This window comes from Natrix helvetica, assembly GCF_964273705.1.
Source record: "Natrix helvetica genome assembly, chromosome: 5".
Taxonomy (NCBI): Eukaryota; Metazoa; Chordata; class Lepidosauria; order Squamata; family Natricidae; genus Natrix; species Natrix helvetica.
Genome location: NC_138551.1, coordinates 27,432,307 through 27,720,664, shown reverse-complemented (window position 1 = coordinate 27,720,664; position 288,358 = coordinate 27,432,307). Strand labels below are relative to the sequence as shown.

The 288,358-nt window shown below is 40.0% G+C and overlaps 7 protein-coding genes and 1 long non-coding RNA gene across 11 annotated transcripts; 1 reads left to right on the top strand and 7 right to left on the bottom strand.

Annotated features, from left to right (window-relative positions):
• Positions 1 to 3,236: 3,236 nt before the first annotated feature.
• On the bottom strand, positions 3,237 to 21,234 carry LOC309392611 (amine oxidase [copper-containing] 3-like; the record flags this gene model as incomplete). Its single annotated transcript, XM_081954041.1, has 7 exons — positions 3,237 to 3,521; positions 4,164 to 4,293; positions 7,021 to 7,306; positions 8,914 to 10,492; positions 19,343 to 19,426; positions 20,036 to 20,165; positions 21,137 to 21,234. 7 exons carry the CDS (start codon positions 21,232 to 21,234, stop codon positions 3,237 to 3,239), a joined length of 2,592 nt encoding a protein of 863 aa, XP_081810167.1.
• A 5,796-nt stretch (positions 21,235 to 27,030) lies between these two features.
• Positions 27,031 to 36,084, bottom strand: LOC309392610 (primary amine oxidase, lung isozyme-like; the record flags this gene model as incomplete). Its single annotated transcript, XM_081954040.1, has 5 exons — positions 27,031 to 27,231; positions 27,536 to 27,665; positions 30,112 to 30,397; positions 34,107 to 35,747; positions 36,057 to 36,084. The coding sequence occupies 5 exons, from the start codon at positions 36,082 to 36,084 to the stop codon at positions 27,031 to 27,033; spliced, it is 2,286 nt and encodes a 761-aa protein (XP_081810166.1).
• A 22,691-nt stretch (positions 36,085 to 58,775) lies between these two features.
• On the bottom strand, positions 58,776 to 65,059 carry LOC309392609 (amine oxidase [copper-containing] 3-like; the record flags this gene model as incomplete). Its single annotated transcript, XM_081954039.1, has 3 exons — positions 58,776 to 59,060; positions 62,806 to 62,935; positions 64,782 to 65,059. The coding sequence occupies 3 exons, from the start codon at positions 65,057 to 65,059 to the stop codon at positions 58,776 to 58,778; spliced, it is 693 nt and encodes a 230-aa protein (XP_081810165.1).
• A 1,619-nt stretch (positions 65,060 to 66,678) lies between these two features.
• LOC309392608 (amine oxidase [copper-containing] 3-like) lies at positions 66,679 to 68,268 on the bottom strand (the record flags this gene model as incomplete). Its single annotated transcript, XM_081954038.1, has 1 exon — positions 66,679 to 68,268. The coding sequence occupies one exon, from the start codon at positions 68,266 to 68,268 to the stop codon at positions 66,679 to 66,681; it is 1,590 nt and encodes a 529-aa protein (XP_081810164.1).
• Positions 68,269 to 92,164: 23,896 nt separating this feature from the next.
• Positions 92,165 to 228,368, bottom strand: PLCH1 (phospholipase C eta 1). 4 transcript variants are annotated; one of them, XM_081955604.1, is made up of 24 exons: positions 228,091 to 228,368; positions 210,926 to 211,042; positions 165,481 to 165,627; positions 164,023 to 164,266; positions 157,871 to 158,000; positions 152,535 to 152,705; positions 145,200 to 145,293; positions 141,230 to 141,433; positions 140,193 to 140,313; positions 137,156 to 137,327; positions 129,833 to 129,940; positions 127,530 to 127,691; positions 123,464 to 123,532; positions 121,827 to 121,921; positions 120,470 to 120,570; positions 115,364 to 115,543; positions 113,801 to 113,908; positions 113,175 to 113,299; positions 108,960 to 109,044; positions 105,793 to 105,939; positions 105,484 to 105,563; positions 100,910 to 100,969; positions 99,977 to 100,343; positions 92,166 to 96,530 (listed from the first exon to the last, which is right to left on the bottom strand). In XM_081955604.1, the coding sequence occupies exons 2-24, from the start codon at positions 211,002 to 211,004 to the stop codon at positions 94,501 to 94,503; spliced, it is 5,079 nt and encodes a 1,692-aa protein (XP_081811730.1). In that variant the 5' UTR covers positions 211,005 to 211,042; positions 228,091 to 228,368; the 3' UTR covers positions 92,166 to 94,500. The 4 variants fall into 4 exon arrangements, with proteins under 4 accessions (XP_081811733.1, XP_081811730.1, XP_081811732.1 ...); XM_081955605.1 differs by having other exon boundaries at positions 92,167 to 96,527; positions 228,091 to 228,367; XM_081955607.1 differs by lacking the exon at positions 141,230 to 141,433 and having other exon boundaries at positions 92,165 to 96,530.
• Positions 228,369 to 239,907: 11,539 nt separating this feature from the next.
• On the bottom strand, positions 239,908 to 253,541 carry LOC309392344 (protein C3orf33). The gene is made up of 5 exons (XM_081953466.1): positions 253,384 to 253,541; positions 249,560 to 249,619; positions 247,178 to 247,331; positions 243,779 to 243,939; positions 239,908 to 242,366 (listed from the first exon to the last, which is right to left on the bottom strand). Exons 1-5 carry the CDS (start codon positions 253,465 to 253,467, stop codon positions 242,100 to 242,102), a joined length of 726 nt encoding a protein of 241 aa, XP_081809592.1. The 5' UTR covers positions 253,468 to 253,541; the 3' UTR covers positions 239,908 to 242,099.
• Positions 253,542 to 254,125: 584 nt separating this feature from the next.
• On the top strand, positions 254,126 to 256,374 carry LOC309393493. The gene is made up of 3 exons (XR_014175598.1): positions 254,126 to 254,186; positions 255,313 to 255,376; positions 256,047 to 256,374. It is a non-coding gene; the product is annotated as an uncharacterized lncRNA (long non-coding RNA).
• Positions 256,375 to 256,559: 185 nt separating this feature from the next.
• SLC33A1 (solute carrier family 33 member 1) lies at positions 256,560 to 271,238 on the bottom strand. Its single transcript, XM_081955774.1, has 6 exons — positions 269,988 to 271,238; positions 265,362 to 265,552; positions 263,803 to 263,987; positions 262,845 to 262,962; positions 261,986 to 262,201; positions 256,560 to 260,341 (listed from the first exon to the last, which is right to left on the bottom strand). Exons 1-6 carry the CDS (start codon positions 270,757 to 270,759, stop codon positions 260,174 to 260,176), a joined length of 1,650 nt encoding a protein of 549 aa, XP_081811900.1. The 5' UTR covers positions 270,760 to 271,238; the 3' UTR covers positions 256,560 to 260,173.
• Positions 271,239 to 288,358: the final 17,120 nt, after the last annotated feature.

Here is a 288,358-nt window from a genome sequence, read left to right as displayed (position 1 = left end):
TTTGCTAAAAACTGGAAAAATGAGAAATTACCAACAGAGGAAGAAATTGTTCGGAAAATAATGGACTGTGCTGAAATGAGTAAACTTACATTTGAAATTAGAGAACTAGAGGATGAGCAATTCTATAAAGTATGGGATTTGTTTTATCAATGGTTGGATAAAAAAACCTGGAAATGAATTTTTTTTCTCCTTTATCTTATCTTATATGTAATAATAATAGAAAGCTATACTTAATGTTGTGAAAAAAAAATCCTTTCTTTTCTCTCTTTTTATATATGTTAAGCTTTTACTATGAAACAGACCACTTACTTATACGATATAAGAATAATAATGTACTTAATGTGTAAGAGTGAGATGATTTAAACTGTTAGGTATGATTGTAGCTGGTGACTATTTTATAATATAAAATGGAATAATGATGATGTAATGAATAATGGATATAAATATAGATTGAAATACTTAATGACCACATGGATTGACAAATAATAATGGAAAATTATATTCGGAGTTGTGGATGATTGGAAATTCTATGGTTAATGGAAAGCAGAAATGTGTTATATGAATTAATGAGAATTTTTTTACTTAATCTTTATCCTTATTTTTTAGAGATTGGTGATATAATTTTATAAAGACTTATTGTTACCTAGTAGATAATTATGGAGATAAAGAAACAAGGGTTGTCACAAATGAAAGAATATTAATGGTAACTTGAACACACAATGCTCAATGAAATATTTAACTATGTTTAATGGATAATTAGTGACTTTATTCTTAATTGTAAAAACCGTTGCACAAAAACTTGTAACCAAACGACATGCTTGATGAAATTGTGTTTTTTCCCCCTCTTTGCTCTTGTTCTGTATGTGTTGTTTTGTCTTTTTTAAAGAAAAAAATAAAATTTATATACAAAAAAAAAAAGAGATTGAATCCACAACTTGCAAAAAGCTGTTGCTCTTCAGTTAAATGGTGTTAAAGGAGATTAGAGCAAACCTCTCACCTCCAGCACTTCAGTGCAACTTCTAATTGGTTATTTCCTTCAGGAATTCGTTCGGCGAAGGCGCAGGCAGCCAACAGCTACACCATGTGCCCCCCTTCACTCTCCGGCTCCTGAGGCGAGACTGGAGACCCCCCGATGGCTGCCGCCGCTTCCGGGGGCTCCAGCAAGCCACCCTACAGCAGGTGGTCCCTCCAAGACCCCCTGTGCTCCCAAAAGGAGCCCACCAGAGAGACGAGCAGCGGACGGCAATGTCCGTCGCCTACCGGAAGTGATCCGACCTGAAATCTTTTGACTGTGATTCTGGACTTAGATTGGGTGGTGACAAACAATTGGACCTTAGAACTTCCCCTGACCTCACTTGTATCTAATGTTTTGGATTTGGTGTCTCTTTCAAGGCAAGCTTGCCTCTGGGGGGACTTGATTTCTCTTCTAGGTATGGGTGTATGCTTGTGTATTTGCATGCATCTTTGCTTTATCCCTTGCTCATTTGCTTGAAAAGTTCCTAGTGAAGTTTCCAAACCTCCCTGTGTGTTTGTGAGTGTTTGGACTGAGACAAGACATTTATTCAATGAAACTGACTGATTGGAGGAACTGGGAAGGAAGTGGTTGTGAGCATATGCTAAGAATGGTAGTGTGAGGTTTCCAAAAGAGGCCCTGATTAATTTACAAGCCTGGAATCAAAGTTCAAAAGAAATCCAGTCATTTATTAGGAGCAACATTTTTGGCAATGCCTGCCATGGAGTCAGATCTGATTTTCGTTGAATGTTGGCTGAACTTTACTCCTGTTTCTCCCCTCGCCTCAGTCTGTGTCATAAATCACATCAACCAATGAAGTGCTGCAGCAGGCTGTAAAATGTCATGCTTCACGCGCCTGCTGTAGAAATCTGAGATCTGACCCTAGTCAAAGGTATGCATGGAATTCTCTCCGCCTTCTCCTCCAATGCCAACTTGATAAAAGGCATGGAAATGCTTTACAAGTTGAGAGGTTGTAGAAATTTTTGTTACACTAAATCTTATTTAACTTTAAGTTAACTTAACTTAAGTTAACTTTAGCTTTAATAACTGCATAATATTTGCACTGCAATTATGCATATATTGTGCCACATGTTGGGTGTATTTTTCCTATACTTTAAATACCAAATAATTATTTATTTTCACTGTTGCATCCTGATAGAGAGGGATATTATAAATAATGATAAAAAATGTGTGTTTGCTTGCTTGATCTGACTTTTGAGGGCCACACAGGATGAACTTTGCAGTGCAACATGACCTTTGCAGTATTTTTGTACTTGCTAACACAGTTATTTTGTATTTTAATTTGGCTTACTTTTAAATGATGTTAATGGTTTATCAAACCATTGCAGATTGGAATGTAGAAATGATTGGTTGATAACTTTTAACATTCCTAAACTGAAAAGATAACTGAAAAGACTGTTTTTGTTCCCCAGGTCAGGATTGGATGGAACCGTGTTTGCTTTAATAAGATACCTGAAGTGGGTCTTCTGATAAGACTTTTTTCCCCCTCATTAATGTCTTAAATTTTACACCCCTGCTTTTGTCAGATTTCATTTAAATGAAAATGTGTGTTTTTAACATGTTTGACTGCATGTAACTGTTTTCCTATGCAAAGGGAAAGTTCCTTTTGTCCTGACCAATCGACTTTTATAATTTCCTTTGATGGTACTGCATGCTATTTCAACTGACTGCTAGCTGCAGTTTGGCAGTTCAAATCTCACCGGGTCAAGGTTGACTCATCCTTCCATCCTTCCGAGGTGGGTAAAATGAAGACCCAGATTGCTGGGGGCAATAGGCTGACTCTGTAAACCGCTTGGAGAGGTTTTTTTTAAAGCACTATGAAGTAGTATATAAGTCTAAGAACCATTGCTATTGCTAATCAGTGGATCAGAAAGCTAATTTTCAATTCTAACATCAGTGCTTTAATATTGTAAAAGAAAGGGAGAATTGTAGCCAATAAATGCAAGCATATATCTTTCTTGATGTCCTCTGTCAAATTAAAAATGTGAATCATACATGCTTTCTTTCCTATAGCAAAGAAAAAGTTCTACAACCTTCTTCTTAATCCCCAGATAATTCCATTTCATGGTTTCCTAAAGAGAGTGGACTAATAATTAGACAGAAAATATCCATTAATGCTGCAGAAAAAAGAAAAAAGCTGCCAGTAATTCAGACTCATTCTTTGTTTCCAATTTGTAACTCACCTGTCAAAAAGTAGAAGATATTAGAAAGTTGTTATGTTTTGAAAACCTTCATAAGTAAAAAGGGGGAAATTAGGCAGACACGAAGTTAATTTTGCCAGACATGCAAGCTGGTTGGTCTTACAGGAAAGGAGGCCCTGCATGTGGTTGAAGTAAATACTGTCTGGGGAATATATGGAAGGGTCATCATCAAAATAATTGTAGGGTCTCAAGAAGAAACCAACTACATTCCCAAGGGTTGCAGTATTGGGTATATCCTCAGCATGTGGAATATGGAGAAAGCCAGCATTGATCCAGGCAACCAGATCCTATGAAACAAAAAGGGACAATATTATTGTACTGTCTTAGGGCAAAGGCCTGTTAAACAGAAAAGTAGTACAGCAATAAATTCAGAGAAGCTAAATTGGTTAAGTAAAAGAGCAGAGGATGTAGTAAAATCTGGGTGGTAATCTGATAGCATAACCTTTTACTTGCTTGTTTGGAATTGGGGATGTGTAAAAATGGAAAACTGGAGTAGAAAATTGTCACCAAAGACCTTATATCCATTCTGCAAAATTTTATCAACTTTGGTATTAAAAATCCATTAAAATGCAAAACGTAAGGCATAAATCCCATGCATAGTTTCCAAGATCAAATTACCACAACTAACACAAGCACAAACAGGAAAGCTGATCCCGGTATGTGAGAATTTAAGCTGTCCTCTGAACAAGCATCCTAAAAATCACCATGATTGTTCCTTTTCCCCCTAAAGAGAAAGTGCTGCTAAAACTCTTAGCAGCATGTGCCTACTTCCAAAGTAAGCTTTGGATGACAGTCCAATAGGCTACCTTCATAATATGTTGCCTTCCAAGTGAGTTTGACTTCAATTCCAATGCATTTGGACAGCCCCAGATTGTGGGATAATACAATGCAAGATGCTTCGATGGTAGGTGGGGTCCATCTTTACTTACCTCATTGACAATGCTCTCATTGTTTATGAAGTCAGCAAAAGCCACGGGAGGATTCCATGGATCAATCTGATTGTAGGCAGTGGTGCTGAAAGGTTCACTTTCCTTCCTCTTGGTAACAGCTAGCTTATAACTTTTAAGGCAAAGCAAGAAAAGTTGCAGAGATTGAGGTTTATTCATTATTATTTCTTTTAAGATTTTCAGAGATGACTGTTCCAGTCTTGAAAGATAATACAATCACAGGATGCTAATCCATGGCAGTTCAACTATAAAAATATAGGGACAATCATTGTTGTAACTTATTATTAAACTATCAATGAGTTTTGAGATGATTTTACACTTGAACTGCCATGTGCAATTCCATAGATGAGTTGCAGAATCCCAAGACCACTGTGGTGATCTCTGCCAACCTAACAGGTATTATGCATCCTGGTAGATAATCCATTAAATATATTGACCCCAAATTCAGGAGATTAAGGTTTACCAGGAGCATCTCATGGTCCAGAATGAAGAGTACAAATTTACAAGAACATGGCTTGGGTTTCTTCAATACTCAACCAGAGGAATTTCAATTTTTCACTAGTAGCCAGGTGTGCTGACTTCAGATATGATTATAACTGGGTACAATAATATGGCTCAGATTTGTTCAATAGTCAACCAGTACAATTGAAAAGACACATTGAAACCAATAATGTTTCTGAAGGTGACTTGTGCGGGGGGGGGGGTTTTACAAATATCAGATAAATGTTAAAAATATGCATGGCCACTGTTATGTATATAGTTTTCCCTCTGGTCCGCTGCACTAGGGGGCGCTGTGCTAAGCGCTGATTGGCTGACTGCTCTGACAGCGGCATATATAAAGGCTGTCAGAGCAGAGCTCAGCTGTTGCCTGTTAGCGAAGCGCGTGCATTGTGAATTGCCGCGTTGGCAACCTGTTAGCAATAAATTGTTAGCATTCTGTTAAGTCCTGGCTCGCCTCCATTTGTCCACCTGTGTTCTCCGCAAGATAGAACAGCCACCAATAAACAGGTCTATATCAGTGGTGGGATTCAATTTTTTTTATTAGTGGTTCTCTGGGCGTGGCTTGGTGGCTGTGGCTTGGGCATGGCAGGAAAAGATTACTGCAAAATCCCCATTTCCTCCCAATCAGCTGGGACTCGGGAGGCAGAGAATAGATGGGGGCAGGGCCAGTCAGAGATGGTATTTACCAGTTCTCCAAATTACTCAAAATTTCCGCTACCGGTTCTCCAGAACTGGTCAGAACCTGCTGAATACCACCTCTGCTCTATATGCTCTGGATATGGTTATAGCTGATATGAACTAAAAAATGGGTATTTCAGGTCACATTTTTATCTTTACTTTATGTTGTTTGAATTGATAAATGCCATTCTTCCTTTTTTTCTATACATTTAAATTTTATTTCTGTATATCTCAAAACTGATCTGGTTCAGAATTTTCTTGGCTTTTTGGAGAAACATTGGAGGAAACAGAAGATTGTGAAGCTCATTTTAGTACTAAACAGTATTAACATCCAATAATCTGTAGCATTTGTTTTAGGTCAAGTTTAAGAATCCCTCTCAGATTGAGGGTAATTCCCCCAAAATGGAACATTGTAACATGGAAAGTATTTCAACTACTCTTCCAATTATGATTATAGATCTAGGATGGCAAACCTATGGGATGCTTGCCACAGGTGGCATGCAGAGCCATTTGTCAGGGCATGCAAAGCATTGCCCTGTCAGCCTTTTTAAAGCCATTTTTTGCCCTCCCCAGGCTCCAGAAGCTTTATAGGAGCCTGGGGAGGACAGGGCAAAAAGAGCCTCCTGGCTCCCCCCCCCCCCCCCCGGAGGCCCTCCAGAGGCTTCAGGAGCTTCCCTGAAGCCTGCAGAGCAGAGAAAACCGACCCTACGGGCAAACCAGAATTCAGGAACGCACAAAAGGTTGGCTCGTAGGACCGGTTTAAGCCCTCCGAAGCCTTCAGGGTCGTTCGGGAGGCTTCCTTGTAGGCTCTGGAGGACAAAAAATGACCCAACAAGCAAACCGGAAGTCCAGGAATGGACTTCCAGTTTGCTCGTCGGGCCGATTTAAGCCCTTCAGAGCCTTCAGGGACCTTCAGGAGGCTCCGTTCCTGAACTTCTGGTTTGCCTGTAGGGCTGTTTTTTGTGCACTCCAGGGGCTTCAGGGAAGCTCCTGAAGCCTCCGGAGGGCCTCCGAGGGGGCGGGGAGGCTGTTTTCACCCTCCGCAGGCTCCTATAAAGCCTTTGGAGCCTAGAGAGGGCGGAAAAGCATGCAAAAAAGAGCTTCTGTCATGCGCACATGCGCACTGGGGGGGTCGCTCATTGCATTATGGGTGTGGCATGCCCACACACGACCCCCCTGTACTCCCCCCGATTTTGGCACACAAGCCAAAAAATGTTTGCCATCGCTGTTATAGATCATAACCCAAACATACTACATTTGTCAAAGGAACTGTTTCACTTTATGGCAATCCAATAGGGAATTTTTGAGCAGTAGTGAGAAATATAAGCTAAAAGAAACTCTGCACAGTTTGAATAGCACTTTTTTCCTTTATACTGTATTCTCCACAGTTAAGTCTTGTTAAGTCACAGTTAAGTCTAGGCAAGGGGTTGGACTAGAAGACCTCCGGTACCTTCCAACTTTGTTATTCTATTCTATTCTAAATGGAAAAGTTTTCCTTAGCAAATATTTGAAATATTTACATGTTTTAAATGGATTTAAAGAAATCTATCTCTTTAAAATGAATAAATTTGGCAGTTCCTGCCTATCTTATTCAAGCTCTTGAAACCCAAAGACCTGGGTGAACCTATTTTACTTCTGCACTTAGAAATCAGTCACTTACCGACCCCAGCTTAGGCCTGGCTCCATTGGATCCGACTCTAGCAGATGGTCTCCAGAAAAGCTGACTATCTGGATTCGATAGCCTTGATCATGGCCCCACTTGTTTGTGCAGTTGGATGCAAAATAAAGGTATCTAGGCATGTCATCATGGAGACGGAACGCAGCCTTATTCTCGGTGTCCAAAATTTCCCTCACCACCTTCATTCGATAGATGTCATGTTCTGGGCTCCAAGGGGCCTTTATGGTCTCAAAAGCCATGTCATTGCCAACCAGGGTATTTTCCACACCTCAAAAAGGAAACAAGTAGAACAATCAGTACTTTGAGTAGCTGTTGATAAAGGAAAATATTCTTGTTGCATTTTCAGTTTCTTAAAATCAAATTGTTTATACCATAAATGTTTGCTGACAAAGAGATGAAATTGTTATGTTAGTAACAATTAGTACTTCAGCAACTGCTGATGGATCAGACCATTCCTGTTGCATATTCAGCTTCCTAAAATCAAAGTTGCTTCTACATTAATGTTTTGCTGACCCAGAGATGAAATTATGATAAGAGTATGCATAATTAGTTTTTTAGTTGTAATATTCTTATGTTTGCTGCATCAGCATGCAAGAAAACCACACAACCAATTTTCTACAATAAGGTGGCTTCAGAGTAGGCAAAAAGGGCAATAGGATGTGTGATTAACCCAATCAAGATATACAGGAATTTCATGAGAGGAATGTTTATAAATGCAGTAAGAGCATCCACATTGTGGTATTAGCAATATAGTTTTATGGGATCATTGTCTCGAAAGCAGCAGCATTTAAAATGAGTTAAATGAGCTACAAAGAATGCGACAGGGAGAATGTGTCTACGTAACAGAGAGAAAGAAATAGAAATAGAATTGGACCTAACAAGTTTTATGAGGTAATGTTAGTTTGGAAACATTACATTTATGTTCATTTCTAGTTAGTGGAACAAATATGAATAATATGTGACAGATTTTCACAAAATATTTTCAGGCCTTCAACTAAATCTTCAAATCCAATCAAGCTACCTAGAAAATCTCCTAACCTACATGGACACTGTTTAAGCATTCTACACCTGAAGAAGTCATCATCCAACATTTTTTCTGATGACAAATTTCAGTGGAGACTTTTAAAGACATATTTCTCCATGTCCATTCCTATTAACACTTTGAGAGTTGAACAACAGAAAGGAAATGAAGCTGAGGGAACTTGAGACATGAAGTATGGACCTAAGAAGCTTCTTGAATGAGAAGTCAAATGTTTTGAAGGAAAAAAACTAAGAAAGTCCCGTTGCCTTTTGGAAAAGCATCTTTGGGACAACCATGATTTGGATTATTGAGACTCTATAGACACTCCATTATAATACCCTTTTTTGACTTAAATTCTCAGAGGTAGGGGTAAGGAAATAATCTATTAAAGTTTTATTTTATTTTATTTCTTTGACCTGAAACCAGACCCCAGTTCTAAAGCTACCTGAAAAACAACCAATGTACAGATTCAGCTTTAAGTAATAATACAAATTTGCTAACATCTGTAAGAATTACAAAAATGCTGATTGTAAAACTACATGTTCAAAATCCCAAAATATATGAAGACATAATTACAAAATTGATGCCATTATATTTTCTTGTTATTATGAAAGAACTTGAATTAAGTTTTCTGACAAGGCAGTGAATAAATATTCTTTATTTATATTAATTTTAAAAAAACCACCTCACTATTCCACAATTGAAGTTCAAGAACATTATTAGAAGAATAGTAACCATATTCTTGAGTTTGTCTTTATGATAGTTGTAACAGTCATTAGAATAATTCTGAGAAAGCAAATTAAGGCAAAGAGCCTATAACTCCCATGCAAGTTAAAAACATTTTTCCTACTTACCACCAATATCCAAATCCACCTTGAAATGAATATTATGGGTATGAATTGGTCCCAGCACTTTTTCTTGGACTCTATTGCCAAAGTCTTCGGCATCATCAAAGTAAAAATCAGATATAATGTACCCAGAGGCATGGACTCGAACACCGACAACCCCATTTTGATGGAAAATAAAATCCCAGACATAATCATAGTTTTCAACTGTAGATATAGTCCGGAACACAAGATTTGAATCTGCCAAACCTCCATAAAAAGGAGACTGGACGCTTTCAAAATGTCGTCGTAGAGGTAACTCAGCATTCTGCTCAAAGATGCAGATAGCCATTTTGCGGCTAACAGGCAATGAAGTGTCATAGAAAAAATGCCAGTCCAAATAACTGGATAAATAAGGACAATCTACTCCCTGGGTGAGTGGAAAGATATGGGACCCAAGTCCAAAGCTGGCATCCATGTATCTGGTCAACATGGAAGCAGGACTGTTGGAGCCATAGATAGCACTTGCTTCTTGCAAACTTAACTCATAGATTATTCTTTCTCCATTAAATCTGACATCAAAAATACGTGGACCCCTGCTTGCGTCAATTCCAAATGCAAAAGTCCAGTTCAGAAAAGTGACGTGATTTCTGTGAATCCTATAGCGTGGTCCACGAGGTTCATATTGCAAAGGGCCTGGATCTTTTGGTGGCACCCTCTGCTTCAGTGAAGAGTAGCCCCCATCAAGAGGGGCTTCTTTAACCTTGTCTACTCTAACCTTTCCCATATTGAATTGTTCCTCAAGGTCTTCCATATCTTCAAAGTATTGTCCATTATAGAATACTTTTATTACCTTCCATTCAGAAACATCCAAGCTACAATGATCCACTTGGACCTCAAAACCAACTGGATGCAAATAGAAGCCAGTCACATTCTGGAAATGACTCACCCATGTTTTGCGATCTCCTGATTTGAGCCCTAATGGAAATTGATAATTGTACCGAAGATTGCTTCCATTGTAATTTAGAACTTTTTGCATGAAATTTGGAGCCTTCTGATATTCATTTCTCTTTACGAAATCACCGATTTCTTGCAACTCATTTCTCAAAACCATCCTTTGATAATAAGGCAATTTCCTTCCATATTTTTCTACTGTGATATCTTCATGATATGTTGGTTCTGGAAGTGGACCCACCAGATATTCTGTCACATTGGGGTCCAGCTGATTTCCAAAATGGACCACAGCCAGAGCATGACGTGGTGGCTGAGATCCTTGATGATCTAAGAATTGTAATACTTGTGCTTTGGGAGGGAGCTGCAAAGTTATGAAATAAATGCAGTTGTCTGATGGTTTGGCTTGAGGTGTCTCCACCAGTGGCACTCCAAGATTGGACTGTAAATACCTCTTTACTTGCATTATCTCTTCTGGGGTTAAATCTTGAAATACTTGGCTGCCAGCATCCTGACCTTCCTCTTTCTCCTTTTTCTGAGAACTCTCACAATCTGTGTGTTTTTGTCCTCTAGTACAGAAAACCAAGACTAAGATGAAAACAATAGTGATGCATATTGCTATGAGAGAATAAATCACTTTGGAATTCATTTTCCCAACCTATAGACAAAAACATAGATAAAAGTTTGTGAAATTATGTTTAAAATCCTGGCCCCAAATAAATCCCCTTGCATTTACAAAACGCTCCAGAAATTGTGCAAAGATAGCAATGATATGGTCACAAATTCAAGAAACCTACCATCTAGACATGATATTCCCGTTTTCATTCATTAAAACCAAGAACGCAGATGAAAACAGTGGTTGGACACTTCTAAACTGACTGGAGCTTGAAACCAAGTCAGTTATATATAGGTTAAAAGGGAGGAGATCTTTTATGCAAATGTATTTTTATAACTTCTGTTTTAAGGAAATGCAATCTAGAAAGCTTCATAAATCTTTTTTGCCAGCCTTTCCTCATTTTTCAACTTGTCAGCATCCAACACAATTCTCCAAATTGATATATGATTGGACTAGATGCTAACCTCATCCAAGTATTTAAAGAATAATGTAAGTGCCAGGTATTTAAAGAATAATGTAAGTGCCAGTATCAGTCTCTCAGTGATTGCCTTTGATTGCCTTTTAACTTTTTTTTTTTAATGAACCTGGCTTTTAAGGGAAGTTGTTTGGCTGGTATTTAATCTATTGTTAAACTTCTTTTAATAAATATACAGTGCTAATTCAGTATGTTTTGAAAATTTCTACAGTTTGAAAAAGAACTCATGCAACATTTCTGGTTGCAATGGGTTTGCAACTTTCAAAATTTGTTCTAAAGTAAATCATTTTACTATATGGTTGGGCTCTGCAGCATTGCCACCACAGGGAAAAAGAGGCCTTCAATCTGCTCACTACATTTCAAATGTTTTAGAGGAAGATTTATTCATTTTAGCATTAGGACTCGAGTGATATACCAAAGATAAAATGTATTATATCAATTCTCTCTGAGCATAATGGTCCAAGTAAATTTAATATTCTTCTTCCTATAAATGATGACTAGTAAAACTGTCAAATTCAATCATACATCTCAATATTCCTCCTTATTTCAGCAGTTATGTTACTACCAAACAGTATCTGTTGAAGATACTGAAACTAATCAAATGTAGAACAAATCAGAATAAATGATTATCTCTCGTCTGAAGAAAATTCTTGGATCCTTCATGTTTATATAAATAACCACTGAATAATGTAGCAAGAGGGAGAAAGCCCAGATTATTATTTTCCTATATTTATTCCAAACATTCAGATATATTGCAAGATAAAGGACAGAAGCATAAGAAGAGAGCACGCATTATGAAATCCATGTTAAACCTCTAGCATGATCATACAGTCTAAAATTTGGAATTGTGAAGTCACCTCATTTTCTTGAGTTCAGATTTTTTTTCTCACCAACAGTATTTATTTAATTTATATACTACCAATATAAATTAAATCCAGAGTGATTCTGGGCAACTTACAATGGCATAGAATAATACTATATAGATAAATAATTGTCTAACTTGGATTGAAAATCTGCAGCAAAGCAGCTCTTGTGACTCCAAGAGGCAAGTATTTACTCCTTGTACTAGTCCTCACATTCAAGAAATTCACCTCATGTGGTCCTCATGTTGTCCTGTATGACTCCACTAGCTGCAAATTAGCAATAAGTAGTCTTTACTTCCACTGCTCCTTACCTCTTCCCTTTCTTTTGCAGAAGTATCTTAAATTACAAATGGGATGTGATTCATAAAAAACACAAGAGATCATCACATGACTACAAATGCAGTGTACTGTAAGGCTCAATTGCTACCTGTAGCCACACACTCACTGGAAGAACCACACGTTCCTTCCTTGTCTCCTAATAAATATCCACAGGTAATAGATGAGAAGAACTTTGCAGCACATTCATATAGATTTAATTTAAGACCAGTTCCATAGCGCATTTACTCTTAAATGTCCACCAACTTCATGAATCTAACTTTTTCCAGGTACCGTATTTTTTTTCACTGCCTCAGAAGGTTATCTAGATAGAAGATGGCAAATATTCAATGAAATCCATGGGTATTGTGCGCCTACCATGAGGGAATATGTCAAAGTAACACAGAGGTAGACTTTGTTCTGTACCAACATTCAAATTGATCAATGGTTCAGACAGGATCTGAAGCCTGGAAAGCTCCCTAAATTTTAAGGAGAGCTGTAGGAATCATTCCATTTGTCTTCTGGATAGCCCGAGTTGGCAAGAAGATGTGGAAGGGACTTTGCGATCAAATGGTGAAGTACCAAATAAGAGAAAGGAGGACTAGCATGTCCCGTGTTGTGGTACAGCCCAAATGTGGAACAAAAGTTGCCTTTGAAAGTTGTGGGAGCTTCATGACTTGAGGCTTTCAAGTCGGAAATTGGACTGCCATTTGTCAGAAATGGTGCAGGGTCACCTGCATGGGTGTGGGGTTGGACTAGATGACCTACAAGGTCCCTTCCAACTCTGTTAATCCGTAAATAGGACAGCTAGTTTTGGCTTCCTCATTTTTCAAACAGTTTTTTGTTCTATTTATTTGCTGGGTAAGAGATATTTTGATAAGGTATATTTTCCCTCTTGATGATTTCCAATATTTTTAAATTTATTTTTGCTTGAATTATTTTGGAAGTGGGATTGGGTTTTTAAAATAAAGAAAACAAAACACAGTTGTATTTTGCTGGATTTGAACTTTGTTGCTTTTTAAGAAATGTTATTGTTTTTAAAAAAACATATCTGCCAAAACTGTTTGTATTGACTTGATTTTTTTTTCTGCTTCCGATGGGTTTCCCCCCCCCCCCTTATCTATCTCTCTGGGGATACTATCTGTAAACAGTTGTTAATTGAATATTTCATGTCTCAATTAGTTCCATGGCTGTCTTACCGACAATTTTGCTTTTTGCTTTTTGGTCAGTAGAGGGTGCTATTGTTATTTAATTATGTCTAGTTCGTGACTAACAAAATAAGGAACTTTTGACTTAAAAACTTCTATGTAAGATTTTCCAACAAAAATAAACCACTTTATCCATTCAAGATTAGGACTATGGAAGAAAAATATGGATTTAAAAATGGATCAATTGATTGTTAATGCTAAGCAGATCATGCCAATTAAATTGTATTGCATTTTTTGACTGAATTAATGGACCGGTGAAATTCTAGGGCATTGCACTTCAATAAGGCATTCAAAAAAAGTAGACCACAGCCAACTTGAGTTGTACAGAGAAAAGAGTTTTACACTTTCAGCAAGAAAGAAAGGTTGGCAGAAATGTATCAAATTGTGTGTGTGTGTGTGTGTGTGTGTGTGTGTGTGTTTCTAAATATCATGTCTTAAATTAAAAATATCAGTTGTGCATGCCAAGTGATACCATTCCCACCAATAAATTGTCTTTACTACCTCTGCTGCTTATCTCTCTCCTTTCTTTTGCACAGGTATTTTAAATTACAAATGGAAGGGATCTTTACAGGACTCCACAAATTGACTTCACTTAGGAAGGATGTGTGGGCCTCAATAGCTGGCTGTAGCCAAAGCTCCTCTGGAAGAACCACACATCTCCTCCTTCTTTCCTAATAAATATCCACTGGTTATAGGTGAACTTTGCAACACCTTCATACTGATGTAATTTAAGAGGAGTTCTATACACGTGTCCTCATAAATGTCCCCTAGCTTCTTTTACTGGGTGGTTGTGTTTACTGTTTCTGAAGGATATCCAGATACGCAACAGGGGTAGGTTGCTGCTGATTTTACTACCAGTTCGCTTCATGTGCATTTTGCTACATGCGCATGTGCAGTTCAATGTAAATTGTTCTTCATGCAGGCACAGAACAATTTGCAGTGAACTGCGCACGCGCGATCACTACGAAATGATATGGTGGCAACAACAGCAGTGAGGGAACCAGTTCGGGGGCGTGGCAAGCCTGGGTCGCTGCCAGTCTTCGACCCAGGCAAAAGTACCATTATCAGTTCTGCCAAACCAGGCCGAACTGGGAGCAATTTACCTCTGATACACATGTGGCAAATATTTATGTAATCCAATGATTATTTTGAATTGCAAGTGAGTTTCATACTCCATAGCGGGGAATAATGAACTTTGTAAAAGGGGGAAAAAAACAATCTCTATATTAATTTATCCTGCATAATTGGGCTGCATCACTAGAATTGTACATGATCGGTGCCAAAAAGCAGAAATATTTGATTGCAATCTGTGCAAAGTTCTCCTACTGGCAGCTTGTTTGAAAATCCTTGAAGAGCCTGTATTTACAGAGCTTGTGTTTAATCTCCTATGATTAGCGGCTCATTATTTGCCAACATCTTTTTCTGTCTTGTTATGGTTTTGTTCGCATAACAAGACAGGGGCTCCTTTCCATTTCCTTTTCTCCCTTTTCTCCATTTCATTTGCACACACTTCAAGATCAAGGTCTTTAATTATGAAGTCCCCCCATCCCTACCAACTTCTCATTCTGTTTTAAACTTCCCTAAATGAATTTCAGAAAGGCTGGAAAACCTGTTTATTTTCATGGCCCGCTCAGACTCTTACATGGAAACCAACAGAGAGCAGCCAATCCCAATACGGCTAGGCGATCCTGAGCAGCTGCAGGCAAAGGAGGTTACGCCGTCTGCCATCCAGAAGACACAGCTGCCACCTGTCTCAGAAAAAGTAAAAGGGGAGTCTGAGATGCCACTTCCTGTGTGCCTGCCAGTGCAAGTGCTCAACCTTGTGCAAGGGAGAGCAGAGCAAAGGTACTCTGCAAGGCTCCTTGCAAGAATTGTTGCCAATGATTGTCTTGTCTTTCCGAATAAGCAACATCGGTGTTCCTTGGATTTAATAAGAGTGGAGCGCTCAAGTCTCTTCATCGGCAACAACTGCTTGTTAACCTAGGTTCCAGGTGCCTTAATCCTTAACCTGAAATATTTGGACTGTGATTCTGGACTTAGATTTGCTGGTGACAAACAATTGGACCTTAGAACTTCCCCTGACCACACTTGTGTCTAATGTTTTGGATTTGGAGTCTCTTTCAAGGCAAGCTTGCCTCTGGGGGGGACTTGATTTCTCTTCTAGGTGTGGGTGTATGCTTGTGTATTTGCATGCATCTTTGCTTTATCCCTTGCTCATTTGCTTGAAAAGTTCCTAGTGAACTTTCCAAACCTCCCTGTGTGTTTGTGAGTGTTTGGACTGAGACAAAGCAAAATGGAAGTGATTGTGAGCATATGCTAAGAATGGTAGTAGAAAGTTTTGTTATGCTAAATCTTATTAGTTAACGTTAGTTTTAATGACTGTATACTATTATTTGCACTGTGCTTATGCATATATTATGCCACATGTTCAATGTATTCCGCCTATATTTTAAATACAAAATAATTATTATTATTTTTATTTTCATTGTAGTTGGGTTGCATCCTGATGAAAAAGAATATCATAAATAATGATAAAAATGTATGTTTGATTGTTTGATCTGACTTCAAGTTAGACCTCCTATTATTGTGGACTTTAACTCATGCTATGCTGGCTGGAGAATTCTGGGAATTGAAGTCCACAAGTCTTAAAGTTGCCAAGTTTGATCACCCTTGTATTAGATTATCCTGTATCAGAGAGAGATATAACAGGCTTTCCTTTCTTACAAGACTCCTGCTTCAACCACAGCATCTTGCAGTCCTGCATTTTTGCTTATTTGGGGTCCCTGATTCTAACTATCCTATCCATGAGTTCATCCTACAATTCTGATTTAATCCCTCATACTGATTACTGGCTAGATGACTGAATCTTCCCATCCCTACAACGAAAGTCCTACTCCTTTTGAGAAGCCAAGCAGTTCTGGGCCTAATCAGTGCTTGCCTATATGTCAGAGTCCTTCCAAAGAGTTTCACACTTTCAGCAATATTAAGAAAGAAAGGTTGGACAGAAATGTATCAGATAAAATAGATGAAAGAAACCTCATTCCATTGTTTAGGGGTTTTTGCCAGAAGAAAGACAAATCATTCATATGCCAGATCACATGCCTTATTTCTTAAAAACACGTAACTCTAGATAATTTTACAACAGGGGGTTCCTCATCAGTGTTTTAATATTGTAAAAGGAATGGAGGATCGCAACTAATAAACACCAGTATATGTAATTCTCAATGTTCTCTGTCAAGTTAAAAATGTCAGCCTTGCATGCTTAGAGACAGTATTCCTAAAGCAAAGAAAGGTTCTACAACATAGAATAATACTCAGACAAACAAAAATATCCATTAATGCTGCAGAAAGAAGAAACTATTAGCTACCTGTATTACACATTCATTGTTTGTTTCCAATTTCTAATTCACCTGTCAAACAGTGAAAGGCATGAGAACAGGGGTGTCAAACTCAAAGCCCAGGAACCAGATCTGGCCCATAGGGTGCTTAGATCTAGCCCATGGGGCCATTCTGGGAACAGTGAAGGATTGGCTCGCAGTTCCTCTACCAGTGAAAACAGAGCTTGGGTGGGTTGCGTATCACCACTGAAACAGAACCGAGGAGCCCGTTTTTGCTGGCAGAATGCTCACAGGCGCCCCCTCCATGAGTGATGTCAAGCTGGCCACACCCACATCTATCCTGGCCACATCCATCCTGGGCCCCCAAGGTCAAACACAACCATGATGCGGCCCTCAATGAAATTGAGTTTGACACCCCCCTGCATTAGAACGGTGTTATGTTTTGAAAAATCCTCATAAGTGAAAAGGGGGGAAATGGGCAGATATTTTTGCCAGACATGCAAGTTGTTTGACCTCTCAGGAAATGGTTGTCGAAGAAAACACTGTCTGGAGAATACTTGGAAGGGTCATCATCAAAATAATTGTAGGGTCTTAAGAAGAAACCAACCGGACTTCCGGTTCCGGCAGCTACGGCGACGGGCAAGGACTTTGCCCGCTCCCGCTCTTCGGTGGGCTTCCCCCGTCTTCGGGGGGGCACAGGACGCCCCGAAGAGGCGCCCTGCCGAAGGAGCGGCTCGTGGAAGGCTCTGGCACCGGCGGCGGCTGGTGGGGGCTTTTCCGCTTTGCTCCAGGCACCAGGGAGCAGTTTTGGAGGACGCGCCTGCGTCTCGCCCCATGCCGATCGGAGAATGCAAAACTGAAGGAAGCAGCGGCGGTGCGGTGAGATGCTTCCTCTCTTCATCCCCTTACTTTTGAATTGAAAGGCTTTTCAGTACTTTTAAAAGTTAATCTTTCGGAGTTACTCTTTGAGGAGCGGCTAGAGGGGAGGGGGATCCCCCCCCTTGGACAAGCGGCTTGTTAAAATTCTGCTCTCGCCCCCTGGGGAAGGAGGAGGGGGGAGAGCCAACTAACGATGCCTCACCCCAGTAAAAGTGCGTTTCATGGGACTTAGATCCAGAACTTATTGATGACCTGAGAACTTTTTGAACTTTTAAAATTTTCTATGCCTCTGAGCCCAAAGCTGGCAGGGCAAGATGGCACACTTCCGTTGTCTTCATGAACTGTGAAACCTGACTCCACCTTTAAAATTCAGGCTTCCGGTCTTTGTCTCCGAGTCACCCAGAGGAATCTCTTGTGGATTGCTATTTTCTGAACTCTTTGGAGAAAAAACTTTCATCTATTGCTAGAGTGATTAAAGAAACTCCCACCTGTTTGGATCCTCTGCCTTCTGGACTCGCCTGCCTGCTCTACTTCTCCAGCTGCCCAGTTCCTACACTGACTGATCTCTTTGTTTCATAAACCATGTCTCCAAAAAGACCACCCCCTGGAAAACCTGGCTTTGCCACTTCTGCTCCAACATCTGCAACATCCAGCCCAGCCACACAGTCAAAGATAACAGAACTGATGCAACCTAAGACTACAGAGATAGACCTTCAACAAATGCTTCAACAAATTTTACAAGGCCAGGAGGAAATTAAGAAACAGCTAAGGGAAATGAAAGATGAAATTAAAGAGAATCAAGCTCAAATTTATAAGAACTCACAGAGACTGGACCTTGTGGAGGGTGGGGTGGCGGAGGCGAAAGGGGGGGGGTAGAGGCTTTACAGAAGGGGAACAAAGAACTTGATATCCAACAAATGAAAACAGAGTTTGAGAGAATGTCCTTTTATCTTAGATTTCAAAATGTAATAGAAGCAGATGGGGAAAACATAAGGGACATTATGACTAATATTCTAGCTGAATACATACACAAAGATAAACAGCAGATGGAATGGGAAATAGATCTGGTCTATAGAGTGAATTCAGCATATGCCAGAGCACATAATGTACCCAGGGAGGTTCATATTAAATTCCTTAGGAAAACCACAAGAGATGAAATTCTGGGTGTACAAAGGGGGCAAACACTGACATACCACGACAGGGAGATAACCATTCTGAAGCAGATTCCCAAAAAAATTAGGGAAAAAAGGAAAAGCTATTCGCAATTGGCGAATAAACTGGGTGTGGTTTAGATGGTTGATGCCTGAAGGTATGCTGATATTCTGGGAGGAGACAAGAATCAGAATCAACACACCCATAGAGGCACAGGCCTTTATGGAAAAAAATAAAGCGAACCTTGAAAAAACAGAAGATACCACAACGGTCACACAGGACACGGGAGGGGCCGGAGCTCTGCCAGCGGGGGGTGAAGGGGAAACACTAAGAAAGCTCAGATCACAAAAATGAATAAGAAAACCACAATGTTATAAACAGACCGAAAGTAATAATGAAATTATATCTAGACTATATATCATAACTATATAAATTGATTGAAAATTATTTTTTCTAGAATTAATATGCTGATTTTTTATCATTATGTATTAATGTTTGATATTTAGATGTAACCTATGAGTTTGGAGGGAGGAGGCGTCTGCCACACTTGCAACTGCCAAAATTTGTAACCATTCCACTTACCCTTTTCCTTATAAATGTTTTAAAAAACCAATAAAACTTTTTGGAAAAAAAAAAGGAAAAAAAAAGAAGAAGAAACCAACCACATTTCCAAGGGTTGCAGTATTGGGTATGTCTTCAGCATGTGGAATATGGAGAAAACCAGTATTGATCCAGGCAACCAGATCCTGTGAAAGAAAAGAGATAATATTATTGTACTATCTTAGAGGAAAGACCTACTAAACAGGTAGGTAGCACACAGTGGTGGGTTGCAGGCGGTACGCCCCAGTACGGGAGTACCGGATACCATTCCGGTACAGTGCTCTGGAGGACCCACCCGCCCGCCCAAGCTCCTTACCAGTCTTTTAAGTCTTTGGCGCTTCCGCTTCTGTGCACGGCACATACAATGCCTGCACGACACTCCACTGAGCAGGTGGAGCATCGTGGAGGCTCACAGAGGTGCTAAGACACATTGATGTGCTGCGCACATCCACATGGATGCCACCAGACCCGTTCCAACCGTACCAGTTGAAACAGGATCTGGAACCCACCAGTGGTAGCACAGGAATGGATTGAAAGAAACTAAGTTTGTTAAGTAAAGCAGCAGATAATTTAGTAAAACGCAGGGATAATTTGACAATATGATTTTTTGTTTGTCTACTTAAAATTAGGGATGTGTGGAAATGGAAAACTAGAAGAACAATATTGTTAGCAAAGACCTTAGATCCATTCTGCAGAATTTTGGGATAATAAGCTACAAAGTGCTTCGATGGTAGGTGGGGTCCATCTTCACTTACCTCATTGACAATGCTCTCATTGTTTATGAACTCAGCAAAAGCCACAGGAGGATTCCATGCGTCAACCTGATTATAAACAGTGGTGCTGAAAGGTTCAATTACCTTCCTTTTTGTAACAGCTAGTTTATAACTAAAAGGCAAAACAAGAGGACTTGCAGAGATTGACATTTATCAATTATTATTTCTCTTCTTAAGATCTTCAAAGGTTATTGTTCCAGGCATGAGTCTTGAAAGGCAATATAATGACAGAATGTTGTTCCATGACAGATATAAAAACTTAGGAACAATCATTGTTTTAACTCATTACTAAAATACTTTCGAAATTTGAGAAGATTTTAAGCTTGAACTGCCATATGTAATTACATTGATGAGTTGCAGAACCCCTAAACCACTGTAGAGATCTATGCCAAACTAGCAATGGCATGGGATTCCTTCCTGGTAGGGAGTTGATTAAATATAGTGATCCAAAACCACAAAGGGAATTAAATTTCAGTTTAGCACTTCAAATTGGGTCCAGAAATACATGATTACACACAAAATAATATGGCTCAGATTTCTTCAATACTCAACCAGAGCAATTGGAAAGACATGCTGGAACCAGCTGTGTTTCTGAAGAGGACCATTGGATGGTAATTACAAAAATCAGACAAGGGGGGAAATTATGCATGGCTATCAATAGACAGATCTTTCTACTCCAGATATGGTTATAGCTGATATAAACTTAAAATGAATTTGAGGCCACCATTTTACCTTTCATTTATATTTGGATTTGTTTGCATTAACAGAAGGATACAATCAAGATCAAGTGAGGTACTAATAACACTCTATAAAGCCTTAGTAAGACCGCATCTAGAGTACTGCATCCAGTTTTGGTCACCACACTATAAAAAAGTGGGGAAAAAGTTTAATACAGAAGAAGAACCTGTGCAAAAGCCCCTTTAGCCATGGCCCACAACTGCACATTGAGCAGGAGCTGAAAAACCAGGAAAACCCCCAGATTGTGCACTAGGTTTAGCCTAAAGAAGAGAAGGCTAAGAGGTGGCATGAATGCAGTCTTTCAAAATCTGAGGGTCTGTTGCAGAAAGGAAGATGTGGATGTACTATCCTGAAGACAGGGTAGGAATGGGTAGGGGCTTTTCAGAGAATGACCCACACTGAAAATCAGGAAGAATTTCTTGAATGTGAGCTATTTCACCCATGACTGAACCTGGAGGACTTGGTCTTGGTGCCTCATACTTTATAACCTTCTGTTTGGATCATTGCAGTGTAGTGAGTTTGGGGCATTTTTTTTATGACTGTGCAACGCCCTGTTCCACGAGCTGTTGAGCTGCATTGACTCCAGGTAGCTTTTGTGTGCCATTGAAGATAGTGTTGATTACCTATAAAGTTCTCCTTGGCATAGGGCCAGGCTATTTGTAGAACCACCTTTTTCCTATCATTTGTGCACAGAGCTGGAAGAGAAGGCATAATCCAGGTCCCTTCTATTAATCAATGTCACCTCGTGTGTCTATTTCATAAAAGCAATCATGTAAGACTCCACTAGTTACAAATTACCCATAAATAGTATTTACTATCACTGTTGCTTGTCTCTTCCCTTTCTTGCAAAAGTATCTTAAATTACAGATAGGATGTAATTTTTAAAAAACCCAAGGGATCATCACATGAGTCTACAACATATCAGGGTTGCCACAAAGAAGAGGGAGTCAAACTATTCTCCAAAGCACCTGAGGGTAGAACAAGAAGCAATGGGTGAAAACTAATCAAGGAGAGAAGCAACTTAGAACTGAGGAGAAATTTCCTGACAGTTAGAACAATTAATCAGTGGAACATCTTGCCTCCAGAAGTTGTGAAAGCCCCAACACTGGAAGTTTTTAAGAAGATGTTGGATAACCATTTGTCTGAAGTGGTGTAAGGTTTCCTGCCTAGGCAGGGGATTGGATTTGAAGACCTTCAAGGTCCCTTCCAACTCTGTTATTATATTCCTATTCTATTCTACAAATTAAGTGCATGTAGCCACATCCCCACTGGAAGAACCATACATCCCTTTCTTATCTCCTAATAGATATCCACTGGTAATAGATGAGAAGAACTTTGCTACATAGTCATATTGTTATATTTGAAGGCAGTTATATAGTGCATTTACTCATAAATGTCCACCAACTTCATGAATCTAACTGTTTCCAGGTGATTTTGTTCACTGCATCAGAAGGTTATCTAGATATAAGATAGCAAATATTTAATGAAATCCCTTGGTGTTTTCCACCTCCTGTAAGGGAATATATCAAAGTAACACAGATGTGGACTTCGTTCTATACAAACATCCAAGCGATTCGTGGCTGAGACAGGATCTGAAGCCTTAATTTTAAGGAGAGTTGTAGGAAGCAGTCCATTTGTTCTCCGGACCAGTAGTGGGTTCCTACCGATTTGGGCCAGTTTTCTCGAACCGGTAGTAGCTTGGCGGGCCGGCCTGCCACACCTCCAAACCAGTTCTCCCGGGGATGCCCTAGGCACTGCCATCTTGGTTTTTGCTTATGCGCATGCACAGAACAATTTTGGTTGTACTGTGCATGCGTGCGCAGCACGCATCAAGCACAAGTGCGCACGTAGCCTGTGCCTGAGCAAACTGGCATTAGTCTCTGCTGTAACCTACCCCTGCTCTGGACAGCCTAAGTTGACAAGAAGATGTGGAAGGGACTTTTGCTATCACATGATGAAATACCAAATAAGAAAAAGAAGGAGTATCATGTCCAATGGTGTGGAACAGCGACTAATTTTGGCTTCTCATTTTTCAAACAATTTTTGTTGCATTTATCGGTTGGGTAAGAGCGGCTTTCTTCTTATGGCATATTTCTTCTCTTGTTTGATTTCCAATTTTTCTACATTTATTTTCATTTGAATTATTTTGGAAGTTCGATTGGATTTTTTAAAGCAAAAAAAAAAAAAACCAAACAAACAAAAAATGGGACTTTTAAGGATGTGTTTTCCTGGATTAGAACTCTACTGCTGTTTAAGAAATGCTATTATTATTTTTAAAAATCTGCCAAAATTGTTTGAGTATTTTAATTAATTTATTTATTTTTGCTTATCTTTCTATGGTAATATTTTTCTTTTCTTCCTTATCTATTCCTCTGAGGATTGGATCTGTAAACATTTATAACTGAATATTTCCTGTCTCATAGTTCCATAGTATTTGTACTGACAAGTTTGCCTTTGGAGCAGTAGAGGGTGCTACTGTTATTATGTCTCTGGATCATGACCAATGAAAGCAATCGGGAGGGTTTGACTTTAAAAATCTTTATGGAAGGTTTTGCAGCAAAAATGACCCATTCTATATATTCAAAATTGGAGGCATGGATTGCTGATGTTAAGCAGGTCTATTTCTGTGGAAAATAGAATGTTCCCTAGAGATTTGGATTTAGAAAGGCAATTTGATAAAATGTCATTTCTAGAGCTTAGACAAAAAGAATTATCTTTGAGATTTCAAGGAATCTTAAAATACCCGTGGCAAGATCATTTTAAAAATTATTATACAAGCATTGTCAAAGTTATTGAGATGGGAAAGGTCTAAAATGGAAGGTGAGATGGGTCCAAATCAGTTCTTCATATGCAGTTAGAAGAACAGTTCCTAGAGATATGATGTCTTATTTTTTTTCTTGCGAAATACTACAGAGCAAGTGCTGTATAACACAAGGTTAAAGATTAATGGCAAAGAAATCATGGTTTTGAAAGAGATCCCTTCCAGAATTTTAGGAAAGAGAAAGGAATATTCCTTTCTATATAAAGCTTTGAGAAAGAATAAGAGTCATTTCATTGGGATAAACTGGGAGATGTAATTTTTGCCTCCCAGCTATAAAGCCTTAGATTAAATTCTGTCTTAAACGCCAAGCACTTTATTAGCCAATGTAGAACAGAATTAAATCAATATCCAATAGAAACAGAGCAAAGTGAAAATCAGTCTGAACAGGAACAGAAAATTTATACTGTCTCAGCCAGGCTGTGAAGGTAAATGTCACAGCCATAGCTAAAGAACTTGAGGGACTCTTTGGATCAAAATAGATTAGAAATATGTAATCTGGAACACTCATGAGACTAATATTTCATTAAAATGGAAAAAGACTTCATTATTTTATTGTGGTTGCATTGCATTCTGATGGGTAGGATAGTATAAATAATGATTTTAAAATGTGTATTTGATTACTTGCTTGAGTTAGGACTCCTATCAAGTTAGGACTCTTATCAGACCTGGATCAGAGAAAGATACAAAAGGGTTTCCTTCCTTATAAGATTCTTGCTTCAACCACAACATCTCACACAAAAAAAGATAAGAGCTTTACATTTCCAGCAGTTTTAATCAAGAAATAAATCTTGGTCAGAAATGTACCAAATTAAATAGGTGAAAGAAATCTCACTCTATTGTATGGGAAGAGGGTTTTTTGAGCAGAATAGTATTCTGTTATTCTGTTAAATCTCGCATCATCCATATTTTAGGTCACATACCTTATTTATGAGAAAGACATAATTATAGATAATTTTATAATAGGGTTCCTAATCTTGGGAAGATTTGAAATAAGTCATGCTTTTTCTTGGATATCATCATAGCTAACACAAATATTTTTGAAGTGGATACTTCAAGATTTGCTAAGTAAGATAATAATAATTTTAATAATTTTATCCCACAATACAAATTTCAATTTATAGCAAAAATGCCAATTTTAATTTATATAATTCCGTGTGTCTGTGTGTGTGTGTGTGTGTGTGTGTATCTACCGTAAAGTGAAGTAGGCATTTCAAATACATTTTATATAAATAAATATAATACACATTTTATTTAAAAAAATAAAAGATAAAAATCAGTACAACTAAAACAAGAAGAAAATAAAGAAATAGAAAAGATATCTGAAAGTGCAAGAAAGGAAAAAAGTAAAAGAAAAATAGAAAAAGAAAAAAAGTAACTTCTGGTCTTGTGTATAATAATTATAAGTACAATGATACATTTATCTTTTACTCTAAAGTTGCAACAAAAATTTTCTTCCTATAATCTATCCTGTCTAACACATAAAAATGATGAATCATAAGTCGTTTATATATAAGTACAGAAACTTCCCATATTTGTGCACAGAATAATCTTACTAAGTTTTCATATATAAAAACAAAGTTTCACTACCTTTTTCCCAACTGTTTATCAGTCCCCCCAAAAAGTCTCCAGAATTAATTGTATAGTAATTTTTAAAATCTTTTGAATTATGTATGAATTTGAATCCAAAACTTTCTGGCTTTTTTGTAAGTTCGCCAGTCATAGTAAAATGTCACTTCTTGCTTTTCATTTTTCCAACATTAATTTGAAGTGCCTTTATACATTTCACACAATTTCTCTGGTGACATACAAACGATACCTCATTTTGTAACCTTTTCCCTTAAAATTATAATAGAAATTGCAATTCTTTCACAATGTACTGTATGTATTTTCACAATGTTTCTCACCTGTACATTACAATCAATTTTTAGCTGACTCAATCATATTTCATTTGTTATTCTGGTTATTCAAAAAGTTTACACATTTTAGGAATTCCATGGTCATTATTTTTATGCAATTCTATTTCAAATTCAGTCTAAAATATTCAAAACCTGATTTTTTTTTAAAAAAAATTAATAAATGTACATAAAAAACCCACTATCAAGCAGAACTTCCCTTGTTTTTATCTTACATTGTCCTTGACAAAATTCTAGCATCTCATGATAGCTTTTGCTTTTGCTTCTCATTTCTCATCCACAAAATGTTCTAGTGCAAAAAGAAGATATTTTGAGGCACAACCTCAAATTCTATCTATTCCACATCAAAACAGTACTCTTATCCTTTTTTAGATTGGACTTCAAGACAATCAAACCGGTCAATCCTAGAGGAGATTAACCCTGACTGCTCTTTAGAAGGCCAGATCCTGAAGATGAAACTTAAATACTTTAGCCACCTAATGAGAAGAAAGGACTCCCTGGAGACGAGCATAATGCTGGGAAAGATTGAGGGCAAAAGAAGAAGGGGACACCAGAGAATGAGGTGGATGGATGGAGTCACTGAAGCAGTAGGCGTGAGCTTAAATGGACTCCAGAAGATAGTAGAGGACAGGAAGGCCTGGAGGAACGTTGTCCATGGGGTCGCAATGGGTCGGACACAACTTTGCAATTAACAACAAATCCTTTTTTAAAATCTACATTAGTATTAATTTTATTGTAGCACAAGTAACCATGCTATCCAAAATCTCATGTCATGTCCTTCTGACTGCAGAAGCCTTCTGTTTCTCAGCAACATGCAGTCTTTTTTCAAAAGCAAACAACAAAATGCAATTTCAAATCAGCTAAACCCAATCCCCCTCTTTCCTTCACATCTTGTAACATTATTTAATCATGTTTTATTCCCCTGCCATTTAAATTATTCTGCCAGAGTTTAAATGGCGCATCAATTGTTAAAATAAGTGTTGTACTGGTAAATAGGTATAAAAATTCTTCCCAGTAAAATCAGTTATAGTTTCTCCCATCTAAGCATATCTCTTTAAACTTTATTCCATGTCTTTAAACAATCTTTTCAAATAACATTTGGTTCATATTTATCATAGTAATACCAACTGAGTTTACCTTCTTCTTAAAGATATCTTATAAAACAGATAAAGGGTACCAATAATTAGAAAAAAATGTCCATTAATTATGTAGAAGGAAGAAGAGAAAAAGAAAATTGTAGAACACTAGCAAGTAAGATAAATTATACCCATGCATTTTTAAGCAAAAACCAAATGTATTATTGATGTATTATATTACATGCACATAGTTTAAAATTCTGATTTCAAAAAAACTGCAGAAACCTCTGAGTGTTAGCTGACTCTAGTACACATTTATTGTTTGTTTCCTATTTATAATTCACTGTCAAAATGTAAAATACATTAGAAAGTTGTCATGTTTTGGAAGGAGGAGAATGGGCAATAATGAAGCTATTTTTGCCAAACATGCTACTGATTGATCTCACAGGTATTGGAATCCTGTTGATCAATGAAGAAAACACTGTCTGGAGAATACATGGAAGGGTCATCATCAAAATAATTGTAGGGTCTTAAGAAGAAACCAACCACATTCCCAAGGGTTGCAGTATTGGGTATGTCTTCAGCATGTGGAATATGGAGAAAACCAGTATTGATCCAGGCAACCAGATCCTGTGAAAGAAAAAGGGATAATATTATTCTGCTAATTTAGGGAAAAGATCTGTTAAACAGGAAGCTAATACAGGAATGGATTGAAAGAAACTAAGTTTGTTAAATAAAGCAGCAGATAATTTAGTAAAACGCAGGGATAATCTGGCAATATGATTTTTGTTTGTCTACTTGGAATTAGGGATGTGTGGAAATGGAAAACTGGAAGTACAATATTGTTAGCAAAGACCTTAGATCCATTCTGCAGAATTTTGGGATAATAAGCTACAAAGTGCTTCGATGGTAGGTGGGGTACATCTTCACTTACCTCATTTACAATGCTCTCATTGTTTATGAAGTCAGCAAAGGCCACAGGAGGATTCCATGGGTCAACCTGATTGTAGACAGTGGTGCTGAAAGGTTCATTTTCCTTCCTCTTTGTAACAGCTAGTTTATAACTAAAAGACAAAACAAGAGGACCTGCATTTCTTATTAATTATTAAGATGTATTATTTCTCTTCTTAAGATTTTCAGAGATGATTGTTCCAGTCTTGAAAAATAATATAACTACAGGATGCTATTCCATGAACAGCTCAACTATAAAAATATAGGAACAATCATTATTGTAACTCATTATTAAGCTACGTATGAGTTTTGAGATGATTTTATACTTGAACTACCATGTGCAATTCCATAGATGAGTTGCAGAATCCCAAGAACACTGTGGTGATCTCTGCCAACCTAGCAGGTATCATGGATCTCCATCCTCATAGGTGGTCCATTAAATATACTGACCCCAAACGCAGGAGATTTAAGTTTGCCAGGAGCATCTCAAATTTGGTCCAGAAGTGCAAGAGTACAATAACATGGGTTTGGTTTCTTCAATACTCAACCAGAGCAATGTGAAATTTTCAGTGTTATTGAAGGACACTTGTAAAGTCTATTATAGAAATCAGATAAGGGAGTAAACTATACATAGGCTCCAATAGCTTGGTCTGCCTGCCCCAGATATAGTTATAGCTGGGATAATAAGATAAATTAAAAATGTATTTCAGGCCACATTTATTTATATCACTTAGATTGACTAAAAGATTTACAATTTTATTTCTATAAACCTACATTTATTTCCATACATCTGGAAACTTCTGTATCTGTAGGGTTTTTCTTAGATCAACCTCAAGAATAGCTCTCTGTTATGTCCAGTCTCTACACTGACTGATTTCTCTGCTTTATAAACTATGTCTCCAAAAAGACCACCACCTGGAAAACCTGGCTTTGCTACCTCCGCACCGACATCTGCAACATCCAGTCCTGCCACACAGTCAAAGATTACAGAACTGATGCAACCTAAGAGTACAGAGATGGACTTGCAACAAATGCTTCAGCAACTCATACAGGGCCAGGAAGAAATTAAGAAACAATTAAAGGAAATGAAGGAAGAAATTAAAGAGAATCAAGTTCAAATTTATAAGAACTCACAGAGACTGGACCTTGTGGAGGGTGGGGTGGCGGAGGCGAGGGGGGGGTAGAAGCTTTGCAGAAGGGTAACAAAGAACTTGATATCCAACAAATGAAAACAGAATTTGAGAGAATGTCCTTTTATCTTAGATTTCAAAATGTTATAGAAGCAGATGGGGAAAACATAAGGGACATCATGACTAATATCCTAGCTGAATATATACATAAAGATAAACAACAGATGGAATGGGAGATAGAACTGGTCTATAGAGTGAACTCAGCATATGCCAGAACACATAATGTACCCAGGGAGGTCCATATCAAATTTCTTAGGAAAATCACAAGAGACATAATTCTGGGTGTACAAAGGGGGCAAGCATTGACATATCACGACAGGGAGATAACCATCTTGAAGCAGATCCCCCCAAAAAATTAGGGAGAAAAGGAAAAATTATTCGCAATTGGCGAATAAATTATACCAGAAAGGGGTGTGGTTTAGATGGTTGATGCCTGAAGGGATGTTGATATTCTGGGAGGAGACAAGAATCAGAATCAATACACCCATAGAGGCTCAGGCCTTTATGGAAAAAAATAAAGCGAACCTAGAAAAAACAGAAGACTCTTCAATGGTCACACAGGACACGGGAGGGGCCGGAGCTCTGCCAGCGGGGGGAGAAGGGGCAACACTAAGAAAGCTCAGATCACAAAAATGAATAAGAAAATCACATTGTTATAAACAGACCGAAAGTAATAATGAAATTATATCTAGACTATACATTATAATATATAAGCTGATTGAAAATTTTTTATAGAACTAATATGCTGATTTTATACGATTTTGTATTAATGTTTTATACATAGATGTATCTTATGAGTTTGGAGGGAGGGGGCGTCTGCCATACTTGCAACTGCCAAAATTTGTATACCATTCCACCTACCCTTTTCCTTATAAATGTTTTAAAAAACCAATAAAAATTTTTGAAAAAAAAAGAAGAATAGCTCTCTGTTTGAGGTCTGCTTTTAACTATTAACTATTCTTTCAAACATGATTATAGATTACAACCCAAGCATGTTATATTTGTCAAAGGAATTACATATTTCTATGAAAGCCAACAATGAATTTTTAATAAAAACAAGATCTGGGACTTGAAAGATCTGTCATGAATGGTAGTGAGGAATATTAGCTAGAAGAAATTCTGCAGAGTTTGGCTAGCACTTTGTTCAATTATATACTCTATTGTTTACTGCAATTGGAAAGATTTTCCCTAGAAAATATTTTATCAATATTCAGACTTTTTAAACATATCATCTGCAAGGAGGCCTACCAGAAGCCAAGAGATGGATATATGCATTACTTTAAAATGAGTAAAATCTTATTCAAGCACCTGAAAGCCAAAGATGTGGGGGAATCCATTTTACTTTTACACTTAGAAATCAGTCACTTACCGACCCCAGCTTAGGCCTGGCTCCATTGGATCTGACTCTGGCAAATGGTCTCCAGAAAAGCTGACCATCTGGATCCGATAGCCTTGCTCATGACCCCACTTGTTTGTGTGGTTGGATGCAAAGTAAATGTATCTGGGCACATTGTCATGGAGACGGAATGCCGCCTTGGTCTCAGTGTCCAAAACCTTCCTCACCATCTTCATTCGATGGATGTCATGTTCTGGGCTCCAAGGGGCCTGCATGGTTTCAAAAGCCATGTCATTGACAACCAGGGTATTTTCCACACCTCAGAAAGAAAATCAGTATAGTAATTAGAATTTGAGCAATTAATGATAAACCAGATTATTCCTGTTGCATATTCAGCTTCTTAAAATCAAAGTTATTTATATCCTAAAGCTTTGCTGACATGGAGATGAAATTGTGATAAGAATATGCAGGATTAGTTTTCCAGACTGAATTTGAACAATGTAACTCGGTGTGAAAAAAACAACATTTGCAATTTTTATAAACAGCAGCTCATTCATTAAATAGAACCATCTGAGCAATGACCTAAACCAACAATGATAAAACTGAATTAGAGATTGAGACATTTCGGGTTAATGGTTTATTAGAACAAATCATTCAGAGATTTCATGCATTCTCCTTTATTTGTTTGTTAATATGTAGTTGAAACAAACTGGGAAATATCAGTTTCAGGTTTTTACAACATACATTTGCCAATCAGGTATCACAAACCTACTCCTTTCCCTAACATATCTTCGTATATTAGCAAAGAGGGATTTTCTATCCATTCATCTTCTCTACTTGAGAAGGAACTTCATCTAGAATTCGTTCAAGACCATTACATTGATGCATTCTCTTATACACTGGCTTGGTCCAAGAACTTGGCTACCTGCAATTTGTAATCTTAGTACATTCACTTCCTCCAGAAATAATGTAGACAGCCTTTATGAAACTCATTATGAAATGCAAATCCAAAGTATGCAGCATCTCATTGACTGCTCTCTTTGAACCAAAAGACTGCATGTGATACTTTGTAGAACCATATTGGCTGGGGGATTAAGGCAAATAGCTGAGGCCACAGAGGAGACAATTTTCCTGGTTTGTAAAAAAAAAAAAAAACTTTTGAGGACTTTTGTTGTTCTTTAAAGAACTATTTTAGGGTTTTCATTACAATGTTCATGTGTTTGCTGAATTAACATACAAGAAAACTGCACTACCAATTTTCAGCAATGAAGGTCAGTCAGGGCAGAAGGGGAAAAACTGGGCCACAGAATATGTGTCCTACCCTATCAGAAAATATGAGAACTTCACAAAAGGAATATTTATATACACTACAATAACTTTCACTTTGTTGCATTGGAAAAAGAGTTTTATTGGGTCATTGTCCGGAAAGCATCAGCATTCAAAATGAGTCAGCAGTAAAAAAAGAATATGACAGAGAGAATGTGTCTATGTAATAGAAAGAAATAGAAATAGAATTGGACCCAAGAAATAGAGTGAAATAATGTTTGTGTCAGGCCTGTAGTTATGTTCCTTTTAGGATCTTTGGCATGCCACACTTTCTATTATTTCACTGTGCTGTTTCATTAGAGTATTTATTTATTTTTATTTTATTGAATTTATAGACCACCCCCTCTCCCCGAAGGGACTCGGGGCAGTGTACAGACAGCAACTAAAAAACCATATACATAGTAAAAAATATTGAATACCCCTTAAAAACAGATTAAATATAAAGCCTGTACAGTAATAATAAAAATTAAAAAACAGCTTAAAAGGTCTACCCCCAAGAATTTAAAATACCGGCCAGAAGGATTGAAGATTAAAAACTACGGTTAGGCCAGGCCAGCTAGTTGGAACAGGTGGGTCTTAAGTTTCTTGCGGAAGGAGCAGAGATCGGTGGTTGTTCTGATGTCGGGGGGGAGGTCATTCCAGAGGGTCGGGCCCATCACAGAGAAGGCCCTACTCCTGGGCGCCGCCCGCTGGTATTGCCTAGTGGACGGCACCCGGAGGAGTCCCTCTCTGTGAGAGCGAATTGGTCGCAGGGATGTGTGGGGTAGGATGCGATCCCGCAGGTAACTAGGTCCTGTGCCATGGAGCGCATAGTAGTTGGGAGGGGGGAATAGAAAGGAGTAGAATTGGGGAATGTGTTGTTGTCATTCTTTTCTAGAAGCCCAAGGTCATCTTTTGTCTCCGCACCCCGACACCTGACCGGAACCAGCTGGGTGGAGATGCCAGTGTGGCCGAAGAAGATTGGACCATGAGATGGATCTATGGGTGTGGGAAAAAGATCATGAACTTTAAACTGGGTGGAATCCCAGGATGGTTTTCAGAATTGGGATTTCCACAGTACGACGCCAACATGTCTGTTTTATTAAATTGGAACTTTACGGATAGCTCTGCCTTGGACTCTGATTTAATTCTGCATGATATTTGGAACGCTGACAGTTTGTTTGGAACTGTTAATTTTATATGCAGACTTCCATGAAATATTTCTTGGCTTTCAACTTAATCTTCAAATCAAGCCAGCCATTGCTTCTTGTTGGATCAGAAACAAGGTCAAGACACCCTGCTGACCTAGGTGGTCATTGTTTCAGCTGTATGTAGGAGAGAGAGAGAGGCCAAACCAAGAGGAGGAATCAAATGAAGAATTAGTCTGGAATCCCTACATGGGCACAAGATTGTAAAATCCAACAACCCTCCTTGAATGTTGTTGAACCTTATCTAGTCTCATCCAAGTATAAATTGTGAGCCTGAGAAGATTCCTGTGTATAGGCTTGAGCAATATAACTTTAATTGAACTCTTCATATATGAGTCTGGCTGTTTGCACGTGACACTATATGATCTTTGATGGAGAATTTCTTCTAACCTGCAAGACGTTCAGAGAACTCATTCACTAGGTTTCCTGATGACAGATTTCAGTGGGAACTTTTGAAGATGGAACTTTCCATATCAGGCCTGCTAACTTTGGGATTATGAGAATTGAACAACAGCCCATCTGAAACGCGCTGTAGCTGAGGGGACCTGATGACATGAGGACCTTGATTTACAGAATTAATCACATCAAGTTTTTTTATTTATATCCCACCTTTTACTATTTTATCATAAACAATTCAAGGTGGCGTATATCTAATATTCCTTCTTCCTTTTATTTTCCCCACAACAACCCTATAAAGTGAATTAGACTGAGAGAGAGTGACTGGGCCAAGGTCACCCTGCAAGCTAACATGGCTAAGATGGGACCAGAATTCAGGGTCCCGCACTTTCTAATCTGGTGCCTTAACCACTAGACCAAACTGGCTGAGGTTTACTATGTGTGGATGATCAATTGCCGCTATTTTATTATTATTACTTGACAACTTATTCTTTAAAACTAAAACACTAAACAGAGCTCATCAATGACTCATTTTATGACATCCTTTTTTTTAAAAAAATTAAAGACTCAGGGATGAGAATGAAGACATTTGGAAGTTTTAAGAAGAGATTAGACAACCATTTTTCTGAAATGGTATAGGGTTTCCTGCCTGAGCAGAGGATTGGACTAGAAGACTTCCAAGGTCCCTTCCAACTCTGTTATTCTGTATTCTAAATAATCCATAAAAGATTTTTGATATTATCTGTCCTGAAACAGCCTTTAGTTGCCAAAGCACCTGAAAGTCAACCAATTTCCAGATTTAGCCCCCAAAATAATTGCATATGAATTTAATACCATGATACTTTGTTGAGTAGCCACTGATCATACTTTCTTATTATGACAGTGAATATTGTACTTGAATTACATTTTCATAGCAGATAAATAATGAAATAAATATTCTTATTTTTTTTAAAAAAAACCTCTCTCTTCTCCAAAATTGTTAAAGAACATTAATGAGAATAGTAAACACACTTTTGAATCTTTCTTCATTATAATTTTTACGAACATCATAAAAATTGTCAGAAAGGGGTGAAAAATCAATAAATTTCTTAGAAAGTTGCAGACATTTGTCCTACTTACCACCAACATCCAAATCCACCTTGAAATGAATATTGTGGGTGAGAATTATCCCAAGCACTCTTTCTTGGATTCGGTTGCCAAAGTCTTTGGCATCACCAAAGTAAAATGAAGTTTGAATGTATCCACTGACATGGACCTGAACACCAACAGCTCCATTTTGATGGAAAATAAAATCCCAGACATAGTCATAGTTGCCAACTGAAGATACGGTTCGGAACACCAGATTTGAATCTGCCAAACCTCCATAAAAAGGAGACTGGATGCTTTCATAATGTCGTCGTATGGGTAATTCAGCATTCTGCTCAAAGATGCAGATGGCGTTTTTACGGCTAACAGGTAATGAACTATCATAAAAAAAGTGCCAGTCCAAGTAACTGGATAAGTAAGGACAATCTACTCCCTGGGTGAGTGGAAAAATAAATGATCCAAGTCCAAAACCCATATTCATGTATCTGATCAACATGGAAGTAGGACTGTTGGAGCCATAGATAGCACTTGCTTCTTGCAAACTTAACTCATAGATTATTCTTTCTCTATTAAACCTGACATCAAAGATACGTGGACCCCTGCTTGCATCAATTCCAAATGCAAAACTCCAGTTCAGAAAGGTGACTTGATTATTCTGAATCCTATAGCGTGGTTCACGAGGTACATACTGCAAAGGGCGTGTAAGATTTGATGACACCCTTTGCTTCAGTGATGAATAACCTCCATCAGGAGAGGCCTCTATAACCTTGTCTACTGTAACCTGTCCCATATTGTATTGTCTCTCAAGATCTTCCATGTCTTCAAAGTATTGTCCATTATAAAAAACTTTTATTATCTTCCACTCGGAAATATTCAGGCTACTATGATCCACTTGGACCTCAAGTCCAACGGGATGCAAATAATAGCCAGTCACATTCTGGAAATGACTCACCCACATTTTGCGATCTCCTGATTTAAGTCCTGGTGGCAATTGATGAATGTAATGAATATTGCTTCCATTGTAATTTAGAACCTCTTGCATGAAAGTTGGAGCCTTAGGATATTCGTCCTTTAAAAATTCATTGATTTCATTAAACTCATTTGCCAAAACAAATCTTTGAGAATAAGACAGTTTCCGTCCATATTTTTGTGCCGTGGTATCTTCATGATATGTTGGTTCCGGAAGTGGACCCACCACAAATTCTGTCACATTGGGGTCCACCTGATTTCCAAAATGGATCACAGCCAGAGCTTCCCGTACTGGTCTAGAACCTTGCTGATCTAAGAATTGTAATACTTGTGCTTTGGGAGGGAGTTGCACGGTGATCAAATAAATGCAGTTGTCTGATGGTTTGGCTTGAGGCGTCTCCACCAGTGATACTCCCAGGTTGGATTCTAAATACCTCTTTACTTGTATTATCTCTTCTGGGGTTAAATCTTGAAATACCTGGCTGCCAGTATCTTGACCACCTTCCTCTTGTCCCTTTGTTTGGGAAGAGTTCTCACAATCTTTGGGTTTTTCCCCTGTATTTCGGAAACTCAAGGCTAAAATAATAACGATGGTGATGCCTATTGCTACAAGAAAATAGACCGCTTTTGAATTCATTTTTCCAAACCTATTGACAGAATCATAGAAAAAGAGTTTGTTAAATCCCAAATTATCAATTTTTAATTCTAAACACAAAAAAATAAAGCATATAAGTTTCAAGTGTATAAATTCCTTGCATTTACAAAACACACCAGGTAGCTGACAAGAACTAAATAGCTTGAAATATATCTATACTAGTCTTCCTTTATTTCTTTGCTGTTAAATATAAATTTAACACAAAATATTTGTCGCGAATGCGACTGCCTGCAAAAGCTCCTGGATTGGAGCGAAAGAGGAAGCAGTATGCTCTGTCCCATATTTAGGTGGACCAGGTTGTCCTAATTTAAAAAAAACCCTCATAAGTAATCATATATTCACATTTTCAATAATCTTACCATCTACACAGGATACTCCTTTTTTCATTAGCTAAAACCGAGAAGTCAGAAAAAGGCAATGGCTGGACACTTCTAAATCAGCCAGATGTTTTGTTCAAGAAACTATATATAGGTTAAAGGGAGGAAATCTCTTATGCAAATGTGCCTTTCTATAATTTTCTGCTTTGAAAAAATGCAATCTAGACAGCTGAAGTAAGTTCTGGTGCTGCCCTTTAATCATTTTTTCAAGTTGTCAGTGTTCAACATAATTCATTTCTCCCAATTGTAGAATAGTTGGGCTAGATGCTACCTTCTATATACCACAGGTAAATTTATGTCTCTCCATCCAACTTTTTAAAAGATAACAAAAGTTCCAGAATCAGAGTCACACTTTGATTGCCTCTTATCCTTTTTTTTAAAACGAACCTGACCAGTGGTGGGATTCAATTTTTTTTACTACTGCTTCTGTGGGCATGGCTTGGCGAGTGTGGCATGGCTTGGTGGGCGTAGCTTGGTGGGTGTGATAGGGGAACGATACAGTAAAATCTCCATTCCCTCCCCACTCCAGGGGAAGGTTACTGCAAAATCCCCATTTCCTTTCGATCAGCTGGGACTTGGAAGGCAGAGAATAGATGGGGGTGGTGCCAGTCAGAGTTGGTATTTACCGGTTCTCCGAACGATTCAAAATTTCTGCTACCTGAAGAAGAGTGGGGAAAGACGAGGCTTGACACGCTGAGGAACGTCCAACTCAATTTTATTAGATTTAACATCAACTAGTAATACAGGAGAGAATCGCCCGTTCCTCTGCCTGACAGCTATTTATACGAAGAGCTGTCAGGCCAAGGAACCAATCAGGGAAACAGAACAGCCCGCCTTCAGCCATGCCGCGCCTGATTGGCTAAGGCGCGGCATGGCTGTTGCTAGCTGACAACAGAGGGAATCCCCGGTCGTATGTCGGGGAGGAAAGGAATATAACACTCCTTCCCCCCTAGCATGCGTGACAGCGGAGCATGCGTAGTCGCTGAGATAGGCAGGGCGGCGTCGGACACGCCCAGAACGCCTCAGAACTGGGCAAACCATCGGAGGAGGAGGTGGTGTCCGTGGGAGCTCCTCCCTGAAGGGAGTGGAGCTCCGGGCGCCATCTTGACGGCCTGTCCCCGGCGGAGGCGGAGGCGGAGACTCCGGAGCAGGTAGGCAGGGCCAGGGTGGCGCGGTCGCTGGCGGGCTTGAGTCAGGGAATTTTGACGGTCTTGTATGGTAGGGCTGGCCTGATTGAGGGAAGGCCAAGACGGGTTGCAAAGCCGGAACTGGTTGCCCAACGGGGGCTGGAACGCTGGGGGGCTGTGGATGGCGGAAGGCGCCAGGCCCAGTCTCTGCTGGCAAGTCTTGCGGCGCGGGCAACGGCCACGAAGGAGGGATCGGTGGCGGCGCCAACCCCAGGGCCTGCGGTGGAATGGTGGAGGCCGACCCTGCAGGGTTGTTGTTTGGATCCAGAGGTAGGCGACGCCTTAACTGATCCACGTGGTGGCGCCAGTCTGCACCATCGGCGGTCCGGACCCTGTAAGAGCAGGGGCCGGTTACAGAGGTGACGGTGGCAGGCACCCACTTCAAGTCCCCCGAGAAGGCCCTCGCCCATACCGGATCGCCCTCGAGGAAAGAACGGGAAGGGGGCCCCAGGTTGCTCGGCTGTGCCTCTGAATAGGTTGGGTGCAACCTATCTAAGGTGGTCCGCAGGCGCCGGCCCATCAGCAGCTCAGCAGGGGTTTTCCCAGACAGTGGGCACGGGGTGGAATGCTGAACCAGGAGGTAAGCAGCCACCCTCGTGGGCCAGTCGCCCTTGTCCATCCATCCAAGGGCGTCCTTGGCCGAGCGGACAGCGCGTTCCACCCGGCCATTGCTGGCCGGATGGTAGGGGGCTACCGGGGCGTGCCGGATGCCCTGGGAGGCCAGGAATTCCTGAAACACGGTGGACGCAAACTGGGGCCCATTGTCCGACACAACGACGTCTGGCAAGCCATGGGTGGCAAACAGGCGCGTTAATGCTCGGACAGTGGCCTCGGCTGTGGTGGAGGTCATGAGGATGAGCTCCACCCAACGCGAGTAAGCGTCCACCACGACCAGGAACACCTGGCCTTGGAAGGGCCCAGCGAAATCCAGGTGGAGGCGCGACCATGGGCTCCGTGGAATCTCCCACTCCCGCGGCGGGGCCGCCGGAGGCGCTGGACGGGAGACTTGGCAGGTCAAGCACCTGGCAACCCAGGTAGCTATCTCGTCGTCCAGACGGGGCCACCAAACATAGCTGCGCGCAAGCGCCTTCATGCGCGCTATGCCTGGGTGGCCCTCATGGAGGCGAGACAGCACCTGTCCGCGCAGGGTGGGTGGAATGACCACCCTGTCCCCCCACAGGAGGCACCCACTGTGGAGGGACAGCTCTAGCTGCCTGGCCTTGTAGGGGCGGTAGTCGTCCGACACCGGTCCCCCAGGCCATCCCCGCAGAACCCAAGCCATCACCTGGGAAAGGGTGTGGTCGGCCAGAGACGAGGCAGCCACATCGCTCGCGGAGAGCGGCAAGGCCAGGTCTGCAATGGCCAAAACAGAGAGGCAAGGCACAGCCTGTGGGTTGGAGACGGGCAAGGGGCAGCGGCTGAGGGCATCAGCGTGCCCTAGCTGCTTGCCAGGGCGGTAGACCAGGGCATACGAGTATGCCGCTAGGAACTCCACCCAACGGGTCATCCGGGGAGACAGGATGGGAGGGGTCGGACGGTCACCGGCCAGAAGCCCAAGGAGCGGCTTGTGGTCAGTGAAAAGCGTGAAATGCCATCCGTACAGGTACTCGTGGAACTTTTTAACCCCGGACACAGCAGCCAGAGCCTCCTTGTCGATCTGGCTGTTGTTCCTCTCCGCTGGAGAGAGTGTCCAGGAATAAAAAGCTATGGGGGCTTCCGAGCCGTTGGGGAGGACATGGCTCAGGACAGCCCCCAAACCCACGGGGGAGGCGTCACACGCTAGAGTCAGGGGCATCCTGTCACTGTATTGGACTAGGACTGCCTCTGACGTCAGCATGTCTTTGACAGCCGCGAACGCATGCGCTTCGCGGCTGCCCCAGCGCCAGGCCGCGGATCGGTCGAGCAACCGATGCAGCGGCTCGGCTAGTGACGCCTTGTGTGGCAAAAATGGCGCGTAAAAGTTTAAAAGCCCTAAGAACGACTGCAGCTCCGCCTTGGAGGCGGGGGTGGGGGCGTTCTTAATGGCTGCGACTTTGGCAGGGGTGGGGTGGATTCCACGGGCATCTATAGAGAAGCCTAGGAAGTCCACTTTAGGCACAGCAAATGAACATTTGCTGCGCTTTAATTTGAGACCCGCGCCCCTAAAACGGTCGAGGACTTTCCCCAACATTTCGAGGAGTCCTGAGCGGCTGGACGCAGCGATCAGGACATCGTCGAAATAGGGTACCACGCCAGGGAGCCCATGGAGCAATCGCTCCATGAGGCTCTGGAAGATCCCCAGGGCCACGGAAACGCCGAATTGGAGGCGGCGGCAACGGAAAGCCCCTCGGTGGGTGACGATAGTCTGCGCAGCCACCGCTTCGTCATCCACCGGGAGCTGCTGGTAGGCCTGCGCCATATCCAGTTTTGCGAAAATACAGCCCTGCCCCAGGGAGTGGAGCAGGTGCTGTACAACAGGGACTGGATAGGGGTTTGCCTGAAGGGCCAAATTGATGGTGGACTTAAAGTCGGCGCAGAGGCGTATGGAGCCGTCGGCCTTCACGGGGACCACTATTGGGGTCTCCCAGCGTGAGTAGTCGACAGGCTCCAATATTCCCTGCGCCAGCAAGCGGTCAATTTCCTCATCAACTTTGGCCCTTAAGGCAAAAGGCACCCTGCGGGCCTTCAGCCTAATGGGAGCAACCTGGGGATCTAAGTTAAGAGAGATGGGGGTGCCCTTATACAGCCCAAGCTGTCCGTCAAACACGTCCACGTAGGCGGAGATGACGGCTGCCACGTCAGGGGGTGTGTCTGAGAGGGAATACACCCCCTGCACAGAGAGACCCAGGGCGGGGAACCAGTCCAGCCCCAGCAATGCAGGGAGGGGCTTTTCGACCACCAGAACGGGCAGGCATCCAGAAAACCCCCCATATTCAACTCTAACTGTATGGCTGCCCAGGGTTGGGATGAGTGACCCCTGATAGTCCCTTAGGGCCACGGGGCTGGCAGTCAATTGGCGTTTTAGGACGCTGGGGCAGAGTTTGTTAAAGTCAGCCCACGAAATTATGGAGCGGGACGAGCCAGAGTCCACCTCCATTACGCAAGGGGCGCCCTCAATGAGGACTGACGCCTTGATTCTGTCTGCACCTGCGGAGGCCTGGTAGATTGCCTCAGCAGGGGCGGCTGCTGGTCCTGGTTCCACAGCGTAGCAGTTGGCTCTCATGCGCGGCTGGCGGCTGGGCTGCTGCGGTCCTGCGGTCGTCTGCTGGCCGGAGGCTCCCTGGAGTGGAGGTGGGGGTAGCACAGCCCGGCAGACCTGGGCCAGGTGCCCTTTTTTGGAGCACCGGCGGCAGATGGACGCCCGGAATGGGCAGGCTGACCGGTCGTGGCTGCCCCCGCAGCCAAGGCAGGCTGTCGTAGTCTGGCGCGGAGGTCGCGGATTGCGGCGTCTCTGCAGTTCTGCCAGACGGGCCACGAGCTCTTCCTCTTCTTCAGCCGGGCTAGGCAGGGGCACCAGCTGATCAATGAGGCAAGCGCGGGCCGGAAGGTTCTGCAGCTGGTGGCGGTCCATTTCTGCGGTGGATTGCTCGGACAATTCCACCGCCCGCGCCTCAGCAACCGCCTCGGCCAAGGTGATTTCAGGCCGAGCCAGGAGGCGCCTCTTCAGCCGTAGGTCCTTGACCCCGCTGACGAACTGCTCCACCAGGTTGTCCTCCAGGTCTAGGAACTCGCAGGGAATGGCCGTGGTCCTCAGGGACTGGAGGAACTGGCTGACGTCTTCGTGCGGTTTCTGGACACACTGGCGGAACGCGTATCGTCGCGCTATTTTAGACGGGTTTGGGGCATAATGGCCCTTCAGTTTGGCCATTAAGGTGTCCCAGTCAAGTTCGTGGACTGGCAGAGGGGCTGCCAACGCCCGGGCGGCGTTAAACATTGGGGTTCCGCAACTACTGAAGAAGAAACTACATTTCTCCTCCATCGGAATTCCCCGCTTTCCGTTGGCCCGTAGGAAGCACTCGAAGCGCTCTAAAAAGCCGGTCCATCCTTCTCCGTCTGTCCCGTAGGGAGCGAATGGGGGAAGCGATGCCATAGCAGCTTGGAGTTGTGCGGCTCGGGGAGCTGGAACTCAAGCGGCAGATCGAGGAGGTCGGGTTCCTTCAGGTTCGTCGCCTCAGAGGTATCCCACCTTCGTCGCCAGTGAAGAAGAGTGGGGAAAGACGAGGCTTGACACGCTGAGGAACGTCCAACTCAATTTTATTAGATTTAACATCAACTAGTAATACAGGAGAGAATCGCCCGTTCCTCTGCCTGACAGCTATTTATACGAAGAGCTGTCAGGCCGAGGAACCAATCAGGGAAACAGAACAGCCTGCCTTCAGCCATGCCGCGCCTGATTGGCTAAGGCGCGGCATGGCTGTTGCTAGCTGACAACAGAGGGAATCCCCGGTCGTATGTCGGGGAGGAAAGGAATATAACACTACCGGTTCTCCAGAACTGGTCAGAATCTGCTGAATATGACCTCTGAACCTGGCCTTTAAGGACTGTTCTTTGGTCAGTATTTATTCTATTGTTAAAATTATTTTTAGTAGTGGCACTCAAACAATTGCACCACCAAATGGGGGAAAAACAGGGTATTTCTATGCAGTGAGCAAACACTTGGACTTGAAACCCAACTGGCTGCAAATAATAGCCAGTGATTTCCTGAAAATGACTCACCTACATTTTGCAATCTTCTGATTTTAGCGCTAGTGGAATTGATTTATCTTTGTCAATTTCATGTGACTACTTTATATGCCTACATCAAAAAGTCAATGGTTACAACAATTAATTAAAACAATAAATACAATCATAATTAAAAATACAAAACAGTCATTATAAAGAAAATAAAACCACATAGTGGAGAATGGATCAGCCACAGTTATGGAATCATTGTAACATGTCTCAGGTTCCCTGGTGCTTCCAAACCTGATAACAAAGCCAAGTCTTTACAGACTTTCTGAACATTAAGGGTGACGTGGGGGAAGATGTTGTATAAGGCAGGTGCCACTGCAGGGATGGCCTGCCTTTTTGGACCCACCAGCATAGACCATAGTGGACAGAAGCCACAGCATATCTTCTCTGCTAGACCTGATAGGAGAGGCAGCAGTGGTGGGTTCCAGATTCTGTTGCAACTGGTATGGTGCAATGGGGCTGGGCGCCTACCACATGGACACACACATGCGCAGCATGCGCATGCATACTTACCACCCATGATGCTCCAGCTGCTTGGCGGAGTGTCAAGCAGGCGGCGTGCGCTCCATGTCCCTACGCGGGAGCCTCAAAAATTTCATAAACCGGTAAGAACCATGGGTGGGTGGGTGGGCCCTCCGGAGCATCATACTGTAATGGTACCTGGCACTCCTGACGGGCACTGGTACACCCATAACAGGGCGTACCAGTCGTAATCCACCACTGACAGGCAGATATAATCCAGGAAAGTGTTGTGGCTTGCCACAGAGCTGGCAGCAGAGTCGTACAGTGAGGAGGTTGAGGAGGAACATGGGACAGTTCTTGAGGCTGAGGAAGGCTCGGATGAGTGCTCTGTGTCAGAGGCAGAAATAGGGCCAAGGCCATCTGGCAGTTCTCAGCTGCCTTCAGAGCTAGACAGCAGTGAGGCAGAGGAAGAGCTGGAACCTGTTCCCAGTGTGTGCATGAGCAGAGCTGCCAGAAGGAAAAAATCACTCAGAAATCAGGGTCAACTTGGGAGTAAGGACATAGGTGGACGGTGAATGGCCCCTCCCATAGGAAATCAAAGAGGAGTGAAATGGGAGTGGGGTTTTGCAGGAAACAATTCATTTGTTCATTCATTCATTCATTCCTTTCAGGAGTGTGAAGATCTGTCTGTGAATCTCAGAGACTCTGTGCCAAGTCTTTCCTTGCATTGCACTGCAGGTGGAAAATATTTACATGGCAGATTTCCAAACTAGATAAGGTCTGTGGTCATAAATTTACCTTTGAAATACTGTTTACCAGGCCTTTGCTGAATGTGAATGAGAGGAATTAACATTCATTTAATAAAAGGGGTTTTGCCAGGAATCTGCTTTGTGCTTTTTGGGGAAGTCTAGGTCAGAACAGAAAGATGGACCCTTATATAACCCAGTCCCATGTCATTAAGGGCTTTAAAGATTAAAATCAACATCTTCAATTGGGCCAGGAAGCCAATTGGCAACCAATCAGCCTTGGGGACAGAGATGTAACATTGCTCTTCTAGAAGCACATACAACTGCTCCTGACCCTATATTCTGCATCAGCAGAAGCTTCTGTATACTCTTCAAGGGCAGCCCTATGTATGATGCATTACACTAGTTAAATCAGGAGTAACTAGGGCATAAATGACTGTGAACAGAGCTCCACCTCCCCAAATCTAACAACAGCTTTAAAAATCTTTCCAGGCAAGTCAGAAGAACGTCTTTTAATTAGGTGTTAAATTATATGATGAAGAGGAAATAAAGCCAAATTACAGATTCATAGAGTCAAAAGGGATCTTACAGTCCATATAGTCCAACCTTCTGTTCTTTGTGGGATGGGGAAAGGAGAAGCAAGATTTATAGTAAGATAGGATAAGAAGTGAATAATTAATATAAAGGTAAATACTATTCAATTGTGGGATTTAGATACAAAACACTGTTTAATCCCTGAAATTCCTTAACCAACATCTGCTCTTAGCTGTTTATTAAATATTCCTCTGATTTCATTTATATATATGTGAGAGACTTCATGTCAAAGTGAAAAACATACACATTATTACATTTTGACAATTCAGTGGCTTTGTTCTTGACATCTTCCCTGTTTTTGAGGGCCAGCAAGTATGTTTGGAATGTTGAGAAGATCTTAGGGTAGTCTCATCAGTGGCTTCTGACAAAGATATTGTCAAAGCTATTTGAGTATGTGTAGCCTTCTGGGAAGTTTGGAGCTTCTCACATTGCAAGAGAAGTTGAGGGCTTAAATGCCTGCTTTGTGCCAATATAAGAATGATGATTCATAGGATTTGTTTCAGGATTTTAGGATTGACTGATAATAACATTGAAAGCAGGTTGGTGGTAGAAGAAACAGCTGCTTAAATCACTTATGGCATTTACTGGAGCCTTTGAAGTTATCAGGCTGTTTGGTTCTTAATTGTCTGAGAGTCTGGAAGAGGCTTGTAGTCTGCATTTCATTGGCTGTGTATTTTCCATTTATTTCCAAACCCCAAATGGGTTTTTATTTTTCAATGCAGAAAGAAGAAAAAAATGAATGCAAAAGCAGAACTTGAAAGCAAACTCACTAAATGAACCAAGATGTTTCACCCCAATCAGCAAAAAATGCAATGAAATAACAGTGAAATACTATCAGCACAGTTTGATTTAGATAAAAATCTGAGAAAAAAAAAGTTAATAGTGATGGTGATCAAATTTAAGCTTCGGTCTGTATTTCTATTAACAGATGGATAGAATCAAGATCACACAAAGTATTAGTACCACTTTACAAAGCCTTAGTAAGACCACCCTTTGGAATACTGCTTCCATTTTTTTGTCACCAATGTATAAAAAAGGTGTTGAGACACTGGAAAGAATACTAAGAAGACCAACAAAGATGATTAGGGTGTTAGAGGCTAAAACTTATGAAGAATGGTTGCAGGAATTTGGTTTGTCTAGTCTAGTGAAAAGAAGGACTAGGGGACAGATGATAGCAGTGTTCCAGTATTTGAGGGGGTACCACAAAATATGAGGGGGATGGATCAGCCTATTTTCCAAAGCATCAGAAAGCAAGATAAGAAATAATGTATGGAAAGTAATCAAGGAGAGAAGCAATCTAAAACTAAGACCAAATATCCTAATGGTGAGAACAATTAACTAGTAGAATGCCTTGTCTTCAGAAATGCTTCATCACTGGTGGCTTTTAAGAAGAGGCTGGACAACCACTGGTCTAGAATGGTATAGGGTCTCCTCCTTGAAGAGAGGGTTGGACTAGAAGACCTCCAAGGTCCTTTCCAACTCTGTTATTCTATGTTCTACTCATTACCCAATGCTTCCCAAACTTGTGTAAATTACCCAAAATTGAGTAAAAAATGTTTTTATTAGGGTGAAGACACACAAATCCATTACCTATCATAACAGGGACATTTAAATAGACTTAAATATTGTCATGTATACTAAAATACGTTCAAAAATCTCCTAAAACATTCCTATTAAGATGAAAATCAATGAAATTACAAAAGATAATTTGTTGAAACAACATAACAGATCATTCATTGACAGTAGTCCTTGAATTACAAACTTTTTGTTCAGCAATCGTTTGAAATTATGACTGGGATGAAGAAAGGGATTTATGACCTGCTATAAGTTTGTTTGTGTGTTTATAACATTTATAGGCTGCCTATCTTACCTCAAAGTAACGCTGGGGAAACAATGCTTACACTACCTCTAATGTTGGTCTCTGGTAATGCCATATCAATGAAACTCAGAGACTGAAAGATTGTCTCTTTTGGTAATACCACAATGTGGGCTTCAACTCCCAGAATTCTCCAATCAGCCAAGGTGGGAGTTTGGGAATTCTGAGAGTTGAATTTCAAACATTTTCAACTGCCAACACTGAGAAACACTGTCATAGCATGAAAGGTGTTTGGGTCATAATATTTCTAGCTTGCTTTTTATTCAGATCCCTAAAAGTTGCTAGGGTCCTACATAGATAATAGTTTTTCAGTAATCCCTGCTAATGAGAAGTGCTATCCTTAAGAAATGATGGGAGAATTTTTCCTTTCCCTTGACAATGCAAGGGAAGTTTTTCCAGCACAGGAATAATAATTGTTTTTATATTGTCAAATTAATTTATAACTATTTATAATTATTTTGACAGTATAATTTATACTGTCAAATTAATAGCAAGAACAACTGGCAATGATCCTTCTTTTATACGTAGCATACATACACTTCATACATAGCATCAAAAATCTGCCCAATTTATAGATGCATAGGATGAAAGCTTTAGAAGGGAATTTGGACATCATCAAGTCCAATCTTATGTCCAGTGCCGGAATCCACTATCAAGGCATCCCTAACTGAAGACCTTTCAGACACAGATTAAAAATCTTCCATGAAGAGAAGAGAATCCTAACCCTGATCCATATCTCAAGGAGCCTCTTATGCCCTTCAAAATGTATGTTAGAAAATAGTCCTTCCAATCCAAAGCTGCATATTTGTAATGCCATTTTTCTTTCTCTTATTTTTAAGAACAACACTGAACAAATGTGCCTCATCATCTTACCGCTTCAAGGTTGATTCAGCCTTCCATCTTTCCAAGCTCGGTCAAATGAGGATCCAGATTGTTGGGGAAAATATGCTGACTCTGTAAACTGCTTAGAGAGGACTATAAGGCACTGTAAGTATAAGTGCTATTGCTATTGCTATCGTCTTTTTCATTCTCAATGTTTATTACCATTCATCATCGTTTCTTTCATTTTTTTTCCTTTTGAGGCTTCTTATCATCTTATTTATTATTTATTTATTTAAACTTATTAGTCGCCCCCTCTCCCCACAGGGACTCGGGGCGACGTACACAAGCAACAGTTAGCACAGTGTCATACAGAGGAGGTAAAAAATAAATAAATAATTACAATAAATAACATTAATAGTTTAAAAACTAAAATTGACAATTAAAAATGACCTAGGGGTGGAAAAGTTGTCGAATTATGCCAGGCCGGCTAGCCGAAACAGGTGGGTCTTCAGTTTACTGCGGAAGGAGCGGAGATCGGTTGTTGTTCTAATGTCTGGGGGGAGGTCGTTCCAAAGGGTAGGGCCCGCCACAGAGAAGGACCTACTCCTGGGCACCGCCCTCTGACAATCTCTAGAGGACGGCACCCGGAGGAGACCCTCTCTGTGTGAGCGAATGGGTCGCAGGGATGTATGGGGCAGGACACGATCCCGCAGGTAACTAGGCCCTATGCCATGGAGCGCTTTGAAGATGGTAACTAACACCTTGAAGCGCACCCGGTAGGCCACAGGAAGCCAGTGCAGCTCGCGCAGGAGCGGTGTTATATGGGAGAACCTCGATCTCCCCATAATTACCCGTGCGGCTGCATTCTGGACCAACTGCAGTCTCCGGGTGCACCTCAAGGGGAGCCCCATGTAGAGAGCATTATCTTGACCTTCTTGTTTGCTTTCCTGAGCTCATGCTCTAGTTTGCTTGTGTTTTTCCTAAAATGTGGTGCCTAGAAGAGGATGCAGTATTCCAGAAGCAATCTGACCAATGCAGAATAAAGACAAGTGGTGATTTTTCTTGATGTTTATTTTCATGTTATGATGTTTATGTTATCCTGTTGATGCACTTCAGAATTATATTTGTTTTTTTTTTAATGTATCAAGTCCAACCTTAAATTCAATTTATGATCCAAAAGATCACTAGATCTTTCTCACATGCATTACTGCCCGGTGTGGTTGTCCCTCTATCTCCCTATTTGCATTCATTTGATTTTTCCTACTTGGATGAAGAATATTTGTCCTCGTTAAAGTTTATTTGACTGGCTTCTGTCCATTGCTTACCCTACATGTCCCAATCCTTATGATACCATTAGTATTGGTCAAAATATTATGGCATTGGCATTAAGAGTTTTTCAGACACAAACTATCATTCATAATGTATCAACCACTTAGAGCATTGATGGCGAATCTATGGCACACGTGCCACAGGTGGCACGCAGAGCCATTTGTCAGGGCACGCAAGGAGTTCACCCTTTTTTAAAGCCACTTTTCGCCCTCCCCAGGCTCCAGAGGCTTTATAGGAGCCTGGGGAGGGTGAAAAGAGCCCCCTGCCCTCCCCGGAGGCCCTCCGGAGGCTTCATGAGGTTCCCTGAAGCCTCCGGAGCGCAAAAAAATGGCCCTATGGACAAACTGGAAGTTCGGGAACACACTTCCGGTTTGCTCGGAGGGTCGTTTTGAGCGCTCCGGAGGCTTCATGGAAGCCTCTTGACAGTCCCTGAAGCCTTCAGAGTGCTTAAAATAACCCTCCGAGCAAACAGGAAGTGACTTCTGGTTTGCTTGGAGGGGCATTTTGACTGCTTCAGAGGCTTCAGGGAAGCCTCCTGAAGGTCTCTGAAGCCTACGGAGGGCTTCCCGGGGGGGCAGGGGAGGCTGTTTTCGCCCTCCCCATGCTCCTATAAAGCCTCTGGAGCCTGGGGAGGGTGAAAAAAGCATGCAAAAATGGGGGGTCGCACCTGTAGTGCGTGCATGCTCACTGGGGGGTCGCACATTGCATTATGGGTGTGGCACACCTGCACACGACCCCCCTGTGCTCCCCCCACTTATGGCACGCAAGCCAAAAAAGGTTCGCCATCGCTGACTTAGAGTATCAACCACTTCTACTCTTGTTCTTTTTGAAAAACCAGGAAGGGCATAATAGGGTCATACAGATAATGTATGAAATTAACATTTGAGTTAAGATGTTCATCTTTATCTAATGCCATCTGTGACTTGTCAATTATACATGTAAATGAAACATCACCTGCCCCAAATCTGTTATCCTGCAGTTGTTTCATTTTAAAAAATCATAAGAAATAAGTTCATTATTTATCACTCCAGATTAGAGCCCATTTAATTAACATTCATCATGATGATGACGATGATTAATATGATTCAGTATATGTAATTTACTAGAAGGGGAAAGAATGCATTCTGGAAATGTTGTAGTCCAAGAATACAGCTCTATTATCAGACTGAAGGGCAATTTGCTAAGTATATTAAATTTCTACCAGCAGAGGACAGTAAAAGACTTGATCGTACTAGTAAAATATGGGCGTGCTTTTATTATCTTAAAGTTTATTTAGTCAAAATGTTAAATTGAAAACCTGAAGTTCTTGGAATATATTAGAATATATATATATTTTAAAATGGCACATATACAGAGAGCAAGAGGGAGTTAGAGCTTTGTATTTTGATTATGCACCATCAACCTTGATGTCCTTCTGGACCAGCTTAGGGGGGGTAAGAGCTGTTTTGCAGTGATTCTCCTTCTTCCTGCAGGGCTAATTCTAACTGATTTAGTTAGCAGCATTTTACGTGAGTGCCTCAGAGTCCAGCACTCTTCCCACTCTTATTTAACATCTACAGGAAACTGCTGAGTAAAGATGTTTATCAGCACAGGGTGAAATGTCATCAGTATGCAGATGATACTCAACAATAGTTTCATTTGGGAAACTAAGCACCCTAGACCACCGGTGTCAGACTCAATCATATCACAGGCTGGATCGTGATGTATTGCAAAGTTTTTTGCCTTGGTGGAACTGGGGTGGGTGTGGCCTGCACGTGACATATCCAGCCCGCAGGCTGCCCGTTTGACACGCCTGCTAGACCAAGCCAAATACAAAACCACTGTCTCTCTCATCCTTTTTTCAAATTCCAAAATGTAAGTAATCATGCACAACACATGCATGTTATTATATGTTATTTCCTTCGTTTTAATAGGACCTCAGTAAGCAATGCTAGCCAGCTAAAACCAACCTTCTGTACTTTGAACGTGATATTAATTCCTCACAAACTAAATGAATCAAAACTGTTTTTTATCTTTGTTATTTTCTATTTCCCTCAAAATTTAAAAATGCATAATGAGGTTTCATTCCAATTTCATTAAATCAGTGTAATATAAATGTATGCAAATTTACTCATTTCTCCCCATTCAGAATGTGCAAGAGATATGGTGTTCTGACCGAGGCTTCACCAAATCACAAACAGATTCCTTGTCATGAAAAAAAACAACCCTTTTTATTTGGTTAATGTGAATTCCTAGCATTCAAATCCAGCAAAGTCCCAGCAAACAGTCTTGCAAGGGTGAATTGCAAACACAGACCTTATCAGTCCTTGGATAGTTGCCAGGTCGATAGCTTCCAGACGCAACTCTGTACAAGGAAATACTTGGCAAGGAGTCTCTCAGTAAATCTTCACACTAACGAAATAATTGTCTCCTGCAAACACCACTCTCCTTTTGCTCCTATTTATTCCCTACAGGAGGGGCCATTCAACGCCCCCTTGCCTTTACTCCCAAGTTGACCTCTGTTCCTTAATCATTCCCTTCTCCTGACAGCTCTGTGCGTGCACACATCGGGAACAGACTACAGCTCTTCTTCAGCCCCACTTATCTCTGACTCCAAAGGTAGCTGATAACTGTCAGATGGCCCTGGCCTCATCTCTGCCTCCGATGCACAGCACTTATCAGAGCCTTCTCCAGACTCCTGGACTCGGTATGTTCTTCCCCAACCTCCTCACTGTCTGAGTCTGCCAAGAGCTCCGCTGACCACTGGTGCGCCACAACATATGGACATGATTATACAATAAATACAAGATTCTTACTGTGTTTCCCCAAAAATAAGACAGGGTCTTATTTTCTTTTTACCCGCAAAATTTGGCTTGGCCCTTATTATCAGGGGAGGGTCTATTTGAGGTTGCCAGGCGGCTGCTCTCTTGCAAGCGGCTCCCAAAGAGCCAGGCACAGCCTCATGGGTAAACAGTTGTGTTGTGCTGTGGCAGCAGCACAACACAACAGCCATGAAGTGACCACGCTCATGAGCAGCCACCCAGCAAACCCACTTTCCAGCCGGCACAGCACCATTCACTGACCTAGGGGTATCGCCAAGCTGCATGAGCACCTGTTTGCTGCTGCCCAGCTCCCACAGCTTGGCGCCTTTGAAATGTCAGTGAATGGCGCTCTGCATGGCTGGAGAGGGGGGTTGCACAAGTAGCTGTTCCGCTCTCGTTCATGCACCTCTCAGCCTCATGATACCCTGCCCAGCTGTCCCTGCCGAGCCAGGGCACCTCCGCTGCCGCCACTGCCACCACCGCCATCCCAGGATGGCTTTTTTGGCGGCTTCCAAACCCAGTCTTCCAGCAGTGGCTGCTCTGGGCATATGCTCTATGGTTGTATGGTCTGCCAGCAGCTGGCCCACAACCATACAGTGTACGCCCAGAGCGGCCACTTCTGGAAGACTCAGGCCAGGGTATCATGAGGCTGGGAGGCACATGAGTGAGAGCAGAACAGCTGCTCACGCAACCCCCCCCTCTCCAGCTGTGCAGAGTGCCATTCACTGGCATTTCGAAGGCGCAAGCCACGGGAGTCGGAGGGCGGCAAACAGATGCTCACATGGTTTAGCGATACCCCTAGGTCAATGAATGGCGTTGTGCCCTGCTGGAAAGGGGGTTTGCTGGGTGGTTGCTTGCGAGCGTGGTTGCTTCATGGCTTCTGTGTTGTGCTGATGCAACAGCGCAACACAGCCATTCGCCCATGAGGCTGTGCCCGGCTCTTTGGGAGCCCGCTCGGAAGAGAGCAGCTGCCCGGCAACCCCCCTCTTCAGCTGGGCACAGCGCTGCTCACCAACCTAGCGGTATCCTGAAAGCGCCAAGCAACACGATCATCTTTGCCTCCCCCCCCAGTTCCCGTGGCTTGGCACCTTCAGGATACCGGTAGGTTGATGAGTAGTGCTCTGCCTGGCCAGAGGTGGGGGGTTGTTCAGGGGGCTTATTTGCAGGAGAGGGCTTATATTTTTGCCCACCAGAAAAATGTGGCATGGCATTATTATCAGGACATGTCGTATTTTCAGGGAAACACAGTAATTAGGCTTGAGCAGAATTTTATAGTGTGACAGCCTGTGAATGATAAAGATACCAAAATGTTTGTTTTAAAAAATCAGCTAGGATTACCTATGGGACCTGACATGAAGTCTGATGATTGATTTCTTACAAAATAATACATTATAAAATCTTGTAGACCTAAGTATTTCAATCTTATCTGACTTTTTTTCTAAAATGACAATTTGGTTTTCAATAAAACAGTAACAAAAATATCTGCCGAAATGACATGTATTCATTAAAACAGTAATGACTACTGCTGCTTGGAGAAATAGCAAATTACAAATTTACATATAAGCCAGCTGCTGCTATGCCTCTTCCTCCAGTAAGATACCTGTCTTTTGCTTTATTTCCCCAAACTGCTGAGGTTTTGTTTGATGAATCTGTATTTGGAGTGGCAGAAGGATTAGCTCATAGTCCTGCCAGGCAATCTATAAAGAATAACATTATTTCAGCTAATAAGTTCAGCTCATTAGAAATTAAATGTCACTGTAAATTGCTTACTTTGGGGGCAATATATTTCAGTATCTTAGTTATACCTAACATAGGTTCAGAATATGGCTGGATATTAAGGCTGGAAATTATAGGACAATTTCTAAGAGAAATGTTATGATGATAACCAGTAAATGAGGAGGCCTACCAGCCATTGGATAATGGTTGGCCTAGGAAGAGAATGTGACTATTTGTTGTTGAAATTGCCAATGAATCGTTTTGGATTATGCCTCTTTTAAATATAAAAGAGAAGAATAGCCAGGTGGTGTGCAAAATGTGGCAATAAATGTAAAGTTATTTAGGACAAGCTGTATTTCCTGCATGAGATTCTGCCAAAAACTTATAAATCTACATAGGATTGCATGAAAGTTTCTCTTATTAAAATTTAGAGTTATATGAGGTATACAAAAAGAGATGATCAGTGTCTCCATATATATAAGAGAGATGGGGGAAGGAGGGAGGGGGGAAGGAGGGAGGGGGAGAAAGAGGGAGAGAGGGAGGGAGAAAAATGGGATTTCTTCCCAAGAGAAATTTTGGACTTGATAATACTCTTCCAGTAGCTTCTCCAATATTAATTGGTCATCTGTGCTGTAAATGATTGTAAACAAGTTAAATATAGCGAACTATGAATACTTCAGAAATAATCCTTTATTAAATGCTACTTTTCAGTGATCCTGGAGAATTCTTAAATTAAAAAATAAAAGTAATTATTGTCATTAACATATATCTGAAATCTGATTGGTTCTTCTTGTTCTGCTCTGTGTAAGATCTCCTCAACCGGACAAGAATCAATCAATCAATCAATCTCTCTCTCTCTCTCTCTCTCTCTCTCTCTCTCTCTCTCTCTCCCCCTCCCCCTCCCCCTCCCCCTCCCCCTCCCCCTCCCCCTCCCCCTCCCCCTCCCCCTCTCCCTCTCCTCTCTCTCTCCCTCTCCCTCTCCCTCTCTCCCCCCCTCCCTCCCTCCCTCTCTCTCTCTTTTCCATTGATCTATTTGTATATATTATAACCACCATGCTTAGCCACTTTAATCATATATACTTTAAATTCTTTTTCCTCTGTTTCAAATTTCAACAAAAATGTATACATTTTAACAATTACATGTTCATCGCCAAGTTATATTTCAAATTCTATCTTTTCCCATTAATGTTTCTAGTTTCTCTAGCTATCTTCCAAAACTGACATTAGGTAATCTGCAAAATGTTCTTAACTTCTAATTTTCCTTCTTTAACATCTTAATTGCCTTGACATAGCAGGCATCCTTTTTGAATTTCACAAAGTTTTATTGGTTCTCCATTAACAATTTTTGTGGGTTTTTTTGTGAAGTATAAATTGATATTACCCACTTAATAAAATGGCCTCCAAGATGCATATGTTCCAGAAGTTCCAGAAGTTATAATAATAAAATTGTCAGGCTTGGAAGCCATCTTTGTATAGGCCTCAAGCCTGTATTCAAACATATTCTACTGTGGGAGACTGGGAGGGGGAATTTTATGGAGCACGGGAGATATGTAGCCAAAATAAAATTCCTTCTCAGAAAGTTTGAGAAGACCCTGCACATGGATGGATGTGGATGGGAGGAATCTTTTTTTGTGGCAATGACTGATTGGACCATGTGATAGATTTGTGTGTATTGGGACAGGGTCTTGAACTTTCAACTGAGTGGGAAAATGTGGAAGCTTTCAGATTCGTGTTTTCCCAGATGTGCCAATATGACATCTCTAATATAATGGAACTTTGAGGAAACTTAAGCCTCGGAATCTTCTTTGTTAGGGGTGTTACTTGGAACCCTGACAAAAATCCAATTCAAGTCAAAGGTCTTCTCTGCATCTAAGAATATCAAGGCTACTTGTTATAATATCATGACAAGAATCTAGTCAACTAACCGTCAACACTATTTTGGCACTAGATAAGAGTTAATAGAACTCAAGGCGGTTTGGACTTAAACCAACTCCAGGCTAATTACTCTCTTTTCTCCATCCCCAGGCTCTGCCTGTGTTTTCCACTACAAAATTGTTCCAAATGTTTCCAAATATTCAAAACATTTCTAATATTTTCTCATAAATATTTTTTAGATTAAAAGTCACATTGATCTCCATGAATAAAATCTATAAAATTATTTTTCAACTTTTCAGCCAAAATCAGGGTAAACTATTTATAGTAATTATTCAGTAAAGATATTGATGTATAATTTCTTGGTAAAATTTCTTGACCCTATATATATATATATATATATATATACTAGTCTCCCTTTATTTATTTATCAGTACAAATACAACATATGTGTGTGTGTGTGTGTGTGTGTTATATTTGTACTGATAAATAAATAAAGGGAGACTAGTATAGATCTATTTCGAGCTAATTAGCTCTTATCAGCTAGCCATACCCTTACTGGGATTTGAACCCGGGCTGTATATATCTTAGGCAGGAGTTTTAGCCACTAAGCCACAGGCTCTGTTCCTTATCAGTTGAGGTGTAACACAAATACATACATATATCTGTGTGTGTGTGTGTGTGTGTGTGTGTGTGTGTGTTGTATTTGTGCTGATAAATATAAAATATAAAAAGGCAACATTAAAAATAAAAATATGGGTTTCTGCCTGGATGGTTTTCTGTGATGAGCCGAAGGACAGAAAGAGGGAGTAGTGAGCTCCCTCCCATATTTGGGCATACCAGGGGTTGTAACACAAATACATATATACACATACACACACACACACACACACACACACACACACACACACACACACACACACACACACACACACACACACACACACACACACACACATATATATATATATATATATATATATATATATATATATATATATATATATATATAATTTTAGATGTATTATTTTAGGTATATTATTATTTGGGTACATCTTTAATGCTATGTTAGTTTCTTTCCAGCTATCAGGAATCTTTTCATTCTGTGAAAAAATATTTATTATTTGTTGTAAATGTAAAAACTCATCCTCAAAGCATACACTGATACAGAGAACTTAAAGCTTCAATGGAAGCTATTTTATAGGATTGATGGATAAATAGCTAGAAAATGGACAGAAACGTATCAAAGAGAAATCCAACCTAGAATTAAGGAGAAATTTCCTGTTGGTGAGAACAATTAATCAGTGGAATACCTTGACTTAAGAGTTGTAGCTTCTGCATCACTGAAGGTTTTAAAGAAGAAATTGGATAGCTATTTATCTGGAATGATGTAGGCCAGGGTCTCAAGCTTGGGCATGAGGTTGGACTAGAAAACCTCCAAAGTCCCATTCAACTCTGTTATTCTGTATCGTTAAAAAGCCATGGAAATTATTTCAATGTATGATTACTGAGGTGAAAATATGAAAAAATATGAAGAAAAAAACCCTCAGCATTACCCACTATGGAGGAAGAGCTGGTGAAATTAACAGAATATGCTAAGATGGACAAAATGATTTCTTTGATTAGATAAAGGACAATACCTCACATAGATTGCCATAGTCTTTGGCTTGATTTGCCTGCATTTTTAAAACTTACTGGGCAAATGCCCATCCTGACAACCCTATTTTCAAAAATGAATTATTGTTAATTGCTATCCCCAAGAACTCAAACGACCATTAAAATATGTTAGAATGGATTCTTATAATTATAGTCAATTAATTCACTGCTTGTGCTGCACAGGTATTATGTCAATAAAAATTGGAGGCCAAGAATTGTTCAGCACAGAGCAAGCTGGTTTTAGGAGAAGTAATAACCAGCCCATTTTTGTCATCCCAAATCATCATATGTAGTAAAACATATGATCCTTGCTGGTAATAACAAATATGTCACATTCAAGAGCAGGAAGTTGCTTTGATTCCATTCCAAGGAAGAATCTTTTTGGTTTTAATAAAAGATTACTTTCATAGATAAAATACTTACCCAAGTAAGGTATGACTACGGTGAGGTTTAATTAACATTATTCCAATTTTAAAAAAATTAATTTGCATCAGAATGATTACCAAGCCGGCAGGAAGATAGGCTTAAGATACAGAAGGATCTTGACAAACCTGAACATTGGGCACTATCTAACAAAATGAAATTCAATGGTGAAAAGAGTAAGGTTCTACATTTAGGCAACAAAAACAGAATGCACAGGTACAGTATAGGTGGTACCGTGCTCAATAGTAGTAACTGTGAGAGGGATCTTGGAGTCCTAGTGGACAACCATTTAAATATGAGCCAGCAGTGTGCAGCAGCTGCCAAAAAAGCCAACACAGTTCTAGGCTGCATCAACAGAGGGATAGAATCAAGATCACGTGAAGTGTTAATACCACTTTATAATGCCGTGGTAAGGCCACACTTGGAATACTGCATTCAGTTTTGGTCACCATGATGTAAAAAAGATGTGGAGACTCTAGAAAGAGTGCAGAGAAGAACAACAAAGATGATTAGGGGACTGGAGACTGAAACATATGAAGAACGGTTGCAGGAACTGGGTATGTTTAGCTTAAGAGAAAGAAGGACTAGGGGAGGCATGATAACAGTGTTCCAATATCTCAGGGGTTGCCACAAAGAAGAGAGAGTCAAACTATTTTCCAAGGCACCTGAAGGTAGAACAACAAGCAATGGGTGGAAACTAATCAAGGAGAGAAGCAACTTAGAACTGAGGAGAAACTTCCTGACAGTTAGAGCAATTAATCAGTGGAACAGCTTGCCTCCAGAAGTTGTGAATGCCCCAACACTGGAAGTCTTTAAGAAGATGTTGGATAGCCATTTGAAATGGTATAGGGTTTCCTGCCTAGGCAGGGGGTTGGACTAGAAGACCTCCAAGGTCCCTTCCAACTCTGCTATTGTATTGTATTGTATTGTATTGTATTGTATTGTATTGTATTGTATTGTATTGTATTTGACTGTTGTACTTTGTCCAATTATCAACCAATGAAATTGGTAGGACTAGACTATAATTATATCCAGCTGATGAAACAATCCTTTCCTTATTACATGCAATGCCTGTATTTCTAGTTTATTGTTCCAACAATTTTCTCACTCCAAAATTAGCATACGTAAGTCATCTTTGCATTAGGATTAGCCCACAAAACAACCTCAAACATTTAAATACTCAGGGATCTTTTTTTTTCACCTCCGCTTTCTGGGCCCACCCAGAGAAATTTTAATTTCTTATTAAATTTCTCATCTATTCCACATTCCAGGAAGTGACAGAGGGAAATCACTTTCATGAATGTGTTACAAAAGTTGCAGGGATCCAGTTGTCAGAAGTCTGATTTGACTTAAAGGTATTTTTTCCTTATTTCCAACAGTTCTGCTTTTCAACACTTTGGAAAGTTATAGTACTTAACAATAGCACTTAGACATATATACCCCTTCACAGAGATTTACAGCCCCCTCTAAGTGGTTTACAGAGTCAGCATATTGTTATATATTCACAAATATACAGTATTTTTATAGAATTGTATTCAGAAAAACTCAAATGCACACAACATTGCAAGTACAATATGAGATTCAAGTTTCAAAGATGCTATAAGATACCCTGCAGGATTAGAAGCTGCTTGTCTTAAATATGTCACAGTCAGTGATGTGCAGTCAGGGGAGGCAGGGGAGGCACAGCCTCACCACTGTCATCATAAAAAGAAAAAAAATGTAAAAGGAAAAAGGCGAGAGCTGAGGTCAGGCTGAGCTAGTTGCTACCTCACCGTGGATGACTCTGCTTAACTGTTTAAAAAAGCCTCTAAAAAGCGCCCTCTACTATGAGGCAGGAGAACTGCATGCCTCATCTAGTCTGACTTTAGGTGTTTATGATCACTCGAGCAGAGTTAAGCAAGGGTTAAAAGCCTAAAAATTCCTGAGGCACACAGTTCTCCTGCCTCTTAGTAGAGGGTGCTCGTTTGGGCGGGGCTTCTTCAGAGGACCCGAGGCAAGAGCAGAGTTGAAATCCTCTCTGAAACAGCAGGAAAAGGTACGTGTGGGTTGGAGGGAGGGGGAGGAATTCAAACTTCAAAGTGTAGTTTGATTACAAACAGAGCCATGTTGCCTTTTCAAACCTGTAATCAGTGAAGCTGGGCTGGATCCTTCCGGGGCTGGGGGAAAGTGTGTGTAGACCAATCCAACTTGTGTGTGTGTGTGTGTGTGTGTGTGTTTGAGAGAGGGGGGAGGGAGGGAGAGAGGGAGGAAGAAGGAGAAGGGAGAAGAAAAAGAAAGAAGGAATCTTCTTTCACAAAGGAGAAAAACAAATGCTGTCACTTTAAATCGGAACTGAGCATGCCTGGCTATGGAATTCTGGGAGTTGAAGTCCACAAGTCTAAAAAAAATTGAAACCCACCACTGGGTCAGTGCCTCACCAGCCATAAACCTCACCGCACATCACTGGTCACAGTGATTTCCAATCCACCTTTCCTGCATCCAATCCATCTGTCAAAAACTAGAAGATATTAGAAAGTTGTTAGGTTTTCAAAACCCTCATAAGTGAAAGAGGGGAAAACGGGCAAACATGAAGCGATTTTTGCCAGGCATGCAAGTTGATTGGTCTCACAGGAAGAGGGATCTTGCAGTTTGTTGAAGTAAACACTATCTGGAGAATACATGGAAGGGTCATCATCAAAATAATTGTACGGTTTCAAGAAGAAACCAATCACATTCCCAATGGTTGCAGTGTTGGGCACATCCTCAGCATGTGGAATGTGTAGAAAGCCAGTATTGATCCAGGCAACCAGATCCTGTGAAAGAGAAATATTTTTTTAAAAAAGTCATGTTAAATGGACAACCTGGAACTATGTCGCCTACAGTCTGACCTAAGAATAGTACATAAAATTGTCTGCTACAACGTCCTACCTGTCAATGACTACTTCAGCTTCAACCTCAATAATACTCAGGCAAACAATAGATACAAACTCAATGGAAACCGCTCCAAACTACCGTATTTTGGGGACTACAGATGCATCAGAGTATAAGTCGCACCATGATTTTGAAGAGGTAATTTTTTTTAAAAAAAAAAAGGTTTTGCACTCTGCAGGCCTCCCAAACCCTCTGCACGCCTCACTTTTTGGGAAAAAAGGGGGGGACATGCAGAACTTTGGGAGGCTCTTAAAGTGCTCCTGCAGGCCTTGGGGGGGGCAAAAATGAGCAAAAAAACAGCCCGTTTTTCACAAAAATGGGTCTTTTTTGCAAAAAAAAAGGGGGGGAGAGCATGCAGAGGCTTTGGGAGGCTTGTAGAGTGCTCCTGGGGGGCTGGGTGGGGAAACGAGCAAAAATGGCCCTCCGCAGCCCTCAGGAGCACTTTGCAAGCCTCCCGAACTCTTTGCACATCCATTTTTGCAAAGGGGGCGGGGTTTCAGTAGGCCAAAAATGATGCATTCAATGTATAAGAGGCATCCTGATTTTCAACACCTGGAATGCTCTACCCGACTCCATTCTTACATCCTCTAACCCTCACAGTTTCAACCTTAAACTGTCTACCGTGGACGTCCTCACCCCATTCCTAAGAGGTCACTAGAGGCGTGCATAAGTGCACCAGTGTGGCTTTCGTCCCTGTCCTACTGTCCCCATTTATTTGTGCTCAAGTCACTTCCGGTTTGCTCGGAGGGTGGTTTTAAGCATTCTGAAGGCTTCAGGGACTGTCCGGGGGCTTCCCTGACGCCTTCGGAGCGCTTAAAACGACCCTCCGAGCAAACTGGAAGTCACTTCGGACAGTCCCTGAAGCCTCCGGAGGGCCTGCGGAGGGCAGGGGAGGCTCTTTTCACCCTCCCCAGGCTCCTATAAAGCCTCTGGAGTCTGGGGAGGGCGAAAAAAGCATATAAAAATGGGGGGAGCATGTTGTACGCGCATGCGCATTGGGGGGTTGCACATTGCATTATGGTTGTGGCACGCCCGCAAACGACCCCCCTGTGCTCCCCCCACTTGTGGCACACGAGCCAAAAAAGGTTCGCCATCGCTGTGCTAGCCTGTACATGTTTGGAAAACTAAATAAATAAAATAAAAATAAAATAAATGCTGAGCCAACAAAGGAAGGAAGAACTGACTCAATAAAATGCAGTGTTCGCTGAAAGATGCATCAGTAAGATCTGATCAAATGGAATAATGTGATAGCACAATTTTCTTTTCAGGGGTAAGATGTAGTGATAATTGCAAATCTGAGGAGAGTCTTCCTTTTTTTCATCCCCGGAAGGAATAATACTAAAAAGCAATTTTGCTGAATGACAAATATGAATCCAGCTCAGGCTAACTTTAAAAGAAATAAGCTCATAATAATCTTAATATGGTTTCAAGTACATAGAGGCAGGAAAGCTAGCGTCAATGCTGGAAAATCAGAAACGGTCCATTTTTCTCTGAGCAAATTTCCCAAAAATCCATTACTCTCTTCCTGTCAGGATTATTTCTGAGAATGGGATGGGGTAGAGAAAAAATGGATTATTTTTACAAATTTTTACAAATTGATGGTGAGAAAAGTAACAGAGTTGGAAGGGACCTTAGTCTATCCCTCTGCTCACGCAGGAGACCTACACTAGGGATTTGAACTGCCAAAGTGCCGACTTTTCTGATTGGCAAGCTCAGTGCCTTAGCCACTGAGCCACCTAGTCAGCCTTCAGTACTCTTTGGCACTGATTTGTCGCTGAAAATACCCTCTTTGCATTTGTGTTTAGAATATCAAGAAACTGTCTTAAAATATGTTTTCTCATAATGCATTTATTTGTCCAACCTCTCTTCATAGATATTCTAACTTTTCTAATTAATTGCCTTTTAAAACAGCAGCAAAACATTTTTTTTTTCCAAATTAAAGTTCAAAAATTCATCTGTGCTCTTAAGGGCTGTTTGTTTGTCATGATTGCATGCCTTCCCATCTCACTTATAATGACTATATTTGTTGGGGGAATAGCAGACATATTATTATTATCCAGCATAATTATTCTCCAGCATAAAAAGAATTAATTACAGGGTGTCTTTATAAGCAAGGGGTAAATATAACTACATAACTTAAAAGGCAATTTTAAAACTTATGAGCCATCTCTTTTTCTAAACTAAACCAGACTAAATTATTTTTAAGTGTTTATGGCTTATATATGATCTCTTCAAAGGCCAGCATGCTACTGGCAATTTTTCTAAACTCATTGTTTTATTTGTTTGCATTTTATTGTAAACAGCTTTGAAAATGTTTGAAGGGTAGGTCATAAAAGGTAAAAGGTAAAGTTTTCCTTTTCCAGCCATGTCCAACTCTAGAGCACATTGTGCTCATCCCTGTTTCTTGGCTGAGGGAACCAGCATTGTCATGTGACCAGCATGGTTATATGCCATAGGTGCATGGAATGCTGTCACCTTCCCATTGAAGTGGTACCTATTAATCTACTCGCATTTGCATGCTTTCAAACTGCCAGGTGCGCAGGAGCTGGGGCAAGGAACAGGCGCTCACTCCATTGCACAGCACTTTGGTCTCAAACGAGGACTGTCAGCTTCCCAGCTGACAAGCTCAGCAGCTTTCATTGCTGAGTCATCATGCCCCATGATGGCTCATATAAATGCTTCATTAAATAAAAAGACCTATTGTAATGGTACGTGGGAAGGCCTTGAGAGAAAAGTCAAAGAGATGCTGCCTAGGGAATGGTCGAAAACGAGATAGCATAGTCCACAGATGGCTAGTGGGCAGGGTAAGAGGCTCAGGATGGAACTTCTCTTGTTTGCATTGGAGGAAGAAGGTGGGTAAGCCTGCCCTACTTGTAAGCGATGCTGTTAGGGGAGGGGAATAGAGAAGCTTCAGTTGCAAAATCTAGTTGTGAGGTAGGACCAAGGGACACTTTCATTCCCTAAGCAGCACCTCTTTGCCTCATCTGCCAAGGTCTTTCCCACATGGCATTACAACCATTGATAGCATTTGCCCAACTCCTAAGTGATTTTTGGTTCTTTTTCCAACCTGACCTCTGCTCGTCCAGATATATTGGGGTTTTTATTGCTCTGCCCTCTTGACAGTGAAAAACCAATAAAACTGAAGAGTGGGAAAACAGTTTTCCTTGCTACCATGTTTCCCAAAAGTACAACCTACCCCGAAAGTAAGTCCTGGTTTGATTTTTTGCATGTGCTCAATATAAGCCCTATCCATCCCCCCAAAATAAGCCCTAATCAAGACCCCCACCCACTCCAGGGTGCATGGGTAAAAATTAAGCTAGGGTGAGGATTGGGGGTGGAGCTTCCCTACTTCAGACAGTTGCAGCCAGGCCTCACACACCCCAACACCTGCCTTGTTGCCCCATTTCTTCTGTGGCCCGAGAGGCCAGCAAGGCTTTCCAGAAGGCCTTGGAGCTGATAACAGAGCTCCGGATAAATCCATAGCTCTATTATCGGCTGCAGAGGCCAACAGGAAAGCCTTGCTGGCCTCTCCGGCCACAAAAGAAGACTTCCCTGAAGGCCTCTGGTGGTGAAAAGGAGGCCGGGGGGCAATGCAAATAAGACTGGTGCCTTTTTGGGGTGACTCACCTCATTGACAATGGTCTCATTGTTTATGAAGTTAGAAAAGTCAACAGGAGGATTCCACGGATCCATTTGGCTGTAGACACTGTTACTGGTTGGCTCCTCCTCCTTCCGCTTTGTGACAGCTAACTTGTACCTGAAAAGCAAAGCAACAGTGGCATTGTGGGAAATTGGACTTGCCATTTCTTCTCTTTTAGAAGTACATGGGTTACTCTTTCATATGTGGCCATGGAAATGAGCATAGAAAGAGAGGATAAAAGTCTTCTAAGAGAAATGTGAAGCCTCAAACTGAAGGAATACAGCACAGATGAGCCTTGACTTACATCCATTTGTTTCGTGACTTTTTTTTTGTAGTTACACCACCACTGAAAAAAAGTGACATGGGTGGCTTTCATACTTAACGACCATTGTAGCATCCTCCAAGATCAAAATTCAAACACTTGGCAACTGGCACATACTCATGATAGTTGCAGTGTCCCAGAGTCATGGGATCCTCATTCGTAACCTGCCCAGCCGGCTTCTGACAAGCATAGTCAATGGGGGACAAATTTGCTTAATGAGCAAATGATTTACTTAACAACTGTGGCAAGAAAGGTTGTAAAATGGGGCAAAATTCATTTAGCAACAGTCTTGCCTAGCAACCAAATGTCTCATTTAACAACAGAAATTTTGGACTCAGTTGTGGTCATAAGTACCATGTTTCCCCGAAAATAAGACAGGGTCTTATTTTCTTTTGATCCCCGAAATAAGCACTTTGCCTTATTTTCGGGGAGGTTTTATTATTTTCGAGCTGTATGAGGCAGCTAGCGTGGTCACCTCATGGCTGTTGCTATGTTGCAATATTTTCAGGGAGGGCTTATTTTTTGGGGAGGGCTTATTTTAGTGCATGCACTCAAAAGCTCGTTTCGGCTTATTATCTGGAGAGGGTTTATTTTCAGGAAAACAGGCTACCTGTAGTACTTAACTACTGGTTTGTGACTCTCTGGACCCTCACAGTCATCTGATTGTAATCTGGACTCTTAGTTACCAGCCCACATTTACAACAGTTGCCGCATCCTGCAGTCAAATGATCACAATTTGCAACCTACTTTGCCAGCTTCCTCCAAGTAGAGTCAATTGGGAAGCTGATAGGGAAGATCATGAGTCACTGTGGTAGGTCTCCCCCACTGGGCAGCAGCCTTCCCAGCTCCATTACGCTCACACTGCACCAGTCACCTGCACACATTTGTGCACCTTTCTACACCTGGAAGCAGCCACTTACCTACCTACCAGCCAGCTTGTATGTCACTTGAAGCTTGCAACTTCTTACTGACCATCTTGGACTTGAGACTTCCTGCTGGCTTCCACACTTGCTTTGGTTGCTGGCAGCCAGCAGGAAATTGCCAGGAGGCCCTTGCTTAATAGCCTACTCTTTGCTTTACAGTGGCTATAGGGACTGCTAGGATTGCCATTGCTAAACAATGCGATGCCATGACATCACACTTTACAATCTCATTGCTTGGCGATGGGAATTCTGACCTCAATCACCCTTGTTAACTGAGGTCAATCTGTATTTCTCTATATCTTACACATCTTAGAAGGAAAGCCTCAGTGGCACAGTGGTTAGAGTGCTGTACTGCAGGCCACTTCTGTTGACTATTGGCTGACTGCAATTTGGCAGTTCAAATCCCACCAGGCTCAAGGTTGACTCAGCCTTCCATCCTTCCAAGGTGGGTAAAATGACGACCCAGATTGTTGGGGGCAATATGCTAACTCTGTAAAAGAAAAAAACGCTTAGAGAGGGCTGTAAAGCACTATAAAGCGGTATATAAGTGCTAGTGCTATTGCTAACTTCTTGGAGAAGAATAAGTCATAACCCAAACATTCTTAGCACTACTAAGAGCTTCAGGAGAACCCAGAAGAACCCAGAAGACACTTTATACTATTACAAGAGAATAGTCATCAGCCTGAGAAATTTTGACTGGTAGAAATTGATGACATACCTGCCCCAACTGAAGCCTGGCTCCAATGGATCAGATTCTGATAGATGGTCTCCAGAAAAGCTGACTATCTGAATCCGGTAGCCTTTTTCATGGCCCCACTTATTGTTGCTATTATTGGCAGCGAAATAAACGTAGTTGGGCATGGCATCACGGAGGCGGAATGCGGCTTGGTTCTCGGTATTGAAAACTTTCCTCACCTTCTTCATTCGATAGATTGTATGTTCTGGGCTCCAAGGGGCCTGCAGTGTCTCAAAGGCCATGTCATTGCCAACCAGCATATTGCCCACACCTTAGAAGGAAAATAAATGCATTCATTAGTTTTTGCTTAGCAATATAGATCAGATTGCTCCTGCTGCATTTGTCTGCAGAGTGACACAGAAATTGAGCTATGATATATATATAGCATTTTTGCTGATAAATAAATGAAGGGAGACTGGTATAGATCTATTTCAAGCTATTTAGCTCTCAACAGCTAGCCATATCCTTACTGGGATTCAAACTTGGCCTTTTACATATTAGGCAGTTATATTAACCTCTGATATATATATCAGTTTGATTTCCAGCATGAATATAAACACATTTAAAGTCATTGTGGGAAATTGTAGATTGTAATTAAAAGCAGCACTGACATTAAATAGCAGGTTGTCAAAATAACATAAAGATAAAAGTTTAATAAAGTTGAAGACAATGGTTTGTCATTATTTAATTACCATTGTATTTCAGACATTGTAAGAGGAGAGCCATGTTTGTCTATGGTTAGTCTTCTCCAGTTTTGACAGTATTTCAGGGGGAAAATATTGAACATGTACAATGGCACAATGGATTAGCATTATTGTATTCAAACTCAGGGGAGCCTCATCCACCCTCATTCATTCTAAACTATTTCACATAGTATCCCACTTCTTTACTTTCTGGCATTTTCAATGAAAACAAATTTACTTTGGAGATAGAAATAAGAGGTAATTGAATAGAGTTACTTTGGCCTCAAAGTGTGCGTGATTCTAGAGGAGAATCCAAATGAAAGAATATTAAGAAAAGAGAACTGAAGATAATTCAGAAGGCAAGAATGCATTTTCACTTCACTTTTTCTTCAAGAAATACTACTAGTCCTGTTTTTACTACCTAACCGGTAACTAGATGAAAGGAAATTCAAAGAGCTCTAGACTGTTTCAAGCAGTAGGGAGAAGGGAATAGGATGAAATTTAATGAAATTTAAAGTTCTACTAGGTAGGACAATTGTATGATACAAGGGTAGAATAGAGAGAAATGGTTTGGCACTAGTACATGCCAAAGGAATCTGGATATCCTTGGCAATAGGTTAGCCCTGAGCCAACATTATGATGCAAATATTAAAAAGCCAAATGCTACCTTGGGATGTATTAACAGGCTCCATAAGAGGCAGCTTTCTGTGGCACAGCTGCATATGAAATGAAAAGCAAATGTTGTTCCCAGATAGTTCTTCAAGTAAACCATCCAAGAAGTGAGAGGATAATATCTCTTTGGAGTAAGGTCCTAAAACAGGCTCAGTTTCTAATAAATGTCAGTCAGAACATTCTTTTTCACCTCTTAGGGACAGTAGAAGCAACTGCTCTGGATTCTACACAATGTTTAATACTTAAATTGACCTCCAGACAGATACTTTTCATTCAAAGAAATAATGTTAAGAAATTAAAACTTAATCCCTAGAGAGGTAGAAAAACATGTGGAACACTCTGTCTCACTAACTTTTCAAATCTTAAAAAGTTGATTAGATACAGATAATGTTGTCAATTCAAACTAAAGCATGAGACCTTTTTTTTCACATGATCAATACTACATCCACCCAAGAAGGAATGCAAACATTTCCAAAGAACCACTGTACAATAAGGGCTTAGAAATCACTGGTGTTTTTAAAATATCACAAATGAAGCTGCAACTCACCACCAATGTCCATATCCACTTTGAAATTGACATTGTGAGTGTGAATTGTTCCTGATACCCACTCTTGAACTCTGTTGCCGAAGTCTAAGGCATCATCAAAGAAAAAAGCAGTTTGAATGTATCCAGTGGCAAGAAGATGGACGCCAACAGCTCCATTTTGATGAAAAGCAAAGTTCCAGATATAGTTATAGTTACCAAGCGCAGATATGAATCTGACAACCAGTGATGAATCAGATAACCCTCCATAAAATGGAGACTGGATGCTTTCAAAATGACGTCTCAGAGGCAACTCAGAATTCTGTTCAAAGATGCACATGGCCTTTTTATGGGTCTTAGGGGATGAAGTATCATGAAAAGTGTGCAGATCCAGGTAAGTAGCTAGGTAGGGGCAATCCACCCCCTGTGTGAGTGTGTACATTCTAGACCCAAATCCAAAGACCATGTCCATGGATCTGACAGACATCATTGTAGGACTATTGGAGCCATAGATAATACTTGCATCTTGTAAACTTAACTCATAGACTATTCTCTCCCCTCTAAATCTTACGTCAAAGATACGTGGTCCTCTGTGGATGTCAATTCCAAAAGCCAAACTCCAAGACATGAAGGTAACATGGTTATCCTGAATTCTATAGCGTGGTCCACGAGGTTCATAATGCAAAGGGCTCGGTCCTTGGGGTGGCACCCTCTGCTTCAGGGATGAGTATCCCCCATCAAGAGGAGCTATTTTAACCTTGTTTACTTTAACCTTTCCCATATTGAATTGCTTTTCCATATCTTTCATGCCCTCAAAATATTGTCCATTATAAAATGTTTTTACCACTTTCCACTGAGAATAATCCAGGCTGCTAAAGTTCACTTGGACTTCCAATCCAACTGGATGCAAATAGCTGCCAGGAGTATACTGTAAGAGGTTTAGCCAGACTTTGCGCTCTCCTGATTTTAGACCTGGTGGCAATGCAAAAGTGATCATGAAAATTTTTGGAAAATTAAGGACTTTTCTCATGAAATTTGGAGCCTTGAAATATTCCTTCAGCATCAACATTTTATATATTTCAACCACATCAGCCATCAAAGGAAACCTTTGGGAATAAGGCAACATCTTTCCATATTTCTGCAATGTAATATCTTGATGATACTTTGGCTTTGGAAGAGGACCTACTACAAATTCAGTGACATTCGGGACTGGCTGATTTCCAAAATGAACCACTACCAGAGCTTCCCGTGCAGGCTTGACCCCTTGATAATCTAGGAATTGTAGCACTGCTGCTTTGGGAGGCAGCTGCAAGGTGATGGAATAGATGCAGTTGTCCGATGGCTTGGCTTTTGACACTTCTACCATTCGCACTCCCAAGTTGGATTGTAAATACTTTTTTACTTGCATCATCTCTTCTGGAGTTAAATCTCGAAATACCTGGCTGGCAGCAGCCTGACCTGCTTCCCCTTGCCCTTGGGAAGAACTCTGACAACCCATAGGTTTTCCTCCTCTATTTTGGAAAACCAAAACTAAGATGACAATGATGGTGATGCATATTGCTATGATGGAAGAAATCACTTTCCAATTCATTTTTCCAAACCTACAGGCAGAAACATAGAAAAAAAGAGCCTGTTAAACCCTAAATAATTTTAGTCCTGGACACACATATTAAAAAGAGCTGTTGAGCATGTAAGTTTCCAAAGTATAAATTCAAATGCAATTACAAAACATTCCAGGAATTGTGCAAAATTAGCAATGATATGCTCACATCCTCAATAAACTTACCATTTAGCCAAGATACTCCTTTTTTCATTAGTTAAAACCAGGAGGTCAGAAGAAGACAATGGCAGGAAGCTTCTAAAACGACTAGATGTTGAGCTCAATTCAAATGAGATTTTACCTTTTTTTAAAAAAAGTTGGTGTGCAATCTCTTACAATGCACTCAGTAATCTGCTGCTAGTATCAGGAAATTATATGTTGTTTAAAAGGGAGGAGACCTTTATGCAAATTGTATTGAAACAACAAACTTCTATTTTGAGGAAATGCAATCCAGAGCACTTCTGAGCGCTCTTGTGCCAGCCTTTAATCTTTTTTTTAAGCTGTCAGCATTCAACATAATTTATTTCTCCCAAATGAAGTATGGTTAGGTAGATGCTATATTCTTTATACAATAGCTACATTTACGTCCCTCCCTTTAAGTATTTAAAGAATGAGACTCACACTTGCCTCTTACCATTGTTTTAATGAACTTGACTTTTAAGACTGTTGTTTTGTTGGTATTTAATCTTTGAAATTATTTCTAATGGTAGAATACAGGCAACTACAAAACCAATTGGAAAAAATACTGTTTTGGTTATGTAGTGAGAAAACAATGCACAAATGATGGTTGATGATTTTTAAAAAAGGAAAAAACCTAAATAAAAAAGAAATCCATATAATATGTATTTATGTCAACACAGGATCCATATAAAGTCTATATCAACACAGGATTAATTGAGTCCTTAATTTACCATTAAACCTAAACCGTATGACATTCTCTAACTACAGTCATAAATAATGCATTCTACTAATAGTACAAATTATACCATGAGTGAAAATATGAGCTCTAAAAATGAAATGTTGAGTGTGGCAATTCCATGTATGAGACTGCAATCCAAAAATGATTCCAATTTTGAATTAAATTCAGGTTTACTTTTTTAAAAAACTTATTTTAGATGGCATGGCATACTCCCACAATTCATTTAAGTTATTTTTACAAAGAAGGGATTAAAGGTCATTTCCCACGTAAGGCTTTCAGGTCTGACAGCATATACAGGTAGTCCTTGATTTACAATCACAGCTAGGATCAGCATTTCTGGAGTAAGTCATTGTGGTCATAAGTTGAGTCATCATGTGATTGGACCTGATTTTACAACCATTTTTACTGTGGTCATAGGTTGCAACACCACAGTCATAAATTGAGTAACACAGTTGTGTGAATCCGAATTAACAAATGGCAGTTTTCCCAGTTGCGAATTCCAATCATGTGACTGCAAGATACTGCAATCAGATGTAAATATGAGCTGATTGCCAAGTGTCCAAACTGCAATCACATTAGCATGGGGCTACCGGTTCCTACTGGTTCAGCCCAGTTTGGCCGAACTGGTAAGTGGCATGCCTGCCTGGGTCACAGAACCAGGTAGTCATGCCCCCAAACCGGTTGCCTGGTCATCGCCACCACCACCATCCTTTTTTGAGTTCTGTGCATAGGCAGAACAATTTCCATTGAACTGTGCATGCGCATGCAGCTCACATAAAGCACGCACACGAGCGAACTGGCAGTCATGCCAACTGAAACCCTCCCCTGGCATGGGGGTGGGGCAATGGTCATAAGCTTGAATTTAGATCATCACTGGCTTTTGGGGGGAGATATTTGTTAGTTTGAATTATCATTAAGTGAAAGATCATAAGTCCCAGAATGCCGATAAACTCTCTGCTGCCACTAACATATACAATGCACATTCAATGTATTTTGAAGAGATTCATTAAAAATTTAAGGAAATAGCTTAGGTTGTGAAGGATTTGCAGCTTTCAAAATTTGTTGCGTCCTATAGCAAATAATTTTCCAATATTGTTAGGCTATGCAGTATTGACACCATATGGAAAAGGAAAGTTTCAATCTACTCACTACATTTATGTTGATGATGATGATGATGATGATGATGATGATGATGATGATGATGATGATGATGATGATGATGATGATGATGATGTTAATCTTTGATGAGATTCACAGCCTTTGGACCTAAGAACTGTTAAGGTAACGTCGGAGAATATAAACTGTTCCAAGGAGGGTGGTTTTTTTGTAGAGTCAGTTGTTGTTGCTGCTGCTGCTGCTGCTGCTGCTGTTGTTGTTGTTGTTGTTGTTGTTGTTGTTATTATTATTATTATTATTATTATTATATACATTAAACATGAAACTCAGTCAACTGAACGTTCAAAAATGCATCACAAATATCATTGCCTGGTGCTAATTGTTGATACGGGTTGCTGCCAGCGTCCTAGATATCAACCAAGTACCTTCTTAAGATGTAAAATGTTCCACGTGGTGTAGTCTTTTGCAGTTCCACTGGTGTTATTGTGGGAATCTGCAATTTCTTGATGTGTTTTATAAAATTCTTGGGCATGGTACCAAGTGCCACGATAACAATGGGTATTATTATTATTATTATTATTATTATTATTATTATTATTATTATTATTATTATTATTATTATTATTATTATTATTATTATTATTATTATTATTATTATTATTATTATTATTATTATTATTATTATTAAATATTGCAATGGTATACCTATGATAAAATATATTATATCAATTCTCTGAGGATAATGTTCAAAGTAGATTTAATATTCTTCTTCCACTAAAATTCCCACAGTTTGAAACTATAACTATACTCCTGCTCGGCACCCATTCAACTCCACAGTCTTTATTTTGTTTGGATTCTTAGTCCTAGTTCACTAATATTTATAAATTATGTTTAACCATTGTCTGTAGGACATGCTTTAAGACTGTCAAATTCAGTCAAACATCTCAATATTGCCCCTTATTTCAGCAATTCTATTGCTGCCAAATAGCTTATTGAAGATATTGAAACTAATCAACTGTAGAATAGCATTGAGACTCAAGAAATCTTATTTCTGCCCTGTTATTAATAATATCTTGCCATCTGAATAAATTATTATCTCTTTTCTGAATAAATTTATTGGATCTTTCACCTTTATAAAAAAAATAACCATTGAATAACATAGCAAGAGAGGAAAAAACCCCAGATTTATTATTTTATTGTACTTATTCCAAACATCCAGTAGGTTACTGAGAACTGCATGATCTCTTAGAGGTTGTTTATTTCTGTGTGTGTCAGTGCACATATATCTGTACAAAAAGTACAGAACTATAAGAAGAGATAATCTATTGTGAAATCCATGTTAAACCTCTAGCATGATCATACAGTCTAAAATTCAGAGCACATTGCTTTTTATCCTCTTTCAAATTCCATGCCAACATTTGACTTTTCTATTTATTAATTTAATGACTGAGACTGGATGGTATTGCTGAATATATTGCTTTTGAAATCTTATAGTCCAACTGCCTAAACAACCTTGGTTTGAAACACTGGCACAATATGATTCCAGGAGACAGGCTGCAAAGCCTCTAACCCCGGGATGGTGAATCTATGGCATGTGGCATGCAGAGCCCTCTCTGCGGCCACATGAGTTATCGCCTCAGCTCATCTCCACTGCACATGCATGTGCACTTCCCTCTAGCCAACTGATTTGGGGGTCTCTGCCCCGCATGTGCCTAGCATTGAACTCTCAACCTTCCCAATGGGAGGCGATTAGCTTCACCGTTAGGCCACCATCACGCTCAAGTCCATCACATGGTCCAATCTTCCACTGCCACCCTGGCAGTTCCACACTCACGCCCCCGGAGGGACTGGAGACACACATGACTGGGGGGGCTAGGGGGGCACACACATGCGCAAGAGGCGGGGGAGCATGGGTATGTGTGCAGTGCACCCACCCGTTTTTTGTCCCAGGAGGCTGCAGGAAGGTCTGTTAGGCCCCGGGCATGGGGAGGTCATGTGCACATGCATGGGGGAAGGGTGAGCAGGGGGCTGTCATGTGTGCATTGCGTTATGGGTGTGGGCACGCACGCTTTCAGCACGAAAAGACAAAAAGGTTAGCCATTGCTGCTCTAACCAATGCTCCTTCCTACCCAGGTCCTACCCCATCTTCAGAATAATACATCTGCATCTTCCTTTCTGTAACAGTCCCTCAAATTTTGAAGGACTGCTTTCATATCATCTGTCAACCTTCTCTCCTTTAGGTTAAAACCTGGTGGACAATTTGGGGAACTTTCAGCTCCTGCTCATTGAACGTGTGACACCCGTGGGCAGACAGGTTTTTCCACAAGTTTCCTCTTGTGTACCAATTACACCCATGCCAGGCCAAGAGGCCTTGTTCATGGTGCCTCATATCCCAGCACCTTCTGTTCGGATTGGGATCCTGCTAACCTTTTGGGTACAATCCAAAATGGTGATGATTACCTACAAAGCCCTTCATGTTGTAGGGCCAGGGCCAGGCTACTTGTGAGATGACATTTCTGCTATTGTTTGTGCCCACCCACCAGATCTAGAAGAGAGACCATGCTCCAGATTCCTTCTATTAAGCAAGGTTGTCTCAAGGGTCATGGCTTCTCAGTGGCAGCACCCTAAGTCTTCTTTTCAGCTGGAAACAAAACTGATTCTTATTTTTTTAACATTAATTTTATTAAACATTAGAATTGAAAAGATTAAAAAAACAATGTAGGCTGTAGGCAAAAAAATAAAAAAATTAAACAAGAGTGCATAAATCAGGGGTGTCCAAACTTGGGAACTTTAAGACTTGTGGACTTCAACTCCCAGAATTCCCCAGCCAGCATGGCTGGCTGGGGAATTCTGGGAGTTGAAGTCCACAAGTCTTAAAGTTCCCAAGTTTGGACACCCCTGGCATAAATGTTTTTTTTTTTTAATGGAAAGCAGGATATAAAATAGAGAAACATTAGTAAAGAAAAAGAAAATAAAAATAAAGAAATGACTTCCTGTTCCTCAAAAATATCATCAATTTTAGTAACTCTTACTATCTTCACTTAAAATACAAATGATTTCTTCTTCCCAGGTTCCATCTCTTATCTATAAACAAAGCATTAAAACCTTGTCATTCAGTCCTGTTCAGCAAAAGTCTATTAAGAGTTTTCTTATATAACGACCCTTCTTCTCTGGCCTTGAATAAATATGCCAATTTTTCCCCTTCCTTTACTTTTAAGAATTTTAATCTTTAATTCCTTCGAACAATGTCGTAGAACTTGATTTCTTTCCATTTTTTCTTTGCCCCTTCTCAGAAAAAAATCTTCTAAGAAGAATCTTTGAAGTCTCTTTTGTAAATCCAATATAGGAAAGTTTTGTAAGTCACTCTTTCGGTTTGTTGATTGTTTATCCCTTTTAATTATTAAGGTTTGTCTTTGCATATTGTTTGCCATAACATTCTTGTGGCCTGCCTTGTTTTGTTTCACTTTCAAATCTGTCTCAGTCTCGTGCAGTAATAGTTGTTCCTCTTCCATAATGACTTAAAACTGGTAGAGTTTTATAAAACACATCAAGAAAAGTAGATTTTATATCAAGTACAATTCAGCAAGGGAGAGGACAAAATCCCCTCTGTATGCAGAAAAATTAATGGTATAATGATTGTTTGCGAGCAAAGTGGTTCAGGCATTCTCTTCATTAAAATATGTTTGCTGAGTGATTTAATAGTCATTATTATTTTTTTAGATATTTTGTTGACTGTGCTTGCAAAACATGCTAAACCAGAGACAGCAGTTTTTTGGGCTAGTAACCACATCTGGGATTTTGAGAACATGCTTAATAGGCAAAATAGCTTTAGGAATACTTGTAAAAGCTGCCATCTAAGACCTGATAAATCACGAACAAAAGGTCTTTGCTACCTCTTCCCTTTCTTCTGCACAGGTATCTTAAATTAAAATGGAGTGTACAGTAATTTATAGAAAACACAAGGGATCAATACATGACTCCACAATTTCAGAAAGTGTTCTGACCTAGGCTTCTCCAAAAAGCATGAAGCAGATTCCTGGTCCCGACAAAACCCCTTTTATTAAATGAATGTGAATTCCTCTCATTCACATTCACCAAAGGCCTGGTAAACAGTCTTTCAAAGGTGAAGTTATGACCACAGTCCTTATCTAGCTTGGAAAGCTGCCATGTAAATATTTTCCAAACTCGGTGCTCTGCAAGCAAAGATTTGGCAGAGAGTCTCTGAGATTCACGGATAGATTCTTCACACTCCTGAAATGAACTAACGAATAAACGAATTGTTTCCTGCAAAAGCCCATCTTTTATTTCCCATGGGAGGGGCTATTCACCATCCACCTTTGGCTTTTCTCCCAAGTCGACCCTGATTTCTTAGCTGTTCTTTTCTTCTGAAAGCTTTGTGCACCCAGACTGTTGGGGGCAAGATGCTAACTTTATAAACCGCTTAGAGAGGGCTGTAAAGCACTGTAAAATGGTACATAAGTCTCATAAGTTCTATTGCTATTGCTAAGATACCATCGGTGGCATTTGAGAAACTCTGAATCATCATAGCCAAGTCCTGGCCCTTTTCTTTAGGTATCACAACTTGGTATCAGTGGTGGAATTCAATTATTTTTACTACCAGTTCTGTGGGCGTGGCTCGGTGGGCATGGTGTGGCTTGGTGGGCATGGCTTGGTGGGCATGGCAGGGGAAGGTTACTGCAAAATCCCCATTCCCTCCCCACCCCACTAACCTGCTTTCCAGCTCCGTTCTCCTTTGCAGGGCAACGAAAGAAGATCGGCTGGGAGGCAGCGGGGGTGAGGCCAGCCTATTTGCCAGTTCTCCAAACTACTCAATATTTCTGCTACCAGTTCTCCAGAACCTGTCAGAACTGGCTGAATGCCCCTTCTGCTTGGTATGTGTGTACACCCAAATGGGGTAGAATTTGCATCTCAGCATTGCTTTCATTATTCTGACAAGAGCAGTCATTGAGAAATCAATTGACCTGACCTGTATCTAGAATCTGTTGAATATATACAGTATATTTGCTCTGGTTGGTAAAAGAATTGAGGGAAGTTTTGGGCAGATCTCTATTGCTCTTCATGCTTCTTTTTTGGCTTCATCATTTCTAAAAGTTTCTTAATGCCTGAAATTAAATACATCAGAGCAGCCGACTGTGATGAAAATTCTCATCTCTTATAAAAAATAAAATATGTACTGAATTTTAAAAGGAGAGCAAGAATGTTAAAATGATCCGAGAGGCCAGCTACTTCTTTCAACTGCTTATTTTAGATAGAAGACAGCTTTAAAAATCTCAGAAATATTATTCAATCAAAATCCAAACAATGTAATGATAGGTACTGTCTGTTATTGTGTAAAAACACTGCAAGGAAGAAGATACTCAGACAGACAGGTAAGAAAGAAGTCATCAATTACTAAATGGCTCACTGCCTAATGTACCAGCATCCAGAATATTTCAAAAGTTAAGCATACCTGCAGTATGGAGATGGGTGGAACTAAGGAAAAATACAATTTGGGACATGGTTTCTGTACTTATTGAAAAGGGAATTTGGGCAAGACATATTTTTTCATTGACCATTTAGTTTTCCATACAGTGTGTTCTAATAGAAAGCATAGTCACATATCAGGCACATCTCTTTACTCCATCAAAGCAGATCGCGATATAGAATTATATAGAATAACAAAGTTGGAGTCTAGTCCAACCCCCTGTTCAAGCCAAAGACCCTGTACTATTTCTGACAGATGGCTGTCCAGTCTCTTCTTGAATGTTTCCAGTGATGAAATGCCTACAACATCTGAAGTCAAACTGTTCCATTGGTTGATTGTTCTCACTGTCAGAAAATATATCTTTATTTCTAGGTTGAATTTCTCCTTGATCAGTTCCCATCCGTTATTCCTTGTCTGGCCTTCAGGTGCCTTGGAAAATAACATGACTCCTTCTTCTCTTTGATAATCAACACTGCTATCATGCCAACCCCAGTCCTTCTCTTCACTAGATTATCTATGGCCATTATTGCAACCATTCTTTACATGTTTTAGCCTCCAGTCCTCTGTTGCTCTTCTCTGCACTCTTTCTAGAGTCTCAACATCTTTTTTTATAGTGTGGTGACCAAAACTGAATGTCGTATTCCATGAGTGGCCTTACTAAGCTGCTATAAAATGGTATAGTATCTCATGTGATCTTGACTGAATCCCTCTGATTCAATTCTGATTCAATTCTGAGCAAGAAGGGTTGTATTTTCTTTCTTTTTTTCTGTCCATCATAAAGTATGCTGTCTCTATATTCTGATTCCAAACTCCATGTGATATCATGCTTTGGAAGGAATTGTATAGCTATAGAGTAAGCATGAAATTGGTTCAAAATGATGATGAGGACAATGGATTCTGATGCATGGATGATGGGTATTTCTTCCTTGTTTAGGGATTAGACTAAGAAAAGAGATCACATTTTCCAGCAGGTAATTTCTCAGTATGCCGGGACATCTGGTATAAAGCTTGGCCTGAATCAAGAAAAACCAAAATTACACATAGACTGGGTGAATAGCAGTCACTGTGACAGGGATCATGAAGTCTTAGTGAACAACTAATTAAATATGAGCCAGCAGTGTGCGGTGGCAGCCAAAAAAGCCATTACAATCCTAAATTGCATTAACAGAGGGATGCAATCGAGATCACGTGAGGTACTAATACCACTCTATAAAACTTTAATAAGACCACACCTAGTGCATCAGTTTTGGTCACCACACTATAAAAAAGATGTTGAGACTATGAAAAGTGCAAAGAAGAGCAACCAGGATGATTAGGGGACTGGAGAGTAAAATATATGAACAACGGTTACAGGAACTGGGCATGGCTAGTCTAGTTAAGAGAAGGACCAGGGGAGACATGATAGCAGTGTTCCAATATTTGAGGGGCTACCACAGAGAGGAAGGGGTCAAGCTATTTTCCAAAGCACCTGAAGGCCAGACAAGGAATAATGGATGGAAACTGACCAAGGATTTTTTCATTTTTTAAAAATTACAAGATTTTCAGATACTATTATTTACCTCGGTGTCTTGAAATATGTGCATTATGAAATATGAAATATGGAGGTGCAGTGGTAAGAGTGCAGTACTGCAGGCTACTTCTGCTGACTACTGGCTGCCTGCAATTTGGCAGTTCAAATCTCACCAGGCTCAAGGTTGACACACCCTTCCATCCTTCAGAGACGGGTAAAATGAGGACCCAGATTGTTGGGGAAATATGCTGACTTTGTAAACCACTTAGAAAGGGCTGCAAAGCACTTTGAAACAGAATATAACTCTAAGTGCTATTGCTATTGCTTTTATTGATGATTTAAAAAAAAACATCTAGCCCACCATTGAGATAATTTTCTTTTAAATAGGACCCAAAGCCCCTTGGTTTATATATATGGTCAAATTGCCCAAAAGTATAGCTAGAATGCATATCTCTTCCCCTTATGCAGAGTTTTCTTCTCCAGTCACAAAAGGTATTTTTAATAAATGAAAAGTTTTGTGCATCTGTTTATTATTATACCATCCCAATTTAAGCTATCAAATCTTTGTCTGAAAGTAACTTTGTGTAAGTATGAGACAGACTAATTTGTATGCAAGGGGTTGTATTATTGAACAAATGGATTTGACAGCTAGAGCATATTATTTCACACCCAATGGCAGAATTATTAGTAAAAAATCTTGTAAAACTTGGCTACTGTTATCCTAGCCACTTGTTTAACAGGTTTGGCAGCTTGTTTATGCACCCAGGAGATTAGCTTTATGAAGAAAGCAGGAACTCATTTATCAGAGCCTCATGGTGTTCATTATGGGATATCTTGAATATCTAAGAGATCATGATTCTCCAAAAAATGGACCTCCTTGAAGCATGCTGAAAAGAAATAAATGTCCCAGTAGAATACCTAGAATATTTTCTTTTATAACAAAAATGCCAAGAGGATTCTAGAGGAAAACCAGATTATAGGAAGATCATTTATTAATGAGTAATAGCACAAGTCCATAACAATTATGTTTGGCGGCGAAAGCTGTCTCGTCAACATATTTGTCAGTTCCTTTCCTGAAATTTTAATGCTGTCTGGATTCTTGCTATCTTTGTCTTATTGATCATCAAATGTGCCAGGTTTGAAATCTTTTTTTCTTATTGTCTTATAAGGTAAAGGTAAAGCTTCCCCTTGCACATATGTGCTAGGCGTTCTCGACTCTAGGGGGCAGTGCTCATCTCTGTTTCAAAGCCAAAGAGCCAGCGCTGTCCGAAGACATCTCCGTGGTCATGTAGCTGCCATGACTAAACGCCAAAGGCACATGCAACGCTGTTACCTTCCCACCAAAGATGGTTCCTATTTTTCTACTTGCATTTTTACATGCTTTTGAACTGCTGGGACAAGTAATGGGAGCTTACTCCATTACATGGCACTAGAGATTTGAACCACCGAATTGCCAATCTTCTGATTGACAAGCTCAGCATCTTAGCTCTGTGTCCCCATTGTCTTATAGGCATGATTTAATAAACTTATTTGAATTGTAAATGTAATGGGTCAGTTTGGAAGTTGTACCTGATATGATAACAGATCTTCTGAGAGCTGTAAACCACACAATCAAGGATATTAACTTCTTTGGTAAACAGCAATGTTAAATTAGCTAAGATCCAAACCAACCAAAGGACTTTTTTAACTTTTTGAAAAACATCAAAGAGCTGGCTTTTATCCTAAATGTTGGAACAGTGTGGGGTCAGCATTGGAAGAGTGTATTGTGGTTGCATCACAGAAGTTTAGTTGTGGAGCCAAGTTTTTCTGTTTCTGCTTTCATTGTTTTCCGTTCCTATTATTTCTATTGCACTATTTTATCCTTGGATTGTCAGCTGACCACAGTATCAACATTTTAAATAATTAAATCATATAAGAAGTTGATATGAAGAAATTGAGGACCTCCAGACATTTTGGTCTTACATTCTTGGAATGAGTCTACTACATCCAGATGATCCAAAATTGGGAAAGACTACCTGAGTGGATTTACTCAATACAAAAATCAATTCAGAGGCTTAAAATACCCATAATTGTGCTGTTTATTGCTTGCTATATTTACACAAGGATGATCTTATTCTTACAGCCATAGATACAATTCTTAAACATTTAACAGATAAACATCCCTATTACCAAGGATATATATGTGTATGTGTGTATATGTATGTATTTGTGTTTCTGTAGTCCACAAAGAGATTTAATTAAATAACCAAACCAAGGACTACCTGTAATAGACAATATTACAGATAGTCCTTGATTTATGAAAACAATTGAGGCCAGAATTTCCATTGCTAAGCAAGTTTGTTGGTTGTTAAATGAGTTGCACCCAATTTACCCCTTTTTCTACAGTTATTAAGTGAATTTTCTGTAGTTAAGGGAATCACATGGTCATTAAGTGACTCGGGCTTCCCCCACCGACTTTGGTTGTCAGAAGTCAATTGGGAAAGTCGTAAACGGTGATCATATAATCCCAGAATACTGCAACCATCATAAATACATGCCAGTTACCAACTTTTGATCACATGATATCATGATCAAAATGTGATGGTCTTGTGATGATGGTCATAAGTCCCTAAATTTGAATAGTGCTAAACAAAGGGTTGTAAATTGAGAACTACCTAGAGATTAGTTCAAGAATAACTTTATACAGTAATAGTGGGAATGACAGAGGTGGTATTCAGCAGGTTCTGATCAGTTCTGGAGAGCCGGTAGCAGATATTTTGAGTAGTTTGGACTGGTAAATACCACCTCTGACTGGTCCCCACCCCATCTATTCTCTGCCTCCCGAGTCCCAGCTGTTTGGGGGGGTGGGGATTTTACAATATCCTTCCCCTGCCACACCCACCAAACCATGCCCACCAAACCACACCATGCCCACCAAGCCATGCCCACAGAACCGGTAGTAAAAAAATTTGAATCCCACCATTGGGAGTGACCCACTTCAGAATATGCTGTAAAGTTTATTCAGAGGCAGCATTTCCTTAACTTAAGGACCAGCCTCCTTCAAGAGACTACACACTTCAAAAGTCTTCTTGCCCCTCACAGCTTGCATGCCTTTGTTTCACTCTCCCTTTGGTTGTTCATTAACCCCTCTTGGAATGCCTCCTGTTGGTTTGTCTAAATCTATTCTTGTTCTCTTTCCCCAGCCAACCCTTCTAGGCCTCCTAGTTGGTGAACTTTACCAGTCTTTTTTATCCCCTCCTTGGCCAGATGACCCACTGATTCAGCTCTCTTGCCCTTTGCAAGCTGTCAATCTCCTTGTTAGCTGTGAAAAATGAAATACCAACTGGACACATAATGGTAGAGGTAGAAAAGCTTCATGTTTTTGCTCTGCCACTTATTCATGAGTGGCTTCTCTTTCTCTTAATTGGAAAACATTGTTCCAAATCCCTTTATCTCACCCAGCTGCCTCCTACTCAGCTAAGCACTTCCTTTCCTCCTTTCTTATAGTTCTTTCTTATACTAGCTTTCCTCTCAAGCAAAGCCTTTTCTCCTCCACACCTGAGTGTATGCCTATATCGGAGTCTTGTATCTCAGCTCCACAGCTTTTTATACCTTTCCCAAACTCAGAATTTTATTTCCCCTATCTTTATTATTTGGAAAAAATTCTCCCTTTAGCAGGTGCCTAATTTTGATTTTTCTCCCAGGTCCCATAAACACTTTTCTATGATGTTTATTTCAATAACCTGATTAATTCCCCTCCTAGGAAAAATGCGAAAAGAAAAAAGAATCTTTATAAAATTAAAAAAATATTAAAACCCAGCAGAAGAAAATATACTTGCATGCAATTTCATCTGTGGCCATACAATGGATAAGATTAGCGGATTTGAATTTAAGAGAATCGTTTCATGTCTTCTGCTCAAAAAGCATATTTATCCAACATTTGATGTAACATATACATTTATACGTGTGATTATGTATATCAGCCATTTTTTTAAAAAAAGCCTCAAAGATATCCAAAAATTTGCTGGTTTAACAGGCTGTAGGATTGCTGTTAAAATTCCTAAGCTTTTGGTTAACAAGAGCAGATCTGAAAAATAAATAACAGAAGTAACACAATACGCCATAAATGTACTTCCACCACTGCCTAAAGAAAGGAACAAACAAATGCTCAACAAAGGAATTACGCAAAAGACGCTTAAAATTTGCTAGTCAAAATTTTAAGAATCTCCACACTTCAACCTGTTGCTTTTTCTGCATCTTTAGTGGTAATATGCAGAATAAGAGAAAGTGTGATGTGGTTGTTGTATTATTTCAGTTGCTGAAGCATATTAAGGTTTGTGTTTGGCTTGGCTTGGCTTGGCTTGGCATGAAGTGTGAAATTAAGTTTTATAGTGGTTTGTGCACGTACCAAACCAGTATATCTTGTTTCAGAAATAATAGTTAAAACAAACACAGTATATACCCTTTTCCAAATTATTTTTCTTTCGATTCAGCTTTCTATATACTAGCAGCCTTTTTCTTCCCTTAGAGAGAAAAAAGACGATAAAATAATTTGAATAGTCTTTTCATTCCTTTCAGTAGATATAACTATCTCAAGACAACTCTAAAACTCATATTTCATTATTTTTAAGACCTATTGATTTCTGTGATTCAGTTCCAAGTAAGATTATCCCTGTGCTCAGTTCAAAGTCATTAATGTTTCCAATTTTCAATGCTTTCTGTCTTCAACATACATTCTGATCATGGGGATATGAATCAAACTTTAAAGTTGTTCTGAAATACTGAGAAGTCAAGTCATTCTGGCTCAATAAGTTGAGTCACTTACTTTTCTGATTTCTAATTCATTTCTTCATCAAAAAAGGGCATAATGGATAATGCCACTAAGAAATTTAGGTGTTTTCTCCCTTTTTTCCAGCTTTTTCATATTGGAGCATAAGAGTAATCAGTAAAATCAGTTGCCTTGTACACAACCATAAGGAAGACCAAGAAGCATTTCTGAGCATCATCAACATATCAAGCTTCATAACTAAAAAGTGGATATAAAGGTGCACATTTAAATTGTACCCAAAATAAAAAATGCTGATTTTCATGTAGAATTTTGCCCTAATCTTTTACAGTAGAAGTTTAAGAGATGTACACATTTGCAACTGTAGGATAGGAAATATTGAGGTTCTCTCACATAAAAAGGGAAAAAGAAGGGATATGAATAAATAAAAGAGGTATCAAGAGACTAACATCTGGATTTCTCTATCCATCAGTTTTCTTGGCAATGTTATAGAAATAGTTTTCTTTCATGTTCTGCTTTGATGTTTGGGTGTTTTTCCCCCCAGCCTACATGATAGCTCTGGAATTACGCAAAGATTTCCAAACTTCTATTAACTAGTCCTGACTTTGGTTAGGGTCTTAATAGGCTTTTAGCTCAGCTTTATTAGGTACCACCACCCGCTGAGACAACACAGTATTTTGTGTTTAAACCATTCCTTTAGGAGTGGTAAGGTTAAAAATGCTTGTATTTGGGTACCAAAAGGTTAACATGCTTCTCTATCTTATTAAACATCTATATGAAATCACAGTTTGAGTCCTTGGTGACATTTCTTTTTTGGATGCTGTGTTGGCTGTCAATAGCTTTCTGAGTATATTTCAAAGATTGGGTGATGATTCAGAAAGCTATTTATGGCTTAGGTCATTGTCATCTATGGAACTGTTTATTTCAGGTAGAGTCTGTTCCTTGTGTTCCATCCAGAAAAATATGCTTGATTTCATGACAGGTTTGCCAAATACTTCACTGAAAGCAAGATAAATCAAATTCAATACATTGTCTACAAAGTGTTGTACAAATGTCTACCAAACCAATTACTCATCATAAAAGACAGCCAATATTAATCCACCATTACTTATTCACAAAATACCTACCGTATGCTGGTTCCTGGGAATGACAGCATTTATGAGATAAATGTAACAGTTGAAACCTTTGAAATAATCAAATAACTTCAAAAAAATTTAAAAATCACAACAATAAAGATATTGACCTCATAGAAACAGAATAACAGAAAAAGAACAAAAAGAAAGAATAAACAAGAGACAAAAATAAGGTGGCTAAAGTTATATTTGGCTTACAGTGGTATATGCAGGTACTGCTTTATGAGTGTACCCATGTATGCAGAAAGTCATATGGTGCTCTTCAAATTCAGATGTCTACATGACCCTAGAACCGTGATGGCAAGTGTGTCCAATAGAGCACGCGAAGCCATGTTGCCCGGCCAGCATGTGCAGCCTTGCCTGTTTGTCTTCTGGGTTTTTGGCATGCATATGTGCGCGACAATCAGCTATCCTTCGTGTGCGTGGCAGTGCTGAAAACCGGCCTGCGCATGTGCACCGGCCAGATGATTGTTGGGTGCGCGTGCTTGCTAGAACCTGGAAGTTTGGCTTTTCCAGAGCGCAATCCCAATGAGCGTGCATGCACGCAACATTTCCATTCGACCTTTTTGGCACTCAGTGCCAAAAAGATTTGCCATCACTGCCCTAGAATGTATTCCCTCAAAAAGTAAAATTAACCTGACGAATTCTATCTGGCACTTCTATTCCTGAGGTTATTGATTATTCTATAGTTTTATTTCAACAAACATAGATATTAAATGAGAAATAGAACCACAACCCATTTTTGAGCCACTTTTTATCAATGTGTTTTGCAAATGTTACTTGCAAAATTAGTGACAAAACCAGAAGCCTTCCAGTAAGATCTTTCTTGTGGAATATAAGCCACGGACATTCAAAGGTTGTTCAATATCTTTGAACATTTCTTACCATTGATTACAGGTAGTCCTTGACTTACGACCACATTTGAGACCAAAATTTCTGTTGCTAAGCAAGACAGTTAAGTGAATTTTGCCTCATTTTACAATCTTTCTTGCCACAGTTGTTAAGTGAATCTGGCTTCCCCATTGACTTTGCTTGTCAGGAGACTGCAAAAATGGTCACATGACTTCGGGACACTGCAACCATCTTAAATACATGCCAATTGCCAAACATCTGAATTTTGATCCTGTGACTACAAGGTTCCTGCAACAATTGTGTAAGAAACAGTCACAAATTACTTTTTTCAGTGCCATTATAACTTCACTAAGTCCTCGACCTACAAGGACTACCTGTATATTAGCCGAGAATCTTGGGAATTGAAACTTAGCAACATCTGGACAGTCACAGCTTTTTGTTATTGTTGCCAATATAGCCTTGGGGGGGGGGGGTAACTAATATGTGAGTAATCGCCACGGAGGAAAAAGCTCCTATTTTTTTGCTATTAGAAGAACATTCAGTACATGACTTTCTCAATCTATGGGTACTTTCAAAAATCAGATAGGAAGCTCTGGCAGCACATTGTTTTTCTTTCTGAATAGAAAGACCTTAAGGGAATTGCATTTCGGTCAAGTTTTGTTTGCTTCAGCAGGGGGGCTAAGACTCTGAAAGGTACAGAGAGCAAAGAATTCAGAAGGAACAAAATCTTCTGCATCCCATTCAATCTATTTGCTTTTTGACCTCACAAAAGTGTTTCATTTTCCAGAGTAACAGATAATCTTTAATGCCTTCCAAACCTTTATAGGATTAGATTTGGAACTTCCTAAAAGTGATAGGATTTGTCCTTTATAGGACAAAAAGGAACTAGTGGAAATATTATGTGTTTTATTTTATTACACAAATTAGCATAAACCAAGGAAACACCCAGGTGAATAATAGTTTTTAAATTAGTGTAGACTCCCTAGAAATAATCTGCTTTAATACCGCTGACCTCCCCCTCAGTTCCCACTGCAAATTATTATAGAAAGTAAGAAAGAGGACTTGGTGGACTATGCAAGAACAATTATTTAGACAAAAGAGGCGGAACCCTTTTTTAAATTCAAAGAAATGAGATAACATTCAGAAGCAATTCAGATACCACCCTGATTTACTGGAATTTAAGTAGAGTAGGTACAGTCAGTGCAATCAGACTTGCAAGATTGATGCTGGCCCCACCAGATAGACTAGACCAGACCAGGAAATCAACTCCACAGAAAAGGTATAAATACAGGTAGTCCTTGATTTATCATCATTCATTTAGTTACTCAAAGTTACAATGGCACTGAGAAAAAGGGTCTTACGACCATTTCTAACGGGCGGCGCCTAGGAGTAGAGCCTTCTCTGTGATGGGCCCAACCCTCTGGAATGACCTCCCCCCCCCCCCGATATTAGAACTACTACCGACTTCCGCTCCTTCTGACAAAAACTTAAGACTCACCTGTTTCAATTAGCCGGCCTGGCCCATCTATAGTTCCACTCTTACCTCCTGGCGGATATTTTATTTGGAATAGTTTTTAGGGTTAATGTTTTTAAATTTTTAAAATTTTAATCTAAGTTAAACTAAATCTGTACAGTGAACTATTGCTACCTCCTCCAGTCCTATATTTATTTTATTTATCCTATATTTATACTATGTATATTTATTGTTCAATTGTTTTAATATGACTGTACACCGCCCCGAGTCTCTTCTGAGAGAGGGGCGGTCTAGAAATTGAATAAAGTTAAGTTAAGATTTCTCACATGACTGTTGCATCATCCCTATGATCATAGGATCAAAATTTGGATGCTGGGCAACTGGCATGTATTTATGACGATTGCAGTGTCCTGGGGTCATCTGATTATCTTTTGAGAACTTCCGACAAACAAAGTCAATGGGGAAGGCATATTCACGTTAACAACTGTGGCAGGAAAAGTTGTAGAATGGGGTAAAATTCATAATAACCGTCTTCCTCAGCAACATACATTTTTGCCTCAATTGTGGTTGTAAATAGAGGAAGCTTTATCAAGACTGGCTTTAATAACAGAATCTTGCAATTCCAGTCAATTGTCTTGTTTTTAAATTGTAAAATAAAATTAAAAATCCTCATTAGTATACAGATGAAACTCAAAAAATTAGAATATCGTGCAAAAGTTCATTTATTTCAGCAACGCAACTTAAAAGGTGAAACTAATATATGAGATAAGACTCATTACATGCAAAGCAAGATAGTTCAAGCCGTGATTTGTCATAATTGTGATGATTATGGCATACACCTCATGAAAACCCCAAATCCACCATCTCAGAAAATTAGAATATTACATGCAATCAATAAAACAAGGATTGTACATAGAACAATATCGGACCTCTGAAAAGTATAAGCATACATATGTACTCAGTACTTGGTTTGGGCCTCATTTGCAGCAATTACTGCCTCAATGCGGCGTGGCATGGAAGCTATCAGCCTGTGGCACTGCTGAGGTGTTATGGAAGACCAGGATGCTTCAATAGTGGCCTTCAGCTCTTCTGCATTGTTCAGTCTCATGTCTCTCATCTTTCTCTTGGCAATGCCCCATAGATTCTCTATGGGGTTCAGGTCAGACGAGTTTGTTGGCCAATCAAGCACAGTAATCCCACGGCGATTGAACCAGATTTTGGTGCTTTTGGCGGTGTGGACAGCTGGAAAATGAAGTCAACATCCCCATAAATCTCGTCTGCAGAAGAAAGCATGAAGCGCTCCAAAATCTCCTGGTAGACAGTTGTGTTGACCCTGGTCTTAATGAAGCACAGTGGTCCAAAGTCCTGTTGCTCAGTGGTCCAAAGTCCTCTTTTCTGATGAGAGCAACTTTTGCCAAAAGCACCAAAAACTGGTTCAATGACCGTGGGATTACTGTGCTTGATTGCCCTCTCCATTCTTCCTCCATACTCTGGGTCCTTGGTTTCCAAATGAGATGCAAAAGTTATTATTCTAATTTTCCAAGTTTCACCCGTATTTTAAAACTTTAAAAAAAAAATGTATGTGTTGTCTAACAAAAAGTCTAGGTGGCGCATATAACAAAACATGCCACAAAGACAAGTAAAACAAATACAGAAATTCTAATAGTCTTTTAGTCAAACTAACTTCATTTCCTCTCTGAGCAACTGCCTGTATTTAAGTTGGATCTTTTGTTCTGAAAGCTTGTTGGAAAATGAGAAAAGGACAGTTGTTCTAAGGTATTAGCAGAAAAGGGGGCAGCCTAAATTGAGGAAATCTATTCCAGAGTGAGTGAGCTGCTATTGAGGATTATTTCCAAACCAACATGATGGAAGGGAGGAATCCACAGCCTGCCCTCTTGATTAATACAAAAAGGAGGACAGATTTTATGTGAATTAAACAGGTCTGCAAGTAACAAGAACTCAAGCCATATCCAAACCTGTCATTCCAGAGTCTATTCTCCTACTATTATTTTCATGATGCATACCAGATTCCATCAAAATAGGATATTTAGTAGTTAATTGTGACGTGCAACACATCTTTATTTTCAGTTTGTGAGAGATGTCAAATGATACACATATTCTCTATTCTGGTTTTCTAATTATTTTCTCCCTGACAATTTGATATCCTATTATAGACAAATGCATGGTCATATTCAGATATGATTTAGTCTGCAATTATATAATTTTGATTGCTTTTATCATATTCTGTTACTGTCAGATAAATCTGCCTTACCAAGAGAAGAAAAATAAAAAAAAATCTCTGTCCTGTTTCCCAAGATAATAAAGAGCGAAGTCCTACCATTTTAATTACAATTTTCAAAAAAGATCTGAAATGGATGAAAAAATAAATACTATACAATTTTCTTTGCACCAAGTTGTAGAAGAGTAATATAAGTAAAAAAATGGATATATTAATTAATCAGTTCTACTTACCTGGATTTCATTTTTTGTTCTGTTTAGCAACCTGTTATCTTCATGATTTATTGGGTATGTACAATAGAATACCAGAGTTGGAAGGGACCTTGGAGGTCTTCTAGTCCAACCCCCTGCCTAGGCAGGAAACCCTATACCATTTCAAACAAATGGCTATCCAACATCTTCTTAAAGACTTCCAGTGTTGGGGCATTCACAACTTCTGGAGGCGAGCTGTTCCACTGATTAATTGTTCTGAGGAAATTTCTCCTCAGTTCTAAGTTGCTTCTCTCCTTGATTAGTTTCCACCCGTTGCTTCTTGTTCTACCCTCAGGTGCCTTGGAAAATAGTTTGACTCTCTCTTCTTTGTGGCAGCCCCTGAGATATTGGAACACTGCTATCATGTCTTCCCTAGTCCTTCTTTCTATTAAACTAGACATACCCAGTTCCTGCAACCGTTCTTCATATGTTTTAGTCTCCAGTCCTCTAACCATCTTTGTTGCTCTTTTCTGCACTCTTTCTAGAGTCTCCACATCTTTTCTACATTGTGGCGACCAAAACTGAATGCAGTATTCCAAGTGTGGCCTTACCAAAGCATTATAAAGTGGTATTAACACTTCACATGATCTTGATTCTATCCGTTTATGCAGCCTAGAACTGTGTTGGCTTTTTTGGCAGCTGCTGCAGACTGCTGGCTCATATTTAAATGGTTGTCCACTAGGACTCCAAGATCCCTCTCACAGTTACTACTATTGATCAAGGTATCATCTATACTGTACCTGTGCATTTCGTTTTTCTTGCCTAAATGTAGAACCTTACTCTTTTCACCGTTGAATTTCATTTTATTAGATAGTGCCCAATATTCAAGTTTGTCAAGATCCTTATGTATCTTAAGCCTATCTTCTGGAGTGTTGGCTATTCCCACCAGCTTGGTGTCATCTGCAAATTTGATGAGTTCCCCATTTATTCCCTCATCCAAATATTGATGAAGATGTTGAAGAGTACTGGGTCTAAAACAGAGTCTTCAGGTACTCCACTGCATACTTCCCTCCATGTAGATGCAGTTCTATTGAGGACTACACGTTGAGTGTGATTGGCCAGCCAGTTACAAATCCATCTGGTGGTGATGTTGTCTAACCCACATTCTTCTACTTTATCTAGTAGTAGGTTATAGTCTACCTTAGCAAATGCCTTACTGAAATCCAATAAACTATATCAACGGCATTCCTCTGGTCCATTAATTTTGTCACTTTGTCAAAAAATGCAATAAGATTAGTCTGGCATGATCTGTTTTTGACAAACTCATGTTAGCTTTTGGCTATTACTTTGTTTACTTCTACTGTATTTCCCCGAAAATACGACAGGGTCTTATATTTTTTTGATCCACGAAATATGGCCTTGGGCTTATTAAAGGGGAGGGCTTATTATTTTTGGGTTGCCTGGTGGCTGCTCCCTTGTGACTGGGTTCCCGAAGAGCTGGGCACAGCCTCAGGGTCGAATGGCTGTGTTGCGCTGTCATAGCAGCAACACAGCAGCCAAGTTCGCGAGCAGCCGCCCAGCAACCCCCCTTTCCAGCCAGGCACAGCACTGATGACTGACCTAGCAGTACCCGGAAGGCACCAAGCAGCGCGAGCGCCTGTTCACCGCCCTCCGCCTCCAGCGGCTCGGTGCCTTCGGAATGCCCCTAGGTGAGTGAATGGGGCTCTGCATGGCTGGAGAGGGGGGTTGTGCAGCGGCTTTTCCACTTCCCGCTCGTGCAAAGGGCATCTCCGCTGCTGGCGCCACCCACCACTTGGGTTTTTTTTCAAAGCACGGAGGACGGATGCCGCTCTAGAAGTACGCTCTATAGTTGTGGGCTGCAGATCGTACAACCCAAGCATGGAGGTAGGATACTGCTCTGGGAGTACGCTCTATGGTTGATTCATGGCCATTTGACCCTGAGGCTGTGCCCGGCTCTTCGGGAACCCGCTCACAAGAAAGCACCTGCCCAGGAACCCCCCCTCTTCAGCTGGGCACAGCGCCACTGACCAACCTAGCGGTACTCTGAAAGCATCAAGCAATGCGAGTGCCTTTGCCCCTACGTTGTTCCCGCAGCTTGGCGCCTTCAGGATACCGCTAGGTCGGCGAGCAGTGCTCTGCCTGGCCGGAGGGGGGGATTGTCCAGAGGGCTTGTTTTCGGGGGTGGGCTTATATTTTTGCCCACGTGAAAAATGTGGCAAGGCTTTAGTTTCAGGACAGGTTGTATTTTCGGGGAAACACGGTAGATGTTCGCTAATTCGTTGCTTGATTATCTTTTCCAGAATCTTTCCTGGTATTGAGGTCAGGCTGATAGGTCTGTAGTTTCCTGGATCTATTTTTTTTTTCCTTGTTTGAAGATGGGGACTACATCAGCTCTTTTCCAGTCCTCTGGCAGTTCCCCGGTGCTCCAGGATCTCTGAAAGATATAGTTCAGTTGTTCTGAGATCTCGTCTGCCAGTTACTTCATATCCATCCGGTCCTGGTGATTTGAACTCGTCTAGGGTAGACAGGTGCTCACTTACATGTCTATAACATATCACTACATGTGATGTGTTATTGAATAAAATGTATGCCTACTGTACTTTTGAAGAATTTTCTTTCAGAATTTTCCTCTTGAATTGCTAGTATTTGGCATTGTGTCCTGATTTCAGTAGGATCAAGTATTCTGCCTAAACATTTTATTTCATTTATTTAATTATATTGCTTCCAGATTGTCTACTAAGGTTTTTGTTGCACTATGCTCCTCTCAAAATTAGCTTTGCTTTGAAACTTGTCCTGGAAATAAAAATGTCATTTTTTATTTCCAGACAGAAGGTATAAAAAAGTCTTTTCATCAGGTGTCCTGGTGGTCTGGTCTCCTTAGTTGCAAACAATCCATTCTCTGTGCTAGACAAAGGAAGAAAATCTTCACTGGCCTATTTTGACAGATTTATATATTATTCACACCCAATATGTCCCCAATGACTGCATTTGGCTTCACATTTAGTCTCTATTTTTTTGCCCAAATGTAAATCTTTACCTTTCTTTTTTGTAAAGCCGAAATGCAGCTGCTCTTTTAAGTTCTGTTAAAGACATTTTACCCTAATAATTATACTTTCAAAAATTGTTGCCCTGCCTTTCTGGATCTAGACTGGACTTTTTGCCTCATGTTTTTGAAGTTTTCGCTACTTTTAACTCCGTGTTTGGTTTCTGAACTAGAGCCCATCATTTATTTTTTAATGATAAAAAATGGTACCGCAATGTTTTATATAGAAAATAAACAAATAGTAATCAACAATGATGCATTGCAATTTTCTAAAACTAAATTGCATTTACCGGTAGGAAAATAGACATGATGTGCTTTACAAGGAGAATCTACTAAAACAAAATGATGGAAATATGTTAATCACTACATTGCAATAGTATTCTATCTGCATAATTACAGTCTTGTAGGACTGAATGTTCCATTTAAACCATAAATGGCCAGAAACAGCCATAAATGTTCTTCTATTAATTAATTTCCTCTTTGCAAAAGTAAATTGTTTCAGAGTTGGCCTTTCAGGGATTTGCTTTTTGTTAATTGAGAAGTTGCCTATCGTGCAAGTTTTCCCAGTCTGTGATTCAGTCACAAATCTGCTGCTTTAGCAAAAACAATATTCTTTCTGCCATGGCTCCATCAGAGCCCGGTTTGGAGGAAGAAGAAGAGTTGGAATTGGGACCATCTGATGGGAATGGCACGTCTCCTTTGGCATGTTTGAAGAGGCCAGGGGCTGAGGACGATGCTATTGCAGGTCCCTCAGGCATTGGGGGAGGTGGTCGACCAGATAGAGAGCTGCCTGCCCTCACAGGGCAGGATTGGCTGCTGACAGGCAGTGGTGCTGACAGGCAGCAGATCTCCTCTAAGGAGGAACAGCTGCCTCCCCCACTCGATCCAAGGGCACGGACAGCAGAGCATAGGCAAATTCAGAGAAGGGCTGCAAGGCTACTCAGGAAAAGGTTGCCCCAGCCCTCCTCACAAGAACAACTGGAGTAGATTGACTTAAGAAGAAGCCATGGAGAATTAGTGTTTAAAACAAGTACAGTATTTTGTTTTGGCTTACATTCCCTCAGCTGAGTTGTGCCTTTTGCCTTGCCCTGCGGACTGCCTTTTGTCTTCTGCCTTGACTTTGCCTTGTGTACTATAGTTTGCCTCATAGACATGTTAAAAATATAAATAATATGCAAGTTTATTGCAATAGTTCCCAAGCTTCAATTTAAATATACAAACACACACACACACACACACAAATAGACTTCAAAAAGTTACATCAATACCCATTTTGTGAATTGGAAATAGTATTTTCCATGAATAAAGGTCTGTAAATAACAACTGCCTTCATTTACTTGGCAGCATTTCTCTATTTCATAGTTCAGAAGCATATATTTGGGTATTACAAATTTATTTAAGGTTTCCCTTTTGTGAATACAAATAATATCCTATATTACAAAAGAGGTGTACATACCTTTTACATTGAACAAAATTTCTCATTATACAATGCAAATGAAGCTGCTAAAACATTGCTACATAATATTGAGGTGATTTCACTATGACTTTCCTTCCACCCTTACCATTAACTAGAAAAAGCCCTTGTCGCAAATCCACAGCAAGATAAAGCTTTTTTTGTTTCTATGTGTGAAGTTATAATGTTATTGCATACCACTTTGCTACTGCATTTTAAGTACATTCATAGCCAAATACCGAAAATAAATTCATGAAAGGCAAAAAAAATATATCAACCTCACCTTTAAGTCAAAAGTTCAAAGGAAATAGAAACAGTTCACAGAAAAGTTTGGGACGACATAACATTCATTTTTACAGATCCTTCCCCATACAGTATTCTAGAAATCAGGAATTAGGAAACTAGAATTTGTTATCAAATTCCAGTTTCAACACTTGGCTAATTCTGCTTCACGTCAAACATAGCTATCTCAGATGGAACATTATATATGGTTAAAGGTAAGAACAATATAGGGAGAACTTGTAGCATGCTGTTCCTAGGACATTAAGTAATATTAATCTGAATTGACATCTGTGAACAGATTATTTAATTAGCATGAAATTTTAAACCGAAACTGCAATGGTGGTTATGTTGTGGGTCACATAATAGTAGCCATACCTTTATAGAGTTGTAAGTTATAAACATGTCCTTTAAGAACAAGGAGATACTTCTTAAAAACCACCAATCTTCAATCATGCTGTGCCAAGAGTATTAACACGAATAAGGATAAAGCAGCCATATCCTACGGAATGCTCACTATTTGGTTGTTTGAAGGTACAAATGCAACAGACACAACATTTCGACTCAGACTTCCCTGTAGTCTGCTGTCTGTCTTCAAAGTTACTATGTGAACCTGCTAGAACTGGGGTGTCAAACTCACAGCATCACATTGTCATCACGTGACTTACCGTGACCTTTTTCACCTTCGCTAAAACAGGGGTGAGTGTGGCCAGTGCATGATACATCTGGCCCACAGGCAGCGAATTTGACGCCCCTGTGCTAGAGGATGCAGCTGCTTTAATGTTTGAGCAGGGATGTTTGCTTGCATAACAAAGCTTTGCAAAGTAACTTTGTCAACTGTCTCTGCTGGATCTTTTTTTTATCTCATTATCAACAGAAAACAATTGAACTCATGAGCTCTTTGACATCACAGCACCACTTAATTTAAACAGCCAATGAAAGAAGCACGAATCTTTACATCACTCCAGAGGATATTCTTTGGGACAATATCCACTATTTACTGTGCTCTAACATAGCGGTATCAAAACAATCGAATATCTACAAAGAAATGATAGAGAAAACAAGTCACATAACTCCTTAATCACACTAAATTATACTTGTATTGCTGAAAATAATTAAGGGAAGAACTGGATTTCTTGGGAGTCTAGTTGAAATAAATAAAGCAGCAGCAACAGAAGAAGAAGAAATGGGATACACAATCCAACAAATTAATAAATTAATTTGTTAATAAAATAAACACTACAGAACTTGTAAAAATGAAAGTTTCTGCACTTTTTGAAAGAACGTTCAGTTCCCCTCAGTGTAGGAAATTTATCTAATAAATATAGAAGGTATGAAATTTAAATTTAGGATATCTTACAGTTTATTTAATCTGGAAAGGGCATAGAATGGGTGATAATTACTCTAAAAATCTGTAGAAGTTCAAAAATGCAGCAAACGTAGCATTTCATAGCTGTAACAAATTTGGTTGTGTACAGTTTGCAAAGACTGGACAGGAAAATTCACTTCATGTAGAAAGCAACAAATATATAGAAATTCTCAAAAAGGAAGACAAATACATGACATATTGCCACATCTATTTACATAAACATTTGTCAGAATGGACACACTAATTAATTACACAATTCAAGCTATACCAAAAAAAAATCTGAGTAATTGAAAGGCTAATGGACGCATTGCTTACTGATAATCCTTCATTCAGGGAGACAGCTTGTAAACAATGAAGATATACATTTTTACAATTTATAGTCTTAGGAGAAAATAGATTTCTGGTTTGTCATTTTCATTTGGCTTGGTCTCTAAAAGAGAGTCATCTGTACAAAACCGGTCACTGTACCCCAAATGCAAAGATGAGCAGGCACCTTCTGGGACCCCTCTGCGTTCTAGGTCATCTGTGTTGAAGTTATCTAGATAGCTTGCTATATAAGATCCAGTAGAATGCCTATTGATGATATGAGGCGGTACTGGGGGCTTATTTCGAAGGACTATGTCTGTTACATTACTGCTAACATTAGAAGGTTTTTGTTTATTGGCTTCTTGTCGTTCCTTGGCACGGCTAGCAATATTTCTCACTCTACTCTGACTTCTGGATGACAGTTTTCTGACCAGCATTTTTGGGCAGTCATCATTTTGTTTGGAACAAAATGACTGGCAACTCTCTTCTTGATCAAAAGACACAAGTTTTCGCAGTTGTTCAGTCAGAATGTCTGTAGTTGATGGTTTCTTGGCCTTCAGAGTGGCCACCATGTTGTCTCTCATACCAGATGTAATAAAACCTCTACTAATGTATTTGTACTTGCTCTCAAAATTGCATGAGATATCTTCTGAGGTTAAGTCACCAAGACTTTTTGATTTACAAGGGCTCTGTTGCTTTTGAGCTCCAGGAAAGGGTGAAGGCAGAACATTTTTGGGCTTAAGAGCAGCATTGATGCTGGCTGATTGAGGAATGTTTAACAATTCATTTTGTGCATCTGAAATTTGCAAACAATTATTGTACAAAAGTTCAAACCTCTGCTGACGTGGGTATGGAAAATACTGGTTCTTATCATTGTTGAACTTTAAATCTTCAGCTAGGTTTTCACTAGGAAAGTCCATGCTCTTTAGGGGTTCACATATAGTTTTGTTATAGTATAACGTATCCTGACTATGCTTAAGTTTCAGAGGAGAAGCAACTTGGCTCATATCTTCTATTTTATATTCAAAAGCAGTTATCAAGAGATCTTGTAATTCCCCATCAATTTCCATTAGGCTACTACCTGTAGAATTTGCACAGGTGACTGGAACAACTATGGTATTCTGTATGTCAGAAGTATAGGAGTTGCTATTGCCGAGAAATTCCCAGCTTGTTCTACATTTTTTTTTAGGGTTTGCTTTTTGCATGGTGACAGATGAAATACAGGAAGTGTGTTTAGCACCCTGATTTAAGCAACTGTCTTCTGCACCCTCGGCTGTATCTTTGCAAACAGATCTATCCGTGAATACAGACTGAGAAACTGGAGAAAGAGAAGCCTCATGAATAATTGTGTACATAGAATACCCTGTTGTCTTAGGGGTGGATATTATGGTATTTTCTGCTCTTGAACCAGTTGAACAAGCAGATCCAGCTAATTTTAAGTTTAAGGACTTATCATCCAAAATGATGCTTGGTTCATCCAATGATGTACATGGTAGATGTATGAACTTTAGATTATTGTTCTCTTTATTAATATCAGAGGGACTTGAAACAAGAGTTAAATCAGTTTGGTCACTTGTGACATCAACTTGTTCTATCAGCTTCGAGATAGATGTATCCCTTTCTCTCTCGTCAGCTAGAGAAACCTCATTAATCAGACAAGAAATGTCACTATCTGGGATAGCTGGTGTACCATTAAAGCTACACACATTAGTTATTGTTGTATTTAATATTGGGTGGGATTCCATATTAGCTTTTTCATTTGCTATTTTCCGCTTTTCTTTGCAAAGTTCAGTTATCTCCAATGCCTTTCGATCCATGCGGCCTATGTCTTCCTGTTTTTTTCTTTCAATGTCTTCCTTTACATGTACAAATTCATTGGGAAGATTACTTTTCCAATACTCAGTGGAGAAATAGGTTTCAGCTATCCCAATTGCAAAGTTTAGGCTTTCTCCTTTTTCATCAGGACAAAGGGTATCACATGTACTAGACTTGGGTACATCGTTCTTAAGGAGGTATGTAAAAGATGGATTTTTCTCAGAAGAGGTGATGGTTTTCTTCGCATTTGAACAATCCTCACTTGTATCATTTCGGCTTTCTGCTGAATCAATTCAAACAGAAAACAAAAACAAAAATTTGGTTATAAATATTATCTTACTTGCTTAAGATTAGTTTATCCACAGAGAAATGGAGAATGTAAAATCAGTCACAGTGTGAAAAAGAAATTAATTTTGTGAGTGTGTATTTACTATAAATTATCCATGTGATGTGAAGAAATGGAAAAAATATACAGTGGGGAGGCATTTCACTGAAGTTTTTCTTCAATGCTTTATTACATCACTACAATCATGATGTAATATTTGTATAAAGAAAGTCAATGAGGTATCATAATCTAGACATGTGGAATTACCTTCAGCTGTATTCCTATTCAGATTTGTACTATAAAGGAGCATGACAAACAAAGACAGAATAAAATAGCTCTGTTAAAACACCATCTGCAACAAGAGGCATATTTATCAGAACTCTTGAATTACACACCCCAAACTTGCACTCTGTGCATTAGCAAAATTCCTGTATTGCTAATAATGTACAAATATTGTCTTTTTCCCTTTACCTCTAATATGATTTAAAATATAGTCTAAACCCATTATGGCGAACCTATGGCACGCATGCCAGAGCTGGCATGCAGAACCCTCTCTGTGGGCATGTGCACCATCGGCAGCTGCTTTTACGGGTTCCGTTGCATGCATGCATGCCAGCCAGCTGGTCTTCGTGTCCATGGGCATGCACGTGCCGGAACCCAGAAGTGCAGCTGGCCACTGCACGCATACACACTGGCCAGCTGCTTTCTTCCGGGTTCTGCACTCTGGTGCATGTGCGTGCACTCCAGTTTTGGCACTTGATGCTGAAAAGGTTGACCATCACTGGTCTAGACTTTCAAGGTTATAAAGCAGACTGCTCTTTATAACCATTGTGAATTACAAAATACTTGGTATTAATACAGAGGAGAAAGTTTATTGCTGTGACAAAAGCAATCCATGATGGAAGTAAAACGTGTGAGAATAAAACATTGATTCAACACTGAGCAGAGAATAAGACAAGAATTTATGACATTCCTTGACTGTTTAAAGCATTGATGGATTAATCTGCAATGAATGCTTGTGGTTACCCAAGCTGCTTCTTCTATTGAAGGTTTGACCTCAACACATGAAAAACCTAGTGTTTGTAGTAAAAACAGAGGGATGTTGCCGAGAGCTGCAAATGTATATGCAGATGACCATGTTATTGGCTGACACTTTGAATGATTTGCAGTGAATATTAGCCAGATTACAGTATATAATGCAAAAAGAAATATGGATCCCGAAAATTAATATTGACCAACAAAGCTACAATTGACACGTAAAATGGAGGAACAATTGCAAGTTGTTTAAGTATATGAAGGAAAAAAATTGGAGCAGGTAGATGAATTTGTATACTTTGGGAGAATGTTTAGTAAAGATGGGGAAATAGAAACATTTTAAGACATACAAATGCTGGTAAAAAGATAATGGATGGTAGTGGATAATGGAGTTATGTGCAGCATACTTCTGTCCATTATTTTATATGGAATTGAGAGTTAGATATGGCAGTAGGGATATAAAAACAAGTTGAATGCAGTGGAAATGGCATATTTAAGATGTTAAAACAAAACAAGGTGAATTCGAGAATGAGTACCGTATTTTTCGGAGTATAAGATGCACCTTTTTTCCTCAAAAAAGAGGCTGAAAATCTGGGTGTATCTTATACATTGAAAACAGCATTTTTTGCCTCCCGAAGCCCCGCCCTGTCACCAAAATGGCCATGCACACCCTTATGGAGGCTTTCAGAGAACTTGTGGAGGCTGGGGAGGGCACAAATGAGAAAAAATGGGCCGTTTTTCCCCCACAGCCCCCAGTAGCACTCTATAAGCCTCCATAAGGCTATGCATGCATTTTTTTTGACAAACAGTCCGTTTTTTGCTCGTGTTTGGCCCCCCATCATCCGAGGAGCACTCTGCAAGCCCCCCCCCCAAGTCTATTCATGCCTCTCTTTTTTTTTGAAAAAATGGACCCGTTTTCGTGAAAAATGGGCTGTTTTTGGGAGGTTTGCAGAGTGCAAAAACTTTTTTCCCCCTTTTGGAAAGCTCTTTAGCTGATTGATGGGAATTACGTTGATCAAGTGCTGTGCCAGCCGAAACACCTACCTATCTACTGTATTTCTCTCTATCTCTATTTCTCTCTCTCTATCCCTCTACCTACCTACCTACACACTTTCTCTCTCCCTACCTACCTACTGTATTTCTCTGTCTCTCTTTATTTCTCTCTCTCTTTATCCCTTTATCTACCTACCTACCTACTCTCTCTCTCCCTACCTATCTACTGTATTCTCTCTCTCTCTCTCTCTCTCTATATATATATATATATATATATATATATATATATATATATATATATATATATATATATATATATATATATATACATACATACATACATACATACATACATACATACATACATACATACATACACATACACATACACATACACATACACATATACAGCTCAACTGATAAGGAAGAGAGGCCATGGCTTAGTGGCTAAGACTCCTGCCTAAGATATATACAGCCCGGGTTCAAATCCCAGTAAGGGTATGGCTAGCTGATAAGAGCTAATTAGCTCGAAATAGATCTATACTAGTCTCCCTTTATTTATTTATCAGTACAAATACAACATATATATATACACACACACACAGACACCTATCTATTGTATTTCTCTCTATCTCTTTCTATTTCTCTCTCTCTATCCCTCTACCTACCTACCTACCTAACTACTATCTCTCTCCCTACCTACCTACTGTATTTCTCTCTCTTTCTGTCCCTGTCTATCCCTTATCTCTCTATACCTACCTACTTTTTTTAAAATTTGCCTCTTCAAACCCTTGGTGTGTCTTATACTCTGGTGTGTCTTATACTCCGAAAAATACGGTAGTTAATGAATGAATGTGTATTGATTAGAAAAAAGAAGGACTAATATGGAAAATGTGCCATTAGGCAATTTGGTTATATAGAGAGAATGAATGAGGATCATATTTAAAAACAAATATATGAAAGAGTGAGTACTAAGACAAAGGAGAAGATGAAGATTGTAGTGATTGCATGGAGTTAATGAGACTTTCAAAAAGAGAGAGGTAAGAGGTTTACAGAACAAAAAGCAATGAATTGATATAGTGGAAACAAAGATGGTTTGCAAGGACAGAAAAGTATGGCGAGGTACAATAAAAAAAGTTGTTGTGAATTAGAATTAGTGAGATTTCCATTCCTATCTTGAATTTAATTTAGATTTGCTTGCTACTCACCACTTTTCTGGGCAACGTGCCTTGTTTCAAAAGGAAATAGCCTGTTAGGTATACACTGTTTATCTGTCTGTACAACTAATTTTCAAGCAACAAGCACAGAACTGACTTGATCAAAAGATCAAAATGTCTCAAAATTATTATCCTGAAAGCCTCATAGTGGGAACTCACCAGATGTACTTTCACTTTTCGTAACTTCAACAACTCTGCTAGCATCCTGGTCTAGTGGTGGCAATCCTGCCAGGAGATATTTTCCAACTGGCATGGAGATGGGGCGCAATTGTACACTTCTGCTTGTTTGCCTGAAATCACCTTCCTTCTCTTTCAAGTCCAGCGTATCAGATACACTTTCCTTAAGGTCAGTGGTCTCTTGAAAGCCCATTTTGCTTTTTTTCCTGGCCTTTGCTGGAGCGCTGGCTGTGCGTCGAAGGATTCGGTCCCCAAGTGACCGTTTTCGGATATAATTACTGCTGTTTTCCACTGAATTATGTTTGGAGTTCCTATTAAAAAGCCCTCGGAGTCCTATTAGTTGCTTGTTCTGGAAAAAAAAAAGAAAAAGAAAATGGGGGAGGAGATCAGATGTAGAGATTTGCCCAGGGGGCGTGGGGAGAATGGCCTGTTTTACATAAAGGAACTTCTACATTGCTGTATTTGCACACATTATCTGAGCAGTGACCGATAAGAATATCTGAGCAGTGACTGATAAGAAAATCCCAGGCAAATCAAGGAAAGCCATCAATTGAAGCAAATCCACATCTAGCTGATCAAAAAATGGTGACGCTCGCCATGAGTTCATGCATGTATAAGAAAAAAAGAGGCAGCCTGCCTTGAAGCAAAAGAGGTTTTACAAGACACATCCTAATTGCATATGACAAGCTCGCAAGACATTTCCTTGGGTGAGAAGCTAGCCTGGCCCCAAAGCATGTATTTTTATCACACGGGACCTTCAAAGCAGCAGCACAAACTTTCAAATGCATGACGAGAAATCAAGCACTAGGGCAGTAAGAGATCATGCGATTCAGAAAGCCTCCAAAAAGGGAGTGGCGGGGGGGGGGGGGGAAGGCACCCAGCCAGTGCAAAATTGCATGCTAAATTAAAAGCTACCTTTGTGGCTCCTAGAAAATGCATGATAGTATAACTGGGATTGAGGATTAAAGGACTCCACTGAAAGGCAAAAAAAAAAAAAAAAAAAAAGCAGAAACGTCGAACTCAATTTCTTTATCTGAATCCCAAGAAAATACATATGTTAGAGTAAATTATTATTGACATTCCACTGTTTCCTTCAAATGGACAAGTCCAGCTGAATGTAACAACTAAGCCAGGGGTGTCCAAACTTGGCAACTTTAAGACTTGTGGACTTCAATTTCCAGAATTCCCCAGCCAGCAGAGCTGGCTGGGGAATTCTGGGAGTTGAAGTCCACAAGTCTTAAAGTTGCCAAGTTTGGACACCCCTGAACTAAGCTAATACAGGTAGTCCTAACTAAGTTCATTTGGTAACTATTCAAAATTACAACGGCACTTATGATCATTTTTCACACTTATGACCATTGCGGCATCGCTGTGGCCATGCACTCAAAATTCAGATGCTTGTCAACCGACTCATATTTACAATGGTTGCAGTGTCCCAGGACTATGCAATCTCCTTTTGCAACCTTCGGACAAGCAAAGCCAACGGGGAAGCCACATTCGCTTAACAACCAGGTTGCTAACTTAACAACTGCAGTGCTTCACTTAACAACCCTGGGAAGGAAATACGTAAAATGGGGAGAAAAAAGCTCACTTAACAAATGTCTCACTTAGCAACAGAAATTTTGGGCTCAATTGTGGTCATAAATTGAGGACTACCTGTACAGCCTTGCTATTAAGATTTCTACTTCCTGGGGGAAATTTCCCTTAAAGAAAAATACGTTAAATGGCTCTCTTTCTCTCCCACCTCTGCAAATCGCTGCCAGAAAATAAAGGCAACAACTCATGAAGGACCAAGTCAGAGATTCCTTTGCAAAGTAGCTACATCCCTAGCAATCCTTGACATGGCTGTTAATAGCTAATGGGTAGCACTTCAAAGGCTTACAAAGTTATCTGGCTAATCTCTGTACCCAGAACAGAGAATGAGAGGCTTCTGACTAAGGCTTCCCAAGAGCATGAAACAAACTCCTTGTCCCGGCAAAAACCTCTTTTATTAATTTACAGTGAATTCTGCTCATTCACAGCTGGCAAAGACTTTCAAAGGAGGATTTATGGCTTGGAGAGCTGACAGGCCAATACCTGCAGAACTTGGCAAGGAGTCTCAGAGAGTCACGAACCAATTAGCGAACGAATTGTCTCCTGCACACTCCACTCCCCTTTCACGCCTCTTTTATTACCTCTGGGAGGGCCATTCATCGTCTGGCCTTACTCCCAAATCTACCCTGCTCTTTAGTTGTTCCCTTTGTCTGGCAACTCTGCACATGCTCATACTGGGAACAGGCTCCAGCTGTTCGTCTGCCTCACTGCTGTCTGACTCTGACAACAGCTGATAACTGGCATACGGCTCTCTGCCTCTGACACAGAGCCCTCATCAGAGCCTTCCCCAGACTCCAGGATTGGCCCATGTTCCTTCCCAACCTCCTCACAGTCTGACTCTGCTGCCAGCTCTGCTGGCCACTGGCAAGCCACAACAGCTTCAGGGGAGAAGATTTCTGAATATTTCCCCAGGCTTAAAATACCCATCTATTTTGTACTTCTTTGAATAATGATCCAAGTCAAGAATCAGAGTTCTAGATTCATGGATAACAGGGAGGTGCACCAAGCAAAAGGAAGAAAAGCTCTTCAAAACAAGAAACCATGAGTTCTCCCTCCAATTTTTTAGCAGATAAGGGAGAAACAAGGAAAAGGAGGGCAATGGTTATAACATCAGCAGGGAGTTAATTCAGTGAATTAGGCTGTTCAATGAAGCAAGGAGTCCCATGATGTAAAATGGATTAATGAGTGCATCCTAGAAAATGTACTGTGCAAAATCTGATTTTATCAAATTGGAGAGGGCCTCTTTTGCAATGCTTGAAAGTATTTTTTGTTGGTTTATGAAACTGAAATTGGCTGAAATGTGGTACATTTATTACCACAAGAGACTAGAGAACCTCTGGTTCTTCTTCCCTCTTGAATCACTAAAAGTAAAGTTGCTTGGAACAATTAAAACTGCATATTTCGGCATCAAGATCATGAAGCTAAATGGAAAAAGTGGGTTATTCCCAAAACATAGTTTGAATTCAGATACAATGGTAACCTTTTACTGAACCCACAGTTAGGATCAGCTGAATCCATTTAATAAGTAATAAAGATCCAATCTTTTTGTGGCTGCACCCAAGAAAATGTGACACACAATCCTTAAGTTCACTTTGATTTACAGCCCGTGAACCTCTAGTCTGAGATTTTCCTAGGCTGTCATCTTTAACAATAAAGCAGAGTTTAGAATTACTGAACTTTCCTTAATATAGTCAGCAAAGAGGATGAATAGTTTATACTGTCTTTCATAAATACAATTGCTTGCAACTGCTTGGCAATGATAGCAACTCAAGTACCTTAAATATTGTTGCCGAGGACACAGAAAATATCAAAGTCATTTCAATTCCTTATTTGCAGACTAATGCCCTCAACTGACCAGTGTTTCAATACAATACAATACAATACAATAGTAGAGTTGGAAGGGACCTTGGAGGTCTTCTAGTCCAAACCCCTGCCTAGGCAGGAAACCCTATACTAGAGATGGTGAACCTTTTTTGGCTCGCGTGCCACAAGTGGGGGGAGCGCAGGGGGGTCGTGTGCAGGCGTGCCGCACCCATAATGCAATACACGACCCCCCCAGTGAGCATGCACGCACTACAGGTGCTCCCCCCCCCCTTATATGTTTTTTTCGCCCTCCCCAGGCTCCAGAGGCTTTATAGGAGCCTGGGGAGGGCGAAAAGAACCTCCCCCGCCCCCCCTCCGGAGGCCCTCCAGAGGCCCTCCAGAGGCTTCAGAGACCGTCCGGAGGCTTCCCTGAAGCCTTCGGAGCGCTCAAAACAACCCTCCGATCAAACCGGAAGTGACTGGCCAGCTGACAGGGCAGCGCCTCGCGTGCCCTGACAAATGGCTCCGCGTGCCACCTCTGGCACGCGTGCCATAGGTTCGCCATCACTGCCCTATACCATTTCAGACAAATGGCTATCCAACATCTTCTTAAAGACTTCCAGTGTTGGGGCATTCACAACTTCTGGAGGCAAGCTCTTCCACTGATTAATTGTTCTAACTGCCAGGAAGTTTCTCCTCAGTTGCTTCTCTCTTTGATTAGTTTCCACTCATTGCTTCTTGTTCTACCTTCAAGTGCCTTGGAAAATAGTTTGACTCCCTCTTCTTTAACCCCTGAGATATTGGAACACTGCTATCATGTCTCCCCTAGTCCTTCTTTCTCTTAAACTAAACATACCCAGTTCCTGCAACCGTTCTTCATATGTTTTATTCTCCAGCCCCCTAATCATCTTTGTTGCTCTTCTCTGCACTCTCCACATCTTTTCTACATCGTGGCGACCAAAACTGAATGCAGTATTCCAAGTGTGGCCTTACCAAGGCATTATAAAGTGGTATTAACACTTCACGTGATCTTGATTCTATCCCTCTATTTATGCAGCCTAGAACTGTGTTGGCTTTTTTGGCAGCTGCTGCACACTTCTGGCTCATATTTAAATGGTTGTCCACTAGGACTCCAAGATCCCTTTCACAGTTACCACTATTGAGCAAGGTACCACCTATACTGTACCTGTGCATTTCGCTTTTGTTGCCTAAATGTAGAACCTTACTCAGATTCAGATGGGAGTTTTTTGTAGCTCACTTAGAAATGCCAAAAATTGAACATAAGACTATCAGCATGATATGAAATGAGCCTTTCTATTGCTCTATGGCCCCTAAGCAACTAAAACATTCTTCCATAACAGAAATTGAGAAAAAGCAGTTTGCAAAAAATAAACTATTTGCCATTTTAAAACTTAAACTAAGTTTTAAAATTTTCCAAATTCAGAAACATAAGAGAACAGCAGCAGCTTTGCTTTAAAATTGATTCAAACTCAGCCCAAAGCAATTGCCAGTAAAAGAAACAAATTTCATTGAAGAAGTATTTTTGCAGTTCAGTGAGAAATCACCCGTTATTAAAATTAGCCTCCCCTAATTTTGCTTATTAATCCCAAAATGGGTGGTGGTGGTGGTTGTCAGTTTAACTTTTTAAATAAATAGATGGGTGTGATAAGAAAAAGTAGCTAGTAAAGGAATGTTCTCATAAATATTTGGGCACAGTTATTTGCCCAGCAGCAAAATAATAAAGTATTTCATATCTAAGGAAAGTAGCATCTATTAAGATGCAATTAAAGTCATTTACTTCCATTATAAGCACACATCACAATTCGTGGTTTTGAAACTTAAGTCTGATGCCCTCCAGAAATATTAGGAGTGCCAATATATCTGGATATATGGCACTAAATGAAAGCAAATGTATCTTAAGTACAAAAAAAAACTCAGTCAAAACCTGAACATTATTCAGACATTTGCACTTTGAAACCAGAAGGCTGAAGTTGTAGCTTAAATCTATGGTTAATCAACAGCTGCTTTTCATTATCAAATACTAATGTCAATCTTAACTGTTCAGTACATAGAACTGAATATTCATCTCTTACCTTTCCATAAATTTCATTGATGGTTACATGAACAAAAATTGATGCTTCAGTCAGTCCTTCTAAGTAAACATGACGATAACCTGGTGAAGGTGAACATCATCAATAATATTAAATGGTATATTTCATAGTTAAGATACTATCCTCTTCCCTCCCATACTTGTTCTAAACCTTCTGTTTTAAAGCACCCTTTGGCAGCCCTTAGCCCTCATTTCTAGACCTCAATGTGTCAAGAGATCATGACATCAAAACATATTCATTTAGCTGCCAGTGAAGCAGCTAAAGAAAAGAAAGAAAAGCCAATGGACTCACCAGGCATCAAGCTGCTAAAAGCCACAGTTCTTTGCCCCACAAAATCTCGGCCAATGGGGTCATGATCCCAAACTAGAAATCGGACCAAAGCTATTTCAGGCATGTGGATAGTGAAAGTCAGGCTTTCTTCCCAAACAGGGTTGAATCCTGTGAGGAGCAAAATATTTTAGCAAATGTTAGGGTAGCATTAATCGGAAAGAATATGTGTTATTTTTGATTTACAGATCAATTTACAAGTCATCTATGTGCGAAATCTAAGAGGAATTTTATTTAATGAAGAACTGATTGTGTACAAATAGATAAAACCTTATGACATAAAATAAAAGTATTTCTGCTTTAGGTTATTTTAATTTAAATCACTTGCATACACAATCATACTATATGTAAACAAGCTTACTTATTTTAAATTAAATTAATTATATATCATTATATTAACTTTTTAAAAAAATCCTAAGCATTGTACTTGGCCAGTGGTGGGCAACCTTTTTTTTCAACTGAGCCAAATCTCGCCAAAACCACGATTGAAATTTATTTTGAGAGCCACATTTTTAAAACCGAAAATACATAGGATGGTACACTGTTTTTAGTTTCAATAAACTCTGGCATTTGAAGCACGCAAGTCTTAAAGCTGTCAAGTTACAAGATCCTTGCATCCCTAACCCTTTAGGAAAAAAACCCCAAGGGGTCTTCAAACCTGACAGCTTTAAGACTTGTGGACTTCAACTCCCAGAATTCCTCCTCCAGTCATGTTGGCTCAGAAACTCTGGCATTGAAGCATGCAAGTCTTAAAGCTGTCAAGTTGCAAGACCCTTGCACCCCTAACCCTTTAGAAAAAAAACCCAGGGTCTTCAAATCTGACAGCTTGAAGACTTGTGGACTTCAACTCCCAGAATTCTGAGAATTGAAGTCCACCAAGGGCATCAATCATATTAGCCCAGGGATCTGCAAAATTGGCTCTTAAGACTGGTGGACTTCAACTCCCAGAATTCTGAGAATTGAAGTCCACCAGTCTTAAAGCAGCCAACTTTGCAGACCTCTGTGTTAGCCCAAAGCCTGGCGCTGGGCGGGCCTTGCTCCCCCATTGGTGGAGCCCCAAGAAGCGAGGAGGCAGAAAAAGAGACGGAGGCCAAGGAGCTTCCCCCCCCCGCCCCCTCCCAGCAAAAATCTAACTGGGGAGCCGGGCGGGCAGTAGCAAATTAACCGATCACGCGGCGTGATCGGCTAATTTGCTACTGCCCGCCCGGCTCCCCGGTTAGATTTTTGCTGGGAGGGGGCGGAGGGGAAGCTCCTTAGCCTCCGTTTCTTTTTCTGCCTCCTCGCTTCTCATCCCCGCCCGACTTCAGGATCCTCCCTAATCATTGTGAGTCGAAAATAAAAAAGGGAAAGGGGCGCTTGTTTTGAAGTGCCCGAGAGGAGGGAGGGGAGCGGGCGCCCGGCACACAGAAGAGCCGCATTAAAGTGTGTAAAGAGCCACATGTGGCTCGCGAGCCGCGGCTTGCCGACCACTGTACTTGGCTAAGTATGTAATCAAATACATTCATGCTTTGCTTCCAACACCAAGAAGGAATGACAAGCCAAATGCATTATCTCAGCATTCCATTAACCCCACTGGCTGAATTTTGACCCACTGACCAACTGTTCCACTCATTTATCTAATAGCATTCAACCTCCCACATTATTATCAGGTCTAAGATACAGCCTAATCCATCAAGATCAAAGTTTCTAGAACTGAAACTTTCAAGTCAGAATCCCTGCAGCTTCAGTCCCAGAACAGATGGCAAAGAAGAGGGAGCTAGGCTGGGAAATAAGGCCATTCCATACCCTAATTCCATGCCATACCTAGCCATGGTGGCACAGTGGTTAGAGTGTAGTACTGCAGGCTACTTCTGCTGATCACCGGCCGCCAGCAGTTTGGCAGATCAAATCTCACCAGGCTCAAGGTTGACTCAGCCTTCCATCCTTCCAAGTTCGGTAAAATGAGGACCCAGATTGTTGGGGCAATAGACTGACTCTCTAAACCACTTAGAGAGGGCTGTAAAGCACTTTGAAGCAGTATATAAGTCTAAGTGCTATTGCTAACTGAAAGACCATTTTTAACCAGTGTCTTTTCTCTGATAAATGTATCCTGCTTTGAGAACTAATATTTAAATATTCCCTCTTCCTTCCTGTACTTGTTCTAAACCAGGAATGTCAAACTCGATTTCATTGAGGGCCGCATCAGGGTTGTGTTTGATCTCAGGGGATGGTGGCCAGAGTGGGCATGGTCTGCTTGATGTCACTCATGTCAGGGACGCCTGTGGCAGTCAGAGTGCCCTGTCAGCAAAAACAGGCTCCCGAGCTCCATTTCTGGCTACAAAACCTCCTGCAACCCTCTGGTGGTGAAAATGGAGCTCGGAGGGCCTCTGTTTTCACTGGCAGAGGGTTGCAGAAGTCTACCACAGCTGGAAACAGAGCTCAGGAGCCAATTTTCACTTGCAGAGGTGCCGCAGGCTGGTCCTTCACTGTTTCCAGGTGCTCCATGGGCCAGATCTAAACACCTTGTAGGCTGGATCTGACCCTCAGGCCTTGAGTTTGACAACCTGTTCTAAACCTTCTATTTTAAAATATGGGTGAGCACCCTTTGGCAGCCCTTAGGCCTCATTTATAGATATCAGTGTGCCAAGAGATCTGTCAGGCCTGCAGCCATATTCCCTTTGGATCTTTGGCCTGCCATACTTTCTATTCTTCTACTATGCTTCTTCTATTGTGGGAAAATGGGAGGAGAGATTGTACGGAGTTAAATGCTATGTAGCCAAAATTAAATTCCTTTCTAAAAAGCCAAGGTCTTCCTTTGTCTCTGCACTCTGACCAGAACTGGATGGTTGGAACTGCCAGCATGGCAGTGGAAGATTGGACCATGTGATGGATTTGAGGGTGTGATCATGAACTTACAACTGGGTGGGGAAAACCAGGAAACTTTCAGATTCTTGTTTTCCCAAATAAGCCAACATGGCTCTCTTAATAAATTGGAACTTTGAGCAATACTTTGCCTTGGGCTCTGATTTAATTTTGGATGCTATTTGGAACCCTGACAAGATTATGACATCAAAACTGAAAAGCAAAATGGCTGGATTTTGTTGACAGAGTTTTTGGTGAGAAACTGAAAATCTGTAAGATGTACCTCTTACCATTATCGTCTACAACTCTGGTCTGGTCTTTGCAACAATCAGCTGGTAACCCAATAATTTCAACTTCAACAAATGGATCGATTATCTGCTTGAGACATTTTTAGAAACACAAAATCTGCTTGAGACCTGTTCATAAATATCTAAAGTAAATATCCCATCTTTCTTATATTGCACCCACAGATTTTAAAGACAGAGTAAACTACTGCATTAGATTATAGTGATACTATATCACAGCTCAGACATTCATAGTAAATGTTGAATTTTGATTTAGATGATGAAATGAGAACCATCCGCTGCAATTTTGTTAACTAGATGTTTTGAAGCAAGCATAGATTTTATTCAGACAAATATAAGTTCACGATATTGAGAAAGCTGTAATCACAGTTTTGAATATGTGGTTTACTTTAGGTATGGGAAACACCCATTTAAATGTTGGTAGAGTAAAATCAGCTTTTGTTAACATGATTAAAATCAATAATGATGGGACTTGTAATTATGGTCTCTTTCCCTTGCTTTACATTTCTGATAGGACCATTTAAAAAACTTGAAATTAGATTTATTGAAGAAAAATGTTACCTTGACAACTTGCAAAGCAACTGCCAAGCTGAAATAGTCCATTTTGGATTTAGTACAAGGGATTTCTTTGCGGATGCAAATATAGCATTATTAGCATTATTACGTGATTATCATGGCATACTAAATAGCTGGAAAAATTGTACTAATAAAATCTGGTTCTAGAAACATGGAACAATTAAAGTATCAGGGTCAATTAAACTGACAAATTAACTAAAGCTTTTTATTTCAGTCCAACAGTGTTTCCAATAATTGTCTCTTGGATCATAAGCTTTGCTTTTAAAAAAAACCTCTCCCACAAAAATTACTTGTAATTTTTTTTATTTTCTGACTGAACTTTTATTATAAAAACAATTTTTAAAATGTTTACCTAAATCCTATTTAAGTCTCACATATATTTCTGAATAAAGGATTGTTTATTAATAAATTAATTCTCCTTTCTTTAGGTTACTATTATTTAAATCAGCAGGAAGAATGAAAATAAACATAGTTACAAACCCAAAAACAATTAAAAAGCAAAATAATGTTCAATAATTATGTGTCGTTTATACTTAAACCAAATAATTTCCCTTTGCATTAAGAAAATTATTCAACTATAAAAATCACGAATTAAATCTTGCAAACTTCCAAGCTATAATGTGTTTTTATTATGTGTGCACCTAAATTATTAATATGAAATGCAAAGTATATTTTAGAATTCATTTTTAGCAAGAATACACTAGCAAGAAATTTATTATAAATTAAGAAAGAGCTTTAAATGACATAAATTCAGATGTATGTCATATTACTGGTGTTTGGGTTTTTTAAATATTTTTTTTAATTTTTGAATAAACGCAAACACCATAAAAACATATTCCATTACAAATTATAATGGACAACAAACACCATAAAACATATTCCACTGCAAATTATAAAAAGTGTGTCAATTGGTTACAAAGAACTTTTGTGCATCCCTTCCACAGTCATCACCTAAAATCCATATCAAATTATGCATTTTACATCAAATATATTTATATATATTACTATCATCATACCTCATCCTTCATATGACTATAGTTGTTTTAACATCCCTTTATAACAAATACTCCAAAATTCAAAGCAAAACCACATAATGGCATTCCATTGTCTATTTTCAATATCATCCAACAACATTCTATCTTTGTGAAACATTCTAAATAAAAATTAATTATGTTTGATAACAAAGTTTCTAAACCTCCTTTCTCAATCACTGTTTACAATTTATATCCAAATTAAATATTATAGGCTTTCATACATAATTAAGTTTCAAAACTTCCTTTCATGGTCACCATTTAAAATTTATACCAAATTTCCTCTTGTTGAACCAATATATATGTAGACATTATATCATTATCAATTATTTATCTAACTATATGCATGATCAATCCAATTTCAATATTATAGGCTTACATACATAACAAAATTTCTAAACTTCTTTTCATGGTCACCATTTAAAAATTTATACCAAATTTTCTTTTGTCAAACCAATCCATATGTATACATTATATCATCAATTATCTATCTAGCTATATCCATTATCACTTCATTTTTAACATAATGCTCTAATTTTAACTATTTAGCTAGTATTTTGTTAATAGTTTTCATATCTCAACCTGTGTCTTTCCAGTAGTAGTACAGTCTTATTTCTTTTGCCTTATGTGGGATTAATCTTCTGGTTATTTCCTTAATCAACTTTGTGTGGACTTCTCTTCGCACCTTATTGCTTGTTGCATGTCTTATAAATACTCAAAACCCTCCATCAGCTTCTTTAATCAGCTTATCTTTGGTTATCAGTAGTGCTTTTGCCAAAGTTCCTCTCCTTAAATCCATCAATTCTTCTCTTTTTTCTCCTTCTATACCTTGAAATCTGGAGTAGAGCTCCTTTCCATCTCTCTTCCCTTTCCATGGTCGATTCTTTCCATTTCCAACCACGCTCACATCACTGTCAGTATCTACAGTTATCTTGCCTCTGTTCATTTTTCTCTTGGGTTTTTGAGACTCTAACCTCCACTTCTTCCATTAGCTGGCTATCTTCAATTTCATCAAATTTTGCTATGTTACCATCTATATTTTCTAATTTCTTCTCAATTCTCTCTGATGTTTCTAATAATTTTTGAATTTCAAACATAATCTGTTGTAATGTTATGGTTTCTTCTTGGTATTGTGTCATTGTCCAATTTATAAACACTGCCACTCTAATTGGAAAACAAAGCTTTGTTTTTCACTTCTCTCTCACTGCCAAAGAGACATCCAAAGGGCACCTGCATAAACAACCCATCTTATCTCTTTGCAAGCTAAAACCTTTGAAGTGCAAGGTCAAAATTATCAAAGAAAAGAGGGAGAAAAGAGAGAGAACTCAGCCTCCAACCTCCAAGTGGCAGTGTAACTTTTTTCCCTCTGATATTACTGCTCTCTTTATATTCCTTTTATATCCTCTTTATATTCCAAGCTTAAAAGAAACAAGGGTCTTAAATGGAACAAAAGAAAAAGAAAAAAACAACCCATCCAAGCCAGTATTGTGAAAATAAAATAAAAAAGATTTAATCCATTGGTTTAAAAAAAAGTAGAAGAAAAGCCAATACTTTCACTTTAAAAAGTAGGAAGTGTTTGCAAAACTTCCATTCATAGAAGACAATTTAAAAAAAGGATAACACGCTGTCCAAAATAGCTTAAATTCGCTGCTTATTTTCTTTTCTTTTCAAGTTTAATTTGGTTTTAATCTTTTGGGGGCAGTCTCTTTTGTAAAAATAAAATTTCCTCACCAGATGGACACATTTTCTCTTTCCGCTTTCCTCCGGTTGTCAAGCTGTCCCAACTTCAGCAGCTTGGGGCTGCACTTCTATCACCGGCTAGAAGAGACTCTTGGATCAGTCAGGGACTTTGCGATGTCCCTGAGATCAGCAAGACATACTCTTCCCTGTCACCATCTCTTTAGGACGGTTTAGAACCAGATGGACCACCCAGCGGTAAAAGTATTGGCTGCAATCTCAGAGTTCCGAGATCGCACATCCTTATCGTCCCGACGTCAGCTCCTTCACTCGGGTTTTTTTTCATCCTGTCCTAAGTAGCACATTTTGGACTACTAGCATACTCCACCATTCTCAATCCACAGCCCCAGTTTCCACATCCTTCCATTTAAGGTTGCTCTTTTCAGGTCTTCCTTAAATTGGTGTCAAGTTTTCTTTGGTCTTCCTCTTTTTCTCTGATCGTGTGATCAATCCAATTGATTGCAGTCTTTGCTGGACATTGCTCACTCATATGGAGTACATGTCCCGCAAAGCACATTGATCATTCTATTAAAATACCTAAATTGACATGCTTATTTAATTATTAGTTTTATACATACAATGAGCTTTATGGAGTAATTGTTGACTAATAATGACTCTCTCTCTCTCTCTCTCTCTCTCTCTCTCTCTCTCTCTCTCTCTCTCTCTCTCTCCCTCCCTCCCTCCCTCCCTCCCTCCATCCCTCCATCCAACCATCCAACCATCCAACCATCCATCCATCCATCTATATCTACCTATCATCTTTTATATGCAGATTAGAAATATATACATCCTTGTTTCAGGTGAATTTCTTCTCCCATAAGTGAACTAAATTAATTCTATCACCAATATAGTTTACCTCTCCTCTGTCTCCTAACATGGAATCTGGGGGTTTGGGTAGTTGTTGACCACTGATGATTTTGAGTATAAGTTGCTTTTTAGGGAAAGCAGGAAGAGGATCTCCAGAATATGGATTGAAAGTGCCTATAGATAGAAAAAATGTGGAAATGTATTATCTTAAAATAAGAAATACAACTTGTTTTCTGTACATTTGAGAAAAACCTACAGTGAAGATTAAAAGAAAGAACAAAGCTAAGTTAACATTAGAATTTAATATGTTAAATTTATTCCTAGATGAAAATAATCAATAAATTTGGGGTATTTCACTATTTTTGTTGTCCATCAAAATACAACAAGTACAAAATGATAGCAAGTAAGCAAATGCAATTCATTATACAGATCCATATCAAGAACTGTGTTAAATGTTCCATTTGTTTGAAAAGCCTAGCTACATTTTTCATTTAACTCTCTTTTATTGAAATATGAATATGTCATATCTTGTTTCTGATCAAAGTTTCCAAACTAACCTATTTGATGTTATCATCTTCCTCCACACAGGTGTCATATTTTAATATTACCCAAGATATCACTGATAAATGGATATGTAAGAACACTAAATATATTTAGTGCACTGCCTTGTATTACCTTTGCACATCTGTTGCGGTTTCAGGATGTAGCCACAGTTGCCATTCATCCTGAACTTGGCTTGGTTTAACTGCATCATCCGCCCTTCAGACTGGTAATTTAATGCCACTGTCGAATAAGCAGATATTTATATTAATTATGAAATTTACTAGCTATAATATAGTTATGTAGCTTTATACTTCTAGGATTTGATCCAAACTAAATTAGTTTCATTTAGTACCTTAAAACATGATTTAATTAATTTAATTATTTATTATAATTACACTTTTTATTTGAAGAAGTCCAACATGTATCTTAGATCAAATTGAAGTGATGAGGTTACATATTATTTCTAGTAGCAATTCCAGTAATGAGAATAATATGAAGAATTGAGAAAGATTGGCTTTTATTCAGCTAATGCTTGTTACTTCCACCTTGGGAGCAGCAGAAATGCTTGAATAGAAAAAAATCATACTGTGATTTTTTTAAAAATATGACATACTTTAAAAAAGGAGAATATTTGTAGATCAAGGTTGAAATGAGGGGTCCTTGGTGCTCTCTGAACTTGGCTGTTTTCTTGCAAACATTTCATTACTCACACTACGGAATATTATCAGTGTTAATGAAATATTTTTAGCCCTAATCCAATTCCTACCTATGCACTTTCTATTCTTTTTTAAAGATCCATGAATCTAAATTAAAAAAAATGGATAAAGGACACATCAGAAGCCCAAAGAGCATTAGTAATAATTGAATGGACAAGGAAGAGAAGAGGCCTGAATACTTCATACAGATATTAAGTAGCTGAATTAGTTAACAAATGAAGATACTGGGGCCAAAGTACACAACTTAAAGAAACATACATTTTTCAATCGTTCATTCTTCATGCATTTTGGTTATGCATATTGGGAAGTTATGCATATTGGGAAAAAGTTTGTCGTTCCCATGGTACAAAAAGTTCATCCTTGGGTAAAAATGAAAGAGGAGCCACCTAATCCTTAACCCATATGCACATGTTTAGTAATGTCAAATTGCCAGAGATCATTCAAGCAGTAGAACGTAATGAACATATGATAGTCATTGGCTTCCAGCCTTCTTCATCTTGGCACCTTCCAGAACTTCCAGATAGGACTGAATTCCTTTCACCAAGCTGATTGGCCACTCTGGAAAATATAGCCCAAATGTCATGGAGGATATCAGGCTAGTCAAGTCTGACTTGACTCAAGAACAATGACGGGCATCATTGCCTGCCTGCTGCTAAAGAGCGAAGACATACAACAGTTCATCAAATAAATTCAAATTTCCGATTCAGTCCACTGTAGAAGTCCTGAGATACTTTGGTTCCAAGGAGACAACAAATCAGTAATAGATTTGATACTCTTAATCCACAACTACTACCTCTCTTTATTGAGCAAAAGAGGCAATCTTCTAAATAAATTTTTGTAAGTCTATACTTTTTATACTATGCGAACTACCATTACTTCACATATGGAATAAATGTAGGTAGATAATTAAGAGTGCTTGTCCATGGGGCAAAGACAAGGCTGGGCACCTATATAACAGACAATACCATGCACCACTCACCAAGCTGGCATCCAACATTCCAATATGGTAGAGGGTTAAAGTTGCTAGAGTCAATCCGGTAGGCAGATGGATAGACTCTGGTGAGCTGCTGCTGGTTATAAAGGAGGAACTGCTCTGATTTCTGCTGGATCACCTGATGAGCTCTTGTCTCACTGAAGGATAATACATTCCCCACTGACCCTGCATGTTAAAATAATTAACAGGAAAAGGCACATACAGGACAGCTTTAGTTTGAATTTGTAGGGTTTCCAAAGAAAAGATATTTGTTACGCCACAATAAAAACATGCTAAATATCCCATTATTATTTTTTTCTGGTTCAGAATAGAAAAATGTAAAAACATCTTTAAATTTAGCAGTGCACTAAATTTTCACCAAGGAAATGAAAATAGGCTTTCCAGCACTGAAAAAAAAATCCTTAATTTCTAATATACAACTTGATCATACATATCATTAAACATACATATTGTCAGCGTTCCAAATATCATCCAGAATTAAATCAGAGTTCAAGACATAACTTTTATCCAAGTTCCAATTTAATAAGACAGACATGTTGGTACAAACAGTGGAAACCCTGAATCTGAAAGCTTCCTGGGTTCCCACCCAGTTGAAAGTTCAAAGCCTTGTCCCCACACCCACAAGTCCATCACGTGGTCCAATGTTCCTTTGCCAAGCTGGCATTTCCACCCATCTAGTTCCGATCAGGTGCAGGGGTGCAGAGACAAAAGATGACCTTGGGCTTCCAGAAAGGAATGTTTTATTTTGAAAACAAACACAGTCTACTCCTTACTATTCCCCCCTCCCTATTTCCCACTAATGAAACAGCATAGAAAAATAATAGAAAGTGTGGCAGGCCAAAGATCCTAAAAGGAATATGACTGCAGGTCTGACACATATCATTAAAAAGGACCAATGTAACTTTAGATCGCATCAATAGTGGTGAGAACATGGAAAGTGATAATTTCTATTATTTAAACTAAATTTGCCAATGCTGCACTAGGCAGACCATGTCTGAACTACTATGCCCAGTTCTGGTCACTACAATACTTAAAGAATCCTGCGGAAATGGAAAGAGTTCAGATAAGAGCATCGAAAATGGCAAGAGGCTTAGGGGTGAAATTCTATGAAGAGTGGTTAAAAGAGCTTGGTAAATTTAGCTTTAAAAAGAGAATGGTAAGGGGTAACATAATAGCAGTCTTCCAACATATGAAGGGATAGCAGTGGGAAGAGGGAGTAGATTTTACAGCGAGACTCCAAAACTAAGTAAGGAAGAATTTCCTAATTGTGAGAGCTATTAAGTGATGGAAGAGTCTGCCTTCTAGTGTCATGGGTATCTCTGGGGGTTTTGAAAGAAAGATAAGACAGCATTTGTCCAGAATGGTACGAGGATTATTGTATTGGGCAGGGGGATAGATAGAAGACCTCCAAGGTCCCTTCCAATCTTATGGTTTTATTTATTATAGCCCTCTTCTAGCAACATAGCAATAGCACTTAGACTTACATACCGCTTCATAATGCTTTACAGCCCTCTCTAAGTGGTTTACAGAGTCAGCATATTGCTCCCAACAATCTGGGTTTTCATTTTACCGATCTCAGAAGGATGAAAGGCTGAGTCAACCTTGAGCCTGGTGAGATTCAATCTGCCAAACTACAGGCAGCCGGTGATCAGCAGAAGTAGCCTGCGGTACTGTACGCTAACCACTGCACCACCGCGGCTCCTTAACATAGTGTAATGTTAAATATTAGCTGTGCCATTTTGCCCCTGGTAGTAAAGATTCTCAAGTTTAGGAAAGGCTTACTACAAATAAAAGACTGGGCTACGCAATGCATCCACGAGGCTATGTACTGTGCATATATTCTTTTATACAGTATTTTATATTTTATATTTTTTGTTATCTGTGATGTAGGACCATATGTTTAACTTACAATGGCTTTGGGATTCTTTATTTATCTATTAAATTTAGATACTGCCTATCTTGCTATCCAAAGTGGCTCTGGAAGGAAGAGTCGTCTCAGGGATCCCATTGTGAATATGATGGCAACATGAGATTGACTAGTCAGTGCCACCATTTAGGGCAAATGAATGTGGTGCACTTTTTGCCTTCTCTAAACAACAGAGGAAAGTGAATGTTGCAATCTATTTGTCAAGCAATATGTCCATTTCAGTATTCCAATGCTGATCTCTCAGGACTGTTGCATGGCTGTTCCCAGTAGCAGCAAAGCTACAAAATAAATTTAGTTTCGCATACATAAATATTTATGTGGACATGTTCAAACCATGACATAATTACTACTTCTTCCTTTAAATTTCTGACTATTAATCAGTTTATCAAAATGAAGAATTTCAGTGAATTTCAGATGAGGAGATATTCTCCTCACTGCACTAATTTAAAAGGCCTTTCTGGCTTTCAATATAAGGCTGTGAAGAATATTCAAAAGGTACGTAATCAAACCACTCAAAAACAATTCAGCAAAACAGATGGTTTTAATCCCAAGGGTACCAGAAGTCTGTATTTCAAAAAGCTTCATAATTTAAACCAAGGTAACTAATTCTTCACATCACAGACACTTGTGGCCTGAACATTTAAGTAATAATGTAGATTGCCTGAAGTTAAGTCAGAGGGGAAATTAAAGAAACCAAACCTTATGTCTACACGTTTGAGATTTTACTAAATGTTACAAGCAGAATTTCAGCTGTCTTTGCAATCAGAAGTAATTGACACTTGGGCCAACAGAGATAGGGAAGCATGGTTTACTTTAAAAGTTCTCACAGAAATTGGTATGTAACCACAACCCAATATATCTTTGAGGGGAATGAAAACCCTGAATACGGACTCTTTTTTTCTTTAGTGATGCTCTAATTTGACAAATTGCAGAAGACACACTTGCCTCATGACAAAATAAGAAGTGTCATTATAAGATCCCCCCCCCCTCCAACACTGTTCTACAAAATAGTCTGCCAGCACTTTTTCATTTGCTCTCATAGTGCTAATCAAGTTCAATATGATTTCACCTCAGTCGTCATCTGATACCCCAGCAGGCCGAAATTCAGATGGCAAATTCTTTGCTAAAGATTGCTAAAGTATAAGTACTTATGTATGCCATCCGTTCTATAGGGGGGATAGATATTCTGGTGTTAAAAAGCCAGCCAAAACACTCTCTTGGATGGGCTGCTGAGTGGAAAGATAGATATCAGTATCTATACATGCTGAGACCTATGTAGTGACATTGCTTATCAAATATTTATTCCAGAGAAAAGCTAAGCAGCGGAGCTGGGTAGAAGCCTGGAGGGATTGCAAGTGACATAAAACTTTAAAGTCAAAGAAAAGCAGGCAAGAGAATACCACACACATGCTGGAAGGAAAACAAAGAATTGTGAAACAAACACTGTAAAACAGTTCTCAGAGATGAATTACCAATAGACAAGAATCAACAAGTATAAACTGAGTCATAGGTAGCTTTGTCACAAACAGGAGTTGCCAGCATCTAAATCCACCCACTTAATCCCCTTTCCAAAGACATCTTGCACTTCAATAGTATCTTCCTGTTTTCTATCTCTGCCATGCCAACCCTGGGATTAAAACTTTTGTTAATTTTATACCAGAAGAAAATGGCACGTTGCAGGAATTAAAAGTCACAGAACTTGTAACAAACTAGAATGTTTTCTAAAATTGTCTACTATTTTACCAAATGTATAGGCTAGCCTTTAAAATCAACAATGCATGACAAATGATGGTCACTAATGGATGAAAAATTATGTCAGGGGAGTGTGGGATCAGCCCTAATATATCCAAACGACAATATAATTGATAATCTATTTGCCCCATTTACTATTCTGCCATCTCTTTGACAATAACAATCAGAATTTCTCAAACATTCTTATTAATTAAAATTGACATTTCTTAACTCTATTCAGAATGCTTTGTTTTAAAATTCCCATGAGGCACACTTGCTACGGTATATGGGAATTAAAGACTGACACATGTGAAATCAATTTAATTTATTGCAGAAATCACAAATATTCTCATTAGCAACCCAAATTCTGCTTATACCTGTTGCAACAGTACAGCATTATAATGTAGCTTCTATGTCAACTTTGGCCCATCCTGGCACCCCAGATTGCTTCACAATGAATGAAAAAGATTTTTTTTAAAATTCAGGTTCAAAGGTTCAACTTTTTTTTTTTCATTTTCTCATGAATACTGCATGATTTTCTGTTTTAAAGATCCAACATTAGTTAGCCATTGCTCTGGGAGATCTCATAAATTGAGCATATTTTATATTGCAGCCCAATAATCCTCATTCACAGTTTATAAGGCTAGGGATAAGGTGTATAATGTTCTAAACCATTCTGAAATGGATAAACTGGTGTGTTTCCCCACCCCCACCCCAAACCTCCTATCTAGCCTGAAATCCTGATCTCTGGAGGAATCCTATGCAAGTATTAACAAGGTCCAGTTCTTTCGAGACCAAACATGATCAGCCAGATATTACCAACCTGAGGCAAGTAATTACAAAAAATGCTTTTTGGATTTAATCCTTCAAGCAACAACCACTGGAAGCCTCATTTATCCTTTGCTTGCATAAATGAAGGTACTAAAGTGATAGAATTATTAAATGCCATCACATCATATCAAGAAACTTTTTCACAAGTTTCCATATACAATAATAAACACAGCCACACATAAACATATATACTTAAGGAGTGTGTTGGCTCAGTGGTTAGGATGCAGTATTGCAGGTTAACTCTGCCCACTACCAGGAGTTTGATCCTGATTGACTCCGCCTTCCATCCTTCCAAGGTCGGTAAAATGAGCACCCAGATGATTGGGGGCAATATGCTGATTCTGTAAATCACTTAGAGAGTACTGTAAAGTACTGTAGAGCGGTCTATAAGTCTAAGTCAGGGGTGTCCAAACTTGGGAACTTTAAGACTTGTGGACTTCAACTCCCAGAATTCCCCAGCCAGCATAGCTGGCTGGGGAATTCTGGGAATTGAAGTCCACAAGTCTTAAAGTTCCCAAGTTTGGACATCCCTGGTCTAAGTGCTATGCTATTAAGCACACAATACTAATATGTTCCTTAATATAAATTACACACAACCTTACCATCATCAATTATGTCCTGAGCTGCCACAGAGTTTGTGTACACCACTAGATCAGAAAGGTCACGGCACAGCTTCATCGTTTTCCGCCGCCGAGCCAACCGGCTGGGAAAAGAATGGATTTTTCAAAAGGTAAATGGAATTATAAATTGATCTCTCTATCATGAATTATTTTTCCCATTGTGTCCAAAAATTAGTGTGGTAAGCATATCATTCTTTCATTAAACAAGAAATAATTATTATTTGATGATCAAAAATGCAAAGAGAGACACAGAACAAGAAGAGGAGGGAAACGGGAAGAAGAAAAAAGAGACATATTGAAAGATGGAACCTTTTTCAGGGACTCCATTTATTTTTTAGCCCTACTTTTCAACCCGAAACCTTTACATGTGCAGGCCTTCTATTTAGCTGTATACAATAAAATTAACGAATGCTGGAAACATATCAGTTACCATACTTTGGGGAAATGCAGTGGAACATGGTCCAGATTCCCAGAAGGCAGGGAGTGCATTTCAGAAGAACTAAAAAATAGCAAAGTTTAGGTAGTTTGCCTGGTGTGAAGAGTTAAGACTGCTCATCCCCAGGAGTTCACAGAGTATACAGTACAGTACATTTAATGGTGCAAGTGGTGTCTGCTTTGGTTTGGCGAGACTTTGTTTATAGATGAGTAGCAATAAAGGAAACTGCTAAGAAGAACCTCAGTATATCTTTCTTGGTTTTGAAGCTTGACATAGGCGAGATAAATAGGAAGTTTCTTCAACGTAAACATACACTTGAAACAAAAGTGTTAAGACATGAAGCTTTATTGGTTTCTATTTCATTTACAACTGAATGGATCCATATCCTGCCCTGCAGTGTATTGCTGTATTTCTTCATTTCTTAAAAGGCAAACACTACAGGTATTGAGAAGTCACGAGGTGGCTCAGTGACTAAGATCCTGGGCTTGTCAATCAGAAAGGTCGGCAGTTCGGCGGTTTGAATCCCTAATGCCGCTTAATGGAATGAGCTTCTGTTACTTGTCCCTGTTTCTGCCAACCTAGCAGTTCGAAAACATGTAAAAATGCAAGTAGAAAAAATAGGAACCACCTTTGGTGGGAAGGTAACAGCATTCCATGCGCCTTCGGCGTTTAGTCATGCTGACTAAATGACAATGGAGACGTCTTCGGACAGCGCTGGCTCTTCGGCTTTGAAACGGAGATGAGCACCGCCCCTTAGAGTCAGGAATGACTAGCACGTATGTGCGAGGGGAACCGCTACCTTTACTTACATGTATAGCTTACATGTATTGCTGGAGAAATGCACTTTAATGAATGAGCTCTATTTAATATTAAAAAACAATGGATGTGATGATTGTTACTAACCTGTATAATTGTCCAGATTCTTTTCCAGACACATTTTGTTGAGAGTCTTCATCATCGGCTGCACAGTGAGATTTGGACTTTGATTTAGCTGCCTTCTGTTTGAGAAGTAAAAGTCTTAACAATGTCCTCAATTATATGAAATGAGTTGATAACATTTATCTTAATATAATCATGGACTATTACTACACGGTAAATCCTAGGCAACTTTTTATGATTTTTAATTTTTGTGAAAGTTTGCTAATGTACTTTGATCAGCAACTTGGTGATTTGTATGCTGCAAGCCACTTAGAGAAAGAAAGAGGTAGACAAATCTACACAAAACAAAGCAAAGAAACCCACTTTGCAGTCCAGGTGTTTAACTAACTGTATGTTTTCCCTCCTCTTTCCTCTGTCTAAACCAGTGATGGCTAATATTTTCCCCATCACGTGCCAAAAGCTGGGGGAGTGCAGGGGGGTTGTGTGTGTGTGTGCCCACACCCATAATGCTATGCACATGACCCCCACCCTCCCACCCGCTTTTGGCATGCAATAGACCTGTTTTTCACCCTCCCCAGGCTCCAGAGGCTTCCCTGAAGCCTCCGGAGAGTGAAAAACGGTCCTACAGGCAAAGTTCCATTCCCGAACTTCTGGTTTGTGCGTTGCATTTTTTTTTTCGCTCTCTGGACACCCCAGGGAAGTCTCTGGGGGGTGAAAAACATCCTTAAAAGAAGGCTGAAGTCAGCTGGCCAGCTCATGCATGCGTGCAAGAGCTGACAGGGCAATGCCTCGCGTGCCCTAACAAATGGCTCTGCGTGCCATCTGTGGCATGCATGCCATAGGTTCGCCATCACGGGTCTAAACAATTTGTATTCCCTGTCAGCAGCCTGTATAAATTTGTCTGTTCTCAAGCTTCAATATTTTGAAGATTGGAGGTATATTGATTAAGAAAGTAGTGACATAAGAACGACTACCACTAGCAAAAGTCTGAAAAAAATGTAACATTTTACCTGTGCTACCTTTTGAAAGGGCATCTGCTGAAAATCAATCTGGAGGACAGTTACACATATTTTTATAAGAAACACCTTCAGGCTAGATTATTCTTTTACCACTTTGTAAAAAATCATTCAAACCAACATTTTAAAAATATGAAGTGGAGACTTTGAAATACTCACAATTTCCAGTACAAAATCACCGAAAACCTTTATTGTTATGAGGTAATAAAATCTAAATATTTAACCCTTAATGTGTCATGAAAACTCTCTCATTTTTCTAAGTTTATTAAAGAAAATATTCTGGTTTTTGAAAATGTATGAACTAAAGTTTTATCTAATTATCACATCACAGAATAGTTACAAATCTATCAGTTTCCCCAAGTTCACATTTTGAATTACCAGACAGATTTGGATCCTGTCAGTAGATATTTAACCTTAACTCCCCAATCATAAACAAATATATTATTGGAAGCTTCTCTTTAGGTCCATCAGTATTTCTTAACCTTGTCAAATTTAAGATGTCTAGATTTCAACACAAAATTCCTCACCTGGCATGTGTGAAGTCCACCTATTTTCAAGTTCACAAGGTTGAGAAATGCTGATTTAATTGGCTAGTACAGACGTGGAGGTCAGGGAGAAAGGATTCATAATCAGACCACTGCTTACCTTATGTTTACCAAAGGTGCCCATGAGTTTACTGTGGGATTTTTTGTTAGTGTCCTTCAAACCTGAATGCTGTGAAAAACAGTGAATTTATCAAAATCATTTTCTAATTTAATTGGTTACCATGTTTGCTTCTGCATCAATTTCACCAACTAGTAAAATATTTGTAAGCCCAGTTTCTACTCCAAGAGGCTGGCTGGTAGAAAGAAAGAAAAAACTCATCTACAGTAATGTGTTGCACAAGATCACACTGCATTTGGATAGTTATGGTTTTGGACCAGTGATGGGTTGCAGGCGGTACATCCCTGTACAAGCGTACCGGTGCCTGCCAGGAGCACCAGGTACCGTTCTGTACAGTGCTCCAAAGGGACTGCCCACCTGCCCGAACTCCTTACCTGTATTTGAACTCTTCGGCACTTCCACGCACGTGCACGGAGCATACTGGAGCGTCGCAGAGGCGGCGCTGAGGTAAGGATACATGCGCGCACTGTGCACGTGCATGTGGGAGACGCCGGACCATTGCACGGTACCGGTTGCACCAGCATCTGAAACCCACCACTGTTTTGGACATTATAGACAATGTAGAGAAAGAACACCCTTGCATATTAGAACTATACCAAAATCTATTTCAGAATAGAACTGATTTCCTTCCTTGTATTTCTTGCCCTAAAGCTAATTTTCAAACTTAATCTCATCTCTGGCTTACACTAACAGAGCATAAAGAGTAAAAAAGAAATAACAGATACTAACTGCAACAAATTCTCACTTGTTCACAAGAATAATTTTAAGATCTATTGAGTCTTCGTCATTGTCTCATAATCATCACATCTCATTTGAATTCCACTTTACCATACCTCCTAAATATTTTTCCTATCCCCAAAGAATAGAATAGAATTAATGCAGTGGTGGGTTCCTGCTGGATCGCACCGGATCGCGCGCGCTCCCTTTCAGCGCTCCACCTGGCTTGCGCGCTCCCTTTCAGCGCTCCACCTGGCTTGCGCGCTCCCTTTCAGCGCTCCACCTGGCTCTCGCGCTCCCTTCCGGCGCTGAAACCGGAAGTACAGTCTTGCCCCGCCCCTGGCGAAGCAACGACGCCTGTCTGCGCTCCACCAGCTCGGCTGGGAACGGAGATGTTTCCTCAGCGGAGCGGAGCGCCTGAAAAGACTTTTCAGGTGCTCCGCTCCGCTGAGGAAACATCTCCGTTCCCAGCCGAGCTGGTGGAGCGCAGACAGGCGTCGTTGCTTCGCCAGGGCCGGGCAAAACTGTACTTCCGGTTTCAGCGCCGGAAGGGAGCGCGAGAGCCAGGTGGAGCGCTGAAAGGGAGCGCGCAAGCCAGGTGGAGCGCTGAAAGGGAGCGCGCAAGCCAGGTGGAGCGCTGAAAGGGAGCGCGCGCGATCCGGTGCGATCCGGGAGGAACCCACCACTGAATTAATGAGAAGAACTGTTGTTCCCATTAATCTACTTGTATGGATAATAATTTTAGTTCTTTTTCCTTTAAGATATGGTTTTTCTGCCTTTGTGAGTTTTTGATCTCTGATTGTCTCATTGATGGCACAAGCTTGAGTTCCAGTTGTGTGACTCTTAATAAGAGCTTCTTAATAATCTTATTAAGAAGCCAATGCTTCGTTGCTTTATTTTGTTGGTTATCTTAGCCATACACATAGAAATGAAAATATGTAATATACATTAGTCAAAACGGTTTCATATTCATTTCATCAGCATCTTCTCAAAAGTTGTTAGCTGGGTATTGTAGATTAAATCAGATATCCCTTAAAACAAGGCTTACAGTACAGTTATAGGAGGAAAAAGAAAGCATTAACAGTCAGATATTATGAATTATATTATTTATTCCAAATGAGATGTTATAATTTTAAAGTAGTTGTTAGCAGATATTAGGTTACTCTAGGATTTCAACTGAAAACTGTGCATTCTTAAACTTTTCAGTCACAAGGCAAAGAAACAACAGTGTAACAAACCAGGTTGAGGACAGCAATAGGAGTAGTCATAACCAGTACTAGCAAATCTTCATTTTATTGCATTAACAAGTATATACCATATTATTATGCACAGAAATCGAGATTCTGAATAGTATTTAATTTGCTATATTTGTAAATTGTAGATACATTCAGTAAATCTGAATGCTCCCAAAACATTGTTTTGTACTCAGACACTTAAATGAAGTCAAACCAAATATTACCCAGGAGGACCAATCCTATCGTTTGACATTCTGAAATAAATAGGAAAGACAAGAAAACAGAACCGGAGTCATAGTTCTAGGCCATAGTTCTTGAGATTCACACAAAAGAAACTCCCTAGGGTCAACAGCTTGATGATGTGACAGGATCCAGTGTTTCTGTCAGAACATGCATTCATACAGAGCTGAAAAAGACACTGAGATACATTCCCTCAGCTATTCACAGTGCAAGTTGTTTCCATTATACAACATGTGGCCTGACATATACAACATCCATTCACTTTTTGGTGAAGAACTAGAAACAATTTTTCCTTGCCCATTGTCTAGTCTTAGTCAAACTTTATACACTAACCATTAATTGCAGATATTCATTTCCAGTTTAGGATGCATATATAATGTGGGAATTTCTTTACTAATACATGCTCTCAGTCAAGTCACCTACATTCTTCACACACACTACTTGGAAACTCCAAGATGGCACCGAGCATATAAAAATAAGAGTATAAAGGAGAAAAGCACATATACATGTGACTGAAGGATATATCCACACTGAAACAACAATACTTTGAGTGACTGAAAGAACAACAATACTTCGACTGACTGAAAAACCAAGAAAGAGGGTTTGGATGAATTCTCCAGAGCATTTGAACCAGTTGGTGAAGCTTTAGTGTGACCGATCCAAAGTTGAAATAAGGAAAATCCTAAAAGCTCATAAACTACGGAACAGCCTGCCTCTTAAAGTTGTGGGGCTCCATCTCTGGAAGCTTTCAAGATTTCAAAAAAGATGAAATAGTCATTTGCACAATACACAAGCTCACCATTTTGGTATTCAAAATAATAAGATTTTTTTTAAGCAAGTTCCAGTTTCTGGGAAATAAAAAATAGAATAATAAATTTAAGTCATCTAGTCCAACCTGACAACACAACACCCTGCCAACAAAAGTGTATATAGACAATGCTATGGTTTCTCAGTTGCAATGTATGGCTGTGAAGTTTGGACCATAAGGAACGCTGAGTGTCAAAGAATTGAGGCCTTTGAACTCTGGTGCTGGAGAAGACTCCTGCGAGTCCCTTGGACTGCAAGGCTATCAAACCAGTTAGTTCCTAGAGGAGATGAACCCTGACTGTTCTTTAGGAGGCCAGATCCTGTAGATGAAACTTAAATACTTTGGCTACCTAATGAGAAGGAAGGACTCACTGGATAAGAGCCCAATGCTAGGAAAAATTGAGGGCAAAAGAAGAAGGGGATGACAGAGAATGAGGTGGCTGGATGGAGTCACTGAAGCAGACAGTGTGAGCTTAAATGGACTCCAGAGGATGGCAGTGAACAGGAAGGCCTGAAGGAACGTTGTTCATGAGGTCGCGATGGGTCGGACACGACTTCACAACTAACAACAACAACAAAGTCCAACCTTCTGCTCAAACAGTCCAGTTAAAAGAAATTAAGTCCAACTCTTTTGATTTTGTTTTTCTTTTGCAGCAAAAGTTTTTTATTTGTGGAAATAATGATCGCTTCTCCCTTTTTAAAGTCATCTTTCTTGTATGCAGTTTATTCTAATGGCTAAGGCACCAGGCTAGAAAGTAGGTGACTGTGAATTGTAATCCTGCCTTAAGCATGAAAGCCAGTTGGTGACCTCGGCCCAGTTACAGTCCCAACTCATCTCACAGGATTATTGTTCTTGGGAGAATAGGAGGAGGAAGGTGATTTGCTACATTGAGTAATTTGTAAAAATAAAAAGGCAGGATACATATAAATGTACAATGAATGAAAGAACAAAAGAACAGCCATTTTTATGTGACTTCTGCAATCAGTTATAGTTATATTTCAGAATAGCAGCAATAGATATTCCCAGAAGAGTAAGAAAAATGTCTTACCGGTTTAAAGTTCACATTTAAGCCCTCGTGTGTTGCTTTTAAAAGGGCTCTCACAGTGAAGCTATCAGTGTCTTCTTTGTCTCTGATTTGAGACTCTTTGAGTAAGGATTCAAGTTTTTTTCTTATAAAAGACTCTATCTGATGTTCTGTTGTGCCATTGCTCTGAAAGAGATCAATACGCAGCAATACAAATTGTTAATCGGATTTTTGTAAAAAAAAAAAAAATAGAGTTGAGAAACGTATTGACCGATTTAAACAGATTCTTTATTATACATTCTAATGCCTTTCTTTTGAAGTAACTTAAAGCAAGAAAATAATTTAACTTTTTTGGTCCATATACAGGATATCTGAGATAGCAGCTGCTGATATAACAGAGAGAAAAACTACTTGACCATTTCCTTTATTTGCTTTCGGTATAATCTAAATATGCAGCAGTCTATCACAAGTGGCTTTTTATGAGTACCAAGTAAAAACTAAAGTTTCCCCAATAAATTATCACTCCACTTGATCAAAGAGAATTTGACATTCTTCAAAGAAAAGAGAATTTTGGAGAAATTCTTAGGGTAGAGGATGGTAGTCTTGCACTTCTTCTATTATAAGGTGGCCAAGGGAAGAATATGGATTCTTTTGACTTTCTCTCTGTACAAATGGCTCCCCAGCGGTCTGCAGCCTTCTTATCTTCCCACCATCTCCTTAACACAATGGCATTCATAAAAGAATACTTCCCATTGGGCTTTCTCAGAAGCAGAGCTCCTGTCTACACTAAGGCTTCTCTTTATCTACACATGACATTTGAGAACCACTTATGGGAAACACACAACTCAACCAAAATGTTACAGAAAAGACATAGAAAATAAATGCACAGCAATGTGAGCAATTAGACTTGTATAGTATTAGTGGAATTTTATCTTGAGGTATACATTAGAAATCCAAGAAATTGATTCATTTTACCGTGGACTATGAAATTGGGGTAGGATGAAGACAGAGACAGAGATGCAAATGTAGATAATAAAGTATACATTTATATGTCCATGCCTGCATCCATCTTCATTTAATCTAGATTTCATTGACCACTGACCACTTCACTATTTTATAAAATAAAATCAAATATCCACATTTTACATAGCTCTATCAAAGATATGCCTCTTTCTCAAGAGGTTTACAATATAAATTTTGATGGGGAAGACAGCACAGGTTGCTGAAAAAAATAAGTTACCCAGTGGTACAATTTATACTTATGCTTATTATTCAGCACTCTGATAATATTTATGACAGGTATTTCATGAATTATTGTGGTTGGTCACACAGTCAGTGAGATGTTCAGATTCAACTTGGCATTTTCATCCACCTATCGAATCCTTCTCAAGGATCTGAGAAAAGCAGATGTTGTGGTTTATGGGATTAAGGATATTATCACAGGATGTAAACAGTTCCAAGTAAAGCTACCTTTTGCAATTGACTGGTGATGGTTTTGCAAAGGCAGCTGCTATTCAAGTGGTACTCCAGATGTTTTGGGGTTGCACCCAAGGAGGTACTCCAGATGTTTTGAGATTGTACCCATGGTACTGTCTTTGCTTTCTTTTGCCACAGTTGTTTTACTTCTACATGCAATTATTTTTATTATTATTAATAATAAATATGCTGATTCTTGGATAAGTGTTTCACATATTTCTGGAGCATCTCCCAAACATGCTGCTGTATCATATTTTTCATGATAAGGAAGTAATAATATTAATGGCATTTAATTCCTGTAATTTTGATGTTAATTATATTAAAATTGCAGTAAATTAAACCAAGTTTCAAATCATGGTAGTTCTAACCACTTGAATAAAAGACCAACAGGAAATCCTATAGCTGTAGAATAAACTGGGAAGTTGAAAGCATTCCAGAATAGCAATTATAGGCCACCTTATTGCAAAAAAAAAAAAAAAAAAACCCTCACCACACACACACACACACACCTACTAAGGCTTATTCAGGAAGTCACTAACTTCAAAGTCACTTCATTAAGTTAAAGTGAACTTTGGTTCTGACCACACCTACTTTATATGCTATACGTTAAGGGAGAATAGGAGCATTACATCACTATTGAGGCAGTGTGGGAAAATCTAGATTTAAGCCTCCATCAGAAAATATACTAGATCATGGCTGTCAAACTCCCGGCCCACGGGCCAGATGCATCACGCGCTGGCCACACCAACGCCCCGTTTAGCAAAGTAGAAAAAAGTTTCGATACGTCATGTGATGCCACCGTGACGACGTGAGTTTGACACCCTTGTACCAGATCTATTAGATGGACTTACATAAGAAAAATTTAATTTGCAGTCATCTTCAATTTCATCAGCGCTGTCTTCATCAGAAACCTCTCCTTCCTCAGCATCTGCACCAAGACTATATGGGAGTTTTTTACCCTGAAAAGCAAAAAAAATAAAATAACTTATGATAAATGTACATTAGAAATCTAAGTAGATCCAATGATATGTACAGTAGCATCATATGAAATTATTACTTAAAAAATTATGAGAGCAGGTACAAATATGCAGTTTTATTCCAGTAGCTTTTAAATAATTAATTTGTTAATGTTCTCCTACTCTCTGTTATCTAAATTAAAACAAACATACCCTTCACATTTTCTGATACACACACACACACACACACACACTGAGAGAGAGCCCAAAACCCACTAGTTAGAGGGGGGCATGTTATATTCATCTTTTGCTGGTGAATTTCCCAGGAGGCATCTGGCTGGAATACATCCCTGGATCGGATCTATTTTTGGTCCGATTCAACAAGTCTATTGTTAAGCATGCAAGTATGTGATATCCCATGCTCAGTTAGAGGTCCTAGAAACAGCTGTTCTATATGCCATGGAGAATATGTAACTTGGATTTAGATGGGAAGAGATTCTGAAAAAGTGATTGTGAAACTAACCTGGACAAAAAGGTGGTATCTTCAGTGACTTAAAGTTTTCATAGTCTGAATTCAATATATAGCCATTAATGACAAACAACCTGTTATTTTCCATTAATTTATCTAATCCTATTTTTAAAAAACTTTCCAATTAGTAGCCACAGTCTTGCTTATCATTAAAGAACAAGCTGGCACATTTGAAAAAGCATATCTCTCATTGCTCAGGCACATAATTTTATACATTTCTAGATGTATTATCATACTTTCTATACTTTGTTTTGCTAATTTAGTAGCAGTTGCTAATTTGGATGCAGTGCACAGCCTAACGTTCAACCTAACTGTGATAAATCAATACCATAAATAAGAAAAAATATAACTGGCTAAAGCCCTGAAAAGCCGTAATCAATATTGGGTTGGGAACCAAGTCAATAAAAGGAAATTTCCAGAGCTCTAAAGTGCTCTGTGAATGAAGCAACTTTAAATATAATGTAACTCAAGACTATTCCTACATCTCTCCTGTATCTGTAATAAATAGGTCTCTCTTCATGAGCACCTCTTCATGGAGTCTCATTTAATCATAGTTTCTTAATATTTGTTGGTTAAGGCAACAACAAGTGATTTAAGTTTCCATCAAATGGTTGCACTACATTTTATAACACAGTAATTTAATAAAAGTCTGGAAACCCCATAAAAACTGGACTGATGAGGATACATCAAGTCACATGTACTGGAGATTTCTGAAGTGTATCAGCTATACTGAACAGACAGGTGTTAGTACTGTATGCCCTCATTTAATGGAAAAAGGAAGAGTTAATTGTTCTGATCTAGGCTTCCTGAGACAGTAAAATGCACACACTTAGTCCCAAAAACTCTCTTTTTATTTCACCGGCTGTGAATTATGTTCATTCAGTCTGTAATGAGTCACAACTAGTTTATAAAGAGTCTGACAAAAGTCTGCCAAAGTATTTTGGGATAAGGTTGATAAGCACCCACCTTTATCTCCCTTGAAACGCTGCCAAAGACCTAATTGGCAATTAGCTTTGCAAGGCCACATGGAGCACAGAGTCAAAGTGGAGCTTCAGAATTTAAACCGACCAGCATGAACAAAGTTGCTTCCTGCAAAAGCTCACATGCCTTTGCTCCTCCTTTATGTCTTATGAGAGGGCCCAATAATCTCCAAGCCTTATTCTCGAGTTGTCCCTTTTGTCATAACTTCTGGCAGCTCTGTGCATGCACACACTGGGAACATGCTGCCCCTGCTCTTCTGCCTCGCTGATGTCTGACCCTGGAGATTCTGGAGGCAGCACCAGATGGCCCTGGGCCCCTCTCTGCCTCTGATGCAGAGCCCTCATCCGAGCCTTCCCCAGACTCCAGAACTGACCCATGTTCCTCCCCAACCACCTCACTGCCCGATTCTCCTGCCAGCTCTGCAGGCCACAGTGGACCATAACACTAATGTGTTTAGGCAGACTAAGATGGTCCCATTGGTTAAAACCAGTATAGGCAGAGATAAACGAACCGATAATGGTGGTAGAAGACACTATGGTAAAAGTTTAAAGTCAAAGCAGTTGAGTTTAAAGTAGTTGGAGTAGCAGTAGCTAGAGTAATGTAGCAGTGGGGAAGAGTGGCAAAGAATGAGTAGTAAGTAACAGTGTGAGTACATGAGTCTTGTCTTGTAGGTGTTGTTTAGGAACCTGTGTTGTTATTGGCTGTTTTGTGATTTGAGCCACCAAGCTGGATCTAGTTGAAAAGAACTCATGACAGGCATAATGATAAAACTATAATATAGCCTTGGTTTATACTTCTTGACTCCCCATATCTCTTTTGCACAGTTGACAGAGTTATTGAAAAGGATGTCAGGATTTAACAGCCGACAAAAGTAAGAAAGCCTTTAAGAAGTAAATTCATGGAGAGCTTAGCTCTTCAGAAAATCCTTTTCCACTGCCATAACCTGATCCTCCCTGAACAGCCCTTTGTAACAGCTTGTCTTTTGATAAAAGGATTGGTGGCTATTTCTTACTAATCTTTGTCGGGCTTTTTTGTTCTGTACTGTAAGAAGGTTAAGGTTAATACTGAAGATATAAAGACAAGCGGTGGCCTCTGACAGCCCATATAGGCAAGGGAAAAAAAGGACCATTAAAGTGGTGCAGAGACCATGCAGCTCCCTGTAACAGACTGGTGATTTGCAGCACATTTTACTCTGGAATTTAAAGGTGACCTAAGAAATCATCATTAGCTAAAAGTGCCTTTTGCACTTCCATCAAAATGGCTCCAAATGGTACATTAGTCACGTACTGTAGTATCCTTTCATAAGCCAAACCTCACAGATATGATCTTTGGCTACCTTTCATTCAAAATTTTTAATTCAGAACTTTCTAAACATACGGTCTTGGAAATACGTTTATCGGGATTAGAAACCGGAAAGGCATACTTGTCTAAATGAAAAATTGGATGAAAATGATTCTTTTTTAACAGCATGAATGAGCAGGATAATAATCTGTTAGACATGTGTGCTCTAATCAGCCTCTATTTGGCTTACTGCTCGCAAAGTGACAGGGCGAGTAACATCTCAGGGTGAGTAATAAACAGCTTTTCCTAAACTTTTTTGCCTGAATGTAGATAAACTGTTTCCACCCAGTTCATATATAAAAGGCAAAGGCTCCCTTAAGTTCAATTCCTAATGATTGCATGAATCCAATCATGCAGGTTTCTGTCAATGCCTTCTGGTGGCATGGTTCAACTTCTCTGCAATTGAAATTGCACAGAAATTTCATATCTAAAGCCCTACTTAACTGCCAAGGCTGATAAAGTAACTTTTAAGCATGTCACTGATACTGCCATTGGTGAGATACTGCCACCTATTGAAAAAGTTTAAGCGTAAGGCAGAAAAATTATATAGAGAAATCACCAGAAAACTGTAATAGAGCAGGGGTGTCGAACTGGCAGCCAACGGGCTGAATGCATCACACACAGGCCACACCCTCCCTGGCTCCGCAAAGGCAAAAAATATCACAATATGTTATGTGACATCACGTGACATCACGTGATGCAATCGAGTTTGACACCCATGTAATAGAGCACCAAAGCTGCTAAGTGAAATTAAATGGCTAAATGTTATCGACAACTCTAATCCATTCCTGGGAAAATCTCATACTGTTACTATTTTAACCTGGCTTCAAAGGCTTCTATACATACGTATCTGGATCTTTAGACTGCTCTGAAAAATCAGAACAATTAATCAGTGGGAAAACGTGCCTCCAGAAATTGTGGGTGCTCCAACACTGAAAGTTTTTAAGTAATGGCATTGTCTGAAATGGTATAGGGTTTCCTGCTTGGTCCGTTAAATCTGTTAAATTTGTTAAATCACTTTCTGCACACCTCTTTAGAGAAACATTTGCCATTGCGTAGAAAGAATTACATTTTCATTAAGGACACATTTGCAGAATGGCTCCTATTGTAGAAATGCAGACCTACTATAGTTTATCATCTTTTCAATGGCAGGGTAAAAGTTTATTATTTTCCCAGATTTTTAAATGACTCCTCAGACCAACACCCAAAACTAGTTACTGTGAAAGACTTCTGACATTGGGGGATACTAAAAGTTTTAAGCCACATGTGTATGGTGTGAGTTTAAACTATGCTCATTTATTATCGATTCCTATACTGAGCAGGGAGTTGAATTTGGTGGCCTACATAACCGCATCTTACTATGATCTCAGCTACATTTTTTTTTATACTGTGCTGCACTTTTATTGTTCTCTTTATGTGCTACCCCAAGAAACTTAATTAGATATTCTAACAAGGAATATATTACACAAACATGCTAGAAATCAATCAACCATATAAAACAAAACAGTGAGGGAACAATAATAAATTACACTATGTATCTCTATATGCATAATATCATTTGTATTATAAGCTATTTGAGACAAATAAATGGCTAACTGAAAATTATGTGCCAAAACTCTTAATTATTTCATTTTTCGTTATCAAGCTTTTGTCTTCATAACTGCACAATTTAAGTGTCCTTTTCCATCAGTGATGAATTTAAGTGTCCTTTTCCATCAGAGAAGCAGATATGGCTACTTTAAAAAGCAATTGGTACATGTAGCTTGCAAACCTAGTAGTGTTATTGAGGGGTAGCAGTGTGTTACTTGCAGGAGCTGATTAACTGAGATTTGGCAAAGCATTTTGTTAATAAAAAGTATGACTGAGATTGATCTTCAGGAAATTAAACCTGCTTGTTACAAGGTGCGCTGATATGACTCATCCAATTTTGATTAGTTCCAAATTCCAATAAAAATGTACTGTTCTACAGAAGATACTGTCCCCTTATTTATTTATTTTATGTCATCTTTTTATCAGCACTGCAATAGCATTTGTACTAAGCAGAATCACATGAAATAGAAATGCACCTAGTCCAGTGATGGCTAACCTTTTTTGGTTCACGTGCCAAAAGCAGTGGGAGTGCAGGGGGGTTGTGAGGCTTTATAGGAGCCCGGAGAGGGCCAAAACAACCTCCCCTGCCCCACCCTTCTGGTTTGTTCGTAGGGCTGTTTTTCATCCTCTGGAGCCTTCAGGGAAGCCTCCTGGGGACTCCTGAACGCTCCAGAGGGCTAAAACCGGCCCTACAAGCAAACTGGAAGTCTGTTCCCAAACTTCTGGTTTGCCCATAGGGCCGGGGTTTTTTTGCGCTAAGCCTCCGGAGGGTGAAAAATGGCCTCAAAGAAGGCCTAAGTCAGCTGGCCAGCACGCGCATGCCTCGCGTGCCCTGACAAATGGCTCCGCGTGCCATAGATTTGCCATCGTGGACCTAGTCAAATGAAAGACACATTCAGGAAGCACAGATTTGGCTTGGGGTTCACTGAGACTGTAGTATTCACCCCACTAAAGTCTCTTCTTTAGAAGTATCAAAGGGCAGTCATCGGATATAGATAGCACACTCTCAAAAGATGGAATTCAAAAGAAATACAAAACTCTCTTCCGCAAAAGATAAAGAGTGATCAGTGTGGTGGTTCTGCTTTCCACCAGAGTTTTCCCTAGTTTGGGTACCCTAAAAAAGAATAGCGTTTTTTTTCCAAAATTCCAAAAGGATGTTGTCCATTGTTGAGAATTCTGGAAGCTGAAGCATCCACATTTACAGGTTGGAGAAGGCTGCTACAAGGATGTTGATAAATGGTTCATCTAAGAGCCAAACAAGGAAGCTACAGGTAGTCTAGAAAAGTGGACAGATCTTTACTGGGTTTTTTTCCAGTGGGTAGGTGCATTGACCATTGTCGTCAATCTGTCAGACCCATCTTTTACCTTTTGGATTCCAGGCCTGCTACACTTTCTACTGTGGGAAAACGGGGGGGGGGGGAGATTATAAAGAGTATGGGTGATATGTAGCCATAACAACATTCTTTCTCAGAAAGTCAAGGTTGCTTTGTCCCTGCACCTGGACAGGTGTGGATGGGAGAAATCTTTCTTTGTGGCAATGAATGATTGGACCATGTGATGAACTTGTGGGTGTTGGGGCAGGGTCTTGAACTTTCAACTGGGTGGGAAAACCTGGAAGCTTCCAGATTTCCCCCAATGTGCCAATAGGACATCTCTAATAAAATGGAACTTTGAGGAAACTCAAGCCTCGGAGTTTTCTTTCATTGGGGGTTTTACTTGGAATCCTGACACAATCATGATTTCATACTATATATAAATTAATATATTCAAATATAAATAATAACCAATATATTCTACGCATCCCAAATGCTGTATTAAAAGATACAAAAATTCTTTTATTTTGAATAAACTTTGATTAAATGTTGTCAAAAACATTCATGTTGGGGATCTGATACACTGGCAATTCAACTTTAACTAATAAATAAAAGTATTAATTTAGAGATAAGAGGACTTCATGAAATATTAATAATGAAGTAATTAAGTGTTAACAGCTAGCTTCAAATATCTGGAAGTCTTCTATCTACTTGCGTCTTCTGTTTTACCTACAGGAAAGAAAGATCTATTGTGTAATGTTTTGAAGAGCAGAAATAGAATATAAAAAGGAAATTGTAAGGAAGCAGAGCTTTTTTTAACTAAACTTTGGGAAATGTTTGGTCATATAACTTATTCAACAGAGAGATAGATTACATTGGGTAGTGATGGACTCTCCTTCAATAGAGATATTCAGCAGAATATGTATACCTGTTTCCTATGTATAACAGACAAAGGATATTGAACTTGATCATGGATATAAAATGTACAGACTGGGGCCATACATAACCCTTCGATATCATTCTCGTGCCACCCCTTCAGAGGTCTCCAGATAAGGAGTGGGTTAAAAATGTCAATCCATTCTTTCTTTTACTTTCTCAGGGCTGGAGTTTTAAGAATTTCCTAAATGAATATCTGTAGACTGGCATATACTTATGATCTGCTCCTTAAAACCCTCTCAAAATAGACCATGGTATTGCTAACTTTTGAGAATGATCCTCGACATTTTACCGACACTATTCGGGTCTTCCAGTTAACAGAAGAACCCCATGATCACTTCCATTTTAACATCCAGTTATTTAGTTATTATAGTTAAACCCACAATCACATACACACACATCCCTACACACTGAACATGATTCTGGAAGAGACACCTCATCTGTAGATAGAATCTGAAAAGAAAAACAAAGCTAGATATAAGATCGAAATTACAGCTTTCCAGTAGACCACTCTTTGTCACTGTTTACCTTGACTAGGATTTTGCCCTTCAAACTCTGAGGACTTGGAAGTTGCTTGAGATCCCCGATGTTCACAGAAGTCAAATCTAGCTTGTCACCAAAAATCTCCTTGAGGTACTGGGCAATTTTCTTTTGCTGTTGAACATTACAGTGATTTTCAATAGACAATATAATCGGAAACCTAAAAATGAGAGGGAAATCATATTTTGAAAACATTGAAACCACTGCAGGGCAACACTATTTTTTAACTTCTATAAGTATGGAGTTCCCAAAGAAAACAATCAATCTACCAGGTGTTCACTGAGGACAGAAAGATACTAATGGGTACATGTTGTGAAATAATGTATATTTATTTAGAATTAATTTAAATTTCAGGTGGCCGATGAGTTGCATCCTCTGATACTGAAGACATTTTAATAAAGGACTAGCAAAACTTTAATATATTAGTTCTGAAAAATCCTGGAGTAGTGGTAGTGCCAGATGACTTGAAGAAGACATACACTATATTGCCAAAAGTATTCACTCACCTGCCTTTACTCGCATATGAACTTACTGTAAGTGACATCCCATTCCTAATCCATAGGGTTCAATATGACGTCAGTCCACCCTTTGCAGCTATAACAGCTTCAACTCTTCTGGGAAGGCTGTCCACAAAGTTTAGGAGTGTGTTTATGGGAATTTTTGGCCATTCTTCCAGAAGCGCATTTGTGAGGTCACATACTGATGTTGGATGAGTTTACGTGGCCTACCATTTCGTGGCTGAGTTGCTGTCGTTCCCAAACACTTCCACGTTCTTATAATACAGCTGACAGTTGACCGTGGAATATTTAGGAGCGAGGAAATTTCACGACTGGATTTGTTGCACAGGTGGCATCCTATCACAGTTCCACGCTGGAATTCACTGAGCTCCTGAGAGCGACCCATTCTTTCACAAATGTTTGTAAAAATAGTCTGCATGCCTAGGCGCTTGATTTTATACACCTGTGGCCATGGAAGTGATTGGAACACCTGATTCTGATTATTTGGATGGGGGAGCGAATACTTTTGGCAATATAGTGTATCTTCCCCATCTTCAAAAAAGGAAAGATGAAAGATCCAGGGAACTATAGAGGTTTGTCAAATTTCTAAAAGAATGTCATACTGAAGGTCAAGATTTCTTCTCTTTACCTTCCATAATGCAGGACAAGGAATAATGGATTTCACTAAAGCAGATTCCAATTAGATAGAAAAACTCCCTAACTATAAGAGCGTAATTAATTAAAGCAAAAGGCAGTTGTTTCTTCTTCACTAAGTAGGCTCAGTGATGGCTAAACCAGTTATGGTTAACCTTTTTGTCCTCACCTGCTGAAAGTGTGCGTGTGTGCACGGAAGTGCGGGCATGTGGGCCCACACCCAAAATGCAATGCGTGCATGACACCATCACCACTGCGCCCCGTTTTGAGCCTAGCAGGCCTCCCTTGCAGCCTCCCAGGACCAAAAACAGGGGGCGGGGAGCCCTGCACATCGCACTCTCTCCCCTGTCCCCCATGCATGCCCATGTAACCCTCCGCCTCTCCTGCACACTGCACTCTCCCCCGTCCCCCATGCATGTGCATGTAACCCCTCCCTGACTTTCCTGCACTTGCATCTCCCACATGCGTGGCAGAGACCCAAAAATCAGCTGGCTGGCGGGAGGCATGCATGCATGCATGGTGGAACTGAGCTAGGCAATGGCTCACATGCCTGCAGAGAAGGCTCTGCATGCCACCTGTGTCATGCATGCCATAGATTCACCATCACTGGGCTAAACCATCCTCTGTCTGCAATACTTGAATTTGAATAACTGCACTGAGCAGAGATTTGGCATCAGTCATTTCATTTTTTTATTAAAATCATGTTTGATAATCATGGATAACATAGGAAGAGAGGAAGCAGTACATAGTTCCATATTCTTCCCCATCTGCCTTCATTTTTATTACTCCTGGACTTACAACCATTTGTTTAGTGACTCTTTGAAGTTACAACAGCACTGATCAAAGTGTCTCATGACTTTTTTACACTTACAACCACTGCAGCCTCCCCGTGGTCATGTGATTAAAATTCAGACCCTAGGAAACCTGCATATAATTATGTCAGTTGCAGGTTCCCAGGGTCATGTGATCACTTTTGCAATCATGTTACTATCTCAATATGATAACTGCAGTGATTCACTTCACAACTGTAGCACAAAAGGTCATAAAATGGGGCAAAACTCATTTAACAACTATTTCACTTAGCAACAGAATATGGGGCTTAGTTGTGATCATAGGTCGAGGGCTATCTATATTATTAAATTGACACAGACAACAGTACTGTGGAGAAAAAATGCCTTAAGATAGCAGAACTGTTTTAGCAGGTAATTGATAATGTTTTAACTTGAAATCTAATCAGGATCATGCCGGCTAGTATCTGGAAGGGAGACCATCAAGGAATAAGATAGCAATAGACAAGATTGGAAAGTTGAAAAACATCTTGGAAGAAGGCATGGCACTTCTATACAGTTATGAAGAAAATTGCATGGTTGCGTTCATGGTGTCAACAGGAAGCAAAGTGAATTTGGTGGTTCTTTCCTTCCATCTTAGGAAAAAAGTGATGGCAAAGACTGGTTACGAGATACTGGAGGAAGTCATCACTACCCCAATAAACTACACAGGCCAGCGTCATATCTAGAATTCTGGGAACCGTAATTAAAACTTTAAGAGAACCTCTGTTTGAAAAATACTAACCTACCCTACATCTTCAAGTCATTTATCCTTGAAAAATAAATCCCTTTCGCTTTGCAAACTTTACAACACAGTAAATTGGACACTCTTGTTATTAAAATGAAAAGAAATACGATTGAGAAATAAAATTTGCTTTACTTTTGAAGAAAAAAAATCTGTTATCAATTAAACACATATATTAATATATTATTTACAAACACAGTAATGAGAAGAGATTTGCACATCTCTCTTTTAATTGATTTCAACATTGCATAAAATACACAAATCAGAAGGTATTGTTTGCATACTGAATGCACTGTACTTACTCATTCTTAGTAAAGGCATTTTTGTTTATTACATCTATTACATCTTTAAAAGGTATTTTGGAAGTAAGAGTGTAACCATGATGCACAACTGGCTCTCCATCTGGGCCATCCCAGCAATCAACTATCAAGATAAGAACATTATTATGTTAAATGAATATTTTGCTGATACTTTCCCTTCCAAGTAAACAGGCTGAGAGGAGATCAATGCCCCAAGCATATATTTGGCATTTGAAAATGCTCTTCAACAAGTGGACATTCTCTTATTACATGCATTAAGTCTCATCTTTCATAATCTATAAAGCTCATGCTGGCAAATGATTAAAGCTGACAAGCTATTATTATCACACAATAACAGCAACAGTTTTGCTGGAAAGAAAAGTACATCAGAACGTACAAATGAGAATACTAACCAACCTTTTATTTATAACTGTGTATATCAAAGTATTAATTTTTGTGCTGCATTCTGAAATATTTATTTATAGGTAAAAGTAAAGGTTCCCCTCGCACATATGTGCTAGTTTTTCCCGACTGTAGGGAGTGGTGTTCATCTCCATTTCAAAGCCAAAGAGCCAGCGCTGTCCAAAGACGTCTCCATGGTCATGTGGCCGGCATGACTAAATGCTGAAGGCACACAGAACACTGTTACTTTCCCACCAAGGTGGTCCCTATTTTTCTACTTGCATTCTTACATGCTTTCGAACTGTTAGGTTGGCAGAAGCTGGGACAAGTAATGGGAGCTCACTCCGATACGCGGTGCCAGGGATTTGAACCACAGTTCGACCGACCTTTCTGATCAACAAGCTCAGTGTCCTAGCCACTGAGCCACCGGGTTTATTTATACAGAAGCATAAGTTACTAGCATTTGGTCATATTCTGTTTTAAATATTTTGTATTCTTTGAGAGCAGGAATAGAATAGAGTAAATGGACGCTTATGCACATATATGGAATCTCTGTCTGGAAGGATCTAATGTTACATATTCATTGTAATAGTGGAAACTCCACAGCAATATACCACCAAGTGAAATAAAGAATACACCTTCAAGACATCGGCAGCCATCTTGTAAGACTCGGGCATACATCTCTACTTTAGACTGAGACAGAAGCTGGTCTCCAGTGAGATATGTGTTGTGGGAAGAAGCAATAAAATAGTTGCAAAGAGGTTGCTCCATATCCTGATGTACCTCGCTGTGCAGTGGATTGAACACATCACAGGCCGGACTGCACATAAAATTGGTAAAGCCTATAAAATTTAAAAAAAATAGCAAAATATGGAAAAGTTGTATATTAAGCACACTACTTTAGGTCATTCATGAAGGAGTAACACCATAAAATAGAAACTGTTCAAGAATCATCACTCAAACACTTTCTTTCAAACGTCATTCTAGCATTCGCCAAATGTTTACCATTGTGATCTCTTGCTTTAATGCTGCATACATTTTGATGCATAATCACTAATCACTTCAATTCCATCAGTAAGCAAGCCAAAACTGAGATTTTAGATACACATCCCAATTCATCCAAACCATATTCAATGCTGAAATGCTTTCCTTGTCTTGTCTATGGTCTGTTCAGACCTGAATCTTACAAGGCAAAAGCAATGGCTATTTTATCTATTTTTGGAATTTATTTGACAGCATTTCAAGGATTTAGAAAACACAGCAGAACTGTGGCAAGTGTCATACATTATGATTTTTGTTCTGAGGTATACCTTGGTTGTTCCATTCTAAAAGCAGGCAATACATCCAAAGCAGATGGGAATGTTTTGGATCCAATGCTTTCTGTAACTGTTGGCAGTTTCTTAAAGGAGATACCCCTTTTAATGGGTCTCTTACTAGTCATTCAAGATCAGAAATATAATACAATTGAGTAAAGCAGCCATTGAGGTGGCAGGTGACAGGATGGTGCAACACAACTGCACCATAACCAATCTGGTAACATCTCCTTTAATCAGATCCATTTTTTTACAGAACCCACAAGGTCTCCATACAACCTTAAGAAAAGCCATATTTCCTTTCAGCATAACTGGCAGATATAGAAAGGGAGATCACTTCAGATCTGAATATTGCTCACTTCTCTTCCGTTCCCATTCATGTCCTATTCATTTCATCATTGAGGGACAGCCCTTCTTGCACAAAGGGTCACCTGATGGAATATCCCCTTCAATTACAAGGAGTAGTGAATCTCTTTGAAGAAATAATTTTTAATTAAACATTTCAAACCATACATTTGTTTCCCCAAATTTCCTGGTCCCTTAACATTGAAATATAAGCTGTCTCATCATGAACATAGTAATGTTACACAGATGGCATACAAAACTAATTTAAAACGACAACAAGAACAAAAGACTGTGCAGGTTTTTTTTTTAACAAAAAAATTTTTCCAGTTCAAACTGAGTATAGAAATTATTCTAGTCACATAGAATATTAGTTTTGGTCTATTTTAATGGAAAATAAGAATACAAAGAGATACTCGAGTACAGCAACAAAAGAAAAAAATCAGTAAGGCTTTGGAGGTTCCAAAATGCTTAAGCTTATATATTAACCTTCTTTTCAGATTGTTTTCTCCAGCCTAGCAGAAAGGATGTTTGTGATGAAAAGAAAAAAGAAAAGTCTCACAAAGACCCTGGAGAACTTTGTTTTGTCAATTTTGATGTGCAGTTTCAGGCAAGATGGCCCACACTGTTTAGTTCCATCCATCTATCCATCCATCCATATATTGTATTCATTCATTCATTGATCCATTCATTCCACAGAAACAGGTCATCATCCTTACTATGGTAACTTACTCAGCTGCCCTCAAAATTCATTTCCATCTTTTGGAAACTTGTTTTACTGCAGCCTAATGCTGCTTAAAACAGTGTTGAGTTTAACAATGTTAAACTGCTGATCTTTATCCCCCAAACAAGATGAAATACTAATGAGCTCTTTAAAATGACTGCGTCTACATACTAACCAAGCTGTCAATCCAAAATCTCTTTCACTTATAATAATCTAAGTGTTTGAATTAGGAAGCCAAAATGGGTATAGGCAGCATCTTATTAGCTAAGTAATTTCCAAGCCAGGTGACAGGTGCACCCATGAAAATTTTGTTTGTGTTTGGCCTTTACAAAATTAGATGAACAGAAAATTAAATAATTTAATTAAATATGTTCAAAAGGAATACCCTTCAAGATCAGCTGCATGAAGCAAGAGAAATGGGATGGAATGTGGATTATGAGGTAAACCTGTGACCTACTCTCTTATGTCAGATGCAATGATGCAAATTGGAAAGGAAAGGACTGCATCATGTCATCATTTTTTTTTACTTGCTACAGGCATTGCTGGCCCAGCCTGAGACATTTTGATGTTATTGGCATTCCTTTAAACCCACCACAAAGTACACAGTATTCTAACTTGGGTTATTTATTTTTTTAATTACAGAGTAACTAATAATTTATATAAATCTCAAAATATGTTGCTCAATCATAGGGCTGTTACTGTGGTTGCTTCAGATGATAGTGAAATGAAGCACTCCTGGTTCTGCGAGAAATAATTCCTGGACCATCCTTCTCTGTTTAAGAAAATGTTTCCTGAGAATTATTTGAAACTGCTTCTCTAAAGGTTCAATACAGACTAAGGCTTGGTGGTAGTCTTGAGAATGAGATTGTTGAGAGTAAATTTATTCTCAACAAGCTCATACTCAAACTACCACCAAGCCTTAATCTGTATTTTTTTTTCTCCCTCAGGTTCAATGCTACAGCTGGAGTCTGGTGGTTAGGACGCTGGGTTGCAGGTTAGCAAATCTGAGTTCAAGACTTGAGTGCTACTGCATGGTGGGGTGAGCTCCCATCATTTTCTCCAACTCCTTGAAAGGAAACTCTACAGGTGTCTCCCTGGCGACAGTGACGTCATTGGCTAATTCTTTCAAACTGGAAGCGCCTTACATGGTGCCTTCAACACGAAAAGGAATGCTACAACTCCAAACATGAGGGAAAATATTTCAGACCACTGCTAAATCCATATGTCACCCTGTCAATTTAAATCCTGGGGGAAGTGAACTTGAGATAGGATATTTTCAAGACACAGGTAACTAACATGTTTTATTCCAAACAGACATCCTAACATGAATTGCTGTTAAAATAGTTTCTTCAACTTATTGGAACCACTTTTCCATTTCTAGATTCACCAGGCCAATATTTCCTGTATAATTTCTAAGCATATTCACTAAATAATGTGAGAACAGTTCACTTCTATTATTTGCCATTTATTTAAAGACGGCAAAATTATGATAGCATTTGTTATTTGTAGAGTGCTTTGTAGCTTTTAGTACAAAATAACCTTTATAGTGTTTGGATACTATAATTCCAGTTTAACAGCTAGGAAGTGGAGGTTGACAGAAAGTGACTTTTGCAAAGCTATAGATATTGAGCTCAAGACAACCTTAATTTGAACTGATACTATGTAAATTAAAGCCTATTTTCTCCATCTGGCAGACACTGGCATTGTTCATTTTTTTATGTTAAGTCTTAAAATAGCGAAAATTAATTATAGCCCTTTTTGTTCTGCTTAAATACTACTTCAACCAGCAGTCACTTACATTGTTTTCTCTCCTTGTTTCTAATTAAATCTAAATCTACCATTCTAAAGAGTAAGACTAGAAATGAATTTCAATGGAGAAACAATCTCTGTCTCATAACAGCATCACATTCTGCATTATTCACAGTCTCATTTATGTTTTCCATCATTAATTAAAATGCTAATAGACTGATCTCTCATTTACATACTGACATATTAATCTAATCTTTCTCAAGGCAGCGCTCTTCATATGTTTTCGAAATACAATCTCTGCTATCACCAGCTACAAGGGTCGACAGGTGATCACCATAAAGGGAGCTGAAATCCAACAAATTCAGAGAATTTGCAGAAGGCTATATTAAGCCTCAATGAAGAAATTGCTCTAAAAGCTTTGCTCCATAACAGCAATGAAAAAATAGCATCCAAAAGAACTGAAATGCTAAAATATATTACCTTCTATTCCCAGGACATTCTGGTTCTTGTTTTCTTCTGAAACCTCGAATTTCCTTATGATGTCTAAACAATACTCTGTCGTCACATTATTCATCTGCACCAAAGATAAAATTGATACATTTCTTTTGTTTGTCTTCTGAGAAAAAGTGACCTCCATGTCAAAGTTTCAAATCCCATGGTTATATTTGGTGTGCAGTCAACTGTAACTACAACTGTCAGGATTTTTTTCAATGACCTTTTACAGTAGTGAGTTGAAAATTATATATGTTGCTTTTGTTTTTGTAAGCATCACAACTATGCTTTAAATACTGCAGATAAACAGTAAACATAACTGAAACCATGCATCTCTCTGGTCCAAATTGAATCCCCCCCCCCCCAGGATTTATGGTACAATAAAGCCTATAAGCAAAAAAAATGCATAGATCTGTAGTTCTGCAACAGATGTTTCCACATGTATATATAATAGCAAAGGAAAGAACTATATATAGCTGTGTCACCCAGCATAGAAAAAAACCGTTTTTCATGGGTATCCATTCTCCTGTGGAAATTGGGAAAACCCAAATGTTATTCATGTTGCCTAGACCATAAACAACATTAGAGTCATTTCTCTAGATACAATTGTCCCAGTTTGGTGACACTGTGCCTATCACTTTTTGACTCAGCTCATGAGATAATATCAATTACACTTTCCAGTGCATTGCAAATTACACACTTTAAATACCAGGAGAAGAGAATAACTGCATCTCAGTGTGAACTGTAGAGTCCTTGAGTCCCTGAGTTTGGTTGTTTGTTTGCAGACATTTTGTTATTAGACTGGATTGCATCTTCAGTAATAGAAGGGAGTGGGGTTTGCTCTCTATTTATATTTGGTATCTTGCCCTATAAGTATTAGAAAGAGAATTCTGGTCACACAAACCACCTAAAGCTCTCCAAAATATCTTAAATCAAAAGATCCATTAGCCCAAGAAGAAAAATACAAATTATCTAAACACTGTAACAGCTTCTATATAGGACAAACAGAGAGAAGACCAGTACAGCACATCAGTGGTGAAATTCTATTTTTTTTTAACTACCAGTTCTGTGGGCATTGCTTGGTGGGCATGGCAGAGGAAGGTTACTGCAAAATCCCCATTTCCTCCCCACTCCTGGGGAAAGAATATTGCAAAATCCCCATTCCCTCCCCACTCCTGGGGAAAGGATATTGCAAAATCCCCATCCTAACCCCACTCTGGGGCCAGTCAGAGATGGTATTTACCACTTCTCCGAACTACTCAAAATTTCCGCTACCGGTTCTCCAGAACCTGTTAGAACCTGCTGAATTTCACCCCTGCAGCACATCCATAAATACCACCTAGCAACTAACTGTCAGAAGACATCATGAAAATTGCTTAATTTTACAACACATGGACAGAAATAACCATAGTTTCAGCTGGGAAACTGTGAGCACCCTAAATCAATCTCAATCCAGAAACAGTGGGGAATTCCTGGAAGCATGGCACTCAGATAAATCAGTCAGCAACAGGCACACAGAGATAAACAACATCTGCATACCATTCAAGAGACAATAAAAAAAACTAATAAGAAAACAAAAGACCAGAGGTCCTATTCACTAGCAATCAACAACAAGGTAAACAGAGGTTAACACTAGGTAAACAATGAAGACGTAAACAACAGCCTAATTAAGAAACTGTTAAGAAGAAAACAACATCCCACCAACAAGGAGAGGGAAAGCTAATGTATATAAACAGAGAGCAAACTCCATTCTTTTCTAACACTGAATATACTGTATTACCTAGTCTGGCAGCAAAATGTCAGCAAACAAACACCAAGCTCAGAGAGCATCAATGATTCCTCCCACTTAGAGTGTAATCGCTATGAAATAACACTGTCACTACATAGGTATTAAAGCTAAACTGAATTTTCTTAGATGAACAGCAAAGTGTGAGATCTCCAAGAATAGAATAAAATTCTTTATCAAGTGTTATTCATGCTCCAAAGGCAAAACATTCGGAATTTGTGGAATGTTTATATCTATATATGCAGAGAGAGAAGTTATAACATTATGATATGACTAAACTGGGAAACTTTGCTGAGAATATTATTTAAGTCCGGCAGTCATATCAACTCTCAGTACTATTGTCTGTGGAAATTCTCAGTCATCCAGGTCATAGTTGTCTCAAAGGTGCTTTTTCATTTCTCATCCAAGAAACTTCACCAGTTCTGGAACAATGGATCAATTCTTCCATCGTCCCCTACCAAAACCAATGAAGCTTCTTGGATGAGATGCAAAATGTTTTCTCCTTCTTCTTCTTTCTCAAGGAAAAAACAGACAAGTTGCCTTTTGCAAAAGCACCTTTGAGACAATCTCAGTATTATCTATTAATTCATTCAATTTATAAGCCACCTTATAACAGTGGTTCCTAGGGCAGCATACAAAATAAAACAAGTCAAAATTAAAATTCAGAACTGCAATAAAATGCACTCAGGAAGTGAACCAAAGAAAAAGAAAAATACATAGGAGCAAATAGCAAGGAGAGACTAATTCCCACCAATTCCATATCCACGATTTCAATTTCTTCATCTATAACAGAATAACAGAGTTGGAAGGGACCTTAGAGTCTTTTGATCCAACCCCCTACTCAGGCAGAAAATCCTATACCATTTCAGACAAATGGTCGTCCAATCTCTTCTTTAAAATTTCCCGTGTTGAAGCATAATTATGGATGACGATGTTTCATTATGCACATTTATAAAGTTTAGTTCCAGCACCAGAACATAAAATGACAAGGCCACCAGAGACTAGGGACTGCTGAACTAGAAATAAGCACCAAATAAAAGTTCTGCTCATCTAACAGGTCAATTTTAACCTAAATCAAATTCTTCCTTTTTCCATGTATATTACAAGTTTTCCTTAGGTTTTTGCAGAAGGATCGGGCCACATTAAAATTGAGTTGAATAAATAACTAAACATGGATTGCCTTATGTGTTTGCAAAATCAATATCTGTTGATTTTCAACATTAATCAACATTTAATCAACATTAAAATATGACTCAAATGTAGTAATTCTCAGAAAACCCAAAGAGTTAAACTGACATTTAACATTAAACATTTTTACATTTACACTGGTATTACTGCAATAGAATGTTAAAGATGAAAGCACAACCACATTCAACCGCATTCAATTTAAGAAGCTGGGATTAAATTTAGCAATATGAGAAAAGAAAATGATTGTATTCCTCTGATTTCTGATTTGAAACTTTGTGTTAACGAATTTTATAATCATTCACTAAAGTTTCCATTATTGATAAATTCAATAAAATGTACAGAATAGGAAACTTAGTTTCAGTTTACTAAGTTTTTAAAAATAACTTGAATAAAGTGGCATTACTGAAAATGATAAAAATTGTAATTATCAATGACAACAGATTATTTCATCTTGAATGAAGAGCTTCTGTTGAACTGTAATGTTCTTATCAAACACTTATACAGATCTCAACAGATTTAATAACTCTTATTATTTCTCCATTCTTCATGAAATCAGTCTGATGAATGTTGTTGGGCTAGAAATTCTAATGTATCAAAACATGTTTCTTTGTTCTTTGAAAGGACTTTTCTAGTTCATGTTCATTCATTTCCCAAGCCAATCAAAAAAGATTGTTTAAGGAACGATGATCTCTCAGGGCACTAGCACTTTGACTTTCTTCCTCTCTATCAGTTCATGAATGAGAAGGTATATTTATCCTTCCAAATTTGCTGAAATTCTAGAAGTAATGAAAGACTCCAGAATACAATGTCTTTCAGCATCTATTCTTCAGCATAAAACAAAGTATTTATTTTCATCCTCAGCCTAATATCAACAGTGGAATTCTCTTTCAGTGTTCATCAATCACATCTGATAAAGTGATATGAGCACACTAAGTTCATCTTGTGACACAATCACAGTATAGATTATGTTAACTTAAGATTTGTGCTTATATAGGTGGCTGATGTTTCAAACAAACAGCAAAAAACACATGCAAAAGAAAGTATACTGTAATATATACAGATAATTGCTTGTGGTTCTAAGCCACCAAAGTGTGATTGGTAATAGTAGGTAGTCTAGAACACAGGCAAGAAGAAAAGCAGATTAAATACATCATTTGAACTTGAACTTCATCTACCCTGGTTTTATAAAGTAACCCTCATAGGACTAACTTGTGCTGGTCAAGATGTACCACTGACATTCTGTTACTGAAGAACTTAGGTTCAATGCTCTTCTGTGTGTCTCATATATATTTTTATTACTCATTTCAACTTCAAAGCTCAACTTGTCTCCTGAAAGTAAATTATAATGCTGAGCACGTTTGCAATCTTTTGAATGGATAGCAGGTGTTTTTCAAAGTCATTGATCCAGAGTGAAGTAATGGACACCATATAACTGTCTTGCATGAATATACGTGATAAGCCCTATGAATAGTGACAGGGATAGAGAAGCTGGGCATATTACAGCTGACAAATGCATTGGTAATGAATAACAGATGACCAGCCAAAGCTGACACACCAATGAAACAAAATACCGTTTATTTATAACAGGTGTCAATATTGGCTTTGCCCTTGAGCTATACCCAAAGCCTATAATCTTTCTTTCTGGATGCTTCAAAACTGATATTTTAGCTTTTGTCCTTCTACACCATGAACATGACACTAATAATAAACAAAAAGAAAAGCATGTGGTCTCCTTTAAATCCATATTGTGAATCTAGTAGAAATTACCTTCTCACATGCTATGGTGATTCCAGCTGCTAACATAACCGGAAAACCATTTGATCATCATTTACCTAGTACATATATAAGGTCTCTTTAAAGCAAAGGAGATGGCAATACTTCTTACACAATAATAAATATCATTGAAGTGGCAGCCAAAGCTGATCAATCTAGCAAACCCAGTGTAAGTCATAAATACACAACAAAACAGCAATAAAAACTTTTTAAATACTCCGATAAATTAAAAACAGCTTCCCCTAATGCCCTCTAGACCCGCGCCAGTCCGGTTTCCAACCCGGTCACAGCACAGAGACGGCTTTGGTCGCGTTGGTGGATGATCTCTGGAGGGCGAAGGATGGGGGCTGTTCCTCCATCTTAGTCCTGTTAGACCTCTCAGCGGCTTTTGATACCATCGACCATGATATCCTATTGCGTCGACTGGAGGGGATGGGGGTGAGGGGCACCGTTTTGCGGTGGTTCTCCTCCTTCCTCTCCGGTCGGATGCAATGTGTGTTGGCGGGGGAGCAGAGGTCGACCCTGAGGCCGCTCACGTGTGGAGTGCCACAGGGATCGGTCCTCTCCCCTCTCCTGTTCAACACATACATGAAACCGCTGGGCGAGATCATTCGAAGATTCGGGGTTGAGTGCCATCTATATGCAGATGACACTCAGTTGTACATTTCTACCCCGAACCACCCCAACGAAGCCGTCGAGGTGATGTCCCGGTGTCTGGAAGCCGTGCGGGTCTGGATGGGCGACAACAGACTCAAACTCAACCCTTCCAAGACGGAGTGGCTGTGGTTACCGGCGCCCCACTTTAGCCAATGTGTTCCATCTCTGGCCATCGGGGGGGAACAACTGCCCCCAGTGGATAGGGTGCGCAATTTGGGCGTCCTCCTAGATTCCCGGCTGTCGCTAGATGATCATGTGACGGCCGTGGCTAGGGGGGCATTCCACCAGGTTCGCCTGGTGCGCCAATTGAGCCCCTTACTAGAGCGGGACGCCCTTTGCACAGTCACTCATGCCCTAGTAACTTCTCGCCTTGATTACTGTAACACTCTCTACATGGGGCTCCCCTTGAGATGCACCCGAAGGCTCCAGCTAGTTCAGAATGCAGCTGCGCGGGTTATTATGTGGAGTACTAGGTACTCCCATGTAACACCTTTCCTGCGTGAGCTGCACTGGCTACCTGTGGCTTTTCAGGTGCGTTTCAAGGTGTTGATTGTCATCTTCAAAGCGCTCCATGGCTCGGGACCTAGTTATCTGCGGGATCGCATTCTACCCCATACATCCCTGCGACCAATCCGCTCTCACAGAGAGGGCCTCCTCCGGGTTCCTTCCGCTAAACAGTGCGGGTGGGTGGTGCCTAGGAGTAGGGCCTTCTCTGTGGTTGGCCCAAGCCTCTGGAACGACCTCCCCCCCGATATTAGAACCACCTCTGATCTCCGCTCCTTCCGCAAGAAACTCAAGACCCACCTGTTTCGAGTAGCTGGTCTGGCCTAATTATAATCGTAATTGTATTTACAAAGGGAACATCTATCACTATCTTTCCTGCATGGCTTTTTAAATTTTATATTGGGGTTTTAAACGGGTTTTAAAATTGTTTTTAATTATTTAAATTGGTTTGGGGGTTTTATATACAGACAGTATGTGTGTGTTGTTTTGTTCAATGTCTTATCTTATGTGTTTGTTGTTTTGATTTTGAACGGTCTGTACACCGCCCGGAGTCCCTACGGGGAGAGGGGGCGGTTTATAAATTAAATAAACCAAAACCAAACCAAACCAAAAGCAGTGATCTAAGTGTTTTTCTGGCACAGTATTCATATAATCTGTCCAAGAACTGTCATTCTAGTAATATCCAGCCTAACTGCAGATGATAGAGGAGACAAGCAAGGTCTTCATGTGATGCTTTTGGACGGGTGAATATAGTGCAATGAATATATGGCATCAGGGCTTCTAAAGCAGAAGTTGATTTATAAATCGTATTCTGATTTTCATGATTTCTAGACAATTTGAGGAGGTATTATAAACAGTGAGTTGCGTCCATAGCTCAGTAGGAGCAGAAACATCTTGTTCTTCTTTTGTTATAAGACATTAGTAACCAATACATTCTCTTTTTCTGGGAACATCTCATTGTGTGAAGCAATCAAATTTTATTTTTCTATTTAGAGACAGATAAAAAGAAAGGATTTGTCAATATATACATCTGATGGGAGAAGATAAGTTCCAGTGGCTAAAAGGTCTCTTGAATAAGAAATAATTGCATTTTTTTGACTCCCAGCTTTAAACAAAATCTTTGCATCTTGGAAAAGTAGTTTTGAGTTGTGACACTTTTGAGTTACATAAGTGCCTACAGAAAATATAGAAAATAAAATAGGGCTCAAAATAAATGAAATCTATGCAGCTCTGATTCATAAAACATTATCTAGTCTCACTGTGCACAAGTATAGATGTCAATATTTTCAAGGATTCAAGTATTAGATGGTTGTTTTTGATAAATGTTTTCAAGATAAAAGCAACAGAATGCAAAAAGCAAATGGGGACATTTTGTTATGATTTGGAGTGTTAATCATTTTTGTTTTGCATCTTACCTTCTGTTCTATCTTCAAAAACTGAGTAAAATCTTCAACAGTGAGGTGGTCCTTCTTATCACTATAGCTCAAAAGCAGCAAGTATAGATCACGCCGTAATGACATCATCTTATAAAACACAGAAAACTCTTCAAAGTTTAAAGTTCCCTGGTTCTCATCTGTGTCAGCCTCCTAAGGAAAAAGCATATCCAATTATCTGTAGTAGCTAGATACAACACTCATAGAAAGAAAATAGCTCAATTTATATTTACTACTAACATTTCCCCAATCTTGTTTATTTCAAGCTAATTTCTAATGAGTTTAATGGATATTAATCCTTTCTAAATGTAAATGTAGGCCTTTTTTTTAAAAGGAGAATGCAAGAGATAGCTGGGAATGACACACTGTGTTTGCCAAAGTTTTTCTATTTGTAAGAATTTCACTATGGCTATTTTATTGTAGTGTAAACACAACCTGATCTATGCAAACTGATTAGAGCATAATACAATCCTGTAAGTGTTTACAAAATGTTTGTGTAACCCAATTGAGCTGAATAAGATCTTTTATTAGCACTGAACACAGACTGATATTTATTTATTTCTAATGAGAACTGTATCTCCTGATCTTGGAACCAAATACTTATGATTTTCAACAATGCTGAGACTGCTTGTCAGGAACAAGTTCAACTACTAACTCCCTTTTTACTGTCATGAGGATTTGTCCTCAAAGAAGAGTTCACTTATCATTTATCGTGATTTTGGTTTTGTAAGTATAGTATACGTTAAAGAGGATTTGCTTCAGATGTACACAATGTTCACAATGGTCTTTTAAAATAATTATCTCTGTGTTGCTAAATCCACACAGTAATGGACTCCAAAAAAAAGTCTACTTATACTGCTAAATATTAATCAACTAGTTGTAAGCTTTAAAGGAGGCTTGCAAGAGAAATCTCTGTAGCATCCTTTCAGTAATAGTATTTTTAATTCTGCCTAGTAAAGTGTTTTCACATTAAATTAGAGCTATTTGTAATCAGATTATACATAATCTAGATTGCAAGTAGTTCTGGCTCGTGCTACATTTGCTGACTCAGTATGGATTCAAATAAAGCCAGTAAGCTTAAAGTGGGTGAACATCATTTGTATTAGGGAAGCTACTGTGAGTCAGGCTATATCTATGGTGTGTACGTGGGCTACTATTGGATCAATTGCATGATAGAGCCAACAACACTACAATAGTGCATGTGTGGAACAGAAAGGGCTAACTGGAACTGCTTTCAAGAGTGTGTAAGAAAATCTTTCAAGAAATTTGTCGCATATGTATCAACTATGTTACTCCGCAGTTATTTTGAAAATAGAGTTATGTGACCATTACTTCTGTTAGCTGAAGTGCAGGGGTATCAAATGCGTGTGCTGGCCCCACCCGATTTAGCAAAGGGGGAAAACGTCCCAATAAGTCACATGATGATGCGGTGATGATGCAACTTTGACATTCTACTGTAGTGTACTAGTTCATTCAATGTTAATACAGTTTGAAACAAGCCCAATTCATAATATATTATGAAGCTAACTTGTGTTCTAAGAAACCATTGATCACAATATCCTGAGTGTAGAGTTACAATAGCAGAGTTGGAAGGGACCTTGGAGGTCTTCTAGTCCAACCCCCTGCCTAGCAGTATAGAAACCCTATACTGTTTCATGTTAATGACTAATTATAACTTGAAATAAGAGCTTCAGAGAAGGAAAGGCAACATTGGAATGGATTAGCCTGAGATTTGCCTTATTCCCCTCATATCAATTAAAAATAGTCTAGTGCAATAATTAGATACAGCTATAGTTTCATTACCGGTAGTTTTCGCTTCATGATTGCCCTGTTTAGTGATCATCTAAAGTTGCAGTGGGGCAAAAAAATAACAATCAATCCTCATATTTCTATTGCAAAACGTCTGCAGTCATTTGATTAAAATTTGGGCACTTTGCAACTTGGTGGGCATTTAGAACTGTGCAGCGTCCCATAGACATCATTGGCATGCTCCTCAGTGTGCTTCCAAAAGCAGAATCAATAGATAAGCTGGCAATAAAATCATGGTCACGTGATGTCTCCATTAATGACCATGAGTGATTTCCTTAGTCACCATCTCAGAAGTAAGGCTGTACGTCTGTTGCAGTCACATGGTCTCTTGCTTAACTATCACCTCATTTAGCAAGACTTTATTTTTGTTATTAAGCAAGGATAATGTGTACTTTTAATTTATAAAACCCAAATAGCTCCTAAATAGCTTTTTTTTTTTTGCAGGATTACATACCTAATGTGTAATCAGGCCCAAAAGAGACATAAGTGAGTATTTTCAAAAGAACACAACAAATCTCAGCAGGAAAGCAAGGGAAGGGAAATAGTTGTCATTTCCTAAAAATAATTAAATTCTAAACTGGTGGAAAATAATGTTGATGGCCATAACCCAGAAGGCTCACTCACTGGATGTATTTTATATTGTATTTGTTCTATATTGGACACTAAGAGTCATTGTGATTGAAGTATGATTTAAATATATTTAATAAAGTAAACGAACAAACAAATACATTTTAAGCTATCATCCCAGTTTTATGAACTTCATTTGTCTGTTCAGTCAACTAATACTTAATCTATTCTAGAGAATTAAGGAGGAGGAGGAGGAGAAGGAGGAAGAAGAAGAAATGTCCCTTTAGATTTAGGATTCCCAGCGTCCAGTCCCACAACTGCATGTGCCCATGGTTGATCAGGCCACCCAAACACTGCCAAAGTTAATGTGAACATAAATAATATTGATTTTAATTTAAACTTAATTGAGTTTCTGTTTACTACCCTTGACACAACACACAAAAGTCAAGTGTACCTTTAGATGTTTCTATATGCCAGGCTCAAGCTTTGAAGATAAAAATCATCAACACTTTGAAATAATTCTAGAAATGGATCGGCAGCCAGTGCAAATACCAAAGTTATCGAATCATATGATCATATCAGGAAATATGATCAGAGCTAGCAGTTCTGTTTCAGATTGGCTGTAGCCTTTGAACTCTCTCTCTTCAAAGGTAGTTTTATACAAAATCCATTGCATCCGTACAGTTGGAGCCCTACTAGGCTAGGCTAGAAGATGCCTCTCAATTCTTGACCAAATAGGGCTGAAGCTTGTACAACTTTTTGAACTAATAAAAGTCAATCTTCTATTCTGAAGTTATTTATATATCCAATGACAATGATGGAATCTTTTAGTAATGCATACCAGGATATCTTACATATGGTGCATCCCCCATGTAACAGATTAATCCATTTTCAGTGGGGCAAAATGCAGAAACTAAACATATTTCTGTCTTCTGTATACATATTATGTATTATAACATTTGTCTGAAATACAAATTGAGCAGGGGGTTGGACTAGAAGCATTCCAAGGTCCTTCCCAATTCTTTTATTATCTGGACTCAACTTCAATGTATTTGCTCTGACTCAATCTAGCCTCCTGTTTTTGTGGGACATGTAGAGTTTCACAAGAATGGTTTAAAAAGACAATAAGGTTTCATGTCATTAAGACATTATGACACGCTCACCCTTTATTTCCAGAGAAGCTACCTTCCTGGTCACATATAAATGTCAATACTTTGAATGAATTTGAACTCTGTAGGACCCATAATGCAGTTGCCAAGAAACAGCCAAATATATAAATATATATATCATAGAATCTCTTTCAGGAGACAGGCATCCAGCCGTAAATGTGAAATTCTGATTTCATTTAAACTGATCATTTAGAGCTAGAAATAACTGACCAGTTAGGAATATAATGGATCATCAAAGTTTATTTTGGGTGCAGCTATTCTGAAAAAGGTAAACTCCACATTGGAAATCATCAGAAGCATCAATGAAATTATACTTCCAATCTCTTAATGCCTTTCCACAAACCTCTCCTGCAACAAAACTTGGGATTTTTCTACATTCTAATTACCATCCCTCAAAACAGATGTTGTAAAAGCTAAAACAAACATTTTTTAAAAAACTATAGGACACTATTTATGCAGCTGGACGAATATCTCTACAATGAAACAGTATGACACTCTGAAATTTAATTAGGGGGGAAAATATAGGAAACTTGAAAAAATGCATCAAATAATATAAAGATGAAATATGAGAAGTTTTTTTCTTGCCCTCTCATAATCCCCAAACTTGAGGTGTCCCAATAAAGCTGTTAGAGCAATAAATTTGTCACTTACCCCGAGCTAGCAAAATTGATACCATGCTTAATCATCAGCCTCTTAATATGTTCAGTAAATAAGTGTACCATCTGCAGTTATCTCAATATTATAAATCCTTGAGGGTGGGCTACTGTGAGATGTGTCACCAATCCAACAAGAGCCAGATGCCAATACTGACATGCCTTGATGAGTCTTTCCCCTTGGTAATTCCTCCATGAACAACAAATGCATTGCACTAACTCTCTATTTATCTTCATTGATAAAGGTAGTCCTCAACTTACAACTATTAATTCAGCAACCATTTGAAATTGTGCTGATGCTGAAAAAAATGGGCATCTGGGCCCAAAGTTATGGACAATGAGGTGTCCCTCATGATCTTGATCCTCCATGATCAAGATTTGGGTGCTTGGCACCTATGAGCACAAGGCTGCTGCAATGCCACCACCCAAATATTCCCGCTCCCAATCAATGCCCTTTTTGGCCACCTCGTATAGAAACACTCAGCGGAGCAGTGCCAATACTGGAGCCAAAGTAGAAGACCTTGGCCTTCAGCAATCTCAGCCAGTTGCCATCATTCCCAGTCCTCGATTTTAGCCCCAGGACCAAAGAAGACTCAGTGAAAGGACCAAGCAAAGGCCCAGGACCAAAGATGACATGCTCCAATCCTTATTTGCTTGTACTTGGTGGACAGAATCTTGCTGAATTAAAGCTATAACTCTAATCTCATAGATACATACTGAGGTTTTCTAGGTGTGGCTACTCTAAATCTCTTCTCCCTTCTCCCATCCACTTTGGGCCTTTGCAGCTTCTTAATTTGGGCTTTTCTCTGATGGAATGTACTGCCTCTTTTCCAGGTGCACATTCCATCATATTCTCTATCCCCCCTGCAGCATTCTCATGTCTCTTACCTGGACATCCTTCCACTTAACGACCCATGAGTTTTGGTGACAGCAGCTGGGATTGCAGTTGTGGCTGCTAAGTGATGTGGTCATGTGACATGTTGCTTTAGTTCTACATAGTTTAGCTACAGAAACTACAGTTTCAGTTGGGGTCATCAGCTGACAACTACTGTACTTGTAACTTTAGATTTCTCTTTTGAGAGACTAATATTTATATTTATAAATAGAAAAAAAACCTCACCTGAAACATTTGTCTTACTTTTCTTCTGGGAAGGTTGACATTCAGTTTATGCATCAACTGATGAATTTCTTCAATATTCAACAAACCATCACCATTCTTATCAGCTTCCTGAAAGGTCTGCTTCACCCAAGTGGAGACAAATTAAGGAAAGTATAACTCCGTTTATCAAAATATTGGGATACACTTTTACATTATTGAGAAAAAAAGCAAAAGTATAAAAAAAAGGTTAGGTAAATCAGTGCATAATGGTAAGTACATAAGCACAGAAGGTATCAGCTTGTTTCTTTTTAATGTAGGGGATAATATGCACAAAATGGCATATGAATAAGAAATAAGGAAGGTATAAAGGCACTAATACTACTGCTTTACATTATAATGTAATGGAATATACAATATCTAGTACTTAACCAGTTCCAAACTGAGCACAATACAAAAACTTTAAAACTAGTTTTCAAAATTCTTACCCAGGATTTGGGAGGGCTGGGAAGAAGGCTACACTTACTTATTATACAATAACTAAAACCAAAGTTAATTAAAAGCCAACATATTGGTTGGACCTCTCCTTGTGGCAGCCTAGTTTTGGAAAGATGTCCATTGTCTTAAGATAAACTTGAAATGATGCCTATTTAAAATAAGCACTTAGAGATACAAAATTGAAGTTGATGATATGATACTAACAAGTATATGTTGCATAGAGACACTGCATTTGTTATAGCAGTCTCATCGATTCATAAAAACTCCTTTCCTAGGTTAACGTTCAAACTCCATCAAGTATCAACCACAGATCCACAGAAGCTCCCCAGATAATTTGATTAGAAAGACATAATATAATTTGCTAATATACACTGAGATCATCACTTGTGATATCCCTTTGTGTCACATTAGGTTAGACAGCTAATTCTTCAACTCCATTTATTCATACTATATACCAGTGATGGCGAACCTATGGCACGCATGCCACAAGTGGCACGCGGAGCCATTTGTCAGGGCACGCGAGGTGCTGCCCTGTTAGCTGGCCAGCGTGCATGCGTGCGCTGGCCAGCTGAGTTCACCTTTTTAAAAGCTATTTTTCGCCTTCCCCAGGCTCCAGAGGCTTTATAGGAGCCTGGGGAGGGCAAAAAGAGCCCCCCCGCCCCCCCCGGAGGCTTCAGAGACTGTCCCTGAAGCCTTCGGAACGCTTAAAACCACGCTCCAAGCAAACTGGAAGTGACTTCCGGGTTGCTCGGAGGGTCGTTTTAAGGGTTCCAAAGGCTTCAGAGACCGTCCGAGGCTTCCCTGATGACTTCGGAGCGCTTAAAACGACTCTCCGAGCAACCCGGAAGTCACTTCCGGTTTGCTCGGAGGGTGGTTTTAAGCACTCCAAAGGCTTCAGGGACTGTCCAAGGGCCTCCGGGGGGTCGGGGGAGGCTCTTTTCACCCTCCCCAGGCACCTATAAAGCCCCTGGAGCCTGGGGAGGGCGAAAAAAGCATGTAAAAATGGGGGGTCGCACGTTGTGCGCGCATGCGCACTGGGTGTTCACACGTTGCATTATGGGTGCGGCACGCCCGCACTCGACCCCCCTGCGCTCCCCCACTTGTGGCACGTGAGCCAAAAAAGGTTTGCCATCACTGCTATATACCATTATCACCTTGCTTCATCCATTCATTCTTCTTTCTAAATTAAGAACCTGCAGGCACTTTAGTTATGACGCAAGAAAGCTATTTTCATCAGTAATAGTAACACTTTCCAATGTCTTTTAAACAGGACAGTTTTCTTCCTTAGTGGCTGGGTTTTCAGGAAAAGAAACCTCAACTGAAGTTCACAACGCAAAATTACAATGTTGGCATAATTAATTACTACAAATAACCCTCTCTCTCTTTTAGCCTAATCTAATGTGTTAAATGTTGTCTATAATGATAGGACATATATTAAATTCAGTAACAAGGAGTCCTTGTCGCTCACTGGGTGGGGTTGTTTTCTTGCAGATGTTTCATTAGCCAAGTTAGGTAGCATCATCAGAATGGGGTTTGCTCTCCTCTAGTGGCTTGCCCTGTCAGGTATTGATAGGGGTGATCTTATCTTGCCCTGTTAGCAAGTTTGGCAGTTCCTTGCTTGGGGTATCGTTTACTTTTTCCTTGTTGGTCTGATGTTAATCTTGGAGTTAATTTATGGTCACTGTGGGTGCTAATTGCTGGTGGGGATGTGTTCTGGTCTTTTTGTTATCTTTTGGGCTTGCTAGTTTTTGTTATGTTCGTTTTCATTCCTCTTTTTTTTTGGCTCAGTAACATACAAACAGAAATTAACCCAAGTTGGGGATTTTTTTCAATCTCTTCCATTCTTCTGGAGCAGACTTTGAGAGGCTACAAGGATGATCCACTAGTACTGGAAACAGTACTGTTAGTAGAACAACATTGCCATGCTGAGTATCCCAGCTTAGTCTTTGAATGCAATTGTTTCCACAACCACCAACTTTTCACAATGCTGGAATAAATCCTTTGGCTTCACTGTTGTCCAAATGTGAATTCTCCTTCCCTCACACAGAGCTGTTCTGATCACAATAAAAGGAAACTACACTCGAAATATTTCTACGCCCAGTGAGGATATTCTTTCTATTGCAAATAAACACACAGGGAATTATTCTGATCTGAACCAGAAATGTTTAAACTTCCTCTCTTATACAATTGACCCAATTTAGCTTCTTTTCCCTCTCTGGGTCTGTCATTTATTTTTAAGAAATAGTTCTCCATGGACCAATCCTGTTCCATCTGGTTTGGTTCTTCTTCTATAATTTAATAAGCAATTAATTTTACTGCTTATTTTTTTCTTCAGTTGCTCCCTGATCAGAGGCATTTTTGCTAGGAATCTATACCCTTTAGTGCCTGCCATTATATCCTCACTCCAGCTGGAGAAGCCACAGGGCCCATTTCTCTGTGCAGTCATCCATCTGCCAGAACTGATCATGCAAACAAGGCTTGAAGAAATATTTCTGCATAACCAAATGCATGGCAGCATGTGAAGCCTCCAAAAGCCAGAAAAGATAGAAATTACATAAGTAATTTATGGAGTAATTAGCCATAAAATGATGGCAACTGTTTCTCTGCCTTATGATAACAAGAGCTGAAATTCGGAAATGAGAATATTTGGCGTTCTTTTTTTTTTTTTTTTTAGCTAGGCAACTTGGGACGAATCAAACCACTTCATCATCCAATATCCTCACTGGGGAAAAATATGCTTTCCCAGAGCATAATCTTTTTGGAATGAAATATCTTTGTCTTTAGAGATTTGTCCTTAGGTTACTTTATTTCAGGGGTATCAATCTCGCGTCTTCGTGGCCTCTACACATGATGTATCATGACTTTTTCCCCCTTTGCTAAACTGGGCATGGGCATGTCCAGCACATGATGCATCCAGCTTGCGGGCTGGGAGTTTGACACCCCTGGTTTACTTGGTCTTTAATTAAGCAGGATGCCCAAAATTACCATGTTTTCACCCCCTTTCACTTTCATGCATACAGTATTTTGTCTCTGAGAGAAACTCTGATGTTTGTGATCCTGGTTTAATTATTGCTGCTTCTTTGTTCTACAATGAATTGCACGTGGTTGCGTTTTTGTTTTTTTAGTGTATGGTTCAGTGGTGGGTTCCGGATCCCGTTGCAACCATGGTACAGTTGCAATGGGGCCCGGCCTCCTCCAAATTAATGCACATGCATGCTGCGCGCATGTGTCTTACCGTCCAGCTACGCCTCCACGATGCTTCAGTTGCTCGGCCTAGCAGGCACACAGGCACTGTACATGGTGTGCGCATGTGCGGAAGCACTGAAGAGTTTAAAGACAGGTAAGTAGCATGGGCGGGCAGGTGGGCCCTCTGGAGCACCGTATCGGAATGGTCCCTGGTGCTCCAGGCAGGCTCTGGTACGCCTGTACTGGGGCGTACCGCCTGCAACCCACCAATGGTATGGTTATTTGCGGAACTGGCAAATACATTACAATAAGTGAGTGAAATACGAAATACTCAATGAATAATAACCCAACACAAACTAAATGGCATTTTGCTATTTTATAAAACCACCTGAATAGAGACCATGATGTGATTAAAATACTAAGCCACTTTGTTCACGGAGAACCTTGAAGAGAACTGTACACTATTACTTCGTGTTTCTGTTTTATGTTCTTGCCATGATTAACAGAAACAAACAAAGCAGAATCACCAAGCTGATTGCCCCAATTCTGCATGCTGTGATGACGAATAAAACCAGCCAAATAAATAAACAGAAATTATAGTAGAGGGTAAGAATTACACATTTCCTCCAAAGGGGTCAATCAATACAAAATTAAAAGAGAGGTCAGAGTTTCATATGAACAGAGATGATCAGGCTCACCAGTTTAGAAACAAAATTGCTGCTTCATTCTAATGAATCATTAAAGACTACATTTGATTACAAACAGATGGGAGCCAATTAGAACAATTGATCAGCACTTCTCTGTTATTCATTAAAGTACTCCATTTACTCCACATTTCTGCACACTGCACATCAAGACAACTAGACACAAGAACACCATCACTCTGCTAAACAAATAATTCCCCCACCACTGTCAAACTATTCACTGAGGCTGCATTACTATTACTATTAGTTTTATCATCATTTCTATCACCCAAATTGTTCCTATTTGTACTCTATGACTATCATTAAGTGTTGTACCTTATGAATCTTGACGAATGTATCTTGTCCTGAGAGCATATGCACCAAAGACAAATTTCTTGTGTGTCCAATAACACTTGGCCAATAAATAATTCTATTCTATTCCTGCTGCAGTCTAGGGGGAAAAGGCCCTCTGACAGTTGCTATATGACAGTGATGGCGAACCTATGGCACGCGTGCCACAGGTGGCACGCGGAGTCATTTGTCAGGGCACGCGAGGCGCTGCCCTGTTAGCTGGCCAGCGCACATACGCACGCTGGCCAGCTGAGTTCACCCTTTTTTAAAGCCATTTTTCGCCCTCCCCAGGCTCCAGAGGCTTTATAGGAGCCTGGGGAGGGCGAAAAGAGCCCCGTGCCCTCCCCGGAGGCTCTCTGGAGGCTTCATGAGCTTCCGTGAAGCCTCCGGAGCGTAAAAAACCGGCCCTATGGGTAAACCAGAAGTTCGGGAATGGACTTCCAGTTTGCTCGGAGGGTCATTTTGGGTGCTCCGAAGGCGTCTGGGAGGCCTCTGGACGGTCCCTGAAGCCTTCGGAGTGCTCAAAACGACCCTCCGAGCAAACAGGAGGTGACTTCCGGTTTGCTTGGAGGGTCATTTTGACTGCTCTGAAGGCTTCAGGGAAGCCTCTTGAAGGTCCCTGAAGCCTCCGGAGGGCGTACAGGGGGGCATGGGAGGGTGTTTTCGCCTTCCCCAGGCTCCTATAAAGCCTCTGGAGCCTGTGGAGGGCAAAAAAAGCATGTAAAAATGGGTGGGAGCGCCTGTAGTGCCTGCATGAGCACTGGGGGGTCACACATTGCATTATGCGTGCGGCACGCCCGCACACAACCCCCCTGCACTCCCCCCACTTATGGCACGCGAGCCAAAAAAGGTTCGCCATCGCTGCTATATGAGCTGCATTAACTTTAATAAGTCAACTCCTTAAAGCAAGCAAATTATTTTTTTAGACTAACATAAAAGCTTGAAAAGAAATAAATGCTTGTTTTATATGCAGCAGAGAAGTGCTGTGCTCATGAAAAATCGAAAGAAATTCTTCCACATCATTTTTAAGCACCTTAGAAAAAAACTATAAAGTAGTATTCCCTTAGATGGAATCAGTTATTATAATTGGAGCTCATTTAGCTATTTTGTAATGGGTGATGTTCTTAAAAGGTTGAACCATGTTGTTACTCTATAAGTGCCTGCTTACAATGAGAATTGCCATTGAAAGTAGACCTTGTACATGCAATAAATAATTGTGAGTTCTAGTCCCACATAGGCATGAAAGCTAGCTAGATTTTAGGCCCTGAGTCAGTCTATCTCAGCTCAGCTCATCTCACAGATGAGGAAGAAAGGAGGAGGAAAAAGTATTAAGTATTTCATCACCTTGAATTATCTATGAAATAATAAAGGGGGCATAAAAATTATTCATAAATAAATAAAAGACAGATCAATCAAAATCACTATATTGTCCCAGACTAGAATGCTTTGAAAGGATATTGATCGTGTGTCCTCTGTCTTTTAGCAAGAGAGTCCTCATCACTTATCCCAGCCATCAAATATTTCAGCCCAGTGATCCAGGTACGGGCTTCCTCCGAGTTAGAAGTTATCAGATCCAATGATTCCATATGATTGCCATGGTAAATTGTAAAGCAGCAGCTTGGATCAAAATTGCCTTCTGCATGGCGATAGAATATTTCTGATTGCCGCCCTTCAGTGACTTTGTAGATAGAATCAATTATGACTGTGAAAACAATAATATAATGGTAAAATCTGGTTTATAATATAGCTGATTGCAATATTCCATTTTATATTAATAAATCAATCCAGGAACAATTTATCTAGGATAATAAATTAATTCAGAAATACACAACTTCTGTAAACTTCAGCGATGGCTTTGCATTTCATGTCAAGGTTTGCATTCTGAAAGTGGCCTTAAGCCTGAACCCACTCTTGCCCCAAAAATCCACCCAAAATAACTCCCCAAAATACAAAACAGTGAAATGAAATATTTGACCTCACTCATGTAGGAGACATTTTGTACCTTCAATTTTAAAAAAACACATCTATGGGAGAGATTAGTTGTAATAAAATTGTAGCAGGAATTATAAATGCCTTCTTATTATATTATTCCAAAGACATGAAAGCTGACAGAGAATACTTACCCCAAACCCACACAAAAATAATGTTGCTTATTCACCAAACCAAAGTAAAAAAGAGATGAGTTAAGCATGACTCTCTTTGACATACAGGTATCCTCGACTTACAAGTCCAATTGAGCCCAAAATTTCTGTTGTTAAGCAAGACAGTTGTTAAGTGAGTTTTGCCCCATTTTACGACCTTTCTTGCCATAGTTTTTAAGTGAAGCACTGCACTTGTTAAGTTATTAAGACTTATTATTAAGTGAATCTGGCTTCCCCATTGACTTTGTTCATCAGAAAGTCACAAAAATGATTATATGATCCCGGGACATTGCAACCCTCATAAATATGGAACAGTTGCCAATGTCCGGATTTTGATCACATGATGATGGGGAAGCTGCAATAGTGGTAAGTATGAAAAACGGTCATAAGTCACTTTATTCAGTGCTGTTGCAACTTTGGTCACTAAACAAATTGTTGTAAGTTGAAGACTACCTGTACAGATGAAAATATAGAATGTGTTTTACATTATGATCCCTTATATGCGTATATATTATATGCTCATTTTTTTTTAGCCTATGAATAAAGAATCAGAAGAGAACTTGAGATCAAATGTTCTCTTTCCTGGGTCTGCCAGTCTTAATTTTGAGGTGATTAATACTGGCACCAAACTTAGTCACAATCATTCCTAGTGCCGGACTAATGCTGTGGAGAAGAGCTGTCACCCATTTTTGATAAACATAAAATACGTGCCCTTGCAAATTAAAAACTACATCATAAGACATGCAAAGCAAATAATAACTTCAAAAGAACTTACTTTTTGCCTTTTCACTTTTCCTGGATGGCCTCCATCTGATGCACATCCTGTGCTCATCAAGATAAAAAAGGCGAACTAACCCTTTGGCTCCATGCTTCAGTTTAATCATCTGAGTCCCAGATTGCATAACACTCATACATCTTTCAACTAAAGGATGAAAGTTTGCAACAATTTTATTTAACCAGCATCCCTAATTTACTCTGCTGCATAATTACTGTGATAATATCCATAAAATAGCTACTAATCTTTCAATCTGCACTTTGCATGAAAAAATAGGCAAATAATTACAAACATGTGTAATGCTGGAACTACTAGATTTCTATGGGTCTTTTTAAACTGAATATAAAAAACAAAACATTTCAAAAATATCTTTTTTCCTAACACATATCTTTCATTTTCATAAGCATCTAATCACCATACAATTTGGGGTATATAATATTTTCCCAAAGCTTTAAGATCAGAGGAGAAGAAAAAGCTGGAAAGAAACCCCACCGCGCCTCATTTTCAGTTCACAAGTGAAATTTGTACTTATAAATGAATATATAAACATACATGAAGCATACATCAATATATGGGGACATTATTTCCTTTCCTTCTGTCTATGTAGATCAGCGTACCTCATTGCGCTCTTTTTTTTGGCCCATTTCCATGGTTCCATTGATCAATTATTTTTATCAGAACTGGGAAGAATTATTTCATCTGTTCGTATGCGATAAACTACAGACTACAAGTCAGTAATATTTTCAGGAGGTCAACACCTTGATAAAGTCTTACAATTTTCCAATATCAAAAAGCAGATATTAATTGTGTAACAGAGTTACACAATTTCACCTTTGAGACTTTGAAAGATTTTATGAGAGAACACCAAAAGCCCATAAAAGAAATAATCAATATAATTTTTTTAATCCACTAAAAGGAATGTTAACAGTAGAAAACAGTAGAAAAGCTTATTGATATATCATTTCATTGGCAAATTACATACTCTCAAATATGAATAAATCGAAACCTACGATAGGAGAGTAACAAATCAAATCATGAGGAAGAATTCGGAAGCAGTAAGAAAGAAAGGAAATACATTCAGTGATAAATTCAATGGTATACTGGTCTTTACTGTTTGGTTCAAACAATAGTTTGAAATTGTATCGATGTTGTTCAGGCATTGTAAGGGTCAAAAATATACAAAAAAATGTACAGCCTCGTAATATACAATCCTAATGAATAAATAATGAGAGAAAGGGAACAACTGTACTATCAATTAACATTTCAGAAACTGATTAGCATTTAATATTCATGGTATTGTTATTATTATTAACAATATTTATAAGTCATCTAATTCCAACATTCTCTGCACATTCATGAGAAAATAAACATTTGTATATTTGTAGCTATAAAAATACCTCTGAATATGTTAGATACTTGTTCTAACTACAGTGGTTTCCACCAAGGTCCTCTGTTCCGGCGGGAACAGAGGTTTAATCCTATTGGTCGAAGGGTCTGAGAGTTCCCTATAAAAGGGCTGCTGTCAGACTCAACCTTCGCTGGATTGTTCTCACTTGTACTTAATAAAGAGCTGTTGTTACCGTTAAGCCTGTGTGTGCCTATCCATTACCCAATCCAACAGAATAAATATAAAAATTCTGCCTAGGGACAGTTATTCAAAGCAATACAGTCCAGGATGAGAATGCATAAGGTTCAGCATGTGGCTATAATAGTATATAACAGCACTTACATAGACTAATATAGAGAGGTTTGCCAGATTCCAGAAGACCCAACATTTTACAATTTCTGCTTACACAATAGGACTTCCCCTTCAATTTTCCCTGCATTTACTAAAAAAAAAAAATCCGACACTATCATTCCATCTGCAAAAAGGAATTCAACTTTTGTATTTCACAAGATTTCAGAGCTCTCTGTGAACTCATTCGACATGCTTTGCAAATACAAAACATACATTTACATTTTTGGATTGGTGGATTTTTCTATCAAATACACACACAAAAATTAAAGAACCATTGTTTTTGTAGCATAAGTCACAAAGATTCTAAACTGAGCTCACAAAAATCAATCCACAACTTGTTCTAGCTATATTTCTGATAAAACAATGCATTAACAAAAGCCACCGATCAAATGTTCTTAAAACAATCCAATATAATAGAAAATTGTTATATTCTTGTGGACAACAGACTATTAAGTAGGAAAGAAAGTGACACTGTTTGGCGATTCTATACTTACTTTTATTAAACCTCACTGAACATAGTAAATCTTACTTCCAAACAAACAGGCACTGGATTTTATACTTACACTAAATATGACTTATTTTCAAGTAAGCACATATAAGATTGGGCCTTTACATTTACTTAAGTATGACTGTATAAACCTTTTGAAAAACATGCTTTCCTATAATTTTTCACAGCTGTGTGGCTGTGCATGGACTCACACACACACACACAGATAGCCAGAAGCATTTCTGAAGCAACTGCCGGAGATAATTTGAATAAGGGTGTTTTGGAGATATTACTGCACAGTACTACAATCACAAAGAAACTATTCAAAGTCTCTACACAGCCTTTGCCATCAGAAAAGATTTTGCACAGTAGTTAAATTTCACTGTCAAAACACAAATCACATAAAAAGTAACTCCAATAAAACCATTATTTGCTATTTAAATGGTATTGGTTTGACAACATGCTTGCGTTAATCAAGAAGAGCATTTCCAATAATGTCTTAAAAGCAAAACAGAACTGAATGTCAGCAAAACTAGCAGAAATGTCTAGTTCAGAAGCAATGCAACAGCCCTTATTCCCTTATATTCCCCCAAGGCAGGTTATGGGTCTCTATTCAGAAACCAACACCTTCACATTGAAACTCTAAGAAAGATACCAACTCATTTGGCTCAGGCAGCATCCTTGTGAAGTTGCTACACTTCCCACTACAAGATAGATCTCCGATGCTAGAATGGAAGCCATTGGAGGAAGAAGAGTCCAGAGGATGACCTGAAAGTTGGGCGAACGGCAGACAATCTTTATCCCACCTGATAAACAATGCTTTAGAAAATCAAGAGCTGTTGGATTGGGATTGCTAAACTGCAAGCCTGAGCAGTAGGACACACATGGCATGTTTTCAAAAAGCACCCTAATCTGTGCTAATGCCATCTTCCATTTGTCATTTATCCCTGTGTAAAATGAAGTCTTTAACCTCCTGCCATTGCTTCGATGAAGCACTTGATGTTATGAATTGCATTGACCATTTCAAGCATAAAGCTTGCTTTTAAGCAGCTTATGTTTCTCTCTGAATCATGCCTAGCCTGAAGCATTTAAAAATAGGTACACTTTTATTTTATTTCAGCATACTACGTTAGGCAAACAATGTATTACTACCATGATCCCCACAAAGATAAACTCCATGCAGTTTGATGAAGATGTAAACAATGGTCAAAAGTACATACATTCCGCAACCCAGAAAATTCATTTTAAACACAGTGTTTTGAAATTCCAATCCCATGGAATCTCAACAGATGTCATTCATCTCCTGCTATATACCTATTTTTCAGTATCATTTGTAGATCCAGTTATGTATACGTATTCATATGACAATCTGTGGGTTGACTTCAGGGTGGCACTATTGTATTAGGCTTCTGGTGATAAATGCCCATGAACAATTTAGTACATTGTTAATTTAGTAAATCAATAATTTTGTAAATGTAGAACCTAGGGAGAGGGAGAGAGATTCAAAGTTGTTTTTCTTAAATGCTATACAGCTATATTTATACGTTGGCCCCATCTCACTCCTGATTTATTTGTGAGCTACTTCAGGGATGACAGAGTAGATTCAGAAAGTGGTCGTTGTCTTTTTGATGGAGGAAGTGATTATTGCCACCTTGGAGAGCACCTTGGAGAACAACATTTTGATCACTCTTGATCCAACAACTTTTGCCCAGCCTCCAACAACTTTGCCCAGCCTCCAACCAGCTTTTCATACATAAAGCATGAATAGAATTCATAGTCTCCTTGTTTTTTAACCACTATGCCAGACTTGCTCTCATCCCCTTATTGCAATATTCACTGTATTGTGATGGTCTGGAACTAAACCCACAAAATCTCCAAGGTATGCCTGTATTTCCATTCAAGTGTATAAATCAAATTGATTTTCTAGGAATTTTGAAATACCTGTAATCTGAAATAGAGAATTACTTCTCTAGTTTTAATCTTCACAATATAGATTTCTACAGAGCAATGGGATTTTTTTAAAAAAAATGGTTATGCTAAAGGCATGGCAAGAGAATGGACCCTATTTTCTTATATTGGCCCATTTTTATATACATCATCTACTAGTCAAGCAAGAGGAATAAAGAGCAGATGACTTCAATCAAACACTCTAGTTATCCAAGATTCTGTTCAGATGCAATTTCAAAATAATTCACTCTCACGAATTCAGAGGGAGAAAAAATAATTAGATTTACATTTTCTTATAAACTGACCAAATCTCTGAACTAACTGTCCATCTCCTTCAGTTTTATGTAGTTCTCCCTATGTGTTCTCTATTGTTCTTGTTTTTATTTTCATTCAGGTTGCTAAATTTATTTTTAAAAATCTGCTGTATCACATATTTGTTTTCCTTTTAGGCAAGTTGCCAAATGCAAATGGGTGCTCTGCACTCATATTAGGAGGATGTTACAAATAAATAACCAGGGAAGGAAATGTTGCTGCCATTTTATAGTTCATTGGCTGTTGCTTGTTGGGATCACTTGCTGTTTATGGAGGAGGCAAGCAAGGCTGCAAAGTACTATATGCCAAAATATTGCTTCTCCTCTATGATGTTTTTCAAATTCCCCAAGCCAATGTTTCTGTAGCTTGGGGGATAAGAAACATTCCATATTGTACCTAGGAAGGAAAACGTGGGAGCAAGGGCTTCTCTTATTTTCCTATTATTCTTATGGAGGAACATTTCAAGCATTGTTATTTCAGAACAGGCAACAGTCACATCATTAAGAGTTTATGGTTGCTGAAAAGCAGTAAAAATGTTTAGACAGAACATTCCAAGAGGAGTTGCTTCCTCTGAGCTTAGAACAAAGCATTCCTTGACCAGTTTTGTGCATGTCCCTGCAGAGAACACAGAGGAAGAGAAATTAAAACACTTTCTCCTATCAAAAACAGCCAGAAATTGAGGAAATACAGTGCCTAATAGGGTTTAGATATGGTTTACATATCTAAACAAAGCATTTAATATGGCATATATTAGACATGATGGCAATTCAATACTTGGGCATTCTCTAAGAAGATTGGTACTGGGTCTGGGGGACCAGGGGGAGAGAAAATCACATATGTCAAATCTTCCATTTACGACTGAGCTATGACATTGCAGTTTATTCCCATGATACTCTATAGTGTACAAACCAAGCAAGGAGGGAGCTACATGGCTACCACTCACATGAGTATTGTTTCCGTCAGACCTGGAAGCTATCTTTTGGACTTCAGGCCTGCCACATTTTCTACTATGGGAAGATGGGAGGGGAGATTATACAGAGATCCAGGTTAATGTCAGAGTTCCAAGTAACACCCCTAAGAAAACTTCGAGGCTTGAGTTTCCTCAAAGTTCCATTTTATTAGAGATGTCATATTGGCACATCTGGGAAAACCCGAATCTGAAAGCTTCTAGGTTTTTCCACCCAAAAGAAAGTTCAAGTCCCTGCCCCGCACCCACATGTCCATCAGACACCATCCAAACTGGAGATGCCTCCCAGTCAAGTCATCACAGTTGCAGGGCCAGTTGACCTTGACTTTCTGAGAAAGAATGTTATTATGGCTACATATCACCCACACTCTGTATAACCCCCCTCCCATTTTCCCAGATGTGCCAATACGACATCTCTAATAAAATGAAAGTTTAAGGGAACTCAAGCCTCGGAGTCTTCTTTCGTTGGGGGTATTACTTGGAACCCTGACAGTTCCCTCTCATAGAAATAATGTAATAGGAAAGCCCATACTCCATAGATACTAATAGGTCCCACCTACACCGAAAGGACATGAGAGTAGTAATCTTATACTTTTTCAACTGTGGTATGTGATGCAGCAAAGTAGACAGCATATGCTGTCAAGTGGAAAATATACAACAAAATCATCAACTGATGGGATCTAACTCAACTGAAATATTCTTCAGTGTTCAAGAGAAGCAGAATAATTTGTAATTAAGCAATCAGGATCCCCTCATGAGTTTTTTTTAAAGTAAAAATTAATTTGTATATTTCAGAATCAATGAAGCCAGGGCTTGCACCACTTACAACCAGATAATTTGTATAGTGAGTATGGTATGCTGAGAAAGGATCAAAAATATCTCCGGATTTCTGGTAGGATCCTATACAAACATCCAGCTTTTATTTTAAAAAATCATTTTTCCTCTTTTTCATCTTTTCCTCCCAGAAACAATTTCCCTTTCACCTTTCCCCAAAGATTTAAATGCAAAATCGAGGAAATTACGATTGTCCTACACTGAATTCTCTAACATTCATGCAAGTTAATTGAAGAGTGTGAGGATTTTGAACTATTAAAGGCTTTTTCTTAATTTGTCAAACAGAGAATTCTCCCTAAGGATGCAAAGCAAAAAAAAAAGAGGAAGATACCTACTTGCCTAATTAAGAGGTTCCATGCTGGCTACTAAATCAGGAACTAAATCAAGTCGCATAAGGTCAATTCTATCATACTTTTCATTTATGCAGACTTTGAAAGAGTACTGTGCAAGCAGAAAACCCAGCCAGAGGGCAGTAAGTTATTGGGGAAAGCTGCAGATCTTTGCAAATATTATGCCCACATTCCCCACCCTCCACACACATACACATTAGCTATATTAATATGAACATGTTGTCATATATTCTAAGAACAAATAATTTGTGTGTTTATAGTCAAGCTTTCCTCCTAGTAAAATACTTAATTCGCTTGTTTCAATAGCCCTAAGCAATTCAACATATTGATTACATGCATTATGAAGTCTCTACTGACAGGTGATAATTATACTTCAACTTGTTGTAACTGTGGATTAAATTACTTCCACCTGTTTATTTTCTGGGTCAAACTGTACTTCAGTGGAGGCACGCAGTCTTTCACATACCATTTTGATAATAACGAAAGGAAGATCAAGGCATAAAGAAATGGAGTTATATAGAAAGAAACACAAGTATCATTTCATCATCCAATTTCTACTGCATTTTAGTTCCTTCCCACTCATCCTTTGCTATCATGCTTTGTTTTGTTCATTTGATTCATTCTTATATTTCTCTGCCAATTCTCATGATTACAAATCTTAAACTAGTATGCAAATGAAAATTAAAATACAAAATTTGAACAACCTATTAAAGTAGCATGAAAGCACATGTTTGATTTAAAAGCAATAGAATGAAGGGGAAAAAACAAAATATAAACTATTTCAAATATCATTCATTGTGGGAAAGTTTGGGTAAAGAAATAAAACTTTAATAAATCCCCACAAAATTCAGGGAGTAAATCAAAGTATTCCAGAATGAAGACATCCCTGCCAAGAAAGTATTTGCGGTCCTTGGCAAGCTTCAGGTAGTCTGTTCTCATGTTGTTATGAATATTACACATCAAAAGGAAAAACCCATAAGTGGCTCAGAAACTGATGAACAATTAGTTCAGCTTAGGAACCTTACACAACCACACTCTGGCTATCATATTCTGCACCAGTGGCAGCTCAAGAGCACTCATAATCATAGGGGTTACTTAGAGAAGAACCGCCAAATATTCCTATTATTCAGAGAGACTGTAATCTTATTTACTCCCATCTATCAAAAAGGCATTGTTATCAAGATTCAAGTATCTTGTTTATTGGCTCCTATCTAATTCAGAGGTGGTATTCAGCAGGTTCTCACCAGTTCTGGAGAACCGGTAGCAGAAATTTTGAGTAATTCAGAGAACCAGTAAATGCCACCTCTGACTGGCTCTACCCCCATCTATTCTCTGCCTCCTGAGTCCCAGCTGATTGGAAGGAAATGAGGATTTTGCAATATCCTTCCCTTGGAGTGGGGTGGGAATGACCATTGTCTTACCTGAAGGGTCCTTTTCAGGGCGCTGCAAGGGAGAGTCCAAAGAAGGGTTAAACACAGCCAATCTGCCCAGAACTGAATTGAAAACTTTAAGCCACGCCTCTGGTGCTGACTATCCTCAGATTTATTCAATGAAGACGTGGAACAGTTGCGCGCTGAAACTTCAACTGGAAGTCTAATATGGAACAAGTCAAAAAATAGTACAAACAACAATAACAGAAACAACAAAACAACACTGTGACTTTACAAACACCAGCGGAGAACAGACCCCAGGGCGGGATGGACTCTCCCTTGCAGCGCCCTGAAAAGGACCCTTCAGGTAAGACAATGGTCATTTTCCAGGGCGCTGCTCTGGAGAGTCCAAAGAAGGGACATGCCCAAGCTAACTGTCACTAGGGCGGGAAGGCTCAGCCATCAGGGTTGCTCCGCTGGTATGGATGCCCTGAAGAACACGCCTCCCAAAGGCCCCCTCCGCCGATGCAAAACTGTCCAGTTTAATTTCGGACAAATGGAGACAGAGAAGTCCAGGTGGCTGCCTTGCAGATCTCTTCAACCGGTGCCTGAGTAGACCAGGCAGCTGTGGTGGCGGTGCTTCTAGTCGAATGTGCTGTGATATTGCGAGGCACAGGAACGGACTGTAAAACGTGGGCAAGCGCGATGCAGGCTCGCAGCCATCCGCCGATGGTAGATGAAGAGACCTTCTTGCCTTGAGAAGCTGGTTGAAAGGAGACGAATAGAGATTCGGATTTCCGAAAACTGGCCGTGCGCTTGATGTATCTGCGAATAGTCCTGCGCACATCCAGCATGTGCCAGCGTTTTTCCCTCGGGTGCCGAGGATGCGGACAAAAATCCGGAAGGACCACCTCCTGCGCCCGATGAAACCAGGAATTGACCTTCGGAATGAAGGAAGGATCCAGCCTCAGGATTACTCTGTCGTTACGAATGAGACACAAGTCCTCTCTGACTGACAAGGCAGCCAGTTCCGATATGCACGAGCAGACGTGATAGCGACCAGAAAAACCGTCTTGAATGTGAGGTGTCTGAGACTGGCCGTCTTAAGTGGCTCAAACGGGGGCCCGATGAGGGACCGCAACACTACATTGAGATCCCAAGATGGGTATCTGTGGACCACTGGGGGTCTCAGGTTGGTCGCTCCCCTGAGAAAACTGCGGATGGTCGGATTCCGGCCAAGAGATGCGTAGCCCTCAACTGAGAGGATGGTTGACAGGGCTGCCGCCTGGCGCCTCAGAGTGTTAGGTGCCAGGCCCTTGTCCAAACCTTCCTGCAGGAAGTCCAGGATGACAGGAACCGAAGCAAGGGGCGCAGATGTACCATGAGCAGTGCACCAACTGGCGAAGGATTTCCAAGTGGCGTCGTAGATGCGCGTCGTGGACTGCCGTCGTGACGCTTGGATGGTGCCAATCACTTTGTCTGACAACTTGCCTCTGCTTAGGAGATCCCTCTCAAGTGCCAGACGGCCAGCTGCAGCCACTGGGGCTCTGGATGTTGAAGGGCCCCCTGGCTGAGAGAGATGTCCTGTGGAGGAATCCGCCACGGTGGTGTGATCGAAAGACTCACCAAGTCGGCAAACCAGGTTCTCCTGGGCCAGTACGGTGCTACCAGCAGCACCTCCGCCTCCTCTGCTAGGATCTTCCTGATGACTCTGGGAAGAAGAGGTAGCGGGGGAAAAGCGTAAAGCAGACCTTTCGGCCACGGGCCGTGCAGCGCGTTGACTCCTTCCGCCCTTGGGTCGTGGAACTTTGTGAAGAACCGCGGAAGATGCACGTTGGCCGCGGTGGCGAACAGGTCCACCAGCGGGAGGCCGAACCTCTGGGACAGTTGCTGGAACAGCAGCGGATGTAGACGCCACTCCGAGTGGTCGACTGTGGATCTGCTCAGCCAGTCCGCCTGGGTGTTGCTCGTGTCCGAGATGTGCTCCGCCTGAAGAGAAAGAAGATACCTCTCTGCCCATCGACCCAAGAGCTCCGCCTCCTTCATCAGGGATCTGGAGCGCGTTCCCCCCTGTCGATTGATGTGCGCCTTGGTGGCGACATTGTCTGTCATGATGCGCACGTGGTGGCCCTGAACGGTGTTCTGGAAGCGCTTGAGCGCAAGCCTGACTGCCCTCAGCCCCAGCCAGTTGATGCTGTGAGCGGCTTCGGAAGGGGACCACCTGCCCTGTGCGAGCTGGTTGTGGCAGTGGGCCCCCCCAACCGAACAGGCTGGCATCCATTGTGATGGTGAGCCTGACTGGCTCCTTGAATGGCGACCCCTTTAACAGGGCCGGAGACAACCACCACTTTAGAGAGCAACGTACCTCTGCTGGAACTGGAATCAGTCTTGTTGAGCTGCTTTCGTTTGTTCTTTGATATGGAATCAGGAGCCACTGAAGGGGACGGGAGTGAAGTCTCGCCCAAGGCACAATTGACAGGCACGAGATCATCTTGCCGAGGAGCTGTGAGAGCTGAACCACCTTGACTAGTCATGACCGCTGCACCTGAACGACCATCTCCCGAAGACTGGACACCCTTTCCGGGGACAGGGATACCGTGCACGAAGTGGTGTCAATGACGGCCCCTAGATGCTTCAGTCTGGTCGTGGGAACAAGATGACTTTTTTCCAGATTGATGGTGAACCCGTGGTCCCGGAGCGCCTGCATGGTGTGTTCTAGGTCGCTGACAGCTTGTTGATGCGATGATGACAGAATGAGAACATCGTCCAGGTAACAGTGGAGTCTGACCGGACGTGACCGTAGAAAAGCCGCCACAGCTGCGAGAACCTTTGTGAATGTCCTGGGCGCCGATGACAGGCCGAATGGCAAGGCCCGGTACTGGTAATGGAGGCCCGCGTAAGAGAACCTCAGGAACTTGCGGTGGGCTTTGCGGATAGGGACGTGGAGGTAGGCCTCTTTGAGGTCTATGGACGTTAGTATATCGCCTGGTCTGATGCACCCCAAGATGGACTGGAGGGATTGCATCTTGAACCTGCAATATGTCACGTGGTGATTGAACCTCTTTAGATCTAATATCCTCCTCCACCCTCCTGAGTTTTTGGGGACCAGAAACAGGATGGAGTAAAACCCTCTTCCTTCCTGGCCTGCTGGGACAGGCTCTATGGCCCTGATCTCCTTGAGGTGCCTTATCTCCTGTTCCATGAGGGATCTTTTGACTAACTCTGAGGGAACTGGACACCGGATGAAGTGGCAGGGAGGGGGGGACCGGAATTCTAGAGTGAGACCCATGCGGACCGTTTGAAGAACCCACTGGTCCGACGTGGTCTGCTCCCATTTGGTGTGAAACAACTGCAGCCGCCCTCCTATGGGAGCTGACCTATGATGGTCATTTATCCTCCTAAAGGGTCGGGAGCCAGAGCCCCCCCGAAATGGCCACTTGGGGAAGGGCTGCTGGCGACCTCTGTCTCGAAAGGACTGACGGTCCTGGGACCGCTCACCCTGCTGGGGATATGCCCGATGATAGGGGGCGGAACTGGTGGAGGGCTCATTGCTCCGAAAGGCCTGCCTCCTGTAAGAGCCAGGACCTTTACGATCAGGCCTCTTGGTGACTGATGGCCTCACTTTCTTTTTGTCCTTGTTTTCCACAAGGACTGGATCAAGGACCTCACCAAACAGCTTGTCCCCTTTAAAGGGGGCAGTAACAAGCTTCCATTTGGAGCGCATATCCACATTCCAGTGCCTAAGCCACAGGAGGCGTCTGGAAGTAACATTAGACGCTAGGGCACGCGAGGCAAACTTAGCAGCATTCAGAGTGGCATCAGCAGTGTACTCTGTGGCTGCCATGATCTTATTGATATCCTGCCTGACTTTAACGTCCTTGGCAGGTATCTTCCTCAACAACTGCCTCAGCCACAGGAGAGCAGCCCTGGAGAAAAAGGAGGCCGAAGCGGAGGACTTAATAGCCCATGCAGCTGCCTGATGGGTCTTGTGACAAGCAGTCTCGGTTCTCTTGTCCTCAGCCTTGAGCCCCTCCAACAGGTCAGGAGGGAGCACAGAAGAGGAGGTAAGAGCCACTACAGGGGGATCGATAGGAGGGAGCTTGAGCAGCTCCTCCAGGCTGGCATCCACCGTGTATAGCTTCTTGTCATGGCTGCTGGGGGTAGCCATGGTAGCTGGCTGCGCCCACTGTCTTTGAACTAAATTGAGGAACATCTTGGGCACAGGAACTATTTCCTGGACCGAAATGGGTTCCTCAAAGAGATCCCCAGATAGATCATCAGGGTCTACAACCTCTTGAGCTGGGGGGGTGGACCCCATGCGAGTTGAGATCTTAGCCTTATCTGAAATGGTTTTGAAATTATCCAAATTAAATAAGCCTGAAAAGGCCGGCTTTTTGGCGGGGCTTGCCTCATCCCCAGAGAATTCAGCTTCCTGCCTAGGAAGAAAATCCTCTTCCTCCTCCCAGTCTGACTCATCGGAGGCCACTGAAGAATGCAGGGACGGGGGTGGAAGGCTAGGAGTCATCTCTCTGGAATCCTCCTGGGGTTGCAAATGGTGGGTCTTGCAAGTGTGCTTGCCACCTTTTCGCATGCCTGCCTCAATGCCCTGGGAAATGGCCCTGTTAATTATTTCCTGCATTTCAGTGGATAAATTAGGCCCTTGGTCCTCAATGGGGCGAACCCCTTGAGTGGGCCCGGAGATCGGCTGTTGAGGGGCTAAGGGCCCCATTGGAGCTGGTCCCTCCTCCATATCAGAGGGACAGGCAAAGAGATCAGCCTGATCAGCCATGGAATGGCCTGGAGAAGTTGCCATGGCCAGGGAATCCCCTTCCTCTTCACTATCAGAAATGGGGCCTCCCTGGGCTGGAGGAATTTCCCTGGAGGGCTCCCCAGGAGACACCGAAAGGGAAGATTGGGCCTGCTGTTGGTCTTTGGAAAACTGTTTTTCTAAGGCCTTCTGTCGCCTTAATGCATCTTTGTCTAGGCCTGAGCCCTGCTTGGGGCCATGCCTGGAGTAAGGCTTACTCCCTCTAATGGCCTCCCTGGCAGCTTTCCTGGCCTGTCTTACAGGGGCTCTGGAAGAGACACCCTCAGAACTCTCAGGGGCCTGATCTGCCATGGTAACAATCACTGGTTGGGACAGTAGGGGGATGGGAAAAAACCACCACTCACCACCTCCAGAAAGCCCACCGCAGCACGATGCTCCTGAGGAGACAGAGAAACTGCAAGGCCTGAAGTAGCTTGGAATCTTTAGGCGCGAGCAGAATTCGCTCCCAGCGCCTGCAGGAGAGTAAGGGAAGCGACCCAGCAGGCCACGATCCCACACCGCTATCCCTTGCTTGGATTGGGGCCCAGGTCGCCGGTCACACCAGCCAAGTCTGACTCCACGCGGCTCCTGCAAAGAGCCAGGCACCAGGCAGCTGCGGCAAAAAACTTTTAAAAGTAGAAACGGAAGGTTGCGCAATCCAAAATGGCGGCCGGAACTCACTGCTGCTTTGCGCGCCAAATTTGAAGAGGGAAGAAGCCAAAATGGCTGCCCTGGAAGCCCACGCCGCAATTTGACTTGCTAGAAGCACAAATTGCAACGGAGGGCTTCCAGCGGGAATCGGCCCCCAGTAGGGGTGCCCCAACAGCGCTGGCGTCGGCACTCCGACCCACGCGCTTCCCCCAACAGCTGCCTGCAGCTTCCAGGAGCCAGAGCAAAGCCCCGGACTCCAGGAGAGCCGAAAGGGTGAGAAAAAACCAATTAAAAAGGGGGGAAAAAACAAACTTAATTTAAAACTCACCAGCCTGCTCTAAAAAATCCTTAATTACACCGTTTTAAAAGGTATTCTTCCTCTGGAGAGTCCAAGGAATCAATCTTAGAACTGGAGAAAATTTTTAGCGCGTCCACTGGGCTAGCTGAATTGAAAAAATCTGAGGATAGTCAGCACCAGAGGTGTGGCTTAAAGTTTTCAATTCAGTTCTGGGCAGATTGGCTGTGTTTAACCCCTTCTTTGGACTCTCCAGAGCAGTGCCCTGGAAAATGGAGATTTTACAGAATCCTTTCCCTGCCATGCCCACCAAGCCATGCCCACAGAACTGATAGTAAAAAAATTTGAAACTCCACCACTGATCTAAATCATAATTAAATCTAGCCTCTGGTTCAGAATATGCACTGCCTCTTCTTATTTAAATCCTATGGATTAGTGGGGTTGAATATCATCAGTGAATTGATGACAATTGTATTATTATTATCAATTGTCTCCCTTTCCCATTACAAATCAGTATAAGGCACTGAGAGTAAATACTTAACATGAATATTTCTGATGCCTTTCCCCCCTACAACTTCATATTAGTATTAAATGTTTTGTAGAATAAGTAGTGCAGGTTCTAGGGTACAAAAACATACCACACTGTAATTCTCTCTGGCTATGCTTACATAACAAGCTTTGCTGAATCTATTACAGACTTGGTGATTGCATTTGCCCCAGCATGCTAAACTTAATCAATTTGGTTTGATTTGGTTTTGGGTTTTGTTCTCAGGCTTAGCTTGTGGACTCAGTCAATTTGGATAGTTTATCTCTTATTGTCTTATCATCATATAAACCTAAATGGTCATTTAGCAACCTAGTTTTAAGGTCACTGCAGGACAGTGGTGGGTTTCAAAAAATTTTAGAACCTATTCTGTAGGTGTGGCCTGTTTTGTGGGAGTGGCTCCGTGGTCATGTGACCAGATGGGCGTGGCCAACTTAGAAAATGTGGTGAAACTCACTTAACGACACTCTTGCTTAGCAACCAAAATGTTGGGCTGAATTGTGGTCAGAAGTTCTCTTTCTTTCTTTATTTATTTATTTCATCTCTCTCTCCCACTTTTTCTTTTTTTTTCTTTCTTCCTTTCTTTCTCTTTCTCTCTCTCTTTCTGTCTCTCTCTGTCTCTCTCTGTGTGTGTCTCTCTGTCTGTCTCCTCTCTCTCTGTGGCTCTTCATCTCTCTCTCCCTCCCTCTCTGTCTCTCTCTCTCTCTCTCTCTCCTCCCTCCTCCATCTGTCATTCTGTATGTGTGTGTCTGTCTGGCTCTCACTCACTCTCTCTCTGTGTCTCCCTGTCTGTCTCTCTCCCCTCCCTTCCTCTCTGTCTGTCACTCTGTGTGTATGTGTGTGTGTGTCTGTCTGTCTGTCTCTCACTCACTTACTCATTTAATCACTCACTCTGTGTGTGTGTGTGTCTCTCTCTGTGTTTCTGCCTGTCTGTCCATCTCTCCCTCCCAACCCACGGAAGGGCTCCAGACCAGCAGAGCCTTGTCCTTCTTTTTAACCAGGCGGCTATCTTTTTTTTAATCAGGTGATCTTTCCTAAGACATAAAAAAGAACCTTAATTGCAGGCTCAACAAAAGAAGCTGGAAAGAGATACTGAAGCCAGGAAGCTGAAACCTGGGACTGGCGAAGAACCTTTTCTGTCCCCTTACCAGCCCATCCTGGAAGATGAGGAACGCAAGGGGGATCCCTCCCCCCACGGATGGGCTCAGGACCAGCGGAGCCTCATCCTTCTTTTTAACCAGGCAGCTATCAGACAGAAGAAGGCAAGGTGTGCCCGTGGGCTTGTGCAGCAGCCAAAGATCACCTGGTTAAAGATCGCCTGGCTAAAAAGAAGGATGTCCTTCAATGTCCTTGAAGACTATCTGCAACTTCATAGATCCCAGCGGTCAATCACCTTACTCCCAAAGGATGTCACAGGGCAGTAACTAGCAAAATACTCCATTGCATCCTTCTATCCTTCTACCTTCTACTTTTACTTGGGCACTCTACAATGTTTCCTCTTAAATATTTAAAATTTGAATATTTCTCCATCTCTTTTCAAGCAAAGGAAAAAATGAAAAGCACATTGTACTGCAATACTTGCCCGAAAATCTGATTTAAAGCCAGTTCCTCAAGCATAAATCTGTTTCCATGTACAGAAAGAATAGAAGCCATTCTCCCCCCTTCCTGTGCTATATTCAGAATGGGAAATGATTAATCACACTGTTGGAACAACCTGGGTTTTCCAGGAGATTGAATGTTATTAGCAAAAAAAAAACCACTCAACCATTTGATTTGTAATTTGATTCAGCATCAAATTAAAAGGGCTGTGTATCATTAGAATCCTAAACCTCCCAATTGATGGAATGCAGAAGAAATATGTTGGCTTACAAACTAGTTCCCAAATTAGAGTATTCCGGCTTGCCTCAAATAAAATAAACATGCTTGAATCATTGGGTATCTATTGAAATGTTAAACTAAAAAATGCCAGCTGTTAGTATCCTCCTGTTAACAGAAAATGTTGCACTTGATATATGTACGATTAAGGTCTACTGTATTCCTACCCTGTTACTCTTGTAAGGGTAAATAAATAAAATAAACCTCTGAATCTTCAAGTAAGAATTTTACTGTATTTGCTGTCTCCTATTTGCCTTTTATTGGGGTCTTTTGTTAACACTCTATTTCTTCTCTATATTATGGAAAGTGTTAAGGAAAGCTTTATTCGGCCAAAGCAGTCAATACATTTAGATCCATTTGGTGATAACTAAGGCAAATAGAAATTCATGTACTGGAATGTAAGAATAAATGGTGAATTTGGATGATGCTAATGAAATTAAAGAAAGAGAAAGAGAAGGGATTTCTGTGCCTGGGACATTAAGAGAAAGGGAAGGGATTTTGATTACGAGACTCATGAGCAAAGAGAGAGATGAGGAAAAGATCTCTTTCTTTTGAATATGTGGTTTAAGTATGAAACTATAGGTAGTCCTCAACTTACAACCACAAGTGAGCCCAAAATTTATGTTGCTAAGTGAGGCATTTGTTAAGTGAGTTTTGCCCCATTTTACGACTTTTCTTGCCACAATTATTAAATAAACCATTGTAGTTATGAAGTTAGCAACATGGTTGTTAAGTGAATCTGGCTTTCCCATTGACTTTGCTTGTCAGAAGGTCTCAAAAGCTGATCACATGATCCCAGGGCACTGCAGCAGTCATAAATATGAATCAATTGCCAAGCAACCAAATTTTGATCACATGACCATGGGAATGATGCAATGGTCTTAAATGTGAGAAAATGGTTATAAGTCACTTTTTTTAAGTGTCATTGTAACTTTGAACGGTCATTAAACATAGTGTTGTAAGTCAAGGACTACCTGTATTCATACACACATGGCAAAAATTGAATATAATCCAAAAGCATGGTTGATTTCAAAAAAAAAAGATTGAGAGATTCATGAAGGATATGAGATTTTCTGAAAGGGTGATAGTTCACTGTTTAATAGTGTCAAGAGAGCACCTTAAGGATAGGGAGGGAGAAAAAAGTAGGGAGAAAATAGAAGAATTTCGGAAGAGAACAGATAAATCCAACATGAAAAAGTATTAGAATGTACTTCTAAATGTGACTCATAAAGTTGCTTGCACGAAAAAAGAATAGAAATGGGTGCATACGATATCTATACATGTAGTAAGAATAATGCCAACATCCAAGACGGCGACTATTGAGCTCAGGGCTCTATGTGCCATTTTGGAGTTGCCCCACAGGGGAGGAGTGAGAGGCCACCATGGATAGGTTTGGAACAATGGGGAGGGATGTGAGAAGGATTTATGAAAGGGTTAGATCAACATGGCATGAAACTGCAACATTTGAGGCCAGCATGGAGCCAAGAACTCCAGGGCCTGCCAATGAAGGAGGGACTGTGATTCCTTGCAGGAGCGAAGGGTGGGGTGGGGCAGCCCTCACAATCAGCTGGAGGGTGGAAGGCGTTAACGCTGACTAAATTTGCATCACCTCGTACTGAGTCTGTTACCGTGTAAAGGAGATTTACTCTACTTGTGGTGTGGTCTCTTTCCTTGCGGCAGTAAGCTCAGAACAGTGACAAATAATTTGTGCTGAAGCCAAAAAATGCTATGGAACAGGTAGGAGCATGCATGCCATACTTGTTAGCATCTCCTGAAAGAAGCTGAATCTTTTCCTGGGCTTGCATCCAAGGAAAAGGGTGTTGGTACTTACCTGATACGCCTCTTCTCATAGTAGGGGAGGAGTATCCAGATGAGTTGACATTGTCCTCTCTTGATTGGACTGAGTCAGATAAGCTCTTTGGGCCACGCCCTGGTCACCAGGTACTACCCAGTTATCGGCGAAGAACTCTATCCGACTCGTTGTGCCATCCACTCCAGACTTTTGTCTTAGTTTCAAACCTTGTTTATTTATTCCTTTAATAGAGCAGTTCAACAACCAAACATATGTCTTTGCTACATAACAGAACAGTTCGACAACCAGGTATATCTCGTTTTGCTTACATAACCATATCAGGGAGGGGCTGGATACTCCTCCTCCACTATGAGAAGAGGCGTATCAGGTAAGTACCAACACCCTTTCTCCATAGTGAGGGGAGGAGTATCCAGGATGGGACGTACCAAAGCCTACAGGTCCCTAGGGAGGGTTACGCCTGTTAAGAGAACGCACAAACTTATGCCTGAAAGGTCACCTTAAGGGTCAAATTTTTGAGGTAAGAAGATGCTAGCAACATGGCCACACCCAAACAATGAACATTGCACACTACTTGCTTCTGATCCAAACCACAGCACATCTCACATATGTACATGCTTAATTTTCACTGTTATAAACTCCATTCCATTTCTTTGAAGCAGTGCTTCTGAAGGTGGGCAAGTCTAAGGTAGGTTGACTTTAACTTGACTTGACTTTAGCTGGCAAGGCAACTCTGGGAGTTAGTTTTAAGAGTTGCCAAGATTGAGAAGCACTGCTCTAAATGGAAAAGGGCAAGTAGAATACTGAATGAAAACAGCAGGTGCCACAATAGCAGATATGGAAGGCAATAATCAGAAATGGATATTTTTGAAACTCAAAGCTCGGAGATGACCCCAAATAATAGAAAAATAGAAGACTGCTGAATAAAAACAGTAGGCCAGCAACAGCAAGTGTAATAGGCAATTATTGGAAATAGATATTTATGAAACTCAAAGTTTGGAAATGGCCCCAAATGATAAATTAGTATACCTGTTCCTAGATACAGTATCAGCAATCATATGTATTTTTTTTAATTTTCATATTCACTTGCCCTGGTATTTTTTTCAGACAATTGCCTCATCCAATGTTTCTCAACCTTGACAAATTTAGTGAGTTGGTTGGGGGATTCTGAGTTGAAGTCCATCTTAAAATTGCCAAGGTTGAGAAATACTGGTCTCGTCAGTTTATGAACTGAACAAACCAGTACACAAAAACTCACAATTTTTAAGCAGCTTTCTCCTAGGAAATTCAGTGTGTTGTGTAACAATTTTTATTGTAAAATCATCTTTCTATCATGAGTTTGTAGGCATTTTTCTTAACATTCTTTTTTTTCCCTCTGGTTGTGAATTCATTAATTTTGAACAAGGGCCACAAGTTTCTGAATTGTTGAAGTGAAGAATGTCAGAACTATTCAGAAACCCTATTCGTAATCACAACTTCATTTATAGTCAGTGAAAATAACCATGCTTCAAATCTCTTATCGCCAGCCTGCTTTCTGGTTTTTATGCAGTGCAACTGACTTCTCAAGAAGGCAGTTATTAACCCCATTTAAATACTGAACTTTGCATGCTGACATTAAAAGCTAGCTATCTCAGAGCAGCCGGGAAATAACAGTTACCCATACAAGACAAAATAATTAGTGAATTATTTCAATATCAGGCCTGCAAAACCCCAGCCATGCAAGTGATATGGGACATGAAGGTGACAGGGGAAGAGATATTAAAACTTTGCTGCTCCTTCCACTCCCACTACATATTTGAACATATTTGTCAAATGTGAGGAGACAAAATCTTCAAGATGGTGGTCACGCTATCATGCTCAAGCCCTACCCCTTTGATATCCAGAAAACATCAAAGGGGCAAAGCTTAAATCACAATATATCTACCATCTTGTAGATTTTGAGACACTCCCCTCTCACCCAGAAATATGCTTCTTTCTCAGAAAGTGCCATGAGCAAACACAGATAATTCACAAGGTTTCAGCCACAACAACTAAAAAAAGAAAATCGTGTTTAAAAACAAAACATGTAAATAACAGTACTTAGTGGCCATGTCAGTATGAGAACATCCACAAGCATTGTGTTGTCAACTTAAAGATAATATGTTTGGGACCAGGCAGCCCAACTCTTCCCACAATCCTTTTTTTTTTCAAACTCTGTGTGAAAATAAATTGGGTATTTGGAAAAGTACAATCTAAAATATTGTCACTGTAAATGTTCTTCCTGTTAATAACCCATATCTCTTCCTCTTTGGCACATAGTCACAGGGAAGAGATGAGTTTAGTGCCCAGGCAAGTGTACAAAGGTTAAAGATGACTCAGACTATCCAATTCCAAATCATGTAAGTCTTTAAAGGTTTACTATCTCTTGAATTAAGTCTGGAAATTGATTTTATAAATAGTGAAAATGACAAGACACTGGCATAATCGGATTGTATAGGCCAGGGGTGTCAAACTCAAGGCCCAGGGTCCAAATCAGGCCCATGGGGTACTTAGAACTGGACCACGGGGCCGCCCTTGAAACAGTGAAGGATCGGCCGATGGTGCTTCTGCCAGTGAAAATGGACTGTGCAGCCCTCCCATGCCTTCGTTTTCTCTGACAGAGGGTTGCAGGAGGCCATGGCAGCCGAAAACGGAGCTTGAGAGCCTGTTTAACTGGGAGAGCGTTTGGGCCACCACACGAGTGATATTGAGCTGGCCACACCCACCCTGGCCACATATACCCCAGACCCCAGGGTCAAACACAACCCTGATGTGGCCCACAATGTAATCAAGTTTGACATCCCTGGTATAGGCAAATCCCTGACAACAGGGTCTTGGCTTGGTTTTCAAAGGCAGCTCACACAAAAAGTAGCAGTTGATTTTACTACTGACCCCCTAAACACCTCATACAAATGACTTATTATGAAAATAAAAAATGGCAAGGAAATAATATCCATATATCAGTGTATAGATAATGTCCTTATTTGAAGAATTAAAAATATTCATTCTTGGCCACCTTGTACCTCAGTTACATGAAGAAAAATCCACTCCCCACCAAGAATTTGAAAGAATGTTAATTTCCATCAAACTGAATGAGAATGGTTAAGAGAAAAATGGAAAAGAATTTTTAGTCCAATGTAAGAAGTACCGTTTTTGAAATACGGATAACCTCTACAGATTTAAGGAATGATTTGGAAACAATCTCATTTGCTTTTAGAATTGTGACTGCATTTCTATAGGGTTGAGTCCTTCTCCTTGGCCTTGAGTTTGCTCTGCTCTAATACTGGGAAAGGTGGAAGGAAAAAGAAGAGGATGACCAGCAAGGTGGACTTAATCATAGTGGCAATGAGTATACTATTGGGAGACTTAAAAGAATAGCTTAAGGATAGATCTTCATGGAGAAAATTTGTCTATATGGTCTGCTTAGACTTGATGGCAAACAATGAATGTATAAAATATAGATATTGACTCTAAACTCAATCGTCTTTCTTCCTGTCCTCAACCTGCTTTTTAAATCATTAAGAAGCTTAAGCCAAACAAACTGGTTTCATTTTTCATTGGGAAAAGTAAATGAAGATTTTTTAGTGCTTTTTAAAAATACATTTTAGAGGTAACAGAAATTCAATTCCAAATATTAACCAATTTGGTAACTTTGGCCATTGGTTTGGCCAATCTCCAAAGCAAAAATACACCCATCTTTTTTCCGCAAAAGATTATAAAGTAAAATAAAACAACAATTACCATCATAATGGTAAGAGAGTAAGAGGGAAATACACAGCAGGCTGTGAAGAAATGGCTGGGATTGAGAATACCCAGTCAGCTAAGGTTAAATGTTATCGAAATACTCAGTGAAAATGCATTTGCATAGCACCTGAAAACTTTCCACACAGTAAATGCCCTGAATGAGCTTCTAAAGCATTATTAGATTTGCAGAGAAAATGGGAAGATAAAGTGTGGAACATTTTTATCGCAGGGTGAACTGTCATAATGTCACAGAGAGAAACAAGGTATTATCTAAGCATTCTAAAAGTGTTCTCTTCCAATGTGAGTTGCTCAATTCATTGATCAAGGAACCAACTCTCTTTGTTCCTTTTTCAAGATTTCCTTTCAATCATGCGGACTAGAGAGTTCATTTATTTTTTAAAAGGACAAATCAAATGAGACAAATGGATGATTGGGTCTGCTGTTTTCATCCAACAGAGAGACATCTCTGCTCTATAATTTGTGACATGATCAAGAGCTCTGCAGTTTATAGAAATTTTATATATATATAAAGCTGATGAGAGCTAAATAGCTCGAAATGGATCTATACCAGTCTCCCTTTATTTTATCAGCACAAATACAACACACACACACACACACACACACACACACACACACGTATGTATGTATGTATGTATGTATGTATGTATGTATGTATGTATGTATGTATGTATGTATGTATGTATGTATTTGTGTTACAACCCCTGGTATGGCTTAGTGGTTAAGACTCCTGCCTAAGATATATACAGCCCGGGTTCTAATCCCAGTAAGGGTATGGCTAGCTGATGAGAGCTAATTAGCTCGAAATAGATCTATCCTAGTCTCCCTTTATTTATTTATCAGTACAATTACAACATATATATATACATAGTACAAGGAGGCAGTTGAACAAAGAACCCATTGTTTTCTTTTCATCTCAACTCTAATGTAAGTTACATGAAAAAAGAAAAGAAACAGATGAGGAATTGGTCTCTGATGGACCATAATATCGGGCATCAATCAAACACTCCCTTGGTCTTTCACTAGTAAAGAGAAGAATGCCTTCTGATGGTTAATACATCTCTGTCTTAAAGGAGTTACAGGTAATAGGGCAAGTATGGTCAGGAATTTGAGGGCTGTCAGTTGAAAGCTATAGTAATGTTCATACAAAGCCATGCTTTGCTTAACCACAGTTTGAGTAAGCCACAATTGGTTGTAAATCACAGGTGTTTTTTTTAAATTCCTGGTAGCACTGAAAACACAGGGGTGAAATGCTACCAGTTCGCCCAAACTGGTAGTAAAAATACTACCGGTTCAACTGAACCGGTAGTAAAAAAAAATGCTACCGGTTCGGGTGAACCGATATTTCTGATGATCAGGTGGGACGTGCGATTTATATTAGCTAGAAAGTTAATCTGCATTACTTTAAAACAATCATTATGAAATATATAACCCTGCCCACTGCTTTTACTTGTATAAGTAAAATGAAATGCAACACTTCTGTACATATATCTGATTTTTAACATGTCATGCAGGGAATATGATTTCAGGAAGCGCTTTCTCAGATTTTCTAAAAATCTGGCAGTATTTTTATATAGTAATTTAATCCAACTAACCTTTTCCTTCAAAGGCTCTCTTTCATAATTGTCCTTTTCATCTTAGCTAACCAAAACTTCCTGCGTAATCTAGGCAATATAAGCCCTTCAAAGTCATTAGGACATATTGCTAGCAAGAAAAAGTTGTATATCAATATTAGCTGTTTAGTGAACAGAAAACATGTTTTGTTGAGTGTACATAGAACATTTATACAGAAATACTTTTAAAAGACTGTGTTGAACAGGTGGGGCTACCTTAGGCCACAGATGTAATATGGTACAATTGCTAAAATAATGGATTAGAAAATATGGATTCAAGTCCATCCTTAACTACAGAGAGTCCTTTTATGATGATAATCATTCTGTCCAGAGGTGCGCTGCTGCCAGTTCGCCCCAGATCAGGCAAACCAGGAGTGGCGGCAATGGGAGGCCACCTCCCCATGCGCAGAAGCGGTGTGTGATTACACGAGCACACATGCATGAACCGGTAGTAAAATAAATTGCAATCCACCACTGATTCTGTCTCTCAGCCAGCCTACCTCAAATGATTGTCATTAGGGAGATAAAATGAGTATAAAAAAATACCCAGTCAGCTACCTTGAGCTCCTGGGGAAAAGTGGAAAATAAAATAAATAGTGTGGTATACAAATCTCCCCCTCCCCTAAAATCAAACTACATTTAGTAAGCAAAGCAAGCCAGTATTGGCCAAATGCTCTTCCCGGGTAGCTACATAAACAATGATTATTCACCTATAATGACCAGATGCATGATTATCAATAAATATGTGACATCAGTTGTAATTATCATTTTAGTTCCTCGGTCCAGTTATACATAAAAGTATGTACCAGTGACATTCGTTAGGCTTTCAGCCCCACCCTTCACTTATGTATTAGTCATCAGTATCAGGATGACATGATGGAAAAGAGAATGTCAATTAGAAAAGAAAGTCAAGTTGAATCAGATTACTATCCACTTTGCTGACCCTATCTATTTGAGGAATAACCCCGTTCAAGTCTAGAAGGGAATGTAAGTCATTCAGAATATGCTGAATAATTAGAGAGACATAGAGGTCGGTCAGTCAGTCAGTAATAAAGTGAAGTTAAACAAAGAGAAGATTGAGAAAGAGGAATCCCAAAGATGTTCGCATCAACCATTAGTACCTAGATGAAAGGATGATCAGATGTAGAAATCATTGGCTATTGCTTTCTCCACAAGTGCATTATATGTGCCCTTCTAAATTGGAGTGTCATGCATAATAATTCGGACATGTGACCTTAATGTGACCCAAATCTTCCTTTGTCTTTATTTGGGGGGAGGGGTATGAAGAGATAGATGAACAAGTGGTTATTCTACTTGATTCTTTCTTATTCAACAGACAACAAGTCTTAATTCCTAATAAGCAAGATCCTTTATCTAAAGAAGTCTGTAGTCATAGCTGGCACTGGTTATTACTGGACAGCAGTAATATACAATTACATGGATAATTCACTTGTTACATAGGGAGTAGTTTTCTTCCATGGAATAGAAAAATGAACTTGACCCACTCATCTTTATTACTGCATTATTATTTATCCCATCTTTATTTTTCTTCAACATGACAACATATATTCCTAACATTTCCAACTTCTATTTTCCCAACTACAACCTTGTGCAAGGCTATTGTGCCAACACTACAAAAAAAAAACCATTTCTCATAGCACATGATATATTATTCATCTTTTTTATTTGGACAGAACTTTAGATTTATTTTATTTATAAGAGACTTGTAGGTATCTTTAATGGGGAAAAACATTATATCAGATTCTAGTCGTGAAAGTGTGATTTTCCAATAGCCCAAAATTCCATACCTTGTCTTGACCAAGAACAGTAATAGAACCTATGTTATGGATAATAAGTAGAATCAGATATAATAGTACCGTATCACAATGTACTTCTAAAATTAAATTGCCTATTTTTCCAGCATAAAGCAACATTAAAAGTTAATTAATTCACCCAAAGTGCATTTTGAAAAAAAAGAACTTTAGCGTAGATTGATATCTTACCAATTAGAGAAAGTTGAATATAAATAAGAATGAACAAATAATGTACAGCATGAGAGTGGCTGCAACCTTATACACTTTTATCTTACATACTACTACATTTAATGGAGCCTGAAAGGCACTTTTGTCTTGCTTTTGGGAAGATTCAGAGCTTTTCCCTAAAACTGCAGCTTAAATGCCACTCTCTACCAGACACCAGAAATTCCCTTGATCCTCTAAAGAGGTTTGTTAAGAGGAAAGAGAATGCTGCATCTTGCAGGGAACGGAAAAAAAAACACAACCTGGTGACTCCTTTATGTATGAACAGAAGTGTCTGCTATTTGCATGTGGAGATCTTTAGATTTATTCCTACATCAAACAAAAGGAAATGTCTAAAGATATCCAGTCCTTAAAGTATTAAACCATACTGACAATAATTTCACAACTCACTACCATGATCAAATGTACATACATTGGAACACAACACTCAGTCAGATGACAAATGTTAGAAAGCAACTTAAAAACATGTAAAGAACACGTTTTAAACAAGCATGTATGTTTTTATTCAAAAAAGGTATAGATATGCGTAATATCTTTAGAATCAGATATAAAGTCTCTATAAGATTTTTAGAATCCTTACCTTTTTCTGGGCTAAGGTTTTTATATACTTCAAGGTCTGCCATTAATTTGTTTACTGATAGTCATTATGGATCAACAGAATCAAAATTATTCCTGAAGCAAAGCCCAGATTCACATGTCCAGGGTTAATACATTTGCAGTGCCATCCTTACAAGTATTAAAGAACTTTGACAATCCTCCCCACTGTGAAACGTAATGTAATCATGTTATCCATAGCATGGATTCAGGAGAATTAAAGAAATCCACAAGGTGATCCTGAACAACTTTGCTCCAATCCACAATGGGAAAAAGAGAAAGAATTCCCAGTCTGATCAGAAACCTTGGAAGGCTCTGCTTTCTGCAGCTGCTCTTGTGGAAATGCAGGACCACTTTTGGTATGAGACATGCATGCACAGTGCAGTGCTTAAAATCCTCAAGGCACCAAATGTGCAGGAAACATTGTGGGGAAGCTGCAACGTCAAGAGCAAATCCACGGTGCACCAGAAAGAACAAACTACCATCACCTTCTGGTTATTCAGAGGGGTTCTGTGGGGAGGGGGGGGAGTGACGCAGGATGATTGCTGAAGATGAAAAGAAAGCTGAATCTATTTCCCGCCCTCATCTATCTCAGCATCTCTGGCTGAGGGAATTCATAAAGTGGAAGGAAAGCGAGACTGTCACTCCAAGACTTGTGTTTACAACACAGAGGTGAGCACTCAATGCCCTGAGAGCCCTACTGGGAATATATCAGGAGTAACAAATAATTTGATTACTGTTTGTAATTAGGCAGCACTTCATGCTGCTTTGAACTCTGAATGGGAATTGCAAGGGCATCATTAAGTTCACAGCGTTTTGCTTGGAGGATAGGATCCCTGAATGAAGAAGGCAAAAATTCAACAGGTTTCACGTTGGACAAAATGTGAACATGTATTTGCCCACAATGTAGGCAATATCTTGACAGAGAATTATACCGATTCAACTCTTTTGACACCACAAACACACATACGGAATGTAATGTCCTCCATAAATGCAGATCTTTGAAGTGCATAACCTGCCGTTCTGAGGTGTTTCTTTTTTCATTTCCGGATTTAGAGAAAGCTGCTGTATGAAAACAGCAACAGCAGAAGATAGTTTATTAGCATATCAGTTGATCAGTTGCATTTAAACAGGATATCAATCCATGCACATTTCAGAATACAAGAGTCAAGCTCTTTTGAAAATAATTAATACACCACTTTAGATGAGAGTCTAGCACAGTGGTTCTCAACCTGTGGGTCGGGACCCCTTTCACAGGGGTCGCCTAAGACCATCGGAAAACACATTTTTTTGAAAAAATACGGAAAACATAAAATAATTTTATGGTTGGGGGTCACCACAACATGAGGAACTGTATTAAAGGGCCGCGGCATTAGGAAGGTTGAGACCCACTGGTCTAGCATCTCTACACATATTCTCCATATAACTCTTTGGCCAGATCAAGATACTTCACTGATTTAAGATACTTCTGGTTCTTGTCTCTGTTTTTGCTGGGTGTTGACAACACTGTAAGGATTAGATGCATTAAAGAACCCTCTCTCGATCCCATCTTTCATAGCCATGCTGAATGAAGATGATACTAATGTTAGATACCTCTGGGGACCACCAGACTTGCAAAAGCTAGTGTCCCGCATCCTTACCCTGGCCTAATTTCTTAAAATAATAGAGGCAGAGATTAGAAACATTAGTAGTTCTGAAGTATCCAGCTTTATCCGGCTGATATAGTCTCTTTTTACCTGAAAGGAACACTCTTCAAGAAAGAAGAGACAGGAAGAGGGAATCTGAACATAGAGAATAATCCTGTAAAATGGCCATCTTCCCCATATTTCAGTTCAATGTTCCCAATTTTAGCTAAACATATCCTAGAAATCCCATCAGCCCTGCCACATAAATGTGCCTTTGACACATTTGTGCATGTATATACCTTTGTGCCTATACACTGCCAGAAACCATACACAGGAGCCACAAAATATAGACACAGGATGAAAACCAACAAATATATAGAAATACATAGATATTTCTTCCCTCCTTCCAGGAGGGAGGGAAGAAGAGAGATACGGTTGGGAAACTACACAATATAAGGAAGAAAAAAGGAAGCAGCAAGGCCATGCCCAACCCAGCTCCGTGAAGAGAAGAAGGTCACAATATGTCACATGGCTGCAATGTGACACTGTGAGTTTGAAACCCATGATATAGACAATGTGAAGAGGCAACGGATGATGAATGGAAGAGATAAAAGGAACATGTACCCTGGTTGGCATCATTGAAAAGATTAAATTGACTAGGCACATCTGATTTTCAAGCAAATCTTCAAAAGCATCTATCAACAGTGTCTCTGCACCCATTTGCATAAAATACTAATTATTTTGTTTTCACAAACGCTTCCATATTTAGCGATGAATAGAAGAGGGCTTCCACCACACAATTCAGATAATTTCTTTTAGATATTTATTCTGGAGAGCACTAAATGTACTCACCTTGGACAAGAAAACTTTGCATTGGTGAACACCTTTGTTGTCACTGCACAACAGCTAGTAATTTCTTATGTCTAATCTATATTGAGCTTCTCAATTTTTCTCAACCTATTACACATATAGCTTATTCATGATTCTGATCAACTAGAAGTGCTTCCAAACCATCTAACAGTTTTTGCCTAAAACACACACAACCATAACTCTTTCCTTGTGACTCTTTGTTCCTTCATTTCTTTGTTCCTTCATTTCTTACAACTAATTCATTTTTTTTTCTACTTACTTATAGTAGCATAGTTTCACCTTCTTCAATTATTTGACCCTTATAATTACAGAAATCTATTCAACTGGATTTGAGTACAACTCATCTTGACACCTCAGGCTATCTTTTTTCTTTAGTTTAAACCACCAATTATGACCATAATCATATTTATGCATAGAAGGATACATTTTAAAACTCATATTATTAACTTGATTTTGTAGAACTACAGCTTCAACAAACCAAAGATAAAGTTATAGCTTAGTGGAACAAAAATACCATAGAGATAGAAGGACTTAGGTTTAACCACAAACATCTCTATATATCTGACTATAGGAAATCACTTTAAGTGACTATGTCTCAAAGCAAGTTTTAATAGATGGTTCTTTGGTCCTTCTATATACAAACAAGAATAGTAACATTCTTCCCATATACTGCCTTTATCTTGATTTGATTTGCAGTTTTCTACACAATGAGTTTACAGAGGCCAGTATCCTATATGATCTTCATTCATTCCTTTCTAATATTGTTTGTTCGTATTTGACATAATTGATTACTTTCTGACCTACTTGTGTGTGCATATATGCTTCTGTCTCAGGATGATGGTAAATTATGACTTACCAAAAACTAAGTTAAGAAAGGGCAACATGGAATTTTTAACTTCAAATATAGCCTTGAACACCTGCTAGGAGCTCTATTTGACCCAACTTCCATTTATTTCTTCAGTTATTTGTGTGAGAGAGAATTTCTTAATTTAAAAAAAAATTAAGGTGAGCTTCATATGTATTCTTCCAAGGCAAAAATGATAGGTGAATGCAACCTAGGACTTTTAAGTTTCTCTATCCCCCCCAACTCAAAAAACCAGGTAAGAGTTGAAACACATTGGAGAGCTTGGAGACTTTAAGAGGGAATGGCCTCATTGCAGTACTTTGTACTCTTAGTGCAGGAACTGTATGCCTGGTCATGATCACTACAGCCCATATTTTATAAGAAAGGAAGCCTCTCATCTCAACAACTCAACAACTATTTGATGAGAATGCCACAAAGAGGGCCTGGAACACATCTTGATGCTTCCCTAAAGAAGCCACAACACTTCAAAGTTCACGTGTGCTGTGGTCACATGATTCCAGAAAAAAACTCCATTCGAGCTAATGTAGATAGTCAACTGGTGCAGTGGGCTGTCTCACATCTCTTTGAGATTTATATAAATGAGCAAAAGCAAAGCAATATTTTTTCTGGGTGCTTTTCTGAGATTACCCAGCAATCTTTCTCAATAGGCATCCCCACCTAGAGTGGGATTATAACAGGGGTGGGTTCCTGCCAGTTCTAACCTCTTCTATAGAAGAGGTTCCACAAATCTACCATGCCGTTTAGAACCGGTTCCAGCTTCCTCCCCCCGCCCATCCGCACCACACTTTCCCGCCGCTCACTGATTGGCTGGCTCACCAATCCCCCCGCCTGCCTCTAAGAGTCCTATCTAAACCTTAAAGTCTTAAAGCTGTCAAGTTTGAACACCCCTGAGATATTTTTTTCTAAAGGGTTAGAGGTGCAAGGGTCTTGTAACTTGACAGCTTAAGACTTGCACACTTCAATGCCAGAGTTCCTGAGCCAACATGATTGGAGGAGGAATTGTGGGAGTTGAAGTCCACAAGTCTTAAAGCTGTCAAGTTTGAACACCCCTGGGTTTTTTTTTCTAAAGGGTTAGGGGTGCAAGGGTCTTGTAACTTGACTGCTTTAAGACTTGCACACTTCAGCGCCAGAGTTTCTGAGCCAACATTTTGGTTGCTAAGCAAGAGCGTTGTTAAGTGAGTTTCACCACATTTTAAAAATTGGCTATGCCCACCCAGTCATGTTACTGCCAAGCCACTCCCACTTGGTCACATGGCTGGCAAGCTACTCCCACCCGGTCACATGGCTGGCAAGCTACTCCCACCCGGTCACATGGTTGGCAAGCCACTCTCACCCAGTCACATGGCCAGCAAGCCACTCCCACAAAGCAGGCCACACCTACAGAAGAGGTTCAAAAAATTTTTTGAAACCAACCCCTGGATTATAACTCCAATCTTCCCTTGCGCAGTGATCGCACTGTTGGGGATGATGGAAATTGGGTCCCAATAAATAGGATAGAAGGGAGGAGATAGTGAACTTGTCCTTTGGACTGAAACACAAATAAATGTCTTAGTTTTAATTTAACTTCTTCCTTGAAAGAAAGCCAGCACACAATTATTTCCCCTCTTCCCCTCTTACTTTATTAAGAGTGATGAATTAACCAAAGAATGTTCCTAGATTTGTAAAATAGATTTGAAATGTTAAAAACAGCAGGTGAACTTTTCAGAATAATGAACTCCATACTTCCAATTAATATGTCCACAGCATACATTAACTAATGTACTTAGAGAAATGACTTTCTTTTTATATACCAAAATCTTTTGTAAACTGTTGAGAACTTCAAAAGTGAATGGCAGCCAATTTTAAAAATCAACAGAGCCATTTTGCTGTTGAATTGATATAGATCTTTACATATATAAACATTTAAAAGAAGCTTTAATACATTCTGGACGTGTCTAAATTACTTAATTTAATGCAGCTACCTGCAGTGACTTTCATTTCTTGTACTTGAAACTGGATTTAACTAAGTGGGAGAGGTGAACAATTTCTCTCACAGAACATGTGGGCACCTTAGGCATTTTTTTAAAAGAGGAAAAACTCACCTGCAGAGATATACAAACTATGTATGCATCTCTCACATGTGTTCTACTTTGGCTATTGGGAACAGGAAAATGACACAATTGCTTCCCCAGATTCTTCAAAACAAGAATGATTATAATGATGGACAGCAATTCTTCACCTAATATAAAACAGCCTTCCTAATGGAAAAAGTTTCTCCTAACTAATAATTCTTTGAGTTGTAATTTCAACACAATGGGGAGGAAGGATATTTTGTTAGAGAATGTTATTATAATGAATTGTTTGTATTTCCTTTTCTTCTGTTTACTCAAAGAGCTGAGCAAAGGGCTTCACGTAGAAAAGAAATGCATAGAAACACAGGATTGGAAGGAGGTCCAATCATTCTTCTTTGTGTCAGCGCTCCAAATAATGTATCCATCCAAAGCAGAATTCTGAGGCAGGTAGATTCCTCAAAGAACATGTTTATTGGCTACAGATACCGGCACATCTACTGAAAACCATCTAAAGGTTCCTTTGGTTTTTCCCTTAATTAAAAGAGAAAATAATTCCCTTCCCATATGTCTCCAGTCACATTGTCTAATGAAAGTAGCTGGCAGGCTGCTTGGTCACTCCTCTCCTCCTTCAAGTGCCACCCTCTTGGGATGACCTTGGTTCCCACAAGAAAACTTTTTGTTTTGACTGGTAGTCAGTCTATCTACTTCCCCCTTCCTTCCCCTGCACAGAGTTTGTGGCAACTATGAAGGAGCAAAAGATGGCTTCAGCTAAACTCGCTTCAGAGTTGGCAACTCAGTTTGTTTTGGAATGTATAATAAATTAAGATACATTAAAGTAATAAATTAATAAATTAAAGTAATAAATTAAGATACAATGAAACAATGACACACTAACAGTGATGGAAGCTAACAATTTGGGGTCACTACTTTTATATTTGCAGCCAGCTGGGATTAAATCCCTAACTGTTGTTATTCTGTTGTTACAATAAATCTGCCACAGACACACCTTCCTTAATCCTGGGTGTTACCAGAGAGATGGTCATAAATCCATCAAAGGTGGAGCATGCTACAGTATATGCTGCAGAAGATTCTATAACATATTAAATTTATACCTATAAATTAAATACTAAATTAAGATAAAGTTTGGAACATTCCAAATATTTTAGAAAAAGTCAGGAAAGAGAAACCAAGATAGGACAGTTGCTGTTTTATTCAATCTAGAAGATATAATTGTATCCATAATCAAGTGTCCATAAGAAAAGCGCCTAAAGAGGGAATTATAATTGTTAAAAGGAACAATAAGCCATAAAGTTGTCTTCCTTTTCACCAATGCTTATTGAGAGATACATTACTAAAAATAAATATGATGTATAGGTTTGAAAATGTGCATTTGTCCACATAGTCTTCTTGAAAAAACTAAGCCCAAGAATTAACATACAGAGACATATTTCTAATATTATAGAAACAGACAACCATGAACCCCATAAGTGGTAGATTAATATATGTAGACTACTTTAAAAAAAGAACTTAGGGGAAATAAAGACCAGCTTTGTTCTTTGTAGTTTTCACTTAATTCTATGGGAGGGGGAAATCTACATTATGGGATATAGTTCAATGAGTTCCAAATCATTGACTAGTTCTAGATACCAGCATTCCATAAAGATCAAGACAAGATTCTACGACAATAACCCCCTAGATGCAACAGTCAATTTCTTCATATATGGATGGATATGAAATCTCTATTCCAGCAATGGCGAACCTTTTTTGGCTCGCCTGCCACAAGTGGGGGGGAGCACAGGGGGGTCATGTGTGGGCGTGCCGCACCCATAATGCAATGCGTGACCCCCCCCAGTGTGCATGCGTGCACAATGCGCGACCCCCCCATTTTTACATGCTTTTTGCGCCCTCCTCAGGCTCCAGAGGCTTTTTAGGAGCCTGGGGAGGGCGAAAAGAGCCTCCCCCGCCCCGCCCCCAAGGCCCTCCGGAGGCTTCAGGGATTGTCCGGAGGCTTCCCTGAAGCCTTTGGAACGCTTAAAACGACCCTCGGAACAAACCGGAAGTCACTTCCAGTTTGCTTGGAGGGTCGTTTTAAGCGCTCCGAAGGCGTTAGGGAAGCCTCCGGATGGTCCCTGAAGCCTTCGGAATGCTTAAAACCACCCTCCGAGCAAACCGGAAGTCACTTCCGGTTTGCTCGGAGGGTTGTTTTAAGCGTTCCAAAGGCTTCAGGGAAGCCTCCGGACGGTCCTTGAAGCCTCCGGAGGGCCTCTGGGGGGGCGGGGGAGGCTCGTTTTGCCCTCCCCAGGCTCCTATAAAGCCTCTGGAGCCTGGGGAGGGCGAAAAATGGCTTTTAAAAAGGTGAACTCAGCTGACAAGGCAGCGTCTCGCGTGCCCTGACAAATGGCTCCGCGTGCCACCTGTGGCACGCGTGCCATAGGTTTGCCATCACTGCTCTATTCTATACTTTCCATTATTGTTTTCTTAACCATAACCTTTTTCTTACTAGTTAGTTACTGGTTCAAAAATCATGTGAAGGAGCAGAAAGTTTGGTTTGGTCTGCACATAGCATTGGGAGAATTAAATATTACAGCTTATAAATTTACTGCTTAATGAAGGAGCATTTTTCACCTTGGTAAAGCTAAGTTTCAGTAATGATGACCTGTTCAACAGTCTATCAATACAATGCACTAACATTCTACTCCTCTAAAATGACATTTGTCTTCTTGTTGCAAAGCTAGATGACAATTTTTCAGGAATATTTGAATTTTACAAAAAAATAAATGAAACCTAGCCATCATTTTTGTTTTTTAGCCTCGATTTTTAAAAATGCAAATGTTTCAGTGAGATGCATTTTCTGTGACTTGTGAAAATTAATAATAAATTCATGATTAGCTCAATAGTGAGATGAGCATCATAGAAATTTAATAAAATTAGCAATGACATGAGTTTGAAGAAAAAAAATATAATTTTTCTTCATAGAAAGAGACATGCCAGGAAAGGTTGCAATCCTAATTTACTGTACTGTGAATCTACTGTACAAGATTGCAAGGAACAACTATCTCTAAACTGAGGAGGTAAAGAAATAAAAACTGTCTCATCCTGGATTGTATCAAACATTTGTAAAATTTCCTGATTGTACAGAAAGCCCAGAAGCCAACCTATTATAACATGCAAAAGGTCAAAACTCATACCACTCCAATGGCCAGCAAAGTGATCCAGATTTGGATGCAACTTTCTGTGCATTGAGGGCCCAACTTTGTCCGTTACAGATAGTGTTTGACTTATGATTGGTCACTTAGCAAAAGTATGAAGTTACGGCTGATCCAGTGGTGGGTTTCAAAAATGTGTAGAACCTCTTCTGTAGGTGTGGTCTACTTTGTGGGCCATGTGACTGGGCGGGAGTGGTTTACCGGCCATGTGACCGGGCGGGAGTGGATTGCCAGCCATGTGACTGGGTCGGCATGGTCAACTTGTGGTAAAACTCACTTAACAATGCTCTTGCTTAGCAACCAAAATGTTGGCTCAGAAACCCTGGCATTTAAAGCATGCAAGTCTTAAAGCTGATAAGTTACAAGACCCTTGTACCACTAACCCTTTAGGGAAAAAAATCCCAGGGGTGTTCAAACTTGACAGCTTTAAGACTTGTGGACTTCAACTCCCAGAATTCCTCCTCTCGCTCTTCATCTTGATGATGTGCGGACGGGCAGGGGAAGGGAGCTGGAACCGGTTCTAAATGGCACTGTAGATTTGTGGAACCTCTTCTATAGAAGAGGTTAGAACTGGCAGGAACCCACCCCTGGGCTGATCTAAAAAAGACGATTGCAACCCGGATTCAGATATCCAACAGTCTCCTCCACAATCACTTGGCTGAACTTCATGTACTCAATAATAACACCACATCTATAGCCATTTGCAGCATCCTATAATTGTGACTGTGTTTTACAATAGTTTTGCCAAAGATTGGCACTTCCAGTTTTCAGCAAAACAGCACCCATAGCCAAACATGCCATTTACTCAACAATCACAAGGATTAGAGACTGACACAAAAAATATATATCGTAAAATCAGATTGGCAAGTGATTGTCCCATTTTACATTTTACAACCATCATGACATACAACCATACAGCAGGCTCCATTACAATCATATGTCTAGCACTACCTGTACGCTACCAGTAAACAATATTCTTGGTGTCCATGAAAGCAGAGACTGATGATCACGACTTCCATGTTGGAAGTGAGGTGAATGTGAGGGAAATGTTTTTGTCCTCTTTCCCAGCCATGTGACTCAGAGCAATCTTAAAGGATTGGAAAGAATTCCAAAGCCATATTCTTCCTGTCTTCCCTGTTTTGTTAATTTAAATATTTACTATAAATGAATCTATACAAGAATGTTATCGAGCTGGATGACTAGAAATAATAAAACTGAAAAGAATACAAAAGAAAACCTCCTAACGGAAGGCCGGGGGTGCAAACAGAAACATAAAAACCAACGCATAGTTGAACTATGAAAAAATCTAGTTGTTCATAGCAGGCACTTTATGTTTCAGCCAAGAAGGGCTTTTCATAGGGCAATTTCCACACACAAATTTTGTTTGTATTAATTTTAAACAGAAGTGAGGCACACCCGAATTTATCCAATCCATGCACTGCAAGATGTGGAGCATATAGAAGAAAACTGTATATATCCTGAAGAATCCTGTTACGAAAACAGTGACAAAATTATTTGATATCTCTCTTTCTCTTTGGTTGATATGTATGACAATTTTTCCTTCAGGGCAAACAGAATCTCCCAGGAGAAACAGATAACTACTATGACAGGCTGAATGTCTGTGACTAGAAATTTGTTAAGATCAGAATGTTCATATCATGCAAAAAGCGATAGGAACATTTTTTTCTAATAACATTAGAGAATAATAAAGGATCTTCAGGCAATTTTTCAGTCATAAAATGTTTGAGCTTAACAAGCATCTATTTAGTGCTCAACCAGGTTTTTGTGTACAGTAACATTCTTCTTTTTGAGATATTTGCTGGCCCCTGCCGGTAATATTCAGAAGCTTTCTCTCATTCCAGAATATGTTATCCAGCTGATAAATCTGTTCTGGCAGGCACTATCCAGTCATACTTATTTTTCCTTGCAATCTGCAGATGTAGGAGAGGAGGCTACTCTCAATTGCAGAAAATTACAGTTCTGACATCTGTCTTGACCCTTTCTATTTTAAAAGGTTGAATGAAAAGATTGAAGTAACAGGAATGACTTTTTCTTGAGAAGCTGAGGGTGATTCAGGGCTGTGTCATTCTCTCAGGCAGCAATGGTCTTTGATCAGACCATCTGGTCTTTATGATCAGAATTGGGACTGGAATTGAAGTTGCAAATCATTGTGGTTTTAACTCGGCATCCACATGACCATTTCACTCAGTGACCACCCAACTGGTACTCCCAGTTCCAATCATTAAGAGATCATGCAGGTCATTAAGCAGAGCACAGGGATGCCTCAGAAAGTGAGAGAACTACAACTCCTCACCTGCCTATTTCCCTGTCCATCTAGGCTACCCTGCACAGCAGTACTTGACCACAGCACCTGGCCTGAAGTGGAGGCCCAGGGCCTTCAGCAGTCTCATCCAATTGCCACTATCCCAGGCTCCTTCTTCAGTCCTAGTGCCACTCATAAAGTCTGCCTCACGCTGTTCTGTAAAGTATGGAAGCCTTGGGGAACTGCGTGATTGCCCCCATCACTCGGCATTCCCAAGGGTCAACCACACATTGCTTATCTTCAGGTGGTTTTCTCCTGCTGTGGAGAAGCCCATGAGGCCTATCTGAGGAAACCGGACTTTCATACCAGGCCTTTTTTTCCGGAATCCTGTTCGCATAGGGCTTTCAGCAGCTCTACAAGAGTTTGCACAAAGTTTCCCCAAGGGCATGAATGCTAAGAATCCAAATTTTGATCACATGACCAAAGGACCACTGCAATGGCCATAACTTTGAGCAGGAGTGGTAACTCTTTTGATTTAGCACCACTGTAATTTCAAATAGGCCCTAAATGAATAGTCATAAAGGTTATTTAATTTTTTTGCCTATCTGGTCTCTATTTTATTTTTTTTGCAGCAGAAACCTGATTTCATGTTAATTTTGATATGAATATAAAAAGGAGCAAAAAACTAATATCCATAGCTGAAGCTAGAATTACAATTAGCATATATTAATTCAAATTCTTATCATCTTGGAAACATAATATTCACCAGGTTGATGGCAGAAGTAGAGAAGACTGCAGATATTAATGATTAGCAGCTCATTTTTTGCATGGGAGTAAAATATGGAAAGGGTTTTTGAAACAACTAAGGTGGATTAAGGGGATTAAAAAAAATAGTGGCCTGCCAGTTAACTGAAAATCTGGAACGTCTCTATATTTTCAAAACATTGCTGCTGCTCTCTAATGAGAGGTTGGTGTGTTTGAATATTTTTGTGGAGAAATAAGAAAATAAGAAGTTTGGGGTTTTTCTCATAGTAGATATTTTTTTTAGTCTCAGTTATGTGAGATCTTTCCTAACATTAAGTGGAAAGAGGACATGATTTTTTTAGACAGCTAAATTTGTTTTATTGATTCTGGGATTTTTGGGTGGGTGGGAGCAGGGCTGGAAACATAATTGTTTATCATTTGTTTGATTCCTCACCCAGGGGTGAACTTTTTTGATTGACAAATACATTTTACAACCTAGTCCTAAATTCACTTTGCTGAAGATGGTTGTCCTCTTTTGATCCCTTCCTTGGATGCATCAGTATGAGCGAACTAAGCAATCTTAGGATCCTGGCATGCTCTGGCATGCCACCACCTTCTGTTTTTCTGGTTATTAGAATTAACTACAGTATATCACTGTACAGGTAGTCCTCAACCTATGACTACAACTGAGGCCACAATTTATCTTGCTAAGTGAGAAATGTGTTAATTTGTTAATTTCTCACTTGATATTTGACATTTGCCCCATTTTATTACTTTTCTTGCCACATTTGTTAAGTGAATCACTGCAGTTTTTAGCTTAGTAACAGGGTTGTTAGGATAGATTTCACATAACTGAGACTGAAAAAAATAAATCAACCAAGCGTCATTACCTTCATATGAAAACAAGTTAAGTTGTAACTCAAAATGTTATTAATAATTACGTTCTAAATGTATTGTTTCAAATAAATTAATATTCAAACAAACAGATCAGCCATTTGCAATTTAGCAACCGCCTGGCATTCTGGCCTGCAAAATTGTTGCCCAGAAGCCTGTTCATAGCAGGGAACTGGATAGTTCTGTTACATGATTAAGACTAGTGGAGCAGTTCTCTGTGGCCAATTAGCAGATTTCAAAATTATTAACATATTCTGGTACAGAGGGATTTGCACTAGCTACTCTTCAGCAGGAAACCCAAAAGTTAAGTGTGAGTTCACACATATTATAAGTCATACATATACATTTCAAGTCCCTATGGAATTCTATGACACTATCTCTTTAGAAAATTATGGACTAAAAAATAATTAATGTTAGAGACTAACAATGTAATTGGGAGGGAAGTAATCATTCCCAATTGTTAAATAGGCAAGAAAGTAGAAGCTGACACCCTGAGGTGAATCAAGAACCTTTAATGACAACAGGCTTGCAACAAGCAATACAGGAGAGAAGTGGGAGCTGTCCCTGCTTGACAGCTATTTATATGGAGCTGTCAAGCAGGGTAGCCAATCAGAATACAGCGATTGCCCGCATTCAGCCAAGCTGCGTCTTATCCAATCAGACGCGGCTTGGCTGTTGCCGGCAGATAAGCAGGGAACTGCTGACATCACCGCCAGAACTCTACACCAATGATAGCAGTTTTCAAGACTTTCTAACGGTATGATTGAGAAGTCGTTCTTAGTAGAATTATAGAATCATATCACTGAGGTATTTGGATTATTTTCCCATCTTTTGCTAAGGAATCCAAATTAAAGTCTCTCAGACAGATGGGGGTCTAACCTCTAGGTGAAAATATTCAGTGAAGGGGAACTCATTACTTCTCTGGTTTACTGCATTCATTCTCAAACTGCTCTTACTGTTAATTATTTTTTTAACCTTCGGTTGGAATCTGCCTTCCTGTTATTTAAATCCACCTGTAATCTCTAATGAGAGAACATGTCCTTATTATCTACTTACTTATGAGAAAAAAACGAAACTTCTAATTTTCTTATTTCTCCACATATACATTCAAACACACCAACCCCTCATTAGAGAGCAGCAGCAATGTTTTGAAAATATAGAGAAGTTCCAGATTTTCAGTTAACTAGCAGGCCACTATTTTTTTTAATCCCCTTAATCCACCTTAGTTGTTTCAAAAACTTTCCATATTTTACTCTCATGCAATAAAAAATGAGCTGCTAATCATTAATATCTGCAGTCTTCTCTACTTCTGCCATCAACCTGGTGAATATTATGTTTCCAAGATGATAAGAATTTGAATTAATATATGCTAATTGTAATTCTAGCTTCAGCTATGGATATTAGTTTTTTGCTCCTTTTTATATTCATATCAAAATTAACATGAAATCAGGTTTCTGCTGCAAAAAAATGAAATAGGATCAGATAGGCAAAAAATTAAATAGCCTATCCTTTTTAACCCAAAGGAAACACAACAATTGTGTAAAAAAACTAATATTGTTAATAGCAAGTAAGCAAGTACTTACATTCTATATAAAAATAATGATTAAAGCAGATTTTTTTTCAATTTGGTATGTTCCGTCTGAGTTGGGCTACAGATCTACCAGGCAGCTGCATTCCCAACATTTGAAGAGCATAAACTCGGGGATCCAAATTTCCCTAGGTCCCATCATTGGATCAAGTCAACAATAGAAGATATGAAAATATGTAACATTCAACTTGAATAAAATTCCATGGCAAAGACCATTTGCCAAGGACATTTCTATACATCAAAATGAGACACAGATTCAAATCAAAGTCAATTTATGCAAATAATCTGTGGTTCACATACAAACTAAACCATAGTTTGCTTAAATGAATAACTCATAATATACTAGATTTATACCATACACTAAGTTAAATCCATGAATTAAATTTCAGTACATTGTGTGAGCCTATTGAATTATACTTTATTCAGAAACCACGATCTGCAATGCCAGTCGGTGTAAATTTCAACTATCACTGCCAAAAGCCATCAGCATACCACTTGCACAGGAAAAAAGAATGAAGTTCTGTAGTAATTATGAGGGAGAAAAGAAGAAGAGCACTAAAGTGCTTGTAATGGTCTGTGAGAATTACTTTAGCAGATAAAAGGAAGCACTGCAATATAGACAAGCTTTGTGCAAAAAGTATCTTAGCCCCCAGAAGAAAAGAGGTATAGGAAGCATCTCAGAAATATTCCTGGAAAGTTAAAGTGAAGGAAAAGATAAATGCTTTCAGTCTTGCAAGATTCAATTACTGTGACTTTACAATGAAGGTAGTGTTAGTACTCATGGTTTGTACTTCTTATCTGGATTACCAGGTCTGACAGCTCTAATAGTGTTCTTGTCTTTAATTCTTCTGACTTCTCTAAACCAGCTTTCTTTGAAACCACAACTAATACAATGGGGAGACACAAATGAATGAGAGTCTATTGCATCTATTCTCCACTGACAATCCTACCAATTCCATTGCCTATGGAAATTCTTAATCATTCAGGTCATGGTTGTCCCAAAGGTGTTTTTTTTTTCAAGAGTTACTTTTTTGGTTTTTCTTTGAAGATGGTTCACTTCTATGAAACATCTTCAAAGAAAAGCCCAAAAAGTCCAGTTGCCTCTTGGAAAAGCACCTTTGGGACTACCCACTCTATTCCATTCTATTCTATTTCAACTCTTGTTATTTCAAGTTGTAGCCCTTTAGGCTTGTGCTTTTTTCGGCATTTCTGAATGAATCCAGAGTCTTTAGCCAGGGCTTTGATTTCTAGTTTTACTACACAGCTAACAGAAAACCACTGAAAATAAACTGCAACAAAAGCAGACATTTCTAGCATCAATGTAGAGTCAAAATTAAAGCCTGCAAAAAGTTGAGCTGTAGAGTCCTAAAAACATAAGTAACACCCTTTCTCTTCTAGTCCAACATTTTGTTTTTACAGCAGCAGTCACATAGTCATCAAAACTACTAACCATTGATTTCTGTGGCTTCCATGAACTGGTCCAAGCTAGCACCATATCTCATGATAATAAGGTGACCAACTTTTTTACAATGAAAAGGAGGACAAATAAATTGGAAAAAATATATCGTAAATAAAAGAAATATTTTATTCATTGCAACAATAATACACTAAAATATAATATATGCATAATAAAACATTTGCAACATTTTATATTGTAATTATGCTTTCATGCCTGTTAATTATTATTTAAATGAGTACTTTTCCATTGAATTAATATTTTTTGTCAATGTATCATCTTCTAACAATATATTGGAAATATCTGAACAAGAAATATCCTTCATATTGAATTTTACAGCAAGTGCTGCAGCTAGAGTATCAACATTCAATCTCGATTTCTCACTTGTCGAAAAATCATTGGCAATTGAAAAAAACTCCTTCAACTGCTGCATTAGTTCCAGGGCAGCACAACGTAAATTGAACAAGTATAAATAAATGTTCACATGGAATATGTTCATTTTTGAAATGGCTGAAAATATCCACCCATCTTTTATCAATTTCAACATGTTGATTTTCCCATTGTATTAATTTTTCAGAATTTAAATATACATTCAGTCTTCTAATTTCTTCAGAGACAATTGTTGTCTATTTTAATGTCTAGAATTTCTTTAGATAAAAATTCAACACAAGATTCAATATCTATTCAATATACTTGCGATGAAGTAAAAAAAAAACACCATTAAAAACTGTTTAATAAAATACGTCACATAACGTGCAACAGATTAGCCTTCAAATATCAAAAAGGAGGACATGTAGGAGGACACTTTTCGAGGGAGGACAGAACTTACAAAAGAAGGACTGTCCTCTCTAAAGGAGGACGGTTGGTCACCTTAATGATAAGTTCAACTGATATAGGAAAACAAAACTGAACTTGAAACAGGAATTGGGGAGGGGGGGGGGAGAAAGCATTTCAATCCAAGGCCCAAAGACAATGTTTCACCTTTTTAACTATTGCTCACCTGTATTAGTAATGTCCCAGCGCATACATAGCATCTTTCAGAGAATTTTAATAATTTGAATGAAACCACAATTCTTTTTATTAGATATAATCCCATATCATATGAATAAATAACACTATAACTTACTAAGATATATGCTTACAGCTGGGAGGACAGACTTTACACAGAATTGGAAAAAGACAGATTGACAATATCTGACTGGGAACTTATATTCACACACACACATACACACACACACACAGTTTAAATTTAGGCAAAAATGATTTCCATGTATACTATATATTATGGCATACAAATATTTAGACTAAGGTTTCTAAAGTTTATGATTATAAGCAATGTAAAATAGTTGGAATAAACAAAAGTTGTAAGTCAGAAACCAAATATTTATACTTTTTAGTAGGGATTTTTTCCTGTACTTAATCTTTGTTCCTTTTCATTCTTTTTTTAAAGCATTAAAAATTATAGTACAGTGAAGATTTTGGCATTAAGGTCAAAGATTTATATTCTTTTTCATATCATAAAATAATTCAATGTACTGGATTGGATACACTCAATTGTTTTAATGGTATACTGAGCATAATTTATATAACTTTAATAATTCTTTTTCTCCATTTATAAGCATCACATTCTTTGACATTATATATTATTTTAAATAAAGTAATTCTTAATAATGGTATCCCAATACCAGAGAATGCTAATCGTATATGATTTCAGGCTGCAAACTGAAAACATTTGCAAATGATATTGTTCATTCCAAATCATATGCTGCCCTCTAGTGAGTTATTCTGTAGATTTAAGTTCAAGAAATAAATTCAGTTTTTGCTTGTGCTTGCAAGTCATTGATTCTTGCCAGAAATAGTTTAAGATTTGACCTTCAGCGGGATTCATTAATGTATCTTCATTTATTTACTCAGGTACTTCTTATAGGGCCACCACCAGGGGTGGGTTCCTGCCAGTTCTAACCTCTTCTATAGAAGAGGTTCCACAAATCTACAGTGCCGTTTAGAACCGGTTCCAGCTCCCTCCCCCCGCCCATCCATACATCATCAAGATGAAGAGCAAGAGGCGGAATTCTGGGAGTTGAAGTCCACAAGTCTTAAAGCTGTCAAGTTTGAACACCCCTGGGATTTTTTTTCTAAAGGTTTAGGGGGTCTTGTAATTTGACAACTTTAAGACTTGCACACTTCAATGCCAGAGTTCCTGAGCCAACATGACTGGAGGAGGAATTCTGGGAGTTGAAGTCCACAAGTCTTAAAGCTGTCAAATTTGAAAACCCCTGGGGTTTTTTTTCTAAAGGTTTAGGGGGGTCTTGTAACTTGACAGCTTTAAGATTTGCGTGCTTCAAATGCCAGAGTTTCTGAGCCAACATTTTGGTTGCTAAGCAAGAGCGTTGTTAAGTGAGTTCCACCACATTTTACAAGTTAGCCACGCCCACCCAGTCACATGACTGCCAAGCCACTCCCACTCAGTCACATGGCTGGGAAGCCACTCCCACAAAGCAGGCCACACCTACAGAAGAGGTTTCTAAAAAATTTTGAAACCCACCACTGGCCACCACAATTATACAAGCTGCTCATTTTAGGACTGTTTTTCATGTTGCCTTTTTTTAAAAAAAAATGTACAAGAGTGATATGTAGTATCATGTAGTGGAATCAAAAGAAGAATCAGTCTGGAGTCATTGTGTTCCCATAACCACTCAGAGTCCAACGTTCCTTGGATTCTGTTGACTCTTATCTAGCACTAATTTAATGTTAACAGTTAATTAGATTCTCGTATATAGAGATGAGTAATAAATCTTAACTGCAACTTAACATATGACTCTGGGTGATTTTTTGCCCCCAATGTATAGTTTGTATATGTTGTATAGTTTTAAAGGACAAGTGTGCAAAAATAGACTTTGAAAAGCACATTCATATAAATGTACGTCCATTTAGACTTATATTCATTTAATTACAATAGAGTGTTGACCCCGTTAGCTTAATAGGATTGTTGTTTATTTTCCTACTCAGTTGACCAAGGGATGTGTGTGATTTTTTAAAACAGTATGGAAAACATCTCCGTTCCCCATCATTGCTGTCGAGATCAATCTATCATTATACTGCAATTAGTGGTATATAAAAAGAAATTAGGAATGTTTCTATCTTGAGTAGTCTACCCTTAAGTATGACACAAACCATAAGATTTTCACAGATTATTTAGACAAGTTAACTGCACATTTTATTGACTTCAAAAGTGTATGTCCAGTAGGTTTCTAAAGAGATGTTATATTATTAAATGACTAATAGTAATTTAGAAGTGAAATAATAGATATATTCTAAAATAGCAAACTGAACAATATAGAACCATAAGCAGCACATCAAATAGATAAAATGACATATTTGTCAACCTATTTTATCTTGAAAAAAGTATTCTTAAATGCATTTGATCCCATTTTGTTTGTTTTATTTTAGTCAAGAATGACAATAAAATTTTTCAGTAGTGTAAAATCATAGAAATTAGTACATTCTATCCTGGACCCTAGGGCATATCAAACCAATTCATTTTGCAATTGACAGGATAGACTTCAGCAAGCACACCTACAACTGACACAAAAGACAACACTGAAATCTGAATCAATAGCTTAAAGATTTCCACAGAATGCAAACATTACTTTGGTTGCCATTACAATTTGCACAAAATGCAGCCAATGATTAAGCAAGTAATCCACTTTCAAAACTAAATTCAGCTTTTATATGGCTTCACAAGAGATAAATAAGAATAAATAGGAGCCACTGATTTAGGAGGCATCACAGTGTAATTTTAGATGTACTTAAATGGAAGTAAGTAAATTGAGACAACAAAAAAACCTGAAGCGATAATATGCATCTTACCATGAAAAACACTATTGTCCACCAAAAAATGTCTGCAGTACTGAAGACAATTTCTTTTGTCCAAGTTCCAGTAACTCATTGTCAGAAACTTTCTTCTTAATGTCAAATGCTGTTACTCTGCAAAGGAAGGAAAAAGGGTTGGCAATGCACAGAGAATCATTAAGAAAAACAATCTAATGAAATTCATTCAAAGAAAGAAATTACATTTGGGGGCCAACATCAGTACAAAATAAAAAATATAATTTCATTCTAAATGAAACCATTACTCTTTCAGACTCGGCCATTCTAGTGTAATCACTAAAGCAATTGGTATATTATTACATTTCCCTAGGGAAAGCTTCTAAATGGATGAAATGTAAGACACTGATTTCTAATAATGTAATAGATGAATAGCTTCATTTTATATAGAATTTACTGTGTTGTAAAGTAGCTAGGAGGTCACCTAGTCTAACCTACTGCTAAATATAGGATCTGCAATGCACCATATTGCATTATTAGAGCTTTTACCATTAAGACATTTCTCTTAATTCTTACAAGAAATCTATTCCAATCTTACTATTTTAAGGCAAAGTGCAAAAAAAAAAAAATTTCATGCTTCAATTGCCATTGAAAAAAGAATTTCAGAGAGGCGGAGCAACTGAGGTCATACATTTCCCAGAGCTGCATGGCTTCAAATTCCCTTGATGGTCCTCAGAATCACTTCTAAGTCTGCAAAATAACTATCATGGCAATACCCTACCACAGCGATGGCGAACCTTTTTTGGCTCGCGTGCCACAAGTGGGGGGAGCGCAGGGGGGGTCATGTGTGGGCGTGCCGCACTCATAATGCAACGTGAGACCCCCAGTGCGCATGCGCGCACAACGTGTGACCCCCCCCCATTTTTACATGCTTTTTTCACCCTCCCCAGGCTCCAGAGGCTTTATAGGAGCCTGGGGAGGGCGAAAAGAGCCTCCCCCGCCCCCCCGGAGGCCCTCCGGAGGCTTCAGGGACCGTCTGGAGGCTTCCCTGAAGCCTTTGGAACACTTAAAACCACCCTCCGAGCAAACCGGAAGTGACTTCTGGTTTGCTCGGAGGGTGGTTTTAAGCGCTCCGAAGGCGTCAGGGAAGCCTCCGGACGGTCCCTGAATTTATTTATTTATTTTTTATTTATTTATTTATTTATTAGCGTTTATATACCGCCCCCTCTCCCGAAAGGGACTCGGGGCGGTGTACAGTCCGTATCAAAATACAACAAATTAAAACATAATAATAACTACATAAATACGTATATGAGAGGAGGATAAAATATGCCAAACTGTACAGCTAAATAAATAAATCGAAATGTACAAAGTTTAAAATCCCAATGTCATATAAGATTAAATTTAAAAGACTATCCCTCTAAAAACCAGTAAAAATGTGTATGCCAGGAGGTAGACGTTATAAATTATGCCAGACCAGCCAGTTGGAACAGGTGTGTCTTCAGTTTCTGTCGGAAGGAGCGGAGGTCAGTAGTGGTTCTAATGTCGGGGGGGAGGTCATTCCAGAGGGTTGGGCCCATCACAGAGAAGGCCCTGCTCCTTGGTGTCGCCCGTTGGCATTGCCTCGTGGACGGCACCAGGAGAAGGCCCTCCCTGTGAGAGCGAATTGGCCGCAGGGATGTATGTGGGAGGATGCGATCCCGCAGGTAACTAGGCCCTATGCCATGGAGCGCTTTAAAGATGGTAATCAGAACCTTGAAACGCACCCGAAAGACTACAGGCAGCCAGTGCAGCTCGCGCAGGAGAGGTGTTACGTGGGAGTACCTAGTACTCCCCATGACTAACCGCGCGGCTGCGTTCTGGACTAGCTGCAGTCTTCGGGCGCATCCCAAGGGAAGCCCTATGTAGAGAGCGTTACAGTAGTCCAGGCGAGACGTCACCTGGTGGAACGCCCCCCTTGCCACAGCTGCCACATGATCATCCATTGACAGCCGGGCATCTAGGAGGACGCCCAAATTGCGCACCCGTTCCACAGGGGGCAATTGTTCGCTCCCTATGGCCAGTGATGGAATCAGCTGGCTGAACCGAGGTGCCGGTAGCCACAGCCACTCGGTCTTGGAGGGGTTGAGTTTGTTGTCCCCCATCCAGACCCCGACGGCATCCAAACATCGGGACATCACTTCGACAGCCTCGTTGGGGTGGCTTGGGGTTGAGATGTACAACTGAGTATCATCAGCGTACAGATGGTACTCAACCCCAAAACCACGGATGATCTCACCCAGCGGCTTCACATATGCGTTGAACAAAAGGGGCGAGAGGACCGACCCCTGCGGCACCCCACAAGAGAGTGACCTCGGGGTCAACCTCTGCCCCCCAGTCAACACACATTGCATCTGGCCGGAGAGGTAGGAGCTGAACCACCGTAAAACGGTGCCTCTGACTCCCATCCCCTCCAGCCGGCGCAATAGGATACCATGGTCGATGGTATCAAAAGCCGCTGAGAGGTCTAATAAGACCAGGATAGAGGAGCAACCTCTATCTCTGGCCCTCCAGAGATCATCAACCAACACGACCAAGGCTGTCTCAGTGCTGTGCCCGGGTCGGAAGCCGGACTGGCGTGGGTCTAGATATACGGATTCGTCGAGGCGATGTGGAAATTGCTGCGCCACCACATTCTCAACAACCTTCGCTAAAAAGGGGAGGTTGGAGACTGGACGGTAATTAGCTAGCTCCGTTGGGTCAAGTGAAGGCCTCTTGAGCAGGGGCCTCACCACCGCCTCTTTCAAGGCAGTCGATAAGGAACCCTCACTCAATGAGGCGTTCACCAGGCCCAGAAGCCAGCCTCGCGTCACCTCCCAGGATGCCAGTACCAACCAGGAGGGGCACGGGTCCATTGAACATGTGGTGGGTCGCAGCCGTCCACGCAACCCGTCTAAATCCTCGGGGGCAACAGAGTCAAACTCCTCCCAGAGTGGGCTCACAAGACTCACTGATGGCGGCTCGTCCGGTCCACTGGGGGGGGGGCCATCCACTCCGGATCTGAAGCCTCTGGAGGGCCTCCAGGGGGGCGGGGGAGGCTCTTTTAGGCCTCCCCAGGCTCCTATAAAGCCTACCATATGCATTTTAGCCCCATTGGGCTATTTGGAGTCCCAAGAATAAATGAGACCGGTAGTGTGTTGGGTGGGTGATAGATCATCATAGAAAAATATTTTCTTTCAAATCCACTTTAAACAAAAGCTTACTATAATATGGGCATATAGTCCGAAAAATTGACTTGACTGTTCATGATGAAAGACAGAAAGGAGGAGACATGGATAATAGTTTTGGAAGGTGGAACAGGTTATTTTGGGTAATGCCAAATCTTGGGGGCAAATGAACATGACATCTAGCTGACCTAGGCATTATTGGAAAAGGAGGTGAAAAAACATTTTTGAACTCATCCATATTGGCAGCCAGCTGTACATAGTTCACATTGTTCCCCTTATTTCCTACGTTTTTCAAACAATATTTATTTGAGCTCTCTTTCTTTGGCTTTTCATTCCAAAACTGGGAAGGGGTTATCCTTTCAGAATGGAAGCAATGACAGAACATTTCTTCTTTATATAGATTTTTTATTGAGAATTTTTACTTGAGTAAAATAAAAAATAAATATATAAAAGAAGGAAGGAAGGGAAAAAAGGAGTAGTGCAGGAAGCAATACTGTTAAAACAAAAGAAGGAGAAAAAGATAATTAGTGACTTATGATCTTCATTACCGCAATTGCTATCACAATTATTATTCCTCCTTAAATACAACCAGGATCCCTTTAACCCTTTGTTAATTGTCTTAATTGTTCAATCTAAAAATCATTTTAGCTTTTTTCATGTTCAGCTAAAAATCTGAAAAGGTTCAGTACTCTATAAAAGTACTTGTTATTTTGCCATGTTCGACCAGAAAGTCTCAATGTAAGAACATTTCCAAGCTCTTCTTTCAAAACAAGCACAACAGAGATACCAAGTTTAGGATGATGTATCTTCTCTATAGATAATCATAACCTGTAATGTACCATTCATGGTCCTAGTAATAATGTACCATTCATTCCTATCTTAGCTTGCCTGGCCACTTACACTTTGCCAACTGCTTAACTTGCCTCTTTTCTCCATTGCCTACCACCAACCATTTCCATTCCTTCACTGAGAGATAATCTATGATTATGTGAAGACAGCATACATGGCATCACCCATGGATCTCCTTAGCTTTGCCGTTGGATCAGAAGAGCAGACTGTCACAGTTCAGTTTGTCTCTTCAACCTAGAAAGCAATTATCCTAAGGAATATAAGGGAGCACTGGCCCAATCTTAAATTAAACTGGACACTGAAATGAATTCTGTACACAGTTTAAATGTTTAATGTCATAAATGTTTCATCCTCAGATGGCCTGGGAGAAACTGTTCTTCCCCAGAAGCTCTCAGATCTATATTTAGACTATGTCAATTGCAAAGGCCGTGTGAATCAATTGCAAAGTGATTACATATTATCAATATAGTCTGTGTGTATATTATTTAGCTTCTTTTCTAGCCATAAAATTAGCTGCCAAGAGTGTTTCTTTATACACCAAGTCATTTCTGAAAGTAATCCTTACCTTGCATACCCAAATTATTATTTTTTTATAAAGCACAAACACATTATGTTTTACTGCCATGTGGAAAAATTTTACCAGGTTGAAAACCTGCAATATGCTGATTATATAATAACCATATTTCTAAATCTGAGATTGACCATTTCTCTTGCACTGTCCCCAGGAGAGAGTCAACCTTCTCTTCCATCCTTCTTAGAGCAACCTTAACACACCAGGTGGTAGATACAAACCTCCCTCCTTATTGGTTTTTAAAACATGACAGCTGCATGTTCCTCCCTTTCCATGTTTTTGCCTCCCTAGAGTCCCTCCATCCATCCTTTAGGACCATGTGATCACGCTGTCATCTTTTTCCTCTGAATTGCTTGACAGCTGGGTAATGGCACAAGTGAATACTGACAAGCAAGCCATCTGCTTTCTTTTTCTCCCTCAAGTTATGTTAGCCGTAGTTTCAATACTGCAACTGTTTTTTCATGGAGGAAGAAAAAAGGCATGCCAGAAAAAACTTGATGCTTAGATGGTGACTTGATCTACAGATGCAGCAGAATAACACAACAGGATCTTGAGTGCTAGAGAGGATAGATAGATAGATAGATGATAGATAGATGATAGATAGATAGATAGATAGATAGATAGATAGATAGATAGATAGATAGATAGATAGATAATAGACAGACAGACAGACAGACAGACAGACAGACAGACAGACAGACAGACAGACAGGGGGAGGGAGGGGGGAGAGAGATGGGAGATGTAATCCAGGCCAAGTGGATGCAGCTATCAAATATGATAGAATGTGTAACTGTAACGGGGAAAAGATAAGAAGCAAATTGGAGTATTTTAAATTGATTATGAAGAGTTTTTATGTTTTTTGTATATTGGTTTTTGACATTGTGAACCAGGCAGAATTGCTTAGCTGAGATCAAATGAGATAGAAATACATACAAATCAGGAGGAGGAGGAGGATATTCATTATCCAGAGGAGAAAGGAAACATGAAAAAGACACTTAAAGTAAATCTGCTTTAATTAATTAGATATAAATTGTCTGAAGAATTTATTTGACAGGCTTCCAAGAGTCTGTTACAATACCTTATTACCAATGCACATCGTTCCAGACATCCATATGGTTCTTGTTCCCTGAATGTGACAGTCTGATGGGGCTTGACATCAAGTCACAATTATGTTACTTTGTTATTGCAAAAAAGCAACAACTCCCAATTCTTTAGAGTATTACATGATCAAATGAAAATCCAACATTTTATTCCTAAGAATAAAGTACCAAAGTAGAATAAAGAGTAGAATGAGGATTAAAATAAACTTCCTAAGAATTAAGTGGCAAAGTAAATATAAGGAGAAAGAGAATAAACAGCAAGCAACTATAATTAACAATATCCTACACAGCAAATTGTCTTGATACATGCATTGTACTAAAACATCACTTAATAACAATGTATTGAACGGGCAATAAATAATGCTGCAAGATTTATAAACTGTATTGGCTAGGATCAGGTCAAAACCAAACATTTAATGGCCCAATGGAAAGTGTCAATCCAATCACCAATCTACGTTGTTATGATATTACATTAACGGAATAGATTTTCTTCAGGATCTTCAACAGTCAACTTAAAATACATGCATTGCTGCTTTCATCTTCCCTTGCCACAGTTTTCCTGCAGCAACATGATCCATATCAACAGTCCCTTGGAATTATGCTTTCCAAAACCCACTGGGGATCCAGTCCCTAAACATGTTTTCTTGTTCTAGTCAGAATGCTTCCCTTGCACTAAAAAGTTCAATCAAAATAAAGACTGTGAGCAATGGCAGAAGACCTACATATTTATATTGGTATTCTAGAAAGGGGGCCAAGATGGAGGCAAGCTACAATTAGTTTAGGCTTAAAATATTGGACAACAAAAAAGACCAAGGTAACAAGGGAAAGGAAGGAGAGTAAGTTGCTAGTTTTTTTATAAGTAAATTGGATGGGTCATTTTTCAACAGTTGTTTGGCGCTCCTGCAATTCCAGTATATGAGAGTTGACTTGTGTCTCATGTTAAATTTTTACATCAGTTTTGATAAACCAAAAAATTCTTGGCTTAACCTCCTTAACCTCCTGTGGGAAACCAAACTGCTCCAGTAATGATTGATTTGTTAGAAACACAATTGAATTTTCATACTAGTCTACTGTTTAGAAATAAGGAGATAGTACTCCACACTATGATCAATCAAAATGTGACATCTTGTCTAGAGCAGCTCAGAGAAGTATATACAATGCAATGCTGGGTGGTAATGTTGTGGTCTATAAGCCAACAAATCATGATGCTACCAATTTGCGGAAAGCACATCTACTAAAATGACATTATGCATGAACAGTCAATCAATAGAGAGTTAATGTTTTGCAGAGAAAGATCATGTGGCTAAGCTATGTATTCAATAGATGACCTTGGGAATAAATTGGAATCCTCATGTATCTCTCCAATATCAGCCATTGCTCACTGACACATGAAGGGTTCACTCATTATAACTGATGCTCAAAATAAATCTACCGTTTAATCTATATCAAATGATCTCTCACACCCCAAAAGGGGCAATATTTCTAGGGAAATGCTACGATAGGCTTGGTAAAGTCACCTAAACTTTGCTTTCACAAATGAAACATCCATATGTCTATTTTTCATTAAATAAATCTCTAAAATAAAATGACTCTTTTACTTTTGATTCAAATTAACTGCAGCAGAAAGTTGTACCATGTTAAGCATGTAAAAATATGTAATTGCATATCATCTATTATCATCTATTATTCTGTAATATGGAGAAATAGTTTCATGAGTAAAACACAGGTGATCTCAGTCTCATTCAATGTTAAATGTTTCACCAAGGTGTCATATCTTCTGTTTGAATCCACAGTTATCAGGATAGGTTCAGTCCCAAGATCATTTCCATCACAGAAAATATTCTGCAATTTAATGTTATGTCAGCTGGATCTCAAAAATAACAAATATCCACAAGTCTTTCGGCTTGGAAACTTGGTATGTTTTTGTATATAGCTACGTTCCTCATCCACCAAGTCTAGGCAGCTTATGTCTCAAAAAAACACAACAGCCACAGTTCATAAAATCCATCCTCAAAAGATGTCTCCATTCCAAAGTCTCTACAAGAATGCATAGCTTTCCTAGATAAAGAGAGCATTCCAAAGTAAGTTGGCTGCGAGACGACTTCCGGTCCCCCAAGGCGAGGGACGTGTGCGTCCGCCACTCGTCTCTTTGGTGGGCTCCTTTTAGGAGGGGCTTGGAGGGGCTCCCTGCCACAGGGCGGCTTGTTGGGACCCCCTGGATCGGCAGCAGCCGCAGGGGGGTTTCCAGCTTCGCCCCAGGAGCCGGGGAGCGTGGGGGGTGCATGGCAGCGTTTTCTGTTGTCGCTATGCGCCTTCGCCGATCGGATTCCAGAAGGAAAGAATCAATTAGACGTTACAGCTGAAGTGCAGTGAGGTGAGAGGTTTCCCTCAATCTCCTGTAAATCTATTTAACTGATGAACAGCAGCTTCTCCAAATTGTGGATTCAATCTTTTGAAGTGTTAAGATTGGAGGGGGGATTTTCCACCCACCCCCCCTCGGAAAAAGCGACACTCGGAATATATCTCTCTCTCAGAGGAGAGAGAGAGAGTTAAAAGCTAACTTTCACTTCCTCTAACAATGGGAGAATGATTCTTGCTACAATTGCAAGGGATGACTGCTGGGTTGTTATTTTTAAACTATTTTATGAAAACTTTGGACATGTTGCTCCCTGGTCCCCTGTGAAGGCGGAGCCAAGATGGCCAACTTCCTCCTTCTTCTTTGCTTTTACGAATGAAGCTTCCCCTTTGAAAGAATTTCTGGCTTTATATTATTCTACACCTCGGAGATCTCCTGGAGCCTCTTTTCTTATGTGGCTCCCTTGGATTTGGATTTGACTCTTATCCTCTGGCTTGCAGCTGTACAGGAGGATTAACTTTCACTTCCTGCTTGTTTGCCTCCACGATCTCTCCCAGCTGTGTATTCCACACACACCATTTCTTTTACATAAGACTTATAGCTATCTCTGAACTTAGTATGGGACCTAAAAAGCCACCGCCTGGTAAGGCATCTTCGGCCCCGACATCTTCTACAATCTAGTCCAATTACACAACAGACACAAATGGCTTCATTTCTACAACCTAAAACAACTGAAGAGAGTTCAAAGGACTTATCTGTTGCCCAAATGTTTCAAACTATTTTGAAGGGACAGGACGAACTGAAAAAACAATTGGCAGATTTAAATGAACAGCTCAGAGAAACGCAACAACAAGCAACACAAAACAAGCAGAGAATAGGTGTGTTGGAGGAAGACACGACTGGGTTGAGGGAGGAGGTTAAGACGGTCCAGAAGGGGAGTAGAGAATTTGAAAATCATATGATAAAGGTGGAATTTGAAAGAATGTCTTTTTTCCTTAGATTTCAAAACTTACCAGAGACAGAAAATGAAGACCTTAAGGAGATTATGACCACAATCTTATCAGAATATATTAAAAGAGACAAACAACAGCTATGGTGGGATATTGATTTGATTTATAGGATCAATTCAGCATATGCTAGAATATACAACGTTCCAAGGGAAGTACATTTTAAATTTCTTAGAAAGACTACAAGAGATGAGGTCTTAGGAGCTCAGAGGGTGGGACCATTAAAATATAAAGACAAAGAAATAGCCATTCTTAAACAAATTCCGAAGAAAGTAAGAGATAAGAGGAAGAAATATTCCTCTTTATCAAAGAAATTATATGATAAAGGAGTTTAGTTCAGATGGTTATTGCCAGAAGGAATGTTGATCTTTTGGGAGGGCAACAGAATTAGAATCAACACAGTTGTGGAGGCAGAGGCCTTCATTAAAAAACACATTGCCTTTCTAGATGGAACGGGAGACAGTACACAAGATATGAAGGAGGGAGGAGCAGTGGCTCCGCCAGAGGGCAGGGGGGAGGAAGCAACATCGAGAACACTCAGGTCACAAAAATAAGTTTGAAATATTATTGCAATTGTTGTTACAATGTAATTGTTGGAAGTGACATATAAGATGATTGAATATATTGTTGATATAATGTAAAACAAAAAGCTGCCAATGTTTATCTTTTAATCCTTGATCTTTATTTATTTTTCTGTAAAAGTTGTGAGATTTGGGGGGATTTCTACCCTTTGCACGATGTAGCTGTCAAAAATGTTTATACCTACCTACCCCTTCCTATAAATATTTGTAAAAACCAATAAAATTCTTTTTAAAAAAACAAAGTAAGTTGGCTGCAACCAAGACACCTGCTTCTAGGCTTCCACCACTTAATTTTTGGGGAAGTGGGGGTGGGGAGAAATCTGCAACCAGACCTCTCACTTGGTACATACCAGATGGGCAGATTCTACCTGCCCATCGATAAGCCAAGAATAAAATTTCTTGATGACTGTTCTAACAATGGATTTCTCTTTGAGGTCAATTGCTTTTTAAAGAGCCAGCTTGATATGGCGGTTAGGGCTCCAGGCTAGAAACCAGGAGACTGTGAGTTCTAGTTTCATCTTAGGCATGAAGGCCAGTGACTCTCACTTTCAGTTTAACTCACATTACAGGGTTGTTGTTGTGGGTTAATAGGAGGAGGAAACAGTATTAAGTATGTTTGCCACCTTAAGTTATTTATATAAATAATAGTGGTGGGATTAAAATCTACAAATAAAAAAAATCTGTTGCACCATTCTTCTTTAATATCAACTGCCAATAATTTTGTCCTGAAAAGCATTGCAGGAAGAATTATTCCTACACTTTTAATATTTCAGATTCAAACTCAACTTCTAGAATCAGTTGGAGCTTCATAGTTCTGCAATTCTTGTGTTTTTCTTGCTTGCACGGGAAAGTAAACTTTTGCATTAAAAAGGAGGGGGGGAGGTCCTGAGGTATTCTAAATTAATTCACAAAGAAAGCACTTGTACAATTTTATTAATACAATGTGTATCACTGTGTGCACTATTAGTCAGGACTTTCAATATGTTGCTATTAGTTCTCCTACCAAGCTTATTTTGACAATCAGCATGGTTACTTACTATTGATGAAAAGTAAATCCTATAAATATTAGAAGGATGGTTTTAACTTCAAGACTTATAGCACGTTAGTTCTTTAAGGTTGATGTTAGTCATTACATTATGATCCACAGTGACTCAGTGGTTAGAGTGCAGTACTGCAGGCTACTTCTGCTGACTGCTGGCTGACTGCAATTTGGCAGTTCAAATCGCACCAGGCTCAAGGTTGACTCAGTCTTCCATCCTTCCGAGGTGGATAAAATGAGGATGCAAATTGTTGGGGGCAATATGCTGACTCTGTAAACTACTTAGAGAGGGCTGTAAAGTACCGTGAAGTGATATATAAGTCTAAGTGCTATTGCTATTGCTGTTATTGTAGAAAATTTAAGACAAAACAGCCTCCTAATTCACTGTTGGACAAAAAATGTTATCAGGACCAATCCAAATGCCAACAAAGTGTGTGAAATTTTCCACATTATCATGCCCATCACACATGATGGGACACAGAAGGGAGGGAATGGGAACGAAGCAAAAAGCTTTTTAAAGGTCAGTGACCTCATGACCACAACACCTGGCCTTTTAAAAAAGCCTGCTTCTTCACCAAACTCTTGCTTCCCCCCGCCCCCCCCCCTTTTTTTTAGCTAGCCCAGAATGGATAAAATTCAATTTCAATTTTTTCTTTATATCAGATGTTACATTCTTTATTGTAAAGCATTTTGCAAAATGTGTAGTTGAAAGGTCATGAACGTAATTTTTAATTTTTTGTTGCTTTACTTGCCAATGTGGAAATGACAAATCAGTTAACATCTGTGGCAGCAAAGATAACTCTAAAAGTATACAGGTTACAGGAATGAAAAGCAAGGAAATTCTGAAGTAATGGAGAACTATTTAAACCTGGTGATGGTTCTTTCATGGCAAAAATCTTATCTAAGTATCCACAGTGAAAACTGACCCAGGAGCTGATACAGCCATTAATAATTTCAATGCATTCAATCCCTCATTTAGTTATAGGACCATCATTTCATCTTATCTTTTATCACAACTGCCACTGGGGGAAAAAATCTTACTAAATAGTTGCTTTATCTTATGGGTAGCTTTTGAAAATAAAAACTATACCTCTTGCTGAAAACTAAAGAACCTATGTTCAGATTTTATAAAAAAAAAAAAAACAACCAAGCACGCTATGAATTACAGAATCCTCTAGACAATAAATACATTGTCATTTAGGTAACAAAGCACAGACTAACAATTTAACCAATTGGATTGAAATAAAATGTTTTCACCTAACCTGATGAAAAGCTCTGCAGAATTCAAAAGTTTATACCTTCTTTTCTAGCATTTTCGTCAATTAAAATAAAGATATCAGCCAACAGTATATTTTGGGCTTTGTTTGAAAGGATGAAAACCTTACTTGGAAATAAGCCTCAATGAATTCATTCAATGAGTTGCATTCTTAACTCTATAACTCTAAACAGACATGACTATAAAGTTGCTTCCAACCCTAACCAGTTTATTTCTAGTGGTCTACATAATCCTATTGTTCTGGGAAATTAGGATATTATGACAATTCAGGAGACATGAAATCCATTTCAAAATAAGGACATTGATATAAAATACAAAAATGGTTCTTAGCAGTGTTAGGAACGGCATGGAACAAACCTTACACAATTGCCTCCCATATGTTAACAAAATGTTGCGGATAAAAGTGACACAATGCAGTGAAAAGAAAATAACGAGTTAACTGGAACACCATGTGCTCAGGCTAAAACTACCTTATGGTGTCCACAGTTGCTCAAACAATAAAAAATGCTGTCCAGTTTCACAGCCAAGAAATCATTACCAGCACCAAATGCCCATGAAGTGGAATCTATGTTGATTAGTGAAAATTGGTGCAAGGAAAAGGAGAGAGACCAACAAATGTTCTCTGGTTTGGTAAGTGCATGCCTGGCTGCTTTTAAAGACAAAGCTAGGCTAAGCTCCCCCGGAACTATAAAATCAATTGACCCTAGACATTAACCGTGTTGACAGGGACCAAATGTAATGCTGTTAACCAACAAGTACAGCTAGCAGGGAACAAGGAGGCTGTTCTGAAAAGATGAGGAAACAGGCCTTTCCAGCAGATTCCTGGAGCCTCTGTCAGTTTGCCAGTGCTTTAAAGTAGTAAGATAGGAGGTGAAGGGGGAAAGCAATCAACCAACTCGTAAGAGGTTAACCCTTTGCTCTGCCTACCCTGTACAACAATCCATCTATTTAACACATATAAGGCATGGTGCAGGAGATAAGAACTTGGAAGTGACATCCATACTTCCCAGAAGACCCTGAGTTACCTTTGGGAACAAGAGCATTTAATCAAACCCACCACTGCTGGCATTGTTTGGATAGAACTTCATCTAATATCAAAACAGAACAGACTGAAAAGTGTCAACCCCGTTTATGTGCCATCTTTTGTCATACACTGTCAGAGATAAGATAGTAGAGAAAGAAGGCGCTTCTAGTAATGACCTATTACTTTTTCCAGTATGTTTATTCCGAACTCCCATTTAATTCAGCAACACTTCTTTTGCCCATTTAGGATCAAGCTGTCTACGCAAAAAAAATTCTTGAAATTTAAGGGGTCATTTTTTTAAAAAATATTAAATACTATAAAAAAATTAAATACTTGCTAGTAAAAAAAAGTTATAATCTTATGTTGTTGCTGTTAGTTGCAAAGTCATGTCTGACCCATCACATTCTCACACCTACTGCTTCAGTGACTCCATCCAGCCACCTCATTCTCTGTCATCCCCTTCTTCTTTTGCCCTCAATCTTTCCCAGCATTAGGTTCTTCTCCAATGAGTCCTTCTTTCTCATTAGGTGGCCAAAGTATTTAAGTTTCATCTTCAGGATCTGGCCTTCTAAAGAGCAGTCAGGGTTGATCTCCTCTAGGACTGACCGGTTTGATTGCCTTGCAGTCCAAAGGACTTGCAAGTGCACCTACCTAAACAGCAAACCAACTAAACTAAGATAGCTTTAGTTTCAAGGAAATAAGTTTGTATAGAGTTGCACTCACCGATTTTGCTTATGATCAAGTTCTTATACAGGAAGAAGCAAATACACCACATAAAAATAAATACATTCCTATTTTGGTACACATACAGTATTTGAAAAACCATAATATCCACAATGTGTCTTTTTTCTACCCAAAAACTATTTAATATCTATCTATCGCAATACTATCTGTGTGGTCCACCATCTACTGTGATGTCTACCTATGTAGTTACTAGCAGTTGAAAACAACTTGATGGCACATAATAAATCAATTGCAAAACTATAATTCAAGGCAGTTTACATAAACATAATTCACATAATAAAATTTGCATGTGTAGTTCAAATCCAAAATCTGTACCCAAAGCCCACTGAAATGAGATGCTGCTCTGCTCCTTCATCTCTGGTGACAAGGTGTTCCATGTCATGGGAGCCGCTATAAAGAAAGAAGTGTCCACAGGCACCCACATCTCACATTCTGCCTTGTACATTCAACCTATCTCAGGATGAATACACAAGGTAGGATGGTCCTTGTTGAGAGAGGTAATCCTGCAAGTACAAAGGTAAAGGTTAAAGCCAGCATCTTGAACTAGAGTTGGGAGGTTAGATGTAACCAGTGCAGCTATCTTAAGGTAACTATGATGCTGCTGGATCTTTTGTCAGCAGTCAGGCCACTCATTGCATTTTGAACCAACTGTATCTTTTCATTGCATTTTGAGCCAACTGTATCTGTCCTCCTGAAGGGCAGCCCCATATAAAGTGCACTGCAGTAGTCTAACCATGAGAAGTACATGAATCACTATAGCTAGGGTGTGCCCTGTTTTAGCAATATTGCATTCTTGGAGGAACAATATGCACACCGAATCTTTTGTACTGTCAGACGGATTTAAGCTAGACTAGACACCAATGGATATCTAGGAAATCTAAGACATATAAAGTAGTCCTTATATTCCTAATAATAATATAATTTATATTGTATTGTATTGTATTGTTGTATTGTATTGTATTGTTGTATTGTATTATTATATTATTATATTATATTATATTATATTATATTATATTATATTATATTATATTATATTATATTATATTATATTATATTATATTATATTATATTATATTATATTATATTATATTATATTATATTATATTATATTATATTATATTATATATTGTATTGTATTTTATATTTTATATTGTATTATTATATTATATTATTATATTAATATAATATAATATAATACAATACAATACAATACAATACAATACAATATAATACAATACAATACAATATACATGGTGGCTCAGTGGCTAAGACACTGAGCTTGTTGATCAGAAAGGTCCGCAGTTCAGCAGTTCGAATCCCTAGTGTCACGTAATGGAGTGAGCTCCCATTACTTGTCCCAGCTTCTGCCAACCTAGCAGTTTGAAAGCATGTACAAACGCAAGTAGAAAAATAAGGGCCATCTTTGGTGGGAAGGTAACAGCGTTCCATGTGCATTTGGTGTTTAGTCATGCTGGCCACATGATCACGGGGATGCCGCTGGCTCTTCGGCTTTGTAACAGAGATGAGCACTGTTCCCTAGAGTTGGGAATCACTAGCACAAATGTGCAAGGGGAACCTTTACCTTTTCTATTCCTAAATCCTAGTGAAGTTAATGTAGATCTACACATGTACAATTATATAACTTGTGCAGAGATCTATTCATTAAGTTTTTCATTACACCAAAACTGCCTTTAAGGTCATGACATCACCTTAAATAAAATGTCTTTTAAGTATTTAATATTATTAGTATACAAAGCTTTCAGCTCATCAAAGTTCTAGATACATTATCTTTTACCAAGGGACTTAATTTCTGAGTAAATAAGCTTAATATTACATTAACTATTTGCTTTATTTCTTTTAAATATCCTTGGTGGTTTAAAGCATGAATTTTTATCAGCTACTCCATGTAACAACTTTTTATGCCTACTTTATAGTACGGCCAGGGTTAAAAACTCTGTTTTTTAAAATCATTCCTGATACATGGTCAGAAAGGGGAATTTAAATTCAGTCTCTCACATTAGAGTTCAAAACTCAGGCTATACTATTCCAAAAGTTAGCTTTTAATAACGTGGATCAAACTGATACCTATTATCAACCACTCCTGGAAATAAGTAATTCCAATTTAATAAGGCCTTCATCCTGCCTGATCAATTCCTTGAGTGCTCAAAAACCTGGGCATTGTTTTATTTATGACTTCAAATACAAGGACCCTCCCTTCAGCACAACCAACCACTAAGGGGGTGGGAGGGAGATAACCAAATTTAACACAGCAGAAACATCCAAAACTTAACAAACGCTAAACTCAAGTCAATGAGAAAGAGGCATCTGTAGAGAACGTTGGCCTAATTTTTAAGACAGGGGAACAAACACACCAGCTCCTTTTACTTGTTGCCTGTTGCAGCCAATGTCTCTGCAGAGACTGATTTTCTTAACACAACAAAGGGAGCTCTCAGTCACCTTTCTTCTCCCCTCCCCTCAATAAGTTTGGGGAGACGGGGAAGGGAAGGATTGACCAAGGGAGGCTGGTTTTCTGAGGGGAGTGAATCCACATGAGGCTACTTAGCGACTAAGGGGAGAGAGAGGAGAGCTCAGTAAACAGATGGAAGATAATAAGCAGCCTCCACAATCCACCACCACCCCCTTTCTTCCGCCCCCTCCCCGGCTTTTTGTCTCTTCTAAAAGGATAAGAGAAATGGTCAAGGAAAAGCACTCCGGCGGCCCACCGCCCAGCTGGAAAGGCAAGCCTCCAGTACTTGCCACCACTTTGCAGACTGCAATCCAAGGCACTCTTCCTTGAGGTGGCCCCCAGAGATCTTAACATTTCCCAGGGAAGGCGCATTGGGCCGGAGAGTAAGGGAAGAACGACCCGAAGGAATACAAATAAGGAAGCCTTGTTTATTTAAGGGGGCGAGGCTCCCTCGGAAGCAAGAGGCTTTTCTCCGTGATCACCGGCGCCGAAGGTGGCTCATCACGGGGGACTTAGGGGGCTCAACGGCAGCTGGAAGGAGGCGCTCCAGAAGTTAAGCGGAGTCGCTCGCCATCCCGACGGGACACGTGCAGGTGGGCCATCCGGGGAAGCTGCCCCTTTTGCAAGGTGGCACCCTCGAGGCTGCGAAGGAAGAGGGGACTTGAGCCACCGCCTTCAAACCCGTCCGGGGGGAGGGGGGTTTGTGCCTGCGAGGTTTTCCAGGAGCACAAAGGATGTCCTACTCTTCCTTCCTTTCTACATGCCGCGACCACCCGGCTCCCCCTCCGAAACAATTGTTCCCCCAAGCCCTCGAAACGTGTTCAGTTGACCCGCTCTCATACTTTCCAGGCATTGGGTGAGGGGTGTTTGTTAGGATACCCAAGTATACCCGGGGGGCGTCAGGTTGGAGATAGCTTCGTTAAAGTTCCCTTGCACCTTTCTCCATTATCCGATCAGTCCAGCAGCCCCCGCTCTTTTCAGACCCACCTTTCCACAGGTCCCTTGCTTCCTCCTTTCCTTGCGCCTTTTTTTCTTTCTTTTTTCTTCTCGTCTTCTTTCTCTCTCTCTTGTTTTCCTCCTGCTGCTGAAATGGTTTTGAAGACTTTCGCGCGCCAGGCAGCAAAGACTCCGGCCAACCCACCCCCCCCCCCCAGCCCAGCTCTTTCAGCTGCCGCCACAACCTGCTTTCTCATTCAAACACACAGCGAGCCACCCCCAACGGCGCGGAGGCGAGGAGAAAAACTCGGAGCGCGGTGTGTGTTTGTTTTTTTGAATCCGGAATGGCTCCTGCAAACTGCTGGGGATTAAATCGCTTGATAGCGTATGGTGCCTGGTTGCGAGTTTGGGCTCAAATCTGATTAAAAGCCCCAATCCCCACTCCCCATCCCCGATCAAACATGGAAATGTCATGAATATTTTAAATCTGCTTCCCCATGGCACAGTGAGTGCACAAAAGATTTGTACTGGGGAAATGTAGTTGTGTACTATTTACCTATTTTAGGGTTGGCATCACACAATCATTCAGACCAGCCCAAAATCTTTATTTGCACACACACACACACACACACACTTGAGATACAGGTTTATCAACCTGATTTTAGTCTGGCTGTGTCTCACAAACCTAGTGCATGTAGTTATGGTTCAGGAAGTTGTGAAAACACAAAAGGTACAATATATTGTATAATGTAACACCATGAGTTCCTTGACTTTTAATCAAAACATTCAGGCAACCATGCTTATACTGTAATAACAGTTAGATTATATCTCATCTGCATGTAATCTGGATGTCTGTGTTGATTGAAGACCATCACTTCCTGTATTTATCTACCCATCTAATCCGATCCAACAGGAGCAACTTCCTTTGTGTCTCATCTTTACAAGACTGTCATCTGATGGAACATTGGAAATGGGCTTTTTGACTGTTGTCTCCACACTGGAATTCTCTCCCTATGGAGGTTCAATCAACTCCATGAATCCTAGACGTTAGGATCCAGAAAGATTAAATAGTACCTAGGAAGGACCTATTTAACAGTAGCATCTGATGACTAAACGTGGGTTTTGCAAACATATGGCTTCTGTACTTTTTCCCCAATATATCTTGTGAGGTCATTTTTATGAATGTTTATAAGGGTTTGGTGGCTTCATTACTACATCTTTTTTCTCCCTGCCCAATATTTTTTCATTACCCTCTGGCTGGACACTAAAGAGGATGACCCTGATGGACTTGAAGAAGGCAGTGCGAGACAGAGGGACGTAGAAAATGCAGATCCATAGACTGGCTAAAGGTTGAACACAACTGAATGCTGATGATTACAATGACAATATATTTTATAACAAACTCAATATAACATAATGAAATATTCCAATATATTGAAGGGTGGATCTAATAAACATATTTATCTAACATCTTTGTTGTGGGACGTAAAAACTCTTTCGGGTTTCCCAGTTACCCTTTATTGGAATACTATTATTGCTTTTCTTAGGATTTGCTCCACACAACTGCAAAGTCCACTTATTTTGCACTGCGCACATTTAACTCACACAGCAAAGGTATCAGTATATGATGGACCAATTTTGTTTGTTTGTTTCAGCCAGCCAGTTGTACAGTCTGATGCTTATTGGGCTGGGAAGAAATAACTGGCCCAAGATCCAGCTGGTTCTCATGCCTAAGGGGAATAGAAGCTAGGTTTTCCTAACCCAGCACCTTTAACCACTACGCTATACCACACTACCTGTCTAGTTAACTGGGACACTAACCTCAATAAAGAAAAATATATGGGACAAATGAGACATAAAAGGCTATGTGACATCAATAATTCTTTTTCTGCTTTTCACTAATGAGTATATTGCAGTAATGTTAATAAGAATTGCTTTAAGGCATCTCCAGAAATTATTTCACATGAATGTATAATTACTTGGCATGCTGATACATTGCTTAAAGGTAAAGGTTTCCCTCGCACATTTGTGCTAGTCGTTCCCGACTCTAGGGGGTGGTGCTCATCTCCGTTTCAAAGCCAAAGAGCCAGGGCTGTTCGAAGATGTCTCCGTGGTCATGTGGCCGGCATGAATAAATGGCAAATGTGCACGGAACACTGTTACCTTCCCACCAAAGTGATCCCTATTTTTCTACTTGCATTTTTACATTCTTTCGAGCTGCTAGGTTGGTAGAAGCTGGGACAAGTAACGGGAGCTCATTCCATTACGTGACACTAGGGATTCGAACTGCTGACCTTTCTAATCGATAAGCTCAGCATCTTAGCCACTGTGCCACCTCCATTGCTTATACATACATGTATATTTATGAGCCAGTTTAGTCTAGTGGTTAAGACGGAGGAGGAGGAGGAGCTTCCGACCATGGCGGTCGCCTCCTGAGCTCCGGAGTCGAACTATGGAGCGCCCGACCGGATAAGGACTGTAACCGGCCCTATGCCATCAGAGGGGGCTGAGAGTTGATAGCCCGACCACCCTGGCTTGTTTTGGGCCAGTTTCGGCCCTCCAGGGTGGTCGGTGAAGACCAGAGAGCAGGAAGGAGTTGGAGGTCGTAAGCGGCAATCGGCTGGGAAGAAGCCTGTGAAGATGGCGACGGCGCAGTGCGGCTGCGCGGGCAGCGCTGACGCCGGCAAATTCAAAAAGCCGAAAAGCCGGAAAATAAAAAAAAAAGAGAAAGGAACAAAGGGAAGGAACCTCGGAGAGCCCCCAGAGAGTTACCTGAGGCACCGGAGGGCCATTACCAGCATTGGGGGCACAGGGAGGAACAAGGAAGAAGTAATGGAGTGATGGAGTGTCGGAGAGCACTGGAGAGGCACCAAAGACATCGGTGAGGCCCTGGAATTATGGCTGGAATTATGGCTGGGGAGGATTTGGAGCCTGGAGGCCATTAGAGGCCATTGGAGATCATGGCTTGGGGATATGGACAGGCTTGAGCAGCCTGAGCTGGCACTTGGAGCCATGGACAGGTCTGAGCAGCTGCCCAGCATAAACAATTAGGACAAGAAGGCCCCCCCACCCATTAAGGAATTTTTATTCACCTGGGGCCATGTGAACCATCTTTCTCCCACTTACCATCTTTGCCTCTCCCCACCATTTGCAACACTTGACTACCTCCCATCTCCCCCCCTTCCTCTGAAGTTACCATCTAGTTACCACCTAGACATTATTTACCATCTATTTACCATCTATTACCTACCATTACCTCTGAAGTTACCATCCAGACTTTACTTACTATGATTTACTTACTAGGATCTACCATCCAGTTACCATCTAGACATTATTTACCATCTATCTACCATCTATTACCTACCATCTTCCTCTGAAGTTACCATCCAGACTTTACTTAATATAATTTACTTACTATGATTTACCATCTAGACTTTAAGACTCTGGTCCTTATTGAGACCCTAGCCCGCCGGCTATGACCTATCAACTTTGTTTTATCAGTACCTTACCCTATTGGGACTTTTAATAACGTATTCGAGGTTAGACTTGCTCCGCCTGCGGGAGGCCCCTCTCTCGCAGGCTTGGCCCTTGGCTCTTTCAAGGGCCCGCCTCGAGGACGGGTTCGTGGACCCCGAGAGGTGCAGGAATCGGAAGCTAAGGGGATTTTTAGTAAAGTGTTTTTTATCTTTTTTAGGGGGTCCCAGGGTGGGGGGGGGGTTAATCAGACCGGGAGGAGGGCCAGAGCCGGACAGACGGGTGAGTCCAGGAAGGACAGGGACGCGGTGGAGGGGGGGAATATAAAGGTCACGAAAGCAGAGGGTTGTCCTATTACAACGGTTGCGGGGAGGAGGGGATGCGAGGACAGGATAAGATCCCAAGGTCGGTTGGGAGACCGCGGCTGCTGGTTACGCCCGGTCGCTTGTACCAACCCCTGCAGTCTAGGTGGACAGGTGCTACAGAGCCAGGGCCTGCGGCTGATGCTTTGCAACGCAAGGTCTGTCACCAACAAGGCCCCCCCTCATTAATGAGTTGATCTCAGAGGGGGAGCTAGACCTTGCAGGGATAACGGAGACCTGGTTGGGCCACGAGGGTGGTTTACCCCTCGTGGAAATGTGCCCACCGGGTTTTCGAGCATTCCATCAGCCTCGGGCCCTGGTTAAGGGTGGTGGGGTGGCGGTGGTTATGCGGGAATGTTTAGAGCCGAGGGAGTTCACTGTTCCTCAGATACCCGGGTGTGAGTCCCTTGGTGTGAGTTGGGGCCCAGGGAGGCAGTGGGGCTTGCTGATTGTATACTTGGCTCCTCGCTATGCATCAGCAGCCCTGCCCGAGCTCCTCGAGCTAATCTCAGCGACGGCAGTTGAGACTCCCAGACTTTTGGTCATGGGGGACTTCAACTTGCCGTCAACGGGAGCGGCTTCCGAGGTGGCTCGGGAGTTCATGGCTTCCATGACGGCCATGGACCTGACCCAATTAGTGCAGGGCCCCACTCACGAAGGGGGCCACACACTGGACCTCATTTTTGTATCTGAACAGTGGACGAGTGATCTGGGAATAGGGGATTTAGTTATCACGCCCCTGTCATGGTCAGACCACTCATCCCTCCGGCTGGACTTCCCTGGCGCTATCCCCCACCGCGAGGAGGCGGAACCAGACTCTATAAACTGGTACCGCCCCAGGCACCTGATGGAATCTGATAGATTCCTGACGGAGCTTGGGCCAATACCTGTAGCCTTGTCCCGCTCCCGTTCCGAGGACCTAGTGACTGCCTGGAATAGGGCGACGACTGGGGCCTTGGACCGGGTTGCGCCGTTGCGACCTCTCCTGCGGCATCGACCCACCCGGGCTCCTTGGTTTACTGAGGAACTCAGGGTGATGAAGCGCCACAGGAGACGTCTAGAGAGCAGATGGAGATCCTCGCGCTCCGAATCTGACTGAACACAGGTAAGAGCCTATTTGCGGACTTACCTTGTGGCAATAAGAGCAGCCAAACGTAGACATTGTGCTGCTCTTATTGCGTCCGCGGATAACCGCCCTGCCGCCCTGTTTAGGGTGACTCGCTCCCTCTTATCGCAGGGGGCGCGGGAGACACCCTTACTTATTTATTTATTTATTTATTATTCACACTTATAGACCGCCCCCTCTCCCGGAAAGGACTCGGGGCGGTGTACAGTCACTAAAATACATTATAAAATACATACATAAACAATTAAATTAATACTGGTGAAGGAGGTTATGAGACTGTAATCGAATAATAAATATAATACATTAAAAAACCTATAAAACCCTTAAAACCCAATTAAAATAATAAATCCCGGGAGATAAAACTAAGGAAGTGCCAGGCCAGCTGATCGAAATAGGTGGGTCTTTAACTTTTGCCGGAAGGAGCGGAGGTCGGTGGTAGTTCGAATGTCTGGGGGGAGGTCATTCCAGAGGGTTGGGCCCATCACAGAGAAGGATCTACTCCTAGGTGTCGCCCGCTGGCATTGCCTAGCAGACGGCACCAGGAGGAGCCCCTCCCTGTGTGAGCGGATAGGTCGCAGGGACGTGTGTGGTAGGATGCGATCCTGCAGATAACTAGGTCCTCTGCCATGGAGCGCTTTAAAGATGGTGATCAATACCTTGAAACGCACCCGAAAGGCTACAGGTAGCCAGTGCAGCTCGCGCAGGAGAGGTGTTACGTGGGAGTAGCGAGTACTTCCCATAATAACCCGCGCGGCTGCGTTCTGAACTAGCTGCAGTCTCCGGATGCGTCCCAAGGGAAGCCCCATGTAGAGGGCATTGCAGTAGTCCAGGCGAGACGTCACCAGCGCATGAGTGACCGTGCGCAAGGCACTCCGGTCTAGTAGGGGGCGCAATTGGCGCACCAGGCGAACCTGGTGGAATGCCCCCCTTGCCACGGCTGCCACATGGTCCTCCATTGACAGCCGGGCATCAAGGAGGACACCCAAATTGCGCGCCCGCTCCACAGGGGACAACTGTTCGCCCCCTATGGCCAGCGATGGAGTCAGCTGGCTGAACCGAGGTGCCGGCAACCACAGCCACTCGGTCTTGGAGGGGTTGAGTTTGAGTCTGTTGTCCCCCATCCAGACCCCGACGGCCTCCAAACACCGGGACATCACTTCGACAGCCTCGTTGGGGTGGTTACAGGGTAGAGCAGAGGAGTTTGGGGAATATCTTCAGGACAAAATCGATCAGATCCGGAGCGGGTGGACCTCCGTCAGTGGACCAGACGAGCCGCCAACAGCGAGTCTTGAGAGACCATTCTGGGAGGAGTTTGACTCTGTTGCCCCCGAGGATTTGGACAGGCTGCGTGGACGGCTGCGACCCACCACTTGTTTAACGGACCCGTGCCCCTCCTGGCTGGTACTGGCAGCCTGGGAGGTGACACGAGGCTGGCTCCTGGGCCTGGTGAGCGCCTCACTGAGTGAGGGATACTTACCAACCGCCTTGAAAGAGGCGGTGGTGAGACCCTTGCTCAAGAGGCCTGCGCTCGACCCAATGGAGCTAGCTAACTATCGTCCAGTCTCCAACCTCCCCTTCTTGGCGAAGGTTGTTGAGAATGTGGTGGCGCAGCAGCTCCCACGACACCTAGACGAATCCGACTATCTAGACCCGCGCCAGTCCGGCTTCCGACCCGGGCACAGCACTGAGACAGCCTTGGTCGCGTTGGTTGATGATCTCTGGAGGGCCAGAGATAGGGGTTGCTCCTCTATCCTGGTCCTATTAGACCTCTCGGCGGCTTTTGATACCATCGACCATGGTATCCTATTGCGCCGGTTGGAGGGGATGGGAGTCGGAGGCACCGTTTTGCGGTGGTTCGGCTCCTACCTCTCCGACCGGAAGCAATGTGTGTTGACAGGGGGGCAGAGATCGTCCCTGAGGCCACTCACTTGTGGGGTGCCACAGGGGTCGGTCCTCTCGCCTCTCCTGTTCAACGCATATGTGAAGCCGCTGGGTGAGATCATCCGTGGTTTTGGGGTTGAGTACCATCTTTACGCTGATGATACTCAGCTGTATATTTCAACCCCAAACCACCCCAACGAGGCTGTCGAAGTGATGTCCCGGTGTTTGGAAGCCGTCGGGGTCTGGATGGGGGACAACAGACTCAAACTCAACCCCTCCAAGACCGAGTGGCTGTGGTTACCGGCACCTCGGTTCAGCCAGCTGACTCCATCGCTGGCCATAGGGGGCGAACAATTGTCCCCTGTGGAGCGGGCGCGCAATTTGGGCGTCCTCCTTGATGCCCGGCTGTCAATGGAGGACCATGTGGCAGCCGTGGCAAGGGGGGCGTTCCACCAGGTTCGCCTGGTGCGCCAATTGCGCCCCCTACTGGACCGGAGTGCCCTGCGCACGGTCACTCATGCGCTGGTGACGTCTCGCCTGGACTACTGCAATGCTCTCTACATGGGGCTTCCCTTGGGACGCATCCGGAGACTGCAGCTAGTTCAGAACGCAGCCGCGCGGGCTATTATGGGACGTACACGTTACTCCCACGTAACACCTCTCCTGCGCGAGCTGCACTGGCTACCTGTGGCCTTTCGGGTGCGTTTCAAGGTATTGATCACCATCTTTAAAGCGCTCCATGGCAGTGGACCTAGTTACCTGCAGGATCGCATCCTACCACACACGTCCCTGCGACCTATCCGCTCACACAGAGAGGGGCTCCTCCTGGTGCCGTCTGCTAGTCAATGCCAGCGGGTGACACCTAGGAGTAGATCCTTCTCTGTGATGGGCCCAACCCTCTGGAATGACCTCCCCCCAGACATTCGAACTACCACCGACCTCCGTTCCTTCTGGCAAAAGTTAAAGACTCACCTGTTTCAATCAGCTGGCCTGGCACTTTCTTAGTTGTACCTCCCAGGGATTTATTTTATTTTAGGGTTGGGGTTTTATTTGTGATGTTTTAAGATTAGAATTATTTATTTCTTAGCACAGTCTATTTCCTCCTCCAATGTATCTTATATTGTGAATGTTTTTATTATTGACTGTACACCGCCCCGAGTCCCTTTTTGGGAGAGGGGCGGTCTAAAAATCTAAGAAAATAAAAAAAAATAATAATAATAATAATAATAAAATAAGACATCAAGCTAGAAAATAAGAGACTGTGAGTTCTAGTCCTGTCCAAGCTAGTAGTACATCAGAATCACATTGACCTTGTATGCAAGTGATAAAATTTACAATTCTTTAGAATGCTGCTAACCCATTCCATTTTCTAGAACTCCCTTAAACTAATCATACGGCTTTATAGTTTTTGCTTTACTATATACTTGCAGACCAAAATTAGCATTCTTCAAAACCAATCAGTTTGATGAAGTGGATCAATATTAGACAGGGAATAGTTCTAATTAGACAGCTTTAAATCTTCGTTTAGTCAGCTCATGAAGTCATCCCGAAGATGGTTTGGTTTGGCTGAGTGTATCCTATGAATTCATTGATTGTGGTTTAAGCATTGTAAATTATAGGTTAATGAACTCTATGAACTCAGCCATTGGGATTTAGTTGATAAACCATGAACAACAAATGCATAGTTTACATGGTTGTGCAATTTCAAACCAATTCCTCCATTTAATTTGCCTCATTCGGTGTAAGAATAAGATGTGAAGGCACCATGAATGCCACGTGGAACACCACAGGAGGTAAATTTAAAATAAAAAAAACATCCACCCAGTGCATATAGAGTAACTTTATATTGTTTCATTTGCTTGCTTATTACAGTTAATTTTAAAAAGTAATACTGTGTCTAAATTTGTCTTCTAGGTTCTGGCAAGTTCTCTTCTCCAAGAAATTTTGTTTTCCTACTACCCTCTGGCAGTGCCTTTGTTGGTGTTTCTGAATCTCCTTTCATACTGTAAAACAGATAAAGCTAGTGATATATTTTTTTTTTAAAAAAAACTTAACATAAAGGATCTTTTAGGTAGTTGCCACAGCAGCTGCCTGAGTTCTTTGCACAGACACTCTGATGGTGTGGGTCTTTTGCCAGATGATCGGTGAACTCCTGAGATTTAGTGAAGACAGTCTCTTTCCAGAGATCGGGGTCAGATAACTATAGGTCTTGGAGATAGCATCAAAGGTGGCTTTAGCAAAATTGCCCAAGGTAGCAGTGCAGCCCCTGGCCGAGATGCAGCAGTACTAGATAAAGCTAGTGATATTTTGGTATAGAGAGACAGGAAGATATAGTGGTTAAGGCACTGGCCAGACACTGGGAGACTGTGAGTTCCAGTCCCACATTGGGCATAAAGCCAATTGGGGGACCTTGGAAGCCAGTCACTTCTTCTCAGCTCTAGGAAGGAGACAATGGCTAACCGCTTCGGAAAAACCCTGCCAAGGAAATTGCAAGGTCATTTCCAAGCAGTCTCAGAGACCACAATTGAACAGAAGGGTAAAGCAATTACTATACTGCTTCCATTCCTTTGCAATCTGTTTGCCCATCCTGAAATGAAATCCTTCTGTTTCCCTTTTACCATATTAGTATTCTGCGGAACCACACACAAAAAGGGCTTCTCTCCAGCACACTGGACCGAAATGCAAGGGAGTCCATGCTGTGGTAGGTGTTATTTGTATATACGTTCACTGCCAGCCTTGAGTCTGTGTTATCTTTGATTTCGTTGAATTATGCTTGGTTTTGTACTGTGTTTTTATTGTTATTGATTGCCCATTGCACAAATTGTGAGGAGAGAGGCTTTATTAATTATTTTAAATAACTAAATAATTAAAGTGCAGGGCATCAAGAAGAAAAACCTGTAAGACAAGACCCTTTACATGGACACGGGCCACCTCACCACTAAAGTAAGTGCAAAATCTTTGGACAGAGTTTATGAAAATGTCACTGTATTATATTCATTTTTTTTGGGGGGGGGGAAGCAATCCACACTGAAATCAATGGTGTTTTTTTTCTTTTTTAAAAAAAACCAGAATACACAGCACAGCACTAATCTGTTTCAGTGTAGGTCCACTCGGATATGTGTCCTACATCACTGGCTGCAAATTCCTATTTCATGCCCATTTTTAAAATGCTGCAGAGCCACTGCTTTTTACTTTCATTTTAAGAAGCCCAGGATTGGTATAATCCAGCACCAGGAATTCCAGATTATTCTCGCCTCTGTCCAATTCAACCTGCCTCTATTGTTTGCTGGTTCAAAGTCTGCTGGGAGAACCAAGCTGCTCTCATTCACCTATTTCAAATTCTCCTCCAATAAGAAAGAGGCAAGGAAGTTTGGGGTGTATTGTTTATGTAACTGCTGCTTTACATGCGTGGGATCGCTCTCTAGTGAAGAAAGTGCTCTCTTTTAAAACAAAACACAACCGCAGCTAGAAAAGGGCTGCTCCATCCTGCCCTTGTCAATTGCTCTATTAATTTTACATGACAAATTAAGAAAAAATACCTGTTTCTTCAGTTTATGTGGGATATTCCTATCATTCAAAATATTTTCCAATGTATTATGTAGGAAACAACCTTTTAATGGTGATTCTAATTTGCAATGGCATAAAGCGGTGTTTCTTAATCCAAGCAACTGTAAAACTTGTGGACTTCAACTCCCAGAATTCCCTAGCAAGTTGCTAAGGTTGAGAAATACCGACAGAAGGCAATCTTAAGTGGTTTATCTAAATCCACAGAGAAGGCAAAGACTAGACACATTTTCTCTGGAACATGTCCCAGGGAGTCTAGGAGGGGAAACCTATAAACCACAAAGGTCCAATCCCATTTTTTGTGATCCCTGGAGTTTCCCAAAATAATGAAATTTATTCATTACATAATGAAATTTGGTAGCAAATCACAGATGGTCAGCGTGCAGTATTTTGCTTTATTTATTTATTTTAATTTAACAGGAGCTTTAAGCCTTATAGTAGGCTAACGCATTGACTTTGCTTTAATCCCACATCCTGAACCACAGAACGTATTGGACAAAATTATTAGCCATGTCTCTTCCTGAGATATCACCATGTCACCCTCTGTATTAGACAATTGTTTTGCGTTTGTATTTTAAATGTGTCTTCTGGCTGTAAAAGGATTCCACTTCTATTATCTGGGTTCCCACAAGACTAACCCTAAACCATGATTTATCTATGGTTACTAAATGAACCACTTTTCATTTCTATCCAGTACTGCTAAACCATAGATTATGATGTATCACCCATGACTGGTTCATGTGATACATAAAGCAAGCCAAACTAAAACTAAACAAACCAAGTAAATGTTAGTACAATGAGCACAGTCATTACATGCGCCTGAGGCTACAGCAGTAGGAAGTTCAGTTGCAGTCAGATCTGAGTGATTCTTAACCGGCAGATCACATCAGCTCTTATGTTTAATATATGCAAAGCAGTCTTGCATCTAAGAAAGAATGCAGGTTTTGGAAGTGGCACTCTTTTCTTTATCCTAGGGGTTGCAAAAAGGAATTATTGTCAATCTGATGCATTGGCTTTGCAGACAGCTTGAAGGGAGGGAGGCTAGAATGGGGGAACGGTGACCTCTAGGAGCAGCCGGCTTAAGTTTCACCTTTTCATCACTGTCCAGTTTTGGCCTGGCTGAAACCATAGAAACACCCCATTGATGTTATTCAATTCGCCTGAAGAGACTGTCGTTTCAAAGCAAAGCATCATGGGCTCCAGCTGAAGAAACTTTATCCAAAGATAATTAGAAGTGACATGGTTGGGGAGCTGGACCCTTCATAAATGGAGAGAAAGAGGAGAGCAATTCCCCACTGAAGTTTTATAGCATTATTGTTCTACTAAATACAGTATTTGTAATATAACAGCAACATGCCCGAATGAATCTCCTTTATCCCCCAGAAATAATTTTGCTACTATTTATCAGCCTATGATACCAGCCAGTGGAATCATGCTGAATGAAGTGACCAGGATAAAATCTTGAAGACAGAACTCAGGATTTAATGTCATTCTTCGATATAAAATGCACTTTTTAAAAGCTATGCTTTAAATCAGGTAGAACAACAGGGCTGTATTTAACATTATTAGGAAGGTTTAAATTGTGGTGGAAATTGCGCTAGCAATTTGCAGAGCTTTGGATCTGGAAAATAAATCTGCAGCTTATATTACCCGGTTCCATTCTTAAAACAGGTTTTTAATACTCATAAGATTTCTTTAAGTCATCATTCCGATCTGAAGAGTGTTTTTTTAACTGAAGAACACACTTTAAACACATTCTATGAGAAGAATGAGATAATCTTATCCCTAAAGACAATGAATAATGAATTGGGCTTATTACACCCAAGAGAGCCATTCGGGTATAGAGATTGTGAGTTTTAGTCCCGCCCCAGGCACAAAGCCAGCTGGGTAACCTTGAGATAGTCACACTCTCTTATCTCAGTGACTGGAGAATGACTGGCCCCAAAATGCCACCTAACTGGCTCTCATGCCTAAGACAGGACTAGAACTCACAATCTCTCATTTTCTAGCCAGGCAGAGTTGTCTTTCTACCAATATCAAAATTACTATCAGTATAGCTAAAGTTACAAGGAAAAATAACTATATTAGGAGGATTGAAGAACTGCATTTCATATATTGATATTTAAGGAATACATATTGCTTTGTATTGAAGCAATTTTAAGACAATACAGATCAGCAAAATAAATATTTCTATAAGATTTAATTCTCAATGTAGCTATAGTCTCTCTCTCTATATTACCTACATTGGCAAGACCATTCAAAATGTTGTCAAGTGCTAGTTAAGCATATAAAGTGGTTCAGAACACAAAGTAATACATAATGTTCTACCCAAGTAAATCTATTCATGTGATCACATCTTATGATCAGGTCAATTAATCTTTACATTCGAATCCAACACAAATTTGCCTTGAGCACAAGTCCATAATTTCAATGTCACTTCCTTCTTCGTCCCTTAAAACGTTAGAAGGTCTATAAAACATAAGCAGTAATACTGACTCTTGAACACATTGGTTGCTCTGAAATTAGTTATTCTCTTTGATAAACAAATTATACAGGCAGCTGCATTTAATTTTTCCATGTGGCATCACGAAGCAAAGAGAAATAAACAGAACAAAGGAATGAAGCCACACGGACACAGACCAGAGAGCATACACCATGTACAGATAAGGTAGTTTGGCTGATATAATTTCTTCCTTTTCTGAAAGAAACGTGGTATAGTTATAGGAGCAACGAACCAAGAATTGCAATTGCTACACTTTGATATTTATAGGTGGTGTGTGGTACCTTCATATCTATTAAGAACCACCTCTAGAACAGACAGCACCAAATCCACAATGTTTATGAGGCTAATTTATATAATTATTAGCTAAACATCTTCAACCGGCGCCAGTACGAACCTAAATCAGACCATTGTCCCAAGAGCATTAAATAATATCAGGCCATCATAAACTGAAGCCAGAAAGCAGTCTTCCAAACTAAACCAAATTCAGCATCGAGAACAGTGATGGCGAACCTATGGCACGTGTGAGAGAGGTGGCACGCAGAGCTCTCTCTGTGAGCACGCGTGCTGTCACCAGCTGCTCTTCCGGGTCTTTCCATGAAGACCAGCTTTCCGGTGTGTATGTGCGGGCTGGAATCCGAAAGAGCAGCTGGTCACCACACGCTTGTGCACCGGCCAGCTGCTCTCTTCCAGGTTTCGGTGCTCCAGCGCACACACGCGCTCCAGTTTCGGTACTGATTGCCGAAAAGGTTAGCCATCACTGATCTAGAAACATGTATAATGTTGCCAAAGGTCAAGCATCAGTGTTATAGCTGTCCTATCATAAAAAGGCTGACCAATTTTTTGCACAAAAAGTAATAATGGAAACCATTCCTTGCTTTTTTTTTTTTCCCTGATGTATCACGCAATCTTTGTAAAATACATCACCAGTAATTCCACATTTCCATATTAGGCAGCCTAAAGAGAGTTCTTCTTTGTGAAAAAAGCGTAGATAATTTTTTAAAACAATAATTATGTGTTTCGTATATGCACATTTTCTTAAGACATCGGTATCAGATGTTTTCATCTTCTTAAGACCTTAGTTACATCATTTTCACAGAAGCGAACACGATGCTGCTCCCTGCTCCATTTAGGGTCCTCCAAGCAATTGTTTTCATCGCCGGATTCTCAACCATATTGCAAACTGCTTTAATTTTTGGATAAGTTTATAATTGTTGATGTGTTCTTTGAACTTTTCAATGAGTGTCTCTTCTTTCCAGATCCCTTTCTTTTTTTTCACAGCTTTCATTTCTGCTTGAAGTAGCCTCTTATGAAGCTTCCAGTATATCTGGGATTCATGAGCCAACCCTTCAATACGAACTGTCTTGCCAAGCCCCCGTCGCAAGATCTCTTCATTTAGACAAATACTGGAAAATCTCCCCTGTTCAAAAAAGACATTAGAATTTTACAAAAGACATATAATTCACATATTACATACTATGTCCATGCCAGTAAAGAACAAACATTAAAGTTGAATTCCTCAAGTGATCTTAAGTAATGCCATCATTGTCCAACCTCAATACAGGTGGTCCTTGACTTACAACCATGTAGTGAGCCTTCAAAGTTACAACGGCAGCAAAAAGAGTGACTTATAACAGTCCTTGCACTTGCAACCTTCAATATATCCCATCGGTCACATGGTTGACATTTGGGCCCTTGGCAACCGGCATATGATAATCCTGGGACCATGTGATCCCCATTTGTGAACTTCCCAGCTGGCTTCTGACAAGCAAAGTCCAGGAGGAAGCTGGATTGGCTTAATGACTGCATGATTCTTTTAATGACTGAAATGATTCACTTAACAACTGTAGCAAAAAAAAAGATTTTAAATTGAGTGTGACTTACTTAACAAACACTTTGATTAATAACAGAGATTCTGATTCAATCCGAGAATGATTGAAAGTTGTAAATTGAAAACTACCTTTACTTCTGGATGCACCGCGGCTACTATTTCTACATTTGCAACTTTTGGCAATGTTGGTTGGAGATTCCAGGGAATAAGATGTTGGAGGGCAGCTGCCATAGGCTAAGACCAGCAATAAACTCTCACCTGCGCACCAAACTCTTCTCCCTCCACTTCCAATACAATAGTTTGTCAAGGTCTAGGACAGTGATGGGTAATCTTTCTGTCCTCACGTGACGAAAGCACACACACACAACAGCACACGCCTGCGTGCCCACACCCATAATGCAATGTGCATGCACAACCCATGCGTCCCACCCCAGGCGCATGTGTGCGTGACTCCCAGGCGCATGTGTGCGTGACCCCCATGCTTCCCTCACCCACACACGTGTGCATGACCCCCACACACATGCATGTGCAACCCCCTGCGCATGAATGTGTGACACACACACCCGTGCCCCATTTTGGGCATCGCAGACCTCCCTGGAGCCTCTTGGGACCAAAAATGGGGTGTGGAAGGGGTGTGCCGCACCCCCCCGTGCATGCACGCACGTACGTCTCCCATATGCAGGGCACAGACCCAAAACTCAGCTGTCCAGAGGGAGACATGTGTGCATGTGCGTGAAGCTGAGCTGGGGCAATAGCTCGCATGCCCGCAGAGGGGGTTTCGTGTGCCACCTGTGGCACGCGTGACATAGGTTCGCCATTACGGGTCTCGGACATTGCATAACATTACCAGCATCTCTGAATCCAGAATTGATGCAGGACCTTACTGCAAGTTTTTACTTAGGAGTAAGAGTAACTGAACTCAGCATAAATTATTTCACACTAAGCACACTTATGGTTTGCGCTCATGTAAGCTCTTCTATTCCCTCTGAACATTTACTTACCTTTTTTATTATTACGAAGCAATCAAGTGATGATTCCTTTCTGCCCAAAAGCTGGAACCAAATCATTTGTGAAGGTTTCATTTCTTCTTTTAACCAGATTAAACCATCAGATGTTAACTCCACACCAGCAAGCCTGACAAGCAACAAACCATTTGAATGCCCTAAAATGATATATATGTATTGTTGTTTTATTAAGCATTAGTAAAAACACCACATTTAGGTCATTGATCTAAACAATTAAAGGGGAAAGATAAACTAGAATTTTGTTGTCCAAGATTTAAATGAAAGATTCTAGGAGGCAAAATAAATGTTCTTATTGCTAAAGCTGTTAATATTTTCTATGACTGAAGAAAGCTAAAAACTATTTCAGAAATCAGTTATCCAAAAGTGACTGTTCCATGCACGGAGAAACTAGAACGGGAATAATTTGCACATTTGTCTTCTTTCTCTAAATCACGGAATGACAGAAATGACAAAGAACTGCTTCACTACAGGCTTTGAATTCACAGCATGGTGTTGATGGTGACAGAAAGTAATAATAAATACCTACTTCAAGTGAGTATAGAAAATGTTAAGTAATGTGCATTTATGTAAACTGAAATCAATTCAGGTAATCTATAAAGCAGGTCTGAAAGATGTAGGCTCTGTATTTTTAGCATTACTTTTTATTCATTTTTAAAATATATTGTATATATTGCTGCAATTACTGTTAGTATAAAAAATGCAGGATAAAAATAGGTTTTTGTTTTCTGAAGCAAGAAACACTGAAGAGATTTTATTTGATTCAAAACTTGCCCTTCAGCTCTGGTGAGTTCTCAACACAGCTCAAAACAACAAAACATAAAACAGAACTTAAAATTCACAACAAAATAAACATTAATACTTTCTAACAAGTCTAGCAACCCTCCCTCCACATCTTTATCTATTTCCTAAACATAGAAAAAGCAAGAAGCAAATGCAACTTTCCCTTCCCACACACCCAGAAATCTGAACTTCTGACAGTGAAGGCTTCTTCAAAAGGACCTCTCCTGCTAATCTTAACAACTTGACAACCGTAACAAAAGGAACAGTCCTTAAACTCATACTCTAAACCGTTTAAGCCTTCAAAAGTCAATACCAGCATTTTAAACTGTCTCCAGAAAACATCTGGCAAGTAGCACAGGGTGGGGGGTTTTTATGTGTAGACATAATATTCCCCATTTAACAATCTACAGTAGCTGATATATTTTACATAACTACAACTTCTGCACATTTCCATGTCATGGGAAATTCATTGGTTGTCCCATCTCATGGGACATTTTCATAGGTAGTCCCATCTTGAAGTCAGATAGACCAGATCATGAATCAGGAAGAATAAAGATACTCTATGGAGGGGCTATCTTAACAGAATCTTGCAAGTTTATTTGTGCAGAACCTTTTTCTGTTTCTTACAATCCAATGAATTAGGGAAGTTCTGTTTGAGCCACTTATTTTGGACTTTCTCCTTGTTTTGGATTTAAGTCATATTTTTTTCCTTGTTGCTTTGGTAGCAGATCTTGCCTAACTCTGTCAAGATCATTTTCCTTATTTTCTACAGGGATACACTGCAGTAGCCAACATGGATGTAGTCAAGGCATAAATAATCACTGTCAAAACTGATGAGGCTGGGAAAGGGATGTAGTTGGCATACCACATATAACTGTACAAAGGCACTTCTCACAACAGCTACCGCCAGTGATTCCAGTGACAGCTAAAGAATAGAGTATTCCAAGATTATCAATATACTCTTTAATCTACTCCATTCAAAGCAGTCTGAACCTTAATCTCTGCCTCCAGTTCTTTCTTTTTAATTTTTAACCTCACCCATAGTCTGTGATTAACCTTTTTCTTCCCCAGCGTAATAGGGTGCTAAAGTAGCAGTCAAGAATAGCCAGTGCGGTGTAGCATAGCAGCGTAATGTTGTGTGTTTGGACTAGGACCGAACGAAGTTGAAGTCTGCCCGTAGCCATGGCAATTCTTTATGTGATTTTGAACCCATTGCTTTCACCCAGCCCAACCAATTTGACATGGCTACTGTCGTAAGGGTAAAATGAAAGAAGATTCCATGTAAGCCACCTTGAAGTTTAGTCAACTCATGTTAGAAAGGCCTAAAGCAGTAATGGCGAACCTATGGCACGCGTGCCACAGGTGGCACGCAGAGGCATTTGTCAGGGCACGCGAGTTCACCTTTTTAAAAGCCATTTTTCGCCCTCCCCAGGCTCCTATAAGTCACTTCCAGTTTGCTCGGAGGGTCGTTTTAAGCGTTCCGAAGGCTTCAGGGAAGCCTCCGGACGGTCCCTGAAGCCTCCGGAGGGTCTTCGGGGGGGGGCGGGGGGGCTCTTTTCGCCCTCCCCAGGCTCCTATAAAGCCTTTGGAGCCTGGGGAGGGCGAAAAAAGCATGTAAAAAGCGGGTGGTTGCGCAATGTGCGCGCATGCGCACTGGGGTGGTCGCACATTGCATTATGGGTGTGGCACGCCCGCACACGACCCCCCTGCGCTCCCCCCCCTTGTGGCACGCGAGCCAAAAAAGGTTCACCATCGCTGGCCTAAAGAATCATTTCCTCTGTAGGGGTTAAAACCTACTAAAATAAACACATTATTTTTCTCCCTTCCTATCTCATTTTTTTCCTCCAGAAACTCAGATGAAGTATGCCTCCATTTTATCTTCTTACAGATAGTCCTCATCTCCTTACCATAATTGAGACAGGCCACTTGGTCATTACGTAAAATGGTCACTAAGTAAAATTATGAGCGTGCTTGTCTTCAGGTTTTCTTTGCTTTACAGATCTGCCAATGTAAATACAAGCACTGGTCATAAAGTTACTTTTTCATCACTACTATAAGTTCAAACATTTGCTAAGTGAGGTAGTCACTAAACAAGAACTACTTGTAAAGCTATTGTGGGATTTCAGGCTGAAAGACATTGTCTCATTTGACTCAAGTCATCCATATGGCTGAAGAGCACATGAACATGTCTATCTTCATTCCCACCCAACTCTCTATCAATAGTTTTAGTGTTGTAGTGAACAGTTAGAGCTTCCACTACCCCATTATGTAACACCTCCTTAATTTAAACACCAAGGTGCTAGGAAAAAGTGCCAGCTTGGGGAAAAGTTGAAGTCCTTTTAAGAAGCAACCTCCAGAGGTAGTGAGGATTCTCATATCACATCCAAAGCATTCTTGCCTACTTTGAATCTGAATATTGCAGAACTCTAATTAACATACAACTACATGGTAAAATATAGGTTCCTTTTCATATGAGTTTTCTAAAGGTGGCCACTCACTCATGTTTAGAATTCCTTAAATTCAAACCTCTAAAAATGTTTCAAACCTGTAAAAAAAAATTAACTTAGCCACTATGAAGTTACTCGTCTTACTTACATCTTTTCTGCAGAGAGGAAATGATTGGAAGGGTAATAGGTACATGTTCAATTTCTAATCCTTGCTCAGTTATTCGATGTAATTGTCCACGTAGCTTAACATTCTTCTCAATAAATTCCGGAGGTATTTTCAAAGCATTTGTGAATTTGGCTGTCTATTCATAAGAAAAAAGACTATAAACAAATAGTATAAGAATATAAATGTGGGCATACAGTATTTGGTCTAGTGCAGCGATGGCGAACCTTTTTTGGCTCGTGTGCCACAAGTGGGGAGAGCGCAGGGGGGTCGTGTGCAGGTGTGCTGCACCCATAATGCAATGCGCGACCTCCCAGTACGCATGCGCCCACAACAGGCGCTCCCCGCCTTTTTACATGCGTTTTTTGCCCTCCCCAGGCTCCAGAGGCTTTATAGGAGCCTGCGGAGGGCGAAAAGAGCCTCCCCCGCCCCCCGGAGGTTCAGGGATCATCTGGAGGCTTCCCTGACGCCTTCGGAGAGCTTAAAACAACCCTCCGAGCAAACCAGAAGTCACTTCCAATTTGCTCGGAGGGTCGTTTTGAGCGCTCCAAAGGCTTCAGGGAAGCCTCCGGACGGTCCCTGAAGCCTCCAGAGGGCCTCCGGGGGGGCGGGGGAGGCTCTTTTCGCCCTCCGCAGACTCCTATAAAGTCTCTGGAGCCTGGGGAGGGTGAAAAATGGCTTTTAAAAACGGTGAACTCAGCTGGCCAGCGCGCACATGACAAATGGCTCCGCGTGCCACCTGTGGCACGCGTGCCATAGGTTCGCCATCACTGGTCTAGTGGTTCATGGAGAAGGCTAGAAACCAGGAGACTGGAAGTTCTAGTCCTGCCTTAGGCAAGAAAACTGGCTGGGTGACTTTGGACCACTCATTCTCTTTCAGCCCTACCCACTTCACAGGGTTGTTGTCTTGAGGACAATAGGAGAAGGAAGATGTATTCGGTATGTTCTCACTCTGAGTTATTTATGAAAATAACAAAGGCAGGATAAAAAATATCAATGTATTACATATTTATTCCTTTATAAAATTAATTATGTAATTACACAACATATTTATTTTATATATTGGAATACATATAATAACTGCAAAATCATTATTAGTTTCACTTGGTCGAAATTTTCAATATATATATCCATTGTATTATAAAAAGCTCCTTTTATTACTAATTCTCACTCTATAAAGTGCTATGAAGATTGAATATCAGTGGTTTCAGGAAAGTCACTTTAAACATGCAATTTTTATCTAAATGAACACTTTGATGTATACAATTTATATCCAAATAAAACATGCTTTATAGAAAACTTATAAAAACAATCACCCTGAATTTTACTTAACATAGAATGTTTTCATACTTTATAGGGAAATAAATTTAGATGGCCTCTTCAGTTGAAACCCTACTTTAAAAGAAGTAAGAACAAGAAGAAAGGAGTTGCTATACAATTAGTATTTCCTACCAGACTAGTCCTTGGGGTATGCTATTCATATAACATCCCACCCCTATTATATGAAGGTTAGAACACTTAGGATTTAAATTATTTGTACAATGTCTCTCTTGTCCTCTTACAAGGCCTCTTCATCAACATAGAAGCCCTTGAAAGTAATTGTGAAGGTCTGTAGATAAACTGAGTAACATAATTCCAAGAAATGTACTCAGTATGGCAATTCAAGGTCTAAAACAACTTTTTTTAAAAAAAGAAGCAACAAGCATATTTTAAACTTAAAATAAAATAAAAATTGGGAATATTTATGGCAACAAAGTTTTTCATTGTAAATGAAGACCCCAAGTACACAGAAGCTTAGTTCAGTGTTCAATATGTACAGCAGCAATACATTAAGGTTGTGATTACTAGTATAAACTTCTGCAAATATTTAAGGGCTTTCTTTTCTTACATCCATTAGTGAAAGATTTTGCAAGTTCCTTATTTAGAAAAATCCATCAAATAGGATTGTTAATGAAAAATCTCTGTGCCATCATTTCAGTCAGCGACATTCTGTATTTCAGAAGATGGCCTTCTGAGGCCAAATGAATAAAGTGAGATCCCTAAAACCTATAAACTATAATGGTTGATAGTTTTTAAAATGCTGCCCAAAAAGGCAAACAAGATTCAAAGCAATATAAATCTACTTTCTATTTTTCTTTGAAAAGACAGAACAGGTAGTCCTCATTTAACAATAAGTAATAAAAAGTTTTGGTATTTCTTTGAAACAAAACAGGCTACATTAAAATAAGACTTGGCTGCAAGTTGTACATGAGCAAGTAGCATGCTCGGTATTAACTTATTGTTCCAATTTATTGGATACAACGGTATGTGCTTCCTAAAATTAAATATATATACTCAATATATATTTATACTCAAAATGTAACTTACCAATTTGATACTCTTTGCAAGTGTAATCACTCCAGCTATTGCCAATCCAGTACTTATGTTCTAGGGAAAAAAGTCATAAATTATTTCAAAAACATGTATTTCCATCTCACAGTGTGAGACCTAAGCATATCCTTTATCTCAGTCTTATGAATATGATCTACAAAATACAATATGTGCATTTTTAATACCAATTGCTGCCTAAAAATGGAATAAATAATAGTCACAAATATATCTAAGTTTTAAAAAACTAAGTCACAAAATCTCCAAACTTCATAGGTTTATTATTTTAATCTTTTATTAAATTGAAATCATTCTGCAAATTTGGAACTAGATAATTCTGAGTATGAAGAATTTCAGCTGAGGAGTATAGGTAGTCCCTGACCTACAACAGTTCATTTAGTGACGGCTTGAAGTTATAAAGGCACTGAAAAAAGTGACTCATGACCATTTTTCACACTTACGACCGTTGCAGCATCCCCATGATCATGTGATCAAAATTTGGCTGCTTGGCAACTGGTTATATTTATGATGGTTGCAGTGTCCTGTGGTCATGTGATCATCTTTTGCGACCTTCTGACAAGTAAAGTCAATGGGGGAAGCCAGATTCATTTAACAACCATTGTTACTAACATAACAACTACAATGATTCACTTAACAACTGTGGCAAGAAATGGAGCAAAATTCACAATTATCTCATTTAGCAATAGAAATTTGGGGTTCAATTATGGTCATACGTTGAGGACTACCAGTATTTAAAATCTGATGTACAAAGGCTGCTGTTAGGCCTGGAAGCCATCTTTTGCATTGGGCCTTCAGACCTGCCACATTTAATGCTGTGGGAAATTGGGAGGGAGGATCATATGGAGTGTGATAGATCTACTCAAAGTAACATTCCTTTCTAAGAGAGTCAAGGACGTCTTGCCCTGCACCTGGAGTGATGTGACTGGGAGGCATCTCCAGTTGGGACAGTGATCAGACAATGTGATGGACATGTGGGTGCTTGGCAGGGACTTGAACTTTCGTTTGGGTGGGGAAAACCTGGAAACTTTCAGATTCGGGTTTTCCCAGATGCGCCACTGTGACATTTCTAATAAAATGGAACTTTGAGGAAAGTAAAGCCTCGAAGCCTTCTTTTGGTAGGGGTGTTACTTGGAACCCTGACATTAACCCATATCCTCCTTAAAAACTCAACTAGCTCCCCCAAACTCCGAGGTGCTGTCTGGGGTCCTGAGTCCCAAACGTCGACCCGAAACCAGGCATCGCGAAGACTCAGGGAAGATGAATGTGACAGGTGCTTTGAATTTGGAAATGTCTCTTTACCTGCCATATAACCCTGAGAAAAATAGCTGCTGTTTTAAGTGTACATACAACATATATTTTGTGTTATTTCATGCTCTAGAACAGGGGTCCCCAATCCCATGGCCACTGACCGGTACTGTGAGCAGGCAAGTGAGTGAAACCAAAAAACATCCCTCCCCTCTGGACTGTGGAAAAATTGTCTTCCGTGAAACCAGACCTTGGTGCCAAAAAGGTTGGGGATCGCTGTTCTATAACATTTTGGAGATTGAACCATAGCACTTTATAGTTCTAAATAAAAACACACCACAACTACATAATGTATTGTGAGCTACCCAAAAGCTTCAATCTGTGCAAAATGCAATTAGTAAACTATATGTATTTTGTACACATCATGTTATGTTGGTTTCCATTTTATAGAGTCCATTCAAAGTATTGCTTGAAATCTTTAAAACCTTAAATTGTGTTGGGCAGGGTGTGCAATTGTTGCAGGCTGAGGGATATTTATGGCATCTGAGTGGCACATAGAAGATGCAAATTAGTGCATATCACCACAAAATGTATTTGATTTTATGTACCTTACTTAAAGGTTATATTAGTTAACATAGTTCTTCTATCAAATATTTCATCGTTAAAAATCACTAGTTGAAAACACTTCTAGAAATGTAAGTGGTCATAAACAACATTTTCAAGAGTTGTATGCAATTCTGGGGGTTCAGATTGTGTCCTATGGGTTAAGATCTGGGTCTCCAAGGGATCAGAACCAATTTGCAGGAAAGCCCTTTTGAAGATGCCGGCACTTACAAAGGCTTGCTGCAAGCAAATAGAAAGTACCTTTTGTGTGTCACTTGTAAACTTTGAAACGTATTTCCTTCGATATTCGGTAATTAATACTGTTTCCACCTATGGTACACAATTCATGTTCTTAATTAACTGACCTTGGCTGACCTCAAAAAAATTAAGCAGGGTTGTACTAGTTTAGTCCTTGCATGGAAATTCTACACAGTAAACTAAATGAGGAAATTGGGGAAAAAATCCCCAAAATTATAATGACAAACTCTATACAGGTAATCTTGACTTATGACCACAATTCAGACCAAAATTTTGTTGCTGTGTTGTCTCTGGTTTTATAACCTTTTTTTGCCATGAATGTTAGGCAAATCATTGCAATTAAATGAAACATGGAGTCATTAAGCAAATATGTCTTCCCTCACTGACTTTGAAGTTGGCTCACAAGTTTGCAAGTGTCAATCACATAATCCTAAAGTGCTGCAACCATCACAAATACACGCCAGATGCCAACCTTCTCAATTTTGATCATGTGACCATGGGGATGCTGCAATGGTCATAAGTGCAAGGACTGGTCATAAGTCACTTTTTTCAATGCCGTTAATTTCAGAGTCACTAAATGAATAGTTGTTGAGGATTGCCTGTACTGTAACAAACTACTATGACACTGAAGTTATCAGAAATTGAACCCATCTTGGTTAATGCCATTATTATTACCTCATGTTTATACACCTGCTTGCTAACTTCTACAACCTAATTTAAAAATACTGTAAATAACACTGTTACTTCATTATTTTATTATAAAGAAAGATCTTTTCCAGCAATGAATTTGCAGACCTTTTCATAAACCTAATTTATATTGCTATAAATGTTCAAAGTTCTTACACTAAGATTTCAGATAGTCTGAAAAAAATAATGTTGCAATCATAGGGTTTTTTTCGGTCGAAATGCCTTGCCATGTCCATGCCTTGAATTCAGCAGATGCATAGAATTCAGTTTAGGAATCTGATGCCTCCCAGAACTTTTCAACTACCACCTCCATACTTTTTGACAATGACAGCTGGGCCTTCCACAAATTACAGTATGGAATAAAACAATTCTGATCAATTAACAAGATCCCTCAACTTAGGAACCCTTATGATTCCACACACACTCACACCCATCTCCCCAAGATCATGCGTTATCTGAATGTCTTTGAAAGGATACATAATGCACCATTATTCGGTTTAAGCCGTCTCAAGACACATTTTCCAGATAGAAATTATATTTATGTTATTCACAATAACTGGAACACAGGACGGTTTTCTTCTATGCAATTAAACCGTTCATTCAAACAACACAGGCACATCCGTTTCTTATATCTGTGGAACGTAGGATGTGTGAAGAAGACACAGAGCGATAAACCAGATCCTAAAAGACCACAATGGTTGTCATTTAAGCCCAGGACTGATGGCCATTCCGACATGCCTCACTTTATAGCCTTTTAAGGCCGAGGTTGAAGGCTACAGGCTACGAAGGAAAAGCACAAGGAAACTCGGCCTCTTGTAGAAGCTCTCTACCCCTTTACTATATACTAAGATACTATTATAAATTAACTGCCATTTTTGCTGTAGTTGGAACCGGAGCAAAGCTGGCTCCAGCAGCCCCGCTTCCAGCCTCAGGCAGCGGCTGCTCAGCGCAGCCCAAAAATTACGCACGGCGGACCCTCCGCTTCGCCCACACCTATTCCCGGCGCGTACCCGGACGAGGGTGAGATGCGCGTCCGCCCACTCGGAAAGACGCGAGACATAATTCGGCGGCTCTCCGCCCCGCTGCCCGGCCATGGTCGCCTACCAGCCGTCGCGGCCCGTCGCTTCCTGACGCCGCGGCTCCCTCGGGCCTTGCAGCAGCAGCGCCGCTTTCTGGTCGCTGAGATGAGTTGCGTCTCTGCGAAAGCACCCGAAGGCCTTTTGGAGACGCGCTTTGCGTTGAAGTCGGAGCTGCAGAACGGAGCGTCTCTTGTGCCTTTGGGTGGAGGGCCGCCCCCGGTACAAGCCCTCCTGCGTGTGATCCCGAATCCAGCTGTCCCTTTTTTCAAAAGGCAACTGGACCTTCTTCTTGTTTTGCTTTTTTCTTGAAGACGTTTTGCTTCCCATCCGAGAAGCTTCTTCGGTGCTGCAAGATTTCCGTTCTTCTTCAGAAGATGAAGAAGCTTCTTGGATGAGAAGCGAAACATCTTCCAGGAAAACAAAACAAAGTCCAGTTGCCTTTTCACAAAGCACCTTTGGGACAACCGTGCCCTGGAAGACTGAGAATTCACCATAGACCTGAATCCAGTTGTTGTGAGTTTTTAAGGAAGCCTGTTCTGTTGTGTTTTGCACAGCACAGATTATAAACGAGTCCGCTGATAAGCTTAAGATAATTAAATATTTCCCCATGCAGGACAAGCTGCTGTGTTTGGTATCTATGAACCTCAACCAACAGGGCCTGAGGAAAGATATGGGAGTTGCAATCCAAAACATCTGGAGGATACTGAGTTGCTACTTTGTAGCCATAAATAAAGGTGAATACCTCAAATTCCCATATATTAATTACTCAACAGGTGACACTCAGAGATACTTTGCTGGTAAAGGGTGAAGAGATTAAAAATTAAGTTTTTAAAACTTTGTGAATGATACACTAAAAAATCTGTAAATGAAGATATGACTTAGAGAAAAGGGCTGAGGTATCTGCTGGGGACAAATGAAGAAAGCACTGTCTCATTATAACCTCTGCCCTTTTGTACATAGGTAGTGATGATGTATCAGTATATAAAGGCAAAATAAAGATTGCTACATTGATTCTGTGGATACTACTGGAAAATGAGAGCTTCATGCTCCTTGACAAAATAATCATAGGACTCAAGATAGGGAAGCCTAAGAACTTTGTTGTGGAACTCAATGAGTAATTATAATAATCCCTACAATCTGAATTTGTTTTAAATTTTTAAATTTTGGGGTTTTAAATTGCTTTTTAATTGGTACTATTTTAATCATCGTAAAATAGTTTAGTTTTGTACGGACTGTGTGTTTAAGTTGGTTTGTCTGGTTTTGTGTGTTGCTTTATTCTTTTTGTATATTGTCTGTACACCGCCCCGAGTCCCTTCGGGGAGAGGGGGCGGTTTATAAATTAAATAAATAAATAAATAAATAAATAAATAAATAAATAAATAAATAAATAAATAAATAAATAAATAAATAAATAAATAAATAAATAAATAAATAAATAAATAAATAAATAAATAAATAAATAAATAAATAAATAAATAAATAAATAAATAAATAAATAAATAAATAAATAAATAAATAAATAAATAAATAAATAAATAAATAAATAAATAAATAAATAAATAAATAAATAAATAAATAAATAAATAAATAAATAAATAAATAAATAAATAAATAAATAAATAAATAAATAAATAAATAAATAAATAAATAAATAAATAAATAATAGATAGAAACAAGGCTGCACCAAACTGCTGCACTATTTTATCCATGGATCAGAGAGATGATGTGAATCAGTTTCAAAAGATTCTCTCTCTCCCATGGTTGTATGCAATATCTTATTATTTAGAACCTAGTATTTTATCTGCAAATGTTTTTTCCCCCTTTTCTCTTCTAATATTCTTTCTGTATCCTGAAGTTTAGAGTGAAAGCTTTTGAGCAGGAATTTGCCGCCATTCTAGAAGTTCTTTTGATTGAAAAAGGGGTGGTAAGTGAAAAATATAATATAGAGACTCATCTTTGACCATTGAGTACATACTATACCCATGATGGCGAACCTATGGCATGCATGCCCGAAATGGCACACGGAGTCATGTCACCTGGCACGTATGGCATTGCCCGTTCCTCTTCCGTGTTTCTGGCACGCATGCACACACAATGATCAGCTGACCTTTGTGCAAGCTGGTCTTGTTTTCCGGCATAAACATGCGCACCGGCCAGCTGATCGGCACATGTACATGCGGCAGTAACCGGAAGACTTGGTGGCTGGTGCGCATGTGCATGGCAGAAACTGGCAGTTCATTTTCCAATACGCGCACAGCCCCTGGGCAGCTCCTCTTCCTAGTTGTGGTTCAGATGAGCGTGTGTGCGTGAAGTGCTCCCTTTTCGGCACTCGGTACTGCCCGCACGCTCGCTTTTTGGCACTCGGAGACTGAAAAGGTTCGCCATCACTGTACTATGCAGTATACAGTACAGGTAGTCCTCAACTTATGACCACAATTGTGTTCAAAATTTCTGTTGCTTAGTGAGACGTGAAGTGAATTTTGCCCCATTTTATGACCTTTCTTGCTCCACTTGTTCAGTGAATCACTGCAGTTCTTAAGTTAGTAATGCAATTGTTAAATGAATTTGTCTTTCCCATTGACTTTGCTTGTCAGGTTGCAAAAGGTGATCAGATGATACAGGACACGGCAAATGTCATAAATATGAACTAGTTGCCAAGCATGTGAATTTTGATCATGGGGATGATGCAGCAGTTGTACGAAGAAGAGTTATAAGTCACTTTTTTCAGTGCTGTTTTAACTTGGAATCGTCACTAAATGAATTGTTGTAAGTCAAGGACCACCTGTATACTCTTGGCACCATCTATCCCGCAGATACTTGCCATTCTCTTATTGGAAGAGATAGGGATTCTTGAAAAATATCTGAGTATCGTAAACCTTGACTGTTTAACATCTCTGCAATCCAGAGGTGAAATCAACTTACCTTTGCTACCGGTTTGCAAATGTTTTAAATATTAAATATTTATAAAATATTAAATATTTTAAAGAATCCAGTAAACATTTTTGTTAAATTATCATGAATTTATTTTTGAAGTGAACCAATTTAAAAGGCCAGCAATTTCTTCAAGGTGCTTAACAGTTAGTTCAAAAGTTTTTTTTTTAAAAAAGATGTGCTTTTAAGTGACATTTTCTGATTTTATGCTCCACTACCGAGGAACCCCTTCAAAGCTCAATTAACAATTTTCCAAAATATACATTTACTTTTCCATTCTGTATTATAGTCAAAATATTTTCTGAGTTACTACCCATCGTTAAACTGTTCATAACTAAAAATAATTTTAAAATATTTGAGAATGCTTTTCTTCAACAAGAATTTACAACTCGTAAAATTACATGGAAATAGATTTGATTGTATTCTGTTTTCCCTCAAGTTATTTTAGGCTATCCAAACCAAGGGAAATAATATACTGCCCACTATTTTTAAGGTTGTGCTTGATTAAACTTTGAAGAGAATGAGTTCATCATAATTTCAAGACAGAATAAAAGCATGGCATGGATAACTAATACAAACAAACCAAACCTTAGCTTTATAAATCTTAATAATGCAAACCAAAAGAGAACAGTGGCAGACTGCTGATTAAGTTGCAAATGATAAAAAATTAAGCCTGAATTACCAAATAACATTCTCATCAAAATTCAACATCATTCTTTGCAAGTTTCACCTTTGATACAAGACTCCTACTATTTTAAAAATCACTGGTTTTGAATTTTAAGATCACATGTTCTCTTTTTTAATGAGGTAATTATATTTGATTGTTCGACTCTCGTTATCAGAGTTTTCTCATTCTGAAAACTGAAATCATTAAACGTATGGGTTGTTGGATGTTATTTATTCCAATTCAGTAGCTTGTTTAATCAATTTTTGGTGAAAAACCATCAGAATATTTCTCAACCAACTTATTTCATTTGGAGTCTCCACAGAAATTATATTAACTAGCACAAAACCTTACCACCACAGCTTTAACGCCTACAGATACACTATATTGCCAAAAGTATTCGCTCACAACTGCTCCTGATTATGAGGATGGGTGAGCGAATACTTTTGGAAATATAGTGTACTTAATTCTCATTTAATATTGGTTCGGATTAAAAACACAAAAACATGTCTTTAACTTATGATAGCCTATAATATATTTAGATATTTTTATACAGCAAAAATAGAAATATTACCAAGGTTATATTTGAAAGATTCAGGGACAGTTGTACATCACATCAGTAATTAGTTCCTAAAAGTAACATTTAAAAAACTTTAACCCATGACTCTTAGAAGAGAGGCTTATAGTAAGCTTCTCTTGAAATTTGAATATATTTGTGTGTTTTTGTGTTTGTATATAGCTTTGAAAACTATTTAGAAATAATTGCTTAATTTGTATCTGTGAGGGACATACCTGGGACATATTCTGATTATGTACAAAGATCTAAACCAACCATGTATAACATATATAAAAGCCCCAGGACAGGATAGGGGAACCAATGCTGTATCTCACCAGCTGGGTTTATTTTAGATTGAGGGGCACATGACATGGATTTAGATTGGGCTATCAAGACTAAAATAATTATTTTAAACTTATTTTTGCATTTCAAAAGTGTGTTTAATGCTTGTGGAAAGGAGAATGCTGTTTGAGAAATATCACCCACAATCTCCTTGAGCACATTTTTTTCAATGTCAACTTTCATAATTCAGGTGATATTTCAAAGCTCATATTTTTAGAAACTTAACTTTTCTATTGATTCTGAATTTTACCAATTTACATAATTTATTTTACATTGCCAGAGTTTTGTTTAAATGGATAACGTTTATTTATTTTGGCACATTGTATTAACAGTAATACAGAATAGGAAAACATAAAAAGGCTATTTCATCATTTATGGTGAATACTCCTTGTTACATAGTTTTTTCTAGAAGAAAGCCGTGCCTCCTGCTGAAAAGGCCTAGGAACAACTAATATTTTAACAGAACTCTTATCTGAAAGAAGGGAATCCTGGGAAGAATTCTTTTAAATATTTCTCCTTTCCTCTCGCCTCATCTCTAGCCACCTATCTCTGCCTTCATATTCTAGCATATTCACTATATTTATTAAAACCATTAATTATGGTTATTGTATTTGTGCTAATCTATGCAGTAAGGATACGTCAAACTTAAGAAAATCCAAATCAGGTTGTTGTAAAATAGTAATGAAAATGAAGTCTCTTTATTGTGAGCACTATGGAGTTTTCATTCAAGTTACCAAATTTGATTGTTCTTCTAATCTATATTATTTAAATAATATTTTACCAGTATCACAGAGCAGCATGTCAGAATTTCTATTACACATTCTAAGAGAAGTGTCAAACACAAAATGTTATCTTCCCCCTGTTGATAAGGTTAAAATGTATTTGAAAACTAACACTATTTTATTTTCTTGAAAGTATTTCCTACTCATTCTTAGAAGTATTTCCTATTCATTGGAACACACATCTGTGTGTTTTAAAAGATATTTTCTAACATAAATACTAGAGGTTTAAAATTTATTCATACTCTGAAAAGAGCTTCAAACAAAAGTGTAAATCATAAAGATTCACATGGAATCAAAAATGTCAATTTCAGAAAGAACTGACATTGAAATAACCAGTAAAACTGAGACAGTATATATCACTGATATGAGTGTTTCAATATTTCGCCCTAGTATCAAAAGTATGACACCATTTTATTTTTGACTAAATGTTCATATGAAAGATGTATACAATACATCAAATGCTATACAGAGCCCATTTCCATATGATATACATTATATTGTACATCATTAGAATCTAAAAAATGTCCTCTAATGTTCATTGAAACAATTACTTAGATTCCCGACATCAGCAGAAATGGGTATATTTTATGAGAATGACACTTATGTTCTAAAATTTAACAGTACAGATATTTGATCGCCATCTTATATAACTTGTTTCCAGAAGGCACTAAATATTCTGCTTAGTCCTTTTTGGGTCCCATATGCAAAAAAAAGTATGTTCATAAACCATAAGTTTGGTTTTTCATGTGCAAACTGTTGTCATCGATTTTATATCTGATTCTAATATTTTGAAAAGAAGCAAAAAACCCTTCAGAACCAATTAATATGCCTCTGTGGCTTAGGGCTATTTATGCTGTAAACTACTAGTACTGTACCAAATCTGAACTTTAAAAAAAAGCATATTATCACTATTATAAATATATTATTTTTTATAAAACTAAATTTTGTAGGAGCAAGGCAAAAAAAAAAAGATAAAATCTGTTATCCTCATTGTTTTGACCTATTTGGAATTACGGTGAGCAATATTAAACATATACATATATATAAAACTTTTTTTTTCTTTCTAAAGCATTTTAACCATGTAGATCCAATGTTTATTATAAATCAAAAGTATTGTAAGTTCCTTTAAAGACATTTTTTTTTCCTTTGAAGATAACTTTAAGGGCATAAAAGGAAGGCAACAACTGTAATTCAGAATAGTTGCAGATTTTAAATGTTTTTATAAAGTAATTTAAAAAAAACAACTTTAAGGGTAATTTTGGGTAAGAAGGGCAAACTTTATAATTGATCCATACGTACAGTACTTAACTTCACTTTAGCTTTTGTAAAGTCATTTGGCATGTATAAATTGACCATTTTTAGATGTGTATACTTATTCTTTTGTATATTTGTTATATGACAAAGCTATAGCAATTTTAGCCAGTCTCTTGTGATATTTCATTTTCATTAACTGATTCTTCTGCATTTCCATGACGTTGGTTGCTCATCCTGCAGCCTTTTCAGTCTGGGCCCAAGAAACAGCCACCAAGCAAATCCAAATACTACGCATACTATGGATTCCACATAATAACCATCCAGAGTAATAGTACAAGATCCACCTTCTTTTGAGCAAAGCTGTAATACAGAAAACGAGAAGGGAGGAAGGGTGGGTGCGATACGGAACAAATGATAAGTATATAGGTATAGATAAACAAATTGTTTTTGATATATGTAACACATTTAAACATTTTTCTGAATGCGTAACTTCCATTACTTTAAACATTTTACACACATTTAAAAAGTGTGTAAAATATTTAAAAATGGACTAAGCTGCTGAGGATATTTGTTGACAACCCACAATCTTTGGCCTGAGAAAGAGGAACACTACGAAGGTGGAGATTCGTCTTTGAATCTGAAGGTGGAACAAGTGAGAATAGCTAGGGATGTTTTAATTTGGATTTTTTTTTTTTTATAAACAGGAGTTTTGTCTTGATGGCCTAAAATGGTCACCCTCATAAGCTTTCCCCATGGTATAGTTAGTACAAAACGCAAAAACAAAACAATACTATAATTACAAAGTTCAATAAAATTAGCTAATTCAGGTAGTGCTCAATCACTATTGAGACTTGAATTTTGGTCCTAATTCACTTTGGTCATAAGTCTAGGCACCCCCATGAATGGACTCTTATCTTTTTACCGTTTTTATAGCAGTCAATAAGCAAATCATGCAGTTGTAAGTCAGAATCATGTCGTTATTAAGCAGTCATACAGTTGTTAAGTGAATCCATTCTCCCAAATGTGGATTTTTTCCCGCAAAAAACGGCCGAAAATTAGCAGTCACATGATCATAGGATGCTGCAACTGGTCATAAGTGCTCGTTTCTAAGTGCCTGAAATGCAGTCATGTGATTACCTGTATTTGGTTTTATTATTTTGTTCTCCACGTAAATTGTTGTTTTTTTATTGCTGTAAATGTTTTCAGTGTTTTAACTGTAATGTATTGATTGATTGAGAAGCTGCCTAGTTGTTGACTGAGATGGGCAACTATAAAAATTGAATGAATGTTTCAGTCAGGCACACTGAAGTCATCTATAAATGATACTTTTATATTGTTTTTGATAATGTGCTATCAACTTAAGTGTTCACTTTTAGCAACCACACAGACACTTTTTTCAGGATACTTTTTCTAACCTTTAAAAATATTATTCATGGCTTCTGAAGAAGTTTGGATATCAGCCCAACTTGGCTTAATATGTTAGCTTCTTCTGGAATCTTTAATCACAACTTTCTAGTTTGGAGTAAACAGGAAATTACGATCAATGCAAGGTGTCCAATTTGTTTTGTCAGTACCATTCTGATGCAATGCCTGGTATCAATTGCATAGTTGTTCACAAGGGTTAAATGTAATCCCAAGTAATCAGGTCAACTTGTGATTATTTAAATACAGCTATCATGTTCACAGTTAAGGAGAAGAATTTTTTTTAAAAATGGATTGCACCCAAAGTAGAAGAAGCTGTTCAAGAAAATAGTTTGAATCATTGTGCTGCAATTGAATTATTAGCAGAGCAAAAGCATTCTATGTGGACCAATGAAACATGGGATCTAGTAACACAAAGGAGAAGTATCTCACTGGTAAGCAGGATGCAAATTCAAACTAACAATTTATTTTAAAAGTTTCTAAAGGGGCTCATAATTCAATTTAAATTGATATAATCAGTCTGGAAATCTAGTATCAGCATGCTACCATTAAGATGGAGAATCTGTTTTGCACCAAACTTACTTCTGCAGCAGCTGAAGTCCCACAGCTGTGACCTTGAATTCCAACACATTGCTTCACTGTAAGCGGGTCCACAAGCCACAGAGCTACTGTGGCTGGCCAGTTTCCTCCCAGATTGGATACTGTGTTAAGCAGTGTCATGTACGTTCCTCCAATGAGTGGGTCACTAACTTTGGCATTGAAAGCCATTATAGCAACATACATGCTGTATACAGTAACCTGGAAGACAATAAGCACCAAGGCATGACATGATTTTTATTCAAAACATTAATATCCTGCTCAATCTTCTAGAAATGGGATAAGAACCTTTTTTTTTTTTGCTCCTGAGAGCACATATAAGAGATTCCCATGCATCTCATTCCTATCCCACTGAATTAAAAGAGCCTTGCAAGATTCTGGTTGTCAGTAAGCTCCACCAGGATTGTTCCTTGCATAATGAAATGATTAATTATATGACCAAAAATTGCTATAAATCACAACTCTTCAACAATTAATGCACACATCTCCATCCAATTAGTCAATAAGAATGAAATGCTACTGTGTGTACACGTGTATACATACACATATACTGTACATAATCACATACATATTCTTCTGCATTCATGTATATGTGTATGTATAAGCTATACACATCTCAAAAGTAATGCTGAAAAATGTTTCGAATCTCCACAACTGCAGTGTTTATTAAAGAAGACTACAACTGTTATTTATTAAAGCAACCCAGCGTATTTCAGATTTCCATGTGAGCCTAAACAGAGATGCTACTGCTTTCAATAATCCATTCATTAAAGATCCAGGATCTTTAAGCAATCATGCTTAAACTGAACTAATAACTCCACCCATGTACAGTATGCAACCTTACCTGATGTAAGGCATAACTCAGCAATAATATTATGTAGAAATAGATTGGAAATCCTCCTTCATACTTTACTCTGGAAGTCCACCAAAACAAGAGAGCAAATTCTAATCCAAACAGTAGCCTATAACAAAAAGATGAGAATATTTTTAATTAATAACGAAACTGTTTCTATGATATACAGAAGCCACATGACACCCTGATTTTCACAAGTTTTAGATCAAAGTTATGAGTGGGAGGTAACTTTAATTCACTAACAAAAGGGTCAGCTTCTGGTGTGCTACTTAACATATGTGAATTGAGAAACATAAAGACACAGATGCACTTAGCTGATATCAAGTAAAACATTTCTTAAATAAAATTTCACTTCTACAAACAATATACAACTGATACATGTTTTAACAGGAAACTATGGTCCTTCTATATCTTGCTTTAACAGCTTCATTTATAGTTTGTGTAGTGTTATTTGTACACTAAGGCTTGTTAAGGAAACAGCAAGATAAAATTAAAAGAGATGGATTGTCTAAATCTGGTTTGGTTTAGAGAGGAAGTGTAGGGATTGTCGTTCTGCACAAAATAAAAAAACCAAGGTGAGATCCATTCTTATTTGGCTAGTTCAGGGTTTCTCACTTTGCAATTGTAAGATTTGTGGACTTTAACTCCTACTATTCCCCAGCCAGCATAGACCCAATTGAGTTACGCACGATCCTTATTCCTAGGGAAGACAGAATAACGTACAGTTGAGATTTACTACTATGTGTGAACACAATATTATTTCTTGATCAGTAAAAGGTTGGAGGGAAATGATATATCCTTAAAGAATTAACATAAGCCTCAGAACTGCTAGTCCAGATTTGCCTGTTCTTGAGGTAGATATCTAACTTTTAATCAATATAAAAATACAACTCCATGAAAAGAGGTATTGCGATATCTATCATCAAATGTAATAATCTAAACATTTTACCTGAATGGCATGGCTTTATAAAACGTATTCAAGGGCTTCGGCCCTGCTGTGTATTTGCTGATGATTAGGGGCAGTATGATTTGCAATGGTACCATTGGAACAGCAAGCAGAGCTAAATGTTCTTTAGGCACGCCTTCTTCTACCAGTTTGAGACCTGTTACAGCGTCCGCTGCTGAGAAACCAACCTGCAACATAAAACCTTGTTAATTTTCTCCAAGATTATTAATTTTAAGCTTTTTTCAAATTTGTTTTGATAGCTGATTTTCTAACTTGGGTCTTGCTTTTTCACTAGCCAGATAGGGAGGCAAACCATTGTTGATTTAAATGAAACTTGTACCCTGGTTGAAGTCACTAATGTGAAATTTATAAAACTATTGATTTGCCCCCCTCCCCAAAATGTTATACATCCTGTTTACCATTATGCAACAAGAAATGTACTCAGACATTATGATTTTTAAATCACTTTGTTTTCCCATCAGAATCTATAGATTTTCATAAAATATACTTTAAAAACTATTCAGCAACATAAAAAAGCAAGCAGGTATTCCTTGCTATGCAAACTAATAATTACAAAACTTGTTTCTTTTAAAATAAAAAATAAGTACCACTTGGGATTATAAAAAAAATTAATCTTATTACAGCTTACACCTTTATAAGGTGTAAGATGTAACCTGGCACAACATTAAAGTTACCGTACTTGACCTATAAATCACCTATCAGTGACTGAAATAAGAATGACGCTGAACAAATGGTAATCCTAGCATCACCACTGTCGTGTCATTGTGATCTGGGCATTTAAGACACCGGTTTGCACTTACAAGTGGTTGCCACATCCTGTTATCACCATTTGCAACCTTCCCTGCTGGCTTTTGCAGAAAGTTAATGGAGAAGCTGTCAGGGAAAATTGCAAGTTGCTAGGGTAAATCCGCCTCACCCATGCTTTACACATCATCCCTGACCTTCGTGCACCCTCTCTAAACTTTCAGTGTGTCTCTCACACATCTCCTTACTCTTCCTCACTTCACTTTATGAACTCTCTCAATGCACCCCTCCCACATCCTTTCCAAACTTTGTGAATGCTCGCCATTCTTTGTCGCATCTCTCATGCAATCCTTTGCACTCTTACACAAGCTCCCTAAACTTCACTGTGCCTTCCTTGCACCTCTTCCCCCACTCACCAGAAACCACTTACCTGCCTGCCAGTCTAGGACTTACGACGTCCTGTCAACTTCCCCACCGGTTTTGCTTGTGGAAAGCCAGCAGGAAATTGCCTCACCTAATGATCACAACTTTTAGTTAATGACGGGAGCCAGGACTGCAGGAATTGCCATTGCCAAGTGATGTCGTGGCACTCTATAAATGCATCACTTTGTGACATTAATTCCAGTTCCAAATGCCATCATAAGTCAAAGACTCCCTGTATAGCGTTCATGTTGTCTAATGGTCATCTGACTCATAATGATTTAATAGGACTGACACATAAGTCTACAGATAAATAACCTTTTGCAAAAATGGCTCAAATTCCCAACTGTAAACTACTGGACAAATGATTTACTCACTTTTGCTGTTAAGATCAGGGCACAAAATGTAAGGACCGCTGGCATTTTGATTATTGAGAAAAGCAGCCTGTATGTATCCATGATTCCTTTTGTCTCTTCTTTTGATGGTGCTATTGTCTTATTTTCCTTTTTCAAAAGCGCAACCAATGTAGTAGTTATTAAAAAAACAGCACCCCAGAAAAAGAGGAAATCTGAAAAGATATTCATACATAATCCAAATGTTTCATTAATGACCTTTTATGCCAGCCTTTTCTGCAAACTCTTTGAGTCTTATGAAACTATAGTGGAACATATATAAAGAAACCAGACAGGCGCAAGCCACTATATTCTAAGCACAGAATAAATACCAAATTGTATAGATATTATGACTAGACTTAAACCATATAAAATAATGTATCACCCAAATATGGACATGTGTCTTACAGAAGTTCCCTGCACTTAACAAACCTTTATTCAAGGGTATAATTCACTTAGATGAGAGTAAATTTAATGTGCTGGTTAAGAAATCAGGTTAGAAACCAGGTTAGATCTTGTCATACAATATTATCTATTTGACTAAGATCATTCTACACTTGTTGCACGTTCAGGGCAATGCTGGATCCCGCTGAAAAATTAGCATTCTCCATCAGTCCGTAACTTATGAAGGAGACAGCATCATGAACAGCACTGAGACTAGGACACCTTTTGCAATAATGATACCCCACAGTTGGAACCCAATGTAAAAATGCTTGAGCAGTCCCCCCCATCATCTACTGAATCAATTCCATCAACAGGAGATGAAATTGAGTGGATCACCAATCTTGTACACTCTGAGCTCTAGGAAGCATCATTATCTCCTTCTTTGAAAATACAGCTATAGCTACTATGTATCTTACGATCACCTTCACAATGCAATATAAAACTTCCTATAATTTTGAGGAGGAAAAAGAGGAACAATGTGCCATGCTACCTTATTTGATCCGTATTTGGAGATAGTGTTGCTCATTTCACCAGTAGAATGAAGGAACACTATTCTTTTATTCTTCAGTTTATTTTATAGTCATTATTTTAAATAGAGTATTTAAAATACGCAGAAAGGCTAGTTATTCATTCCTTTTTGTTCATCCCTGCCTCATTCTATAGCCCAAATAAAATAATATATGAGAGCAAAAAATCTGAAGTGATCAAAATAATTATCCTTATTTCTGCTTTTTACTTGCATTTATGGTGATTTTCTGTTGATTTTTCAATCATTTTCTGGGGCTCTTATACCTAACATACCACTTTCAGCAGTTGCATTATCTGCACTTGAATGTTGAAATGTAACCCCCATGAGTAACTGGATCTACCTGTATAACATCACTATCGTCGTTTGGATTTTCTTTGACACTTGATATTATTTTCTTTCCTTACAAAGTAAGATATTTAAGTTTCACTCTGTTGAGGTTACAATGGGTTTGTTTGTTAATACATACACCAGCTGTACAGTACAGCTACTATAATGAGGATGTATATAAATTGATGCAGATACATCAAAAGTAGACAGATTTGATAGGGTTAAGAAAATAGACAAATCTAGTACGGTGGCTTGGCAGAAGTACCCATACAGGTTTATGCAATTCTGTATTTATATAATTATTTCTATAACAATAAAAGCATTATATATTGCCACATTTTGTCCAGCTATCAAACATGTGTACCTCTAAACATTGTATTGTGACAGATCATTTAATTAAAGTGGGTAATTGGAAAAATTTTAACCTAATCCTAACTTACTGCATTTCCATGGTCAAATCACTGATCCCTCTATCAAAAGAACTGGGTTAGTTTGGCAATGATTTATTCATGATTGACCCATGCTGACTCCTGTAAAGCAATGCAATATTTTCTAAATGCTCACAGACTGCTTAGCAATCTGTTTCAATTTTGCCCAGTATCAGCATCATTCCAGAGTTTATAAAAAAAAACAGCTGGAAACTAAACAAAACAAAACTAAAGAAGCAAGAACATGGGTTTCAGGATGGTATCATTAATGCCAGTCTGGGATAAATACAGAAATTTAAAAACTGTTAAAAATCCCCACCCTTGGCTGTAGTAGGCTAATTATAAATATTAGCATATATATATTTGAAATGCTTTCTTCCCAAATCTTTCCCATTGAGACTGTGTTGCCTCTTCTCAAATAAAATGCTTCACCCTGGTTTCTCTTAAACTCTCACATCAGTTCGTTAGATCCTTTCTTCTAAAGACAAGAACAATCCTTACCCTTCTTCATTATACCCACTAACCATGAAAGGACTCTGAGATAACATCTATAAATATTTGAGGACTTGGATATAATCGGTCTGGTCAGGGAGAACTGAAGCATTTATGGTAGCCAGCTTTTAACCATATTTTTTTTCTTATTTTGAGTTACTTTTTAAAAAGTAATTATAAGAAAGGGTGGGTCCATTATTACCTCTTACTCACTACTCATTCTAACAGTGGACCCGCCCCTTTCTTCTTTCACTTATGACAGACCCAAATAAGCCATTTTGTTCCTTGCAAACCTAAATCTCATTTTGTACTTTATACTTTCTAACTTCCTTTGCATAGATATAGTTCCTTGTTGATTCACCCATCCTCCCTTTCCTATACATCTTAACTAAAAAGCTACCTATGTTATCCACAAGTTTCCTAAGCTGCCCCCTATCCCCCCCCCTCGTTGAAACGGAGTGCTCTATTGTACTTCCAGAATCTTATTTTCAAGTTGTACACAACCCATGTGTACCTCTTTGGACCTGACAATTTCTGGCCATGGGAACCGCTACTTCTCTAATCTTGCTGAAATTGACTATCTTGAACTCTAACGTGTATGACTATGGTCAATTTTTCTTTTTCTTAGCATAATGTTACAGGAAAATGGCATGGTTACATAGTCCCGAAATTCTATTGCTTTTACTTTTCCAGTCAGTTCTTCCCTATTGATCAGCATCAGATTTCACTTATTCAGTTATTCATATACTATAGAAAAGCTGGCTCTTTATCTTCAATTTTTCCATCCTCAATTAACTGGCTCTCAATATACATGTCCACTTCCTTCACATGATCTCATACACAATACACTAGTCTAGCTTTTTCCTATGCATAATTTATACCACTAAATCTTTGAATACCATGAGTTCAATTTCATTAATACTACATTATTTTCACATTCCAGTATTAACATTTCTAGCTTTTCTTGTTCTCCATATTCTGTACAGACATGTAACTTGACCTTCCTGATTTATGTGCTTATTGGATGGTTACACATTCTACATATTGCTCCTCATTATCATGCTTTCAAGGCACCTTTCAAACATCTTCACTTTCAATTTTCTCTTGCCAGGAGTTCCTCAACTTGGAAAAGTATCCTATTATTTAAGTGTCTAAATCATTTCCATTGGCATTATCTGGATAGTCTGTTGTTTACTTCCAATAGTCTTCTCTTTCTCTTCTTAGATCATGTCCACCAATATAAAGGAGAAAGAAAACATCACCTGTGTCTCAACTTCTTCATCCTCCTGCACAACATTTCAAACTACCTTACATGTTTTCAGTGCTGTATCTGGCTGTTTCATTTGTTTCCACATGAATGACAGAAAGAAATATTTCTAACTGGATGTATCAGTCTTCAACATCTTTCCTTCACATTCCAAATGTGTCTCTAGAAAGACACACTTGTCTTCAAAGACTATCCAGTTGACAGATTGCTACTTCATTCTCTCTCAGCAAGAAGTTTCCAATATCCATCTTCTATTGCTTCCTTTCCTTTAAGACAAAGGCAGGAATTCTTGTAGAATCCTACCTGTCTTCTTTCTCAGACTTTGAGGCTTGAGGCAGCTGCCGTTCCTCCAAGAGTCCAGAAATCAACAGGGAAGCCTTGGAAAGTCTTATAACAACCATTCAAGCATAAAGCCTGTACTCAAGAGACATAGGTGTTAGATAAAAACCTCCAAGTCATCCATTATACCAGTTACATTGATCAGGAAAAACTGGAGCCAATTGGTTTTAAGAAAATTATGCTTCTTCCCTGAAGAATAGTCTAAGAAAGCTCTAAAATTTGGGGACTTTTATTTGTAGGATAAATGTAATATATACTATTTGGTTTCTTTTTCTAGGCCATATGTATAGGACGTTTTGCCTTTTTCACTGATATAATTGGTAGGTTTGGACAAGGATAAACTAACTAGCTTGATGTAGCTTTGTAAATGAGTGAAAACATTTCAGCTATGATATAACCAATTAGAATACTCTAGATATTCAAATAAAGAAATGCCATCTGGCATGAAGTGACACATGCCAGATCTTTTATAAAATAACTTAACATTCTTAGTAAATATGCTAATACAGAAGCATGTGTTAGATGTCACACTGATTTTGTATTTTCAAAGCTGGATAGATATGGAAACACCAAAAATTATTACATTGTTGTTCTTCAAGTCATCCTATAAAAAGATCTTGTGCAAAGCAGACAACTTTCATATTGTCATGAGATGGGCAGCAATATAAATTGGACAATATATAGGCTCAGAAATGAACCTATCACCATATTTATATGTGAAATTGTCTAATTTGAAATGGACCCAAAAACCTTAAAAACCATAAGAGTCTGTATCCAACATTTACCTGAAAGTGTAACAATTCCTTTGGCTTGTGGCTGAAAGCGTAAATACTTGTTGCAGAAGGAAGGTGATTCAAGAGCCAGGAACAAGACATTTCCCAAGAAGTAGCCAGCTGTCTGACCCACGGAATTACAAGTGGATGCGTAGCCGACATTTTCTCGTGATAACATAGTCAATGCCCAGCCATCTACAGCTACGTCCTGAGTGGCTGCTAGGAATTCAAAGAGGAAGAAGGTCACAGTCAAGGCCACCACATCTGGGCTTTGGCCATCGACCTCCCCAAGCAGAGAATCCACCCACACGGACAAGTATATCATGAAAAGACCTATAATGTACTGAGTAGGCACAAGCCAAGACTTTCGGCGACCAAAGTTCCTGAAGTACACAGCGTCCACCAAGGGAGCCCAAAGCAACTTCAAACTGAAAGGCCAGAAAACAAAACTGAAGAAAGCCTGGTCCTTGTAGCTGACATTCTTGCTTTGCAAGATGAGGGGGATGCTACCCGCAAGCCCCAAAGGAATCCCTTGCAGCACATACAGGAAGAGAAGGAGCAAGATATTGCCAAACTCCGCTCTATAGTCTTGGGGAGGCTCCATAGGCTGGATACGTGGCTCCTGAAGCAGCGGCTCCCTGTCATCTTTTCCGACAGCGTCCACAGGGCCATCTTCGTAGAAATCTAGAGGAGCAGACTTACTCTGCATCCCATCCAGGGCGTTCTGGTAGTTGCCTGGCCGACGATGCCGGCTATTATCCTTAGAGGAGATGGTTGGAGACATGTCACACACGTAATCCAGCGCTGCTTTGCTTCAGAAGCCGAGGGGAACGGCCGGTGGTCCTTCCCACCGAAGACCCTTTTCCCTAGCGCTGGACGGCGAGAGGCTCCCAGGTCAACAACCTCCCCGGCAGATTCCCTGCGGCGGCTTCTCTTTATTTCCGCCGGCCGAGCGGGCAGGTTTCCTCACCACGACAAGAGGAGGAGGGCAAATGAGATACGTCTCTCCCGCTTCGGCATCGGGAAGCGATGGCCCTCCTTTCGTTGACCCGGGCTACGGGGGCTCCGTTCGTCCGCGGTCCCTGCCACAAAACTTCCTTCGCTTCCACCGATTTCCAACTCATTGGCCAATCCTTTCCCCAGCCTGACTGAGTCCGACCCGTAAAAGGGTCCTACTTGGAAACACGAGCCAACGCCGAAGGGGCCGCCAAAGCAACAAAAGCTCCGCACCGCCGTGGTCTTACTCCATTGGCCGAGAGGGGCGATTTCGTCACGAAAGAGCTGCCCTATCAGAGAAAGGTCCGGGAGAGGAAAGCGAGAAACAAATAAATGGCAGCGGCGCTTGCCGGTTTAGAGCGGGCGGCGCGTTCAATGAAATCGCAATCACGCTTCCGGTTCCCGTGAAAGTTACTAGCCCTGCATGTAAGAGGGAGGAGAGACGCCCCTCAACGCAGGGAAGAGGGATTAGGGCAGACTTTGTGTATCTTCTACCCCTGTGTTGTTCCTCAGCCTCAGCAGCTTTTAAAGATGAATGGGCTTCATGTTGGCTTGGGGAATTCTGGGAGCTGAAGTCTGAATGTCGTAAAGCTGCTGAGGTTGAGAAACACTGGCCCATCCTGTTACATGTTACAATGGGAACAGGAAGGACAGGGTTGGCCTAAAGCTATGCTAGATACCTAACATACCTTTTTGGCTACCTGCCTCAAAGAAGAGGGGGGCAGCTTATTTTCTGAAGCATTTGAAAGCAAAGCAGGAAGAAACGGATGGAAACTAATCAAGGAGACAATCAACCTAGAATTAAGGACTACTTTCCTAACTCTCAGATTCAATTAATCAGTGGAACAACTAGAATGGAATGGAATAGAATAATAATAGAATAGAATAATAGAAGAGAACAGAAGTCTTTATTGGCCAACTGTGATTAGATACACAAGGAATTTGTCCGGTGCATATGCTCTCAGTGTACATAAAAAGACAAGATACATGTGTCAAGAATCATAAGGTACAACACTTAATGATAGTCATAGGGTACAAATAAGCAATCAGTATAAAACAATATCAGTATAAATTGTAAGATACGAGCCACAAAGTTACAGTCCAGTCAAGTGGGAGGAGATGGGTGATAAGAACGATGAAAAGACTAATAGTAATAGTAATGCAGCCTTAGTGAATAGTTTGATATTGGTGAGGGAATTATTTGTTTAACAGAGTGATGGCATTCGGGAAAAAACTGTTCTTGTGTCTAGTCTTGGTGTGCAGTTCTCCATAGCATCGTTTTGAGGGTATGAGTTGAAACAATTTGTGTCCAGGATGCGAGGGGTCTAAATATTTTCATGGCCCTCTGACTCGTGTAGTGTACAGGTCCTCAATGGAAGGCAGGTTGGTAGTAATTGTTTTACTTGGTGCATGCACAAAGTTGTGGGTGCTCCAACACTAGAAGTATTTAAGAAGAGATTGGACAAACATTTGTCTGAAATTGTATAGGGCTTCCTGCTTAAACAGTGTTGGACTAGAAGACCTCCAAGGTCCGTTCCAACTCTGTTATTCTGTAGATTTTTGTCTATGAGGTGCCAGGTTGATAATTTGTCCTCATACATGCCACATAGAGGGCCTGACTGGCTAACTTATTTAGCTAGTGTTTCTTAGTGTGGTCTAGGACCCTTGGGATTTCCCTCCGGGGTCCTCCAAATTAGAATTATGGGCCAGCCTTTGTTGAAAAATAATACAATATTAAAATCCTATCAAACTATTGTGGCAGCGAATGAATCCATTTAGATTTCTAAAGTATCATTAATTATAGTCAATACAACAAAAGCTCTTTTGGGGGTCCTTAATTTTTAAAAGCAGAAAGGGATCCTGAGAAAAAATGTTTAAGAAATGACCTAAATTATGTTGCACACCCAGACTGGCTGGTTGATTGGGGGGGGGGGGGTTTCCAGTTTGCAGCTTGAATTCAGAAAACTCTTGAATTAATATTGGGTAAAATAATTGTGGATTAACAGGTCATTTGAACAAAGCCACTCCACTGAAAGGCAAAGCTCTGAAATCAACCCTCTGAACCCTTGAATGTCTGTTTTGATGTTTTTTGCAATGCATGGAACTGTTCGAACCCAACAAAGATTAAAGCTTTACGGTGCTTTAAAGACAACACATTTATTACAGCATTGTGTACTTTCTGGAGCAAACCAAACTTCAGTGATCAGTAATGTTTGATTCCTGATGATTTATACTCCTATAATCTTAACAAATGAAGAAATGATTTCTTAGTACAATGTTTGTTTCTGGGGTGATATTGCAACCTGCTAGCTTAATTTCGTTTTGTTAAAGCAGTCATAGCAAACTTGCTTATCCTAGGAGGTGCTGAACTGAAAAACCCCTCATCAAGCGGTAGCCCTTGTCTGTGGAGAATGGCATTGCAGGTAGTTCCTGAGGGCACTGGATCATGGAATACTATCTCACAGCTTTTTAAATATACGTTATAGAAGCAAGTGCCATTGAGTCATTCCAGTAGGGTTTATTCTCCGGTGCACATAAGATCTTGTGTCTTTCTCCAGAATTATAAATAAAGTCATTTCTCTTGCATTTAATCAACTGGACTGTATTTGCCATTGTTTTGAGGTTGTTTTTATAGTTTTGATTCCCACTTTCTTCACCAATCTGCTTAGAATTGCAGAGAGTCATTTTGTACTTGGGCAATATGTTAAACCACAAAGGAGACTATCATTCTTCAATGTAGTATCTTGTATGAACACAACTTTAAGAGCATGGATTTCAATCCCAGATTTCACCAGCTATTATGCCACCTGGGGAATTCTGGGAGTTGAAATCTACATATATTAAAGTTGCTAGAGTTGCATCACACTAGTTTAGGGAATCAGAGTTAATTGAGTACCGCATGATTGTTAACTACTGGTAATTGTGCCATGCCTTATTTGGAGGGAAGTGCAATATATTTTGCATTTTACTATCAGAATAAATAGAATTTATCTTTGAATGTAAGGGGCTTATCTTTGTTATACATGTCTTCTGGATTAATACAATACAACACACTTTGACTTAACAGTTTATATGAAGCTTGTCTGTTTGTTATGTAAAGAAAGATAAAGCTCAGATAACAGATTAATCATTCAATTTAAATATTTAAATAAGAGCCATATCAGGTGCTTGGATTAGGACTTCCATCTAAGTTAAACTATCTAAGAATATTACTCTCAGAAAAGGCTGCTCTAATATAAATTAAATGTAATTTCTGAAGTGAAACAATATAGTGATGAATTAAGATATGAGATAAGCAAACTCCATATTTCATGTTAGGTATGGAAATTGGGTTCTCAGTAAACAGTGCTGCATTTGCTAACTTGCCTAGCTTTTCTTTCCAGAATAGATTAATATGAAAGAAAAGGATCAGACATTAATTTTGTGACTAGTGAATTCTCCAGTGCCAATTGCTAAATACCTATCAGAACAAATTTATACCTATCCACTTAACTGGGGGTACCGTAAGTCTTGCTAAGTTCAGTGAGATTCAGAATTACAACCCTAATTTGGAAGAAAGAATTGTAGTTTTCCAAAATGATTTCTTTCACATATGGGAAATGATATCAGTTTTTTTGTTTATCATGCTTCGGGGCAATTCTGATAGTTGATTTTCACACATCTTAAGCCAAGTTGGAAAACAGTGAGTTATAAGAATATTTCAAATAATCTTTACTCACAAGACTAACAAAGAGACTGTCTTCTAAATATAAATAATACATAGATACATAAAACATATGGGTATATAAGGAGAAGGGAGATACTGAACAGATTATTACAATCATAACATAACATAACAGTGAAAATGTGAAAGATAAACTCAAAAAAACCTGCTTTGTTAAACATGTAATTGCCATTCTAAGGAATATATAAAATGAATGCTATATACCGGGGTGCTTATATTTTAAAGATAAAATATTTACATGTATAAAATGAAATTGGAGATCAGTGCTGTAATCAGGCAGAGTGAGGCTCCTGTATGAAGTAGCTGGCTTTCTGTATCATGACTAGGCAGTCAAATACTAGTTATTTAATATATAGTTGTTTTATGCTAGAGAAAGGAAGAGTTATGTGATGTCATATAATATAGTTTCTCTTGGATCCATGCATTTGAGGACAAGACATAAATATCTTAAAATTGGTAATGGAAAAGCACTTCTGAAAATCTTGCCAAGAAAATTCCCCAGGCTAGGTCAAACAGTTGCCAGAAGTCAAAGGCACACACACATATAGTACATAAAATGAGTTTAACTATATCATGACAACCTAGGAAGGATATCACTGAATCAGCATCACAAATTCCGCTGATCTGTCCATTGTCTATTCTGAATTAATATGACACCTCTTGATAAATGTATTTGTTAAATTTGTTATTCATTTGTTAAATTTATTTGCTACCTATCCCGACACGGGGCTTCTCTAGGGAGCTTACAATATTAGCAAGGAAGGAAATGAAAGGGGTGTAAACAGAAGAGAAGTAAAATAAACAAACCGTAAAATAAACAATGAAAAAACAATGAGAATACATCAATATGATAAAAAGATGGACAGGTGGAGAGCAGAACGCAAGGGGAGGGGAGGGGGGGAGTCTGCCATCAATTCAACAGCCGCCTCCAGCATGGCACTAGCAGATCTATGGAAGAAAATACATTTTTGTCAATCAATCAATCAACCTCCAAGGAAGTAGCAAAATATTATCCAGTCATGATCACTCTAGTGAGATTGCAAATATAATTAGATCCTGATAGATTTTCTCCATGTTAGAAGGGAATTGCATACACATTTTCCTTTTGATACTTTAGTTTCAATTATTTTTTGTTATTGTATATTCTATATAAATTCTGCATCACCTTAAAAAAATCTATGATCTCAAGGAGGCATGGATTTTTTTTAAAACGAGGCATTCTTATGTGATTGTTTATTCTACTCAATACTCTGAAGTCATCCTTTTTAAAGCCCACAATAGCAATTTATGTAACATAAAATCAATATTTGTCACCAGGAGTATCTGGATATAACAGACATAATGTTTATCAATTTCCCATGAGCAAAAATCTCCATAGCAATGTCAAAGAAGACTGGATTCACATAAGATGTAGGTGGGCTAAAGAAACAGTTAAGAATATTTGTGAAATGATGCAGGGAATGTTTCTATTACAGCTCAAAGACATGTGGACATCCATATGGAGTGTGGTGTGTAAGGGGACCAGCAAAAAACTCCACAACTTACAATGCTATTACTGAAGGTTAAAGTTTAAGTTGTGATGTCACATTGCACTGTTCATCCTTTCAGCATTGTTGTGGTTTGGAAAAAATGCCTATGGAGTATCAACTTCTTTCAAACTACCAAAAAAGAACCTCTAAAGTTTCCAGAGTACTGATGTTTTATCGAAAGGCAAAAGCCAATGAGACAATGAACTTTCCTGCAAAGAAAATTGCCACAGAATTAAAGTGCCTACTGAAGAAGTCATTATTCATAGATTAGTTTCCATCTGGCTGATTGATAAGGGTTGTCAGTTAAAACTGGGTGTAGTGTTAACATTGTAGTGCTTAAAATACACAATTTTGGGCAGTTCTCTGTTACAACAACATCAATGTATTCATTTATTTTAGTCACTATTGGCAGGGTGTTATACAATGAACATTTTGCCAGTTTGATTCTTGGGATTGATGATTGATAACTGATGGATGGTATTCCACAGAGTACAAACAATGTTAACCAAGTCTGGAAAGAAACCAGCATGTTTTTCTAGCAGTGTTCAACAAACCATAAAAGTTAAAGAGAAACGGAAGGAACTATATGCCAATTCTAACAAAGCAAAATGGGGCACAAAGTAAAGTAACCATGATAATGTTCTGGGGGTGGGCTGCTGGAGGTTTGCAGGGGTTCGGGAGAGCCGAGGACCTGGTAGGAAAAGGACTACGATTCAGGAGGCTGTATAGAGACCGGGGGGGGGGGGAGCTTTGTTGGTGGATTGCCAGGAGGCCCTTATCATCGTGCACTCTGACTGCACCCCACCTACCCCCCCCTGCTGACTATTTATTAACAACTGCCCCGGATTCCATCTGCGTGAGCCCTAGAGGACTTCTTCCTACCCTATATGATTTACTGCTGATTGACCATCTGCCCCCTGCCTATTCCAACTACAGTCCAACTACCCCTTGCCATCCGCCACCTACCACCCACCGCCCCCACCTCTTGATTGTCATCTAACCAACCTATCACCATCACCCCCCCCCCATCTAAGACTAATGACTGGACTATTCTGTTTTGCTGCAACCATGCTTTTCAAATTTTTACTGGATTATGACATCTTCAGCATAGACCCTAAGCCCCGACGACGAACTCTTTTAACACTCTATGTATTTAAGGTCAGACCTGATCCTACTGCGAGAGTCCCCCCTCTCGCAGGTGTGGCCCTCCGCCCTTTCGAGGGCCCACCTTGATGACGGATTTATTAATCCCGAGAGGTGGAGGAAGCGGAGACTTAGGGGTTTTTTAGTTAGTTGTTTTTTAAAAATTTGTAGGGGTGGGGGCTCAGGGGTTGTGGGGTGGGTGGGTCAGATCAGGAGCGATGTGAGAGCCGGGCCTCCAGGTGTGGTCGCGAGCAGAAGGAGCGGAAGGGAGGAGGAGGGGGAGGATATCATTCCTATACAGGGCTCTTTAATTCCAACGGTCGCAGGGAGGGGCAGATACGAGGACAGATTAAGAACTTACAGTCGGTTGGGAGACCGTGGTTGCTGGTTACACCCAGTCGCTTGTACCAACCCCCGCGTTCTAGGTGGTCAAGAGTTACAGACCCAAGGCCTGAGGCTGTTGTTATGCAATGCGAGGTCCGTTGTTAACAAGGCCCCCCTCATTCACGATCTAATTTTAGAGGGGGAGCCGGACCTCGCGGGAATAACGGAGACCTGGTTGGGCCACGAGGGAGGTCTTCCCCTCGTGGAAATGTGCCCACCAGGCTACCGAGCATTTCACCAGCCCCGGGCCCAGGGAAGGGGCGGTGGGGTGGCAGTAATTATTCGGGAGGACTTAGAGCCGAGGGAGTCTACTGTGCCACAGACGTCCGGATGTGAATCCCTTGTTGTGAAATGGGGCCCTGGGAGACAGTTGGGCCTGCTGATAGTATACCTGGCTCCTCGCTATACATCAGCGGCCCTGCCCGAACTCCTCGAGCTGATCGCATCGGTGACGGTTGAGACCCCCAAACTTTTAGTGATGGGGGATTTTAACCTGCCATCGATGGGAGAAGCATCAGAGGGGGTTCGGGAGTTCATGGCTTCCATGACAGCCATGGACCTGACTCAAATGATTCAGGGCCCGACACATGAGGGAGGACACACTCTGGACCTTGTTTTTGTCTCTGGCCAGTGGCTGAGTGATCTGGGAGGAGGGGACTTAACCATCACTCCCCTGTCATGGTCAGATCACTCACTCCTTCGTCTTGACTTCCCTGGTGCTACCTCCCGCTGCGGGGAGGCGGAACCGGAAAGTACCAGATGGTTCCGCCCCAGGCGCCTGATGGAACCTGATAGGTTCCAGACGGAGCTTGGGCCACCTCCTGTAACCTTGACCCGCCCCCGGGTAGAGGACCTGGTGGTCGCGTGGAATAATGCGACTACCGGGGCCTTGAACCAGGTGGCGCCTTTGCGGCCTCTCCGGCGGCAACGATCCACCCTGGCCCCTTGGTTTACCGAGGAACTAAGGGTGATGAAATGCCGCAAGAGACGTCTAGAGAGTCATTGGAGATCCTCTCGCTCCGAATTTGATCGAACACAGGCACGAGCCCATTTAAGGACGTACCTTGTGGCATTGAGAGTGGCCAAACGCCAATATTGTGCCACTCTCATTGCATCCGCGGAGAACCGCCCTGCCGCCCTGTTTCGGGTGTCCCGCTCCCTCTTGTTTCAGAGGCCGCGGGAGGCCCCTCTACAGGGCAGGGCAGAGGAATTTGGTAAATATCTGCAGGATAAAATCGCTCAAATCCGGAGGGATTGGGTCCCTGTCAGTGGTCCAATGGAGATGTCCATGGCGAGTCTTGAGGAATCGATCTGGGAGGAGTTTGACTTGGTTGCCATCGAGGATTTGGACAGAATGCGTGGACTACTGCGACCCACCACATGTTTATTGGACCCGTGCCCCTCCTGGCTTGTACTGGCATCCTGGGAGGTTACACGAGACTGGCTCCTGGGCCTAGTGAATGCTTCGTTGAGTGAGGGGTCTCTCCCGGCCGCCTTGAAAGAGGCGGTGGTGAGACCCTTGCTCAAGAAGCCTTCCCTGGACCCTTTGGAGCTGGCCAATTATCATCCTGTCTCCAACCTTCCCTTTTTGGCGAAGGTTGTAGAGAGTGTGGTGGCCTACCAGTTTCCACGTCATCTGGAGGAAAATGATTATCTAGACCCGCGCCAGTCCGGCTTCCGCCCCGGTCACAGCACGGAGACGGCCTTGGTCGCGTTGGTGGATGATCTCTGGAGGGCCAGAGATAGAGGTTGTTCCTCTATCCTGGTCCTATTAGACCTCTCAGCGGCTTTTGATACCATCGACCATGGTATCCTGCTGCGCCGGCTGGAGGGGTTGGGGGTCCGGGGCACCGTTTTGCGGTGGTTCGGCTCCTACCTTTCTGGCCGGACGCAGCGTGTGTTGGCAGGAGAAGAGAGGTCGACCCTACGCCCCCTTACTTGTGGGGTGCCACAGGGGTCGGTCCTCTCGCCACTCCTGTTCAACACATATATGAAGCCGCTGGGTGAGATCATCCGTGGTTTCGGGGTGGGATACCACCTGTACGCTGATGATACTCAGCTGTACTTTTCCACCCCGAACCACCCCAACGAGGCCATCGAAGTGATGTCCCGGTGTGTGGAAGCCGTACGGATCTGGATGGATGACAACCGACTCAAGCTCAACCCCTCCAAGACGGAGTGGCTGTGGGTACCAGCTCCCCGGTTCAGCCAATTAACTCCATCATTGGCCATTGGGGGCATTCAACTTGCCCCCGTGGAGCGGGCGTGCAATTTGGGCGTCCTCCTGGATGCCCGGCTGTCCATGGATGACCATGTGACAGCCGTGGCAAGGGGGGCGTTCCACCAGGTTCGCCTGGTGCGCCAATTGCGCCCCCTACTGGACCGGGATGCCTTACGCACAGTCACTCATGCGCTGGTGACGTCTCGCTTGGACTACTGTAACGCTCTCTACATGGGGCTTCCCTTGAAATGCACCCGGAGGCTACAGTTGGTCCAGAACGCAGCCGCGCGGGTAATTATGGGGAGTACTAGGTACTCCCATGTGACACCGTTCCTGCGCGAGCTGCACTGGCTTCCTGTGGTCTATCGGGTGCGTTTCAAGGTTTTGATAACAATCTTTAAAGCGCTCCATGGCTCAGGACCTAGTTACTTGCGGGATCGTATTCTGCCCCATACATCCCTGCGACCAATCCGCTCGCACAGAGAGGGCCTCCTCCAGGTGCCGTCCACTAGACAGTGTCGGGGGGCGGCGCCTAGGAGTAGAGCCTTCTCTGTGGCGGGCCCAGCCCTGTGGAATGACCTCCCTCCGGATATTAGGAATACCTCTGACCTCCGCTCCTTTCGTATTAAGCTTAAGACCCACCTATTCCAAGTAGCTGGCCTGGCTCAACTTTGATCTAACCATATCGCTCCTGACGGGTTTTTAATTGGGTATTTTAATTATATTTAATTATTTAGGGGTTTTTTAATCACTGTATTCTAATTGTTTTTTATTCATCAGCCGACCTCCTCCTTGTGTATGTCTCGGTATATGTCTCTGTTATATGTTTGTTTTGTCCACATATTTATTTCATATGTTTCATTGTACGCCGCCCCGAGTCCTTCGGGAGAGGGTGCGGCTAAGAAATAAATATTTATTATTTATTATTTATTTAACCTCTAGCTAAGATTCTGTGCAGTTCAGAGAATCCCCAAATTCCACTCCTGGATGTCCTGACATGGCCCGTTTTGGATGCAGGTAAGTGCAGGGCACACGTAGAGGCTCGGGGAGATGAAAAATGGGCCCGGCAGAAGGCTGGAGAGGCCGTTTTTGCCCTCCCTGAGGCTCAAGGAAAGCTTCCAGAGCCCGGGGAGAGCAAAAACTCGCCCCCTGACTGTGGTGCAGGAGGTTGACAAGGGCGACGCCCAGCCAGCATCCGGGCAGAGAACCCCTTGCTAAAAATTTTGAAGCCCATCCCTGATAATGTGGAATGCAGAAAAAGTATCCGAAGAGGCTATTGCAAAAAAAGAAGGAAAACAGTTGCTTCCTTCAATATATTTAATGAAGAAAACCAGGCAAGGTAGAAATTGGGCCATCAAAAGTGGAATTGTGAAAAGAATACTTAAGAAAGATCTGGAGACTGCAGATAAACTGAATGAAATATTAGCATCTGTATTTGCCATAAAAGATAATGGATTGATATCTGAACCTGTGTTGATCTTCTCAGGAGATATTCTTGGAATCTTTGACAGATTAAACAGTCTCTCCAGTGGAGGGAGTCCTGGTGGCAATCCTCCAATAATTATTAGCTCAAATATAAAATTGCTGACTTCCAAGTATCAAGTAATTGTCCTTTGGTCCTTTGCCATAATTCTCTTTCTTGAACAAGACACTCTCATAGGAAAGCTTGACTATAGATATTTTAGAAGCAAGCTACCAGAAAAAACAAGTCTTATTTTTTCACTGTTGTCTGGGTCAATTTGTATACATAATACTTTTCCAGCTCCTAATTTCTACCTCTATTATCCAACAATTTATAAAACAAGTCCCATGTTCGAAAATACTCTGTATCTTATTTTTCTTTTATCTTTAATATCAGTCGATCAATTTCTGCACAATATTTTTTTAATTACATCTTCTCTTGTGGTTTCCTCATTTTTTCCAATACTGTGCAAATACAGTTCTTGCTGCTGTCAAAACATGTAGTATTAAATATAAATTCCCCTTACCATACTTCTCTAGTACTATAGATAACAAAAATATTACTGGGTCATAATCTATATGCAGCTTTAACATTTTTTTCTAACCTGTATGTATTTTTGTCCAATATTACTTTGCTTTTGCACATGTCCATCACATATGTGCCGGGTAGCAATAATCTTTTTTAACAAGCTAGGAATTCAGTTACTATATTTATATAGTTAAAGTTCCAATTTTAGAAAATTAGAAAGGCATTAAGGGTTCAGGTAAATTTGAAATAAGATTTTGAAATTAGAAACTATAGTTAAAAAACTATAAAGCAGTTGTCATTTTATTGTTCTCATCTCACTTTTCTTTTGCTAACTTCCAAGTTCTCCCTTTTCTCCCCCTCCCCCCACCTTTTCCCCCCTCTCTGGTAGCACAAAAAACCACAACCATAGGACATCAAGGTACTACGGCGACTTTTCACCACGCATGTCCTGCCCGACCTCCTGGTCTCCGACAACGGGCCCCAGTTCACGGCCATGCAATTCGAAGCATACTTAGCAAGTCAGGGAATTCGGCATGCCCTCGTCGCGCCATTCCATCCGGCATCGAACGGACAGGCGGAAAGAATGGTGCGCGCTGCAAAAGAGGCCCTCACTAGGATGGGCCCGGGTGATTGGCAAACACGAATCGCTCACTATCTTTTAATCCAACACATTACCCCTAGCGCTACGACGGGAAGGAGTCCCGCTGAACTCCTCATGGGTCGCCGGTTAAGGTCTCACCTAGACCAACTACACCCAAATTACTCTGCCACATCGCCCCCAGACTCCACAAGCAAAATTCGGAATTTTAGCATAGGGGATTCAGTATACGCCCACAACTATGCAGGGGGAACACTGTGGATTCCGGCAAAGGTAATAGGCATCACCGTCCTCGTTCCTACTTGTTAGAATTGGAAGACGGTAGGAACTGGAAAAGACACATCGACCAACTCCGAGGTCGCCTGATGCACTCCAACCTACGATCATCAAACGAAGAACTCATACCATCGGAAAGACTGCCGATTCAACAACCTGACTCGCCCATCGCAGACGACTACGGCACAGCAGAGCCAGAGGTGGAACCTGAGACCAACGAAAGAATGGAGCAGCCTCCTAGCGAAGGGAATTTGCAATCCCCAGCCAGGACAATGGAACAAAGAGGACATTCCGATCATACGCCCGCTCCTGCACAACCAGAACTACGCAGGTCCACCCGAACAAGGCAGAAACATGCATACTTACAGGACTTTGTCACTAACCGGAACACTCCATCTAAGAGGGGAGGGGTGTTAGATATTTGCATAAACTGCTGTAGTTTCCACTCAGGTCCGCCACTAGGGCGGGAACAAGGGGTTGTTCTGATTGGACGGGAGGTCTGCCAGCTCCCTATAAAAGGGGAGCTGCACGACCCCATAGCAAGGTGGATCACTACTACTTAACTAATAAAGAGCTGTTTGTCACTATCGTCTGAAGTCTGTTCTCTCGTTGCCCGAATCTAACACATAGGACACATTAAAGACTGCTATGTTGCACAGCTGGCCTTCCCCTCCAACTCTTATGTTTCTGCATGCAGGAAAGATTTGACAAGACCCTCCAATTCAAAGAAAAGAAATAAGACGTGTCCATTTTTGAAAAATGTGAATGATATCTTGTTAAAAATTATCTCCTTTGAAGAGCTTTCCTTTTTAACCTCATGCTGTAATTAATCATGAAGGCTGTCAAACCTCTTCTTTCCTCTTGTAACATGTCTTAAAAGGGCTCAGATAACTCAGAAGTGGTTAATTTAGCTACGGTTCCTGAAGAAACTCCAAGCAGCTGAATTTTCACAATACACTAGCTAGTGTAAGTGTATTGTAAGTATACAATACAAAGCCTTTCAGATATGTCTAAACTATAGTTCCCTGCCATTCTTACTACCCTGTTTCCCTGAAAATAAGGCCTCCTTGGATAATAAGTCCAGTTGGGCTTTTGAGCACATGCACTAAAATAAGCCCTCCCCCAAAGAAGCCCTCCCTGAAAATATTGCAACACAGAAGCATTAATTCTGTAATATCCATACTTTACACACTTATACAAACTGACATATCACTGTGAGTTGATTGACACAGCCTATGGAGCAAACACAAGAATATGCATTATAGCTTAGTATAATATATCAGCTAAGTCCTACCTTTGTCAGGCCTGCAGTGGTTCCTTTAAGAATCTTTGGCCTGCCACACACTCTCTTCTAGCTTCGTATGCATATTCATTAAGGGGGGAGGGAATAGCAATGGGTAGAAGGTGTTGTTTTCAAAATAAAACATTCCTTTCTAGAAGCTCAAGGTTATTCTTTGTCTCCGCACCTTGACACCTGACCGGAACCAGCGGGGTGGAGATGACAGCGTGGAAGAAGAAGATTGGAGCATGTGATGGATTAATGGGTGTGGGGACAAGATCATGAACTTTCAACTGGGTGGGAATCCTAGGTAACTTCCAGGATTGGGATTCCACAGATGTACCAACATGTCTGACATATTAAATTGGAACTTTAAGGAAAGGTTTGCCTTGGACTCTGATTTAATTCTGCATGATACTTGGAACACTGACAACCTTCTTACTGGCAAAGACTCTCTAATGTCCTAGACAGATATATGATGTCCTTCAAAAGCAGAAGCAAGATACAGCAACTTCATGTGTGCAAGGCTGGTTTCACCAGTGAGCTATAGGTAAAAAAATGAATTATGTTCAATTGCCACATTGGAGGTTTCCCAGTATCATAAGTAGCAACTAGTAAAGTAGAGTGGGCAGACAGAGTGACAGATGAGCAAAATTCCCATCACAAAGAACATTTAGCCTCCATTTAGTAGCATTTGGCAATATGCTAAAGGAAGGAAAATGAGGGGGAAGAAAAGACAACAAACCAAATCCTACTAGTCTGCCCATATTGTATTCACAAACATGCAAGTCTTGGGCAGGGGTAGGCTGCTGGGGGTTCGCAGGGGTTCGAGAGAACCTCTAGCTAAGATTCTATGCCAGGGGTGTCCAAACTTGGCAACTTTAAGACTTGTGGACTTCAACTCCCAGAATTCCCTAGCCAGCAGAGCTGGCTGGGGAATTCTGGGAGTTGAAGTCCACAAGTCTTAAAGTTGCCAGGTTTGGACACCCCCTGTTCTATGCAGTTCGGAGAAGCCCCAAATCCCACTCCTGGCTGGCCCCATCCACCCTGCCCCACCCCTCCCAGCAGTCCCCACGTGGCCTGTTTTGGATGCTGGTAAGAGCAGAGTGTGCACAGAGGCTCGGGGAGGGTGAACTGGGCCTACTGGAAGTTCAGGAAGGCTGGAAATGAGCCAGTTTCCATACGCAAGAGGGCCTCCGGAGCCTGGTACGTCCATTTTTGCCCTCCCAGTGGCTCGAGGAAAGCCTCCAGAGCCCGGGGAAGGCAAAAACGCCCCCTCCCCCTAATAGTGCAGGAGGCCAACTAGGCCACGGCCACCATGGCCATGCCCACCCAGCAGAGAACCCCTTGCTAAAATTTTTGAAGCCCACTCCTGGTCTTGGGTAACTGTCTAGCACAGGTTACCCTCTCTTCTCTGCATTCTGGTCTTAGAATTGTCTCTGAAGAAGCTGCTTGTTTCTGTACCAGTAATCCTCAATTTACAACTGGTGTTTAACAACGGCTCAAAGTTATAATTCCAGGGCTTCTTATGACTGGACTCAAAGTTCTGACAACTCCTCCTCACAGGGTCACATGATTGCATTTTAGGCACTAGGCAACAGACCACATTTATGGTTGTTTGCAACAACCTGCAGTCAAATGACTGCTCTTTCTTTCTCTCTTTCTTTCTCTTTTTCTTTCTTTCTCTCTCTTTCTTTCTTATTTTTTTTATGCCACCCATTTCCCCTGTAAGGTGACGGCTTGCAAGTTATAAACCAAGTACAAAAATAATTAGAACATTAAAATATTAACACTACGCAGATTAAGATTTTAAAAACTCTTTTAAAATTCTGAGACCAGAACTAAAAGATGGACGGGATGAGGATGAGGTCTTCTTACCCATTAATTACCTCCAGCGGTGAGTGCCTCCCTCAAGACCTCAGACCAAGCTGCAAAGCCAGGTTTTACTATCCTTCCAGAAGACCAAAAGGGTGGGAGCAATTCTCCAGTATAGCCACATGGATGGGACCACAGCAGAAAAGGCTCTTCTTGAACCCACTTGCTGGAATTCCTTAGTAGATGGAATCCATAGCACAGGGGTGTCCAAACTTGGGAACTTTAAGACTTGTGGACTTCAACTTCCAGAATTCCCCAGCCAGCTATGCTGGCTGGGGAATTTGGGGAGTTGAAGTCCACAAGTCTTAAAGTTCTCAAGTTTGGACGCCCCTGCCATAGCAGGTCTCTTCCACTAGCAGAAGTGGGGCAGGCTAGTCTCTTTGGGGATGCAACAGCTCCTCGGATATCCTGGATCCATGCCTTTAAAGGTCTTAAAGGAACAACCAACATCTTGAATTGGGTCTGGAAGCAAACTGGTATTCAATGCCGCTCGCACAGTAGTGGTGTTGTTCAGTGATGTTCAACCCTAGACTCCAAGGACTATATGGACCACAACATTCTGCACCAGATATAAGCTTCTGAATACTCTTCAAGTGTATTCTCCCCCATGTACAGTGTGTTGCTGTAATCCAGCCAAGAGCATGAGTGGCCATGTTCAGGGGCTCGTGAACCAGGTAAGATCCACAGCACAAAGTTGCACAAAGGCCCTCCTAGCCACAACTGCCACCTGCTCTTTGAGCAGGAATTGTGAGTCCAGGAGAACTATCAAGTTGACATGGGATCTGTCTGGGATAGTGCAATCCCATCCAGCTTTAATCATGATAAATAACTAGATCTTGAGTCCATCTTGCTTGGGTACAGCTAAAGCCTGTTGTTGGCCATTCAGACCCCTACAGCCTCCATGAACCACAGCACATGGTTCAAAATGCAGCAGCCCACTCACTGCTGGTGAAGGCCACTCTATGTATATAATACCATAGTTTCTGGTTTCCAAGGGTAGCTTGAAATGGTTTTGGTCTCTAAAGCCATACATGGCTTGGTGCCCAAATATTATATATGCATGGCTCTTTGCTTCAAGTAGACAGCACTTGTCTGATCTATATATTCCATGTGGAGATGCTGAGTGTCATCTCTGTGAGCCTATGGATGGGTTGGAGAGCAAGAAAATGTTTCTTGATTATGGCTCCAACCCTTTGAAAAAGTTTTCCTAGAGAGATCCCATAATATTCTCTCTCCCCACATTTAAAAAGGCAGTGAAAACAGTATTGTTTAAGGGATCTTTAATATTTGAGATGATTTGTTATTTTGGGGAACCTGTAATAATAACAACAACGTATTTATAGTTGTTATTATATGATATCGCTATAAACTCACAGGACTTATTTGAGAATGAGGCAGAATAATAGTAAAGTAGGAAAAAACATAGTCACACCAAAACGTAAATCAGATTTGGCTATGAAGTAATGAAAAACAAATCCAGTGGCAACATGGTCTTTGAGGGGAAAATGTTGTAAGAAAAGGCCCCGGAGTTAAATTTGAGGACGTATTACAGAGCAGGGATGTCAAAACTCACGTTGTCATGTGATGTATCAGGACTTTTCTCCTCTTTGCTAAACCGGGTGTGGGCGTGGCCAGCATGTGATACATCCGGCCCACGCAGACGGGGGTCAGAGTTCCAAGTAACACATCTCGTTCAATAAGAGCTCTGAGGCAGGCAAGTTCCTCAAAGAACATTTTTATTAGGACAAACCAAATTGGCATATTCCTGGTAGAAAACCGGCTCTAAGTTGGGACTGTTTCCCCCCCCAATTAAAAGTAAAGCTTTATCACTTTCCCACAGAGTCTCAGTCACATGGCATACAGCCCGGTTGCTAGGTGACCTCAGTCTCTACCCTTCAGACACCTACACCATATCAGGGGAGGGTTGCTGCTGGTTTTACTACCAGTTCGCAACCAGTGTGCACGCCACATGTGCACTGCGCACGCGTGCACTATTCAATGGAAATTGTTTTGTGCGCATCCGACATGGTGGTAACATCAGCGGCAGTGAGGGAACTAGTTTGGGGGCGTGTCAAACCTAGGTCACTGCCAGTTCTGCGACCCAGGCCTGAATTCCACTACTGGTTCAGCCAAACCGTGCTGAATTGGCAACAACCCATCTCTGGCACCAACGTCCTTGATTCCCAGGGGAAAGAATTTTATTTAGGCTACAACACCGCAGCTAATCTCTACACCCCCCCCCCCCTTCTCCCTGGCCCCTTCACTCCAGGCTGTGTCAGTCCTGAAGCAGTGAGAAAAGAAACCTCCCTAGAAACTACAAAAAAGAAAATGACCAACCAACTTCAGGGTTGACACTGGGAGTTTGATA

Coding starts and splice junctions, on each gene's coding strand:
- PLCH1 (XM_081955604.1), bottom strand. CDS start 211,004: ATGAGTTACTGGAACTTGGACAAAAGAAATTGTCTTCAGTACTGCAGA. Junction 164,267..165,480: donor GAAAAGTGAAAAGGCAAAAA/GTAAGTTCTTTT, acceptor TTGTTTTCACAG/TCATAATTGATTCTATCTAC. Junction 109,045..113,174: donor TGTTAGGAGACAGAGGAGAG/GTAAACTATATT, acceptor TGTCTCAAGCAG/ATAATCGATCCATTTGTTGA.
- LOC309392344 (XM_081953466.1), bottom strand. CDS start 253,467: ATGGCCGGGCAGCGGGGCGGAGAGCCGCCGAATTATGTCTCGCGTCTT. Junction 243,940..247,177: donor TTCCTCTCTGCAGAAAAGAT/GTAAGTAAGACG, acceptor ATATCATTTTAG/GGCATTCAAATGGTTTGTTG. Junction 242,367..243,778: donor GCTTCGTAATAATAAAAAAG/GTAAGTAAATGT, acceptor TTTTTTGAACAG/GGGAGATTTTCCAGTATTTG.
- SLC33A1 (XM_081955774.1), bottom strand. CDS start 270,759: ATGTCTCCAACCATCTCCTCTAAGGATAATAGCCGGCATCGTCGGCCA. Junction 265,553..269,987: donor AGGAATTGTTACACTTTCAG/GTAAATGTTGGA, acceptor ATATCTTTTCAG/ATTTCCTCTTTTTCTGGGGT. Junction 262,963..263,802: donor TATAAAGCCATGCCATTCAG/GTAAAATGTTTA, acceptor TTTTTGTTATAG/GCTACTGTTTGGATTAGAAT.